The 211128-nt window shown below is 38.3% G+C and overlaps 7 protein-coding genes across 11 annotated transcripts; 3 read left to right on the forward strand and 4 right to left on the reverse strand.

Moving 5' to 3' along the window:
- Nucleotides 1-23647: 23647 nt before the first annotated feature.
- On the reverse strand, nt 23648-62275 carry NLN (neurolysin). Its single transcript, XM_082497394.1, has 13 exons — nt 62201-62275; nt 48888-49144; nt 46268-46416; nt 40861-40968; nt 39285-39387; nt 38392-38552; nt 36913-37048; nt 34353-34719; nt 32781-32982; nt 29533-29719; nt 28103-28231; nt 27473-27609; nt 23648-24218 (listed from the first exon to the last, which is right to left on the reverse strand). Exons 1-13 carry the CDS (start codon nt 62224-62226, stop codon nt 24084-24086), a joined length of 2097 nt encoding a protein of 698 aa, XP_082353520.1. The 5' UTR covers nt 62227-62275; the 3' UTR covers nt 23648-24083.
- A 289-nt stretch (nt 62276-62564) lies between these two features.
- Nucleotides 62565-86770, forward strand: SGTB (small glutamine rich tetratricopeptide repeat co-chaperone beta). The gene is made up of 11 exons (XM_082498052.1): nt 62565-62632; nt 63866-63992; nt 70127-70230; nt 71010-71079; nt 73796-73895; nt 76269-76373; nt 79124-79262; nt 79350-79412; nt 81508-81545; nt 81786-81869; nt 83357-86770. The coding sequence occupies exons 2-11, from the start codon at nt 63893-63895 to the stop codon at nt 83466-83468; spliced, it is 915 nt and encodes a 304-aa protein (XP_082354178.1). The 5' UTR covers nt 62565-62632; nt 63866-63892; the 3' UTR covers nt 83469-86770.
- A 1188-nt stretch (nt 86771-87958) lies between these two features.
- TRAPPC13 (trafficking protein particle complex subunit 13) lies at nt 87959-114761 on the reverse strand. 5 transcript variants are annotated; one of them, XM_082497483.1, is made up of 13 exons: nt 114660-114761; nt 105688-105756; nt 104710-104809; nt 104027-104111; nt 103175-103302; nt 102964-103036; nt 99949-99993; nt 96457-96471; nt 94091-94224; nt 92794-92992; nt 89721-89821; nt 88681-88831; nt 87959-88586 (listed from the first exon to the last, which is right to left on the reverse strand). In XM_082497483.1, the coding sequence occupies exons 1-13, from the start codon at nt 114703-114705 to the stop codon at nt 88482-88484; spliced, it is 1251 nt and encodes a 416-aa protein (XP_082353609.1). In that variant the 5' UTR covers nt 114706-114761; the 3' UTR covers nt 87959-88481. The 5 variants fall into 5 exon arrangements, with proteins under 5 accessions (XP_082353609.1, XP_082353608.1, XP_082353607.1 ...); XM_082497482.1 differs by having other exon boundaries at nt 88681-88828; nt 96454-96471; XM_082497481.1 differs by having other exon boundaries at nt 96454-96471.
- SHLD3 (shieldin complex subunit 3) lies at nt 111290-112838 on the reverse strand. The gene has a single exon (XM_082497486.1). The coding sequence runs from the start codon at nt 112450-112452 to the stop codon at nt 111703-111705; it is 750 nt and encodes a 249-aa protein (XP_082353612.1). The 5' UTR covers nt 112453-112838; the 3' UTR covers nt 111290-111702.
- Nucleotides 114762-115222: 461 nt separating the features above from the next.
- Nucleotides 115223-137811, forward strand: TRIM23 (tripartite motif containing 23; the record flags this gene model as incomplete). Its single annotated transcript, XM_082497210.1, has 11 exons — nt 115223-115324; nt 116291-116453; nt 122483-122604; nt 123512-123790; nt 124345-124527; nt 125066-125281; nt 126338-126472; nt 132390-132519; nt 132630-132740; nt 134189-134313; nt 134684-137811. The coding sequence occupies 11 exons, from the start codon at nt 115223-115225 to the stop codon at nt 134861-134863; spliced, it is 1746 nt and encodes a 581-aa protein (XP_082353336.1). The 3' UTR covers nt 134864-137811.
- Nucleotides 137812-138837: 1026 nt separating this feature from the next.
- PPWD1 (peptidylprolyl isomerase domain and WD repeat containing 1) lies at nt 138838-152877 on the reverse strand (the record flags this gene model as incomplete). Its single annotated transcript, XM_082498100.1, has 11 exons — nt 138838-139203; nt 140256-140438; nt 141031-141112; nt 143762-143943; nt 145350-145539; nt 146042-146232; nt 146807-147254; nt 149640-149760; nt 151000-151100; nt 151564-151666; nt 152712-152877. The coding sequence occupies 11 exons, from the start codon at nt 152875-152877 to the stop codon at nt 139060-139062; spliced, it is 1911 nt and encodes a 636-aa protein (XP_082354226.1). The 3' UTR covers nt 138838-139059.
- A 123-nt stretch (nt 152878-153000) lies between these two features.
- On the forward strand, nt 153001-179035 carry CENPK (centromere protein K). Its single transcript, XM_082497835.1, has 10 exons — nt 153001-153042; nt 155505-155606; nt 157640-157696; nt 164254-164326; nt 169474-169520; nt 170962-171044; nt 171162-171254; nt 171535-171676; nt 175964-176017; nt 178803-179035. The coding sequence occupies exons 1-10, from the start codon at nt 153040-153042 to the stop codon at nt 178959-178961; spliced, it is 813 nt and encodes a 270-aa protein (XP_082353961.1). The 5' UTR covers nt 153001-153039; the 3' UTR covers nt 178962-179035.
- Nucleotides 179036-211128: the final 32093 nt, after the last annotated feature.

The raw sequence follows: 211128 nt of genomic DNA on the forward strand, positions 1-211128 counted from the left end.
AGACAAATATGTAGGGTAATTTAAGATTCAGTGTTAATACCATGTATAACAATGGTCCAGAAAAGAAGAAAAGAAATTTTATGCCAACGGTTTATCCAGTCATGCAGAATCAAAGTCTCCCCATGCAAAGAGTTCTATAATGAGCATAACGAGGTGAGACTTTAAAGGTACATATGCTCTATCACAAAATTTGGCACAAAGACGTGGCTGCAGTGGCAGAATCTGCATACTCTTTTCTCTGTAAATCCACAGTTTTCAAAGGTAAAACACCCTGTGGAAAAAAAAAAATAAATAAAAGGAAACTTTTCCAATCGTCCAGCACAGGCAGTTTTCATGCACAGAGCGCTGTAACAGCAAAGAGGAGCCTCTCGACTCCAGGCCTGGCAGAAGAGAGCCGTCGCCGTGATTTGTACCCTAGGTGAACTGTGTTCCTGGGACAGAGCGGGCAGCGGGGTCCCGGCTGCCGGCAGCAGGAGTGACTCTGTGCTGCCGCACCGGCAGAGCCTCTGCCATCACGGGGTAAGGAAAGAAACAGGCGCTTTCTCCCCACTCCCGACCCAGACTGTGAGGTTTCCACTTTGGCTCCGACGGAGGCGTGGGCCGCAGCACACTGCGCCAGTGACATTTATTGTCCTCGTTAGCCAACAGGCAGGGACAGAGGCCCGAGGGGAGGGCTGACATTTGGCAGCTGCTCTGCTGGAGCCCGATCCCGCGACACGTGCAGCAACGTGCTGAGGGCGATAGGATGGTTTGCAAATCTGTAAAACACCTTCCCAGAGTAAGGACATTCCTAAGGCAGTGTAGCTATTGTACATTTCCCATTTCAACCCACAGTGGATTTCACACAGGCAAATTATAAACATCAGGGAAAACTAGTGGAATAATAAAATAGAAATGTGAATTTAGACACCTGAAAATGGATTTTAATGGGAAAGTGGGAGTTCCTTACTCTGGAAATATGGTAGCACCAGGAGATGGCCATTAACCATCAGTACGGCTCTGCTCTGCCTCATCCTCATTGTCTGCCCGAGTTTTGCTGTAAATGCAAGTCATGCTAATTAGCTAAATGATACAGCAATGCAGTACCACAGAAATGGGCTATGATGGATTGTTATTATTTAATTTTACTGGATAACGTGGATGTTCTTTCTCAATGTGACAAATACTGACGGCAGCACGGATCCAGTCATGCAAACACATTAAGCGTAGTTTTTCGACTGCTCGTATTCTTAACCCACAAGTTTCAAGCAAACATATCTACAATTAGGTCATCTTTTCTCCCCTCCCTCCTCAAACCCAAGCTATGCAGTCCTGGCAGCCCCTGGGCACAGCTGTACTCAGAAATCGGTGTCTAGGGCTGAGATGAAACACTCAGACCAGGTCAGGCCAACAGAGCCTTTTAAGGAGACACTGGAGGGACACACAGACAAAGCTCCTTCCATGGCATGTACTGAATTTAAATCTGACATGACCAAACCTTTCATAGTCTCCGCCACATGTTGAGTGCACGTTCAGCTGTATGACAGGGGACAGTTGCTTTTGGCACCACAAAGGGTACACAACTCCTCACATGGCAGGGTATGTGCCCCCACCCCCCGCCACGGCAGGCAGCCAGGAGGGTACGCTGTTGTATGACATTAACAGATACCCGTCCACCATGTTCTGGGGCAAGGAGAGGAGCAGTTTGGGCACTTGCTTGCCCTGACATCTCTGTCACCTCGCTGAAGTGCTGCCATGGTTTGAGTGAAGTGTGCGGGAAGGAGCTGGATGGAGGCCAGACCCTACGGGCATCCCCACACCACTCAAAAACATGCACGTGCTGTGACACACTCCATCACACCTGCAAGAACCTGGTCTCTGAGGGGCCATGCTGTTGCTTCATCCTTAGCGGACCCTAAAAATTACGGAGGATGCAGGTGGCAATGCTGTAAAGGAAGAAAGAAATAGATCTGTTTGGAAAAGTGGTGATGGGGAAGGAATAGGGAAGGACCACCTCCGCTGCATGAGAAGCTAGAGATAGTTTGCGGCTGAATTTTTGTAAGACATCAGCTAAAGTCTCTGTTGGGTTCTGGATTTCTTTGCCAAAGTTATTTTAAATGTAATGTTTCTCTGTGACGTTTTCTTTCTCTGAGACAATTAATTATTTTGGCCCGCCTTCATCTAGTACCACTTGTGCATATAGCAATCCTTCATATAGACAGGTCTTAAACGTTAGGAAAGAGTTTATAACAGAAATTCTGAGACCAGCCTCAGTGCCCAATGTCGGGAATTGCTCTGTGGTGCTGCGTGCACCCAGCCCTGTGTAAGAAACATGGCCCATTAAAACTCTTGTTTATGGAAGATCCACTTGTTCTGGCTCTCGGTGGCATCTGGGACGTCAGCAGAGCTGTTGATCAGGACAAATTACTGCTTCTAATGCCATTAAAGCAGAAGACTTCAGTGTGGCAGCACTGTGTATTTAAGTACTGGGACATCTGCTCTCTCATGGAACAAGTTATTTTAATTATGAAAGTATTCATAATGTCATGGGAGCTATTAAAAATAAAAGACATGTCAGTAGTATAGCTTTCAAACAGCCTCACGACTGACATGTGACTGTATCTGTACGATGAAGGCGGCACTTTTACACTTTAGCATCAGAGTTGTGGGGTTTTTTCTTATTAAGAATACATGTAGTATAAAATCTAAACGTTTTAGTGTTCCAGGTACTTTAATGTAACTTAGTTTTTGGGTGGCCTGCTGTTGTCAAAATCTCTCTCTATCTCGTTTTCAGAGTGAAAGGATAATCTTGTTAATTCGCTGATCTAGGATTTAGAAGCTCTGAACTCTGCATCCCAGTCTGCCGCGGACCGCGCGTAGCAGGCGCGCCGTAATCCCGCTGGCTTTGGACGGTACGCGACCCGGGGAGAGGGAACCTCCCTTGTGTAGCACTTGCAGCGCTCGGCACGTCGTTGTAGTACAAATAATAGGTGCTGTAGCGTGAGAGGAACCCACCAAAGTCGTCGAACACTTCTTGGTCGCGTGCCAGTATCTGCTGACATGCCGCAGGAAACGCGACTGCCTGTAGCAGCTCGGTTACCCAGCACGGGGCCAGGCTGCAGCTGCACCTCAAGTCCCACCAACGTGTCTGTCTGGTGGCCACCAGCAGAGTGTGACCAGCCGCAGGGGGGACAGAAATAGCCGTTCCTTCAGCTCCTGGGATGTGGTGAACCAGCCCTCCAGAGCTGCTGGCTGCCGGTGCAGACGCGGTGCTGCCCCCCTCCTCGCTGCTGAAGGCCCCAGGCAAACCACGACCTGCTTACACCTTGCAGGGAAACAAGAGATAAACCAAACTAAAAGGCGGTTCGGCTTGATAAACCGGGTAAGTTTCTACACTTGCAGGCTTGTGACATCTAAACGTTATGATAATAGCTTACCGGCAGAACAGAAAAAAAAAAAAAAACCAAACCAAAATTGGTCATACATGTTTTCTTTCGCCATTCAAAACTCGCAGGGGCAGCACAGCCCTTGCGTGGACCCTGGCATGCCACACACCTTATGAAAGCCCGCGATGCTGCGCTTCGTTGCTTAGGGGTGGTGAAGGGCACAATATGGTCGCGTTTTGCTGTTTTCTTCCCTGTAAGCCAGCCTCGGGCCTATGAGTATTTTGCCAATTTAGCCTGCCAGTAAGAACAGGTGGTTGCACAGCTTCCTCTAAACAGTGCAAAACGCCACGCAGCCGAGGAAGCACGAAGGGAATAAACACAATTATGTGGGGACAAACTCAAGGGCAGAAGCAGCCCGGGTGAATGGTTTTGTCATCGGCGCAGTACAGCTCCAGGGCCTCATTACTGGAGGTACAAATGAAGGCAAATCCAAACATGGGAAACGCGTTTCAGTGGGATGCGAGCTGCAGCAGGGGCAGAGCGGGATCTCTCTCATCTGTGATCGACTGTAATAGCATTTATCGTTTTGTTTCCACAAAGTGGACTTAAACACGAGTGCCAGTATGTGGAAACGGTTCTCCCAAGTGCCAGTTTGAGGCTTGCATCGTGTGCCAGGAATCGGTCCTACCTTCTCCCACCTCCTGTCCTGTAAGCTTTTCTTCTTCACTAAAGCACATCCATATTTGCTTTTCACACGATTCTGCCTCCTCTCCGTCCTGCTTTACCACTTTTTTCCCTTCAGTCTCTTCTGCTTCATCAGAGTTCTGCTTTCAAATGCAGAGACTTAGAATTAAGGCCGTCAGATTAATAAATATTCTGCACATAAATTTTAAGCGTCAGACAAACCAGACCAACCGTCCGTTTCCCGGACCCATCCGCCTGCAGGCCCGCTGTGTTAGATTCCCCATCTCCAGGCGCCAGTTGTTTGCCCGCTCTGCAGAACGCAACCGCGGATGAGCAGAATGTGTTATCGTATATTCAGAAGAGCTTTTCTTTCAGTTTGTCAGTTTCAGATCATTGTTGTTTCTGTGTAACCCAATTTGGGTAAACCTCCTTAACTCTGCTATTTCTTTATGCAGACATTTGTAAGTATGCTATCCCTGATTTACCCTAGGCGCTGGGTCCAAAAGTTCTGCTAAATTTCTCCATGAGGGAAATTTGGATGACAGCCATCTCTCTGCCAGGATGCAAAATAACATCATAAGCTCTCACTTAGCCTGCTTGATTTCCAACTGCGGAGAACACTCTGAGTTTTTGGGAGACAGGGCATCAGGCGATGTAGCTGGTCCGCTCGGATGCAGTGGAGCCTTTTTATCTTTGCAGCTGTGGAGATTATTGTAAAGAATAATTTTCCCAATGTTTCTCTTCCCAGAAGATTTCTTTAAAGCATTATGACAGAGACAAGCGAGTAAGACACCTCCTCTGCTTTAGTCAATCTCCTATAGGGCTGGAACATTTGTCAGACAGACATGTCCCACACGACAGGGCAATCTGTAGCTATTGTGCAACCACACAGAAAACACAGGAGTAACATGATGGCCCTTTAACTCCAGGTGCAAGCGCATTAGTAAAATAGTAAGAAGCCGAATGGGGACAAGGGGATGGCGCAAGATGTCTTAGCCTCGTACCGTTGTCTCCCCGTAAACACACCATAGAACTCTGATACTTAACAACATGGTTTGTTTCAGGAAGTGGAAGGATCCAAGGAAAGCAGGTGGGCTCTTATGCGGGAAAGCATAAACGTCCTGAGAAGAGTACATCTTGTGCTTTCCCAGTGCAGGGACTAGTTGTCGTTAGCAACCATGTCACCTGTCAGTAAAATAACATCAGTACTGGGTGAATGTTATTATCAACAATTCTTTCTCCTTCTCCTGTCCCCAAGCGTGCTAGTCATCAAACCCACATTTTATTTTCTTTTCCAGAAAGGGTGAAGTCATCACTTTGAGTTTTATCCCATGCTAGTACATTAAAGGTTTTGCTGGGTAGTGGACAGTAGAGCTTATAAAGTTGTGAGGTATGCCTTAGCATGGAAAAGCCCTATGAACTTAAATCAATCTTTACTTGCTTGAAATTAGGGGAGATAAAACATGCCCAAATATTAACTGCCACTTATTTTAGATATGTAGAATTAGAAAAATGATCCCGTGTCATCAAAGCAATACCAAGAATAAAGAGAAATAAATAAAACAAATGCAAATATTTAAGGTCCTACATTCTGACATGAGTAATTAAAGTGCCCCAATCTTCAAAATTGATGGTCTTCCAGTTCCTCCTTGAATTCTAATTTCTTTTAAATAAACAGAAAATGTATAATCTCGCTGTAGATAGCAGACTTGGCCCAAGAGTGAAATTTAACATCAATTGCAGAACCAAATAAACTTTATTTAAATACAAAGAAATGTATTAGTTAACAAAGAATTTTCTTTTAAAATGTATCAGTGCTAATCACAGACAAAAAATAATATTTCTAGATGTTAATATTTCCAGAAGCATGGGAAAGGAATCAATACTAAAGAATCCTTATGCTCCTTATTGCATTATGATGTAATGTTTTTAAAAACGCCCTATGGAGGCCAAACATTTCGGTCTCCCTGTTGAAGTGCTCTTGTTGGAGCTTGTTTTGAGCACTGACGCTCGCCTGGGCGGAAAGTAGGATACCTTATGATTTTCTCTCGCTCACAACTCCACTCAGATCCCTTCAGAACTTTCACTCCAGAGCACGGAAATGTCACACTTGGCTTTCCACAACAGTGTGGAATCGGTTGCCTCTTCACAAAGAAAATGCGAACAATTCATGTTTACGGCATGTGGGGAAATACCACAGTTAGGTGCTAAAAGCCCGAGTCTCTAGGAAGTTGCTGCAGCTGACGGCAGCCTAAATACGTTTAACACTCACTGCAGCTCAGTGGCATAAACCACTCCAACAACAGTCTGTTTGCAATTTCAGACACGCTCGAAGTGCTGGTGGGAATTTCTTTTTTGAAATTTGCCTAGCAGACAAGGCCCGAGAGTCAGGAAGTGGCAAAGCTGTTGTTCACAACCCAGGAGGCTGCAGAAAAAAAAATAGTTGCTGAGTCAGACAGAATTTCCCCTGAGGACTCTGGCTGCAGCCCAGCCTTTAGAAGACCTGCCAGCTCACCTTCGGGTAAAATCAAAAGCTTTAAAAAAGCCTATACAGCTCACAAAGAGGAAATCTCATTTTTAGGATAGCTTTCTGATATTTTAAGCTAGATCTGTGGCAAAAAAAAAAAAAAAAAAATCTCTGGAGCCTTGGAAAATCTGTACGCACAGTTTGTGTAGTATCTTTCCAACCTCAGCCACCACTGACGTAGCCAAGAACTCTTGAGCTGCTCGGCCGAATGCTGCTGTACCTGCTCCTGTTACCATGGAAATGGACACTGGCAAAAGCAGGATTAGAGCTTTAAAGTAATTACCAATATAATTAACAGTTTCACCTTTTTGGAGATTGGTTCTCCCAAAGCCCCCAGGTAGTGAAACGGTCCAATTCATACTCATCAATACCACAATTAGTGTCTAAAGAGGCATCGGTTAACATGATCAATGTGGGAACGGCACAAGAAAGGAAGGCATTGTTGGGAGCCGGGAAACCATGGGTTCCTGTGGCCTTCTTTGCTTATTAGTAATAAGAAACTCTCCTCCTTTGCTATGAGTCACTGTTCCAGTTTCACCCTTAATTAATTCAGAGTCAAGAGAAAGGGCACTAACGTGAAGGGAAGCTCCCAGTGATGGCTCAATAAAGTTTGCAGAAGGGGAGGAGGGGAAAGAAGTCATTATAGTAATGCATCTTGAGATAACAGGGGGAAGAAACCTCAACAGACATGCTGTACAGCAGCCATACTGGGAAATCTAGGTACCAGTGTTTGTCTTATTGCACTTTAGCTGTCTGAATGAAATGCATCAGACAATGAAAAGCTCGTCAGAGCAGCATAACCCCGCCTTCGCCCACACCATGAATCTTTCATCTGGGCAGCAAGTAGTGCATCAGTCAGTACACTGTGATCTCCATCAGTTCCTACAACATTGCAAAAGGCATCAAAGGTCTCTCACCTTTCCCAGCAACATATCCTCTATCTACAGAGAAGGCAGTAGGGACTTTTAGTTTCTGGTATATGATTTCACGCTCCTTTGCTAAAAACACAATAGCCTGCTTGTATTCAGGTTGAATACAGAGCTCACCTTCCGTGACCAGTGAGGTGACTGCTTGCATAATGTCCTGGTTTGAGGACACGTAATCATTACTGCTTCTAACAACATTAACGTTTGGTTGGATACAGCCTGAAAGGTTTTGGCTACAGATATTCAGCAGAAAGAGACACGCTTTCAGAAGAAACTGATGAATGCTCTGAAGAAAGTTAGGGCGAGATAGTAGGTACAATTTTGTAGTACATTTCATGGTTTTACTAGTGGATTTTGACAATCTCTAAACACACACTGTAATTTAAAAAAATTGATTCTAATTACCTCTGTTCATCTCACACTATTCTTTCAGAACCTGATAAGACCGTGGGCTGCCCATGGGCAGGGCTGGGCAATAGAGTGACGCTCCAGGTAGAGCCATCTGAAATGAATCTGTGTCCCTGGGGATGTCATGTGGAAGTCCTACTGGATAGTGCATCCACCCCCCGAACCCCAACCCGTTTCCTTTGGAGCGTCTCCTTACTTAAGTGTTGTCACTGCCCAGCACAGCAAACAAAGCTTCTCTGTACCTCCCACCCCCATCAAAAGGCAGCAAGATCCAACAGCGCTCGGTGATCTTTCACTTGGTTAGCCAAATACTGGGGGTTTTTGCTTTAAGCTATGTACTGTTGTACAGCTGTTTCTCATGTATCTGGATTTTCAGGACCCTTTAAGATAACAAGCAATTTTCTCTTACTTTTTCAGTGTAGGATTTTTTCTTAAAGATACTGAAATCCAAAGTTGCTGTTATTCTTCATTGAAATACTGTTGAGACGAAAGATTATATCATCCAGATGCATTTGTCTGTCTGTCTCCCTGCCTACCGCTGTTAAGTGTTTTCAAATGAGTGTGAGGGTTAGGCTAATTTCTTCCATTAAGGGCAAAACATCACTGTGGGTGGAACACTTCTCTGCTTTCACCATGACGACACAGACCTAACTGGCTGGGCAGCTTCTTTCCAATAGAGAGCCCTTGAGACATGCGCACGTGAAACTCACACACTTTATCACGGCTTTCTGCGAAGATGGAGGGTTTTTCTCACAAAGGTAGGTAGGTAGGGGCAAGAGTGATGAAGATCATCCAGGTGGAGAGTGCTGGAAGGAATTGTCACACCACCTGACTCTGGCAGGAGGTACCGTGGCTGCTGGGCACTGCGTTTCACTCCAACACTCAGTTTGGACAATTTCCAAAATGAGGCTATCTGCTCCAAACACTCCTGGAAGCTTCCAAGATTCCTGTGCTCCCTAGCTGCTACCCTGAGCCCTCCTGAATGGCTCTCATTCCCCCAAAAAACAAGACAGCCAAAGCCCTCAGTAACAGCTTTACTGTCTTCAAAGTCTACCGTCAAATTTCTTCACGAACTAGCTTAAAAAGAGTAAAAAACATACAGAAAGCCCACTGATGCTTGCATTAACCAAGTAACTGTCTTTAGCAGTAAGAGGGTCACAGCTGATACAAAACCATGGTGTGTTTTGCAGGCCAGCAGAGCTACACCAGACTGAGGGTCAAGGCAAGCACTCAAAGAGTTAGGAGGTGCTATAATTAAGGTACATAAGGCTAGGAGGTGCATAATTACATTCAACCATAATTACACCCACTGGTGACTGTGCTTTATGATATAGTCTTCAATTACATGACCACCTCCTTTCTTCTTCTCCCTGTGGCATCTTCGCCTGTGTCACGACCGTCTCCACAGCACAGCGCTGCTGGATTGCCCAAGTTGCCATCAAAGATGTTCAGGACACTGGAAAGTGCAGCAGCATTTGCATTGTGCTCTGTCCAGGACAATCAGCCTTCGTGTAAAGTTAGGCTCGCAATAGGGATGTCTGAGGCTTAAGAAGCCTGAGCTCACAACTTAAAATGTTCTCATACAGATTTGCAAAAATTTACAGATTTGCATGTCTGGCTTGTATGTTATTGAAGCCTGTATTTATACATCTCTGCTGATATGCAGCATCTTTATGAGCTGCTTTCTTAACTATAGGATAAGAAGCTACTTACCACAACTGATTATTTTTTTTTTTTTTTAAACACAAAAGGTCTTATCCAGCCTCTATTTCTGTGGGTTTTTTTTTTTGTTTTGTTTTTTTTTTTTTTTTTTTGACTAAAATGGGAGCAGGATCATGCCCCTGGTACCTGCTACCCCACCCTGCTCCCAATGAGGCATTGTTCAGTTCAGCCAAACCAACAGGAAAAACTCTGCAATAGTAATTTCTCAATTCACAGCACAAATTCAGGCACATAGCATGACAGACTGAAAGGCTGTTACTGTTGGTTACACTGAAGAAGTGAGCTGTGTTTTCAGATATACCTGGCAAATCTTTGTGTGCATGCTGAAAAGCAGAATGGAGCACTCATCTTTTACAGGCACTCACATGTCAGCATCATGAAGAAATATTTACATTGTGAGCAGCTAATAGCAATCTTTCGTAATTGCTGCTTATTAACACCTCCATACTTTTGAAGCATGGCAGAATCATTGTCTCAGTGATACTTTTAAAATAACTAATGCAATGGCAATATAGAAATTTAACTATTCATAATCTTAGGCTGGCTATTTGAAATGAGTGTAAATAATCTATGTAACAATTACATTGGTGGTACTAAAACACAGTCCCAAATGACAGGGTAACCTAAATCTGATTTTTAAAAAGATACCATTAAAGTATATATATCCCTTTATAATGTAAAACTAGACGACTAAATCATTGGTCTATAATACAAGTGAACTTGAAAATTCAAGAAGATTACATGCGCTGGGTGAAGCATATGAAGACCTTAATTTGGTTTAATTAGCAGTATACCTCTCTAACCCCTGAATTACAAAGAACTGAAAAAAGAATTTTCAAATATGCATCTATCAGACAAATATGCAAAAAGAGGTACAAACTTACTAAGGGACTCCAAACAAGAAGAGACCACAGATTTCAGAATTATTTTATTTTTCCTTTGCTGTGACCAACTTGGAAAACCATTCTATGAAATAACTCAGTGAGGGTACTTGCCTTCCTGCAGCAGACCACTTGGCATGGCATTCTTGTTCAGCACCACAAATTCCATCAATAAGATCTTAGTGAGATTTTTTGGCAGCAGGAACAGAACGATTTCTACCTTCCTTTCATCACACTGGACAACCCAGAGCTGTTATGATTCAGTGCCCCTGGAACAACTGGAGAATGTTATCTGATACATTACATTCCACCAGGATAAATAAGATTAAAGGTCTTATTATATATCTGGAAACAAAGTAAGTGTTTCAATAAAGTTGTATTTCTTTCCTCCATCCTCCCACAGCAATAAATATTTTTAAACTCAATGTCTTATTTATATCCTGTTTATAAACACACCATTTTCTTACAAATATCTCATTTACTCTAGTTCATTCTCCAGGTGATATCTTTTCACGTTTCCACTTTTAAAATCTAAATCATCATGATATTAGATTTCACTATCAAGGAAGGATTAACTCTGAAGTTGAAGATTACAGTCACCTTCCTGTTTGCTCCTATAATTACTACTCACTCTCAAGTGTCATCCCGCTTTTATTTTCAACACATCTTCCAATGAAGTCCACATTGTTGTCATTTGGCAAGTTGCTTTCCTGCCCTTGGCAGTGCTCCTTCCTTAGTGTGTGACATCTACATTTACATCTATCAGCCTGACATCCTTCAATCCACTTCTCCAAGCGTCAGACATAGAAGAGAAGCCACATGGATATCTAGCCCATTTTACTCGCAGCAGCAGTTCTCACCAGTAACTGCCAATTCTGGCCTCGATGCCTCGTGTTGTGGGTTCACTTCTGGGAGATTAGTTCTAACTTCTTAATTCAGTCTTTGGGCACACAATTGTTAAAAATAACTGCCTTGATAGTTTCCTTAGCTGAGACAGAATATCTCTATGTGTTTCAGGCTTTTGCTTTGCAGCTCTTTCCACAGTGTGAGATTTCAGGTCTAATTGAGAACCTAGAAGTGGTACTAATACATACCAGTTAAATAATATGATGGCTGAAGTAAATATGTCCCTTACACAAAACATAGTATTTTCTCTTTTTAAAGGTAACCAGAAATTTAGCTCAGCAGACATTTAAATATTTGATGATCCTCACAGCTCACTTATTCTGTTAATGCAAGCTGACTAGACAGCTTGTTTAAAATAGCTCCACTGACTTTTAGCAGAGCTGTATCAGTGAATCCCTGCTGAAGATTCACTTCCATACAACAGCCACCTGAAAACACTTCTTATGCATGTTAGAGTAAAACTTAACTGTAAACCTGACCATTCTATAAAAACTCTGCTTTTTATGGAAAGGAGCATTTCTGTAAGCACCTCAATTAAAAAATTAATAATTTTCTCCACTAAAATTTCAGTCTTAGGGAATTTTTCAACAGGTCCTACTACTGACCAAAATCCAAATGACACTGTCACGACAGACACAAAAACATCTGATGAGATAAATGTTGTTAAAAAAGTCTTGTTACTGAAATACAAATCTACAATTTAAAATATGTCAATATTAAAAATATTAAAATATTTTAACCAATACCAACTCTGAAAAACCGTACCAAGAAACTCTTTCTCCACCTACGTTAACATCTTACACTTAGAAGTTACTTTATACATGTGGTAAATTATAGTTTGGACTCATAGACCCGCCTGCAATTTAGGTTGCCCAACACTTCCTATTATAATAACCTGTTTTCAATTGCTTTTAAATTTGCCAAACTATAACTGTTTGAGCTGAAACTCTCCACGCTGAATATACTCCCCAGCTTTTGATGAGGAAAATTTCAGCTGAATTATTTTGGCTGCTTTTGAAATCAAAGCAAGGTATTATAGATATTATTTCAGTAATTAAAAACATCTGGTATCAACGCTTTAGAATAAATATTTGAAATTTTGTTTTGAAACGTCCTCTTTGCTATTGTCATGAAGATACACCTACATTTACCCAGGTTATATATTTCTAAGAGTGTGCAGTTCAGTAAAAACTTGCTTTGGTTATATCCCTAAAAAAATCTCTGAAATCTCTTGAAATGCTTGAATCTCCCACAGCTCTTAGAGTAGGCTCAACTGCAAATGAGCCATTTTATCCCACGCAAGAGTTCCCTCCAGGCCACAACCACAGGGCTGAAGTTGGGCAGACTATAATAACAGCTGCTAACCAGCTCAGGCTACAGCAAGATAATCCAGCAGAACTGTGGAAGTGCAGTTTGTCCCTCATGTGCCCGCAGTGACCGATTTCCTGGCAACAGATACAGAGGTGGGAGGGAGCTCCCCAATGCTAATGCAGAAGGAACAATCTGCAAGGGGACTCACTGAACAATTTTTCTAGATCTTAAACTTAAGACACAAACTGTAGATTGTGAGCTACAGTAAGTTGCTGCTTATAAATCAGTGTCGTAGAAAAGATTACTGAGATAGTATCTCATTATTTCCTTTATGTTCTCAGTGGACTGTGCATATATAATTAAAAACAAAACGTACTTTGTGCCTGGTGTTTCCTAGTGAAATTATGTCCTTGTGAAATGTATTTGAATCGGGTATTTCTCTCTGTGCCGGGGACACTTTTTTTTTCCTGAAACTGATGATCTAGTCCCTCACTGGCAACCACAACAGCACCAATACCTAAGATCTGTGAAACTACTAGCATTAGTGTCTGTAATGCCCGGCATAAAGGGCCCCAACTCTCTTCACCCAAGCTCATCAGCTGCTTCATTATAAGAAAATTCAGTGCCAAAAGCAATGAATTACAAGGCTTAGAATTTAAGGCTCTTTAATCAGCAGAGCATTTGTTCAAGTGCTCTCAAAGTATGGGTGGACTTGAACACACATTGGTGTGCGTGTTGAATCAGGCAGAGAGCATGCAAAGTAAATTTTTTCATAGCAATTCCATTTGGGCGTTTTGGTCACTGAAATTGTACTAGTCAGCATAAAAGAATCTGAAATATTGCTGCCTCCTCCATATGAAAATTACTCCCATACTTTATATGCCTCTTTTTATAATAGGTACTAAATACTGAGCCTTACTTTTATATTTTTGTCTATATAATAAACGATGCATTTATATTTTTGTTTTCTGGCGAAAAGTTACAGCTATACAGTTCATCCAGTGCAGGGTAATTTCATCACGTTACTGATTTCTCCCTATTCATATTCATATCTCCTGCAGTCATACCAAATCTCCTACTTTTCTAGCTGAACATTATTCCTCTTTTTCCCCCCAAATTAAATCCTTTACAGCACTTGAATACAGGTACTCTAAATAAAACAGAGATGCTATCGTTCCAAATAAGTACGGCATAAGGAGATAGGCATCCTTGCTTACATTTTCAAATCTGAGAGACTCATTTTTTGACACTTGCCAAAATACTCACTTTCTCTATGTCTCAGTTTTTTACATGTAAAGAGAGACATTCTTATCCTTATTATCCATTCTGTAAAATGCTTTAGACAAAAAATGGTCAGTAAGAGGAGAATAAAAATTTTTAGATGTTAAACAAGTTACCATAGTATGATTTTTCAGCTCCCTTAACAACAGCTCTCATTGAGCTCAATAGTTCCTCATTCTCTGAACATCACCTTCACTTAAATAACTAACCTTGGGCTCTGTATGTTAACTTGTAAAATTGTAGCCATAAAATGCTGTTAATAAATACAGGTTACACATATAGGAGTTACACTTTGTGCTTGGGTAAAAGTCAAGCAGTTATTTAGACTCGCTCCCTCCTTTTCTGCCAGCAGAATGAAAAAACATAAACTAACAAACATAAAACATGTCAAGGTGGAAGTAGCCGCAACACAGGTAAACAGGCTTCGCAGAAGCAGAACTGCTACCAGAGGACAAGGCATTGCCAGTACATATGAAAAGACATGAAGGGAACTTGTAACCTTCGTGCTCAACCTGTATTTGCAATTTAAGAAGATTCAGGTTCTTTCTAATGACGATCTGATTAAAAGCAAGGACGGAATTGTAACTTTAAACTACTCTGCATTCTGAAGGCTCTTTTAGATGTATTAAAGACATATCAAAAGAATCATATATTATTCAAAGGTGTGCTGTTGCTTACACTGAGGTATCAATTTGCAAGTCACGTACAGAAAGTTTTCCAACACTGGAGGAACCATTTCAGAATTCATTAGCCTGAACTCATAATATTATCCAATTATTGATAAAACTGTGCAACACCCAAATCTAATTAAATGTCAAGAACAAAATTATACTCTCTTGTACTTTCTTTTAAACTAAGGCAATTCTTTTTCATTAAGTCTGTAAAAGAAAACCAAGTCTCTTATTTTCTTAGACATCTTGTCAATTTTTATGTGTACGAAATACAGCAATATTTTACAAATAAAGTCATTATTTGTTTTATATAACAAAGTGAACAACCTTCTTCAGCCAAAATTTCTCCTTTGAGGATAACTAGCTTAAATCAGAAGAGAAAAAGCCAATATAAATCATACCAGTTAGACGCTAAGCCCTGGGATAAAATTGAGACACTCAATGCTAGAAATGATTGACAAATTTATTCTCTTACATCTAAAATTTTGCTTCTGAAAGTTCCAATTCTGCTGCTGGCTAAACGTTAAATTCTATTTTCTTTTTAAATTCTTAAATTTTCTATGTTAAATTCTATTTTCTTATCATAATGCTTCTGCACAAACCCAAAACTGCCTTCTTTTTAATTAAGTCAGCAATATCTTTACACCTTTGATGCAACTTTCCATTTTAATTAATGCTGTACATAATTAAGTAACAGGAAAATTATATCAGCAACTGAAACATCTTTTTTATCATGAGGAAATAATCTAGAGAGGAATAATTTTTGCTACAGATGTTGGCCTGAAATAGTAATAAAAAAGTTTCAATACCCATTTTTAATACTTTAGGAACTTTGTTGATAACTAAACAAATGTTACTCTAATAGATATATTAGGGATTTAGTGGGCAAATCATTCTACAGTGGCATAAGAAGTCAATCCCGTGCAGCTTGACGAACAATGTTCTGCAGTGACAGAACTGAGCCCATATTAATCAAATATACGTATCAGGCAAGTAAGATTTCTACTCTCCAGTCAGTCGGTCTCTGTCTCTGCTTTGGGTGTGGACTGTTTCAAAAATTTGAAAACACAAAGCTACTCTGTCACCTTTTCAAGATCAGTAGACCCTATCACCTTTGGACACCCAACAAGAAATGGCACCCCTTCTGCGGCAGAACCAATCTGTCTCTTGGTCCCTTGTTAGTCACCTTCTAATTTCAAGGTGCTTAAGAAGATAATGTGATATAGCAAATGTAACTCTCGCCATTCCAGCCTGGGCAATTGTTATCATTTGAGAATTTGCAATGCCCAGACACTATCCCAGGCTTCAGACATGCTTTTGCTAGACAAGAAATTTCCACCCAAGACTGAATTTTTTGCCTTGAAACCTATGGATGGGTTATAGCATATCTGCTTCTGTCCAGGAGAAAGTCCACGAAATGCAGTTATGTGACTAAACTGAGTGGATTTTTCTCTGGTGTGGAGATAAATCTTTCCCTGTAACGAAGATCCTATATCATATCTTGGAATTCATTACCCAGTTCTCTGTGTTTTCTCAGTTATCACCATTATTTTTCTGTAAAGACTGAAGGTGGGTTTTGGTTGGTTGGTTTGTTGATTTTTTTTCTCTTTACAGATCCTATCTCATAAGGGGTTCTGAATTTTGTTTTCACACACCTCTGGAGGAACGACCACTTTAATAACATGCCATTCCTTCACCACAGCAAACTTACCCTTGTACACTACATTTATGTTTTACCTAAGCAAGAGTATCACCCCCCCTTAAGTTTTCTCCTAAAAAACCTGACCCACTGCATTCCAACCCAGACATCATGATACCTTTCTATTCAGACTGAACAGACCATTTAGGAAGGCCTCCTCCCATTCTGTCTTCATGGCAGACAGGTTCCTAGGTACAGCTCTACTGAGAACTTATCACACTGGATAGCACATAGTATGACAGGAGTGCTAAAATGAAACCAATCTGTGATTTAAGGAATTTCCATCAGAACTCAAGTGAATCCAGCATTATCACTACAGAATGACAGAGATGAAAGCCAGACACCTTAGACTAGACTTTTACCAAGTACTATGTCACCACAAAAATGTGGCTCAGTTCTTGAGAGCCATCCTAGACCAGAATTTCCTCCTTCAGAATAAGGGGTAATGCTGAATGTCTCCAGCAGAGTAACTGTGCATACAGAAAACAACCCAAAGGAAAAATAGATGGTGATTTGCCAGTAAATCAGAAGATCTTCAAGTGTTTTTTGTCTATATGCAGATTCATGCTTGATCAATCTTGTCGTTTCTCACAAAGTTCCACTAGAAATGGTGGAGGGGCCTATGGCTGGCCTTACCCAGGGTTTACCATGCTTGATGGGAAAGAGAAGAAGCGTGCCACTGTAGTAATAGATAAGGAATAAGCATACCTGGGCGTAAGCACATTTATAATGTCAATATGTATACAGACAACATATCTACAACACCTTTCACCTTCTGATGACTTTCCTTTGCTGCAGAGAATCTGAGCTTACTTGTATAAAAGTAAAATTTCATTCTAAGGGGCAAATGCTATTAAGTTTAATTGCATTATATATATTAATATTTTAAATTAATATTTTGCAGAAAGCTGATTTAAATCCTCTAATCTCTATGTGTCTTAATTTTAACTTTTCAGTAGGATAAAATTCTCTTACTTCTTGACTAGGCTTGAAATATAAAAATACACTTTTAAAAAATTATCAAGGTGACTAAAACGCATTTCTCTCAGTGCATCCTCTCAAAGCACAATGTGCCATATATGTGTGCTTTAAGACATCTTCCTATTACATTTTTTGGCCCAAACTCATGTTTAGAGTATAGAATCAATTAGTCCTTGTAAAAGCTTTCTATTACTGACAATATTTGTAACATTTTATACATTATATGGCTGTATAAATCTGACTAGATTTCTGATCCTTTGCCAGATTTTGGTTGTAACTTATCTCGGATGTTAAGTCATGACTGGTTCTTAGCAAATAAAGAGTTTAATAAAAGAATAAGGAGAAATACAAATTGCTCAGTTCTTTGCCAAGTGCTTCTCCCAAGTTTAAAGCATACATCTCAGCTAATGGTTTTACTAAATTCCTGAAGAGAGCAACAGCTTAATGGAGAGGCGAGGGAGGTGGAGAAGATAAGTTTTTGACCTGATAGTAAGTCCAGTCAAAGTACTAGATCTGTAAAAAGAAGTCATCTGTTAAAGACTAACTGAAATCTGGAAATCCAAAAGGGACAACTCAATGAAGAAAACACAACTAACTTTGACTAGTTAAAAATCCTATTTGGAACAATAACTTGGGAATACTATGCAGTTAGTAACATCAGTTAGTAGCATCAGTAACCTGCTTTTATGCAATATTCTTGCACTCATCCATCATGAGAGTGCTTAACCATTTTTGCTGTAGTCTCATAACAATTCAGATTGAACTGACTACTACAACCACTCTCTAGGTATTTTCAGAAAGCAGTACTTTGTAGGATATAGTCCACCAAGCTGTAGTTTTAACCTACATTTTTAGTTACTACAGGCATGTTACATGTTACTTTGCCAACACTACAGAATTTTTTAGGCCAAACACCCAAAGCTTTCAAACAATCCAAAGAATTCTGTATGACTGCTTTTTTTTGGTCACGGCTTACAAATTTTACCACCAGTTATTTTATATTACTGGCCTCTATGCATTCCTGAAGCACTAAGATCACTGTACACACACTACATTAACAAGTACTCTGAGAACAGTTAGCTCTTCTTCATCCCTTTTACATATTCTCTATTGATACCATATAGCATTATTTCAGATGAAAACACACAGCACTAAGTAAAATACCCCTTACATGAATCACCTTCACCAAGCTTGTAATGGCCATAAATGATAAATCGGGCTTGTCTGACAAAACTTGTTTTTCATAAAACCGCTTCACTGTATGAATTACACTCATTGTTTAATTCTTCAGCAACAGAACCATATTTATTTTTTCCCCACTGTTTTGCTGAAGATGAATTTCAAGCTATGTGACCAATAGTCACCTATTTGCTCTTTTTGAACACTGGAACTCATTAGCACTGTTCTAGTACAATGGCATATGTCTGGTGTCCCAGGATTAACAGCACCAGTAAAAAATCCCCAACCACCAACTCTTGTAGGTTAGTAGAGTGCAATTTAGTCAATTCTTCTCATGTAAAAAGTTTATTCTTAGTAGGTGTTGCTTAATATCCTCCTCACTTAATAAGGGACTGGAAAGTACCCCATTGTTCTCATATGATATGATTACATCATGTTGCTTCTTTCTAAATGCAGAAGAGAAACAGTAGTAAACATTGTCCTTTTTGAAACTTGCAATGTTAGCATTTCCATCTAGTAATAGGTCTGTAACACAAATGAGATTTATTAGTTCTTAATACATTAAGTTATACATCTTATTAGCTATGATCCTTTCATCCATGTTTTTTTTTTTCTTGACAGTCTTAGCCTTCTTTATAATTTTTATCACTTTACAATTCCTCATTTCCTACTATTTCCTACTCCTGACTCCCCACTTCTGTTTTGTTTATTTTTAATTGCTGTTTTTACGGGTAAACAGATTGGTTCTTAGTCAGAATTGTTCTCAAAAAAATTTAAGTTTTGAAATTGTGGGATTTTGGCCAATTGAATTTTAAAGCCACAGCATTTCTTATTCACAATTCTTTTTCCAATAATTTTACTCATTGGTTCTCTTAGCACTGGTATCTTTAGCCTTGCTAATTCATCAGGAATATAGTGCAAGCAAGTATTGGTTGACTCTATCCTCTGTTAATCAATACTGACCAAAATTAGGTCATGGTTATTGGTTTCTAGGCAACCACTAACTTCCAATTCATTTAATTAATTTGTCTTTATCCATCCTAATTAGGTCTAAAATAGATTGATTGTTGTTTGGTAACATGTCTTTTGTATAATCTACACTTTTTACTATGGCTAATGATGATTAGCTATACAGAATTTCAAGTATAGGCCCCACAAACTGAACTTCCCCCCCAACATCACACTTTTTTTTCCTTCCACCATGGGAAACAATTATTTAAAATATACTTATGAAGAAAATAGTGGTGAAACAAAAATTAATCTCCAGATGTCAGAAAGAAGCAAAAGTATTCAAACAACAAGCTGCTGCACAATCTCATGTTCTTTGGCATGCAAATACAAAGATAAGAAATCTATTCATAGACAAGCATATCTTTTTTCTAATTCATAAAACAATTAAAAGCATTCAGTACCTCTTCATAAATCAGTATGCATTAAGCTACTGTCTTTTTCCTGCTATTTGCCTCTGACATCCACTACAACCCTTCCACAACTATTGTCAAAACACCCTTCCCCAACTTCGTTCTTCCACCTGCTGCTTTCCTTCCTTTTCCCTTGACTTGTGCTACCACATATATGACCTCCTGATGTCTAGCCTCTCTAATCCCCATCAGTAACCACTCACTGTGCAACCAACTCCACACTTCTGGAAAACCCCTCCAGGAGTCGCCATTTAACTCGGCTACTCGGCTACCCCCCCACTACCTCTGAAGGTTATTTGGAAATCATTTTGTTTTTCAGAGAGGAAGCTGAGATCTTGACCTTGTGATTCAGTTCTTGTTGCCGTAATTTTACTTCTGCCATACCATACAACTACAGCCATTAGAATTAGTTGCTGCCTGATTATCTTTTAAAACAGGGTTTAACAAAATTGTTTGTCAAACAAGGTCAGCAGTTGACTGACCCTGATTAGTGATTAAAATGATGAAGGTTTTTTTCTGCAATGTTGTTACATTAATAACAACATACAACAAAGAACTAATTTGTATACAAAACCCAACTGTAGTAGCAGTAGAAGCCCAAGTGACAGTCAATACTCCACCTGTCTCTACAAACATGGACTCTCTATGTCTTAATGCTCTCTTTATTAAGTCAGTGTAACAACCGATAGCCACCATAGCTCAGGGAGCAAAGTTTAAATTTTCTCTTAAGACTGCTTTTACCATTAAGGTTTGATCACATGACTTGCAAGCAATCCAGAGACAGCCTATAAGCTGGACCTAAGTCAGACAAGTAGCAGCAGGGGCTGCTGAGGCCATCACCTCGCCATCATGTGACCCAGTTGCCTGGCCAACTCTTTTGCAGTGAAGCAGCAGAATGAGAAAGCCATTGCCTGTTACTCACTTTCCAGAGTTGCTACCACCGCTCTCTCCCGAGTCTCCCATTTCACCCTTTGACTGCCCTTTTTTGAAGCTCTTTTTGTGAAGCCAGCCAAAGTCCACTGCGAATTTCTGACAGAGGAAAAATTTCATCCTAAATACAATGAAATTCTAAAAAGATACATTACTGACTTGGAAAGGCAGCTGTTGGTTACAGAATAAGATTAAAAGTTATTTTTATTTATTACAGTTGGGTTGGAATAAACACAGGCTTTCGCTGTTTTGAAGTTTAATTCGGTGGAAGAATGGAGCTACAACTCTAGAGTAGTCTGGGTTTTGCCAGATACCTAACTCTTGGCATGTCTGAATGTATGTGAATGTTTCTGTGCAGTGTCAAGGCAATTAACTCGTGTTTCCAAAGCAGAATTGTTTCCTGTCTTGTTGGAAGGACTTTATGTCACAGTCTTGGAATACTGTCAGAATAAGTAGTTTCCTATACAGACGAAGTTTCATGCCTATGATGGAAAGCTGCAAAACCAGAAAAGATGTCTTTTTCCAGATTATCTTTTCCATTTCAAGATCAGGTCCTTACAATAAGAACTGTGAACATGAATTTGATTCAAAAGGCTCCATAAAGCCAACGCAAAACTTAGCAGACAAGTTTGATATGTTACCACATTAAGATATTTCAGAAGCACTCCAGAACATACCCATTAGCCTTCTGTGGTGAGTGCAGTTTTAGATACAAGATGATCTGCCTTAATTACTGCCTGATGCAGACTGAGGGAATTCACTTCTACAAAAACAAATTACAAAAAATCCTATTCTTTGGGACAGGTATAGAACATAACACTTCCATTTGTTTTCACAATGTGGTTTGGGTTTTTCTCCTCCCTACACACATGGATATGCAGCTGATGCTAACGTAACTGTACAATCATGTAGGCATTTTCACATACATGTAATAGCATTCTCCTGCACTCACCTTAGTTACTGTATACTGTATAATATACACACATACTCTAAAGAACAGGGAAATAAATAAGTCAAGTAAATTATCATCATAGCATCAGTACTGTCCTAAATCTAACTTTTACATAATCACATAACTTATCATCACATATTTTTGTTCATAATTACTACATTTGCAATTATCTACCTTGATCTGAGACTGGTGGTTTATGCAGAGAAAGGTCTCCCTCATGTGGAAATATGCCTACCAGCTGTAAAATAAAAACTACATTTTGCTTCTTAATAAAGGTTCCATTGCTTGGATTTCCAGATTCATTTTTTTAAAGTATTACTTTTCATTTTTTGGAAAGTATTACTTAGTATATTTTTTACAACATTTTAGTTCATCAGAGCTATCATCACAGTGTGAAAGGAAAAAAACTGTGATAAGACAGGATCACTAGAATTTAAACACATTTAGAAAGAAAGCAAAATCCAGTTAGAATGTAAGGGAAATTAATCTAGGTAAAATTCACAAGTTTTAGGGTAATCTCACATCCATCAGTTTCCTCAGCTTTCCCTTAGAGCTGTTCTGAACACTGTTCAAGATGTTCTCATGTATGTGATTTTCATGTATCATGTTTTCATGACCCAGCTGACCTAGGGTCTAAAACTGTAACTGACTATGAGAGTTAGAACTGACTTAATTACATGCTCTGGTAAGACTACATAGTTAATATGTTTTGGCTACAAATATTTGTTTCCTCACATCCCTAACTAGTGCAGTTCAAAAATAAGTTCTGTGAAATTTTCCATTTCAAAAACCAATTAAGCTCCTTTTTTTCACCCTAATTTACACACTTTAAAAGAAAGAGACACAGAAATACAGTTTCAACTGAACATTCACAATTGTAGGGTTTTTTTTTTCCCCTGGAACACAAAGATTTGACCCAAAGTGAATGCTTTCAGTTTCCTTTTGCTAGAAAGAGGAAGTTGTCTCAGTTGACCAGGCACATTTTCTTACTTTGCGATTGGACAAACAAATAAAAATACCAACCATGTTTGCAGCTATGGTTCAAATGTCTAAAATATATTAGCTAGTAACCAAAATTAATGTTTGTTCATATAGATGTTGTAATACCAAATCCAAAGAAAGGTATGATATCTAAAGACAAGAAAAGTGCATTTGGATTAGCAGTTTTATTTGGGTGGTGTAGAATTGGATTGTAAGACTAATTTTTCCTAATCTTGCAGAAAAACTGTAAAATGATTCCTTGATTACTTTCACAGTCCAATGGCTGAAATCATTAAATCTATGAAGCTTTTTTTTGTAGCACCTGTGCATGCCACACTAGAAAGGAATAGGAAAATCTTGGATTGAATTTTACCCTTACCACCGGGGACATCTTCTTCCCTTCCTTCCTCACACGTATCTCAAAATACTTCACAAACCAACTGAAAACATTATGATTGCTCAAGTATAACTTTTCAGCGCCGCTGCTGATCTAATTTGGAAAACAAAGACCTGATTTGTGACCATCAGCAAAAAAGAAAGAGTGGTGGAAGAACTGCCAAGGCCATAGATTTTCGCTGTTTTTTCTCAATGAAGGGAAGAAAATGGTAGGTTTTGGTTTTTTTTTTTTTCTTTTTAGTTATACTGTATAAGCATAAATGATACAGGAATTTAACATGCATCAGAATGAAGTCTAAAAGTATCACACAATTGTCTCGCCTGTAAGGCTTTCTGAAGCAGGTTCTCAGTCTTGAAATTTGTCAGGAAGCTAGACTGAACCCAAACCACGATGAAATGAAACACACACATACACTTCCTCTCCATCAAAGACATTTTTGAGCCATCAATACAATAGAAGAATACAGAATAGGAATGAATCTGGGTTTTTTTTTTATTGCTGGTAGTGTCCTTTTTTTCCCGTCCACTCTTTAAACTCATTCACAAGACACAGTTTAAGTGCATCTATTAAAAGAGAAGCATGGCATCATATCCCCATATTGATTAGTATTATTTCATAACAATTTTTAAAAGTTACCATGCAAATTTCTCAGTTTCTGCACATCTCAGAATTTTTTCCCTGATGCGTTGAATTTTGTAGTTCTATGCAATTTTTAAAAAATTACACTTTTATTTTAACAGTTAAAAAAATCATCAAAAAGTGACCCAATTTCCCTACAAGTGATACATATTTAAGATGTGAAATACACTGACATTTCCAGCTTATTCCATACTTATATGTCATTACAAAGGAACAATAATTTTACTGAACACATAAACCCTTACTCAATAGGAAAGCTCTCTGGCTTGGTTTACGTTCCAAGAAATTTTGTAGCATATCCATCCCATCCAAAGATCCTCCAGGTTTCAAAATGAGGTTTCTGTATTTCATCCCAGCCTGGTAAAAGGTAAAGCAGAATGTTAGATTTTGTTATCTTGAGAACTGCCTATTTTCTGTATTTTTTGCGCATTTAAAAATCTACTGATGATTATATACCTTTTCTCCTTCCAGATTTTCTTAAAAGCAAATCAGGATACACCACAAGTATAATTTAGATCTGCTGGAAGAACTCAAGAGAGCAGAAATTTAACCTATTCTCAAATATATCCTTCTTCTCATGGTTTTACAGTGCTTTAGAAGTTACAATCACAGCTCATCTGGAAGACATTCTATAGAGCACAGCACATGCACAATCTCCACACACAATCTCTGTTTGAAGAGCAGAGATGATAGTTTGGAGAGAGATAGATATAGCATTGAGGAATGACACAGCACATACACATATATTATATGCACAGTAGTATATACAATACATACAAACACATCTAACTCCCCTGTTAAAGTATCTTAAAGTAACAGAGACTTAACTCAGGTTTTATTTTCAGGAAGAAAAATTATTATTACTTCAGAAGGAATGGATTCCTTTACAAAAAAAAAAGATCGAAGCTTCTGAGAAAACAGTAAGTAGTGAGGACTTTCTTAACAATCTTTCATATATTAAAGAACATATCTGGAGAATTTTGGGTTTCTGAGACATGACTATCAATGAGAAAATATTATTTTGCATGCAGATGTCCCAGATGCTTCTGATATTGAGAGAAAAATGTTCTTCCTTTTAGTCACTGTGTATACACATACATACTTCCCCCACGCGTCAAAGTTAAGAGATTACAGGTCTACATTGCTTCCTGATAGCTGTGCTGCTAAAACAACCATAGGTCTTTTTAACTTGATGGACTTCCATGACTTAATTGCATTATCAATTGCATTGTCTGAATTAGCAACTGGAAAAAAAAAATTAAAAAAAATGCACTCAAGCGTTGGTTATACTTCACTATTTGTGTTAGTTCCCTGAACATCAGCAGCAAATGAAGATATTGTTCCTTGTAGTTTAAAACTTGTTACATGAGTAGACTTGAGTCTTTGCTGTTGTCTCTCCAGAACCAGCACATTGCTCAGTTCTAAGGCAAGAACTGAGGAGTGCGACAATCAACGAAGTGAGAGTTAAGTGTTTGCTGAAGAATTTTTATAAATACAGTCTCTAAAACAAGTTTCTATAACTGTTGCTCAAAACAGGAAGAGAGGTTTTATTCTAACAGGAAGAGGTAAGCCAAACTTCTAAAAGCTCTAGTCATAATACTGTAACTGTTTTCCTTTCCTGCTGTTCTGAAGACTAGTCTAAATCTAGATATAATGAAATATGTGTAACTACAAAAATCACACTGGTATCTAGTATTTGTTTATAAAAGACTGTTTGTCCTATCCTGTGGAACTCTACTACACTTACGTGGAATGAAAATAAGGAAAACAAGAACCAATTTGAGAAGACAGCATTGCTCTGAACAGGGAGGAAACATCTCCACAGAATTACCCTTGAAGTTATATCAGCATTCAAGCAAAGTATGCGTGTGCACACATATGCTAGAGACAGACTGACACACACACAAATAATCATTTTTCTTCCTCACTTCTTACCCTGGATAGCAGGCTTCATATTCAAAATGGCACTAGTTGCCTTTTAGCTGAACCGTAGCAAATATTCACTCCTAGCATAATTAAATTATTCTCAAAGCCTCCCGTACACAGACAAACAAAATAAAAATCCCCACCAAAAAAAAAAAGAAATCAGAATAAAATGCACTTTCATCCCTCAGGATAAGTAAAGGTCACAGAGCAATTCTAGCAAACTATATCTTAGGATTTTGACTATACAATTACTCAGAAAAGAATTCTGAGAGTAGGGAGTAAAGCTAACAGAAAAAAGGCCTGTGATGACACTGGAGGAGCCATGCGTGTATCAGAACAGGGAGCTGACACAAAGTGCCACAAGTCTGGCACCGGCACCCTTACCCATCTCTCCCAACTGCAAACCATTAAAAAATCCCAGCAAGTCTGACCCCACCCCAAATGCCATTTTAAGATCTATATGAACAGCATTTTATTAAAATTATTCTCTCATTTAATTTGCCATTTGAGAAAAAATGCTCGTTTATGAGTGACAACATTCCTGTTGAATGAACAGGAGTGCTTATTCTCACACGTCATGAATCCCTAGCACTTCAAAATCAACCTTGACCTCCAAATCTTTCATCACCTCTCCTCTCAAACTATTCAGTTTGCTGCCTTTCTTCATAAAACCCCCTTTGGGTTTTATTGGCCTAACCACTGCCTCAGTTTTCTAGCCCCCATCTCCTCTTGGTACTCCTCTCTTTGTCCAGCTCAAAGTCTAACCTTGTTTTCTTTCTCCACCCTCCAGAGGGAGGGACAGTTCTAGAAGTTCTGCTTGTTCTGAGAATGAAGAAGAGGAATCAAGGCACATTCCATGAGAGAAACAATAAATTCAAACAGTTTCTACTCTTTCGATTACTTGTCTCTTGTATACATTTACTGACGAGTAGCACGAGTGCTGGCTGCTGAATCCAGAAGACAGATAAGAGGATTAGGAAAACTGAAAGGTCTTTCCCATGATAGAACTGCAGCATCTCAATTCACAAGTCTAATACTATAATCTCCAAAAAATATAAAAGGCTGCCAGAATTGGCAGGACTACTAACTGCATCAGTAACTATCAGTTCTTTCTGCTGGAGGCAGAAGAGGCTGGGGAATTACACAAGGGAAAAAAAGCCCAGTAAATCTAGAACCTTTCAATGATTTGAACTTCAAAAGCCACCTAGGAGAAAAAAAATTGTGAGTTATGCTGTGCTGTGGAAGAGAAAGATCAAAACAAATTCAGTTTTCTAAATAATAACTACATAAAAGTACCACACACTTGAGGTACTATTGACAGAGCATCATTATCATACAGCTTTCACAGCAGAAGAATATGCATCTGCTGTTGCAATGGAGGAATATGTTTTTTCAGTCTAAAAGAGGAAGGCATTCGTCAATGTAACACAATGTCTTAAAGGTGTCATAACGTAGTATTAAATACATGACTATGGAAGAAGTGTATTAAAATCAAAGTGCTCTTGAAAATTTTAAGATAATTTTCTAAAGTAATTAAGTGATTTATACACTTTTTTGTTGATCTAAACTTGACAGGTGCAGAAGAAGTACTTGAGATGTTATACCTGTGGATCGTGATTGTAATAAATGTGGTTTCAGAGACAAAGTGCAACAAAAGTTGTTATTAAAAAGTATTCATCACCTACCTTTGGATTCATTATCCCTTCTTGTTTAAAGCAGCTATGAAAAATGTCCATGGAAAACACTTCACTCCACAGGTATCCATAGTACTGACCATCATAACCACCTGCCAGGTGTCCAAAAGTAGCTGGCATGTTTGTTCCTTGAAAAGTAGATTAACATTAACTTATTTGAATCAGATGCAGTTATTTCTTTGATGTATACAGTACTTCAGCTTTAAGAATAAATTAATACAGAATTTGTATCAAGTACTTTGAAACTTCTAACATAAAGGGTCTAAGTATGCCTCTAAAAGTATTGGCCATATTCTGTTGACTCCAAAGGAAATTCAATTTCCCACTTTAGGCTAGCTGCACATCCAACACAGATGTGACAGAACATCTAAAATGGGATTCACATCATGTCACTCTAAAATATAACCTGCAAAACATTAAGTTTTATATTTACCTTTACCTTCCTTCAGAAGAGATCACTAACATCACCCCAAGTTTCAAAGTAATTATTTCAGCTTCATAAAGTAGATTTTTTTATAAACAATAACTTGTGTTTTTTGTATGCCAAGCATTATGGGGAAAGAAAGACCTGTTTAATGAAACCATTTGGACACACTATATAAAAGCTTCACACTGACATACCTGGGGTGGCAGGAATTCCTAGAATCTCCATGCAGTATTTAGCATATTCATCTGCTGGATCAACAGATGGCTTTGTATGCAGTGCTTGGTCAACTTTGCTCAAAACAATCTGGCGGAGGGTTAAAAGGCCTAATTGGGTAAGAATATTTAATTAACTATTATCAAAGTAACCAGTTTCTTTAGCATCTTTCATTCAAGGATCTAACATGCATCCTAAATTACTAGAATTTTAAGTATGGAAAAAACTTGGAATTATATCATTTCCATCTGAATTGCTTCAGTTACAAAAAGTTGAAAGAGATTTTTAATAAAGGGATTGCCATTATAAGCTTAATTTTTTCAAAGTTTTCTCACAGGTCAAAACCAAAATAAAGCAGATATTTTAAAAGCAAATGTCAGTATTTAAAATTACATTTTCAGCTGTCTTCACTTTCAGTATACCATTTCATTCAAGACTTGCACAGATGCTAGTAAATGTATCTGCCCTAAGACACTTCAAAGAACAGCAAGAACTGCTGCTGCTGCAGGCTTTTTGAAGAAGCTACAAGATGTGAACCTTTACTCAGACAAAATGCTTGTGTAGCTACAGTGCCTGTACAAGCCAGAAGGACAGGAACTTCTCGTTCAGGATAGGGAAGCAGTATGAAATAAACAGCACTGTCTTAATGACAAATTGTACCATCAATGGGTAAGACTACAATATCGGGAGAATTCTAATTACAGGGACAGAGAGGTGAGAGTGACAGAATAACAATGAGATAATAGGTAATAACAAGATTACAATCTTGGTTTGGAGACACATGTAAGGTGGTAAAAGATGTGGAAGAAGGGAATTGGGACCTTAGTTTTGGAAGGCAGTGTATCTGCTGGGAAGGTTGAGAATATGGACTTAAGGTTCTGGATTGAGAAGTCAGGAGGTTGGTTGAGCAAGGCAGGACTACAACACTTCTGCCTGGGACATGCGTACGTTCAGTAAATTTTCAAACAACTTTAATGTCTGTCAAGTGTCATCTGCAAATCAAATGTAGATGATACATGTAGAAAACATGATACTGGGCTACCAGAAAAAAAAAACAAAACAAACCCAAAAACAAACAACAGAAAACCCAGGACCTTCCCTCCTGCCCCCAGTTTAAAATGAGCAAAGTTGGTAGGTAAAAAAGTCCAATGGAGAGGAATGCAAAGGTATTTTAGTCCTGTGGGTAGCCTGGAAAAATCAGAGTTGCTACTGTTTCTGCAAATAGTGGTATCTGCCATCACAGCCTTTACTAATGGTGGTATCCATGCAAATAAACCCAGAAAGGTGGTGATAAGTGTACACTCAGAATAAATTTAATGTGCTTCTTCTATTTGCCTTGAATGTTTCCCACCAATTTTTTTCATGATGTATTTTTATGTATATACTGGGGGGAGAGAGGGGAGAGACATACCTGTATTAGCCAGTCTAGAGGCAGCAAGTTTCTCAAGAAGAGTGTCTGCAACATGGCTCTCATCTTTATAATGTCTTGACATTTGCTGTAGTGGTTCTTTTTCCCACACCCAGTTCTCAAACATTTGTGAAGGTACCTCTACAAAGTCTGTTTCCACATTAGTTCCGCTAAACCTAGCAAAATCAGTCTAAAAGGAAAAGCCATTGTATTAAATGAAAATAGAAGCCAGGATTTCTAGCAGAATATAAACTTTCAGATACTAAAATTTCAGTGTTAATCACAGCAAAAGGAAGCATTTGAATAGGTCAACAATAATAATAATAAAAATGAATTTTAATGAAAGGAGGGAAAAAATTCAGATATAAGACTATTACCAAGCAACAAAACAGATTATTCAGTAGTTATTTACTGCATTTTCTACTGGTGTGAAACAGTACTTCAGTTTTCTTACTGATTTTTCCCTTTTAGGTTATGACAGAAATACAAACGTTTCTGTTTTGTCTTATGACAATGATATAATTTGTAAATTGTTATAAAATTTTGTTATATTACCCCAAATTAAAATAGTAAAGTCCAATTATAAACTTATAAAATTATTTATTGTATCACAATCTACTGCACTGATTCAAAGACTTTACTTGACCAACTTATCCTATTAAAGTTTTGTCCTGTCTTCATTCAGAAGGCATATGGTTAACACATAGCACAATTCTTTGAGCCAGGAATACATTGCCTGAAATAAATGAATCCTAGCACCTTTATTCATGAAAGGTCTCCAAATCTGACACTCAATCACTAATAGAAGAATCTTCCTTCTGAAAGTCAAGCACATTAGAGGTTTTCATTTTTCACTTCAGTATTGTCAATCACTTCACGTTTAAAAAGCTTCCTCCAGATATTAATTTTGAAGAAAAGTTTTTTAAAAATCTTCATTAAAATCTACTGCAACCCCAAAACATTTCTAAAAATAAACAGTCACTTTTGAAAGACAGTTGTTCAAATGCCAACAGAAATTATTTGGTATCACTCCACACTTGTGTTGTAATAAGCCTACCTCCTCTTGCCAAACCAATTTTATTGTTCTTCCCTTCTCGGCAACATTCTAATAAAACATTTCAACTGCTAAAAGAAAAAGAGAATTCTCGGTTTCCCAAACAACCTCTCTAAGAGCTGTAGACATTCGTAGGTTCCATCCTCCACTGGGGAACAGATGCCCACAGGAGTACTGGCTTTTGAACTTAATTTCTTGCAGGGTCACACAAAAAAAAAAAAAGCCTGTATAATATAGGACATACATTGAACTGACAGCTATGTCACATGCATATATCTTTCTCGCATGTCTTCAGAAAAACAGCAGAAAAGGAGAAAAACATTTGCCTTTATTTACACTTGTGGGTTACTCAAATCTGTAGTTGTAACAGGCTGGCCCTTCTTACTGTACTTTCTGAAGAACAGCTAGGAAGAAAAGATGGAAGCACCAGCTGGGAAGCAATGGTGATAGAAGTGTGTAGAGCAAAAGGCAAAAGGAGTGCAAGAGTTTGTTGGCCTCCAGACATCCTCATTTACCCATACACAAGTGCACCACACTAACAAAAAACATTAAGACATTTGGTTCAGGTACTTGAATAGTTCTCCTTCCCTAATGGCATAAACAGATCCCTTTCTTGCCTTGATATCTCACTTTCCAGCAGATCCCCAGTACATTACAAGGAGTATCAGTCTCCAGGAGCTGACCTTTACCAGCAGCTCACAGATCCCCACCCAGTCTGATCCCTGCATACCCTTTAAATGTCAAGTTTTATCATGCTTAAACAAATCATCATATGAAACAAGACAGTGCTTTGCACACACAAATCCCAGACGACAGGATGTTGTTATGTGGGACTAGCAAGTTATTTGCCAGTGTGCAAATAACAAGTTACATAAAATACAGCAGCAGTAAGCACGGCAGCGATGCGTGCAGAAACCACCTCAACAGTGGAAGAGACATCTGGAAAGCAGGCCTCCCTGACCCGCATGCAATTCCACAGTAAGTGAAGTACTACTGGAATTGTTGGCTTGTGCTGCCCAGAAGGGGGTCTGCAAGACCCAGGTGCATCCTCATTGGCATCAAATTGTTGCGGTCAATTTTGTACCAATGCTGAATGTGTCATTTATAAACATCTTCTAGGTAGTTTAAAAGAAAACGGTTTTATTTTCAATTTCTGAGCTCAGAAATACCTGTCTTAGGGTGAAGATGGTTAAATAATCATTATATTTCTAGCTTCAACATGATGCAAAATTATCTAACCAAGTCTAGCTACTTGTTCTGAAGTTTGCTTGAATGTCATTTATTTAATTCTGGATTTAATACATGGATTTCTATGACTTTGTTTATTTGTTCTGCAGTCCTAGTCTTTAGGATCAAGGTCAAGAATTAAAATCTAATGTGTGTCATATTTCTCTGATTTTATTATTTGATACTTGTTCATAAAGAAGATGAAAGCAGTGCTACATAATGTCTGGCTTTGTAGATAATTATACAACTTTTTGGTGAATAAATACTGAGACTCGTCTCTCTCTGAAACACAAAATTTTAATTAGGCCAATAATAAATTCATCATCTGGCAGAGTCAATTTTACATGCAAGTAAAAATGAAACCAGCAATTTTAAAACTTTATTGACATCTTGATGCAAAATCTGCAAACTGGCTTCAGTTCTTTCTGGTCACCGTGAGAACCCCAACTGTCAGATAGGAGAGAAGGAAATACCATAGCTCAGGCAAAACCTGTTTTATGCTTTTGATGTTAAGAGTGATAGCTCTCAAGAGTACTAAATGCCAAAATGCCGGAGATTATCAGGATTCACAAATTATTTGCATTCCTAGGTACAGCAACCATTTTTTTCTTCTAATATCTAGCATACTACTAGAAGTAATAAAAAGCCCTCTCACAGTTGTAACAGATGCCACCACTGAGCAACTTCTTTACCTTACACATGGATCTATTCACTCATCACAGGTACCTGCACAGTGTAAACGCAAAAGTATATGTCCCTATCCAAATGTTTTTTATAAGGTGCAGTCATTGCTGTAGTTTTAAATAAAAATTAAAACCAACCACCCACCCCAGCCTGCCACTTTGAAAAATAATGAAAAAACTGCATATGTACTTTACCAAAATCAGAAAACACCAAAATAGACTTATACCTTGCTTTGAGACAATGGAGAAGGAAATAAGTCTTACACTGGAATTGAAACATCACTAACCTGTGCACATATCTGATGCATTACATGACCAAATTCATGGAAGTAAGTCTTTACTTCATCATGTCGCAACAATGATGGGCGATCTGATGCTGGTTTTGTGAAGTTGGTTACTAGAGCAGCTACAGACATCATTCTGCTACCATCAGAGAGAAGGCAGCCAGGTTGGAGACCAAAGCATGCTGCATGTCCATACTTTCCTTCTCTGTATAAGAAAATATATCAGACACTATCTTCAAACCCCAAGCCGGCTCACCAGAATGGCAAAGCCTATTCAAGAACAGGGACAATCAGTGTCTCTTAAAGCTTTACACAAAGAAATTACATCTTTTCATGACTTCTAAGACTCACTGAGTTTAAGATCATGTTAAGAGCACGCAGGGGGGAAAAAAAAACCTCCACATTAAAAAACCCAAATCAATTACCTCAGTTTAAGATTCACAGCAGCATTTACAAGAATCTGATTTTTACTCAAAAACTAATAGTATATACATTTTAGATGTTGATTCTATTTTAAACTGCTACTATAACAATAAGGACTAGGTTCTGTCCTCTGAAGCAGTATTTTTTTTCTTTTATTACAGAAGAAAAAATAATACAGTTTACTGTATTTTCAGTGTGATCCCAAAGTTTAAAGAAACTCTATTTTGAAATTTTTGCCCTAAACCCGAGTGGTTAACTGGGCAGTTAAGTCAGAAGAGTCTTACTAACAAATAGCTTCAGCAATTCACATGGTATGCACCAAGCAAGGAGCAGGCAAACAGGTGAAGGAGATAACATGCGCCTATCTTGAACAACTTATGTACTACTGTATTCACTAACCTAATTTTCTTAACCCAAAGAAGCCTTAAATCAATTTATATTTAAAAGAGGGTATCAACCCTTTATAAACTGCTAAAGAATAATTAAAAAAAGTGAGAAATAGTCAAAAAGGACTAGCTAAAAATAAATCCTGTCAAATCAGGCTAGTCTCCTAATCGCTGACAAAACACAGATGATGCTGTAACTAGCTACAAAGAGAGCTGGAGAGCTACAGAGATCAACCTGGAAGTATATTTGAGGACATGCTCAACAGGAATCTAGTCTTGGTCCTGAAGTATTTGATATTTTCTTCAGCAGTCTGGACAACAGGGTACAAAATACACATATAAAGTGTAAAGAGGAACTGGGAGAAACTAAGAACATTTGGCAGACAGGAATATAATTGAGCTGAACAGACTGGAGTAACAGTTCAACATAAATGAAAAGTAAAACACAGCAATACAGTTAGAAAGGAGAAAAGTTCACAGAGGCAAGAAATTATGGACAACTGACTAGACAGCAATAGTACAGAAAATGAACAAAGTAGTAATGCTTCATAAACAGAACATAAGCAAGAAACACAGTAGTACTACAAAAAAAGAAAAAGCGTAAACAATCTGAAAACAGTCCAGAGGACAACTTAATGAACACCGTAATAGCCTTCTCAGTGGGACAAATATTTACTTCCAAATGCATTTATTTTCAACCACACCAGCACCTCACTAAGACCAATTCCATTTCAAACATGTAGGTAAAACACTATGTCATAATTACCTTGGATAAAGGTCCAAATAGAACTGCCCTAACATTTCTCCTGTTGAATTATCCTTTACTGTATAAAGAGTAACACTGTCGTGCCAAACGTGAGCACTTTCTACTTGCTCAAATACAAGTCCCAGCAGCTTCTGGTAAATATTCAGTAAGCCTTCTGTAACAGCCTCAATTGGGAAGTATTCCTTCAGCTTTTCTTGATCTATGGAGTACTTCAGCTCTTCTGTTTTGTTCATATAATAATGAAGATCCCATGCATTGATTCTTCCATCATAATCAAAGTTTCTTTCTTTACATTCCTTTTTCTTCAAATCTAGAATGAATTCCCTTTCTTTCTCAACCAATGGCTTCAGCTTCTTACTCAAATCATCTGAAACAAAGATTGCCTTGTAATCAACTTCTGTGTTCTTTACTGTAACGTGTATTCTTATAAGATATACCCATAACTTTAAGCACTTGCCCCAAGAGTGGATGCTAGAATTTTCCATTTGTTGGATAACAGCAAGCAAACTGTCTGCTTTCTTGTCTTAATGAGTTTTAATTGCAGGCATGCTATAAATAGTACAGGAGTCCAGATAGGGATAGCAGTACTGTGAAGGGTTTTGTTAAATTTAGACTTTTTCAAAGACATCAGAAATGGAAAGTTAACACCAGACACTTTTGGTTGAAGCCTTTGATTTTACTTCATGTAATCTCAGCTGCCTTGATGTGTTTCTGCAGAAACAGCTGAAGACTACAACTACAATTAGTTACTGGAAGTGCAACACAAAATTCAAACACTACTTTTTCTTCCAAGACTTTTCAAAACAGATTATGACCTACTTCTAGCTAAAGTCCTATAAAAGAACAAGAGAATATTGAATTCTTGCCTATACGATGGCTAGCTTCTAGACTACCAAAGCTACTGGTACTGGCTTAATCTCTACAATTTCAATTTTTTCCAATATAGCTTTTCTTGGGCAAGAAAGGGCCATAGCACTATGAATCCAGTACATTTAATATAAAATATTTAAGCTTACTGAAACTCCCATAAAGTACATACTGTACTTATTCTCTTGTAAGTATTTCTGGACGACCAGACACTTTTTTCTTCCTCAAGAATTCAGGTTATTGTTCACTATTGGTATCTAGGGTGCAACATTCAGGAATCTCCACTCCTATTTCTATGTAGGCTGTAAAGTATTATATGCATTCACATGACTGGATGTAGCCTATATTATGCTAAATTCAGAATATGTCGTAGGACAGAATGCTTTTCTTCCTAGCCGTAAGATCAGCTTATTAACCTTGATTTAAAAAATGAATATATATGAATACAGCAGAGGAAATCATACTGTCATACTTGTAGCTGAGGATGTATCAAAAGAACTAAATTAAAGCTGACAATTAATTTGATGAACATTCTCCCTCTATAAGAATTGCAATGAAACATGATATTTATGAATAGAAATATATATGATCTCATACTGCAAAAAGTTAGTCACAACAGTAACTGCTAAATTAATTAACCTTCAAAGCAAGTGAAAAAAAAACATTGTTATATAAGCCCACTTAGAATTACAAAAATATAATGGATAGAAAAGAGTCCAATATACTTTAAGTAGACTTAAAAAAATCACGTAATTCTAACATTTAATTATAAATCAAAATTAAGTGTAAATTCATTGACAAATATACAGATAATTGGTATTGTCAAAAATGGGGCTGAGCTCACAACACAACAGGAGAAATGCAGCAGAATTACAGGTAAAGGAAGAGGCATATGTGAACCTCCACCAAACAGACTTTATTGCTGTATTAAATTATTTGGGGAGGTTTATTTATAAGATATATCAATATAAAACTGTAAATGGTCTTAGGACACACTAATAAAGGAACACATACTATTTGTGGAACTACATAATTCCAGAAAGCAGAGGTTAACTCTATGCACAAGAGCAGGTCCGCTGAGGTCAACAGGATGACTATAAATTCGTAAACTGCTCTGTTTAAAATTTTCATGATATTTCTGTTTTCAGATCAAATTCCCTTAGAGGGCTTTTGAACTCCAAATTTAATCTATCATTCCAGATTTCATTTTTTAATTCAGATCATGGAAGTTGCATCATCACATACTGTAATCTTTCATTGCAGTTGTATCTGAAAAAGACACCAAGGCTACAGATGCACAAAAAATTGCAGCTAACCTAAGGGAATGAAAAGCTGTAACTGTGATGCAGCCTCTTGAACTGATAAAATTGCTTAGGCTGCACATGTTAATTCTGGTTCTAAATTAGGATAAATACATTTTGGGGTAGAGAAAGACATAACAGCTTGCCTATATTTGCTGTCACAGAGCAGTTATTTTCAGATTTTTGTCTTGTGCTTCCCTGTTTTGGAGCAACTGCATTTGTACAACTACGGTCTAAAAAAAAATATATGCCAGAACAGAGGTAACGGAGTGTTCCTTTGCAGTCTAAATGTGATGGACACCGTGACCCAATTATGTATTTAAATTTATCTTGGCCAAAGGGTCATGTTACCACAGCAAATATAAACATATTGTTTACAAATAAGAACAAACCTAAAAAGGCTGTTACGTTATCTGTGCTCTTTGCAGTGTTTACCTCCAGGACAAAGTTGGCATGTGTATTATAACCAAGAAGCTCTGCTACTTTTGCCCTTAGTGGAAGCAATTGCTGAAGAATTTTTGTGTTCTCCTTAAAAAAAAAAAAAGAGAGGGAAATTTGTACAGCAAAACCAGAAAACACATGTAATTATAAGAAAGAGCAAACATTTAAAATGAAATATTTTTAGATAAAAAGATAGAATAATGTAAGTTTAACTAGGTTCTTGTATTATTTTTTTTTTATTACAACATTTGATTGCAGGTAGCTAGTTTTCTAGTCAATCTGAGTCATTACTCTCCCTAATATAATTTATCTGTTTTAATTAAAAGATACACCATATCCTTTTAGGACAGTAACAAATCTTTAACTGTTGCAAAGAGTTTATTTCCTTTATGAATCATTTAAATGCGAAAGATAACAGGGAAATGGCTGACAGCAGGATTAATTGCTTGTTAGTGGTGAAGACAGATTGCAAAACTATTGTGCCAACATCCAATGCTTGTTTGCAAATTTCCCTCTTTTGCCACTCTGACAATAGCAGTCAGAGAAAGATCTGAAACACAAAAACCCCAGGCCCTGACCCAAATGTGGTGGAGGATCCTTGAGAAGCTGAAAAATAACTGTGTTAACCTCCAGTTCTGGAAAAGTGAGATTTCTCAGGAAAAATCCTTTTTTTCAAGGTTCAAAGATTGTCTCACAGTTTTAAAAGCAAATCTTTTAAACATGCTGACTTGAAGTGTTCAGTTCTTGGTGCCATTTTATCTTACCTTGTACACTTCACATTTCCCAGCACTTCTAGTACAAAAGCTCAGCTCTTCTCTAATGAATGGTTGGTACAATTGCCTGAATGACACTTCTATCCTCATTATTTTTGTACCTGTCTAGGTGTCTGGTCTCATCAGCATCAAACAAATTATTTGTAAAATTATTTCTTCTTTTTATAGGGGATGTTCCCATGTTTTTTTCAGATAGTTAAATGAATGTTTTATAAAAAAAATTTAATATCTAATTAAAATTATGATCAATATGCAATGTGTTAATTTCACATTTAATCACCTGTATTTCATAATTAAAACACAAGTTTAAATAATCCCTCTTATTCCGAAGAATCCCAAAGTACTACAGAAGTTACAATCAGACATCCTTCTCTGGGAAGAAAGTACCAGTAAGCAGCTGCAGAACACTGTAGGTAAATTTGGAAAAAGAGCAAAATCCTGCTTCTATTAACAGCACCACTGAAACTTTAAGATACATACACACACACACAAGTGGATCACCAACTTCTAAGATCTTTAGACTTCAAAATAAACAGGAGCAAGAAACTGTTTTTGTAGTACTTGACAATAAATTTGAACTCAAATCTAACATTTAAATGTCCAGCTCAATTTTTCAACTCTGTCACTACCCTGTAGAACTGTCAATATACAACATACCTCTTTGCATCTAGAGTTAAAGGCAGATTCCATTTTTCTCCTGGTTTCCGAAATGCAGCACTTCTTCATGACAGGAAAATAGTGGGGATACTTTAAGGTAATTTTATATCTGTCTTCCTCGGTCTTCTCTAAACTTTTAATAAAGTCATCAGGAAGGCCTTCTATACAACACAATTTAATAAACAATGTTTACCAGAATTATCCACTCCCCTCTCTTTTTGTGAGATTGTTGCATTTGTTTTGCTGCAATCTAATAGGACATCAGAAATCTCCACGGAAATAACACCTCTTTTAACAGCTATTTGCTAGAGCTTTTTCAAATCACAACCAAGCAAAATAAAAATTGGAAACATTTGTGACAAAAAAGAAATATATGTAAGGCTACCAGATAAAAACGTAATATGACATCAAAAAAATCTCTGGTGTTATTAAAGCATGTTTTATGCAATTCCCTTTGGATAATGAATCCCCAAATGCTGGGTCACGTGAAATCTTTAGATTAGTTTAAATGATTGAAGTAGCTAAAAAATATTGCAGGACAGAAAAATTTTTCCAATAATTGCAATAATATAATACACAGGGGATTGCCTGACAGTGGAGAACTGAGAAAAGAAGCAAAGACCGAAGTTATGAGGAAAAAAAAAAACATTAGGACAGATATGCTAATGTGATGCAAGGCAAACATTTCAGGAAGCACTAATCTATGAAGAAATCATAAACAACTGCAAAGGGTAATTCTAAACTGATTTTGGGGAAGGATTAAAAATGAAACAGAGAAGACTGGAAAACAGTCAGAATTTCACTTGATCTAACCATCATTCACTGGGCCAAAAAAGATTACTCCAGTAAAATGGGAAGGTTAAAGAAATGGAAAGAGCAAGCATAGTACTCACCAAGTTCTTCCTTCGAAAATACAAGAAATGTGTTTTCCTCATTCAGGTTTTTGTTAAAGTCTATACACAGCTCACTCAACTTTTTCTTCATCGTCTTTATTTCCTGTATGAGGTACAAACTGAACTTAGTGGAAAAACAAAAATCAAATTTGGCAATTACTATCCTCCACAGGAATAATATTTCACTTCTTCCAGCTAGGGTCTCTACTATCTGACAGTGAATACCAGCACTGAGCAAGTAACACACTCTAGGTAGCATCATACTTCACTCTCCCTCAGTCTCCCTTTGGGTCCTGAGCAATATTGTTGCTATTGCTCTGATGACATATCAAGTGTGTTCTCAACTGAGAGGGAACTGAACACATAAACATGTTCTCTGAACAGCATTATGTGCTAACGTTCAATTATTGTCTTTTATTTGAAAGTCTAAATTACAATTTTAAGTGTAAAAATATACACTAAAGTCAATGAGAATCAGAGTAAAACTGTATGCAACCTACTGACAAACACTCATTTGGAATTGTACAAGTATGACAAAAAAGAGAATACCCACACAAGACAAGACCATTCTAAAACTTTTTTAAAAATCCTCATATTCACCCATCTGAAACAGTTTCTATATATCTCATAGTATGTCTCTACCCCTTACTGTCAAGTTCACATAAACACAGCAGTTACCAGTAGAAGAATACACACCAAATAGAAAAAAAAAAAAACTGGCAGAGACTATCATTGGTCAAGTTTTTACTTAAATATAATTCAACTATTATCTCCTTATAAAGTATTTCAAAATTCCTTTAGAGTGATCAGTTGCCCTTAAGGAATGCAAATACACATGAAACTATTCCCACTAACTGAAGGATGTGGCTAAGAATTATTATTTTCTACAGAGGGTAAAGTCTATTCAAGACTCATAAATCGAGATTGTTATACAACACCACTCAGAATCTAAAGATAATTATGCCAGCATCTCAGATGCTGACAATTTTACTTCATGATTTTCAGAAGCGGTAAGCGCTTTTATATGCTTGAGTAAATCCTCCCTTAATGAGGCCAAAATTCTCAGCATGGCTTATGCTGTCTTTAAGCTACCTCAAGTTCTTTCTAGTCAAAATGCTAGAATCTTGGACACATTTTACAATATTGGTTAATAATTGAAATTAAAATAGCTGTGTCTTTGTAACAAATATACATACTTCTGAAGCTTGGACTCACAAATAACATTTTTGAGAGGTCTCTTGGCTAGCCATCTAATTTAGGCATTCTCTGTAATCAGAATATATAACAAAACTCTTCCGGGTAGGCTTTTGCTCTGGAAGGCTAAGAGAGGTGATGCATACCAACCCTATCCACTGAGTACTATAAGTGTCTAACAGATTAATTTAAAACACCTTAAGATGACTGACTAAAGTTTAAAGGATGGATCTGGAACTAAGAACAGTTAAGATCAGAGCAGTAATTAAATAGGTCCAAAAGCACAGAGTTCAAATATATGCTTAGTACAGCTATACAACCATAATTTCATCCCTTCAACAGTTTGTCACCTTTGTTTTATAAACTAATAGTCCATACTTACATTCTGAACTTCTTTAGGAAGATGGAGTCCGTTTCTTTTTCCCACTTGAACCGATTTCTCTAGATATCGCTTTGTTTCAGGCTTTACATTTTCAAGATCGCAGGTTTGCTGAAATGACAGTATAGAATAATCAAATTTACAACGTGGTGTAAGAAACTCACCAAGCGTTAGAAGGGTCTCAACAAAATTGTTCTTTAGAACACCACTATAGTAAAAAAGGAATTTTAGTGTGAAGAACTTTCCAAAACCAGTTCCCTCATACAATAGTATTCTTATACTGATGTAGCATGGTTTTAAAGTAATTTTCTTCTACCACGTATCTCAGCACATTTACATGCTGTCATAATGTCAAGCCCTTTTAGTTTATGGAACAGTGCACTTAGGCTTTTTCTGTAGAGATAGCTTTCTTACACATACTTGAAGAAAATCAGTTCTATGAAGTAAAACTGTACTGTAAAACTTTCAGGGATTAAAAAACCCCAGAAGATTAGATGTGTCAATGAAGGTTATCCGATGGCATAAAATTTGAGCATATACATCTTGTCTTTCAGAACAAATCATTCAGTGACAACAAATAAAACATTATTTCTACATCTGGTTATGCTATTATGAAGATTCTTGAATGGTCATTTCCTAAAGCAACCAACATTAAGAGGCAGGATACCGGTTGTAACAGAACATGGATCAGTCCTGTAAGGGTCTTTCTTCAAACTGACTACAGCATAACTTTTTAATTCAGAAACTTGCCATTTTGTCCTCAATTGAAAATAATGCTGTACACCTTCTAACTTTATCTTCCCTCATCTAAATGTGAACATTTAAAACAGGTGTTAACTTACAGTCCTTGTTAAAAAGGACATATTCTGTTTAAGTTCACCTTCAAATATGAAGATGTTGGAATTTGCTCTGACTTGTCTTAACAACCCTCTTGTCAGCTTACCTACATACAATTAATTTTTGACTAGCACCTCTGAAAAGTAAGGATGTTGAAACATGCAACTTTTTCATAAAAGTTACACAACTGTGTACAGCTGTCAACTAATGACCTGCCAGTGCCAATTACCTCTCTTCCTTAAACAGAAAAAATAAAAGGCAGGAATGTAGTTGTATTCTAAGACTAAACAAGTAAGAATAAAACCTCTGAAACAGATATTTTCCTAACTGTAATTTAAAAATAATCCACACAACAACACATAAACAATGTCTCCTCCCATCAGTGCCTTACATATAAGATTAAAAAATTAGTGGAGGATGGTTTTTAGAGCCCTGAAAGAGCTTAGAATGGTTTAGCTTTGTTTTCACTCTGCAGAGTCAGAAGTCCCAGTAGCGTTATGCTACAGCCGGACTGCTAAGCATCATTAGAATTGTGCCTAAAAGTCTTATGCATATACCAATAGCCTATATGCAAGAATTTCTAAGTCCAGTGAAAAAAATGACAACAATTTCTTTACTTTGTGATAAACCCACTTTTCTAAAGCAATAGGCAGATTTAACTTAGTTTACTGATACTGTCATATGATGAATAATAATTTCTTTTCTTTTTAATATTATCTGTTTAATGATGATTTTTAAAAGAATCCATAGACTCATGAAAGAATGATCTAACTACTACAGGTCACCACATAGGTAAAGTTGATGATGATTGAGTCATGTGGTTGCACAGTGTGCCCTTTACCATGGCTAAGATTTTTTTTCAGCACTTGGCCGTTGTCCTTTTTTTCCTTTAAATTAAATAAAAGGAGGTAAATGGTGGAAATCCCCTTTTGGGAGGAAAATAAGTGAAGAAAACCATGCCCTCTGTCCTCTACAAGTCATACCTCAGATCTCCATCCATGCGATAAATGCATAAGGCAAGCCACACAGAATATTTCCCAACACAAAGATAAAAAGAATGCTATTATTCTACTCCCTGCGACCCCCAGGCTTCCTGCTCTGCTTCTGGCAAACAATGCTCCCCGAAATTCTGCAGCTTCGTGAAGATCTTTATGCTACCAAGCACTACATCTAGAAGTGTCAATGCTGTGATATTGAGTACAAAAATATTTGTAACAATCAGAATTTTCACATATTGTTTTTCCACAGGACACCCTACAATTCCAGGGTTCTTTCTTCCGACTTAAGACTACTGTGATAGAAGAAGCATGACTTCAAAATGACAGAGGTGAAAAAATGCAGATACTGTCACTACATTAACATTTGTATAGTGCTAACCATGATGCCAGGATCTAAAATAGAAAGGCTGAGAAAAAAATGGAGTACTCTAATCTCTATAAAAAGACACTGCTTTTATTACAGTAACAGTTAAGGACAGATGATTGCGAAAGTCTCACTGAGTTACTTAGGCATTGTGAGGGATCTCCCAGCCCCTTTGGTGGGGATATGGAACTGTCATGCTTCTGGAAATCTGGGCCCAAACCCAGCAAAGATTTTAGGCAGAAGAAGGGAATTCACAAACACTAATTTTAAGCCCTTAAAGCCAGTGAATATTGGCTCCTTCTACAGCTAAGAAACAGGCAAATTGTTTTGGGAAAAAGGAGGAGAAAACTAAGTGCACTTCACCCTTCTCTTGATGACTATACATCTCTACATACACTTCAAAAAAATTAATGGCTTCTAGTCTTAATATTAGCCTTTGTCAAGTTTATCTGCATCACAGACGTGCTTAAGATAAGGATGATACACATTCAAGAAGACCTGTCAGGTCTTTAAGGATAAGCAAGTGTATAAACCCTCACAGGCACAGGAACCAAGCAAGCTCTATGGTAATCCTTGAATTTTGGTCTGGTCAGGATGATCTACATCATCCTGTGTTTCCTTGACGAACAATTTTCATAAAAGAAGTGCTAATTTCAAATATACTCCACACATAAAACTTTGGAACTTTTCAGAAGTTTTAGAATGGTCATCACTGATGATTTTATATACAATTTCACATTTGTTTTGGACAACCATGCTCCCTTATTCCATGAAGAAATCTTCAGGCAGAATAAGAAACAAAACCTACTTAGAATATCATGAACAAAAACCGCAGCAGCTGTTTACATCAGGCTCAGTTTCCTGAGGGTGTGTGGGTGGAGAAGATTGGCAACATTCTTAAGCATGCCTCTGCTAGCCAACATGTGCAGATGTTAGGAGTAATGAAATTTAAAACGATAGTTACACTACCAAATTCACCTTTATTCCAAGCTTCAGACCCCAAAATAAAAGTCTGCTAAAGAATAAGATCTGGAGCATATTCAACAAGATAAATTTATGCAGGAATTTCCCCCACCAGTATGTGGGGAAAATAGACTCAATTATTTTCAGTTGTTTTTTTTTCTTAATTAAATACAGAAACCTCACACATCTTCAACCATCAACAGTTCTTAAATAAAGCAGAATTTAGGGTTAACCCAACTAAACAGTTGTTAACTTAGAAAAGTTTAGGTCTTGTTAAAGGGAGCAAAAACATTCAGGATGTCACTGAGATGAAGCAGATTTACTCATCCTTCAGTGAAATGACTGTATTGTAAATAACATAGGAGTGTGAGGGCCCTCACCCTGACCACATTTTAATCCAGCCCTTGTGCAGAATCATGAGTCTGAATTCATATACCTGAACTATTAAATCCTCAGTGAGGCCACGAAAAACCTGATTCAATCAAAATGTTTTACTGGCTCTTTTAAACTGATAAAATTACTTCAGCAAAACAATTGTGTTTGTGGAAGTCCTTTTTTATGTGCTAGTGGAACCTGATTTTTCAACTAAGAGTTTCTAACAGGAGAAGGCATTAGAAATTTAGCAAAAATTAACAAGAACTTCGTGACTTAGTAATAGCAAGACTTGAGCAGTCTGGTACTACTGGCAATTTCACATCTGTTCTACAGCAAAAACCGCTACTACTTTCATAGTTACTAAGTTGATAGATGCTCAGAGGTCGCATCTCTGGAAAACTAATACTAAAACATGCTTGCATGCTGCAGTTAAGCCAAGAAAAACCTCTAAAAAAATTAAATGGAGATTTAAGCAACAATTGTATCTGTTATAAAAGCCAAATATTGTTGCAAAGGAAAATGAAGTATAAAAGCACCAAACAAAAAAGATTTAAAATATAAGAGTATTATAAGAAAGTAATACTAGCGAATAACAGCAACCAGTTTTCACTAGCTACTATCAGAAATTACTGTAAATTGAAAAAACACAGGTATGGCAGATTAACCCTAAAAGTATCTGTGTATACTACACCAGAGGTCTGGGAAAAAATCTCAGCAAATAACAAATACATATCAAATCATTTAATTAAATCCCCCCACAAACACACAAACAACAATACCCAGCTAGAGAAGAACACTTGAAAATGTGCCTAGAAAATACAATGATAGAAGACAATAAAATTGGAAGGCACTTTAATAAGGTGCTGCAAATCTTATTCTGGTTCCCAGTCAATGCTGCAAAAAGCACAACTGATGACTCCAATAAATAGCGCTGCAATATATTATCAGCATCACAAGAAGCTTAAAAATCAGTGGGGTTGAAAGGGACAATTCACATCTGAAGCATGGACAAATGTATATATTTTAGTTTTCATATTAGATAGCTTCCTTGAATTATCTTTAAATTACACTTTTGGACAATTATTACAAAATGTCACTAGATAGACTTGAACAAAATGAAATATTCTTCCTGTTTGAGCTACAAAATAAGTAGTACAAATGAAGAATACAATATACCTATAGGTACTCAATTAGAATGAAAGCTAAAGAGAAACACAAAAGGGATAGAAATATTTCAAGAGTAAATGTATCTTTTGACTTAGCTTTATTTTGAGGCTTAAGCAACATATGAGGAAGAGTATACAACATAGCTGTCTACAATTAGCAGATCAAAAGAGGTAATTTTGGAGGTCACTCCCAGTTATATGTTCTTGTTAACTTGTATAACTTAAAACTCAACTTAAAAATTTAAAATTCTGAACAACTTCAATAAAGCACAATTTTGGACACAAATTCAAAAGCTATATTGCCTCTCTTCTTCCCCTTGGTGATGCTCTGAGCAAACAAGTTCAGGGAGCTCAGCCAGCAGAAACCAACAGATTTTATTTCTCCTGATGGGCTTCCTCCTGCTGGTTTATTTTCCTTGTACCAGCTCATTGAGAGATCAAACAAAAGTCAAAGCTATGGGAACAAAAGGATATACACATCTAGTCACAAGAGGCAAAGAGTGGGAGCACCAAGTTACACTGGCTTAAGTTTTTGTGGAACTTTTTGTATAGCTGTGTCCAACTGGAAAGATTTGACTGGTACAGACACAGTGGAAACACACACAGTGATGGGGATCTTGAAAAGTGCTGTGGACACTAACTTCTTTAGAGAAAAGTTTTCCACTGCTGAAATTTCCACAAGTTATGTAGATATCATTGTGATTTACCTGCAAATAAATAATCTTCTGAAACACATCTTCTCTCATGCTCATCTCCACATCAAAATTAGAAAGCTTTTTGTCAGCTTCTGTGCTTGCTAAGCGTACCTCTTTGTCAGGCGAGACATGCTGGGGAAAATCCAACATGCTTCTTTCCACTGTTTAAATAAAAGGCAACGAACACTTACACAGAAGGCTAGAAATGCTTTAACTATAAGGATAAGTAAGGAACTCTCCCCCCCTCCCGTATTTATAGAAGACACAGAAACAAGTACCCAAAGAAACTTCTGATAAGGCTTGAAGCAAATAAAGTGGTTACAAATAATGTAAACATGAACAGGTAAAAGGACAAAACTGCACACCATTATAACAAATAAACATTTTACAGAAACTATCTATTACCCAAGACTAATTATCTCACCTTCTTACTTCAACAAAGTCAACAGAAAGGTGTATAAATATGATACGTGATTTCTGAAAGATGAACCATTTGTAAGTGAAGATTGACATTGTTTCTTAGCTGGCACAGATGCTTCCATGTTAGCCTTTAAAGTGAAAAGCTCCGAGTCTTTCAAACAGGCCCATCTGTCCCAAAGTTATTTTTACATTGTTATGAGAAGACTGTCAAATCCCCATCTTCTCTTCTGTGTTTAAGGAGAAATGATAAGGCAAATACTGAAGATGCAGTCTACATATTCTGAACTTCTAGAGATCAGAAACTGAGCAATACTATTTTAGAGTACACTTTTGAGATTAAGTAAATCCTTGCTTGTTAAAGGAATGTTGCATCTTATAATGGCATTGAATAGAAGTGCTAAAATGGAAATTAATCACTATGACCAGCTGAATTAACTAAACTCAAACCCAATTATAATTTCACACTCCTTCACCTCTGCAAAAGCACATTTTAGAGTAACAACATTTCAGGATAATTGAAAGCTTTGTAATTTTATGTAATCTGAAGTTGTTTTATGAAACCCTGAGATACTCAGCCCTTCAGAGACCTTTGGAATGCAAACATGGGCATATGGTTCTTCTTGAAGTCCATAGGAAACTTCCCCCACCCCTCCTCCTGTCCTCATGCCAAGATGTTTCAAAATGATGAAGTGAGTTTTGGCAGCTTCCAAGTAAAACAAAATCAATGTCTTTTCAGAGAATAAGTTCCAGTTACTGGGGCAGGTCTTTCATGTACATGTGAAGAGGACACACAGGACTTAAAAATCCAAGGTTCTAATGGAAGTCTAGCTGTGGTAATATATTCTTACCATATGCTATGGGCTGTTTCACAGGTAAGTCATGCTAATTTCACATACAGCTTTGAAGATCAGCATTAAAAGCTTAAATATGACCCACAACCGCAACAGCATGTAGAGAAAAAAACAGTACATTTTGGAAGATGCAAGTCTTGGTGGCTATGCTGAGAAGCTGATGGCCACTGTTTTCTGAATCAAACATAGATTTTCCTTCTAATTTAAAACAGAGTTTTACACCTTGGTGAAAAGGCTTACAATAATTATACCACATACACTGGTACAATTAAAACTGAATCTGGCAGGAAGCTGGATGAAGATTACTCAGTCTTTCTGCCTGCATCAATACTAGTCAATTCACTGGATGTGCCTAAACTGTAATTCCAAGTAATGTGAAGCCAGACTAATATTACAGTACAATAATTTGAGCTGCAGGCTGCTCTCTTCTGCTATGCGAAGATTTTGCTCCAAGTCAAGGCAGCTGTTCTCAGCACTTCTGTTGTTACTGCAGATTTTTTTAGAGGATTTAAGAGAACTTGACATTTTATTACACTGACTACTTTTTGAGTCATGCATCCACCACGTGATAGGTTTTTCAAAATAAAGCCACCCAAGACACATTTTTATTATTCCCATCTCCTCTGACTGACAATTATTAACAAATTAACTGAATGACCCATGTTTGATCATTAAACTCAATCCATATATTGCCGTGTCTTGATAATTCATTCAGAACAATCTAGATATGACTGCACGACCAACACCTGCTGCTGGATTCTTCCAAGACCTTGCAGGCCATAACACAAAAGCGAGCAAGTAAAGCAGTCTTCTTTCAAAAAAGGATTCAAAAATTCCCCCCATTCTCAACCACCACATTTTCTCTACTATGAGCTTATCAACCTTTCCATTGTCCATTTGACTTGCTTGTCTCAGATTCGGCAATGCCCGGAAAAGGCACTGCTTACCCGGTTTGAATGTACTATGCATACCACAGACGCTGCAGTCTACCCTGTTGCACACTGTCCCCTAGCGGCTGTACACAGCTGGAAAAGAAAATCTGTGTGGAGCTTCACATGCAAAAAGAAAACAGGTGACTCATGCAGTTCTCTGGATGCGTCAAAGAGATCAAAAGCACAGTTTTGCTAATCCTTATTTTTGTCTCCAGAACAAAACAGCAGAACTTTGTAGCTGATTATCTTACTTATTGCCGAGAGGTCCTGGAAGATTATTATGACCAGAGGACCCTTGAGAGGCCTCTACACATTCTACACAAGAACAGCATGGATCAGAACCATAAGGAACAACTATCTTTTCTCAATGTTTTTTTTATCTGCAGATGGAATGGCCTATGGAAGGAATCACAGAAAACGTACACTAACCTGCATATTCCACTTCTATATCTGCCAAGGCCCGCACAGTATTTTCATGTGTTACTTCTCCAATATCAAGCATCCCGACACTGTCATATACATACTTCGTCTTCCTGATTAGTTCTTCTGTTCTTGTTCTAATTTGTTCTGGCGACAGGTCCCATCTCAAAAGGTTTCGGCCTGATGCTATGTATGAAGAAGCCTTGAGCTGGCTACTAATTTCTGCTCCTAATGTCATTCTCAACACAATCCGTGGCCCAATGGACCTGGAAGTATAAAAACAATCTTTGTATAGCAAGACTAGTTCCAGAGGCAGTTTATAGTAAACATTAAAAAAAAAGGCAACAGACCTTTAATAATTACAGAATATTTTTAGAAGCAAGAACAATGTCCTTTTTAGAGCCATAGCTTGTCCAGCAGGACCATACACAGACCTTACCCTTATCAATTAAGTCTAATTTTAAATAAATCAGAGGTCCGTCTTCTACCTTTTTCATCTAGAGGATGACTAAGTGCAGACCAGGATAAAAACTTCGGTATTGACAAAACCAGACAGATTAAGTTACAATTCAATCTTCTAAGAAAAACAGAATTACAGTTACTGAAACTCTACAGAAACAGACAGTATTTGCATTTTTGAAATAAGGAATAAAACCCACATAGTGATTTGTAAGTTATGATTCCAAGAACTGCAATGATGCACAAAACAAGATGCAAAAAAAGGTAATTTAGTTGTGCTTATTATCATAAATAATTTTATGTTTATCCAGGATTTCTGCCACATAATCAGCCATGGCAGGAAAAGGTCTAGTTATTTACTTGAAAATTTCTTCCTTTAATTGTTGCTGATTTTAAATAGACAGTTTCACTCTATTGCCAGAAGAGGCACATAAGTTTACTGTAATTTATGTACTATTAATCCTGATTATATAATTCAACTATATTTCAGCTTTAGCTAGCAGAGAGGTTTACATATGTAACTGATCTTAGTGTGTTGTGCAGTCAATGGCTGCATTTTCACTAATCTTTTTGACAATATTAAAAAAAAGTGACTTGGGGCAACGAATCCAAATGTAAGTTAGTAAGATACTGGCTTCAGAAACAGAGGCTTCTACCCTCCCACCATAACAAACCAACACTCAACCTGACTGTACAAAGGAAAAGGATACAGACTCAGACAACTGACTGAAGTGGGGCTAATAGAAACCCACACCATCAAGATGTCCACCTGGCAACTACATTAACAACTTAATTATATATGAAGTAGTTGTTGAGGGAGATAATTTGGTAGTAATTAAAAGACAGCTTTCGTTCAAGGACTAAAACTTAAAACTTGCTGTGTGTTTAGTAACATAGGAGGATCACAAGAGCATCATAGGAAGATCTCTGGCTGGCAGAGACTTACTGTCTCCCTGTTTTAGTCACATAATTTAAAAAAATAATAATCATGCGTTGTTATGGAAATAATGACAACTTAAAATTTTCAACCGTAACTAAAGAAATACAAGAACACACACAGAAAGCTTGCTACTAAAAGGGATGTTTACATAACACTATTTTATATTAAATACCTTTTTATCTTAATGCTAGCTACCGTACCTGTATTAATTTTATTGCAAAACCAGTCTGGTATGTGCATAAGTGCTCAGATAGGTTTTGGAATACAATGCAGGCAGCATGCATAAAAGGATAGGCAATTTTAGCCTGAAGGAAAAACAAAGCAGAAGACTGAAGTGTCAACAAGCTAAAAAGAGCTGCATGCAGGGCTTCTCTTTGAAGGCAAGACATTTTATTAAAAGTCTCACTAGTCTGTAAGATAGCCGAGCCAAAATAATTTTTCTGCAAGACAAAAATGAAAGACAACATTTCTTTCTACACTTTGTGTTGAGATTTTTTTTTTTCCTTGTATTATTACAGTTTCTTCAAATCCTCCCATACCAGTGTAGACAAGATGTTTGCTTTTCCCTTCTGCTGGCATAGCAGCATCAATGTCCAGCATATTGATGATTTAATTCTGAAAATGAAACCTGAATAAAGAATATTCCTTCCACCTCTGTTCTGACTGTCTGATACCAACAGTTCTGACATTAATGCCTTGGTAACTTGTCCACTGGACTACTGAAACTTTGAAATTCAGTTAGAAGTTTATGATAAATGAAGCTGCCTTCATGAAAGCTAAAGGTTCAGCATTAGCATTCTCAGAATGCATTAGTTTCCCACTCCAAAACCACAGAATTCTACCCTGAATCTGCAAATCCCTTAAAGAACAGTACTTCATTAAACCATGAACAGCCTCCCACTGGACTGCACTATGTCTAGTTTTTCATTCATTGCTATGGCAGCTCTGATACAACCTCATGGGAGCAGAAGGGGAACCTCCTCAAAAGTAGGTTCAAGGTTCTGATCTCTACCCCCCGTCCCGCTGAGATTATCAGAAAGAATACAAAATGTGCCACATTAAGGTAAAAATAAAAGAAAAATGGAATGAAAGGAAAACAACAGCCTGAACAACATAAAAGCTGACAACTATGTTACAGTGCCTGATATGAAGCAGACAGTCTTTTTGAAAGGGAACCTACAGCTTTCAATCATTCATTACCTTCAGCTAGTCATATAGAAAATGCAGCCCTGTCACTGACCAACTATGTATTATCAGGTACAAACACTAAAATAGTCACAGCACCAACAGATTATATTCATTTCAGCCTGTCCAACAAGTTTAATTAATAATTAAAGTTGAACTGATGTAATGAACTTGAACGCAGGTTCCCTGATTACTACTTTTAAATACCAAAAAAAGATGCCACCTGATTTTCTTAGTATGTTGGCTAGTTGCATTGTGGAATGCACATAAAAATTTGACCGCTGCATAAATGATCGCCATAAATGCCAGCAAGTGGTTGTCTATCTGTTAGAGCCAGGAAAACACTAACTGCCTAGTTTTGAGATGCTGACACCTAGTCTCCTCCTGTTGATACAAGGAAACAGTCATTTGTGTAGATTAACAAAGGCAGTACAAACTTGAAGACATGTAATACTTGATCAAATGAAGGTGGGCCTTCAAACACTGTAACGTAACAGTTCACATAAAAACAATCACCAGATGCAAGTCTTCAAATAATTGTTTACAGACATGTAAACATGTCGGGGGGTCGTGGTAGACAGTAAATTATCCATGGCCCAGCAATGTGCCCTTGTTGCCAAAAAGGCCAATGGAATCCTGGGCTGCATAGGGAAGAGTGTGGCCAGTAGGTCGAGGGAGGTCATTCTCCCCCTCTACTCTGCACTGGTGAGGCCACAATTGGAATACTGTGTCCAGTTTTGGGCTCCCCAGTTCAAGAGGGACAGGGAACTGCTGGAGCAAGTCCAGCGAAGGGCAACTAAGATGATTAAGGGCTTGGAGCATCTGCCTTATGAGGAAAGGCTGAGAGAGCTGGGACTCTTTAGCCTGGAGAAGAGAAGGCTGAGGGGAGACCTTATTATGGCGTACAAGTATCTAAAGGGTGGGTTGAGGGAGGACGGAGCCAGGCTCTTTTCAATGGTTCCCAGTGACAGGACGAGGGGCAATGGGCACAAGTTAGAACACAGGAAGTTCCGTTCAAATACACAGAAAAACTTCTTTACGGTTCAGGTGCCAGAGCACTGGCACAGGCTGCCCAGGGAGGTTGTGGAGTCCCCTTCCCTGGAGATTTTCAAGCCCCGCCTGGATGCAGTCCTGAGTAATGTGCTCTGGGCACTCCTGCTTTGGCAGGGGAGTTGGACTAGATGATCTCTAGAAGTCCCTTCCAACTCTGAAAATTCCGTGATTCATGTGTTGTTAACTTGCTACCAATATTGTATATCAGATTGTATTTAGGGCCCATGTAACTGACATCAAATTAACAAAAAACAAGGTGTAAGTAAAAATATACACACAGGTGAAATCTTGGCTGTTTCTTTCATGGCTTAGTATTTCATATTATTTGTCTACATAGAAATATAAATAAATAAATTCCCCAAATTCCATGTAACATACTGAAATAAAATAGATAATTTACTAACTTTATCTTATTTGTTCAAGAAAGAAACAAAGAAACAATGGCAAAATTAAAGATCAAATAGACTATAAAGAGGCAAGAAAGACGAGTATAACTAAAAGTATGACTGTTTCAAAAATGCTCTGCTACTACTCTTGTCGTGTTATTAGAGAGAAAATATTACAGTAAATTGTATCACTGAGGGAAACTTTAACTTCCCGGATATAAAGTGGAAAATAAATTCTATTAATAATGGTAGCAACCAGGTGCAACAGCAAACAGCTTTCTTCAAATAGCAACTGCACTGATAAGATGCAGTGATTATTTTAGGCTTGCTTTTGGTAAATGGCAGCAACATTATGGAAGAGCCAACCATTGCTTGGACTCAGCAATCACAAGCTGATTCAGTTTAAATTAGACAGAAGGATAAACAAATGCAGGTCTATAAAAAATGTTACATTTATATGGCAATTATCCCATGTCGCCATGGGTAGGCTGTTGCTAATGCCTGAAGTGACTAGTTCAAACTGTGTCAAATATTACGCTCAATTTTCTGCAGTGCAGTGTAGAATGGTAGATGCATCTAAACAAGCCTGGGTTAAGGATAAGGTTCACATCCAGCAGCAGTATTGCCTTATGGCATTCCTCTTCTTTCCTGTTCCTCCCTCTGCTGCTTCTTTCTGTCCCTGTATACCACTGCATCAATGACAGCAGCATAACTGTTGGTAGGGTCATACTTCAAAAAGAGTCAGGGCAGCACATAGATGAAAAATTAAGTAGACTAAAAAAATGCAGGGAGGACAGCTTTTTTTCAGCTCATCAGTTCCACCATCTATTTGATGTGTGACTTCAAAACAGTTGTGCTGGCCTAAACCAGGATCAAAAGCGTCAATAGCCACCTCAGTCTGCAGTACTGCTAGAAACACATATGAAATACATGGATTGAGTCTAGCAAAAAAAGTCTCAAGACGATTGCTGTCACTAAGCATACCATTTAAATGCTCCAAAGTGAAAAGAGCTATTGATGCTAAGAGGCAATACTGATGTTAGAACAAACTAGAATAAATTGGTCAGGAATACATGGAAGCTTGAATTTTAAGGGATGTTTGTAACTGTCAGGGCAGTGAGATTCTGAAACAGCCGCCAAATAAGCACCAGAAAGTGAAAACACCTCTATTTATAAAAAGGAGCTTGACCAGCTTATAAAATGGATTATATTACTTAGTTACTTAAGGCACCACAGGACTAGACTTGATCATCCCAACTGTCACTTCCAGTCTGTATGTTCCCGTGAGGTACCTCAAAATTAAAGCACCTTTATTTACATTGCAATTTTGCTATGAATATCTAACTGGCCTGTGTTGGCAACTTGCCCTGGCCTTTTTCTTGTGTGCATCTAATGGCAGTGGAATGACATACAAGGCAGACTGAAATATATTATGCATTTGTGCACTGCTTCATCCATCTATGTGAAGTTCAGAAGGAAAGGCACAGAAAGTTTAGTTTGGACTTTTAGCTACAACAGAGCATTATAGAAGCAACTGTTTTCACAAATTATGGCATTAATCTGCCAATCCTCCCAAAAGCAGTAAGAATGATAATTTCTACCAAAAGCAGCGTAAGTTGAATAACAATTTAAAAGCTTAGCGGCTACTTCTGAAAGAGGATTTTTAAGAAGAAAAGAAAAAAGCTTCGAAGCTACAGACTGCAATCATTGCTATTTTTGATAGAATGCCAGGTAATCTATTTTACCAACAAATCTACAATTTGATTACTTGCTGCTTCTGGAAAATACAAATTTGATTTTAAAAAGGAGACAGACCTTTAAAATACTCTATTACAGCAATACAGTGGCCAACATAACTGCTGCAAAGACAAACAAAGCAATTGAATTTACAGACTGATTTCTAACTCATGCAGTATTTTAAACATATTAAACACTTATGTAAGTCTGATTTTGTTTAGAAACATTTTCCGACTCTGGAACACGCCAAGCAACCTTTTGTTAGTATGTTCCATTAATACTATTAAAATAAAACAAGAAAGCTACAATCTATGAAGCAGAAGCAGTAAAGGGGAGTACCAACTTTAGACAATACAAACACAAAAACCTGCAAGCTCATTCACAATATGCCTCTACTACTGATAATCACTTTATAATAAGGTCAAGATTTAAGCCGGCTACAATTTTACAGAATAAAGCGTGTTAATAAAAGTATTTCTGGGAAACATACATACAGACCAGTTTATTGTACTTGCTAATAAATCTGACCGTTCCATGTAGCCACACAAAAATCAGAGTATAACAGCTTCATGTAGGATGCAAAACTACATTCTCTGCTGACAAAAGGTCTGGGATAACAGCTTCAGGCGTAAAGTGGGAGCCAAGATTTTTAAAAAGGGTGAGAGAAAGAGAGAGAGAGAGACTGGTGACAAATTCAGATAATTTAGTCATCTTCTAGTCTTTAAATACTCTAATGGCAAACAAATACAATAAAGTTTTTCCTGCTGTGCCTTACTTATAACCATAGGAATGTCCCCTGAAGTATAAGTAAGAGCAGATTTGCAAATCACAATGAACACAGTTAACAACTTTTTCAATCAGTAATTAAATGTATGAAGCTTTGTAAAAGCTGCCAATTTAAAATTAAGAACAACAGTAAGTCCCCTTTGGTCTTTCCATCTTTTGAACCAGCAGATCTTCGTTAAACAACACTTCCTAGCCTTACAAGCTGCAGAAAAAACAGGTATTCATCAGGTACCTGCAACCAACAGTCAGAGCGTCTCAGTGTTTTGACTCCACCTAGCGGCCTTGTTAAAAAAAAAAAAAAAACAAACAACAAAACAAACCAGACACGTCCCATTAAGGCAATATAAAAACTGTCAGTTTGCCTCAGGACAGATTATTTAATACTTGAATAATATACCATATGTTGGCATTTCTCTGAAAGTACGACTCAAGTGCTACCAAACACATAAACCGGCTTGGTTAAAGCAAAGCTTTGTAACAGTCAAGTCTCACGTGGAATGGAGTACTTTTTTTTTTCTTTAAATGAAGAAGTCAAAAAGCATTTCCGAAACAAACCACAATAAGTATTCAGCAGCATCTAATATAACATAAGATACATTGCAGTTGGTCTATGTTCTCAGGATGGATTTTAAGACAGAAATTTAATAGGCTAAAGTCTTTGCATTATTCAGAGATCCTGAATTCTTGCTTGAATTTTAAATATATCTTCATATTGTTTCACTTTTGACTCAGTTTCAGACAAGAAGAAACTGTATATTTTGTAGTAAAGCAAGGAAAAAATCAAGCAAAACCCAAGATAAAAACAAGAAGGTGGGGGGGGGGGGGGAGTCCAAGACGGAACAAGCAAAGTACAGTTAAATAGCTCAAAGTAATCACGGGGCAACATTATTTCAGTTGATCCAAAAGAATGAGACTACAGCCCTACAAGGTAAATCATCACTTTTTCCTGCTGGACAAATACATTTGAAGTCCTTGTTACACTTCGTTTCTCAGTCCTTTCACTCTTTTAGCTCTTTACAGCGTACAGAACAGTGAATACCTGCCTTGAACTCCTGGGCCATTTTCCTCAGAAGACTACTTGGCTCTGTGTCTTGACTGTGTTTGGCACAGAGAGATCTCACTATAGTAAGTGGACAGCATGTTTAGTACTTCCTAATTTAAAGCTCTGTAACTGCCATTAGAAACTTTTTTTTAAGCCGCATTTGAAGGAATAGAAGAAAATCTAGTGCCTTTTAACGCTAAACCATCAATTTTGTCACTACATCCTTCAGAAAAAAAGGATTCTCTGCAACTTAATTTGCTGTATACTCTACATTGATTATACTCCTATAATAAATATACTTTTAGCGCTTCAGATAAATGTGAGCAAGTGAAAAATGCTGCAAGTTATACAGACATTTTAAAATCTTTATTGATACATACATTAACCTCAGTGCTGTTTTTATGACTGTACTACCTGGCAACAAATGTTTACTGGTTTCTCTGATAGAGCTAATATCAACAGCAAAGTAATTAAAAAAAAAAGCACTCTGTGGCAACTAACAGAAAATCCAGACCTTAAGTAGGAACTCATAGATGTGCATAACATGTTACAACTTATTTATATCCTATCCCTTTCACTCCAGCCCCCCCAACAGTCTTTAAACAAAAGGAATTTGGAAAGCGGTCTGATTGACTTTCATGAGAGGAGGTGATTTCCACCCAGTAGTCTGGAGTGGAACACACAGAAGTGTCAGGATACTGTTTCTGCAGAGTGTTTGATCTCTATGGTATACATGGTTCTAAGGAGGAAAAAAAAAAAAAAAAACAACAACAAAAAAAACCCAAAACAAAATAACCAAGCAAACCCAACCTGAACCCCCAAATTACCAGGACTGCTAACTAGGCTTCAAACCCATTCTGTGAACTGAATCCATTTTGTGTCACAGCAAACCTCCCTCACAGCACAACTTGCTTGGAGGATCCTAGAAAGAAAGTTGAGATACTTTTCAACACTTGCATGCAGACGGTAAGCGTACTACACTGAATTTGATGAGGAGGTGCTCATCAGGGTTATCTTGCTGTTTGGTTCTACCATCAGGTGAACCATGGTAACAGTCCAAAAAAATACTGCTTGTCAGGCCCTACAGCACTCTCAGGTGCTGCTGCATAATGGTCTATCATATCTATCATGCCAGCAATATAAACAGCAGGTAAAGTACATGCTATTCTGTGCAAATACCACACACTATTACTGCCAGGATAGTTCAGTACTTAAATGCAATCTGTTAATCCATGAAAAACAGCTAAAAAAGAAGTGGTGCTGCGGGACAGAGAAAACTACTGAGGAGGGTTTGTAAAGACAAAGTTTCTTTGATTTACAGTCACTGTTAATCAGTTCAGCCTGTACCATGGAAATACCCTTTGATATGCCATTGACCTTAAGTGTCATACAAAGCAAAGCGAAATGTTCTTTGCCATCATCAGTTAGTTGGAAAACTTGCCTCTGTTGCAGATGATGACCTAATCTTGCTTACTTGCACCATTTTAAGTCATTGTTCTTGTTTTGAAGACTGTACATTCTAGTATGCCATGATTGTTTTAATGCTTGCAAAATCCCAAACAGCAATCTCCACTACAGTGTGCCTGCTCAACACCGCAAACTAGGCAAGCAAATGAAGCCTGTTTTCTGCTCTGCCTTTTGATTGAATAGAGACTTAACAACACTGAGTGCTTCCCAAGCAGGTTCCAGGCTATATGAAAGATTGTTCCAGCATAAGTATGGCCAAGAACTTCACTCATTTAACACTACAGTAGAAATAAAAAGTGGGTTGGTTAAAGAGAGAACTTTTAGAGATGGTATGATGAACATACACACACACTTGTATTTTGTTCAGAGACAAGTGTAATTCCCCCCATCCTCGCCTTGTCTTCCCTAATCCAAATACATAATGTGTACTGGAAAAGAGTCTCCTCTACAGAGGAAATCTTGACTAACAAATCTACTGAAATTCTTCGAAGAAGTCACAATAGACAGAGATCAGTTAATATAATCTATTTGATTTCCAAAGGCTGTTGACCAAAAGGTTCTAAAGAAACCATGCTGCTGTGAGATGAGAAGGGAGATCCTCTTATGGCTAACTGGTTAAAAGCTAGGAAAGAAACAGAAACGGCTAATCACTTTTATGAATGGAACTAGGTGACCAGTGAAGCCCTGCAGGGTTACGTGCTGGGTTCTGTATTCTTTCACCTATTTATACCTCATCCACAAAAAGGTGGGATTAATGAAGCAACAAAATTTACTGATGATAATGTGCTGATGATAATGCAGTGTACTAAAGGTGGCTGCATAAAGATGTATAAGAATGTCACAACAGTGAATAAAGTTTAAAACCACTAACAAAGTGAATTTCAGTCTTAATAAATGTGAAGTGACACATGCTTCTGACTTTACACACACAGTGATGAGCTGTGAGCTGATCTAATCATTCTGGAGACATAACAGTTTAATGAAAACATCAGCCAAGAAGCAGCTAAACAGAAGGAAATGATAGGATTTAGTAGAGGTGGAGCAGAGAACAAACCACAAGGATTCAGTATACCCCTCTGTAATAACATGAAGCACACACACACTATGTGAAGTTCTAATCCTCCCAACAGTTATAAACTCTCTCATCTTCTTCTCTCCCACCTGCCAAAACCTTTTCCTGCTCTACCAAGCCATGATGAGTTAGTAACAATTAGCTGCAGTCAGCAATAGACTCCACCAAAAGAACAACTAACTAGACTGGGATTCTTCAGATCGGAGAAAACAAAACAAAACAGAAAGCAGAGAAAGTACTTCAGAGATTTATACAATCATGAAGAGGATGGAGGGAATGAACAGGCATCAGTTTTTCCCCCATCATCTCCAACATAACTCAGGAAGAGATCAAACACAGTTTTAGGAGGCAGCTTCAATGTAAGAAAGTATTACTGGACAAATTTTTGTACAAGATCATATGAGACAACTGGTTTTGTGTTGCGAAGTCCCCAGTGCCCAGGCAGTTCTGAAAAGATGGTACTGAGTGTTCATCCTGTCTCACATGCTTTCTGAGGTACCTGACCCTGGCTCCTGTAGAAGAAAGGACACACTTTTGAACTAACCCAAACTATTTAAAGAAACCTTTCCAAGCCAGACACTTGTTCCTTCATAGAGAGGATGACAGAAAAGGTACGTCCTCAAGAGACATTAATTACATTGCTTAGTGTGGTCCAACTGGTGTTCCATGAGTCAAATTCAGTCCAGAAAATGCTTCTGACCCAGACATCTTTGTCTCATCCAGTCCAGGGAAAAATTTTGTTCTGCAAACTATAACAGACAAATTGTTCTACTGGAACCTGCTGTGGTTAGAAAGGTGGCAGCTGTTGCTTTTCACCACAGGAAAAAATTGCTGCTGCAGTCCACAGGGGAGATGGGCAGTCCGCGGAGCACAAGGAAAGGGAAAAATGTTCCAAGTGTCCTGTCTGGCCCTTGCCATTGCTGAGGTGTTGGACCTGATAGTTTAATAAAAGCATACACACACACTATGGTGATAAATATGAAACAAGAAAGTTACTACAAAAGTTTTTCCTGTTTCTTTGCCTTCCAGTGTCATTCCTCCTCCTGCCTCTTTCCCCCAGCCCCAGTGTCTTGTGGTTTACTTCCTTATCAAGAGAAAAGCCAATGTTCAGAGTTTCTTTCCAGTGATGGAAATCTAAAATTAGATTTTAAAACAAATTCTAGATTTTTCCTATTCAAAACCTGATTTTTAAGATTTTGAAAGAAAGACTTCAGAATTCAAGAATCCTAAAGAATTATTTTAGGACACTGAAATTATTTAAATCAGTGTGTCTATTTTTATACAGATTTTTTGGAGACTATTCTTAGAAATGGAAAAAAGTAAACATACTACTGCGATTACTTAGTTATTCCACATCTTAGCCTGCCTTTTTCCATGCATTTTATGAAACTAAATATTAATCTTTGAACTTTTGTATTCCAACAGGAAAAGTATTTTATTGGAAATAGCCTCCCTTCCAAAAGCTGCCTATTTTAACCAAAAGAATCAAACCCTTAATGTAGACATTTTTAATTCAGTGTAAGGCCTGATACTTGAAACCTGGTAAGAACTGTCTTTTTTATCTCATGTTAAGATGCCCTTGGGAAAAATAGAAGCGGAGAATCTTCATTATTCAACATTTCTGTGACCAATTGCTTAACTTCTGAAAGTTAGAGCTCGCTATTAGGCATTCAAGATCACTCTCTTGTGAACAAATTATTTGGACATGCTCAAATGTTAACTGGAAAAAAAAAAAAAATCACATTTAGCAAAGTGCAGTAGTCATTCCCCACTGTACTTACAAGTGATGAAAAAAAGTTAAATCAATACCTGACACTTTACTATTGCTTAAGAAGGAGGTATCTTTAGTTTCCAACTGCATACAAAGATAGACCTTTTAACTTTTTTCTAAAGAAAAAAAACCTTCCATTATTCTTTCTTCTTTCCTTTCCTTCTTTTTTTTTTGTTTTTGGAAAAATCTGTAGGACAAACAAGGACAGTCAACACAAAATATGGAGAACAGTGAAAAATACTATTTAAAAGGAATGTAAATGTATATTAGGAAAAGAAAATAGTTGTGCACTTCATTTGATAACAGCAAATTGGTCAATTAATTTACAACAGCAGGAGCCTTGTGAAAAGAAGATATTCTGGATCTTATTTTCTAATTGCTGGTACCCCTCAATCCTAATTCGATGTGAACAAAGGCTGTGGAATACAACAAAAACGGTACATTTTATGCAGTAAGCACACAACTGTCATTTCTCAAAAGTCCACAAGAGGTAACCGTCGTCTTCGTTTTACCCTCAAATTCAGCTCCACTCTCAGTACCACAACGTATTTCCATTGTGACTCTCCTACTATATCCATATTTCCTATTAAATATGGTCCTTTGCTTATATTTTTCTGCCCTCTCAATTTCTCCAGTGATGTTCGTTTGTCGAGCCCACCTAGAACTGCCTATGCTTCTTCCACGCTGGTCGTCTGGGTCCATTTAGAGCTAGTATTCATTACAGAGAAAAGCATTAATCCCTTGTTTTAAAACCCTTCGATAATACATTTGTACCCCTCTCTCCCTTCACATAACGTGAAACGGCAACACACCTTTTTCATAAAACCATGCAAAACACATTGCCCCGTCTCGCTTCGCATAGCCCTTTGCTGAAGAGCCCCACCGCCGTAGCCACAGCCCTCACTCTATTGTTTTCCTGCCCGTTTCTCCTGCGGCACGGCTGACACTCGGTGCAAGAACCGCTAAGGCGGAGACCTGCCCTCACCCTCCCTACCCACCGGGCGGCCGTGCAGTGACGGGGGTTATTTTGGACGGCGGGAAAACACGCCAGGAGCTGAGGCAGTAAATCCCCACGGGCCGTAAAGTTTCCTGCCCTATTGTCTGCCGGGCACCTCGGAGCTCGCCCCGCACACCTGCGGCCCACCGCCCGCCCAGCGGAGCGCCCGCTTCTTTCCCGAGAGCCGCCCGGCAGCTCCCCCCTCGGCTCGGCCGCAGCGGGGGTCAGCCAGGCCCCGCCGCCGGCGCCGCGCTAGGACTCCCCGCCACCGCCCGGGCCCGGTACCCCGAGGGATGAGGACCTCCCCGTCAGCCGCCGGCGGCTCGGGCCTCTCACGGCTTCCAGTCAGGCAGCCCCTCACTCGACCGTCAGGCGCTTTCCCCGCCTCTCCCGGGGTCGGCGTCGCCGCCTTACCCTCTGCGCCTACCTGCGAGCCGCGCACAGAGCCAGCATGGGGAGGGCGGGAGGAGGAGGAGGAAGGGCGGGAGGAGGAGGAGGAGGAGGAGGAGGAGGAGGAGGAAGGGCCGGCTTCACTCCCGCTGCCGCCCCGCCCTCTCGCCGGCGGCGGGCACAGCCCTCGGCCCCGCGCCGCCGCCCCGCGCATCCGCTTCCGCCGCCGCCCCTTCACCGCCCTTCCCGACGCTACCGAGCGAGCGCGCGCACCCACTGCGCGCGCCTCCCCCCCCCCCCCTTCCCCAATCCGCTTTCCTCCTCTTCCTCCTCCTTCTCCTTCTCTCGCCGCGGCGCGCGCGCCCGCCCGCCCTCGCGCCCCTTGTCCCTCTCGCAGCTGGCGGCGGCAGCGGCGGCGCTGACAGGGACGGGGAGGGCGTTCGCCGCGGGGCTGACCGCGTCTCGCACGGTAAGGGCGATGCCCCTTCTGCGCTGGGCGGGCACAGCTCTGCGAGGCGCGGGGGAGGCTGCGCGCCGCCTCGCCGGAGCCCCTCGTCCCCGCAGCTCGGTGGCGGTGGGGCGGATCGGGCCCCGTTCGGTGGGCCCGAGCGGGGCGGGAGAGGCCGGGCGGCGCGGCCGATGTCCCCGAGGTGCCGAGAGGGGGCCTCCGCGGGCGGCGGGGCAGACCTGACCTACGAGCCGGAGCGAGTGGCCTGCCGTGGGTGTGGGGTTGTGTGAGGGGGGGGGTGTGGTGACAGGGACGGCGGCCCCGGCCGGCGAGCGCGCCCCAGCCAGCGGGACCCCCCGTGCTGCCCCTCCGGTGGGGCGTGTCGGCGGCCGCTTCCTCGGCCCTTCGCTGCCGGGGGTGGGGGGTGGGGGGCTCCGAATAGGGCGGGCGCCCCGCCGGCGAGGAGCCGCCTTTCCCCCCGTCCCCCCGTGGGTTTGGCGGCGCGTCGGTTGGCGCGGGGGCTGTGGAGGGAAAATAACGGAGCGAGGGTTGGCCCTGGCCGTGCCGTTCCATTCATGGAAGACTCTCGTTTAACCTGCTTTCCCTGGCGACTGGGTGAGGTTGTGCCCTTTTAAACCTAAGCGGTTTAAGGGAAAATAACTCTGAAAGTTGGAACTAAAATTTTCCCTAAAGTTATGTAACTCCCAGCTGATGCAGAATGCAAATCAGACTGAGCCAGCAGTGTCACTAATCACAAGCGTGCACTGAGGTCACGGTGTTCCAGTTTTTTGTCCAAAGTGAGTATAAACCGTTCGGCAGCACAATGTCAGGGGACAGAACACCTTTTATTAAGGTGTGCTTCTTTATGTTGTTGTATTTGTCAGTGTGGCTCTTTAATTAATTTTTGACTTTGGCATGTGCTCCTGCTTCCAAGTGCATATGTCTTAGAAATAAAATCTAAACTTCAAAAAAAAATAAAAAAGAAAAAGAAGTTGTTAAATTATTTTAGCCTTGGTGAACTCTCCTGCAGGAATAACTCTGAGGAAAACTGTGCTCTTTTGCTGATAGTTAGGTGATTGGAGTTCTCCCTAATCCATAAAATTTAACCATTTGTTTCTAGGCACCACTTTATTGTGCTTTCTGGTGAAGGATAAGTTTTTTGTGTATTGTGTGTGCTTCTTAGTGAGGTCAGTGGGAGGTTGGAAAACTCTAGGAATTTGTTTTTCTGAAATAAGAGATCCTGTTTTTTTTAAGACATAGGAGAAACTCATCAGTTTCAAAATGTCATCAGTCAAACGCTTGGTTTATGCAGTCATCCATTTCTTGAGAGAGCAGAGTCAGATGGATACTTTCACTCCAGATGAACAAGAAAGCTTGGAAGGTAAGTGATAAAGGTGGTAATATATGTATGTATAATGCCTACCCATCCGTTAAATTGCTTGATGCATATTGTCATAGAAGGTAACCAGAGTGACCTAACTGAAACTGCCACCAAATACTACCTGTGAATAAGATCATGATCTTAATATTTCTGAGATTATTAATTTTAAAACATCTCTCATCTAAAAAGAAGTTCTAAAGTTACAAAATGTGCACTACCTTAATTTTGAGCAACAGATACTTTGAATCACATCAGGTTAAACTGTGCCATAATACAGACTATGGTAGTGATTTGTATATGTGTCCCACAACGTTTTGCCTGCTGATTCTTTTTCTCTTTACTTTTATGTTTGTTTTCTTTGTGCATTTTGTGTCTGACAGCAGCTGTGCTGGCCATGGAGGAAGTAAAACAATTACCATATATTGCTTTTGGTATATGGGAAGAACTCCTGTGTTATACTTGGAAGAATTTGATGTAATTTATGAGGGAAGGCTAAGAGATCCTAAGAATATGGAAAATAAAATAAATTATTTGCATTTTTTTTAAACTTGAATAGCTATTCCAAAGAGTGCATGGTAGTGAATATTTTCAGTATGATATAGTTTCTGTTATACATTCAAGTCCGTCTATGTGTAGACATCTCTACAGAAAGATGGACTTATGTGTGGATTCATCTGTTGACAGACATTCATTAAGCCTTAGTAACTTCATAGTATCTGCCTTTCTCCTTCATACTGCTCTTATTCCTTTTTCTTAATTCCTGGAGACTTCATGGTGGTATCATAATATGGAATTAAGCAAGTGAAGAACAAAAAGAGAGGGGGGAAGAACAAAAGGCGAGAAGGGGAAGTCTAGGACCAGCAGTGCAATAAATCTGAGTTTTTTCAGGTAACTGAGCAATTACCTGAAATCTGAGGTGTGGAGGGTAGACTTCCCTGAGGTGCAAAGCAAGTCCTGCTTCTCAGAGGCGTAAACTTAAAAAGATAAACCTGTGGGAGCTTTTTGGAAAACAACGGACACGTTGAAATAATGAGCTTGTGAACTTTGTGCAACAGAAGAGATAAAAGACAAGTTGGTACAGTCTGAAGGTCGACATGAATTCACACGCTGATACTGAAACTGCTGCGACTCCTAAATAGATGCTGAATGTGTATTGCTACAGCTGTATTTAACCAATAATAGTTTGTGTGTATAAGGTTAAAGGCCAATGAGCACAAGACACGATACTAACCCACGTTGTAGTAAAAGTATATAACACCTCAAGTATTGTAATAAAACAGCTTCAGCACGATCATATTGGTCTGCGTCTGAATCCCACCGCATAAACCTGTCTATTGGTTTTATAGTGTAGTTGTTGAATAATGTAAGCAAGAAAAAAACATTTGTATCATGATATTCAAAGGATACTTCCAAGAGAATAAAAGACAAAAGATTAGGTTTTACATTGTAATCTGGAGCATTTTGTACATATGAAAAGTGGTAATCATCTATGAATTTAACCTGTATCATGTTATTATGATGTTCAGCTGATGAAAGAAAGCGATGTTTTTGCAAATGATATTATGAGAGATGAAGGGTATTCCTTTTGTTTTATTATAAAACTGATAAACATCAGGTTATGACTGAAAATTTACCTGGTAGCGTCTTAAAAACAGCTGTAGCCAATGTCTATATGAAAAAATCAACCATTTCAAGATTCTGTTTTCTGAACAAAAAATATTATAAAACCTCAGTTGTGCTTAAATGCTGATGTAAAATTTACCATTTTAATACAGATACAAAATCCTAATTTTAGAGCTGTTCCCTGCCAAAAAGTGTGGTACCATATGCTATGTGTTAAGAGGATAGGAGGTGGGCATTCTGAATAATTGACTCATTTTCGTTGTGCAAAATATCTTTAGTGCATGTGGAGTAACAATAGCCCAAGTCCCACCCATTGAAGTGTTTAATGTTAGGTGGAGACATAAGCTATGAAAAAATTTGACTGATGTTTTTCATTGGTGCCTTATGTACCTACTTGGTGCCTATGAAAACATAAAACACTGTATGATTAAGTGGCTGTGCCGAGAAGTAATTTAAACAGTTCCCATTCCCCACAAAACAACAAAAAGAGCTAGAACATTGCAAATAGAATTGAGACTTTATCAAAATAGAAGCATGCTTTTAGACTCCACTTATATTGATAACCTGCATTCTGCATGTTTGAATTATATAGCAATGTCAATGATAGTGTAAATTTCCTCTAGGAATTTTGTATTTGCATGATGAATAATGTCCTGGTTTGAGGTAGAACAGAACCAATTTTCTTTTCAGTAATTTTACTTTTCAGTTAAGCTTCTTCTAATTCTTCTGACTGAAATTAATGGCATGTTTTTCAGACTGTGTCTGCTTCTGGCAGTGATAAGGTCTGATGTTTATAGTTAGTACGCAGAGAAGCTCTTGTTTATACTTATTGCTGTAACACCCAAGGCCAGATAACTTGGTTATTCGCCCCATTTGAGGGTCAGAAGCAGAAGAGTGTAAAGGGGTCGCACCTGCGGCAGGAGCAGACAGGACAGGTAATCCAAAACTGACCAGCAGGGTGTTCCATCCCGTCTGCCTCATGCTCAGTATAAAAGCTGAGGGATCAAAGGGTCAGCTCTCTTTCTTCAGTGGCCGGCTTCATAGCAGGACTCTGTTTATTCGTTTGCCTTTGATCCCAATCTGTGCATTCCAGCATCCAGATCTGGAATCCAGTTCCTGTCCGTCACTGAGTCCAGTCTGGGACTTTCCCGGTGCCTGCCGGTGACGTGATTATCATCCTGGGAGCTTGATATGGTTTTGTATTTATGGTATATATTTCATTATTTTCTTATTAATATTGTTATATTTTCTTTTTATTATTACTATTTCATTAAAGTAGCTTAGTTTCTTTTCAACCCCTAAGTCTTTCTCCCGCTCTGAAGGGAGGGAGGTTAAAGAAAGCATTTGTCGTTCATTTAGTGTCCAGCCCAGTACAAACCACAATAAATAAAAGTGCCTTAATTTGAGAAAGCAGAGTAATTAGAAGCTAGACTGGAGAAATATACTCTCCACAACCTAGGATCTAGAGCAGTGATACAGATCTCTGGTGGTTAATGCTCAACCCTATTGTATGAACTAGAAACTTCACCTCTTCCAAGTTGTATTTTAGACAGCGTGTTTAAATGGGAGTTATTTCTCTCCTGTTTACAGTTCCTGTTTGGTTGTTGTTTTTTTTTTTTTTTCTTGTCTATAACACCTACTTTTGTGGGATTAATGCAGAAACTCTCTACAACGTGCACAAGGCTGTGACTTTTTTCTACTTCTAAGAGCAATGTACCACGATGAATTTCTCTAAGTCAGTGTTTTCAAAACAGTGGAATGCACTTCCTAAGGCGAGGGATCCATGTAGTACTTAAGATGGGGAAGCTTACGTGTAAGATGAAGCAAGATGATACCGAGTACTAAAGGGGCCTCAGTGGGTCAATTGATACTCATTATTCAGTCATCAACAGCCTGCATGTCTGCTGTGATTCCTTGATGTTGCTTGCAGCTTACGCTTCGACAGCAAAAAATCCTGTAGCTATGTGGCAATGGGACACTGAGATGGGCTGCAGCATAGCCCAAGAGCTCCTGTTTCCAGGTAGTAGGCATTTGTGTGAGCCCCAGCTGTTCAGCAGGGAGGTAGGTATCTGTATGGGTTTGCAAGGTGGGCAGTACAAGCTTCCGCAACTGCCTAGGCCTCTGAAAGTGTGTGTGATGATGGAAGTAATAGGGAGAACAGATAACTTCAGCCTTTGAAATCAGATGTGGGAAAAATCTTAGATTAATAACTCACATGGGGTAGCAAATCTTTCCCAATTTACTGGTGGTATTGAGCTTGTGGCAGTTGATAGTGCCTCACTTTGATCGTGGGACAGTGAGGTGCTGGCAGTCTAGTCTCAAGATACTTTTCAGACAAAATCAAGTCTTTGCTCCGTTGACTTTACTGGGGTGGGGTTTTTATGTCACATTAAAACAGGGTAGTTATTGATCTTGTCACAACTTAATACATCTTCTGATTTGGAAAAGTTTCTGGTTTGGCTATGTTTATTTTTACACAGGTAACTATTGTTGGCTTGCATGTTAGCCAGTGGTTATTATTCTAACCTATGGATTCATCCCATAATTGCTTCTAATTTTCTTACATCTGTGATAGTTTATAAGGATTATAAATTCCATTTTTCAGTTAAAGCAGAAATGTGGGAGTTCACTATAACAACTAATTATTTCATGGAAATGCTTACTGGTAATAACACTATACTCAGGATTTTTTTTTAAGCATAATTTGCACTGCTGCACTTTGCAAAAATCTCCTGTATGATAGAGAGTTGGTGTCACAGACTGAAAGCCATGAGAAAGATAAAGGAGGGGATTGTATTTTAAATTTATGCAAAACTACATATGAGGTGAAGCATTCAGGAAAGGGAAAGCCTTTAGGTGAATATAAGTTTGAGGGGAAAACTGGCAAGTATACTATGGCAAGTGGCTTCCTGTTAAGTTATACCAGGAAAAACTAGATATGGAATTCCACTGATTTTTATGATCTAATAATAAGTACTATTAATATATAATTCAGAATTCAGCATACTCAGTGATTACTTTACAAGAATTAAGTTTTTCTACATAGCTGGAGACAAAGGAGTTTAACCCAAATCCTTCAGCACTCTTACTGGGTAATTTAAATTGGCAACTTGATATATTTTTAGGATTTATAGGTTATAGGAGCAATTTCTATCCATATTTAGCAATATATTCAATTGTTATATGTTGTCAACATTAATTTTGTATCATACTTGGCTTTTTCTGAATAATTTCTATTCTATGTTATCAGAGTTTGAAAAAAATTACATCTTCCAGTTTTTACTATTTTTTTACTACAGTTCTGCTTTTCTCCCCTTTCTCCCAGCTGTGACATAGAAAATAGGCTCCTCAAATTGGCCTTAACTGTTGTTAACATTCAGTAATTTTACTTTTCTAATTTTGGGTCAGTGTTCAGGTTCATTATAATGCAAATAGAAATTCAAGTTATATTTATTATATTAACATTGGACTGAAATTCAATTTAAATTCTCACATTCATTTTTTACTGCTACTTAATTTCAATTCAGCTACTCCTGGTTATCTGTAGTTGGAAAAAGTAATTTTTCTGTTCAAACTGGGCTTTACAAAGGCTGTTCCTTGTTCCTCTTCAGTTTTCAATCTAAAACATTTAGATTCTATACCTTAATAAAAACATTATACTGGATTCTCAAGTTGATAGGGAAAATAATAATATAATTTGAGATACTATAATTAACAGAATACATATATATACAGAGTTGTATATAGTAATTGCTATTCATCTTCTTTTGTCTATAAATATGTGAGCACATTTAAAACTTCATTTAGGTATTTGGCTCTGTTAGGTATTTGGCTCTGCTGTTTTTTTAGAATTGCTTGTTGTGAGTGTATTTACATTATTGCAGGTGTGGGAGGGTAATCTAATCCTTACAACAGAACGTGTGAAAGGATACTGCAGTTATTTGGGGTTTTTTTAATAGGATAAAAGCTTGTTATTAATGAAGCATTTTAGTAATAAACAGTGTCTTCAAATGAATATATTTTGTTCCAGAAAAAAGATAACAGTAATAAATATCTTGCATTTATTCTTTACAGTAAAGATGAGCTATTTTCTCCCAACTATTATGACACACAGATATATGGCAGTTGTGGTGTTTTGAGGTGGGGTGTGTCACACACGCACAATACTTGTATTATGAATTGTAGTGATTTTGTTGAATCCTCATATTTTTATGTTTGAAAAAAAGAAGATTGAAAGAATTGAAACAAAAGTTTTAAATTGGTTTACAAGTAATTTAAATTGGGTTACAAGTAATGGCCAAACTATGTGTGGATTCTGTATAGTTTATACTATTTTTCAGCAAGTCAATTCTATGAGGAGCAGGTATTCTCTCTTTATTTTATAATATGTTCCAAAGAGCTGCTTTTACTAGCTGAATAAGGAAGTAAATCACAGCTTTATAAATAAATAAGTGAAATTATACTTCTGTTGAGAAACTTGTGACTTTTTTTTTTCTTTTTTTTCTTGTAAGTTGCAATTCAGTGTCTGGAGACTGTGTTTAAGATTAACCTGGAAGATACTCATCTTGCACCTCCACAGCATTTGATAGAAATGTTCACAAATTCTTTTCACAAGGTAAGAATTTCATTTAGACTCTAGAGTTACTCTGCCAATATGTGCTAAGATTTAATATTGTATACACAACCTTAAAATGCTCTATAGGTCAAAATGATGTACAAACTTAAGGAAAACATGAAAAAGTGAAATTTCCATAAAGCTAGCAGAATCAGAATATTTTGGGGCAGTGGGAGGAATTAATTTCAGCTCAAGAAGGACAATTCCGTATAGAAAATTACTAAACACCGAATGTCTTGTTCTCACTGGAAGGATTTTATCAATTTTATCAATTCATTTTGCAATTCCCAGAGATAAATGTCTGCGAAGTGCTTGAGGTCATTCGTAGTTTGCTGATGCTTCTCAATCCCTTCTGGAAATAATTTAGTTGTTCAGTTTTAAAAACTTCTTCATGGACACTAACCTTAAAATTGGAACTTCAAAAATGTTTACTAATTTTATGTGTTATCTGGGATCTCCAGTACAGGAAGCACAGGAAGCACCAGGATGTCAAATAGGAGAGTCAGAAGTTAGAAAACCAAGACTGTACAAACGTATCAGCTCTCTTCCCCTTTGCTTCCTTAAAATATGTGGTGATTCATAAGGTTTTTTTAGTAGTAGAAAGCAAACCATCTTTCTCTTCTAAGGATGTTTTAGTGATGTTTAGTTCTTTAATACTTTCTGTGCACTACAGAAAACCTGGTTGCTTGTTCATACAATGCTGCCCAGGATGAATGAAGTGTTTAATAAAATCAGAACTTGTATTTTAATGGAAAAAATCTTGGTTTGTGTACGCACAGAATGACATGCTGCCTCTCTCGGATTCTTTACCAGAGGATGTTGAAAAGGCTGACCAACTGAAGGATGAAGGTTTGTAATAAACATAGGAATAAACATTTTGTGCTTTTATTAAGATTTTTGGGTTATCATGGATAGTGGTAGTATAGAAGCTGGGCAGTATGGTTATTGGGCAGTCAGTATGGTTATTGGACTGTAGGGATATTCAGCACTTTACAGGTGTGGGTGTTAGAGCAATGCCTGTTTTAAATCTGTGACTTCTGTCTTGTCATCTGTCAATCCACAGGGGTTTGTGAAATAGACTAAGGAAATGAGTGTGTGCTATGTGTTAGTCTTTGTGTTACTAAAGCAATGCTGTGTCTCTACTGAAAAAATTGAAAAGGGTCTAAACTTCAGCAAAGGGCCATTTAAAGTGTCAGCTATTAGGCACACTAGTAAGCAGTTTGGAACTGCTTGAAATGCCACTGGTTAATTTCCCATAATGAAGTTAAAACTTCCTGTCCTGTTTTCTAATGCTGCTCTGTCATGTAAATCCTCATTTTCACACAAGTATTATCTATCACCACTATCATGCTTTTCAGTTATGAGTACTTTCCTGCTCTGAGTTAGGGGGATAAATTAGATAACTTGAGGAAGTCCATTTGGCCCATATCTTCTATAATACTGTAATTCTGTAACTCTGTCATTTCCTCATTTCTATCTGTATGTTCTTACCAAGGGAATAACTTCCTTCAACTTTTTGGCCTCCAGCCTGCTCCTCCTCTGCTCGCAAACCAGCTCTAGTACCTGTAGAAGTTGGGTAATGAATGGGAAAACAAAATCAGATAGCTTGCGCTTTCTTTCTTGGTTGTTATAAAACCAGGAAGTAACATACCCTCCAGACTAGTAAATACTTTAATTTACTTGCCTACCCTTGTATATCACTTGACACTTTGGCTTAATGTAAGCTATGTAAGAGCACAGATTATGTGCAGGTTTGTATAGTGTAACAGTGGCTTGATCCTAAAAAGATCTGGGTATTACCACAGTATAAATTATAACAATAGGTAGTATTTTCATTATAGAGGACACACATGCAAAAGTCTAACCATTTGTGGGGGTTTTTTGTCTTAAGAATTTTTGTCTGGCATTCAAATAAAATATTACAGTTGCTATTCCTTTTGTCCTGAATTGCTTAAGCTCAGCAGAAATAGTACGTCTAGCTATTTTTCTGTTTTCCTTTAGCCAATTCGGAGCTGGAGAGAGAGGAAGCAAGAAATGTACCCACTGAGGCTCCATCTTAGCGTTTTACCCCAGGTCATCTTTAGTTCAGAGCAGTATCAGAAGTTCCAACTTTGATAGTCATGGATAGAGTTTTGTTCTAGAGAAATGTTAATTGCTGCAATCTCGTTTAGTGCAACTAACTTGCAAGTCTTCTATCTGACAACAGGATTTAGTATACAGATCTTTACCTTAGACCAAAGGAAAGATGTCTAGATGGTTGGCCTTTAGAAATGAGATAGATATGGTCACATTCTGTATATATTTTGAAGGTGTACATACAGTTATAGTTTCAGCCTGCCATCTCACCAGCAGGGATTGCTGACTGTAATTACAGTCTAGTATATTGCTATTGGGAATAAGTGGTTTTGTGCTACCTTCATGATACTTATTGTTTATTAAGCTCTCCATGTTCACAAATAAATGCAAGTGTAGTTGCTTTCAGTTAGCACAGGCACCTAAGACTGCTTGCACCACAGTCTTTTGCTTTCTGTCAGGGACAAAATGTTGCACTAACTGAACTTTTCCAGCCTTTGCATATGCAGTTATCTACATCTGTAGTAACCTGTTGACTTATCCCTTCTTGTGCTTATTTTGGGAGGGGGTTGAAATATTTTCCCAAAATACAAGGAAGTCAGTGGAAATCTGTAATTTTTCTGACAATTTCTTGACATTGCTGGGAAACCAAGGCTTCTGTAGGATCTAGCAGGCCAAAGACCTGTAGTCTTGGGACCAGGGACAGCCTTAAGCTTGGGCACTCTGAACTAGTACTTTTTCTCTACTACTCTGTCATGAGGAAAGAAAGAACCTTGGGGGGAGAAGAGTGCGTAAGATATCTTTTGTTTTGAAAGGCCTTACTCCAGAATTTTCTTCCCATAGAAAAATTGTATTTTTCTATTTTTTTTCATTGGAATTAAAAAAACACGAAATATGAAACTCCATTATAGAGTAGAAGTTCTGAGCTTTGTAGGTGAGAAATTTTGCCTCAGAATAATTTTAGATTGCTTGTGCTCTACATACTTTCCATTATCTTAATGAATGAATTATGTGGCATCACAGAAGTGCGGCTTACTGCTTTTCCATGTTATATGGATAGTTACAAGCAAGTTGCTGGGATGTGAGAAAATAAGACCAAAAGGGAATCAACATATAGCCTATTGGATTATGAAGATTGCTAAGATAGTTAAGACTGAATCTTTATTAGAGTAGAACTGCAATTCCAATTACACTTCTTAACAAAGTGACCTTTGCTTAACAGCAGAAACTAGCTGGAAAATGTGAAATAGCAAGTTAAGATTGGGAAGGTTTATGTGGTGGACTACAATATACAGTGTACATAATAAACTTTACAGGCATAGTAGATATTTTTATTTGCATTATTCCATGCCAGTTGTATTTGAAAGAATGTATCTCAAAAACGTGCAATCATAACTACCCTATATAGATGCTACAATGTGGCTGCTCTATTTCTTTCATGCATAGCATCATATCTTTTAACTTCTTAAGAGATTTTTATAATTTATTTCAGGTAATAATCATATGAAAGAAGAAAACTATGGTGCTGCAGTGGATTGTTACACTAAGGCTATAAAACTGGATCCAAACAATGCAGTCTATTACTGTAACAGGTAAAAGCAAAATAATACAAGCTTTTTATTCCCAAACTTCATTAACATTATTTTAAAGATAAATTGTGAAGTAGACCAAAACAAGTGGGGCTGGAAAACCCCACTATTTAGAAATTTATCATATTAACTTTGTAAAAGATCTAAAGCAAAAGTAGGCTCATTCAGCATATCTCTATTGGCTAAAGGTGTAATATAGGCTGTAAAATTACTTGTAACACTTGAGATCAGATTTTTGTGAGATAGGTTGTCTATATTAAATCATAACATAGGCTGTGATTCCCAGTCTGTTGACAGTAGTAAGAGCCTTTTTTTTTTTTCTGGTGTTCTAGTGACTCAGCTGCTATCTCTCTCTCTCCTAGTATTGGCTTTCCCTGGAAAAAATACCATCAATGTGGGAATAGCATTTTGGAGATTTCAAGCATTGTATAAATACTCAGCATTTTTATGCATGACCTGTTGAAAAATAACAAGGCTGCTGTTGTCGTTTCATTGTATAATCTATTCTTTACCATAGTGAAGACATAGTGACATGGGAGCAGATGAAGTCTGAAAGTGCACGTTAGCCCAGTAGCAGAAGTGTCCTCTTTCAGTATACTGCCCTGAAGATCAGCATAAGAGCAAAGGCAGAATAGACTATGAGCCCTACTGGAAATAGTCTGGCTGTAGAGCCACTGTGCTCTACGGTCTTCAGTGTCTTTGTTACCAGAAGAACATATTAACTTAGGTGCTGTCAATCCGTCCTTGTGGCACTGTACCCAGTGGATTTTTCTATTTTTGGAGCTGTGCTTCCATTACTCCAGACTCTAGTTTTGTCATAAATACACGTGAAATGTTTAGTGCTTCATGGCAAGCATAAAGAGAAAGGAAATACACAGTCTACTAATATTTTACAGCAGTTCAAGGTGTAAATCATCTATTATCCTTGAGAAAACTGATCACATAAGTGATTTTAGGTATAAAATGGAAATACAAGACCAGATTCAAAAGCCTCCCAAGATCACTGAAAGTTTCCTCAGTAGAATGGGCTTAAGCACCAAATCTGTAATTGGCAAGAATAGAAATACTTCACTCTGTGTGTTACATCATCACATATCACATTTGTGAGGACCAAAATGAATCTTGATGTCAGTAAGCACAGTATTGTATGAAGTTACTTAAAGGAAGACAGGCAGTCTCTTCAAATTTTGTGGGTGATGTGGCATTTGAATAAATATAACCCTTAATCTTATCTTCTTAAGACAATTTGGGAGTAATGGAGACACATTGCCTTCAACAGCATTGCTTTTTATTCACAGCATTGAGAAAAAGAGAGCTGAGGTGCCCTCGACATCTTAACTGGCCATATAAATTTTTTGTAAACATGGAAAAAACATTTTATGTTCACACACACAAGAGACTAAGCATTGTCCCTAGCTTTTATCCATACATCTTCCTTCACTGGCATCTGTGGAGCTGTACAACTGTTAAGCAGCCTAAATACTTAAAATATATAAGTAGTCCCATTCGGAACAGGTTTTAATCAAAGTCAGAAAAAACATGCGATTTGCAGGTTATCACAGGAGGAAGTGATATAGTGAATATAGTGATGACTGTAGCCATCTAGCATTCCTAATAAAATAGAATGCTTTATGCAGTGGAAATATTGTCTTTTGTACTATAGTTTTTTAATCAAGGAAGAACAAATTAGTGTTTTGAGACCTTTCAAACTGGGGAAGTTTTGATTATTAATGTGTTCCAATGTCCTTTTTAATTTGGGCAAGTCTTTAATCTTACTGTATAAATGCATGCAACATTTAGTAATTCTCTGGTGTAGAGATGCAATTGTAATTTAGTAATTCAGAGATTATTGAGAAATGTTATCCTGATTTACCTGCAAGTATGAATTGCTTGCTGAAAGACTGAGCAGGGAAAAATCACAGCTTTCCTTTGAATGGCAGTAAAACTATACTTCTTGCTGGAAAACACGAGTTGTATAAAATACTACTGCTTAATCAATGATTTTATGTAAACTACTGCTTGAGAGTTTAAATTGTAATAGGTTTTATGATGTATTTTGTGCATAGTCACATGGTGGATCTAAAACAGTTCCTTAGAATTATTTATCCTTTGTGTCCTCAAAAGGTGAGTGCATGTTCTCCAAAGCCCTAGTCTAGCAATGCACTTGAGCACATACTTAATTCAGAACATTTGCTTGTCCTACTTAACTGAAGTAAGCTGAGACATTGCCTAAATAGTGAGTGAAAAGTCACTAAGATTAAACAAGTCTAAAGTTAGTCATGGACATGTGAATTTAAGCTTGTTACTTTTTCTTCTATTGTTTTTGTTTTTGTTTTTCCTAACAAAACTCTCCCTTCCCTGCTGTCTTCCTCTTAGGGCTGCTGCACAAAGTAAGCTCAACAAATACAGTGAAGCAATAAAGGATTGTGAGAGAGCCATAGCAATAGATCCAAAGTACAGCAAAGCATATGGGAGAATGGGGTAAGCTAATACAAATCTGAGTAAACACTGAAGACCCAAGTGTAAATCACTGTAGATTTTTCTGAAATAAGTGGAAATAGATTGTTTTACTTAGCTGACGTTCTTGTTTTGGAAGTGTAGCAATTTTCTGAAGATGACCCTAGCAGGCTGTCAGCTTTAAGTTTTATATATGTGGTTGATCTCAGCATTTTCATGTCAGATTTCATCAGTTTGCAATTCTTTTTCTTTCAGTTTATTAACTTCACAAATTTAGTTTAAAAAGTCATGGTGTGTTTTTTCTACCTCCTGCCTAGTTATGAGTAATCAAAATTCTGCAGTTGAAGCAGTGAATCTGTTAATGATGTTGTTAGAGAACAGATCCTGAAAGTATTGGGGCTTCATACTACCAGGAATAGAAGCTTAATTCTTCTGTTCGATAGCTCGTTGGAAGCAGATATTTTAGCAGGACTAAGCTATGTCCCTTTGGTAGTTTTTCTGAGTCATGCCTGAGAGATTAATAGTATAGCCTCTTTATGCAGTGGGTCTGATTAAGTGCTATCTGAAAAAAATATGTTCTGAAAGGGATATCTACTTGAGCGAAGGGCCATTCATCCAAGATGTGTAGCTTTTGCATTTTCAATAATCAAATGTATTGTGGGTGTGGGCTGAATGTTGCATAAGTCTTTTGAGGTTCTATCTATACTAGTAAATTAAAAAATGCTTGGGATTGTTTGTTGGGTCAGCTGGCACAAAATGGCCCATGTCTATGTTATTAAAATCTAGTTTGCAGTATGGAGTGGCCACATACAAACTGCCTATTGCTAAATTGCATTGGCCTGTGTTAAGTTCTGAACCATGCCCCAAAATTGTCTGGGATAATGCTTGTTGGCCTGGGACAAAACTATGCTAGGGAGCATTTATTTAAGATAAAAGATAATAGAATTCTATCACTTGAAAACTCTCCACTATGTAGTTTCTTTTACTAATACAAACGTAGCCTGACTGGCTTTTGAGATGACTAATTCACTTGCAAAGTGTAGGGACTGCTGAACTGGTTTTGTCCTATTTAACTCTCTTAGATTGTTTCTTCATAGAGCGCAACCTGAGATCCCCTGATTTCATTGAGATGGAGGGAAGCCACAGGCTGATTTAATTGCAAATTGGAGGTTATTTTAGAGTTTTGGGTGTAAGACTGGTGTGCCTTTTGATACGCAATGTAAGTGGGATCTTTCTCAGGCAATCAAGCTTCTCTTATTTTATTGTCTGGTTGTTTTGATAGAGGATATACTTTCAGCTACAAGCCATTGCCTAACTCAGCAGATGGATATAATGATACATTTGGCATAGGCTGAATGAGGAAACAGTGCTTGTTTAGTGATAACTGAAAAAAACAAGTGCAGAAACCACCTTCTCAACAAAAAGTCCTTATGAGAAAGCTGTGTTTTCTGACTGCATTATGCAGGCATATCAGTTTTTCTCAGGATTTGACAGAAACTCTTTATATTTCACAGAAAGATGCAGAAGTGCCATAGTGATATGCAGAGATGGGAGCCATGTAGACAGTCAAAGTGATACTTCCAGCATGACCCTGAGAGAGCATTTGTCTGGATAGGAATTGTGAGCAAAGAAACTGTCGCTCACTGTTCTGAGTTGTACTGAATTTTACATACTTTCTCTCTAAAAAAAAAAACAAAACACCACAATTAAAACTACCACAATTGCATCACAGAAATACCAGATTGCATTTCTTGTCTGGTCAGAAACTATTTTGGCAAGTTAATGGGCCAAAAGGAGAATGTTTTTTATGGGAGTAACTGTGTTAAGAGAGAAAATACTAATATTGTGTGGGTTCCTCCAGGAGCATTACTGTAAACTCATGGAGTTTCATACTGTTACTGAGTTTATCACTGAAGAGTAATGACTGTGGCTGATGTATGTAACATAACTCTTGCCTGAGATAAAAGGTGAAGATCTGTTTGTGTGCATTAGCACAGGCTTATCAACCCAGTCTGTGTAGCTCAGCACATGCCAAAGGGGGACCAGAGTACTAAATAGCTGAATGTGGGTTACACAGATCTTTCACAAAATGTGGAAAAGATCAGTTTACTTTTGTGGTCAGTATAAATTGAAAATACAGTAGAAGATAGAATTGAAACTGCAGCCAGATGGACTTCTGGAATAGCTCAAAGAACGATAGTGTTTTAAATATAGTGGCTAATCAAATTTGAAAACAAATACTGTTTCAAAAGTAGTAGATTTGTTCTGTGCTCTCCTGAGCTGCTGGAGAAGATTCTTTTTCAAAACATTAAGCAGACTTTCCTGATACAAGGGTTTCTTACAGCATCTTACAGATGTTACTACTGCCCTGTATAACCCATTTGTCAAGCTGTTGAAGATCCAAAAGGAGAACTTTACACTGATCCTAAGACAAAAATCTATTATGCTAAAACTCGTGGTTCCAGTGGTCACAGGTGCTGGATACAGCTTGTGCTCTCAAATACAGATTAAATCACTTGATAACGCCAAGGAGTTTTTAATGAAACTTGCATGTATATGGAACTGAAAATGCAAGATGAGTTCTTGAAGGATCATCTCGTGCAAAAAGAAGTGCTTAACACAAAGCAGTAGTAGCACAATAGCAAAACTTGCTTGAAATTAGTGCTTAAGCTAAAAACTAGTTGTGAGATACTGTTTTACTTAGAACAGAAAATGTATCATTATCTTTTGATGGTCATTTATGTTCTACCCAGGATTTCTTTATTTCACATTAGGTTGGCTCTGACCTCAGTGAATAAATATGAAGAAGCAGTTACCAGTTACCAAAAAGCACTGGATCTTGATCCAGAGAATGACTCTTATAAGTCAAATTTGAAAATAGCAGAACAGAAACTAAGAGACATGTCCAGTCCTGTAAGTTAGCTCTGTATCTCTTTATTTACAGTAGCTTTAACTGGGATTCTGTAGGTAAACTTATCTTCAATTGCAATTTGTTTGTAGACTGGAACTGGACTGAGTTTTGACATGGCAAGCTTGATAAACAATCCTGCCTTCATTAGTATGGTGAGTGTATTTTAAGCGTTACATTATACTGGTTTTAAAACTGAAGTTTTAAGAACAACTCCTGTTTAATAACACAAGCAATTTTAATGCTTATTGTAATGGCAGTGGTTTCATTACACTGAATATAAGCTTTTCTAAGTCATTTTACACTCATAACAAGAAGTGAAGCATAATTCTCCTATAATGCCTGTCTTATTTCCAATTGACTCTATCTTACTTATGAACAACAATGTGCATAGATTAGATATGCTGGTTTTATGGATGGCATGATAGTAAAACACTTGTCAACAGCATGGTGAAAGCTTCTTTTCTATTCTCCACACACCAGTTAACAAAGAAATCATCTCTTAAGCAGTTGATTCAGATGCAGTACTCAAGACTAAAGTAACTCTGCCTGGGGAGAACTACCCAAGAGAGCTTTCTGTTCTTACTCTTTCAAATTATCCCTGACACCCTTAAGTGTGCAAAACTTCATGAGATGTGCAAACAATGAATATAAATAACATATACTGCATTCCTTTACTTCCACTACAATGGCAAATTGTGGGTTTGTCCCTCAGTAGTTTTTCTCCATGCATGGCTTTCTTAGCTAAATGGTATTAATTGACTTTGAAGAATTTAATTTGGAGAAAAAAGATGCAAAAAATACTTATTTCTGTTGAGAACTCAGTTAAAACTTCACTGCCCCTCTGGTAGCTTCATTAGGACAGAACATCTCAACCAGTGCTTCTGTGTGGAAATGCAGTGCATTCAAGAGAGATCAATGCGTCCAGGCCAAATAATAGAGATGGTAGGCAGGGAAGAAATGAGTGAGTTCTCCGATGGCACTGGTGATTAAATAGCAGTGGAACTCTGTGTACCACATTATTGGCCACATGACTTACTCAGACAGTCTGCATCTGTTACGCTTCAATATAGAACTAACTATGGGGAAAGGATTTTTTGCATTATTTCCAGAAGATGCCTGGTCAAGTGGATAGAACACAGGGCATTCAGCCAGGAACGAATGAATTATTTCCCTGTGGTGTAGTTTTTTGTTTTGTTTTTGAGGAAGAAATTGACTCACTGTCTGACCTTGAGAAAGTTACTTCTAGCCTCCATTTTGGCCCCTAACCTAGATCAGACTTGTTACTCATAGAAGAAGTTAAAAAAAAAAAAAAAATCCTTTATTACCGATAGAATGGACCTGAATTTGGCATTTTATATCCAACTGTACATAGAGAAAAGAGTTGATTTGCTTTTAAGATGTATGTATGGAGGTATATTGATCAATAAAATGAATATTGTATATATCTGGTTTTTGTAGTATCTTTAAAAAGAGAATGAATAAGCAGATATTGCATTATGCCTATTGGTCTTGTATTCATAGACACTAATTTCTGTAGGAAGTATGTTACTATAAAATATTACCTGGTTTATTCTATAGTATCTGTCCATATATACCCTTACACTATGGTAAACACAATATAACTTTTGAGGTGTCTTAGGAATGAGAAACGTAAATAGCCTCATGGTTACTACAAAGTAAGAAGATACGCAATTACCACAGAAGATATATATTACTATAAAACCATGCTACCAAATAGGCCCATACTCTGGTTTATTCTGCAATATTTTCTGGTTGTAATCTTAACAGTTTATACCCAGTAGTAATAGTAGTTGCAAAACTGATTTATCCAGGCTGGGAAACAACAAAATACAGACTTTTCTCCAAAAGTCCAATATAAAATCTTTGTCCTTGGAAGCCTTAAGTGATTTTTTTTTTTAATTATTATTTTGTTTGTTTGTTTAGTTTTCTGGTACTGGGTTTTCACGTTTAATGTCTTCTTGTCATACTTTTCATGTATGAATCTGTAATCACTATTTTTTACCTAATGTGTAACAAATTCTCTCAGCTTCATATCCTCGAAATACGTTCCTGTAATGATTCTTTTTGCTGGGGACCATACATCTCTGTGCACATAAACTTAGCTTAATTTTTTAATAAAACATAGACTACAGCATGTGGATTTTTGAGTTTTTTTTCCCACATTTTCCCCAGTGATACCTAAGTAGTAAATAAGTTATAATTTCAGCTATATATTGTCTATTCTAGGCGGCAAGCTTAATGCAGAATCCTCAAGTTCAACAATTGTAAGTACTAGAATTGAGTACCATTAAAACAAATGTCTTTAGGGTTTGAATTAATAAAAGGCAGATAGTACTGTATTCCTGAAAATGTAATTTTATTTTTGCTTGCTGTATATAAAATTACTGCAGTTTGTTCCTCTTGCAGCTTATTTCTTCCTAGCAATTAAAAACAGAACTATAGTTTATTGCTTACTGTAAAGATCCCTGTATATTCCAATACCAACACTGTGTTAACTGTTCTAGGATGTCGGGGATGATGTCAAATGCCATTGGTGGCCCTGCTGCCGGTGTTGGTGGCCTGTCAGATTTGTCCAGCCTGATCCATGCGTAAGTAAGAATTGCATAGTTTTAACTGTTACATTTGTAGAAGCATCATTGTGCAACATCTATTTAAAAGGGATGGTGTCAAGCCAATTATATTGTGGCCTGTCCCCACTGTATGCCTGATTATTATTAAAACTGAGACCTTGAAGACTTATTTTACTTGTTTGTTGGCTTTGTACATTTTCATCAATTGGAATGACTGAACTGTGTGCTGTTTCACTTTCTGGTTGTCATACACTGTCATACACTTTCTAAAAGGACACTTACTAAAAGTGCTCCTTTCAGTCTTTAAGTACTCCTACATGTGCTTTCAAATTGTGTTGATAAATTTACTACCTGGTATCCCAGACACTGTTTAGAAAAGCTACAGATTTACTTAGAAGAGATCGCAACAAATTCTGCTCAGACATCCCTCTGTTTAGACTGGGAAGACTCCAGGGAACTCAGTATAATGAGGAGTAGCTTTTACAAAAACCAGGACGCAAGTCTTCTATAGTATAATAACAATAATCCATCTGGAATAGTCTGCACAAAACCATGCCATTTGCTTATATGGCAAGACTTCTTAAAGGGCATACAGTTTTACTTTATTTCAGCATTCTAGCGTGTTTCAAACTATTTTTAAGTTTTGCACCTTCAGGGCAAAAGTTATTTATAATTCACATCAGAGAAAGGAATGTGCCCACAAAAAATCAAGGGCTGTTTTCACAAAACACATGTACTACACCTAGATCTATGAAAACGGTGGCGTTCCTTCAACCTGCACTGTGGTTTAAAGGAGTCTTGATAATTTGCTATTTGGGCAAAAAGCAGAAGTTGCAGAGAAGCCATGCCGGGCTTCATATAATGAAGTAGTATGTTTAACTTACTTGCTTTTTCTGGTAAACCAGTGCTGTGCTTATCTTTTACATGGAGTTATTCTCACCTATTAGTTTAGCTCTTAAGCTACAACTCTTAAGCTACAACTGTTATGGAGATGGATCTGTCATTACTTCAGTCATACAAGGCATAAAGGTGTAATTGTACGCTTGCTTTCTATTAATGATGTCTTGCTCACAAATACAAGTTGGCAGCTGCAACCTGTATTTCTGAAAAAACGAATATAAGGTTGCACTTCAGCTACAAGGGTAGTTATGTTAAACAAATAGAATAGATCCTCTCAAAAAGAAGGGAGCAAATAATGGAGCACATTTCTTGCTAAATTTTAGTTTTACCAAGTAAGGTAATACTTTTTCCTCCATGTTATCAAGTAGAAGTAATAGTCCTAAAGAATGAAAATGAAGATCTAATGATAATCCTGTTTAGAGGCACTTTAACTAGATAAAGTCCTAAGACTACAAATATGTTGGTTAAGACTATACAGCAAGTTATCTTTAGTGTTAGCTTGCATATAACGCACCTTTCAGTTGTATTGGGATATCCTGTTTTCTTAAAAATGCTGCTTGTCACTTTTTTCACTTGTTGATTTTACTTGAAACTGTTCAACACAGGGGGCAGCAGTTTGCACAACAGATACAGCAGCAGAATCCAGAGCTCATAGAGCAACTGAGAAATCATGTCCGGAGCAGATCTTTCAGTGGCAGCACTGAAGAGCATTCCTGACTTAAAGGAGGCATGTGAACTGGAATGGTATATACCCCCCAAATGCGTACCATAGTTAGTAGCAAAAGCACCATTGTAACTCCTCTGCTTGAATAGAAGACAGAAAATTCTTTGTGCGTGTTTGCAAACAAGAATAAATCTGTTAAACAGATCTATTGCACATAACTTGGAACATATCATTTATGTATAGTTACTCCTCTGAAAATTAATACACTAAATAGGTGGTTTATTAAAATCCCTAAGTACAAGTCATTTTCAGTATGTGCATTAGATTGATCTCCAGGGCTATTGAGTGGGGAGTTTTGTAGTGGGCTGGTCTTGCATAACAGCTTAATTCTAAAATCCTAGTGTGAAAGGCAGGTTATTCTTATGGTGAAAATCTTTATGGCTGTACTCCTTGTCAAATATTGAAAGAATAGGCCCATCTGATGTGCCCTTTTATAATAAGCATAAATCAGTGTTGGAGTATAGAGTGTACTTAAAACTAATGCTTGAAAAGTTGGTTTCTTTAAGCCTGTGCAGGGGCCATCATTAGAAACATGAAATATTTTTCAACTTCATTGGGCAGGAGGGAGGAAGGTGATTGCATTTGAAGGAGTACCACAAACTGTAGAGAAAGAGAAGGCACTAATCCTGAGTAGGATAATACACAGGAACCAAAATGGAACTTGGCTTGGGAAAAGAAAGAGTATTAAGAAGTTTTAGGCTTTTCTACTGCCATGTATACCCTCAAATCATGATAGTAGCCCTGGAGGTCAGCATTATGGCACTATTTTCCTGGCATGGCAAACTGTATTACATTCCATGTGTATGCAGTATTTAACATAAGCTTAAAATTCTTAACTGTAATAAGCTAAAACTGGTTCTGTGCTGTACAAATAACTAGTACTGAAAATTTATTAAAAAAAACTGCCTTAGAAAGAAGAATTCTCTTCCTATTCTTGTGTGGTAAATCACTGGCTTAAATAATTAAGGATTTTTTTTTTTAAAGTTTCATTACGCATATTTATCTTAAGTCACGGTTATATGGCCAAATTAAAGATTTTTCTACTCTAGTATTTCTGTTCCTACCCTGGCTTTTCTTGCTCAGTTAATCTTACTCTTTCAGAGAGTAATGTTAACTTTTTTTTATTCTGCTTACTGTTCACACTGCTTTCTGATACAAGGTACGTTTGTTTTTACTCCAGGGAGGTTCTTAACACTCACACTTTCCTCTTTGTTTATCAAAACTTATTTGAGGAGCCTGCTTTGATTCCTAAGACAAAGTGATCTCTGCTGGCCAGTTAGACTGGAGAAGGTGGGTGGAGGGGTAGCAATAGACTCCCAAATGGAGGAATACACAGGAACTCCTAGACCTCAGACATTACATCTGATTCATCTTGTGGTCAAAAAAAGAGCAACCTCAAGTAGAAGCAAATGCAAAATTTGGGGCTAAGTCACATACTTGACTCTAACAAATGTTAGTTGTGCATCTATTTTAGGAGTCTTCCCCTATTAAAACAGGGAAAAATGCAGCTGGATCCAAGAAGAAAGGAAGAGAATTGAAGAAAACACAAAACCAGGAAATCTGTATTTACCATCTGTTGAATAAAGAGGTAAAGCTCAATACAGCAACTTAAACAACTTTAAGATTTTTCATACTTTATTCAATAGAGCTTGCCGATATGCAGCATTAAAATGCTTTTTAAAATTCTCTATATAAGTCGCTGTAGCTGCCTTTTTGAGGCTGTGGAGATACTTAAGCTTTACATTAAAAACAGCTTCAGACTTAACATCTGATGACAAAGAATTAAATCCCTAACAGGATCTTTTTTCAGAGGTAGTTCAGATCCTGAATCTAATCCATTCGAGAAAACTGCTACTGAAGTTCAGTTACATTTGATAGGACAGGATGCTATTTACAAGAAAGGTTGATGGAGGCTGTAGGTATAACTACTGTATAAACACTGCTTGGAGTAGTGTGTTGTGTCAGGAGAGAAACATTGCTCCTCTCATATATCTTGTTAAACTGTTAGTTCTCTCTTTCATATTTTCAACTGCTCAAAGTAAGTTTTACTAACTTTGGTAAGGGGAACCAATAAATCCAGAGTGAACTAGACAGCACTATAATACCTCTCACATTCAATTTATCCTTACTTTGTGACAGCTATCTTCATGCTGACAGGTACCTTTCTACTTTAAGACAGAAAGTGTGTCAAGAACCTCTTGAGAGTTCCTTAAGAACTACAAAATATGGTAATATTCAAAGACTGGTTGTATTAGTTGTACTGTCAAATACAAGCCCTGTGGCTTTATGGGAGAACTGTCCCCGTGGTTAAATGGAACGAAGCATTGGTTAGTTATCTGAAAACTACTCTTGAAATCATCTTTACAGAGTGGTAACTTTCATTTCACATATTACAATATTGTCGTTTAGGTTTTACTCCAGTACAGCTATGTATTCAGAGTACTTATTAAAACGTTGATGGCATTAGCTAACCCTTTAGGAATGTGCTACAACTGGCACAATATTTAACTTGTAAACATTCTTTGTTTCTTGTATATTAACAGAAGGGGCTTTATAGCCTAAATAAAAAACAGTGAAACCAATAACAGGAGCTGTCATTACATGCTTTTCCATTGAAACCAGGAACAGAGGGATCATTTATGCTAAAGTCTATTTTGCCTTGAATAGGCTAGATTGTATCACAGGCATGCAATATGTCTTAATCACAGGGTGAGGAAGGAATCTTTTCCTGTGTAATAACTGCACTTTTTTTTTCTTGCACTAAAATTTTTCATCCCACTAGATCCAAGGGGTAAACCACAATCCCCACAAATACAGCTTTAATTTAAAGCCGACTGCAGTTTATCATTCAACTGAGCAAATATGCGTTTAACACCTAATTGATTTTGTACTGTTCCATCAGCATATAAGTGTGATAATTGTTAGAGAAGAAAATGTTTTGCACTCAAATTGTAAACTCCTGTAACATGCTTGCATGGAACTGTATTCTAACTATGCCTGATCATAAAAGACACCTAATGAATTGTTCAGCTTAGAAATTGTTTTGGTTGCACTTTTGGTTTTGTAACAAGTACAAAGTAAAATCACTCATGCATATTGAGAAAGAACTAACGCTGCAGCCTTGGATTTGTACTCTGTTTCAGGGCTACAGAAAATCATACTGGCAAAATGCAACTTGTCTACCATTTCTGTGTCTCTCCTACCTCTTATTACCAATGGTTACATCTCCTTCAACTTGTGTCAGTTTAACTTGAAAATAGGTTATAAATAAAGTTATTTACATTTTTTGTCTGGATACTTGTGGTTTTACTGTTTTAGTTTGTTGATGTATCTAGAGTAACAGATAAATTGCATTTTTAAAATCCCCATTTATATTGGTTAATCTGCATTTTATTAAATGTGCATGATATATTTTTAATGTTTTTTTCCTCTATGGACTCATTCCCTCAATTTAGTAAGCAGGTCCTAAATTTATCTAATATTTTAAAATTGAATTCTACACTTAAAGATTTTATACACAGGAAAGCTTTAAGTAAAATACTATCAAAACTAAGTAAGGTTGCTAAGTACCAATATGGTAGCTGAGAAATATGACAAGTCACTAACTAGAATCTTTAACACTCGTTTAATTGGTGTTAAACTCGGAAAGCCAGTCACCATTTTCTGTATTAAATGGCTACCTTTGGGTGACTTTAGATATTTCAGCCAAAATTATTTCCATCTTTTGTTAGAACAAAGCCAGGGAGAATTACATTTTGGTGCTTAACCGAGTCCTGAATTCCTTCCTGTATGTGCTTTGGAGAACTTGATCTAGGGCAGCCATTCAGGGTTTTTCTCCTCATTTTCCTAAAAATCTTCTTAAGTGCCTCTGGAATGGGAAGAATAATTTGCACTGCCTCTGTTTAACAGTAAAAAATGCCTGAGTCCTGCTATTTTAGCTGTCAGTTCCCTACTAACAGGGAAGTAACGTGCCTGTTCACAGCATGCCCTGTATTGTAGGGACACACAACTCTGTGCAAAACTGCGACTAATTGGGACAGATTTGCTGTATTGCTTCTTTTCAAAGACTGAGCCCCAACCAGCACGTTCTTTGGCTGATACTCTACTTTCTAGTTGCTGGCACCTCAACGGTGCCAGCTGTACTCTCTCATCTCATGTCTTTATCAGGCTCTAGTTCTAATGGCAATGCTTGTACCATGCAAATACACTGCTAGGCCAGGTACCCCAAGGTATTTCTTTTAGGGGTTTGGATTCCAGGAATTTGTCCGTAAGAGGCCAGTTCCTTCACACTGAAGCAGTTTTGTCAGAACGAAAATTTAAAAACTGTTTAAATATATTAAAAAAAAAAACCACATAAAATAACAAAAATAAGTACAAAGTGCTACTATTTCATATCACTCTCACCCCCCTGCCCCAAGGTGATGTTAATGCAATACAATTTCCTAGAGCCACACTTTTTAAAGGTTTTATTTTCAGGAGATAAAATCACAGAATCACAGAATTATCAGAGTTGGAAGGGACCTCTAGAGATCATCTAGTCCAACTCCCCTGCCAAAGCAGGATTGCCCAGAGCACATTACTCAGGACTGCATCCAGGCGGGTCTTGAAAATCTCCAGGGAAGGGGACTCCACAACCTCCCTGGGCAGCCTGTGCCAGTGCTCTGTCACCCGAACCGTAAAGAACTGTTTCCGTGTATTTGAACGGAACTTCCTGTGTTCTAACTTGTGCCCATTGCCCCTCGTCCTGTCACTTGGAACCAATGAAAAGAGCCTGGCTCCATCCTTCTTCAACCCACCCTTTAGATACTTGTATGCCAAATGCATATGCATGTTTTTTAAAGATTTTAAAACATTAAAAAATGTTGAGAGAAATTAAATAAGCACAGTTATGTTTATAGTTATATAAGGATTTGGGGGTTTTGTACACATTTTAATATGATTCAGCTGCAGAAACATCAAGAAGTTGGTCCAAATAAAAAGCCCAGCAGAAACACAGAATTTTTTCTTCAGCTTGCTTTGACTTCTGAAGAAACTACACAGACTTGTGCAATATCATCATACTCATATGTTCTCTTCAAAAACGTGTCAGTAAGTCTTAAGCCAGAGACACTCTAGAAAGGGAAAATATTTATAAGAGTTATTAGAAAGAATTACTAAGCTTATAAATCAGCTATTTTATAACAAAACTATGCTATAAAGACTTACTTGCAATCCCTGCACTGAAGACAACAACGTAAGTGCAAGATGGAGGGATGAACTTGGGTGCAGCTTTCCAAGTTGCCTTCCTGAAACTCCACACCAGTGGATGGAATTAGTGTTGCACATTTCTAAAACCAGATCCATAGTCCTTTCACTGCTAGAGGAAATTCAAAAACAAGAATAAACCTGTGGGCTTTTTTTAAGCATTCAAGGACATGAAAAAGCTTGATTATTATTCATCTTACTATTAATCAAGCATTTATAAATAATTATAAGGCAGCGAGATTTACTGTGAAGTGCAGTAATTCAGTTGCATATAGCTTTGTCCAACATGAGCATCCTGTCATGGGTTTAGCAATAGCGGATAGTATAATACTGCTCAAATTTGGGTGAAGCACAAGATTTTCATGAGATCTATGTGCAGGCCAGATATGTAGTTGAGTCCCTGGCTTCGATTTCTATTTAGAATTACTTTATTTAAACGTCACTTTTGCAACCCTTTTATAAGGGGCTACCATAGATCCTACTGTAAACACAAATCAAATCAAAACATGGATAAAGATGTACAGAAGACTACAGTGACAGTGTTTAGCAGGCATTCTAGCAGTGGTGCAGAATTAGCAGTAAAATCAGACTGGATACAAATGGCATCATTTATTCTGACAAAATTACTTGTAGTTAAAAAAAATCCTGTATACACACTCATTTTGTTATTAGATTAACTAAGAAGAACTAAGATGATTTGTGATTTAAGTATGGGGTGCAATCTTAAGTGTTACTACAGCCAGTTCCATGGAATTATACAGATTTTGGCAATCTAGTTCAAATAGTATCAGCAGATCATGATGGAATTTTTCAGGTTTGTTTTTTTTTTCTTTGGGTTTTTTAAAAACACTGTAATCCAAAAGATATGTTTCAAGTAGTTTCTTTACTCATAGTAAAGACCAGGTTTGAGTTGTTTCAGAAGAAAGTATCGAAAAATGAAACAAAGACAGCCACAACTTACCCACTCAGGAAAATGCACAAGAAGCACACGACATCATTACCTGCAATTTGTTATTTTACATGTAATGTCAAAAGGTTCTTCCAAATTTACGGTGTCTGGTATTGTCTCCAAAGAAAGCCTTACGTCGCCATATCCAGGAGCCTGAGAAGATACAAGAATGTATATTCTCAGATGCTGGGTGGTAAAGCTGTAGTTTTTACTACTCAAGTTTCATTTACTGCAACAAGCTCGTAATAAGAGTGCAGAGTGCACAGCAATGCCCCATCCAATACCAATGACCACCTTCTTGATAGGTTTAACAATTCATTAGACAAGGATGATCTTTATTATGGATGTGAACTATCTGAAAGACAGTAAAGTTTGAATACCCGTATACAGTTCCTTCATTAGGCAGATAATAGATACACTGTGGACAATGTAAGTATAGTTCTCCTGCATAAGCCCACCACTACTCCACATCCTAGGAAATAAGAGATTGTTCATTCTTGCCATTTCAGTCCTCCAAATGTCTGCCAAAATAATTAATTGCCCCCAGTTAAAAAGGCACATGATATAAACACTTGCCAACTATCCAATTCTGTCAAGAGCCAAGCAGATTTCATATGGCCTACTAACAAACCTAGGATAGATATCCTAGTTACTACCACCCAGGGCTGATTCAAGATGGTAAACTGCAGATAAAAAGCTTAACGTTTTCAATCCCCACAAATGATAGATCATAAGGAAAAAACACGGGAAAAATTTGTCCCGCCTGACAAGATGTAGTCGTGACACATGTTCCAATTCTGCTGACAGAAAGATGCTGTAATAAAAGTTACATTTACAGCTTGAATAAAAAGATATTCCTGAAGAGGTCCAGAAAGCCAGTGACAGGCTGGGAAGAGGTTTTAGTCATACACAGTTCATTACAGACTGAAGACAGGTGACATTTTAGAAAGCATATTAAATTGAACATTAGAGTAAGCAAAGGGATGTCAAACCAATGGAGACTACAGACCAGCTGAACCTTTCAAGAAAAAGAAGTGATTATCCGGCACTGGAAAAAGGCACACGTTTTCAGCCATATTAGGTGACAGGAAGGATTCTACTGGAAAAATTATATCCGATTCCCTAAACAACAGGAAGTTTGCCATAACAATATATCTCTCTTAAAAGAAGATTCTAATAACAAAAAAACCCCAAACCAATAAAAGCAGTATTTTATAGAATAAACTTAGCAGCAATTGACCAAATAAAGACAGGATCAGAGCAGATGAGAAGGCCTAAATCAGTACACACCTGTTGGCCTCAACAATGAGACACCTGCAAGGACTGATGGCTAGAGGTAAAGGCCTTACAGTAACGCCTCAAGGAGGAAGGTAGTTTTCATCCAAAAATGAGATAATTGCTCAGAATATGGAATCAACCAGAGAACTCCTTGCTTGTGCTACTCAAGAATAATGTTCTTTAACTTTGGACTAGTTCTAGTCTAGTCCTGGATTGAATGCCTGTGAGCAGGTGGAGCACCCCTGGCATACTGAGGACATGCATCTGTCTGGTTTAGCGTCACCAAAAAGAATATAGTTGTGAATTCCAAGACCACTCCACAAAAAAAAACCCACCCAAATTATGGCACGTGGGGGTGATCCAGGATACTTGTTTCAGAAGTGCATTCCTGATCTGAACTGAAACAAATACCAGTAAAATTCAGGGTCTATGGGGGAAACAGTGGTTATAGGGCTAGTAAATGGATTACGATGAAAATGATGGAAGGTGAAAGGAGCCTACAAATGACATAATCTGATAACACTTGAAAGATGAGGCGAAGACAAGAAGGAGTTGCACTGCAACTCAAAGGGGAAAAAACCCAAACTGGTGCTTTTTCAAAGACAGATGTTGCTCAAAGTGCACAGAATAGCTCAGGTTTCTCTGTTAATCACTAGCACAATGATGGATGACTAAAACTAATTCTGGAGTGTGGAGGCGTGTTAATCACTTCTGTGTTTCAGGTGCAATTCTCAAGGGTTCAACAAGAAGAGATGCAGAGTGAAAGAATAATGATCTAGGGAGAAGAAAAAAACCCATCTGTCTTTAAAGAGAAATTATAGGAAAGGTCAGTTGAAAATGAGATAGTTTATTAGTTAAAAAACAAGCAACAAGTTTCAAAGCAACAGGAGTAACAAAGTTTAGAAAAAAAGGGCAGTTTCTAATTTGATGGGGTTATACAGATACTTAACACCTCAATTAAAAACCAAACAGATGTTTTAGTGACTTAGCTGTGAATTTCCAGGATTCAAGTTTGCTTTCCTAGTTCCAAGTCAATGTGATTTCCCTACAGAATTGCTTGATTTACTATAAGATGGGGGCAGGGGGAGAGACAGAGCCACAAACCCAATTTCAAGCTTTGTACACTCAGACTAAGATTCAATTGTCAAAGCTCTCCCATATTACACCATCCTCAATTCAAAAGATGCAAGCCAGGGTGTGCAGCCAACTTAAGCAAGCTACTAATTACAACTTAAAATTCATGAAATCAACCAGAATAGAATAGATTCAACCAAAACTGTGGACACGAAAGATAAACAGTATTATCTTATACATATAAATTGTTACTTGAAGCTAAAATGTCTGTATGAATTAGGGAGCAGACTTGCATGTCAATAGTTAGCATACTTAAAGTTCCTTTATCAGTGCTTTTCAGTTTGTTGCCAAATGGCATCCAAGAAGTTAATTTTACTCTAACCAATGTATTTCGCTACATAGGTTACTTAATTCTGGCAATTCAAGTGCACAATCCATTCATTTATGTTGTTCAGTGCTGTGAAAAAAGGAAGAGGCATACTATGTACCAGAAAACAAATCCTCAAGAAAACAAAAACGTTGCCATTCACATAACCAAAAGAAACAATAATGCTTTTGTTCAGCCGCAGTCCCTTGGAACTGCGTTTTTTTTCCATACTTCACTGACCAAATGTATTAAACAACCTTCTCAAATACGTATAGAAACACATGAATTCAGAATGAGATTCAGAAAGTAAGCAGCTTAAACTTTTCCTTCAAGTCATTATTAAATTGTTCATTGAATTGCCTTAAAAATAGATGCTAAGTTAAACTGATGCCTAAGTTAAACTTACCATTCTTTGGAGCTGGCTAGTTTGCAGCCTTCCCCGTTCACCCAGATTAGTTTTCCATACAATGTCTAGTTTACCAATCACTGTTACGCCTTTTATTACTCCAGCTTTCTCTGCAAATTCTTGTTTTGGTTTTAGGCAGTATAAGTATTGTCGTGTATCCATAGGTTGTAAATAAGTTCTTGAGCCAAAAGTAGACTCACTAAAAGAAAAAAACATGGGGTCTTAAACAATTATTTTTAAGGAGACTTAAGAATCCAACCTTTCTTCCCATCCATCACCTGTTTTTACTGTGCATTTTATTCATGGCAAAACACACAGAAAACAATTCTAGACTTTATGTAGCATCAAGGACCAAGGGGGGGGAAAAAAAAAGAAAAAGAAAAACCTGAGCCACAGAGAACTGAGGTGGAAATCCACTTTGCTACATCATAATTTATTATCTGGCATCTTAGCATTTAACCAATGCTGGTAATTTTACTTTGGCTTTTTGGCTCCCTCCCAGTAAGTCTCAGTGTCACGAGCCTATGGTTCCCGTTCAGGACAAGAACCATTACAGCAGATACAAATACTCTGTAAGAACAATGCTCCACCACGCTGCAGGTGAACCCTTCGACAGGCAAGGAGAAGACAGACTTCAGCCCCCATTGCAAAAGCACCCAAACATCCATCACCTCCTCCAAAAACCCAAGCAACTCCAAAGGACTAACAGCCAAATTTAACTTCTACCCAAATATCACAAGCTTTTGTACCAACAACAGTTTACTGAACGGAGTAAACTGGTATTTGGTGTTTTATTAATTCATGCTAAATGACATTTAATTTATTTCAACATGACAAATTTTTATACTCTAAGATCCTATTAGGATTCACTGATTCACCATGACTGCTGCCTTGAGAGATCTAGAACAACTGAAAACAGTTACCAGTCTACTAGAAGGAAGCAAGGACAAGTCAGATGGGTCCTCTAAGGCTAAATATGTATACAGAGATCAAGTCAGAACCAGATGTGGACTAAATTTTATATAGGAGATGCTGAAGAAGTAGTATGTTTTCATGTTACCATGTCATCCATGTTACCAAGTATTTGAGGACTAAGCTGGGGATTTCTCTACTAGGTAGAATTACAAAGTTTTAAAAACAGTTTATATAAAAAGAAAACTGTAACAGCTTTTCTAGCTGAATACATAACAGAACTTTGGTGTTTTTCATGGAAGGACAATCCTTCCATTACAGACAACTCACTAAGTAATGATTATATCTCATGCAATCAAGTCAAATATCCTGAATCTGAACATACCTTTCCCCTGCTGCGTCAACTGTGTTCAGTTCTGCAACATTGTACATCATAGATGGCTCTAAAGAAACCTTCTCCATGAACATTGGAGAGGTGGTGATATTCTGAATCTGAGCTTCCAGAAACACTTCATCTGTCTGAAAAAAACAGAAGTGCAAGTTCATGAAAATGTGATTAGTGTGATTAAAAAGAGTAAACAGTCCTAGTGTTAAAAAAAATAAAAGTCACATGTGTTTAGTTCATGCCTGCGAATCAAATTAATTAATGCAAGAAAAAACCTTAATCCCAGTAACAATAGGAGCAAAAGTGTTAGTCAACAGGTATCTTGCCAAACAATGGATGTGGGATAATTTTGCTATGTTCTAGCTATTTCTTATTTGTAATGCATTAGATTACCACTTCCCAAGACTTTCATCAACTCAATAGCAACTCAAGTTTTAATCCAAATTATTAAAAAAAAAATAAAATAGAATAAATAGTAAGGAATTGCAGTGCACAACGACATGCCATGCCAGATTACTAGTGCATCAAGCTCTATAAAAAAAAATAAAATAAGTGTATGTGGTTTTCTTCAACTGAAGTAAAATAGTTCAGGTACCTGCTCTGAGAATTTATTATTATTATTATGAAACACTGATGTACTGGCTAAAAAGCAAAAACCAGCCTCCTCCCTCACTTGGCTGCATCATGCCAATGGTTATCAATATATGCATCCATCAATTTAACTGGTGCTCTACCTTAAAAACCTATCTGGAAGGTAGACCTATCTGTTAAATTAAGCTAATGCCTGAAAATAGTATATAAGGACTAATTCTAGTACAGGAATGAAAGCTACAGACTGGTAAACTTCAGAAGCTGAAAAAACATGGAACTAGAGGTATGTTTGCCCCGCTGCTTCTGTAGAATTGCAGACCGGCGAAGTCACTTTGCAGCTCTAAAATCTCAGGATAGAATCATTACAGAAGGCTCAGTCTACTAGAGATAAGAGCCCCTGGAGAAGTGAAAAACAAAACCAAAGAAGTGCCAATTAAAAAAAATAAAGGGGGGGGGAGGGGACACGACACCAAAACTGCATTTACAAGAGAGTTGATTCAGGTAGTTGGACTAGATGATCGTTGTAGGTCCCTTCCAACTGAAGTATTCTAGCATATAAATTCAGTATGAAGCAGTTTAGGAATTTTGTTATGATAAATTAAAAAAATAACTATTTTTATGGGGAAGGTGGAAGGAAGCTTACAGTTTCTTTTTAATCAATGTAAATTAATGACTCCATTATACAAATGGAGTCCTGCTTGTAAATTACAAAATAAAAGTGGGACAAAATAGTCAAAATATTTTTAGTCTCAAAAGGCATTCTCTTAGAAGGAGAAATACAGAATGGTACGGGAACTATTTGTTGTGCCTTATAAACACGTTAAACACAAACCAGATAGCATATATATAGTCATGAAAACTGTACAAGCTCCATGGGTTACAGACAGACCTCACACTTGCAGAAGGAGCTGGACATAACCCCAACTAAAACATGGCACTCAGTAGTCATTACTACTGCCACCTGACTGTCACTTAAATTGATACTGTTTATATCCCATAAATCCATTGCTCAAAGTGTCCATTTACCCAAATTTTAGTTGTTTTCAATGCAGCAACCATAGGCAGAAATTTAGAAAAAGCTAATTTGAAAGGGAAAAGAAAAAAACAAGCAGCGTAATGAAAAAGCAAGTTAGTTTTGTGTTATTCCTAAATTGGTTTAATATCACATGGTTTTAAAAAAGAATAAAAATCCTTAAGTACTTCAGAAGAATGCAGTTTATTTTAATACATGGCACACCTTAAAGTGAAATCAGACTGCAGAAGTATCATACTAGCTCATCAACTGTTACATGCAGTTAAAAGTTGGAAAGTGCAGTTCCAGCTAGCGAAAAGAAGGAAGAACATCCAACTGCTGCTCTCTCCTCAAACCCACTGTCTCCACCAACCAGACGTGAAAAGTTGTGTCACAGCTTATACATGCAGTGCTGTAGTAAAACCTACATTCCTATGGGTCAAAAGCAGGAAAATTTTAGAAGGTATTAACTCCAGTTTTCAAATAATGAATCTAGTCAAATTATGGTGAGGTACTTTATAGGAGGACCCCCACAAGCAAGAGTCCATAACTTTTAGTTTCAACAATGGGTATTAAAGAAAGAGCTAACCATTTAAATGATTAGCTGGACATATAATAAAAGATGACACAGTATCAGTTCATGATATGCAGAACAAACATTGCTTTTCCATTATGTTTTTAAAAGAATGTTAACAAGCATAGAGACAGATAGGCAATTAAAAAAAGCATACATATTTATAAAAAAATAAATAAAAATTACCACAGAACTGAGGTCACTCTAATGGGAAAATAAAAAAAGAACACATTAGAGAAATCAGAGTTTAATGTTAAAGAAAAAGGAGGCTAACTTTCAAACAAAATGCATTTCTGCATTTTTTTTGCACCATCTAAACAAGATAGCATTAGTAAGACAGAAACATAAATAAAAATGGATGCAAACAAAGATGACAACTACATTTCTAATAAGTTATAGCTAGTATGGTTACATGGTTTACTAGCTTTGCTTCAGAACCAACCCGAAGTAGAGCCTAAGGCAAACAAGATAAGATATGGTAGAACAAACTGACCCCCCCAAAAAAGAGAGTTAGTTTTTGAGCAAGTTTAAAGTTTGTCCTGAATTTAAATCCATGCAATGGGTTGTATATGAAATGGAAAAACAGTCCTTGTTGTTTTACAGATAATTCAAAGTATCAACATATATAAGGTCTCAAAATAAAAATAATGTGGCAATGTGTTCTAGCAAAGCTACAATACTGCAGCTTATAACAAAATTTGGCATACCATAATCAGGAAAAACTCTTTTTTGAATATCCATCATTCTAAACCCCAAACTTCAGTTGCAAACTTTGTTTTCTTAAAGGTCTGCATATTTGTCTCCCTATGCATGTTTGCAGGAACAGAACCTTTTACAGAGCCTTTTCCAAGGCACATCAAAGTCAGTGAGAGACTTTCCATGGACTGGGGCAGGTAATTCAATCTCAGGATTGCAGCAGGTTAGGGCGACAGGGCATGCGTTCTATGCACGAATTTCAGTGATTAACTTGATTTGGATGCTACTGCAATACGAGCAACAAGCAAGAAAATTAAGGTTCAGCATCATTCCTTGTCTTAGAAAAAAATGAAATTATGGATTATAATTTAGAGTAGAAATAATTTTAGTGACAAACTTTATGAATAGATAACATCACATCTGTAAGATCAATGGTAACAGTTTAGCTGATTAGCCAGCCTTTAAAGACCTTTAGTTAACTAATAAGTAATACATACTAATTTTTCCCCCCCCGCTCCCAAGGATAACAGTCTCTCAATATTCAGGATGAAGGTCTTGGTGCTTTGACAGCAACATAGTACCACATATAACATCTAACCAAAGACTTATTTCTATGTTTTTAAATTTTACTTGACTTCTGTGGTCACAACACACAGCAGCACATCAGATACTTTCAGAAATAAAATATGAATGGTACTGTACTAGTTTGCACGGCAAATTAAAATTGCTCAGCTAATATAATCAAAAATCTTAAAAAATTTTTTTTCAATCAAGCATATGTATACTATGGTAATGGGAGAAGCATAAATTCCTCAACAGGAAGAACAAAAGGCATCAAAGCAGCCTTTTAAAACCTTTACTGGGGGGGCGGGAGCAGAAAACAAAACCAAAACCCCACAAATACCAGCTCAGACACCAAAGCTTCTCATAGATCTTTACCATGAGGAATTGGTGGCTAATTGAGGAATGGAGTTAATATTAAGTCCCTTATCAAGGCCAGTCAGTAAAACAATTCTGTAAGAAAAGAATACTTTTGACCTATGCCCAGAATTTACCTCAAAGTAGCTTTTATTTCCATTCATTATGAAGTGTTTCAGCACAAAGCAAAATTTACACATGAAGTAAAGACATGGCAACTTTTAATTTGAGGTATCTGTCCCTCTTTCCCCTACCAGATGTTTTCTATCTGAAACAATAATATAATCCACACACAAAACGGAGGTTTATTTTGTTCCTAGAGGAATTACCTAGTTTCTTAGGATTATTATTGTTCTTCTATTACAGCAGGAGACATCACCAAACATTCCCATTCACAGGTAACACCAGTTCTACAAAGCACTTGACTACGTGCTTATGCTCTGACCCTACTCAGGTCAGCCTAAGGATTGAAGCCTGTGGCCTAGACAGATGTACCAACATATTTTTAGGGAAATGTTTTTCTCTTTTCCTCTGTACTATCTTTAAATTGATTATGACCTATGCCTTGATTTATTGTCTCTCTAAATAAATTACACTCTGTATATTAAATGTCTCGTAATTTATGTGCTATTCATTTACAGCATAGAGAAAAACTTTATGGTAAGTTTCCTGAACAACTCTGAACAAGACAGATCTTTGCATCTGGAATCCTCATTTGTACAGCAGGAATTCTTATTTGTTATTTCTCCTTTCTGTTTTCTCTATTGATACTTTCAGGAAGGGAAAGAAATATATCTTTCACACCTCTATAGCCATAATCTTGCATGATGAACCCCAGGTGTGACTATGATGCAGATAAATACTTAGGAAAAATAGATTTGGAACTCTCTGCTTTTCTACATGCAAATTCATAGCACAAATATCTCCTTAGTAAAGAACAAACAGGAGAGCAAAATATTTTCTACTTAGCTTAACACAAGTTATTTTTCAAATTGCCAAAATTCCATGTATTTTTTTCTCTTCTCACTGACACTTTGGTCTTTTTTCTCCCATGTACTATTCACTGCAACATAAATGCCCTACAACTTCCCTCTATCTTTTAAACTATTTCAAACAAACTGTTTAAGAATACTAATGAAGGTTTTAAACCAAATGACTACCAGTGTAATAGTTAACCATATTGCAGGGGTTATGCAAAAAGTTTAACATCCACAGTGGAAGCTCTCAAAGTATTTTGCAAGTATCGGTCTGAACTTTGTACAAAGAATACAGAATATGATACTCACAAAGTCAAGCTACGTGCTCACTATCACAAAGCAGATAAGTGATAATGATGGAAACAAGTGTCCCAACTTCCTGTGTAATGACATGTTGTGGAAGTTTATACCCTACAACAGATCTATGTAATACATATATCCATATATAAAGAACTCTGTATGTAATTTGTAAGAGTTTCTACTATCTGCGTCACCTTCTGTCAAAATTCTTTCCATAAATAGCCAAAGACAGATGCCTAAATATGTCCAAATAAACACACAAGGCATATATAAGGTCACTTAGTTTTGAAGCGCTGTGTATAACTGCCACAAACCTAGAAAATAAATTTTTGAATAGGGGGGTCATATTTATACTGGGGAAATTTCCACAAGGTAAATACGACCCTTCTGTTCAATAATTTAAACTTTCCCAACCTGGTAAATTATTATCTGTTTTGTGAACAATTAATCTCCCTTACAGTGAGTACTCGATCAGCCTAAATATACAACCAGCAACTGAAAGTATCTGAGTTGATGGGAAAGCGGAAAATACGCAGAATTGCTCATCAATTGCATTAAAGTCCTGAGATGTCTGCCTTAGTTACCATCTCTTTCACCCTTTCATCAAAAGTATATCTATTTTTAAACTAAATTATATAAACCCCCACCTATTTTCTCCCTTTTAAAACTGACCATTTTTCTCATAAACATCGTTACTTAAGAAAGTCTCTGAATTTATATTAACCACCTAATGTGAAGTAATAAACCCAGCACACCAAAACAAACCCAAATACACACAGCTCTTACTTACCTCAGCATTGTAGAACTTGGTTTTCACATCTAGTGGTTTAAGAACCTGAATGAAATCGAAAAGACAGATTGTGAATTGGTTTCTGAGAAAACTTCAGCATAGAGGCATAACTTAAAACTTCACCTATTTGGTTTTAAGTGCTAGGATCTTTACTAAAAAGTTATTTTTCTTTTTGATCTTACACAGAACAGGTCCATAATGGAATATATAATACAATCAACTCAGCTATAACCTCACAATTCAGAGCATATACTCGCTGCTTCTTATTTGCACACTTGACTGCTTTGCTACTAAGCAGTTTTCTCAGATTGAAAACAAATACTTCTCTACCTAAGCGCTGGCCTCTTATGAAACCAGACAAATACAGTGCACTAAGGAGATGTATGTCTTTAAAATAACGTTACATCCATCCTGTATCCTGAAGTGGTCTGCACTTCTGCAGCAGACAAAAGTTGCTGAAGGCTTCACTAAAAAATGAAATAGAGAACTATTCATGTGATTAGCTTAAGCAACAAACCATAACTAGCCTTCACTTTCTTCTTGAAAATGCAACTGTTACAAGAAATAAAAAGCCAATAAATCATTTTAATCACATGAGATTAAATCAGCGAGAGAAAACATTTTGATGATACAAAAGGTAATAATAAAGCCACAACAGTTTACACATTCAAATAGGAAATGGATCTACACTGATGTAACTGAAAGAATCTTCTATCACACTTGTATATGAAACAAATTTAAATTATCTTGAAGGCATTTATTTCCCTTTGCAAACTTTTCTTTTGTTTGCATGTGAGTTTACTGCATTCTGAGACACCCCTAAAGTTCCAAACAAATAATTTAGCCCCGAAGAATTAAAGATTAAAAAGTAGCCTTCACAGAGATTTTTGCATTGTAACAGGCATAACGTTCAAATCTCTCAAGTAATCACAACTATCTCTCTCTAGTCAGAAAAGTAAAAATTTTAATTTAGGTGTTTGTTGGTTGTTTTTTTCTGTCAAATATTTTGCTTCAGTGAGCTTCCTATTAATTTCCCTAAATGCTGATGTTTTCTCTCTTTCTGATAAACAAAGCCTTTCCATTCATTCCAGTAAATTTCAAGTGGCATTCCAGTAAAAATCAAATAACTATTGTGAGGTTCATCCCCCGCCCCCAAACCAAACGAAACCAAACCCTAGAAAGAATCATTACTTCTCCATATAAACATAATGGTGTTAATTACTCAGAGGAAACAGAGAAAACAAAAAGGCACTATTGCCCAGTGTTAAACTACATATAACAGTCGAAAAAGAAGCTGTTTAAAACCAGTTCAACTTAGAAGACCCTCAAAAACATAACTGAAAAAGTTGAGAATCTGTCAAAGAGAATTTTTTTTTGTTGTTATAAAATAGCTGGTGGCACCTCGATCACTAGCAGCCATCAATTCCCATTATAAAGACATTGCTCAGTTTTCTGTAACATTTCTTTTTGTTCTTTTTGTTTGTTCTCCGATTTTCTAGCTGGTGTCTCCATGTCAAATTTAAAAAATAACAACCAAAGTTGCTCAGTGAAGTGTTTTTCTCATAATGAATCAGAGAGTATTTATAGAGTGGCGCTAAAGTGTATATATACTTTTTGAGAAGCTTTTATGTTTCGTTCTTTGAAGAGCGAGCTTCGAATTTGATAGGCAGCTGGTCTTAGCTATTTTGACATTAAGGTTGCTTGTGTTAGGTTCAGTTAAAAAACCACAGAAATTACAACATGCATGTACACCCCTGAAAAATGTGCACAAATAAGTTCCCATATAAAATCTAAAGGAGACAAATAGACAGCTTGAACAAGGCCCTGGCAACAACAACAGTAGGGAAGGGAGAGAAGATGAGAACTGGAAGCCTGCAGATGCATACGTTAGTGATCAGAGAAAGCCTAGAGGGGACAGAGGGATTGGAGACAAAGAATGGAGAAATTGAAAGGGAAGCAGTTTCACAAGGAGAGCAAGACAAAACACACAAAGATGAAAATCAGCCTCAATAAAGATGAAGAAACACTGAACCCAGAAACTCTGAGAAACTCAGAGAAGAGTATAATATGAAAATTGACATGGAATGATTTTCCCTAGGATTGTCTGGAAACACCTTTGACTCAGGTGTTCTTTATCTGTAGCGTGTGGCAATTTAGCCTTCTGAAGACTGAAATGCTTTTTTCTGAAGTATCTAAATAGAATACTAGAAAAGAGCAAAATGAAATCACTTGCAGCTTTCAGAAGATACAGGTCTCCTGTATTGCCGGACACTCTGTGACAGTATCTAAAAATGTATTCAGTAAAGCATGTTGCCTAATCCTCCATTCTATGGGAGAGAGCTCACAATTATCCAAGTCTCAGCCCACTTCTCTAAAAAATAAACATCCATTAAATACACAGCTGAAATAGACTCTTTCCTGCCAGAACCAGTGCACAGCTAACAGCAATTTCCTGCTTTCCTCAGTTACTCTAATCTTAAGTCTTCAAATTTGTGCGGTGGAACAAAAGGTTTCAACTCTATCAATTACTTCTGTGGACATTAGATATAACACATTAGACTACTTTGCTTAGATTCCTTTAAAAAACAAACCACTAACTTCCAATTTAAAAAAAGGTTACACATACTAAAAAAAAACAAATCATAATTTCACAATCTAAACTCAAAGGTTAGATGTGTCAAAGTCAGAATGAACAATACTTGTTCTGTTTAAAAATAATCATAACACTGGCTGCTATGAAAAGTGGTTTTTTAAAGAGTTCATTTTTCTTTCTCAATAAATGAATAAAAATTATAAGATGTAATATTTATTATTTCTGGAATGTTTAACAGCATGGTAATTGGAAACCATCAGTTCTTGTGAAGTTTGAAGCGATGGTTGTTATTGATTCACTTTAAAAAAAGTCAAACAGATTTTTTAGTATGTAAAAGTGCTTTTTAAGTATCAAATGTCTTAAAATGGGTTTTCCAGATTCACTCACTTATTAAAAGTAGAGTACAATACTTCATGCAATACCTGAAATTTGAAGAACTTTCTGAAGTACATCTTCTCTCCTGTTTGCGTTGTGTAACTTACTGCACAAACTAAGCTGAAAGAAACAATTTTTAAAAAAATAATTTTTAATTACTTTACATTTTCTGCCTATATCAAAGCAGCAACAGAATAGCATGCATGTGCTGCAGTTTCATTTAAGCTCATTTAATCATAGAAAAATCTAAAACGTTACATGTGTGTTCCTATCTCCTTTACTTCATGATGGATCACATCGTCAATGCAACAGTCAGGTTTAAGTTCTGCCACTGCAGCACTAGAAGCTGAAAGGTTCAAGCGCTGAGAGCTTGTCTGAAGATCAGCCTGGGGACAGAAACACAAAGCCTTGGTTAGAACTGCAGCTGCTTAAAGAGGTCTAAAGAAAAATAACTTAAGATGTAAAGTACTAGGTTTCACTGAGCATTTTGTACCCTACATGCCTTTATACATATAACTAAGATATGTTAAGACGATGAGATAATTGTCAAAGCTAAAGACAAGTCCCAAAATATATATAAACAGTCCAATCCTTTAACATGCAGCTTATAAAGTCTCTGTTTACTTTTTATATAGAGTTCCACAATAACTTCTGGAATTTCTATTCTCAATGTATTATTATTATAGCAGAAAATGCATAAAACTGATGCACTAGAAAAGAACTAATTTGAAATATAAGCAAAATACAAGTCAATGCGTGCTTCACAGAGACTTGCTTTGAAGAGCTCACTGAAAATGCAAGTAAGCAAACAAAAGTCCAATTTTTAGCTGTGGAAGTTTTGCTACAGCAATTCTCCGCAGAAGCTTTATAACATATCCATTTGTTTGATACAATCCTAGCTTTCAATTTTAACTTTTAACATTTTCTATCATCATTTCTATTTTTGTGTATTATTGTTTCAAATTCCCAGGTTTACTTTCTGGATTGGAAAAAGTGACAGATACTCCTAAAATCTCTGTACAGCATTAAACATACAATATAATGTCAGAAATCATACTTAACGTATTTTAATTTTTTACAAATCCAGTAATTAGATTTATCTTCACATACCTTCACCAGTATGTCCTTGACAACTTGATTACTATCATTGTGTACACTAATGTAACTGGAAAATGTCTCTCCCAGAAATATATTTCTGTGTTTCAAAAAAAAAAAATATTTAGTAACAGTTATTTAAAAAAATAAAGGGGTTTCAGTGAAACATTCTTTAAGTTCTAATTAAAATATGCATACACATATGCGCACACACATGTGTTTGCCAGATCAAGTCCTAGAAGTACGTTGGCGTTTTTACACACATACTTCCAAATGTCATCCTTCTAAGACAAACAACTTCAAAAGAGAACAAACAATTCAGATTTTTTTTCTAGATAAAAATCTGAGAAGAATAAGGAGATGGCTTGCAGTACCCACAAAAATCACTGTAATAAACTCTGTTAGTACAAGATGTGGTTTATAGTAGTGCATTACATTAGAAATTCACATACAGCTGCAAATTTCTTTCAACTTTCAATCCTTATTACGTTCAGAGTCAGGCTGCAGACAAGGAACATCAGGCGGCAGACATTTATATATTATGTCACACTATAAATCAAGCCAAAGGTTATTTTTAGAATGATTAAACATCTCATTGCATAACAATGACATTCAAAAAAGAAAGAAAAGTAATAAACACATTATCGTTAAATTAATCCTAAATCTTGCATGTTGCAGTTATGGTAATTCATTCTTACCCAAAGTTTTGAGGCAAAGTCAGCATTTCTCCTAGCATCAAAGTTTCTGCTCCCTTTACAGTAGAAGGATCATCTTTCATGAGCTGGTTAAACAGATTACCTGTAGAAATATCAAATTGCTAGTATATAAATATTGCTAAGTCTAAAGCTTTGTCTACATTTAAGTTATGACACTTAGTCACTTATTTAGATGTAAGTTACTTTAGACATACTTACTTTACAACCAACTTGTTTAGGAATGAAATACATACCTATAGGCCTGCCTATAAATTATAGCTTACTTCCAGGCACTTGTGAGCAATAAATCTTTCAGTATACATACTGAAGGGTGAAATTCCAAAGGCACTGCTCAAACTAACATTAAATTTTAAGGGAATTTCTGTCCGACTAAAGCACATTACATAACAGAACTAATCAACTCCACTTACAAAACAAGCATGGAAAGAAAATATTTTCACACAATCCTCTTTTCTTGAATCTTTCCTTTGTCTCTTTCTTATACCTGACTTCTAGACTGCAACTATTACTGGAGGACAACCCAGGGATTTCCAATTTATGACACTACACCAAGCATAACACAATTCAAAAGCAGTGATTCTTGCAAAATAATTTTCCATGGAACATTCATGTGATGGTTCTAGTTACCAGGGTGTTTTCTCCAGATAAAGATGACAGTAACACCAAACTTTCTAAAATTACACATTTATCTCTCACAAGTGCCTTCCATCTTGTGTGTTAATTGCTCAGACTTTGAGGTCACATGTTTGCAATATCATCACCAAGCTTTCAAAGCTGTAGGTCAAGAGTTGAAGATTGCACCTTGGCATTTTCCTATAGCTATTACCCAACAACTCCTTCAGATTAGCACCTATGGGAGGTTGTAAGACACCTCTGACATCTAAGTCTCAGATGCTCATATTGCTTAAACCTAATAATATGCAATACATACCTAATAATCAGTCAGAAGAAGAGACATACCTGGCAAATCTCTTTCTTCACAAGTCACCGGAATATTAGTGAATAAAGTAGGCTTTGTTAGCCTCATCACTGCAAAAATCAGAAAATAAACCACAGGTCAATTAAACTAATTGTTGTGGGGTTTTTTGTTTGTTTGGTTTTTTTAAGTACAAAATTTTCTTGCTCTCCTACCACCAAAAAAACCACAACCACCACATCTTAGCCTGAAAAAGAGTAACACCTTTTTGGATCACCTGGCCTTTTTCCTGCTACTACAAATTCCCTGCTACTCTGAGATCCAAGAGCACTGGTGATGCCATTGCTCCCTCTTGCTTTATTCCCCTGGTGTGCTAACATCTCCTGCTTTCAATCTCACATGCTAATGGTCTTATATCTGTTACAGTCAGGCGCTTTGTGGACTTCAGAAGTGTACCAGTTTCATTTTTTTGTGGACTCTTCTAGGCTAAGTGCCTGTTTTGTGATCCTGGTTGTTCTAGAACGGGACATGATGACTAGTACGGACCCTTTCAGTAAAACTCCAGGCAATAAGGAATTGCATTTACACCCTGATCTCCAAAACATATGCAAGTCAGAGTTACAAGTCTGAAAGTCTACATTATTTATATAACCGCTTTTTCTTTTAGTCACAAACTTTAAACTCAAACCAGCAAAATCATCTCAAAAACCTCAGGAAGACACTTAGGAAAACCTATCTTACTGATACAAAATCAAAATCATTGCGATCTTGATTTTAAAAAATCTCTACTTCAAGAGAGTGGTATTTTCAAAGTTTATTTTAATTAAGAATACTCAAAATTACACAATTATTAGGTGTATTACAGATTTAAAATGTTGTGTCTTAAATTAATTCCTCCCTATTCATATAAACCAATGCCCCTAATCTTCCACATAACTTCTCATGAAAGCATTCACATGGAAGAAAGATAAGCATTTGTAACCTTAGGTGTTGGTTTGAATATGTAAGGATCATTGATTTGTTTTTCTTTGAAATTTAACAAAAATAAAACCATATAATTTCTGAAAACTACAACTAAAAAATAAAATAAAAGGATTTCTCTTGACTGCAACAAGTTAATCAACATCCTTGCATTGACAGATGTGCTTCTGTCTCTGTTGTACTTCTGTACATCTTACATGCCTGGTCAGCATTCACGATTTTCAGTTCTGTAAAATATTTGATTATTTCAACATACATTTGGGCGTAGTGGGCTGTACACACCTCTCACTAGACCAGCTTCCTCAAAGCCCCATCCAGCCTGGCCTTGAACACCTCCAGGGACAGGGCATCCACAACTTCTCTGGTAAAACCTGTTCCAGTGCCTCAACACTCTCATAATGAAAAATTTCTTCCTAATATCTATTCTAAATCTCCCCTCTTCCAGTTTAAAGCCATTACCCCTCGTCCTATCACTACATGCCCTTGTAAAAAGTCCTGCTCCAGCCTTCTTGTAGACATCCTTCAGATACTGGAAAGCTGCTATAAGGCTTCCCTGGAGTGTTCTCCAGGCTGAACAACCCCAACTCTCTCAGCTTGTCTTCATAGGAGAGCTGTTCCAGCCCTTTCTGATCAACATTCAAAATGAAAAAAATAAATACTGCGTTCATACATGTGTATGAACCAAGCATTTCTGGAAAAGTACAAAATGAAAATTTGGATTTCAGCATGTACATTGGTGCTACCCAAGACTAATAATTCTGCAGAGAAACCAAATGTGGTGTTCAGTTTTTATTACATGGCAGTTACCCAGCTGCAGTGCCCACTGCTAGCACTGCACGTATCGTTATTCACGTACAAACCAACCCAAAGCAGCAGAAAGCTGTCAGCTACCAATGAACAGTGACACCTATCTCTCCTTCTGTTTAGTAAGATGTTTGTTTAGCTCTATTGTCAGTTATTAAATAAATATAGTCAGATTGTATTATTAGCAGTCACTTGATTTTCTTCAAATCTACAGTAAGCCCATATAAACTAGTACTTGCTCACTGTTTCTAAAGGAACAGTTACAGACCGTGTTTAGTAACATTTAAGACAATAAATAAATAAATATATGACAGAATGAAGTCAAAGAAATTAAGATATGTAGATTATGAGCTATGCTGGATCTTGTTCTTACCAACAAGGAGGGGCTGGTAGACAGTGTCAAACTCAAGGGTAGCCTGGGCTGTAGTGACCATGAAATGGTCGAGTTTGAGATCTTCGAGGCAGCGAGGAAGGTGCACAGCAAGCTGACCACCTTGGACTTTGGGAGAGCTAACTTTGGCCTCTTGAAGAATCTGCTTGGTATGGTGCCATGGCATGAAGCGCTGAAAGGAAGAGGGGTCCAAGAAAGTTGGTTAATATTCAAGGACCACCTCCTCCAAGCTCAGGAGCGATGCATCCCTATAAAGCAGAAGGCAGGCAGAAAAGCCAGGAGGCCTGCATGGATGAACAAGGAGCTCCTGGACATGACCAAAGGGAAAAAGGAGGCCTGTAGGGAGGGGAAACAGGAGTGGGTAGCCTGGGAGGTGTACAGAGGAATTGTTCGAGCAGCCAGGGATCAGGTTAGACAAACTGAATCCCAGATAGAACTAAATCTGGCCAGGGACATTAAGACAAACAAAAAATCCTTCTTTAAGTATGTTAGTGAGAAAAGAAAGACTAGGGAAAATGTGGGCCCTCTATGGAGGGAAATGCAAGAACTGGTTATGAGGTACTCAATGACTTTATTGCCTCAGTCTTCACTGGCAAGGACTGCAGCCACACTGCCCATGACGCAGAAGGCAACGGCGAGGATCGGGAATATGGAGAACCACCCACTGTAGGGGAAGATCAAGTGCAAGACCACCTGAGGAATCTGAAGGTGCACAAGTCCATGGGACCTGATGAGATACATCCACAGGTCCTGAGGGAACTAGCAGATGAGGTCGCTAAGCCACTAGCCATCATATTTGAGAAGTCATGGTGGACTAGCGAGGTTCCTGCGACTGGAAAAAGGGAAACCTAGCCCCTGTTTTCAAGAAGGAAAACAAGGAAGACCCAGGGAACTACAGGCCAGTCAGTCTCACCTCTGTGCCTGCCAAGATCATGGAGCAGATCCTCCTGGAAACTCTCCTGAGGCACATAGAAAACAAGGAGGTGAGTGGTGACAGCCAGCATGGCTTCACCAAGGGCAAGTCATGCCTGACAAATTTGGTGGCCTTCTATAAAGGGATTATAGCAGCAGTGGACAAGGGAAGACCAACTGATGTCATGTACTTGGATTTGTGCAGTGTTTGACACTGTCCCACACGATATCCTGGTCTCTAAATTGGAGAGACATGGATTCGACAAATGGACCACTCAGTGGATAAAGAACTGGCTGTATGGTTGCACTCAAAGAGTTGCAGTCAACGGCTCCATGTCCTAGTGGAGACCAGTGGCATTCCTCAGGGGTCGGTACTGGGACCTGTACTGTTCAACATCTTTGTCAGTGACATGGACAGTGGGGTTGAGTGCACCCTCAGCAAGTTTGCCGATGATACCAAGCTGTGTGGCGACGTAGACACGCTGGAGGGGAGGGATGCCATCCAGAGGGACCTGGACAGGCTGGAGAGGCGAGCAGTTCAACAAGGCTAAATGCAAGGTCTTACATCTGGGACAGGGCAATCCCAAGAACAAATACAGGCTCGGTGGGGAATGGCTGGAGAGCAGCCCTGAGGAGAAGGACTTGGGGACGCTGGTTGACAAGAAGCTCAACATGAGTCAGCAATGCGTGATCACAGCCCAGAAGGCCAACTGTATCCTGGGCTGCATCAGAAGTGTGGCCAGCAGGTCAAAGGAGGTGATTCTGCCCCTCTACTCCACTCTCGTGAGACTCCACCTGGACTACTGCATCTAGCTCTGGAGTCCCCAACATAAGAAGGACGTGGACCTGCTGGAGCAGGTCGAGATCAGAGCCATGAGGATGATTCGAGGGCTTGAGCACCTCTCCTATGAGGAGAGGCTGAGAGAGTTGGGGCTGTTCAGCCTGGAGAAGAAAAGGCTCCGGGGAGACCTTATTGTGGCCTTCCAGTACCTAAAGGGGGCCTACAGGAGAGCTGGGGAAGGACTTTTTACTAGGGCATGTAGCGATAGAACAAGCAGGAATGGCTTTAAACTGGAAGAGGGCAGGTTCAGATTAAACATGAGGAAGAAGTTTTTCACTTTGAGAGAGGTGAGGCACTGGAACAGGTTTCCCAGAGAGGTTGTAGAGGCCCCATCCCTGGAGGTGTTCAAGGCCAGGCTGGACGTGGCCTTGGGCAACCTGGCCTAATGGGAGGTGTCCCTGCCTATGGCAGGGGGGTTGGAACTCGATGATCTTCAAGGTCCCTTCCAACCTAAACCATTCTATGATTATCACATTTAATAGGACTACTGAGTTAATATTAGAAAATACTGTATCTTTGCAGAATGACCTCTCATCTCTTTTCTTCTAAGATCCTAGACAAAATACAACATTAAATAAACCTAAATCACACTGCATTCTACTCCATTATATCCTTAAAAATACCGATGCGCAATGAAGCTTTGTTACTATTAGTGGTAAGCCCAGAAAAGTTATTTCTATGGAATAACTTTGTTATATAAGCTTTAAACCTAATAGTAAGCCTCAGTTACTCTACACAGCATTTTATATCAATTTTACTAAGTGGTAATATTAAATTTCACAAACACACCAAATGTCAACATAAGACCCTTTTAGCATTCAGTCAAAGTTTAGAAATACATGTCAATGATCCAAACTGAGCAATATCCTTAATCTTTAACTATAAAAAGATATGTAATGCCTATAATAAAATATAATTATTCCAACACAAGGATGTCATAAAAACAAACATGTATGTAAAAATCCAAGGGGATTTTATTCAATTTTTACACAGAGGGAATGCTTATGTCCACTTTTATTTGACCAGTGTTAATGATAATCTAACAATCTACAAATACCATTTGCTTATTTTCCCCTTTTTCCAGATGCCACAGACCTTGACCTCCAGCTACAGCAAAATTATCTGGAGTTAGCAAGGGTGCCTAAGAGAAATACATACCCTTGCAGTCATATTGATCCCAGTTTAACTGCTCTGCTGACCCTCCAAACATTGAATTGAGCAAGGACAGCATGACCTTGAAACACTTTATTTTCAAGTGACAAAAAGTCATGCTAAACTCAGCCTTTTATCACCACAAAATGCATTCAAATCCTCAGGGGCTTATACCTTCCCTAATGACAACAAATAGAGGTTTACAGACAGAAGTCCAATTTCTTAAATTCCTGACCTGTAGCTGGAAGACAGTGCTTTCCTGTTCCCCAATAGAAATAGAGACAAAGGACTAGAAACGTAAGGGGGAAAAAAAGTATCTTATTACCAAAGTCATGAAACAGCAAATGCTAAGCTGTTCACTAGTTTTCAGCACACAACTTCCACTGATGCTTTCATTAGTATTTCTGGGAAAATATGGATAACATCACTAAACCAGCATATATATGCAATAGAAAGTAAGTTTGTACTTCATGTGAGGGTTATGCCTTCATTAAAAAAAGCCATACACCACTTTCAGGAAAAAATCAGATCTTGAAAGTCTCAGTGTCAAAAATTATTACAGATGCTTACAGTGATTAAAACAACTCACTTAAAAATATTCTTCCTTCTCTGAATTTCAAAGAAACACAGTGAGGATGTACTTTGCTTGATTAAAAGCATAAAATTTATTATCTGACACAGCTTGCCATAATAGTCTGGAATTTATTTTTTTTCCTTTAGACCACTGATGTAAAGAATAGCTACATAATGGCATACTAAGCCAAACAGAAACTTAATAATCTTAATAGAAGTATTCGTAAGTCTCTTGGCAAAAAAAAAAAGTTACATAAATATATTATTACAGTTAAAAAACCTGTAGCAAAGTAATATTAAGTAGTCTTCTGCTCATTAATTCATCAGTTGTTTGAAAGTTTGTACATTCTAAGCTGCTTAAAACTCTAGTACTTCAGACAGCAATTTTATTATGAAATCTTACAATTATAAACTAAATATAATTCCAAATTTATGTACAAGCAAATTCATTTTATCTGTAAGACTCAGCTTTTCCCTAAGAATATTTCTCACATATTCACAGTATAATATATCACAGAAAATCCATATCTGTCCCATGGATCTTTGGATAGTAGCATTGCAAGATGGCAGTTCATTCTGCTTGATGAGTCTATTCAATTTTATCCAGATGTCCTCCAAATTCTGATTATTACAAATAGACTGTTCAATTGTCCACTTTGCTCTATAAAATGCATGCAGTTTTAGTCTTTCCAAATTACTTTGCAGTTCTTGAGATAGAGGAAGAATCTTTTCTTTAAGTTTAGGGCTAGGGAGAGAGACACTCCAAGACCTTTTCAATTTTTGTTTTCCATTAGGTGGCAGTTCTCCTTGATTCTCCAAGTTAACTGGTCTGTGAACAGTCTGTGCTTGGATTAAAGTCTGCCTTTGTTTCACATTAGACTGAAACTCAAGGAGATTTTTTGTGCAGTCATAATCAGAAGATTCTGTAACATATTCTGAAGGTGTAGAAAGTTGTTTCAATTCTTCTGCTTCCTCACAAGAAATAACAGGTGGCTGCTTTTTTGGTTTGAGGGGAAGTCGGTATAAATCATTTGGAAACCAGGGTGTAAATCTTGGTAACTGACGAATGGGAAACTCCTTCACTGCTGCTTGTGCAAATTTCTGCAGTTTTATTAGATCTCTCTGATGTGGTCGATAATGCAAGACCACTTCCATGCTTGTTACAATAGGAATCCAGTTATTCTTAAGAAAAGGAACAGTGTCTTGATTAGGATTCTCAAATCTAGACTGAAAGATGTTATTTACATGAATTTCCTTGCCCCGTGCTGCAAAGATCAGTGGAAAACAGGACCTAAAGCAGAAGTATTATGAAAAATAAGATACTACCATATTAAAAAAAACAGTGCTAGGATATTTTACAAAAAAAAAAAAGTGTAGTAAAAATAAGCAAAATATATATCAGAACATTCTACTTCATCCAGGCTGAAGATTAGCAACTGTACTGCATCATTACCAGAGTAACTTCAGTACGCTGGACATTATCCATATGCACACAGTTTACTCAACACTCCCTCCCAAGAGTATTATTTTACTGTCACCAACTCATACTTGCCATCCGTCATTATTCTTGCTATATTTTTGTGATGCATACTAAAAGACATACAATTACTACTGCCTATTTTCTCAAATTTACCAGACATACCTATTCTTTTAAAAAGTGTTTTCCTCCTACACATGAACATTTTATGCCAGGGCATATAAAGCAACTAGAAAACACATGTGTTAAAAACACCCTTCCTGAAACAGAACTGACTGATGTAGCAGTTTTTAAAGTCACAGGCTGAAAGGGAAGTGTTATAGGCAAATTAAAGTTCATATCAGAACTACACATTTAGTTTTAGTCTCAGAGCTTCCGAGCAATACAGGCAGCCATCGTTTTAGTCCCTAACTTAGGGACCCGGTAATTCCTTAGTTTCTTACACTTTCAGAAAAACTAAAAGACTCATCAAGTCCTTACAGACTTTATACTTTCATATACCATTGCTTTATTTCACACAAAGATTAGATTAAATACTGGGAGGAGTTGGGGAGAAGGGAAAACCACAAACACTATGAAACATAAAATGTACTCGCTCTCCTGTTTCCCCCCCCCAACAAGTTTGCAGTCATTTCACATTCCCTGCCAGCAATCAGCAATATACAATGACATTAAAATCAATAAATCTAGGATTGCTGAATCATTACACTGTCAAGATTTTGTTTAAAATAGTCACAATGCAGATAAACCCTAATACCTTTCTCACTTCTTTTGCAAAATCTACAGCCTGGACACTGCACCAAATTCATTACAAACCCAAGGATTATACTGGTTTCTTACAAAAGCAAAATGATCCATCAGAAAACTTTTTGCTTTTAATTAATTACTATCAAAATGCACTTGCAGTGTCAGCTGATTATGTTCTGTGTTCTCAGTTTTTTTGCCTTATTTTGAGGGCGTGTGCGTACATACGTGAAAAAGGCCTTGTTAATCTCTGAATTATGGTTAACAGATTTTACTGTGACACACACACATCATTAAAAACTCTCTCTAGGAGCGTTGTAAAACTAGTAAATGGGCAGAAAATGGGCTCTGGAGTCATCTACACACCTGCACTACTTTATCCATCTGAGCAGCCTCACTGATTTAGAATGCTTGCAGAACTGAGATTTTAACCAACTATTTATTACTCCTACTTAACTAACAGCACTCATTTTATAAACAGTTAGAAAAAAAATAAAGTAAACATTATGTCTGCTGACCAAAATAAGGTGAAAGCAGATTCAGGCTTTTCAGTATTTCAGTTACTGATTTACTGATATACAGCTGCCAGCAGAAATGATCAAATTATTTACAGGGCTCCCTTAATTGCTATATTAATTCTGCGAGGTACGCGAGAGACATGCGCATTTTTATTTTCACTATTAGCAATTCCTGAATCAAGGATGTCAGCCCAGCAGCTGTGTGCATTAAGCACGAGGTTAAAAGGGCAAAAACCATTAAGGGGAGGGGAAGAGCCAAAAGAAACAGGAGGGAGCTGGAAAATAAAATAAAAGTTTTTCTTGTAACTGTTGAGAGCCTTGTGCGAAACGCGAACTCCCGCAAGCGCCCCGAAGTCCCCACCAAGCACCCCGCTGTCACTCACGGCCTCCTCTGCCCTCGGGCACCTCCCGCCCCGCCGCTCCCCACTCCACCTTCTCCTACACCGGAGGGAAGGAGACGGCCTCGCCTCCGGGACGGACGCGCCGTTTCACCACCGCTTCGCAACACAGACCCCTCGCCGCCTCCCCCAACCCCCGGCCCCCGACGGGCCTGGCCGGGCGCCGCCCCTCAGGGCAGGGAGCGGGGCGAAAGCAGGGCCGGCGAAGGCCCGCGCCATCGGTACCTTTCAGAGCCAGCAAGTGCTCCTGCTTGGGCTGGTTAACGTCCATGGCGCCAGCCTTCAACCCTATGGCAGGGCAGACGGACCAAAACGCTGCCGGTGGCGGAAAACGCTCGGCCGGGAGAAACGGGAGCACAGCCCGGACGCGGTAAACACCGCCGAGCCCGAAAACAGCTGTCCCAGGATGCACCGCGTCACCGCCGCGGCAGGGCGCCGGCACGGAGGCCGAAACTACAGCCCCCAGAAGGCACTGCCGGCGGACGGGGGGGGCGGGCGAGCACGCGGTGGGCGTTCTGAGGGGAGAGGGTGGGGGGGGCACCGCCGCCTCCTTTGCATGCTGGGAAATGTAGTCCTGCAGGAGCCGGCGAGGGGGCAGCCGTGCGACGCGGCACGATGGGAACCGTAGTTCTCTGGTGCGAGTCAGAGGAGGCGGGCGCCCACCGGCCCGGTGCGGCGGCGGGGGAGCGCATGCGCCTACCGGGGCGGTGCCTCCGGGCCGGGGGGGGGCGGGCTGCCGGCTCCGGGCTCCTTGCTGCCGGTGGCCGCGCTGCTCCGCCCTCCCCAAGATGGCGGCCGTAGGTGTAAACAAGGTCGGGGCTGGTGGTGGGCTGGAGGGCAGCCGGGGGTCTGGCGGCAGCGGTCGCAGCCCGGCTGGCGCCGCAGTGAAGGTGAGAGGGGCTGCGTGGCCTTTCGCGCCGTCCGGCTCGACCGCCTGCTGCAGCACGGCAGGCTGTGGCGGCCGGGGTCGCACCGTCACTGCCCCGGCTAGGGGGAAAGGGGAGCGAGGGGTTTCCAGGGCGGGAGGCGTCGCCTGAGGCGGTGCGGCTGGGCTGGGCTCGGGCGGCGGGGCCGGTTTGGAGGCCCTTTCCCCGTCTCCTTCGCGCCGATCCGTGCTGCTGTGGGGCGCTTCGGAGGGGGCTGCCCCGCGGGAGGCCGCTGCCTGAGGGGAAGGGTGGCTGCCTCGGTGCGGGCAGCGGTCTCGGAGCGTTACGCCTGGGCTCCCTTAAGATGGTTAGCTGTCTCTATTGTCTTACAGACTTTATTTTTTTTGTGTGTGTGTGTTTTTCTTTTTTTCTTTTTTTTTTTTTTTTTTTTCTAAATGACAATCAATTTTGCTTTTTATTAGCGGTTTAAGATGTTCCGGTCCCCTGCTGGCTTGTTCCTGCTACCTCGATGCTGCGTTTGTAGCTTCGTAAATGGCTAACTTGGTATGACTGACCTTTTTATATGGATCAGTTATGAAAGGAAACTTTCTCCACCGGCTGATAGTCAGCTTTGGCAGGGTCTTGCCCTCCGTTTCCTTTTGCTGTGAGGACGTTTCTGCTTACTTACTTGTGCTGCTTGGCCGGCGGGCTTTTCTTGTGGCAGTGCACTAAATGAAGTGGGCAAGAATTAGCGGTGATCAGGTGGGATGCTGAAGAGTTAAAATCTTTTGTTCATGTCTATTTATATACTTTTTAAAATATCATTTGTGTGATTGTTATTTGTGCATACAAAGAAAAATTAATGACTCAGCCCTTCTGCTGTGATTGCAGGAATTTCTGTAAAATGAATGAACTGTGTCATATTGCTTACGGTATGAAGTTTTGCTTTTTTATCAGCTCAAACCCAAATGGTCTCTTTTTAAATTACAGGTTCTTGAGTGTGGAGTCTGTGAAGATGTATTTTCTTTGCAAGGTGACAAAGTTCCCCGGCTGCTTTTATGTGGCCATACTGTCTGCCATGACTGTCTTACCCGGCTTCCCCTTCATGGCAGAGCAGTTCGTTGTCCTTTTGATCGACAAGTTACTGAACTGGGTAAGAAAACATAAGTTTAAAGTTCTTAAAACCTGTTAGCCAAAGATATCTAGAAGAGAACACTAGATATAGTTTCTTAATGCTTCACTTAGTGATAGTATTTCTAAGTAACGAATGTGCAGTGTTCCTTTTTATTCAGAGAAGCTCATAGCACTGTTAAGCACTAGTAAAACAGACCTCTTAGAAAGTCAAGATTTTGTCTTTATCTTCTTGAACTTGGGCTTGCAAGCTTTATATCTTAAAGTCCTTTTATACACCTATATATACAAAGGGACTACTCTATTTTAAATTAGTGTCTAAGGGTTCCTGAATGGGTATTATTTTCCTGTTGTTCTAAACACTAAATAAACTATGAAATTAAATAGGTAGTTTCTTTGACAAACACATTTGTGATGAGGTGATATAGAAGGAAGTATCAGTGATAACAAACCTGTTTTTTAAAATGTAACATGATTCTATATATGTAATAATTGATAGTGGCAGGCTATCAACAGGAATTCCCCTACTGTAGGAGTGTCTGCAGGCAGTATTTGAAAGGATAAGATACAGCTTTTATCCAAAAGTGGAAGTTTATTTTAGGCTAAAGATGACACAAGTTTATAATTCCTTCAGAATAGGAATTGCCTATTCAATATAAGGTTACAGAGAAGATGAGTTATCATAAGAATTTGTGCTGTGAAGAACTTGTTAGTAGACCTGGCTTCAGTGGTTTTGAATAGCACATGGGGAAAAAAGCTGGTGGAAGGAGGTGAATCCTCAGAGAAGAAGATCTTTAATCTAGTAATCTATGAAAGAAATGTTTAAATGTCAGATTTGCTCAAATAATAATTTACTGTGCAGTAAGAGATTCTGCTAGACTGTAGACAAAACTGAGAGGAATATCAGGGCCCTCTGTTGGATTTTTTCATGGAAACAGGAGTCAAGAAAAGAAATCACAGAATGGTCAGGGTTGGAAGGGACCTCTGGAGATCATCTAGTCCAATCCCCCTGCCAGAGCAGGGTCACCTACAGCAGGTTGCACAAGAACTCATCCGGGCAGGTTTTGAATGTCTCCCGAGTGGGAGACTCTACCACCTCCCTGGGCAGCCTGTTCCAGTGCTCTGCCACCCTCAAAGTAAAGAAGTCCCTCCTCATGTTCAGATGGAACTTCCTATGTTCAAGTTTGTGCACATTACCTCTTGTCCTATCACTGGGCACCACTGAAAATAGACTGTTCCCATCCACCTGACACGCTCCCTTTAATGTCAGTCTCATGAAAGAGGGGTTTGTTTTCTGGGGGAGGGAGGTAGTTAAGTGTGAACATCATGAATGATTGCCAGTCTAGAAGATGTGGCTAAAAGAGTCATGTGTTTTCTTAATTCTTATCTACGACTGTACAGCTGCACAAGATTTTTAAAGTATGCTTTTAAGGAGGAAAATGTTAGAGCACAACACTCAGTCCTGCTGTTGTGAAACATTTCTGTCCAAGACCACTGCCTGTATCTTGTAAAGTAAAAGTAGCATTTTTATTATGATAAGGAACTTGTCACTTCTTAGTTTTTATAATGCATTTTTCCCAGGCATCTGAAAATATCCTATCTTAATTTATGTGGGTTTGGGGTTTAACAAAAACAAAGCTTTATAAAAATACTTAAAGCTTTTTCATCTTACATAATACTGGGGAGCTTCTGATGAAACACAGTGAAATGTTGTTAAACTTGTAAGGCTCCTACAGATAGGAAGAGGGAAGAAAAACTTCAGCTTTTGTGTCTCGGTTAGCAGACTTGCATTCTATTGGCTAGTACTAGAAAGAAGGATGATATGCTGTGACCAGCAGTTGCTCAAAAATCTGATAGGTAGAAAATTTTAGCAAAACAGCTTGAAAGTAAAAACAATTCTGTGAATAAAAATGTTCTGCCTGGTGATTTGGGTCAGAAGATGGTCATAGCCACTTCTTGTGTCTTACTTAGGTCCAGAAGAACTGACCTAAGAAACATAACTGTCTTAAGAAATGTTACTGCTTTCAGCATGTAAAAATGGGATGTTTTGTGGAGTGCAGTTCATCATGGCCCCTCTTTGAGGCATCTGTTGTCTTGCTCTAATCACCTCGTAGTTACTGCTGTTCATGAAATCTGCGCTTGTGGCTCAGTTTTCCTTCTGAGAGCACAGGAGTGAAGCTGGGAAGGAGGCATGACAACTCTGGGCCCAGGGAACTTCTTGTCTTTCCTTCCCCTCCATTTGAGGGCATGTGAGAAAACAAGCTCCATTTTCACCCATTTCTGCAATTGCTATTCTGCCATTTAATGAGGTAGTCTCAGGAAGCTCTTCAGTATCTAAATCTCGGTTATAGGATTGCTGCCAAGAAAAAGTTCTGTTGAAAGAAAAGCTGTATAATCAGAGCATAAAGCTACCTGTGTTGAACAAACTTCCCTAATCAGTAACTGTGGAAGTTACGGATGCTTTTAGTTGGTCATTTAACCTCTGCAGTTCAGCAGATAGACTTGCTTGTTTTCCTTTGCTCTTATTACTAAATCACTTAATGCTGTATTCATCCAAGTTTTCCCAAGGTATCTTGGGAACTTTGTGAAAGAAATATTCAGGGATCTATATATGTATATATATAGCTGTATTTTCTCCCTTCTAAAGTGGAGGTTGGTTTAAATTTACTGGCCTATTTCTTCTATATATATAAAACTATAGGGGAAGGCATGGTTAGAAGTACTTTGTCAATCACGATTTCTGGAAATACGGAATCTGCAAATGAAAATTGACAACACATCGTTTACATGCTTAGCAAAATATTCTAATCATTCATAAAATTTTGCTATGAGAGAAAATATTTAGTAATGAACTGGTAAAACTAAAGCCTGCCCAAACCACGTTGCTTTGCAGAGCAAACTAAACATAGATTTTTGCAGTTTTCTTGAGAGATCTTTAATGAACTTGCCTGTGATTAATCTTGTAGTGGAGATTTCTAAATAAGTATGTACATGTTGAAGGTATGTAAGATGTCTAGTGTTTACCATCAACCGGATGAACGTTCTTTAACCAGAAAGATGTAATGGAAAAGGCTTTTTCAATTTTTGAAATTATGAAGCCATATATTCTGGAGATTATGTTGACTCAGGCAATATATTTAGGGAAAAATCTATAAAATAATCTTTGTAGAAGAAGAGACTCCTCTTAAAGCCTTTTCCTTAAAGTATCTTCATTTGAGAGAAGAGGTAAATAATTTCTTGCAAACTGCTTTTTCTCTTCTTCCTGCATTGGATTAGTGGGTGGTTGTTGTTTTTGGTTGTTTTGGGTTTTTTTTTTGGGGGGGGGAGGTTCAAAAAAAACAAAACCAAAAACAGGAACCAGAAAACTGTTAGGAATGATGTGCGTATGTAACAGCTTTGGAAGCTCTGGCTTTTGACTTTAGCTGAGCAGCTCTGCTAAGGAAGCCTTTAACAATTCATGGTTCAGGTGATCTCTCCCTACCATCATCATGTTACAGGGCTGAAACTATTTTCTATCATTAGAACTTGTTGAACTGATGTACGTGGTGTTGGCATCCTTCATGGAATCTGTCTTATTGGTATTGTTTACATTTCTATATTCTTTTGCTAGTGTTTGAGTGCTAAGATAAAACTTCAAAACATTGTGCGAGAAAATATGGCTGTAATATAATCTTTCACTTTGTTCAGACATTTAGACAAAAGTTGCTCCTTTATTCCTTGCATTATTTATAATTGTTTTTGCAGACAAGCTTCATGTTTTTTAAAATTACATTTTTGTTGTTGGCTGGAGTTGATCTTAGTATCTTCACTCTGTCACTGTCTCATTCCTGGCTGGCACACTTCCTGCTATTCATGTCTTACTCTTCTTTTGAGAAGAGACAGTCAGATTGTGTAGTGGTTTTGTAATGGGCACAAACATCCCTTGTAAGCACAGGGATGAGATCACTAGACTCTCTTACGTTTGTGACCAAAGCAGAATTTGAGCTAAAGACCAAGAGATTAAATGGATGTATTTACACACCTCATCTTTTAGAGTTTTTAAATATAAAATAAACACTTGATCAGACATGTTGGAAATGTGTATATTGAGTATGTAGTAATTTTATAGTAGGTTTAGTGTAAAAAGAAGCAAAATGACTTTTTCTTAAATGTGTAAACTTTATGGGAGATACCAGTGAAATAAGACATGACTTCCTGTAGATAATGCATGTTTTATAGAGTGCTTATTGGTTATAAATTCTGTTCTAGTAGATTAATAGTTGATATGTAAGCTTTGCCTGTTTTTCCATTAGTGTCCAAGATCAACAGTGTACTGACAATGTATAACATGTATTAGCAAATCTCAGGATATATAATAAAAAGCTAAAGAAAGAATGTAAAAGCAGTGTAACTTTGTTTCCCCTGCCAGCTTTAAGTTATGAACTAGAAAATAAACACAGAATAGCTACAGACATATCTTTTCTGTTGGTTACATTTCAGTAAATTAGTTCTGCTTTGACTTTTCCGGCTTGGCTTTCTCTTCATGCTAGACATGGAACAGAACTAACATAACATGATTAAAATCAGATACAAGAATGTAAACTGAGGAGAGCACCACTTAGTTTTGTTTTTTTTTTTTTTTCTTTTTTAAATAAACATATTGAAACCTGTGAAAGACAATACTTTTGCAAGAAACTATCTAATGATTGAACAGCTTCTTCCTCTCAGCCTTATCCAATGTTTGCTTAAAGGCTAAGACAATGTTTGTTTAAAGGCTAATTTGCTATAATCTATTCCATAAGTAGGTTTATCCTTTTGGTGTGGGTGCATCCATGTATACTCTGCTATTAATGACAATCTGGATTAATGGCTAATCTGGAGATGCAAGGTCCACATTAGTATCAGCAGTCATTATCTTGGTGTGTTGTTAATGTGAGTATTTTATATACTGTAGTAACTGAAGATTGTGCACAGTCAGTTTGCTATGGGACAGTGCTGTTCTAAATAGAACACTGTGGAAGAGAACCATCTAGCCAGTTTTCTGTGTTTTGCTTTTTGGGAGTTAGTGTCTAGAAATCTGTCTAGATACAGTGTAAGCAAGTCTGGACTCCATTTACAAACTGGTTTGACATAATTTAGATTCTAAAAGTGGTTATTACGCTCTGTATCTCTTCAACTTGTAATAAGAGGTGACTCTTCCATGCCCTGTGTTATTAAAAAAAACACTGTGGTCCTGCTAGGAGTGGCTAGAGCTAAAAAATAACGAAGCCCTGAAGTCAGAATACGTCAAGGCACATGACTGTGCTTGTGCTAACTGTAGTTGTGGAGAACCAGAACATAACTTCTGCTGTAAACTCCTTCAAGATCTGTGGCAAACAAAAGTTAAAATACTTTTTTTGTTGTTGTTGTTCGCTCATCACGTTGTTTCATGTTAACCTCTGCAAAATCAGGATGAGACAGGAGTAGACATGGTCTTCTGCTTTGCTCTAGGGAGTATCTAGGGAATATCTTCTTTTTTGCTACATCAAATAGTGTTGTATGTGGGTCTTTCTTTCTGAATATTGTTTTAACTGTTACTCAGGTTTTTACTGGACTGAGATCTGCAATAAGCATTGCATCTTGTGATTCAGGGAATATGAGGTTTTTCAGTGTGAATTCTTCACAGCTTCTATTAGTACAGTAGAAATGTTCACTGTACATACTAATTTTTATGATACACATTAGAGTTTGTGTGTTCCGTGTAGTCTTCAGATATTAGCTATTGTGGATTATTTTACAAGTATTTTTACTGAGTTTTTGTAAATTTTTTATAATCTTGGCATGTTATCAGTAGGGAAAATCTGTATAAATATTAAATAGTTCCATGATGGAAGGAAAGAACAGGATGGAAAGGTAGTGTGTGAGTTTACATAGAAAAAGTGGTAGTTGTATCTCACTCGAGTTAATATCACTGTAGTTAATGTGCTCTTAATATTTGTCAGAATCTCGACTGTGGTTTGTGGAAATTCTTATGATGGTATTTGCTTGAGGTTTTTCTTCCTCTCCACCCCTTTAACTCTTCCTCAAAAATAGGAGATTCTGGTGTCTGGGGCTTGAAAAAGAATTTTGCCTTGTTGGAACTCTTGGAACGGTTGCAGAATGGACCTGCTGGGCAGTGTGGGATGGCAGAAGAAGGCATTGGTCTGTCTGGAGAGGTACTGAGTTTTAAAAGAAGTAAAAAGTTTGTTACATTTACTTAAAGGTATCTCTAGATAGGAAAAAAAACCAACCACCACCTCTTTTTTTGGCAAATATAATTTCACTAGTAATGCTATCGTTTTTTTTCAGTATCTATTATTAAGTCTTCAATTTGTTGCTTCATAATTAAATGCTAATCCATGCTGACTAAAGTAGAAGATAAAAAGGTATTGCCAAACATGGATACTCTTTTCCTCTTTTTTAGGCTTTTAAGTTTTCTAGAAAATGTTACTTATTTGAATATTTTAGTTATAGTGATTTAAGAAGAGTTTTCTAAAACTTCTCAGAAACTCTTCCTAAAGACTTCAACTCTTCTCCCGAGTAGTTGCCTTTTTATAGTAATTTGATATCTCTGCATCATGCAATAGTACTTCATTATTCAAACTAGTTGCTCTAATCATTTCAGTATTAACAACAGGTTTGCAAAAAGTATCATGCAGTGCCATTCTAGGAATAGATAACTGTCCTAAGCGCCTATTTTTTCCATTGGTGTTTTTGTCTGCCTGTAACTTTGTAATTCTTCGTTCTGTAATGACTGCTGGGGGGAAATGACTGGAGCCTGAATTATTGCAGGCTCCAAACCTTTACAATTTCCATGGAGTTTGGATTTATAAAATCACTGTACACCTCTAGAATAATTTATTGGAGCTGACTGTAAAGGAAACTGACTTTTATTTTTAAAAAATTTGTTGGGAATATGATACCAAGTTTTCAAAGTAGTCCAAATATTTATTAGTGTGTACCTTTTAAGGAAGGTCTGGTTTTAGGCTTATAATGGTGGTGGGTCTTCTGATTTTCCTGAGTTATTGGGATTATATGTTAACAAGTTCAGTTTTGTCTTTTTTTGTTGTTGTTTAATGTTAGAGTATCATTCGTTGTGATGAAGATGAAGCCCATGTTGCATCTGTATATTGCACTGTTTGTGCCACTCACCTGTGCGCAGACTGTTCCCAGATTACTCATTCTACAAAGACACTAGCAAAACACAGGCGCGTACCTCTTGCTGATAAGCCTCATGAGAAGACCATGTGCTCGCAACACCAAGTGCATGCTATTGAGTTTGTTTGTTTAGAAGAGGGCTGTCAGGCAAGTCCTCTTATGTGTTGTGTCTGCAAAGAATATGGGAAGCATCAAGGTCATAAGGTACGGCTAATAATCTGTTTCTAGTCATGCCATGGGGTGGATTGCATGATTATTTATCCAATTAAAGTAAAAAATATTATCAAGAAAGGAAGGTAGATTCTTGTCTTGATATGAAGTAACTTCATACTGTTCTTTCATTTTCCCTTCAGTTAACTGCCATGGTAAAATTACAAGAAAAAAACATTATTTCTAAGATCACAATGTTATTTTTTTATTAAGATCGACAGTCTAAAAGTTCTGAAAATTGTTTTCATCTTGCAAACACTAGGTTCACCCAACCTAGTGCAGTCCGACCACTCTTCTTTTTTTATAGTTTATTAAGGTAAACAGGCAAGTTTGTATATTTACTAGTGTAATTACTAGATGCTTATCTTAGTCTCAGCATAATCTGTAACTCCTGATTGCATTTTAAATTGCAAGATGATTTGAAATTCTTATTTGCCTTTCCTATATATATACATACACACATATATTTTAAATATGTAGTAAAATGGAAAACATGATTAAGGAAGATATTTATAATTAATCTTTGATATTTTGCTTTTAATTAATAGCATTCTGTCTTGGAACCAGAAGCAAACCAGATTCGTGCATCCATTTTAGACATGGCCCACTGTATAAGAACTTTCACAGAAGAAATCTCGGATTATTCCAGAAAATTAGTTGGAATTGTTCAGCATATAGAAGGAGGAGAACAAATAGTTGAAGATGGAGTTGGAATGGCCCATACTGAACATGTATGCTTTCTTTTTTCCCACCACTTGCACAGAATATTTGTTTTTTGTAATAACCAAGATAAGGAATTTCTTTGAAAATTATATGTGGTTTTTATAAGACAAGACTTTAAGTTCTTATCTCTACCAAGTCAGTTTTGAGGCTTAAGACAGCAGATAGAGGGGAATTTGTAGCCCATTACAATGTTTTTAGGCTACATGAAAATAGGGAGGCAGCAGGGAAAGCTGTATAATTGCTAGTACAGTGTACTGTGACAGATTGCATCTGTTCTCAGGTGCTGTGATACTATTGAGGCTTTTTTCCCTGGTCATTTTTAGTAAGGTGCGTATACAGACAGATAATCTATTTGATTATTGGCATAACTTCTTGGAGGATCTTGATCTTAGAGCTGATAAGACTTTCTGTATAACTGGGACTTGAACTGTGATGTAACCAAGCAGATGTGAACATAAAGTTAGAAACTGGAATAAAATGAAAAATGTATTTCTGGAATCAACTGGTGTCCTTAATACTCTGGATCTCCTGACTGCAACACTGTAGGTACCAGGGACTGCAGAGAACGCTCGTTCATGTGTCCGAGCCTATTTTTCTGATCTTCATGAAACCCTTTGTCGTCAGGAGGAAATGGCTCTTAGTGTTGTTGATGCTCACGTGAGAGAGAAGTTGATTTGGCTTAGGCAACAGCAAGAAGACATGACCATCCTCTTGTCACAGGTTTCAACAGCTTGCCTTCATTGTGAAAAGACTTTACAACAGGTAGGTTGACAAGTGAGCTGTAATATATGGCAAGACAGGTGGAACTGGAAATTAACTTTAGGCTACAAAGGAAAAGGTTAGATAGTATTCTGCATTTTTATTTCCTTTACAATGTTCAAACAGTAATGATATGAGATTCACGTATTCGTTACAAGCGAGTGTTAAATGGGGATAATCAGTACAAAAGCATCAAATTCTCCAGTTGTTGGAAATCCTGCAGTATGATTCTCATGTCTGGAGTAATTTCTGGTTATTTGTGGGGTTAGTGGGAAGGAGAGATGAAACAAGCAAAAAACCTACAAGTTCTATGGGAAGGATTTTAAAGTTGCAGTTACCTGTATAGGTGTTTCAATATAGTTGTCATACAAGGCTGATGGGAAAAAATGTTTTGGGACTAAATAACTTTTGGTAGTAATTGTAATAATATTAAATGTATGAAGAAAGTGGCTATATGAGAGTATCTGGTTGGTCCATTATTCACTTAATTTAGTGATAGCAAGAAGTAAATGGTATATGCAATGAACAGTAAACAGTGTAAGAAATTATTTCATTAATATTTTATTTGTAATTTTTTTCTTTTTAAAAATTTATTTAGAGTTAGTGTCTGGTTGCTTAGATGTACTTTTAACTATGCAAATGGTCCCATCATTACTGGGTGGATATTAATATTTTGTGTTAGTTGCATTGCTGTACGCTGCAAAGCAGCTGCTCTCTTCCAGCTGCTGGAATGATACATGAATTATGTAAATATTCTTTATATATTACATTCCTGTCTCCTTTAATATATGTTCTTATTCCTACAGGACTGAGAGGTCAAAGAAAAAGTTTTTTAAAACTGCAGAACTATTTAGTATCTTTTAATATTAAGGAACAATGACAAAGCCTTCACATTTGTGTTGCAATTTTAAATAAATCTATTTTGTAAATGTGTGTTTCTTTGACTAGAGCATTTCTATTTAAAATGCTTTCTTTTCAGCCGTCATATTTACATTGTGTTTGGTTATTTTAAGTAAATTACTAAGGAAAGGCATGCTTTTGTTTTCTTTGTCTGTTTAGGATGACTGCAGGGTAGTGTTGGCCAAACAGGAAATTACAAGATTGCTAGAGACATTACAGAAGCAGCAGCAGCAGTTTACAGAACTTGCAGATCATGTACAGCTGGATGCTAGCATACCTGTCACTTTTACAAAGGTATTCTTAATCTCATGAAAGTACAGCTATCTACTTTATGAAGTCCTAAATGTAATTTAAAAGAAAGCAGGAATAATGTTCGTTAATTACGTCACTGTATTTATTGGAGCAAATTTAGACTGTTCAGTATCAGTTAGAGCCGCAGTGTCTTACCATATGATGAGTGCCATCTGGTATTTGAGCAACAAAACCACTGTGCTGTTATAATAAGTGTGAGAAACATTTGTTTGACATTGGCTACATTAGTAGCTTTGATTGAACATTGGCTGCTTTCCTTTAAATATGTAAGATAGTATTTGTGAATTCTAGAAACACCTTTCTGTGGAAACATCCCTGATTTGTTTTACATTGAACTCAGACCAGGAATCTACCCTTTGTTTTTCCATGTGTTTTTGGCTTTCTCGTGAGGACAGCATAACTTATGCAGAATGTTTGTTATTTTATTTCCTGAAAATTGCACACCTATTTTTAAATGCAATAAAGCTGTTACAACTTTCAGTTTATAATACTAAAAATAATGTATGTCTTTCAGTCTGTTGAATGATAGTTTGTCTTATAGTTGCTTTATACTCATGGATAGTTTAGACACAGTTCATCGTCTAAGTAGGTTTTTTTATTGCTCTAATATAATTTCAATACCACCTATTCTTTGAAAGGGATACCATTATTTGGAGTTTCATAACAGTGATACTTTTCATGTAGGAGACTAAATAAGTTTGAAACTCTGAAGAACAAGAAGTACTTTGATTTATGGGGTTTTTTGGTTCTGAATGGGTGAAAGAGGAATAGGATCTCTTGTTGCTGAGATGAAACTGACAGTAGACAGTAAATTATCCATGACCCAGCAATGTGCCCTTGTCGCCAAAAAGGCCAATGGAATCCTGGGCTGCATAGGGAAGAGTGTGGCCAGTAGGTCGAGGGAGGTCATTCTCCCCCTCTACTTGGCACTGGTGAGGCCACAACTGGAATACTGTGTCCAGTTTTGGGCTCCCCAGTTCAAGAGGGACAGGGAACTGCTGGAGCAAGTCCAGCGAAGGGCAACTAAGATGATTAAGGGCTTGGAGCATCTCCCTTATGAGGAAAGGCTGAGAGAGCTGGGACTCTTTAGCCTGGAGAAGAGAAGGCTGAGGGGAGACCTTATTATGGCGTACAAGTATCTAAAGGGTGGGTTGAAGGAGGATGGAGCCAGGCTCTTTTCAATGGTTCCAAGTAACAGGAGAGGGGCAATGGGCACAAGTTAGAACACAGGAAGTTCTGTTCCAATACACGGAAAAACTTCTTTACGGTTCAGGTGACAGAGCACTGGCACAGGCTGCCCAGGGAGGTTGTGGAGTGCGCTTCCCTGGAGATTTTCAAGCCCCGCCTGGATGCAGTCCTGAGTAATGTGCTCTAGGCAATCCTGCTTTGGCAGGGGAGTTGGACAAGATGATCTCTAGAGGTCCCTTCCAGCTCTGAAAACTCCGTGATTCCATGATTTAACTGTTGCTGTTGAAGCTTTTACTATAAGGAAATAGGTGCTTCTATGCAGATTCTGTCCCAGTCCTTGTCATAAATTCGATTTCTTCCAAATAATTTGCTTTGTAAATTCAGTATATTTAAATGTCCATGTAATAACTGTTTTGTCAGATCAATAAATGCAGCATTTTCACTTCTGCCCCTCCCTTCCCTATTCAGCAGAGGCCAGAGTTGTTACAATCAGACACCTCTTCTGCAAACCCCCATTGTTCCATAAATGAAACAGCGTTCACATTTCACAGATGATGAATTGCATTCCGTGTATTCAGAGGTGATTGCTGCCATCTCACAGGGCTCAGTCAGAGAGGCATTTCAGATGTCTGGTTTTGCCTTTAGGAGTTGTTAATCTGACTCAGAAAATTTTGATTGTGAATTTCTGAGCAATTGGAAAAATGGTTGCAGCCAGCTAAGCTGTAGTAGGAGATCTGAAATATGTCTCAGCTTGGAGGACCCAAAAGTCTTCCAGTGTCTCTCTACACCTCAGCTTTCTTTAGAAAAAAATGGGGCTTCCATTGTTTTTCCTCCTGTGACAAATTGGTATTGTTATGAAGTCTTCTGAAACTTAGATTGTGAATTTCAAAAGTGCCAAAGCAAACATCATTTTTCACAAAAACAGCAGCAGCCATGAAAAAGTAAGGTGAAAAAAATTACTTCAGTTTCTTACTTTTTATGTTTCCTCAGTTCTGACAAAGTTTAAAACTCTCTTTCTACACAATGTTTTTTTTAGAATGTTAGTTTAGAATACTGCTGATGGCCACTGTTGTGTCTTGTAGTGAAACTTGTTATACCTGAAAGGTCAGAAAGGTCAGTCAGAAATAAAATCCTCAGATCAAAACCTGTAAACTATTATATCACTGAAGAGGTCTTTCTCAGGAACTCACCTGCACTGAAGGCTGCTTCCATTATAAAATTAAAAAAAATTTCAAACAGTATCAGATCAGAGGAACATTCCATATCCAGTGAGGGTAGTGGAGATTTAAGGGGCAGAGGGAGAAGTCCTTTTCACTGTTGAAAGCGAGTAGTTTTTATCTGCCTTTTTTCTTTCACTGAATCCATGAGAAACATGGATAGTGCTGTTTCCTCCTCCTTCTATCAGGGGAAATGCCACATAAAAAGCTCTGAAGGGAAGATTTGGAGGGTTCCAGAACAAGATGCTGAAAATCTTCCAAGAAATATGTTAGTATATCATATTCTTTTTCCAAATGTTGTTAATATATTGTTTCCAGTGGATCTTTCTTTACCTGTGTATTTACAAGGACTTGACCAAATGAAGTTGAGATGTCTTCATGTACTTAGCTTGTTGGCAGGGAAATGGCTCCTAATCCAGGAGTGTGATCCTTATTTGAAGAGAGAGGTTGCTGGTTTATTCTGGAGACCAGTGGCTGTGGAGTGTTATATACAGGATTAGCAATTGGTCATCCTAAATATTTGTGCGTACATACTGGGGAGAGAGAAAATGATTAAGAAAACAGTATTTGGGATAGTAAAGACCCCTTATCTGTTAATGTTGAAGCAAGTATGGGAAACTGCTAACCCTTACCAACACCAAGAGTACCGAAGAAGATAGTAATCTATCAGAGAGAAAGCATTTAACGCTATCTTTCAGTAAACCTATATACTGCTTTTGTCATGTCATCAAATTTATTTACAGAGACAAAGGACAAGGACAAAACACAAGAGATCAGTTGTGTGGGTTTTTCTTCTGCACTTTCTATACTGAGATTTAAGAAAACACTGAGTTTTACTTGAACAGAAGTCACAGGTTACCTGTTTTTAAGTATGCTGTCAAATTATGCACCTGCCAGAAGTGGTTTTACTGGCCAAATTTGTTTAAATAACATTTTTGATTAAAGGTGCTGATATAGTTGATGCAGAGAGATTTTTTTCATCTGTCAATTTCTAGCTGTGATCATCAATAGTCAATTCTTTCTGATTCATATTACAGGTGCTATACACTGTTTTCCGAGTAGGAACTTTTCTTGTAAGCTTCTTCCTGAAGTGACAGAACTACTCACGCAAAACATGGAAGTTTGGTGTCCATCACAGATTGCATTTTGGTTCCTTCTGAGAGAGTACAAACATACTGACAACAACCTGTTTTCACTCTAAACCTTACAGAAAGTAAACTGCAACAGGATGGCTAAGTTTGACAGAATCGTTCATCTCCTCCACTTCTCTGATGCTCTAAGTTGCGCAGGCCCGTATTCCCTCTGCCCTCCAGCCATGGGAACTGTAGAGGTGACCAGTGAGTGCTCCTGGTGTAGCCCTGAGAGGGTGGCCAGGTTGACTCACTGTCAGCAAGCTCTGGCCATAGACAGGGTGCTGCCTCCAGCAAGAAACCTATGAAATTAGCAGCTCTATCCAGAGCTGCCTCTTTTTCTTCCTCCTTTTCAAGCACCGAGGAGAACTGTGGAGGTTCATCCCCAGAAATTTTAGACAAAATCGGAACTGAGGCATGAGTGAAAAGGGTGCTGGAGGCAGGGCATTTTTTAGACTCTTCAGTGCCTTTTGCATACTTCTTTGTGTTCTTTCTCTTTGCTTGCATTTTTCCTGCTGACATACTTGTCAAGAATCTGCCCACAGGTTTTTCTTCTCCAAAAGATAACCCTTTTTGATAACATGCTGTGTTGCAATGTTGTCACTGAATTTCATAACTTCAGCTCTGAATCCAAAATCCCAGAACTTAAAGTAAATTTATTAAAAAGCAAGTAATTCTCAATGCTTTATTTTCCAAATCTCAATTATTCAGTTAGTCCTTTGGTTTTGGAGCATCAGCCTTGTGTAGTATCAAAGCTGTAGCACTGAAACTGCACGCCTTATACAAGTTTATTTCACAGATTCAAATAAAGTAATTTTTTCATGACAAATATTTAGCCTGTGGAGTTCTATGCCAAGGATCTTCTGGGCCCTGGTCTGAGGTTTCAAGAAGCAAACGGATGAACAGATGAATAATACATCAAGATCTGTTAGTTGCAGAAACCACACTGTTGGCTCAGTAAGTCCATGAGCTGCAAGCTGTTAGGTACAGGGAGGGTGCTTTCCTTTTTCCTTACTTTCACATGTATCCATCTTTACCTAGTTTCAGAGAACATGCTAGATTAGATGGACCTTTGACCTGACTCTTACGCTTAAAATTGTGACTTGCTGACTTTCGCATTGTGGTATTTGCATTATTTTTTAATTTTTAAAATTTTTTTTAGAAAGCAGTTTCTGAAGGTGTTTTTACTGTCTTTGGAGATTGCAATAGCATAAGGTCATTGAATTAATCTGTATTTATTATTCTGGAAGTATGCTAGTTCATCTGTGACAGAGGGGAGCATGGAGCTGCATGTCATGATGATATAAATCCAACTATGTAATGGATTCTGTGTGTATTGTGTGTATGTATCAAGTTGCATCATGTGGATGTTTATACATCTGATCACACTGATGCATGTTGGTCTTGTACCAGGAGAGGTTGTAGCATTTGTGCACTCAATAAATAGCATTTCTAATGCAGGAAGAAATAAAAAGCTGTGTGGGGTAGACACAGGGTTTTGTGTATTATTTGCCTAGCACGGTGCTGTCTGGATTTTGCAAGAAAAGAAATGTATTGCCAAATAGTTCTGATGATTGAAACTCTGGTATTTCATCAAGGTAGCATTTCAAAATACTTCAAAATATGTTTCAGGGCTACATTGTAATCTTAGCTTATGTTGTTTATTTTACATTTTATGGTTTGCTGCTTTATATTAGTAATACCACTTGATTGCATTGTTAGTAACCGCTCATTCAATACTACTGGTAGCTTGGTCTAAACTACAAGTAGGAAGTTGGTTCTTTTTCCTTGCCTCCAAGCAAGACTTGTTTTTTTTTGTTTGTTTGTTTGCTTTTCTTCACTATTTCAGATTACTGCTTAATGCTAATAATATTGCTGTTGTAATGGGGTAAAGGATTGGAAATGGCTTGAGGTGAAGAGGCGTAGCTATGGAGCCTCCAGCAAGGAAATAGTTTTGCAGCTGGCAGCATTTATAATGTGATGAAACATAGTGGAAAAGCTACAAAACCGATAGAGACTTCTCTGGTCAGAGAATTCTAACTAATTGCTATGAACAACTCCTCATGCGGTTTAAGCCAAGAATGATAGAATTTGAAATTTTTTCAGGTACAGACATACTAGCATGAGATTGGCTGTCTTTCTAAAAGGCATGGGATAACTTAGGCAGAAGTCACAGGTTCACTAGAGAGATTATTGGATATTTTGGCTTATGTTATTGCTGGAGGTGATTGGTGGTTGTGCCTTGTATTTTTGGAGTCCATCCATTTAACCACTTTATAAATAGTGACAAGGTAAATATCTTAAGGGGTTTCTAATTTGAATTTCCTAAACTTGCTCTTGTTTTGTGTATGCTGTTTCTTCCAGGACAACAGGGTACATATTGGACCAAAAATGGAAATTCGTGTTGTCACTCTAGGGTTAGATGGAGCTGGCAAAACAACTATTTTGTTTAAGTTAAAGCAAGATGAATTCATGCAGCCAATTCCAACAATAGGTTAGTAGCAACAATTTATATGTAATTTTTTTGTTTGGCTTATCTGTAGAACTTGATCATTTTATATTCATATAGAAAAAGACTATAAAACTTTAATATTTTTATTCTAGGTTTTAATGTTGAAACAGTAGAATACAAGAATTTGAAGTTTACCATTTGGGATGTAGGAGGGAAGCACAAATTGAGGCCTTTATGGAAACATTATTATCTCAATACACAAGGTGAGATTAATACAACTTTTATACTGTATTTTGTCTTCTAGCTTCTATTTCAGAGCCAAAAAGATTAATAATAGAAGTAATTTATAACTGTAAAAAATAGTTCATTTAATGCAAAGTACAGCTGCTAGATTCATGAGCTAAGAAATTTTAATCCAGTTGGTCATAGTGTCTGCTGCACAATAAAGGTGCATTCTCCGTAAATCCATCAGACGGTTCATGGAGCCAAACAAAATTAGAATCTCGTTTAAACTGGTTCTAGCTCACAACAGATAAGGTGCAGTGTTCCAAAGTTTGCATAGTGAGAGTAGTACTTGCCAGGTATGAAACTTAAATAGCACTTGAAATGAAAATACTCAGCCTTTAGGAGCATTTAGTTGGCAACTTAAAACATTCTACAAAGTTCTGTAACTTCTGACTTGGTATTACAGTGTAATATCTGCTCATAGACTAGATTGCTGGCACTGAAAACGTTGACCTAAATGGTGTTGACTTAGAAACTGATGCTGTCTTTCTGTAAATCGTCCATAGCTGTTCTCCAATTTAGAAAGAGGTTCCTCTTTGTTAATTAATTCTGAATTATCTGAAATACTTAGGAATGACAAATGTCAGTTTATATGCTCTGCTTTGTGCATTATTTCAGCCTGCTTTGCAAACTTTTTAACATTTTAAATTGCTTGTGTTTTCAAACTTTTAAAAATTGTATTTGGGGATTTCTGTTGTCCTCTTAAAACTAAACATGTAAACACTAGTAGCGTGGATTCATGTCTGTTTTGAAGAATTGTGCATTGGAGAGAAAGCCTAAGCAATTAACCTGGTGCATACCTGCAGTAAGTTTTGTTTAGTTTTGGTGTTGGGGGTTTGTTCATTGCAAAAAACGTAAGTTTAAACTCTGTCCTGTAGCTCTGCCTCCCTGAGTCTCCAGTCTTTGTGGCGTCCTGATTACTCTGTGTTGGATAGTAAAATCTACTGCTGCTGTGTTGGGTCTATGGCAATCTTCTCTGGATTGTGTAGTCTGTGGTTGAAGGAAGCTGTGCTGATTTGGCTGAACCTGTAGGTTTGTTTTACAGCCAGTTAAGGGTAACTGGAACAGTCGTGTGGGAGTTGCTTTGAGTATAAATGGATCAAGAAATGGTTTAAACTGAGATATTTAAACCACACATAGTAAATCTGGTTTTAGACCTAAGTAGTTAAAATATCACAGCCTTTATGTTAGACTAGGCAAAAAACTTCAGACGTTTTTCCGTGTCTTATGATGAATTGTAGATTTTTGTCAAAGATATAGAGGTATGTAAGGCATTTCTCTCTCTCTGGATTTGAAATTGAAGTTGCGCACTGCTGAGAAACTTCACATAGAAGACTGCTAGAAAAAAAGAACTGTGTAAGTTGAAAGATAGTTTTACAGAATTTATATTTGAATGTGTGTAAAATATTTCTTTTTTTTTTTGTAGCGGTGGTGTTTGTTGTTGATAGCAGTCACAGAGACAGGGTCAGTGAAGCACACAGTGAACTTGCAAAATTATTAACAGAGAAGGAATTACGGGATGCCTTGCTCTTGATCTTTGCTAATAAACAGGTACTTGTGATTTTTTTTTTTTTTTTTTTTCACTCTGTTACTCTTTTCCTCAATTTGTATATCATATTCCAACTTCCTGAACCCTCTGCTGTGGGTAGGGTATGGTAAGGCGGAAAGGATAAAATAGAGATGTTTTCCTTATGTTTAATGCTGGTAAAATAAGCAATGCTAGCATGCTTAGTAGATTCAACAACCAGGTTTTGGTTTATGATAACAGGGAGTAAACGCGTAACTGTTTAAAATGGCTTTTGTGTTTTTTGAAAGATTTTTATATGATCTGTAGCTTCAGTCTAAGCTATCAGTTAATAATAAAATGCTTCAAACATAATACAGAAGAATAATTGAGTCTTTGTGTCTGATTCTGTTGCAGGATGTAGCTGGTGCACTTTCAGTGGAAGAAATCACAGAACTGCTGAGTCTCCACAAACTCTGCTGTGGCCGTAGCTGGTATATTCAGGGTTGTGATGCCCGAAGTGGTACAGGACTTTATGAAGGATTGGATTGGCTTTCGAGGCAGTTAGTGGCTGCTGGTGTCCTGGATGTGGCTTAATTTTTACAGCAGCTGCAGTTCAAGGTTGTAGTTTACTGTTGTGTTTTGTTTGCATGATTTAGGATGTTGTGGCGAGATCTGCTGTCTGAAGAGGGGACTTTATTTAACTCGGTGGTTGCAGAAAAATACAAGCCTTTATCCTAGATTGGGTAATTGGTGCAGCAAACTTGTGCAGTTACAGTGTTTTTGAAATTTGATACGTTTACAAGTAATGGGATGGGCTAGTTACAAGGGTGCCTTGAAATTCTTTTTGGTGAAATCAGGTTGTTACAAATTAAAATTCTTCCCTGATTAAAAAAAAATGCATTGAAATTTATCTAATAATTATAACAAGGTTACAGTAGTTAATTCATGTCAGAAAAAGTTTGAGTGGTTTAGAAATACTTTCCCAGGAAACTATTCAAAAATCCATCTGAAGTTATTAGAATAGCCAACTCTTTAGTCAGAAATAAATGGTGCTAGTCTAATATCTAAAGGTGGCATTGAAAATTACATGCGCAAACACCACAAAAAGAAATTTTTTTCCCCCGTTATTTGTTAGCTTCCCTGTTTATTACCAGAAGGCAGCATAACTGGGCAAAGAAAACTGAGAACGGGGACCAGTGTTGCAGTGCAAGGGAGCTGTAGCATCATTTAGCTAGTTGTTTTCTAGTTGTGGGGGGAGGGAGTAGTTGGGGGTTTTTTGTTAATTGTACACATGCTAAATTATTTATGGACAGACTATAGTCGTATTGAGGTGAAAGTATTTTGTGCGCACTTGAGGACATAATCTGCCTTTAGAGATTAATCTTACTCCTCAAGAAGTCGAGTTTTTAAAAAACAAACAAACAACTCAAACTTCTTTAAGAAGTAGTGCAGTGTAATGTCAATCCAGCTATGTACTTTTATCTAGAAGTCATGCTTCCAGATTAAGGTAGTGGCCTTAAAATATTAAACAACACAGTGTAAAAGCAGTGTACACTAATTATAACTCTTACTTAGAAGAGCAGCTGGTAAAATGTGATATAAACCTTCCATAATTAGATTTTAATTCTTACTGTATCTTCGACATGGAACTGTCACCAGTGCCTCTATTTTCAAAGATTACTCATTCACAAACCCATGAAATATGGGTGTAGCGCTGTTTAAATTTAGAGAAGGTTGCAGTGATGTCTTTTTCTGCGGCATATGCAACTCTGCTAACAATTTTATCCGATCCGTGCATCAGAATCTTCTGGACTCCTCTTTAAGTGCACAGCCATTGCCAGTTGAAGAATCCATGCCATGGACCTCTTCCTGTTGTTAGAGGAGCTACGAAGAGCATGTCCAATAGATCAAAACTGCATATCATGACTTTTCTTACTGGAGTAGAGGTGAATAGGGAGAACCAGAGAGTAGAAGTGAGCAGTTATTTTACAGATGGGTAGATATTTTTGCCACACTGAAAAGTGTGCTTACCTGTGAGAGCTCTGAACTTCACCCGGCAAAGAAAATGTATCCCATTGTCTCTGGCTATGGCTTTTATTGTAATATCGATTTTATGATGTTTTCCCACTACATACCTTAGGTAAAGCCAAGAATGTATAAACAAATAATTTAGTGCATTTGCACTTTTCTTCAAGAGAAAGCAGTTAACTACTGCCTCATAATGACACTTATTTGTAGTTTTCTCTTGTTACTTATGTTTCATGTAAATGGGGTTAAATGCAGCTTCAGTTTCAGAAGTCTAATCACTTGAATAGTAGCTGAAAGAACACTAAGCTTTAAAGTAGTTAAATGTTTGTGAAACGGGCTTCAGTGTCTACCTAAGTAAATAGGTACTGAGAAAGGGTATTTACTTTTTCTTCAGACAACCTGGTAAATTTGGAAATAGTTTACAACAGAGTGAAGGGTGTTTTCTTGTACCTGCCGACTAAAAATTGTTCACCCTTCCCTGCCTGTAACTTCTTGCACACTAGACAGTTGGCTGCTCTGACCTGAGCATCTGCTTAGCCTGTACTGCAGAGCAGTCCCAGACCTAGTTAGGGCTGACTGCCCCTTCATAGCTCTTTTTAAAATGTGCACAAATTCTGCTAAGCATGGTAGATACCTTTTCCTGGAATATTTTTAACATAGAAGACATGTATTCTTTAGAAAAATCCTGATTCTGTAATTTTATTTTAGCTGGCTTATGCTTCAGTTATGTGTGCCTCTCGGTATAGTTCTACTTCAAAACATTCAAGGTGACCAGTTTGGATTTTTTGTAACATTACATTTGAGAGCAGAGGAAAAATCTCACTCATGCGTATTTTTGAGTACAATGGATTGCTTGTGACACATGGAATGCTACCATAAAGTGTTTTTAAATGGAATTTATTTAAGATGACTTGAAGTAACTGTGAAAGTGTTGCGTTTGTCTGTGAACTGCTCAGTGTAAACAGTTACACTGAGGTTTATTTGTATTATAAATTAATACTACATATAAACTGCTTCAATTATAAATTTAAGCTTGTTTCACCAGTTTTACTGAACTTTAGTTTTTAGTGTACTGACTTAATTGGAGTATTTCTTCAACTAAACTCACTCAAGTATTACTAACTATGGGGATTATTTGAAAAGATTAAATAACTTTTCATAAGATTTTGGCTTAATTGTGAAACTGAGTAAATATGACATCCAGTGACTGTGTTGTGGCTTTTTTTTTCAAAGAATCTCAGCTCAAAAATAATACAGCTAGGCTAACTGAAAAATAAATGTTTTATCAATTGATATGGTCTTACTGTATGCTACCTTCAAATTTATTGTGCACTATGTGGTACATGAGGGTTTCATTCTGAGATAGTCCTTATTCTTAACTGTCGGAGTAGCTGTGGATGTTATGTAAAGATTTCTTGAAAGAAAGGGCTCTTTTAGTGGAAACAATTCATGAGCTGCTGCAATTTGAATTGCCCAGAAAATGAATTCTTTTCAATAAAAGTATCTTAAACTTTATTAAAATTAATTCTCAAACTTGCGTGTTTGTTTTTTAAGATCATCTCAGAATAGAGGTGTGCTCCATTTAACTTACTGTAGAATTTTTCTTACTGATCCTTGAAGATATCTCTTTATCCCTTTATCTCACTGAAGATAAGCTTCCTTATCTGGTAGCAGTTCTTGAGGGACTGAATTTGATTAGCATGTATCACATCTCATTTCATGAATGAAGTTACCAGAACTCCTGAGTTACGTGAACATAAACAGTCAAAGTTAATGTGACTGTATTTAGAGTAGACGTAACTATCCAACAGAGTAACAGGACCATACTTAGCCACAAATTCATGGCAGCTTGAGAATTTGTCTAAGCTTTCATTGAGGACTTTCATCAGAAACACTTAAGCTTAGTTCAGCTAAGTCAAGTTTAGCTTATCGTTTATTTTAAACCAAGTATAGAAGTAGAAGTGGTAATGTTTGTAGGACTTTGGGTAAAAATGAAGCCAGAAACAGACTCCCTGGGATAAAATAATGAGAAAGCAAACATAAAAAAAACATTACTGGCAATGCCAAACATGTTGCACAGTACTTTATACGCTGGCATTCCAAGAGTTGATCATAGCTCTTGCACACAGGAGACGTGCACAGCCATTTTTAAAAGGACAGAGGTAGATTACATACCTTGTCACAGCAAACAGTATTACAATTTAATTTAATTTTTGATGCACATACCTATGATTGGTTTACTCAGCTTAGGATTTCTGACCTTTTCCTCTTGTCAAAGATTTCAATACTGTGAAAAGGATTAATTAGATATGAAAGATCCAAATAAACACAAAAGAGTTACAAACTATACCCTGATCCTATTTTATGAACACTATCATGATGTAGGTCATGGTTTAGTGGTGGTTTTAGCAGTGTTAGGTTGATGGTTGGACTCCATGATCTTAAAGGCCCCTTCCAACCCAGATGATTTTATGATACAGGGTGTGGGTTTTTATCTTCAGTTTTGCATAGACAAGATGCAAGAAAAACAGTAGACTTTGTAAGAAACATGCAGATGTTTTTACTTTAAAATACAAAGATACCAGAAATACAGACTTAGGGCACTTTAGGTACATTAGAAATAGTAGAACTGGTAATTGCTCTGTCCTGGCACTTCTTATATCCAGGAATTAGCAAAAATGTTTCTGTTCTATCTGGGTCCCCTTTTTGGGTCCCACCGTGCCACGTTTTTTCTGCTTAAGCTGGAACCTTCAACTCCTGGCTTACTTCACTGTGATATTAATGATGCTGATATCCTCATAAGGTTTGTCAGTTTTGGGATTGACTTTTACATTTGAGATTCTTTGAACGACTTCCATTCCTTTAGTCACCCGTCCAAACACACTGTGCTTGTTGTCTAGCCATGGCTGTTTGAGGGCAAGAGGAAGAAAAAGCATATTAAAATAGAAAGCAGCATGTAGGTTATGTACCAAACCAGAAAGAGGCTGACCTAGAATAAGTGAACATGAATACATCTTGTATGTTCCATCTATGAAACTTAACACTAATGTGTACTTACTTACTCATATTTACGTAGTGTGGCTAATACACTCATATGCATTTAAACTCATCACCTTCTAAATTTTTTTCTAAAGTATTACAGAGGTGAAGTTCTAGCAATGCGATAGCATTTCATAGTTTATTTTAAAGTGTATTCTCAGTTCACAGTAATGCTCTTTCGTCTCTCTATTTCATGGTATTTTCACAGCTGAATTGTAAGTGCCAGTCCAGAATCAACTTAATTCAAAGTCCTATCCATACAGTATGCTCAGTTGGCAATCTGAATATGGGCACTGTGATATATATAACTTAGTAACCTTCAAAATTATGGTACATGGGGGCTTTTAAAAAAAAAAAAAAAAGATTTTGAAGTAAGTGCTATACGAATGCAGTCTCTGTAAGTGTTACCTTAAAGGATTTATTTTGTACCTGTTACATTCACATACCAAAGTTTCTTTTTTTGGCTCTCAAATTGTACCCAGGTCAAAGGAAATCTTCAAACCTGAATATTGGCTTTTTTGTGTAGCTAAAATTAGGCAATATTAAGGAATCATTCTGGCACCATATCCAAAAACTTAAAACAATCTAAGCAACAGCTAAATTTCCATAAACTTTAAATCAGTATATTAACACAAAATATTCAGTAATAAGCAATTGCAACCATGTCTGATTTACTAAGAATTTGATGTTGCCTTTCTTCCCATTAAAGACAAAAGGCCTCTTGGTCACTATTGACAAAAATACTTTTCTATTTCTTAAAGGAGTGTTTCAGTGAAGCCTACACAGTATACATAATTTATTTGCAAAATAACAGTAAGAGATTATTTAGATAGTACTGTATTACTTCTACCATCAGAAGAAAATATATTTCTACTATCTAGTTAGCATCTCAGGCCTTAAATTGAGCTTTACTACTTACAGTTGGCACTACTGTTATAAAAAACTGGGATCCGTTGGTATTTGGTCCTGCATTAGCCATGCTGAGCGTGTATGGTCTGTCATGTCGTAAAGTCGAGTGAAACTCATCTTCAAATTCTCCTCCCCAAATACTTTCACCTCCCATTCCTGTACCAGTTGGGTCACCAGTCTGAATCATGAAACCCTGCACAGAAATTAAATGTTATGACAGCAGCACATAGAATAAATAAGCAAAAATGTTTTATGCCAGGTGACATTTTTTTAATCTTACTTCAAACTTTTCAACAAAATATAAGTGTTAAAATGCTGTGGATAAGGGACAGAGCATTCTTTAAGTGATAATCGAGTACTTGGGGGGGGGGGGAGGAGAGCCTACTCACTGTTCCTGCTAGTGAAGGACAAGAAATCTGACTATCTGTACATCATGGAAACACTTAGGCTGTATCAGGTTGATTCTGGTGCAACAGAAATAAGAAGCCTCACAAGAAATGCCTTCTGACATGACAAAGTCTTAATTCAAGTAGGATTGCTGAACTAATCTTTGTCTCAATTTTCATATTTCTTCCACCTTGGCAGCTGTAGAACTGACAACTATTAAACAACTTCAGTAAGTGATAAAGCTGTCTATAACCTCAGAGTTCTTCAGACTTTACAGAGAACTCTGAAGCAATTCCAGAAATCCTTTGTGCAAAATGGAAAGGAAAAGATTAACAGAGAGGACTGACCTCAAAGGTACTTTATCTAAACCAATAGAAAATTAGCTTTTTACAAATTACCTTGATGATACGGTGAAATATGTGTCCATTGTAGTAACCATTTCTGCTGTGCACACAGAAGTTTTCCACTGTTTTGGGGCACCTAAAATTGTGTAACAGAAAATAACAGGCTACAATAAATAACTTAATTGTATGGTGGCAAGGCCATGAAGATTTCAGCTGAGACTAAGATCCTGTTGTACTGAGCAGTGTTTCAGCACACTGTAGAAAGGGCTTTCATCAAATAAGAAAAAAAAAAATCCACACCAACTCAAACCCAGAGCTGGAAGCACAAAAACTTGAGAGGAGTACAAAGTTGCATAATTACACAGGAAAGCAGCAGCAGTGTTGGTAACACAGGGATATTTTAGCTATTGCTGAGCAGTGCTTACACAGCATCAAGGTCTTTTCTGCTCCTCACCACCCCAACAGCGAGTAGCTGGGAGTGCACATGAAATTGGTAGGACACACAGCCGGGACAGCTGACCCCAACTAACAAAGGGATATTCCATACCATATGGCACCATGCTCAGCAGTAAGAGCTGGGGGAAGAAGAAGGGAGGGACATTCAGAGCGATGGCACTTGCCTTCCCAAGTAACCATTATACATGGTGGAGTCTTGCTTTCCTAGAGTGGCTGAACACCTGCCTGCCCATGGGAAGCAGTGAATGCAATCCTTATTTTTCTTTGCTTGCATGCATGGCTTCTGCTTTACTTATTACACTGTCTTTATCTCAACCCACAGGCTTTCTCACTTTTACCCTTCTGAGTCTCTCCCTGTCCCACTGTGGTGGATATGAGTGAGCAGCTCTGAGGGGCTTAGTTGCCAGCTGGGATTAAACCATGACAGTCAGGAAATAAATCTGTTCTTCAAAGCCTAGTTCAAGGCACCACCGATTAGATGGTCATTCCCCTGCTTTTTACTTACATAGTTTATTTACAAAATCAATTAAGGAGTGTATGCTCCATAAGCAGAAAGCTGTTCACTCCTTTACCTCTGTAATTCTATTAAGTTATATATGTAAGGTCTCCAGTGTTGCATACAAGAAGTAAAATCTAAAAATAAAGCGTTTTAATATTATAGAACTTGTAGTCAGCAGAGTCAGTTACCTCCTCTGAAACTACTCACAAACATTGTTTGGAAGCAGGTGGAATATTGATGGAATAAAAGGGGAAAAAAAACAACCAACCCACCCCTTCACCTCTGTGACTTTTTTTTTTTTTTTTACTTCCGAGAGATTTGTTACCAGAGTGAAAATTTTTTGTGATAGTTCTTCCACTGGTTTTATAAAATGGATTACATTGACAGGTTTACACGGTCACACACGTTTTCCCAGCAAATGAGAAAATAGCCAAGTTGAGTCCATAGCTGTAGAGTTACTTCAGCTGTGACAAGGAACACTAGCTTGGGATTAGTGATATTCTAAACCATCTTGTGAAAAAGAGCGCTAATGACATCAGTAACAGAACAGACAAGATTATAGTCCCAGTTCCTGCCAAGCCGTACGTAGTCATTCACAACTTTATTCAACAAGCACATGGCCAAAGATTTCAAGGGCATACAAAGCCACATCCTATATGCTCGTCTTTGATTTTTTAATTACATTCACCTTAAATGGATTTTAAATTCAAAGCTCAGCTGGGAGAAAATACTAGAACAAGAAAGAACAAACCTAACAATAACCAAGCCTGGTAATACTGAATTTAATTTAAAATTGCATACAAAACATTGCAGTGAAGCACCTAGCAATACTATGCATGCAAATATAGTGAACACACTGGCACTGGGAAGTCAAAAATAACGTAGCTTGGCCCATAACTCGCTGGTAAGGGCTGTTCCATTACTGCAACCTATATGCTACAATTATGAATTCCAGAAACTACAGCCTGATGCAAGGAGACATTGGTGAAGAAAGCAGTAAAAGATGAGCAGCCCTGCAGCTCAGAATCGAGGTTGTGTTGCTTTACCTGCACTCATGACAAAACATGAACTTGTTTTTGGAGACGCATGGACTACACTTTAATGGTTTAAGTTTCAATGTATAGCAATATATCTATAATAATACATAAATTTACTGCTTTGTAACAAAATCTTTGCATATATTAGCCTCACAAAGAAGAGATGCTGACACACTAACTTTAGCAATTGTCATCCGTAGAATGCTTTTTCAATTATATGCCTGGCTTTCAATATACACAGTGGCATAAACTGTATGTTGCTCTTGAAGGAGCTGCAATGACATAAACTGAAGTAGAACAGCCACGTTTGGAAGTTGCAAAACGTACTATTCCTCTGGCTTACCAAGACCTGTTGCCAAACCTACTGCTGCTGCCAATGTCATTCTTTTTCAAGATGGAATCAAACAGCACTGCCTTACAATAATGTGTAGCATACACAGAAGAGCATCATGACCTATCCACATCTGCAGTTTAGGGAAAGAACAAATGTTAAGAAAGGAATAATCCCCCTGAACCAGTAATTAAATAAAAGCAAGAATAATAAAAAAAACAAAAACAAAAAAAAAACCCTGTCCCCCCAACCTTTATTTAGACCTATTTTTACCCTACTTTATTTGTATTTGTCAAGAGTTGCGTTCCTAGCTTGATGTATTAAGAAACTGTCAGGAAACAAGGACAGTAGAGAAAGGGGAAGAATATATTCCTAGCTTGAAATTTAAATCTTGGATATTGCCACCAAAAAGCACAGAAGGAAGGAAAAACAAAATAACAGAAAAAACTACCAAATACATACTCAACAGGAAAAAGTTTGATATGAATATCTCCCATGCTTGTGTGGATGATGGCACTGTCTGAAACTCTTTTGGGACCTTCTGCCTGAGTGGCTGCCATGACCTCTTCTTTAGAAGGTTTCTCATTAAACACATCTCTGTCAGAATCTGCACTCTTTGTATCTTCTGGTTCACGTTTAGTAAACTGAAGAACAAAAGAACAGAAGGTTAACTGTTTGGTTTTCTTTGTTTTGGGGTTGTTTCCCCCCCCTCCTCTTTATCTTAAACACCATTCACCACCCTCCACCCAAGTCATCAATGCGGTTATTCAACCTGCTAAATGCCCAACTAGATTTGAAATGCAGGGAGAGAATTCATAGACAGTCTATCCTTGCATTTCAGCGTCGTGTGTTATCAGCATTTCCACCATCACAACTTCCAGTACAACTACATGCAAATCTGAGCAACTTTTTACGATCTGTTATCTTTAAACTGTCTCCCCTTTTCAACAGAAAGCCCACAGTAGATCATCATCTTTTCATTAAAAAAAAAAAAAAAAAAAAAAAAAGGAGAATATCAGCGTGTTCTGTTATATTCAGACAAAACTGGCAGGTTTCATCATAGGACTTATAGTTTCACTACAAAGTCAAACTAAATCCTCTTATTCCAATACTGCATTAATACAAAACTACAGAAAAACAGCAAATTTAACTCAAAACATTAGAAAGCTCAGAAATGTAATTTTTATAGTACTTACAGAAAAAACACAGAATAAATATACAAGTACACAAGCACCCACTTGAGTACTACACTTACATATCAAATGACAATCACTGATCTTTCTGCATGCAAACTCATGTTTTCTGTAATGGTGAGTCATGTTTCCAGGCTTTGTCTAATTTTTCTTCCTCGCTTGTGAAATCATTCAGAGTAGTGTATTCCATTATATACTACACACTAACCACACATAGCTTTAGAACGTATACTATCTTGCTCCAACAGAAAACATGATCAAATTCAAGCATAAGTATCAACAGACAGACTGATCTCTAACCTCTATGGTGATCACATCCCAGATCAACTACTAACTACTCTGGAATTATTTGTGTGCTTGGCTTATTCATTGCATTTCACCTAAGATCTAAATTGTGAACAGGAAGCGGACTCCTGTGTTAGTTAATTGCCCGTAATGTATTTGGTGCTACCATGTCCTGATGCTGCTTTGAATTTAATTATTTTTTATTACATATTTTGTACAGTTAATTATTGTTTCTTTATCAGTATGAGATCCGGTTAGGTTTTTTAAAATGTTCTTATTTGAGGGTTGGTTTTTTTTTTTTTTTTTTTTTTTTTTTTAGACAGCCCAAACCATCCAAGTTTATGTAACTGTTTGAGCAATAAGAAAAAAATTAAAGCTATTTCTAGTCAATTTATAGCTAGTCCAAGCTAAAAATTCTATATAAATATATATAAAGGGACTCCTCTGGAAAAGTTGCGTTCACAAATACTCAAGACAAAAAGCACTGGAAAGGTACAAGAAGAAAAAGGAAAAATAATGCAGAGAAAACATCAATACAAGAATGGAGTTACTTAAATAGAAACCACACACACCATGTAAAACCTATTTTTTTTAAAAGCTGTGCAGATTACTGTCGGATCTGCCTGGATATTCTGGAGAACAGGATTTTCAGATGCCTTCATCTCTATAGTGATTGCAGCACGATGTTTCTTTGCTACTCCTTGGAACAAAGCTAGTTGCATCATTCTGATGTTCTCTTGTTTTCCCAAGATACGAATACACCTGAAGTACAAGATGTAAAAAGGTGTAACTACTGTTAGCTCTTCACAGTCAGAGAATATCTCCTTTCTGACTGCAAGACTCAAAGCAAAATTCCAACACCCTCTCAAAATAATTTTTTACTAATTGTTTTTATGATGCTTCTCTACTCAAACTTGCTACGTGATTTATTAGTCAGCCTCCTTATGTAATAAAATCCCAACTGCATGATCCACATTTCCTTTACGTTATCACATCTAGTTCGTTGGAGACTAATAAATTACACATTTTTAGTACATATATGCTTGCCATGTTTTCTCCTCGTTTTACTAAGCTTTAAACTTCAACGACTCATTACAAAACATGGGAGTATCTTATCTACAGTCTAATGTAATGCTCCCAAATAACAACACAAAAAGATTAGAGGCCCCCACAGTCATATCAAGTTTTAAACAGACTACAAGTTTGACTGAATATAGACTTTGAAACAAAGACATCTACCTCAACGTGTGTCATTGGAACTTACCTGTTAGTCTCTACATTTATGACCTTAATGCCCAACATTGTTCCATAGAGAACGAAGTGTCCAGTCTCATCAAAAATTATATTAATTAATCTTACTGCGTCCACTTTCTCCAGCTCACGCTCAACTGCCATACGTCGGCCAAACTCCATGTCTGGTAGTTGCTGTCTCATCTGCTGAAGTTCAGTAAACATCTACAGAACAAAAGAAAAAAAAAAATCACTATTATATGAACACATTTTAAACTTTTGATCCAGCAAAACACCGATCCACATGCTTAGAAAATACAGAATTCGAATGAGACTACTCCACTCAAACTTATCAAAGAACTGAAATAAATACAGGTGATACTCTATTTTAATGACCCAATAGGCTTGTCATAGTACTAGGCTTAAGCAAAGAAAGAAAAGTGTGTAGCTGATAACAAATTTCTTAGAAGGTGACAAATTTAATTCATTATTATGTTATTTGAAATGGGCATTTTCCATAATTGCTGTCTAGTAAAAAGTAATCTAGCAGAATGGACACACAGATGAAAATCAACAACTCAGTTTCACTACATAACTAACACAGATCAGTAAGAATTAATTTGGGGGCAAAGCAATATAAGAGACAAGGAAAAGAAAACAGAAAACCTTTTCTGCAAGAAAAATAAAGCAAGGAAGCTCAGCCTTAGAAGCAGATGATAACTTAGGTGAATGTGCTGGCAAGTAAATTCAAGTAAGTAGAGAAAGAGCCTCAAAAACAGAGAAACAAGACGAAACTCACACTCAGAGATTCATCAAAGACTCTCATGAGCTTCCCCGTCAAAAAACGGAAAATTCTAACTTTTCTGTCAGACCCAAGAGTGGCCATTTTCTTGCCATCAGGTGAAAAACTTATACTGGATGGATAGGCCTTGCATTTAGCAAATTCATATAGATCAGTGTCTGTTTTATACTCCCAGTACACATTCTTGGGAAATTTATATTCGTGAGGAGTACCAGTCCAGTACTCGATCATTCCTGATTTGTCAGAAGACACTACTACTTTGTAGACAGGGTTCAACCGTATCTGAGTAAGTGAGGATGTATGGAGTTTATCAAAAACATGAAGTGGCTGGTTATTTCCTCGTCCATCATATATGAATATTTTTCCTGTGCTCTTCTCAGACGTTGCAACAGAAGATATGGCATCTCCAGGGCAATACACCCACTCACATTGGCCAGGGTAGTAGCTGCAACAAAGAGTGGAAGGAGAGAAAATAAAAGAAAGAAGCACTGGCGTTACTTAGAGAAGATTCAAGTTGTGCTATAAACTTGAAATTAAGTATCAGAAGCAAATTTTGAACTTTATTTACAAGTCTTGCTAAAATTCAACAGTGCTATAACCAAGCTTTTCCGAGCAACACAATTCAGTGGGTGGCTCAGCCAATTTCTGTTGTTCCCATATCGTTTTATAAAGAGGCTGTGATATAAAGCAAAGGTAGAAAGTGAGTAAAGAAGAATAAGGCTGGAAATCCAGCTAAATAGCACAAGTGGCATTAATGATTACTACTGAACTTCTACAACTCAATAGCATTTCCCTCTCATCTCTTAAGTGATTAATGCTTCAGCAGAAATGAAAACTGCATCTTTGCCATACGCTCACAGAAAAGTCCAACTAGGTCTTGCCAAAACGAAAAAAACAAACAAACAAACAAACGCAAACCCAAAGAGTGATACAAATAAAATTAAGACAATCACCCTATATTCAATAAGTGTTCTGAATGTGTTTAAAAAGGAATTCATTTGCTACCAGCAAAAACATACTCTACAAATAAAACAAGCCAGACATATGGGCAATAATATGTCAGTTTTTAAAAAAGTTGGTAAGCAAAGACTTTGAGAACCAGAACTGAGAAACTAAATGACAGACCACAAAGAAATGATAGAGTCTCCATAGGAAACCTGTATTTAGAATCTTTTCACAAATCAAACTAACAACTACTGAAGGACTGACAAATGTCAGACACTAATAATTTGGATTTTCAATGCCTGTCTCGTAAAGATTCCCATAAAGAGAAACATAACCAGAACTCTGTCTCAGGTTCACTAGAAAGAATAGGATCAAATAAATATATAAATAAATAAATACAATGTCGCGTTGATCTATGCATCACTATCCAAAGTTTCTGCAGGAACAGCTGTCCTTCTCTGGATCACTGCTGTAAGCATAAAGCATGGGGATTTGCAGATAGCCACATTGTATAGATTAGTTAGAACTGAAAGGATCAGAAGAATTTGAGACAAAGATAATCAACCCTGCAATGTGCCAGCATATCCCTACCAAAGATAACATGAGCTGAAAAGACCACACAGAACTTAGGATTCTACATTAACCATTGCAAGCCTGAGCAAACAGCCATGGAAAAATTCTCAGGCCAACAGAAACTATCTGCTCAGTAAACAGTAATGCAGAAGATAGAGCAGCAACAAACACTAGATTTTAAAAGGCTATTCAGGACAGTGCTTATATTACAGCTGTATACTGGTCTCTTCTTCAATAAAGAGTTCATGTCTGGTAAAACCCAATTATCTCTGAAAAAAATATATGGATCTTGATTACTGAGGTTGAGAAAAAAAAAATCTACTTAAAGATAAATCAGGGAACCTACTATAGAAAAATGTTATAGGTAGCATTCTCAGGGTGTCCCTGAAGCAAAATTGATTTAAATTCTACCTCAGCTTTCCCTGAATTCTCAAACAGGAAAAAACCACCTTCCATTGTAACATCAAATTAAGTTTTGCTACTACGGCTAACTACAATTTTTCCACATCAGGCTAAGTACATTATCTGGAGGATGATACTAGAACTATAACCAGCAAAGCAGATGACGTAAGGTTTTATATAGGCATTCTGAAAAGCTTTTTTGGTTTTTTAGTTTATACTTCTATTGAGTTTCACAATTAACCAACAAATGGTAGACTAGGTGGACTAAGTTTTCCAATTTTAAAAGGCTTGTGGAACCATCAGTATTTCCACCATTCCTGGTACATTCATTGATCCTCCAACCCTCCAAACCCAGCCTTGTAACAGTGTGGGGCTGTTTTCCTCTGACATTGTTATAATTCCAATAACGTATGTTCCTATTTCTCCCAGATTCTTTAGCTACCTAGTGTATAACTACAGAAATCCTACAACAGCAAGACTAAGGAAAACAACAACTATTCTTTCTAACAAGAATGAAATTTCTATCCCTATGACAACAAATAAGGCCAAGTTCCTTCTCTACTGGAACTATTAGTTGGCTGTAATTTTTAAATTCAGTGCCAAGTAACAGAAAAAAAATATGCCTAGCTACGTATTTTGAGAAACACCACATCTTTGTGCATAATATTTGACACTGAGGAAAGGCACAGACCTACTCCACTAATGTACTGTTGCGTACAGAGTCACAAATTTTTCTATTCGTACAGGCAGTCTCCAGCCACTGGAGGCATTTCAGATAATACAACTTACTAAGCTTCATCTCATTTAAGGGAGAAAGATCTCAAAAACTTCAAATTATTGACTGACCTCCTAGCAAAATAACTCCCATTTATAACCCCAAACAAACATTTTAAAGAATTAAGTAACTTACCCAAGTTTCAGCATGTTGATCATATCAAAGTTGACTACATCAAACACCTTCATTGCTTTGTCATCTCCAACTGAACAGAATAATGCCCCCTCCGAACTAACAGCAATACTCTCAATAACACCTATTAAAAAAGTTAACTTACTATTAAGAAACAAGAAAGGGACATCCTTCATTTCAATATTCCACAGGAAAAAACCCTACAGAGGTTTAAACCTGTTTCTTGGCTGTTTCTTCATCTTTTTGACTTAAAAAACTACCTGACTTCAATTAAAAAATAAAAATAAAAATAGCACTTTGTATCCTATCACTGTTTATAATCAGGTACATGATAATGAACTACTTACCATATATATAGATGAAAGACTATAATGGCGATTATTTTCATTTTAAATGTTCGCTTAAAAAAATTCAGAACAATATTATGATGTGGTAAAAAAATATGTGCTCTTCAGCTTGCATCTCTCAAAAGAAGAAAAAGTACAAGAACTCTATAGTCCTGCTATTAACACACATAATACTCAAAAATACTCTGCAACTGAGCCTTCCATAAGTTTTTCACAATACTACTTTTGCTTTGTTCTCACATTTTGTTTCTATATATAATGAGAAGCTGTAACATTTTTTTCTAACTCTAAAAAGAAACAGTACTTTTACTATCTATTATTCAATATTTTTCTTATTGTAACAGTATGCACATCAGGTTTTTTTTATCAGGCATACCGTCATTTCTAATAGCAATCAGAACCCAACTTTCTGTCCATGCCTATTTAGTGCTTAACATACTATAGAAGAGCTATGTGTACTGATTACCTCAGAAAATTGAGTTTAAATTACTAATTCTTAATTGCTTAATTCAGATGATAATCATGACAATGATGCAGAATTTAATCTACAATTGTAATAATTCCAGGTGAGAATAACTATTTTTTCTATACTTCAGGGAAAAAAAAAAAAAAGATAAGGGATGAAAGTAGCCTTACTAAAGTAACATCTTTTTAAACTTCTCTGGATTTTATGACCCCTGTTATGTACCTTGTTCACTTATTTTCACATAAACCGCTTCTTCATGTTCTAGACATTCTCCCTACAGGTGGGGCGTAAGGCAATGCAAAGGATGTAGGGATCTATGCAGGAGGAGTCCCCACATGTTTTATTCTCACCCTATCCCTCTTGCAGTTTGGGAGCAAAATGTAACAGGATGGGAGAATCAAAGAAGATATGTACATATCATTTAATCCCTGACTGTAGTAAATGAAACACAGAACCCCTCTCCTCTTTATTTGCACTCCCTCTTCAAACGACTAAGAGCAAGGGGGAAGAAAAAGTGAGGTCTTTTAGGGAAGACAAAGCAACTTCTCACCCAGGTGACTCCGGAAGTGTTTAACAAACTCAATCCCTTCTTCTATTTTTTTCCAGAATTTAACATGTCCATCATGACTGGCTGTTATGATAAAATCTGTCCTACAATTACAAAAGAAACAAAACAAAACACATATTATGCACTTTCACACCACCCCGGGGCAGTAATTTCCACGATAATTAACACTGTATAGAAAATGAGCTTTAAACAAACTACTGGGACAATCTGAACAGGTACTATCACTCCCAGAAAAGCAAACATCTCAATCTGTGCAGTTCTGCTGAATCATATTTTGTTCAGATGCAGTCAGTTGCCCTTATTCCTGTAAATACTGCACATTGCAATAAGGATTTTAAGACCCTCTTTTAGTCTATTTAAACAATTTTTATCTTGCTTCCTAGTAAGCCCTTTCCTTTGCACTTAGTTTTTAAAAAAAATCCTTACAGTACCACCTCTGGACACAGTAACTTTCCAGTATTAAACTTTTACAATGAAAACTTCCTAGCATATACACAAATACATCTCTGACAATGAGATACAGTAGAAAAAAAAAAAGACACTTACTTAGTACATGCTACATGTGTAATGACATCTCTGTGCATGTAACTGCGTTCATACATCGAAGCACATGGTAGATTTTCAAGATAAACGTGTTCAAATTCAAGAACTAAACAAAACAAAAAGAAAAATCAGGAAATATTTTTTTCATAAGGTTATATTTAGCTACTGTTTTCTCTTACTTACCCTTGAATAGCTTACTCCCACTTAAGTCATGAATATGCTAGGATTTTGTGCAAACATAATAAAATGGGTTTCCACTGCACTCACTTACAGACTCTTGGTAAACTAAACCCACTTGAATTCTGCTTTAACCCATACAGATGCCTCCTTTTAATGCAACAATTATCTTGGCTGTCTGAATGTATACCAAAAAAAAATCAATACAACAATTTTTAAGTTACTGCCAGAAAACAGGTCATTTGCACCTCATTTTCTTCCAAAACCAAATGTGTCTGTGTTGTTGTTAAGTGATTCAAGGTCCCACGCAGGTATTGTGGCTTAAGTTCTAGACACTAGCACAATTTCATTGTTTAGCTGGCCCACCTAAAATAATCTGATTTTCTGCTTTCGCCTCTGATTTTTACATCCCAGCCGTTAATACCTGCGCAGTGACATTTGTTACTGAAACAGCAGGTTTGCAGCTGTTGAACACCGCTAAACTCACAGTTACTTTACATTGCGAGCCAGAGAGCTGCGAGTTGCCAGACGCACCAATACCATGCGTCAAAACACAGCCTAGAGGCTTCTCCTCCTCCCCCTGCTTAGGGCAGCGATCCCTTTGGATCCTCTTAGGACTCCGCGGCTGTCAGCGCCAGGGCCTCACCAACGCCGACGCCTCTGAGCAGAGCCCCTTAGCCTGGGGGCGTCTAACAGCGGAAGCAAAAATATAGTGTCCCGGTCTGCAGTTCTGCGCCCGAAGGGCCCCTCCACAGACCAGTCATTGTAGGTACGAGACACCGCTTCGGGCTCCCGCCCGCCTCGTCCTCCCCGGCCCCCCTACCCCTACCCCCACCCTGGGGCCGGGGCCGCTCCCGGCGGGGCCTGAGGCCCGGAGGCGATCCCACCGCTCTGGACCCGCCGCGGGCGCCTGCCGGGCTCGTTCCCCAGAGAAGGCGCAGGCGGGCGGAAGGAAGCTCCGCGCCTCCCGTTACCTCTCCTCTTTTTCGCCTGTGCGGCCTCCCCCGGGAGCGGCCCAACCCAGCGCTCCTCATCATCATCATCCTCCTCCTCGTCCGCTGCCGCTGCCGCTGCCGCCTCCTCACTGTCGCCCACCGCCTCTGTCTGCTTTCGCTTACGCTCCGACTCGGACGACGCCATGCTGCCTAGCGTCACTTCTCCGCGACGCTTCCCTATCTTCGCCACACCCGCGCCGGGCGCTTTAAAAATGACGTACCGATAGGGGACAGCCAGTGAACGCTGAGCGCGCGCGCAGAAGGAAGACGCGAGGCGGGCAGAGCCTGAGCAGAGCGCGGAGCCGCCATGGTAATGGGCGGGAATGGGGCCGCCATGGGGCGGCCGCCGGCCCGAGGGGGACGGGGGGTTCCTGGCTTTCCTGAGCGCTGCCGCCGGCTCGGGGGGGGAAGCTGCCGGGCTTCGCGCACCGAGCGGAGCCGCTCCTCAGCCGTGGCAGCCGCGGCGCCTCGGGGAGGGGGCTGAGGGAGTGGGGAGGCGGCCGTTAGGGCCGCGGTGGCTCTGGGCAGGGAACGGGCTGACCCCGGGCTGCTCCCACGCGGGAAATGGCTGCGTTTCAGCCTCAGCCTGTGAGGAGAAACTGCCTTCCCCACGTCCTCCTGTCGCTGGTGTCGTTCTGGGGGTCTGTTGTCAGGGGGATTGGGAGCTCCTGCTATAGTTCTCTGGCCTATACCAAGGAGAACGGGCGCTCCCTGTCTAACCGCTTTTGCGATCTTATTTGTACTCTGCTTTTAGTCTTCTTCCTGAGGTGAACTCCCGTTTTTCTGTCTTTTTATTTTATTTCTCTTTTTTTTTTTTCCCCTATCAGTTTTTACAGGGCCGCCGTTACTTTCCTTTCTCATCTCTGAATTTCTTCCAGTAGTTGGTGGTTTTGTATTTATTGACCTGAAATATTTCCCATATAGCTTGCCTGTTTGCGGTGCTGGCAGAGAGCCTGCAGTGCACACTTGTCCCTGGGTGCATTTTTTTAATCTAATTATGTAGTTCTAAAATGAGGTAAGAAGGAATAGCATATTCAAACTGGAATACATTATTGTTAATGACATGCAAAAAAATAAAGTCCTCACATTTCAGGTTTAATGTACAAATAGAAACCTAATATTGCCATACAGAAATAGGGAAAACTGCAGCTTATAAGGAAAAACCTCTGAACATGGCACTATAATGCATATAATTTACAAGGTAACTGACAGCTCAGTATTAGGGACCGCAAGTCATTTTGGTTTGTGTTGCAGAGACCTGTGGGATCTCCTCATGTATGCACATTTTGAAATTTTGTGTGAAATCAAGCATGGAAATTTTGAAGGTCAACGATAATAAAATCATTTTAATAATTTAAACATTTTTAGGGTTTTTTTGGCGATACATTCACAGATTTTTTTCATATAATGTTTTCATGTTGACGGATTGTATTATTGCAAGGGAACACAGAGGGATAGGACTTTTTTATTCTACCTCAAAACCCGTTTCAAATTTCCAAAGGTTATATCTTCTGATCTTCCTCTTCTCCCTGCCCTCCCCCCTCCCCCCGCTTTTTTTTTTTCTATCACGCCCTCTTAGCTCTGCTGCTGAGCCTTTTTCCCGTGATGAAAATTATCTGTTCAGACTTTTGTTTGTGTCCTTGATAGTTTTTGGTTGGAGGAAAAAAAGTACATTGCATCTCATGACTGCTTAACTTCCTTATTAGCCTTCTGTGACGGACCTCCCTGGAGGCATTTCAGACGTGTTAATAAATTATGTAAACTAGTTCTCTTTTATGTTGTGGAGACATTCCAAGACTCTTAAGACGATAATGAATTTTCCTTTGGAAAAACTGTGCTCATTAGACCTTATCAGATCATGGCAACCCAGATTGTCTGGTGTACTGTTTTTGATTATTGAGGCAACAAATTTGCCGGTAAGGCTTAGTAGAAGTATTGCTGCCTTTCAGTTCTCTAGAATACTTCAGTGTTCAGTGAGACATTCTGATTATTTTTTTTTTTCTTAGCCACTCTACTGTGGCATACTTGAACTTTGGAGGTACTAGTTGAATATTTCACTCCTTTTAAATTATTCAGGTTATCAACATCACTTTCTCTGATGCTGCATTTTTGTTCTGAAAATGAACAAAAAGTTGAATTAGGAATTTGTGCATAATTAAGAAGGCAGAAATATTTATTTCTTCTTTAGAGCTTTATCTTTTTTAACTTTAAGTATTTGGTGGTCTGAGTGACCCATTTAAGTATTTTGAAAGGCTTCCTGCGTCTTGGACATTCAGGAAATTCCTGTTTTACCTTCAAAAACAGAACTTCCCCGAGTGCTGTTTTGTCCCTTGGTTTTCCCTCTTAATTGCTGTTGCCATTCATGTATCTTTTTATAGATTTAACTAGCATTAAATTTCTGAATTTGTATGTTTTCTATCTGACCCAACAGTTTCTTAAACTTTTCAATTTAACTTGGGTTGATTTTTCTTTTTTTTTTTCCTCTTGGCTGTCCTGGTGCCCTCTTTCCTTGGTTGCCTGCATAATAATCAAAGCAGTTCTGAAAACTTAGGACTCTGTGATTCAATTTTAAAAAACATTATTAGTGTCTTCAAATTTTACTGTAGTAATATAGTTAGCTGATTTTACTGAGTGATCGGATGCTATCTGAAAGCTTTGGATTCAGAAGGATTGCTGTTACATGTTTGACCTGAAGTAGCAGGTATGATTCAGTAACCTGTTAACAACTATTGTGGATCTATGTGATAACTGTTCTAATTTGCTTGCTGATAGGCTCACTGTACACCAGAAATCACCAAGGACTATGTCTGTCCTATAGATACCAAGGAAGAAATCTTGAATGAATGTGAGATTCTTTGGAAGCACATGGAAGAGGTATGCAAATCACAAGTGACAGAATAGATTTGTTGTAAACATGCCTCAGCATTTTTTTGTTCATATCCCTGTCCTTCACTGCATGCTTACCTCGCGCCCTCCAAAGAAACCACAGCAACAAAACAAGAAAAAGAAGAAAAAAAAAAAAAAAGGAGAGGGCAGTGAAGAAAAGATCTTCAGAAAGGCCAAGGGTAGAACTGCTGACAGGGGTGTCTTGCAGTGTCAAACTCTGTTTACGGTGTGTTGATGTTATGATTTAGTTAAATAGAATGGGAGTGTTTGTTAAAAATAGAGAAAATTAAACAATTTACTTGTGTTCTGGTAGTACCAGCACACTGAGGCTTGAGATCCTTCTCTCTAGCCTCCTGAAGATGGGATTCAACTGCTGTTCACGAGTAGTTTGGACCTTAAAGGTGAGAGAGAATGGGAGGAGAAGTGGCTGAGAAGGATATTAGCATGTGCTCACACAACCTGACAGTTACATCCTCAAGAATAAAATTTATCTCTCTGGATATATGGTCCAATATGCTAACAATAACATTTTAGAATAAGTTATTTTTTATTTACAAGGATCCCAGGAAAGATAAACTTTTAACAGTTCTGAGGGACTGCTATGCTATGCATGCTGTAAGACTCTGATGAAAAGTCATGCTCCAAATTATATTTGGAGAATCTTAATAGTTTCACTCAATTTTATATTGTATTTACATGCTATTTGCTTGAGTTCTGAGTTGCAGATTCAGTATCAGAAACTGAAGTAAAAATACTTCCAAACTTGAAGTAGAACAAAGTATTGACAACCCACAGTGCGATCATTTTACAGAATTAGATTTAAAACTACTAATGTGATTTTTATTTGTTACATGTAAACTTATCATTAAATATTTTGAAAAAGTGACAGAATCCTGTGTCTAGGTTTCTGAAGTACTGTAACAAGTTACTGACAGAAGTTTGTTTGGCACCAATTCAGAGGATGTGAACTTTCTTTGAAATTTTCAGATTAGAAGGGAAATTAGAATGTTTATTATTTTGAATTTAATTAAAGATCCTTGGTATCTTGTATCTTGTCTCCAGCATCCCCAAAACAATACAGGAAGTGATAATATGCACTGGTTTTGGAAGCTGATTTAAAAAAAAAAAAAAGTAGGATTTTTATTACTTTGTGATTGTTTGCATCCTGGATGCACACGTATTTAAGCAAAAAGTTTAAACAACTAATAGTCATCGAATTAACTCCTAGGTTATGTGGTTTGTGATGTAATGTTCCAGTGATTGTGTGTCAGCATTAGCAGTTTTATCAGAGAAATCCTGTGTTGTGTTTTGGTTCTAAAACGTTAGCAGCAAGGTTTCCAAAGTACTGCTTAGTAGTTTTGTTGCTTAGTAGAATACATACCGCCTTATCATGCGACAAGTTAAATTGCTGACAATTATAAAACAAGAAAGAGTTTAGTAGGTGTCTCCTGCTGAGCCCTTGGATATCTGTGGTGGCCTGAATTTCAGACGTGATATACATTCCATTGTAGTCATGAGAGCTGATGTAGTGCACTTCTAAAAATCAGACCACTTCTGAAGTGTACAGTATGTTGCCCTAAATGAGTTAAAACTAAAAATGTGTATTATAATGCGAGTACTTTGTTTAGAGAGCCAGAATAGTAGCAGCAAGTGTTAACTTCTCAGCAGCTTCCCTATTCAGCCTTGTTGATGACTCTGTCTTCCTGGTTTCTCATGTTCATCTGTTGTGTCCTTCCCCATCCTTGCTTTTCCCCTATAGCCTGCCTTTTCCCTCAAATCATACATCTTTTGTTAGCTGCTACTTTTCAATTAATTAAAGTCCTACTTTTTTACTGTGGTATGATTTCAAAATATTTCTTAATTTGCTGTTCTGTGTCAGACTCTGAGGGATGTGGTAGAAGTGAAGTCAAAATTCTGTTTCCTGTACTAAAAAACTTTTTTTTTTTTAATTTCCAAGCATTGTGTTTCTTTCTTACAAAAGAGAATAAGTAAATACTGTTTGTGTTTTGTTTTCTACCAAGTGTCAGAGCAAGCTAACGCTTCAAGGGACAGAAACACTGTTAAAATCGGATGTCAAGGTAAGACAGTATTTCTTTTTTTATTTTTCTTTAATTCTCCACGAAATATTTCGTTTTCTGTAACAATATGGTGTGTTTCCAAAAGAGGGAGACTAAATTGTCCTCACTTATTCTCTAAAGCTGATAGTCTTACTTTTTATTAACTTTGAAGGTGTATTCTGAAGCATGTATCTAGCAAATACTGAAAAGCTTCATTTATGTCTAGCAAAAAGGTTAGATGCAGTCCTGCTACACAACTGATAAATGACAACATGGGCAGCAAAATGGAGTGCTGTGTAACTTCAATACCCATTTTGACTGTTTCCTAATCCCTTAAGTTTTACTCTAGAACTTTGGGGGAACAGCTGTAGTTTACAATACATTTGTGGATGTAATTAGGAAACTGATGTGCTTGAACTAGAAATAAATTGAGTGATGCTGACTGCATGAATGTGAGCTCCTGCATCCCTCAAATTTTGGGGAACACGCAAAAAAACAATGCTGACTCACTGTTTAGTTATTTATAGTTCCTAAATAGGAACCTTTAAAGTAGAATTTATATGAGGACCCCAAATTTGGAAAGTATAAATATTTAAATATTGGGCTAGTTGGGTGAAATACGTAGGTCTTATAAATCTCCATCTTGCGTGACTTCAGTAAGAGTATTTGGATAGTTAATTCAATACACTTGACTGAATAATTAACAAAGAGCAATTTTCTTCAGAGATGTATCTGAATACATTCAGATGTTTAACTACTATGTAATTGCTAACATTAATCTCTTCCTAGTAATAAACTATGTTCTAAACTATTATTTAATCAGAATAAATGAATGAAGATGCATATTCAAATGCATAAAATACAGCCTTTGTCCCCTTCTATGACTCTGAGTAAAATACTTTAAGTAGAAATAAATTTTGTATAATTTTATTTGGGTGTAGACTGAGGTTTTTATGTTTCTTTGCAGTTTTACTGAAGCACATCATGCCCTTGTAATTAATACTTAAACTTTTGAGAATTTTTTTTTAAAACTGTCATAGCAAGACAATGATTAAATAGAATTGCAAAACTGAAGATTAAATTAAGATTGTACTTCATGATAGAAAATAGGGAGGAGAGGAAAAGGTCATGTTATATCCTCTGTTAGCAGCTTTCATGGGATCTCATTGCAGCCCTAACATAGGCAGTTGTATTGACCTGGGAAACTACAGACCTGTTAGTCTAACATCAGTGCCTGGAAAAATTATGGAGAAGATCATACTGGGTGCCATTGAAAGACACTTAAAGACCAGTACAATCATCAGGCACAGTCAATGTGGGTTTGCAAATGGAAAGTCCTGTTTAACTAACTTGATATTCTTCTAAGATAAGGTCATCTGGTTAGTGGATGAAGGCAAGGCAGTGGATGTAGTTTTTCTGGATTTTAGTAGGGTTTTTGGTACTGTCTCTCACAGCATCCTTCTAGACATATGTTGCATTAAGGAGCAAAGTAGTTTTGGCAGAAAATAAACCCCCTTGCGTTCTAACACTCCTCACTGAGGTGGGAGGCTAGGTGCATCAAAGTTTAAATTCTGAGTGATGCCCAATTCACCACTATCAGTCCAGGCGTGTTTAATATTTTAAACTGTTACGGTTCTGGATGCACTAATAGCAGACTGCACCTTCAGCCTAGTCATGTGTATGAACTGTCACGGCCTCACTTCGATCGCATTCAATGAGAAAACCCAGATGACTAGCTGCCTACACAGTACAGTTTATTTAAGCAACAGATACACAAGTTCTTTTGGATTGCCGGTGATAGTGACTGTCTGCAAAGCATGTGCGAATACTAAAGATGCTAGCAATATAGCTCGGTTACAAAAGCGCTAAGTTATGTAACCACTCTATATAGAGATTACGAAGTTTCCTGGGGAAGCACTTGGTATAGCCAAGTGTTCGAATCTTACCCACAAGCATCCTTATGGGGAAGCGTGTGGGGGGCGGGGGGGGAAGAGAGGCTTAGCCCATCAGCTGGTCCCAGAAGTCCATGATGGTATCTTCACTTACATCCCCCTTTTCTTGGGCTATTTTTATACTATTTTATCTTCAAGGTGGAGTTTGAGTGACTCTAGTCATAAATACTTTCATTATGATTGGTGTAAAATTTTCTCGCCTCACAATTAAAGGTATATTTTACAAAAAATTCAAGGCGCAGACTCAAGGAGGAGTGGTCGCAACTTGGGGGCGGGTAGCTTTTGGGATGGAGGTATGTTTTGGTATTATAATGACATTATAATGAGCAAAGTTCACTAAAGGACAACATTTCATCAAAAAAATGACAGATTGTTGGCTCAGGGTAACAAGTGGGCAGTTTATAATTTCAATAAGACCTTCGAGGGCTCCATTTGGTCCTCAAGTTCCCATTTTATCAGAGTTTTAGCCACAGTGTCAACACTCTGCTCCATCCTTCACACTGTTTTCCTTCTACGGTGCTATCTCGTTCCCGTGTTTGCATGCGTTTGGCCTTGGAATCTCCACCCCACTCCATTCTCTGTGTTGCTTTGCAAGCAATGTTGTACAGGGAATCACAGATGTAGTGGATTCTTCACATACCAGCTGCGGCTGTATTTTACCCTAGAAGCCTTTGGATTTTATACCTTTCCTTAATGCGTGACCGATGCTGTATTATTGATCATTATTAGTAATCATTCCACAACATGTTGTCCAACTGTGAAATGAACAGGTACATGGTGCGCTGGGCGAAGAACCAGCCAGATGGCAGCACTCAAAAGGTTGTAGTGAAGGGAGCTACATCTGGCTGGTGACTGGTCGCTGCGGTGTTCCTCAGGGCTCAATTCTAGGGCCAGTTCTGTTCCATATGTTTATCAATGATCTGAATGCAGGAGTTGAATGCACCATTAGCAAATTTGCTGATGGTACCAAACTGGGAGGTGCTGTTGACTCCTTCAAGGGACAAGAGGCCTTGCAGAGGGATCTAGGTAGACTACAGCATAGGGCAATCATCAGTGGGATGAATTCTAACAAGTCCAAATGTTGCATTCTGCACCTGGGACAGAGTAATGCCAAGCACAAGTATAAACTGGGAGAGGAGTGGCTGGAGAGCAGCCCTGCAGGGAGGGATCGGGGGGTGCTGGTCGACAGCAGGCTCAGTATGGGGGGGTGCTGGTCGACAGCAGGCTCAGTATGGGGGGGTGCTGGTCGACAGCAGGCTCAGTATGGGGGGGTGCTGGTCGACAGCAGGCTCAGTATGGGGGGGTGCTGGTTGACAGCAGGCTCAGTATGAGTTAGCGGTGTGGTGTGGCAGCCAAGAGGGAAAACCACATCCTGGGGTGCATCAAACACAGCATCACCAGATGGTTAAAAGAGGTGACTATCCTGCTGCATTCAGTGTTGGTGCAGCCTCACCTGGAGTACTGTGTGCAGTTCTGGGCCCCACAATTTAAGAAGGATGTGAAGATCCTTGAATATATCCAGAGGAGGACAACAAAGCTGGTGAAAGGGCTGGAAGGCATGTCCTATAAGGAGCAGCTAAGGAATTTGGGCTTGTCTCTTGTTTGGAGAGAAGGAGGCTGAGGGGTGACCCTGGTGCTTTCTACAGCTTCCTGAGGAGGAGGAGAGGGAGGTGCTGAGCACTTCTCCTGCTTATCCAGTGATAGGACATGTGGGAATGGTTCAAAGCTGTGCCAAAGGAGGCTTAGACTTAACATTAGGAAGCATTTCTTTACTGAGAGGGTGGTCAAACCCTGGAACAGGCTTCCTAGAGAGGTGGTCGATGTCCCAAGCCTGCCAGTGTTTAAGATGTCTTTGAACAATACCCTCTATAATATGCTTTAACTTTTGGTCAGCCCTGAAGTGGTCAAGCATTTGGACTAGATGATGGTTGTAGGTACTTTCCAACTAGAACTATTCTATTCTATTTTCATTGTAGCTGGCTGTTGTTGTGGTTTAGCCCCAACTGGCAACAAAGAACCAGGAGGCTGCTTGCTCACTCCCTTCCCCACTCCCCAGCAACAGAGACAGGATGGGGGAGAATTGGAAGAAAAGGCAAGAAAAAGGCTGTGTCCCATCCCAGATTCTTGTGAGAATTAACCCTGTCTTTGCTGGAACCAGGACACTGGCAAAGAAGCTATGTTTTTCTTCTGTGTTGGCTTTGTCACTCATGTTCATTTCTTAATCCCCTCAAGACTGTAATTTGCAATATACTCTGTGGTTTTTATCCTTTAAGTTTGGGGACTGATTCTGGTCTCCCAATGTGGTGTATTACTTACTGAACAGCATATTTTGGTAGGAATAGAGCGAAATACGTGCACATCTCTAATGTGTGCATGCCTGCAAAACTATGATCTAATTGGCATCATGGAAACATGGTGGGATGGCTCCTGTGACGGGAGTGTTGGAATGGCAGGATACAGACTTTTGAGGAAGGACAGGCAGGGGAGACAAGGGCAGCCTGTTCCAATGTTTGATAATCCTTTCTGTGAAGAACTTTTTCCTAATATCCATCCTAAACCTACCCTGGTGTAACTTGAGGCCATTTTCTCTTGTCCTATCGCTTGTTACTAGCGAGAAGAGACCGACCCCCACCTCGTTACAGCCTCCTTTCAGGTAGTTGTAGAGAGTGATAAGGTCTCCCTCAGCCTCCTTTTCTCCAGGCTAAACAGCCACAGTTCCCTCAGCCGCTCCTCATAAGCCTTGTGCTCTACACCCCTCACCAGTTTTGTTGCTCTTCTCTGGACACGCTCTAGTACCTCTATGTCTGTCTTGTAGTGAGGGGCCCAAACCTGAACACAGTATTCAAGGTGGGGCCTCACCAGTGCTGAGTACAGGGGGGTGGTCACTTTGCTAGTCCTGCTGGCCACACTATTTCTGATACAGACCAGGATGGTGTTGGCCACCTGCGCATGCTGCTGGCTCATATTCAGCTGGTTGTCCACCAAGACCCCCCGGTTCTTTTCTGCTGAGCAGCTTTCCAGCCACTAGTGTTGTTGTGGCCCAAGTGCAGGATGAGGCTCTTGGCCTTGCTAAACCTCACACCATTAGCCTTGGCCCATTGACAACATCCACAGGCTTTCCCTCATCCACTAAGTGGGTCACATTGTCATAGAAGGAGATCAGGTTTGTCAAACAGGACCTGCCTTTCATAAACCCATGCTGGCTGGGCCTGATCACCCAGTTGTCCTGCATTTGCTGTGTAATGACACTCAGGATGATCGGTTCCATAACCTTCCCTGGCACCGAGGTCAGACTGACAGACCTGTAGTTCCCCAGATCTTCCTTCTGGCCCTTCTTGTGGACGGGCATCACATTTGTTAACCTGCAGTCAACTGGGACCTTCCCGGTTAGCCAGGACTGCTGATAAATGATGGAAAGTGGTCCTTGCCAAATGACAGTGTTAATTTATTTGAAAGTAGGTTTTTTTTGTCCAATCAACTAGAATATCCAGAACGTTTCAGACATCCTTTTTTATCAAGTTTAAAGGAACAAAGAATCAGCTGATAGTGTTGTCAACAGTAGTGCTCCATGAAGAAAGAGATGACACAACCTGATCTAGAAAATAAAAGAAGTTTGTATGGTGGTTATTTCTTTTGTTTTGGATTTGTTTTCGTTTCCTTTATTTAAAAACAAAAAAAAACTTTACAAAGTCAATTTTGGTAGTAAAAGCTAAGGTTAAGTTGTTGATTCTTGATATTTTTATTCTAAGAACTTGGATGATGATTCTTGGTGTATTTTTCTCTTTTTAGTTGATGTAAAGCCAAATGCTATCTGCTAGTGCTTTTTGTGAAATGCTTGACCATATCAACAGTACCTTTGTATTTAAATGTATGCTTAATTTCTTATCACATTACTTGTAATATGATATTTATATGTAATTTACAATATTTAAAGAGAATTACAGGTGCAGTCCTCAGTTTCAGGAATTAGAAAGAATATATTCATTATTACTATTCTCCAGAATATAGTAATATAAATATAGTAATATACTAAAATGAGTACACTTCTAAAAATCTATGGTTGTTTAGTTTGTTTTTTTAATAAACTCTTCTGAACTGGTGTTTTTTCTTATTGCTCCTATATTTTCAGTGATTACAGTGAGCTAGACCACTGGTTCTAAAGCATTTTTTGTTGAGTCTGCAGATGTGATTTTGATACAAGACTTATTTGACTGTTTTTTTGGAAGCCAATCTTTTGTTTAGTCATCACACATATCCAGCACCGTCCATTTAACCTTCAATGGGAATCAACCATGCACCTAAGGAGGAGTGAGGACATGAAGTATTGACACTGGTTCTCATGGCTTATCTTCTGTTGTGGTCATTGTCTGATATTACAGAGGAAATGAGAGGAAAAGTTCCAACTCTAACTATTTCTGATTTCCCCCTTTTGAAAAAAAAAAAAGTTTCTAGATGCCTGCAAATGACTTTTTAAATCTTTTGACGGAATAAGTGGTCTATTATAATATATGCTGTTTTGTTTTCTGCTGTATAAACTTAATAACTGAATTTCTATCCTACTCTATCTCATTTTACTCCAATGCAACTTAAGACACTTCAAGAGATGCTTCTTTTATTGTTTTTCAGCTTTCCTTGTTAATGATGCGAGTGAAAGCTTTAACAGCAGAATATCATCTATGGCAAAAAAGAAGTCCTGAATGTAAGTAACTGCATCTAAATAAGGTATACTTATGTAAACTTCTGCAAAGTCTCTTTCATCTAGGCATCTTAAACTGTGTATATAGCAAATGTCTGCTGACTGTATTTTCATACTATAACTACTTAAAAATTAAATTAAATACTTCCTGCAGTAGCATGTATGTTTCTCTTCTATATTCTTTTTGGACTTCAGTTCTAAGTGAACTTAAAATTCACAGTGAATTCTACTATAACTTAATCTTATGATTCTGAACAAATAAATGCATGATTAATATCACCATTCATCAGTCAGTTAACGGAAAAATAACTGTTAGCAGATCTAACAAAAGTTCATAAAAAAAGTTCATGTTATAGTTTCTCCTTTCAGTAGTTGCTTTTTCTCTCTCTTTCATTTGTATTTCCTTTTTGTGACAGAACTACTTTGGCAAAAATTCTGTCTTCATTATGTCTTATAAGAAGCTGACACATTTTTTTATCTTTGCAAATATTGCTAATAAACTAACAATAATCTAACCAGACATATTTTTATCCATATCTCCTTGGATTTTTTTATTACTCCTTCATGAAAGTGTGTTATATTATGACGTACTAGCTGAAACTTTGAAGTAAACTTCTAGTGGTAAGCCCATTACACCATATCTAGCTTGGATTTAACAGGGGTTGGAGACTTCAGGTCAAGAAAAGGTGGTTCAAGACACCTCAGTTTATTTGAACAACACAGGAATCCAGATCACTTATTGATCCTGAGAAGCACAAACCACCAAGACAAGTGTAGCTCTTATATTTGTTAAACATTAGCAGTCAAAAGGTATAAATTTCTCAGTTCTTCAAAATGCTTTTTGTACATAAGCATCGTTGCTGACTGATCTAACTCTGTTGCAAGGCTGTTGTAGCCAGACACTGAAAATAAAGCCATTCAGAAGTGTGAGGACAGTAATCTGGTCTTTCAGATGTCCTATTTGGAGACTCCTAAACCAGATCATACTACCCTATCATTAGTATTCTGGAGGCACTCACTGTTACGTCTCCTGTCAAGGAACTGTTAGCAGCTTTCAACCCAGTAAAACTTATTAGTTAATCTTTAAATGGATACATTGACTCATTTGAATATTTTTATGCCAGAAGAGGCTTTGTTTTTTTAGTGATTTTAAAACGATAGGGATGTGTTTTAGACAGCAAATTAAGATTTCCGATATTTTGTCATTGGGCCAAATCAGAATGCATTTTCAGATAAGCATTAAAAGTCACTTTTCCAGCTTCTTTCAAAGTTCATATACTTTCTGCATATCGTGATTAAATAATAGGAGCTTGCAGAAAAAACCTTCTTCCTTACAAATAGATGTTATTGCTTTATTAGAATAAATTCATAGTTCATGTGCTTTGTGAGTCCGTCTAAGAATGGTCAGCCTCAAATGCTTCTTAAAGGTATGTAGACCAAAAGCATGACATTGAATGAATTTGGGAAATACTGGTTCTTGGCTGCTGCTTATGAATAAGTTGCTGGCTTAAAGCAAATGAATTGAAAGCACTCATAGTTTTTATCTGGGTAAAATACCTGGTGATGTTGGGTTTCCTTACTAAAATATATAATTATTTTTAACTTTAAGCTATTCACTTAAAAATATTTTTGGGGCTTGACCTATTTTTATTGGCTTGCTGACTTACTCTGCTCAACCATTCTTACTTGTTCCCAGGTGATAAGATTTATTATTAGAAATCTTAGTTTTGTACTAGAGAAATGATCTATGCATATTACAATGCAAATAATATTTTGCAGCCAAAGCTTTGCCTTTTTGGCTACCTTTCTGAGGGAAGAAAAAAGAAGTTGTTGCTAAGAATTTAGTAATGGCCAGCTCATTTCTTGTAAATGAGGGCTTGTCAGCATTTCAATTTTAAACCTTATTTTCTGAGGTTATAACTTGGCAGTTCTACATTTCTTTGGGCACAACATTGGCAAACAGACTTGAATCCACTATGCAAATTTTATTTTTGCAAAGCTTTTACCTTACTTTCTTGTTCTTTCTCAATTTCGGGCACGATTTATGTAGCTCTAGAGCTGCTAAATCAGCTGAATTAAAACTTTTTAACAAGCATTTCACCCATAAAGATAGAATTTAGCTTTTACCTTTGCAAAGTAAGGCAGTAGAAGCAACCATTTTTTAAACCATGTAATAGCTGTGGTTTCTGCATAATTTCATTGCAAAATGTCAGTATTCTTCCAAATACCTCTTATTTTAATAGAAATTTCTGTATAAATATGTGCATAGTAGTTGTTTTTATATTCCTCGCATCTGGTAGTGTTTTGCTTAGTAATTTTACTATATATCACTAGGCAATTCTGTTTGACATTTGATTTTTTGCAAATGTAGTGATTCATAACTGAAAAAAATTTAACTGATAGACAGAGCAACCTGTGGTCTTCACAGTAGCAGCTGCCATAAATGTGTTGTCCCAGTGTCTTAGATCTGCCCTGTTCCTTTACTAAATTAAGGTTAGTGATTTCTTTCCTAGGAAGATGTGGCCTTCTATTCTGATACTCACACAATATGAATATTGAATGGGAAGCACATACTCAGGATTAAGTATCTAAAAATGAAGAAGTGTTAGAAACCAATAGTAGAAATTGATAATTCCAGGTAGTGAGGACTTGGGATAATCGGGGGTGGGAGTGGGGGATTGGGGGTGGCAGGGAGAAGAGTTGTGTGGGTTTCTTCAAATATGCCAGTAAATGTGAATAAAAGCACACCAATGGATTTTATCATGTGTATGTAGGATATTCATATCATTAAAGAAATCTTGCTCTAATAATAGCACAGATCACTACCTCCCACAGCTCTTAAATGTAAGCTTAATTTAGGAGCACTCTACTCAAATTTTGTGTCAAGATTTAGAGACACTGTGGTGGTGCAATCTCCCCTCACCATCACCTTAGGCCTCTTGGTACTTGGCGTGATGTCCTCCCCACCCGGGACACATAAGAATACGCTGGAACAGAACGTAATGCAACGGTCTAACATGAAAGAAAGAAAAGGTGGAGAGCAACGGACCAAGAATACAATACTGTACCTAGTCCCCCTGGCTCCTACTGTTTAAAGATAGTAACTGTAATCGATCACTCCTGACAGTATATGGATTGTGGCCACAGAGAGGGGGGTTCTACCCCCTCTTCAAGTTCTAGCAAGTCTTGGGCTCACATAACCATGGAAAGTACCAAAATACTCCGTTGTCCAAGCTGGGGCGGAGTGGAAAAGTACTTGACAAAAGTCAATTATCTCAGATCCTGTAAGTGGCGATCCCAGTAAAGGCCCTTTGAACCCTTCTGGATCACAGCAGGGTGTGGCCAGTATCTCTCCCAAGTTGGGATGCTGCTCAGGCAACGCCTCAAGGACTAGAAGGCCAGGGCGAGACAAACCTTTCTCGAGCTTCAATTATTGCCCATTGAGGAATGCCGATATATTGTGAGTATTTAACTCAAGAAAAGGTAATTTTAACGATAGGCTAGCCTCTCCTCCATCCACGTCTCCACTTAGATGTTTACGATAAATATACGTTAGCTTTATGAATGTGGATGTTCTTCCATCTGCCCATGCACCCATAGAAGTTCAAAGCAGTACCCTCCAGCTCATTAGTGTTGTGCGATATTAAGAGATCTTTGGTCTCAGCAGTTATAGACTGGTGTGTGTATGTGTGCACTTATATACTTTACTTATATGTGTATGCATTAATCTGAGATCTGTGCTTTTGCTTCTATGTATACTTATTGATTTGGGATACTTTGTAGTAAGTGAATGTGAATCTTGCCATCTTCGAATCTGTAACTAAGTCACTGTTTAGTTATTTTGTTAAATCACTTTGTAAAACCTTTAAATCAGTTAATGATTAAGTGATGCTAAAATTCAACCTTGTGATCCGTCTCAAATTACTAATACATTTCGAATCGCTGCTAAATCATAACTGTGTCAAATACTTCTATCCGTGACAGACAGTAATTCTCTCTCTAAATGAAAGGAATTTTACTGTGACGTGTAATTTAATGTACTTTGAACTTGGTTTTGCTGATTTTTCATCTCGGAACAAACACTGCTTAAAAAACTGCTAATCCAAGGCTTCTCAAAATTTGTGGAGGTAAAAACTATAAAATTACTTTAACAAAAATGTATTTTTTTTATAAATTTATTAAATCAACTGTATTGTACTTAGGAGGTACTTAGTACTTTTATGAGAGGATTAAGAGTTTTCCTTTTTGTTAAAGGAAAAGCTTTTATTGAGGTAATTATTTTTAAGATTAGAGATTTGGAGCCCAAGCTTGGACAAAAAATATCCCTGTCATATTAGATTTAAATCTGTTTTAGAGTATCTTTCATTTCTCCTGTTAATAGATTCAAATACTTCAATTTTTCAAAAGTCATATGTTTATGGAGATGCTGCAAGTTGACGTGAAATTGAGAATTGATTGGAGTCTGTTGAAGGCTATCAAATACAACAATTCACTTTTTGTTCAGAAAATTCATGAGCTGTAAGTCACTGTGTTTTGCAGAAGCTTAATGTGGTAGCATTATCACATCCTTGAATAGTACCGTACTTTTCCTTAAGTAGTACTGCTGTTGCTTAGGGTTGGCGTTTGGACATTGGCCTTGCTGGGCCATTCATCTCCCTACAGGTAGCTGTTCTTGTGAACAGTAAGGATGGTGACATGCTTTTTAAAAAGCATTTTAAAAGTTCTTGAAATCTGATAGGTTTTACAATCCTGATCAAGCATTTGGGAGGCTGTTTATCAAGGAGTTGGAAGACTGGAAGAATTTGATTGCTGATATTGGTAATGTTGATGGAATCCCCTCCACTGAAAAAATCAGGCTGGCTTATCTTGATGTATGACTGTACTTCACATTTCAATATTACATACCTGAGCTAGTTCAGGTATAAAAAATAATGCAGAAGCATTAACACCGCACTTTTTTCAGTCTAATCTAGCTTACTGAAAAGTGACAGTAGGTTAGCCCAGCAGGACACCACAAAATGTAGTTAAACTGCTGCTGACATCCAAGCTAGTTTTTTTAGAGGCTACACAAGTTTCTCTCTAGCCAGGCTGCTTTTTAGTATAAACAAGTCTATATCATCCAATGAAAAAAACCCAATTTTATTTTTCAGTAAGTTCTACCAATCCAGATGTACTGTTAACATTAGGAAAAGAAGAGGTAAGGGTTTTGTTTTGTTTTGTTTTTTTTTTTGTTAAGAGATAATAAAATTTCATTTAAAAAATATATATACAACTGCTGCATTTTCATATGACTACTGCTGTTGTGGACTACTGCTAAGATGCTGTGTGTGTTTCTTCAGGCGTTGTTGTTGTTCTAGTGTTTTTCTTCCACTGTATTATAACTACTGTAATTTCCTAGTTGTAATGAATGATCTTTTAAACAGAAAGTTTCTATATTTTGCATTTCATACTTGATACAAAATAATGTAACACTGTGTTGCACAGAAGAGTCATTATTCTTAGATCTAGAGTTCTGTGGCAATAATTTGCAAATATTTTGTTGAGTTATTCCAGCCTTGGAAGAAAGAGCAAGCAAATCAAGAATGTCTTAGGGGTAGCATTTCACTATATTGATTCAGGATTGGTATGCAACATGACCTGAGAATATTCCTGTGGTTATTGCTTAAAATAAAAAAAAAAAACCACAACTGTTTGGTTTTCTTCTTCCTAACAGCTTTCCTCCCGCTACTGTCACTTACAACAGGGAACCCAACTGCTGTTGAGTCACTATTAAAAAGTTGTTTGGTTATGAGCTTTCATTTGACCGTGTTGCTATGGCATGTTTGATCCGATATCCCATTTTGTGGCCTATTTTATTGAGGTTTCCAATTTTTTTTTCAGGTGTTGCACATATAGAGCATACTTGCTTTTGTAGAATATTTTCACAATTTTAATCTTTGATCTAAATGTAAAAGTTCTCATGGTTTGCATGGAAGGAGACAAAATACATCTAGATCTTATGCTTTTATTAAAAACAAACAAACAAAAAAACCCAACTTAAACTATTAGAATTACAACTTTGTAGAACATAATGCTCTGAGACCCAGTCCACTGAGAGTCCGCTGTTCCCTATCTTCAGCAGTGCATATAACTTCTGGCTGCAGTAGTTTTATTTCTCCCTCTTTCCTCTCCCAAATATGTCCGTATCACTGAGGACCATTTAATTCATAGATGCAACTAGTCTTTCTTAGCAGCATCTTTGTTTTCTGAGTGCTATACGTTTTACATTGGTGCAATTAGCACAGATTCAGTCTTGCAAACAGCTGCAAAGATTTAGACAATGCAGCCCTGGTGCTGTAGGTGTTTTCTCCTCAGTCTTTCATCAGATGAGCAGTTCCTGTGTGTGCTCCATAATCTGCTTTAGGTAAAATCAACTATGTTGTTTTATAGAGCTTCTAACACTAATGAACAACTGGTGACAGTAACATTTTAAATAGCTCCAACTGGATTTTAAGTGTGACACTCTGTAGCCTTATTACTTAAAAAATTGAAGATAATTTTGGCCCTCTTTACCAGATTTACAGATGTAGCCTTGCATAGAACAAATACTACAGACTGGGCTATCTGCAAACTGTAGGCTTATTTTTACTTTTTTATAGTTGCAGAAAGTAAAGAATGATCTTGAAATGATGCTGTCAACAGTTCAGTCAAAGAATAAACAACTGAAAAAAGATCTGAAAAGGTAATGCAATAATTTGGACTTATCAATGCTGTAAGCTTTTTTTACCAAACCTTTTTTTTTGACTGTCCAGGAAAATATTTATCTGTTGTCACATTTCTTACTTTTCATGTTTCAAAGAGAACAGCAGTGGCATGAGGAACAGGCGCAGCTAGTAGATGCTCTTGACAGAATTGGAGAGAGAAAAGCCGAAGTTCAACTTTCCGTAAAATGGTATTTCTACAGTGTTGTGTTTTTATATTGAATTTAAATATCAACAAGAGCAAATGAGCGAGGGAACAAACTCTTAAAAGATACTAATTTTGTTAAGTAGATCAGATAACTCAGTAATCCGTGTTTGAAACATGGAAAATGTTGCTACTATCTGCTTATATCCTGGGATTCAAGATGTTGAACTTATAACCATGGAAAAACAGGTGCTTTTTTTACTTAGAAATAACTTTTTAATTATTTTATTTAATTTCATATTCTATTGCTGTGTTTTTACTATTAGTTTGAATACTGAAAATTTTATTGAACTGCAAAATAAAATGATGAAACTAAAGGCATATAAGGAAGAACTCTTGAATGCTCTGGGTGAATTCCTAGAAGAACATTTTCCTCTTCCAGAGAAAGGTGGAAGTGCTAGAATGAAGGTAAGATTTTCTTAATAACTACTAGATTTGGAATGTTCAATTTCTGTTTAATTAGATGCAATATCTTTTTAAGTTACTGGCATAGAATCTGCAGTTATATTTTGAAATAAGTATGGTCCTTACAGGTGATCCTTTAGGTTTAATTGATGTTTTTCAGGTTGGTTTATACTGAAGGCTGTTCCCAGCTGTGCATTTTCTTTTTTAGTGCGTATATCCTTTACCCAATGAGATGCATAGCAATGTATTGTATTTCTTACTGAACTGCAGGTTGTGCCAAATGTGGAAATGGTGAGGGGCTCACTCCAAATTCTTCCACTTTCTTTTTTACTGGATTAGGCAAGTGGATTCATGTTTTCCTTGGCAAAGCAAATTTTAATTGTCTAACAATGTTTTTGGAACAATAATAAGGACAAGTGTTTATAATTACAGAGTAGTTTGGAATGTTAACCATCAGTTTCTGTTCAGGCAAACTGGGCCAAAAATTATCTTAACTCTAGCGAAAATAGGCAGTCAGGGAGTATTTTGCATAATAAATTCAAAGTCTGCAGTAAAAATAAGCCTTTTACCATTATTATTTTAAAGAATAGCTTCAAAAAAGGTGGAGGTCGATTTTGATTTCGGACACACTTAAGAATTAAAGAAATAGAAAGGATTTCTCTAATCCAGTTCCCTGTTATTTCAGACAACCACATAGTATGGTTTCTTTAATATTATCGTTGAGCTCTATTTTAAAACTAATTATTTTTGTTACTACTGTTTCTATTGGGATTTGTTCTAGTACCTCAGAACTCTGGTTAGAAACCAGCTCCTAACTTCCAGTCTAAATTTATTCATGCCTAACACAGATCCATGTATTCTTACACCAGTTTTGTCCTTAGAGTAGCTTTCTTTGTCATGTCTATTCCTCGTGATATATTTATATACGGCAATCTTACACCCTCTTTCTTTGTTTTGCCAATTGAACTAGCAAAGCTTTCTTGTTCTTCTCCTGTAAGATAATTTTTTTCAGTTCCCTGGTTTTATCCTAGTAACACCAAATTTCTATATTTGCTTCCACTTCGATTCATCTTTTTTGGAACCTGGTAAAAACCAATATTATAAACACAACTACTAGCTTGCGGTCATCACAAAAGCAACTGATTACACCATTGTCTTTTTTTCTTCCTCTTATTTCCAACTGATGAACCCTGAGCTTTTAATTAAAAAAAAAAAAAAAATCTTGTCTTTGCACAGAAGTACATATTTTGCATATAAAAGTGCCAAATGGAGCCTTCAAGGCATGATGTTCATTTTCAAACTCTTATTCAACCATCTTCAAATATCTTATTCTATTACATCTTAGTTCTGCATATCAGTGCCTTCCAGTTTCTTGCTATTACTGAATATGATACATTTTGTTCCAACATTAAGAAATTAAAGCATCAAGGATTTAATTAACAATTGTCTTTCAATCATATATTTCCTGATTTCAGACTGATGTCATCCCCCTAATCTGCTGATTCTTATTAACCTTTCAATTGTTCTAGGACATGGCTCTTCAAACGCTGACTTTCCCAGCTGCATTTTAAGTAATTGTCTATTTTTCCCATGTATATATATCATTAGTATTTCGTTAAAGATATATTTCCTGTAATGAGATACACAAATTTATTTGCTCCCATTTATGTGATATCATAGAAAAATATAGGCTGAAAGTGACCTCTGGAAATCTTCCCTTTCAACCCCATCATCAAGGTAGTGCCAATGTCGAAGTTGGATCCAGTTGCTTATGGTCATAGCCAGCTGTGTTTTAATATAAGAAACAGTGAATTCATGTGTGTGTTTTGGAACCCTGAGGAAGATTTTATGTAAAATCTCCCACCCTGGAGCAAAATCAACTGCTTGCATTTTCTCAGCCTCTGTTGTACTATCAGAAATTCTTAGTACCTACCCTGCCTTCATCTCTTCCACGCAATTTTCCTTATTAAAATCTAAAGAAAAAAATAATCACTCAAGTTGTTTGGGATTAATCAACCCTTCCCCTGCTCACAGAAGTTCACCTTCTACCTCTTTTTATTTTACTGAAGTTTAAAATTTATTTTGATAACTTTCCAAGCAAGTTCTTGTCTTATTCTAGTTTTAGTTTTATTTACACTTTTTCTGAACTCTTAAACACAGTTTGTTTTCTGACGAGTCTTTTTCTTTCTTTTCACTCATTGTGAATTTGTAGGTTCTTCTATATCTTTTTACCTCAGTTGGATTGTAATGACTGAACTGCAGGTCACCTGGAATCTGCATCTAAGTGATTAACTGTGAAGGCAGGAGAGACAGCCATTTTTACCTGTATTGTTTTCTTTATTGTGTCAGAAATACAAATTGATGGCATTAGCAATGAAATTTGCTGCTACATTGATTGAGGGGAACATGTTATTCACATCTGTTATCAGCTTGGTTCAACACTCTGGAAGCACTGAACTCTTAAGTCAAAAATGCATCAATAATTTTGCTTCACTTCATGGAAGCTTCTTGTGTTCTCAGCAGTCCTCTGTGCGGGGCTGATGACTGTAGGGCACGGCTCCAGAGTAGCGTGAACAGCTCCAAGCCTCACTGTTCTGGTCCCACCCTCCTTTCACCAGGCACCCCTGTCTGAGATTGGGAGTGGGAGGGAAGGCTGAATCACAGCAGGACAGGTTAGCTTCTGTTGCTATGGCCCAACAACTTTAGTTTAGCTAGTGATTGAGGTAAGAATTGTCTTGCATTTTACATCTCAGATAAAAAAAGACACATTTTTTCAAGATAAGAAATATGAAAAGTCATATGCTGAGGAATATTCTTTACAGCAATCTATCTCATGGAAGGGAGAAGAAGGTGCCTTTCAGGTTAAATAAATGCTGAGCTTTCTGCTTAAAATTGACTTTATAAACATTAATTAATTAGAGGTATTTATTTTATTGGTGACACCTAAGTAATATAATTTTACAAAACAATATTGACAATGTATATTATAAACCTTATTTGTTTGCTAATTCTGTGAGAGTGCAAACATCTTTATCCTGATATCCTTAAGATTTTATTCTTTGTATATCAGTTTTAGTAATTACTGAAGTCATAACCTAATTTCAACTTTGAAACGTGAATATTGAACCCACTACCTAAGTTACAAAGTAATACTTTGGCCAGGGAAGTATCTTCATGATTGCTCCAAGAAACCTCTTGCTGCTTCTTATCGTGGGTTCTATTTCTTCCGCCTAGTACCAAGATAAAGGCACAAAGATAAGCATTGTTGAACACAGCTCCATGGTTTGCAAGATTTCCATGGAGCATGCAGTATTGTCCCCCTCGTGTCTTTCTGAAGATGAGAATATTAAGAACTGTGCCTGGAAAAAAGGAGCCAGAACTTGCCTTCACAAATTCTCCTTTATTGCTTATAATCTTCTGTTCCAGAAGTGGAGTTTGTGTAAGGTGCTGCAGATCTGTTAATATCTTAGGACTTAAGCTGACATATTCAACAGCCGTACTGAGTAAGCAGCCACCAGTGCTGTATTTTCTCCTTTATTTTGTTCAATGTGGAGCAGAAGGGGAAACAGGCTAAAACTGAAAAATAAAAGAATCAGGTTCACTGTGCAACAGCACAAACAGATTTTTTGGAGTTGCTGCCTAAGAAATATGTATCAGTTTATAGGCAAATGGCTTGATTTCCTTGCTACAAATGAAAACAAGTAATTTTTTTTAATGGATTGCTGTACAAATGCTATTTTATCAAGGACTTTTTTTTTTCCAAATTTTTAACAATTCTATTTCTTCAGTTAAAAAATTGCCCAAGCTTAAGTCAGTAAAAGTAAACAAAAAAAGTAAACAAATCAGCAACTAAGGAAAAAATATTAAGGCACAATGAACTCAGTTCTTGAGCTGTGTCAAATTTGCATTGTAAACATTTTTCTAAAGTTCAAGAAAACTATTTTTTCCTAACAGATCATATTCATAGAATGTTTTGCACTGCACTACATTTATAAATATGATGTACTTTGTCTTATTGAAATGTGAACCCAGGTAGATATACTATGATCGTTTAAGGTTAAACTTTTTTAAGAATTAATTAGAAAATATTACTTTTAAAGTGTATAGTATTGAACTGTAGATGAATAATTTAAATACTACTTTGTATTTTTGTCGTGACTAAATCTAAGTAAGTATTCATCTGTTGTGTACTATGCAATCAAATAATTCTGTGATTATTTTTCTTTGTCAATTAACATTTTTCCTGACTGCTTAGTTTTGGTTTCTGTTAATCAGTGGTTATCTTTGCAGAATTCTTCTGAAGAGCCAACTGTAGAACTGATAACGCTGAATGAAATTTTAGAGGTAAGATGGTTTTGTTATGTGGGGATTTTCACTTATTCGATCTGCTCATAATATATTAATAAGATAAATAACAATATGACATAGGGTAAAGATGATTAATTGAAAAATAGAATGCTAAAGAATGTTATGTCTGATTTCTATTTTAATTTGTATCAAATTAAACCCCCCTTTTTTTTACAAGAGAGATGGCAATAATTTACATAACCAAATCTTCAGTTTAAGCTGGAGAATGATTATCCCTTATTGCTTAATTTTATAATGATTATTTAAAATAAGTTTTATGAGCCTTAGTGGCTCATATTAGGGGACACAAATGCTATGCTTAACGAAAATATCAATAGGTCCATTTCATGCTATATTTTGTACTGTTTCACTGAAATGTAATACAGTAACAGCTACAGAAGGACAAATTAACGTGTAGTCTTGTGTATGAACTAGATTTCCTTCTCATATGAGGAAATCAATAAATCTGATTCATGCATTTTTGATGGATTTTATAAGTATGCCAGCATTGCTTAATGTACATTTTTAATCGCAGTGTGATTTATGAATTTGAATCACAAAGCATAATTTTGAAGGAGGATTGAAAGTCTTTTCACTAGTATTGTTCCTTCTTGTCTTAAATGTAGCATTTGAAGTGAAATTTCCTATTCCTCCTCCATCATCGTTTAGGCAGCTGTAAGCGTCTATATTTAAGACCTCCCTGGGGGTGAAAAGTTTTTTTTTTTCCTGAGGGAATAACAACTTTCTGGTATTAAGACGCTATGATCGGGTCACTATGACATTGTTCCACTTTAGTTTACAGCCCAGACTTTGGGCTTACATCATCAAAATCGTTTTACGTGCTTCAAGTATCTCAGCGTGCCTATTAATACCAAATTAGGCAGAGCTTGAAAATATATCAGAATTAAAAATAGTCACATTCCCTATGGAATTCAAATTTTAAAGCTCTTCTATTGCTTTAAAATTGCCCTTCATATTTTTCTGACATTGTTAATCTCCTCACCAAGTAATGTCTGATTTCCATTTGGAAGAACATACTAGTTCCAAAAATTCAGACTTACTTTTAATTCTAACTGTCTTGGCATGAACTGTCAATGCCTCTTATCTTTGTTTTATGGTTGTTGGTTTGCTTTTTCTTGTTGAGCAACTTGGTTGTAGCATCAAGTGCCTGTTAAATTTCAAAAGTCTTAGATAAAGATAATAGTTTCTTAAAGAGACAAAGGCAAAGTGATCTTTGTATTAGGATTACAGGTTTAGGATTTGCTGTTGTAAAAATGCATTTCATTCACAGAATTACAATCAGTGCATGTGTTCCTAACCATGTCTCCTCAATCTCCATGTGTTTTGTTAAATAATGAAAGTATAGATTTTCAATAAATCCACTTTGACAAGCTAGGTGTATACATTTATATTATTTAGGTATATGAGTACCTACTTTATTAAGTTAGTGTAAGTAGTAAGCAAGCAGTAAATTTTCTCATGCAAACCTCACAATTTTTAACATACTACTCTTTATTCCAGTAATGAGTTGTAATTTTTTTCAAATGTAGTAATTTCTTTTCCTTTTAAACAGTTTAAGGATTATTCCCTTCTGATTGGTAATTTAGTGAACTAGTTGAAGATTTGAAAGACTGCTTACAATACTTTGCAGTCCTGAGTAATGTGCTCTAGGCAATCCTGCTTTAGCAGGAGAGTTGGACTAGATGATCTCTAGAGGTCCCTTCCAACTCTGATAATTCTGTGATTCTGTGATTCTGTAATACAAATGTATGTAAAGTTACAGTCGTAAAGGTTATTTTGGAATATCAGATGACAGAAAAGACTGTGACAATTAATCTGAAATAATGCACTTGGGGTAAATATTCAGAATTAGGGCAGATAAGTACAAAAGACAAACTGGAATAAGTACAAAAGACATAAACTGGAATAATTCTTTGGAATGCTCTGAAAAGAGCATTGGGGTTTTTTTAAATAGCAATAGGTGAAAAAATAGTGATGATTTTGAGCTTTTCTTTATCAGTTAAGATGCAGACAGAGTATTTTGTACCTACTTAAATTAGGAAAGCTATAACATTTAGAAGCTCTAGATAGAAAGATGAAATATCTGTGATAAATAGAGAGAGCACCATGGGATGGGTAAGATTATTTGATCTGTAATGTCTGCAATATTCCCCTTGAGCAATATTATGAGGGCATAAACGTGGTCTCCAAGAACAGAAGAAGAATGTCAAAACTGATCTTATTAGTGAGATGAAATTGAGAAAAAGTGTAAGATGGACATTCTTCTCTGATAAAATCTGAAAGACTTAAGGACAGCGATTTGTTTACAGTAAGTCATGGTTTTGAGGCAAGTGATTCCCAAAAATCAAGCTTTCCCTCTTATTTAATGTTTTTAATCTTAAATTAACAGATACTGATTTAAAGATTAATTATTTAAGGATTTACCACCTTCATGTTCTGATTTTTTTTTTTTTTTTTAGGCATTTACAGTTACGCTATCTAAATTCCACTAAGAATTTTTAACAGATGGTGAAAAACTTAGTCTGGATAAAAGGAGAATTCTGGTTCTAATTTTTTCATCGATAAAGATGTAATGAAGTTAATTGGAAGTTCTTTGTTTTAGTTCTACCTTGAACAGGTCTTGTATTTCCCCTGTTGTCTTTTATTTCTTATATTGCCTACATAAGTGTCTCATTACAATAAATTGTATAAATTTGGTTAAGGGACATAAAAATCTAGCTGTTTTATTCATTTCCTAAATCTTATCCTTTTGGTCTTCCAGATTCTTATAAACAAATTAATGATCACACCACATGAACCCTATGTAGCCATCAATGACTCATTTTGGCCACCTTATGTTGAGCTGCTGCTGCGATATGGAATTGCCCTAAGACATCCAGAAGATCCAGGCAGACTGCGCCTAGAAGCCTTTCACAAGTAGTGTGACCTATGTATCTGCGTTAAAACAAAGCAAAGCACCAGTACTCTTCCTTGGGGGCTAAGAAATACTAATGTTTTAGGATCAGCTTTTTTTAATATCAGCATGCTCTTCTTTAAATACTGGATGATTTTATTATCTTTAAGAAGTGTGTATTAGGTCAGGGTGTGGAATATGAAAAAAAGATAAAATTTTTACTTTAACTGCTCACAGTTACAGTTGGCTTTTAGTTTTATGGCACTGTAGGTTAGGTTTTTAAGCTTTTAATAAGATGCAAATTCAGGTAAAGATGTTTAACAGTCCCTTTCACTTTAAAAATCATACTTTTATACATTACTTTTCTCTTTTATGTCCGTTTCTTAGATTGTTTTAACTCTTCTCAATTTCCTTTAGTATTTTGTTGTACTCTGTAGAAGCAAAATTTGAAATAATTCAGCTCCTCCTGTACGTGGCCTTGCAAATGTTCAGAACTAACAGTCAAGTAGCATCTCAAGAATGTGGTGGGTTTGGTTTTTTTTTTGGTTTTTTTTGTGTGTATGTGTTTTTGTTGTGAAGTTGGTTTTGTTTTTGTTCCACAGAGCCTTTGCAAACAAATTTATTGGCTTTAAGATAAACACTTACAAAAGCTGACACATCCTTCTATACAAAGGGCTGCAGATGTTGAGCATCCAAGTCTACAACTGCATGCTTCCTAAACAGCCCATAATGTGTTATGCTGTATTGGCTAAACGGTATCTGTCTTCACTTTTTCAGATGTAGTTTATCAAGGCTTATAGCAGATCTCTGTCCTGTTACGATAATTGATAGTTACCTTCTGAATAAATGCTGGCATTCTGCATCATCCTAATCTGCTTTTCTATAACCTTCATTATTGTAGTCTGTGGGTGCACAAAATTCTACTCTCATATCTATAGTGACTGTAACCTTTATTAACCAGATTTCTGTTTATCGAGAAAGGAAATGTTATGATTTTTCAGTTCATAGATGAAGGGTTGTGTAGAATCATAGAATGGTTTTGGTCACTTAGTTCTAACCTCTCCTGCCATGGGCAGGGACACCTACCACCAGATCAGATTGCTCAAAGCCTCATCCAGCCTGGCCTTGAACACCTTGTCCTGGTTTGAGGTAAAACAGGACCAATTTTGTGCAGTAACTTTACTTTTTAGCTAGGCCTCTTTTAACTACTGAAATTAACAGCATATTGTGCTGAAACTTCGCTCTCAGAGTGATTATACTGATGTTTATAGCTGATGCCCAGGCATGGTAAGCAGAGAGGCTCCTGCTTATACTTAGTGCTGTAACACCCCAGGCCAGATAACTGGGTTATTTGCTCCGTTGGAGAGTCGGAAGCAGAAAAGTGTAGAGGGGTCCCACCTGTGGGGAGGAGTGGACAGGACAGGTGACCCAAAACTGACCAACAGGGTATTCCGTCCCATCTGCCTCATGCTCAGTATAAAAGCTGAGGGATCAAAGGGTCAGCTCTCTTTCTTCAATGGCCGGAGTCTGAGGAGGACTCTGTTCATCTGCCTGTGATCCCGATCCAGAATCCAGTTCTCGTCTGTCACCAAGTCCAGTCTGTGACTTCTCCAGTGCCACCCAGTGACGTGATTGTCATCCTGGGAGCTTGATATGATTTTGTATATATTTCATTCTTTCCTTTTTATTCTATTATTAATACTTTGTTAAAGTGGTTTAGTTCCTTCTAAACTTGTAAGTCTCTCTCTCTCGTCTCTCTTTGGAGAGGTAGGGGAGAGCATCTGTCATTCTGCCGGAGTGGCCAATCTGGTCTAAACCACAACACACCTCTAGGGACAGGGAATCCACATCTCTGGGAAGCCTGTTCCAGTATTTCAGTACCCTTAGAGTAAATAATTTCTTCCTAATTTCTAATCTGAAGCTACCTTGTTCCATTTAAAACCTCTACCCCTCGTCCTATCACTACACTGCCTGGTAAAGAGTCCCTCCCTATCTTTCTTGTAGGCCCCATTTAGGTACTGGGACAGTCTGCCTCACCATGGTCTTCACTGTGGGCTGCAGGGGAAGCTCTGCTCTGGCACCTGGAGCACCTTCTACCCCTCCTTCTTCGCTAACCTTGGTGTCTGCAGAGTTGTTTCTCTCACATATTCTCACTCCTCTCTCCCAGTTGCTTCTCCGCAGCAGGTTTTTTCCCCCTTAAATATGTTATCTCAGAGGCACTACCACCATTGCTGATGGGTTTGGCATTAGTCAGCAGTGGGTCATCTTGGAGCTGGCTGGCATTGGCTCTACCACACATAGGGGGATCTTCTAGCAGCTTCTCACAAAAGCCACCACTGTACGTCGCCCACTCCTGCTCCCCCCGCTACGAAAACCTTGCCACAAAAACCTGATACACATCTCATCAGGTCCCATGGATGAGTGCACATTCAGGTTCCTTAGATGGTCATGAACCTGATTTTCTCCTATGCTGGGCAGTACTTCATTCTCCCAGTCTCTGCCTTTGGATACTGTGAATTAGGTGGCATGGCTACAGCACTTGCCAGTGAAGATTGAGGTATAAAGGTTGCTGAGTTCTCTTTAATGTCTTTATCAATGACCTGGACGAGGGGATCGAGTCCACCCTCAGTAATTTTACAGATGACACTAAGTTAGGTGGGATTGTGGGTTTGCTTGAGGGTAGAAAGGCTCTGCAGAGGGATCTGGCTAGTCTGGATTGATGGACTGAGGCCAACGGTATGAGGTTCAACAAGGCCAAGTGCCGGCTTCTGCCCTTGGGTTGCAACAACCCCATGCAGCGCTACAGGTTTGGGGAAGAGTGGCTGGAAAGCTGCCCAGAGGAAAAGGACCTGGGGGTGTTGGTGGATGGCCATCTGAATATGAGCCAGCAGTGTGCCCAGGTGGCCAAGAGGGCCAACACCATCCTGGCTTTTATCAGAAATAGTGTGGCCAGCAGGACTAGCAAAGTGGCCACTCCCCTGTACTCAGCACTGGTGAGGCCCCACCTTGAATACTGTGTTCAGGTTTGGGCCCCTCACTACAAGACAGACATAGAGGTACTAGAGCGTGTCCAGAGACGAGCAATGAAACTGGTGAGGGGTGTAGAGCACAAGGCTTATGAGGAGCGGCTGAGGGAACTGTGGCTGTTTAGCCTGGAGAAAAGGAGGCTGAGGGAGACCTTATCACTCTCTACAACTACCTGAAAGGAGGCTGTAACGAGGTGGGGGTCGGTCTCTTCTCGCTAGTAACAAGCGATAGGACAAGAGAAAATGGCCTCAAGTTACACCAGGGTAGGTTTAGGATGGATATTAGGAAAAAGTTCTTCACAGAAAGGATTATCAAACATTGGAACAGGCTGCCCAGGGAAGTGGTGGAATCACCATCCCTGGAGGTATTTAAAAGACAGATAGACATGATGCTTAGGGCCATGGTTTAGTGGTGGTTTTGGCAGTGTTAGGTTGGTTGGTTGGACTCAATTATCCTAAAGTTCCCTTCGAACTTAGATGATCCTATGACTATGATTCTACATAGATATTCCTTGAGACCCTCCTGGAGTTCCAGACTATCTTAATACATTCCCTAAAGCCTTTCTGCTCAAGCTTAGGAGATGCTCAGAACCCAAAACTTCAATTTAGAGCTTTTTCCTTATGCTTAATTAAGTCACTTACGACAGCAAAAGAAAAGCTGTAGAGAGGTAATCAATTTTCTCTCATGGCCTAAAATGAATTATCAGGTTTTAAGGGAAACCGGTTCAGACTGAAACAGAGTTGCTGGAAGCTGTAGCTCCTAGAAAAATCTTGGTAAGTAAACGGAAGAAGTTCAAGGCAGTAATGAAGAACATATCTTCCTTATAAGAAAAGCTTGGAATAGGATCTTCCACCAGTAGTGCCAACAATCAGGAAAGTTGGGGAGTACATATAAAGACAGATTTTTCTCCATGCACATCTAAGTGACAGTTGTTTAATTGGAATTAACACTTCTGAAAATACTAATATTGGGACTCTACCTGTGTTCATTCTATGAAATAAAGATTTGTTTAGCTTAATGCCAATTTTTAACTCTACAAAGCTAACATTAAAAAAAGCTGGGGATTTCAATGAAGATTCAGAGCTACTAGTCTGGGTAAGATGAAAATTTCATCTAACCCACAGTCATCCATTTTTTGTGACCTTTTAGTGGATAGTGTGAGCGTGGATAGTTATGAATTTTCTTAGAGGAGAGATACTGATAGGTTCAATTAGCTGGACCTCTCCCTTCACAGTAGTAATTTTGTGCCTGCTCCCAGTCAAGGGCCAGCAATGAGCAACCTGCATTTATTTTCTTTAGATAAGTATATCAAGTACATTTGCTAGTGTATAAATTAATACACAGTTATGACACACTTCATTGTGAAAAAGCCACAAATGATCAGAGGAAAGAGGTGAGCTTTCTACCCCTGGTAAAGCTATGGTACTAGAACTGCTTAACTGGTACTTAGCATGCAGCGTGTGGTTGAGTTTTCAAAGTGAGCCTGTGTGCACCATTTTGGCTGCTTGGGCCAGGAAGAAAGCCAAGTCTCTTCATAATTACCAATGTGAAGTCCTTAACAGAGATTCTTATACATTTGTGTGATCACTTTTTAAATCCATGTGCTTTTTTTAATATCCAGAATGTCCTGTGACAAGCAGTTTCACAGTTTACCTATGATGTGAAGTAGGTATCCAGTCTTTTACCAGACATGATACTGACCTGGCCTGCGTAATATCAACAGACATTTTCTGTCAGGACACATTTTCACATAGATGAGTTACACTGAGCAACTCGCAGTATAGAGGGATATATCTACACAGTAGATTTGCTTCAAGGTGCATTTTGATACTCCTTTACTCCTGCATTATACTGCTGGTAATGAAGGGCATGTAGGGTTATTCGTCCCTACAGGGTGTTCCCCAGGCTGCCTTTCTCATTTCCTGCTACTTGGGATAAATTATCTTGGTGATGAGAAACCTCAGTAGAAAGGGGCAGACCGATGCAGTGGGTTTAAATATACCGCTGAGTATTAAATCTGTCACTTAAGTATGCCGTCGCACTTCATGGAAAAAAATTCTATTTTGCATGTGGTTCAGTGTAGATTCCATTGTACATACCTTTGTACCTTAAGTATGCAAGCTCATAAACTCTTGAATAGCTTTTTCTTAGAGCTATATATATACACACACCTTGTATGTTAGTGTAAGGCAAAGGTCGGGATGGAATTGAAACTTCCCCTCCTATTGCTCATGGCACAAAGTTGCAGTCTGGATCGGTATATGTTCAAATCCTATCTCTGAAGAAAAAAAGTACTGTTTTTTACATAAACATTTTTTTTTGGTATGTTAGACCCTTGTTCCCCCTAATAAGTCAGAGAACACTCAGGCACAGACACAGATATTCCTCCTCCTTCCCCCCCCCCCCCCATCAGTTATTGATAGTGACTGAAATTAGTCTGTCCTAATTGTTTCACATTGTTAATCAACAAATATAGCAGGTAAATCTTCTGCCCCCAAAAAGTACACATCCCTGACAAATGGTCTTGCTCTCTTTCATCCCACACCTGAATACTCAGATATAGCACTCGAGCTATTCTTATCTGTTACTGTCCTTCAGCCAAAATTTTAGAAGCTTAAACAGTTACCCTTACTTCAAAATAAGACGGCTGTAATTCCAAGGGGAAGAAATATAAAAAGCATTGTGACCATTGATACCAGCATGTTTATAAGTAGCTGCACCTTGGCATCTATGACTTTGAGATTAATTTCATCAGCATCAGCTCTGTGACCAAGAGATCACATGTTCGGTTTCACATGCTTGGTGCCATATTTATAAACTAGTACAAATGCATCCAAATTAAAATGAAAAGTCAAGCAAAGCCAATTCATGAAAATGTGTGGAACAATAACAAAAGGCAGGGATAATAATAAAAAAGGGTTCACTGCTGAAACCAAGTATACCAGCATAGACAAGACACTTCTTCCTGGTACCAAAATATGGCTTTGAAAACACTGTCCATCTCGATATGCTAGATATGGCAGTAGTAATCACAAAACTAAAGTGACATTTATTCAGCTAGTTTTTATTGTATTTAGAGGAATCTCTTTCTGTAGGGAAGTGTGGCTTTGGGGAAAATTCATTTTTTCCCACCTTTTTAGGAAATTTGGTCTGACTGGCTGCTGATAACCTACAGATCTTGAAAATAATTTAGAGCTTAAAATTAAGGCAACAATGATCCAAGAGAATGTACCCAAGTTATTCATATCTTAATCGTCAGCTCTTTAGTGTTCATATGGATCATCTGTGTAATGAAAGAGTTTTTAGTGTGCTTGGACCATGGCCATGGGAGTCACGATTCAGACACCTATTTAAAGGTGTCTGTAATTCCAGCTGAGGACAGTATCTTATCTGTCTGTTCTTAAAAGAATTGACTGCCTAGTCTGCAATTTCATGACATGAGCATGAATCACATTAAGACTATGCTGGAGCTAACTTTTGGAAACCCGGGTTCTACTGGACATGGTCAGAGACTACAGTTGATAGTTGTACAGTAGACATTGTCAGCAGGTGAACATCTCATTTTGTGCTTGTATGGCAATTTTTGCACCTCACTTCAGTAACTCTTGTAAAAAGAAGTGGTTGCTTTGATTTACTTTGGAATTGTAGAAGAGAACAAGCAGAAGTGTAAGCAGAAATTCTTATTTTATTTTTCTGAAGAAGAGGAAACTTCATAATATCCTACATCAGAGAAAACTGAACGGTCCCTATATTGCCATGGCTTCTGAATGGCAATACTCGTTTCTATCATTTCAGAGTCATGTTTTCAAATTAGAGTTCATTTACATTATATTGCTATCCATCTGATCTATGAGAATTGTACATGAGATTCACAGCTGAGCCAATCTTACTTACATACAGAACTGCCCTTGGACTCTGAGATCTAAAGTAAAATCTTGTCTGTCAATTCATAAATAGAAAATTGGCGGATGATAACAGAACAGTCTTGAGAAGTGTCAATCAGGCTTCTTGGTGAGCCTCAAGTAATATTTGTGTTTTGTATAATAACCAGTGGTGATCAAGATAGATGCCAGGACAGCAACAAGTGCTAAGGACAGGCTTCTTTGACTTTGATCATTACTGAGTAAGGTAGGATTGTACTTGGCTGGGTTTATTTGATTAGGCCTATACCTCTGGGGTATTGATGCTGCTTAAAACCCCTCAGAGCTCTGACTCTGCTAAGCATCAGATAGCAGGAGGCTTCTTCATCTAACTGATGTCATATTCTCCCAGTATTGAGCTGGGAGGCTTTAATATGGACAACAAAAAAGTGTCAGTCACAACCCTGTCACCTTCCAGGGCATAATTCGTGGATAAACAACCACCTGCTGAATGAGGGGGCAAATCTGGGAGAAGGATGCTTTCAGTTGTGACTGATTCAGTAGAAAATCTCAACCTGAGGGAGCTCTGCTTGCAGTTCAGACTTGATGACTGCCACATACGTGAAGAGGAAAAAACAACACATTCTACAGTAATGTTTCTTCTGGACTGTGCGTACAGCGTAGAGCCCCTGACTCTTCTCACTTTTCAGAACATATAGGTACAGCAAACTTCCTATTGTGAGGAAATTGATCTAGCAACATGAATACCTTCTAGCAGGTAGTATTACAAGGTTACAAGGAAGCACAGACCACATCTGCCCTCACAAACTCAACTCTGCAAATAATTGCGATTGGTACAAACTTACTGACATCATTTCCTAGCGAATTAACTAAATTGTTCTGCAGATGGCTTTTCAACTTTTGATGGTGGCATTAAAATTAACCGTAGTATTTGTCCGGATTTTGCTGCAGATAAAAGAATTGTGATTTTGAAAGACTGGCATAAAAGTTGCTGGATATAAAGTTTTGGCAGAAATACACACAAGCTTTTTGTTTGTGTTTTTGAGAGAGAATAGATGATGCTAATGGAAGACTGCTACATCTAGTTACAGGCATACAACCTTGGAAAAAGTAAGTCTATCTTGAAATCTTGAATAGTCTTTAGTATTTGGTACATCAGCACTACATTATCTTATATTGTATTTGAAGCTTTTTTTAAAAAAAAACTGAAAAGTTCAATAAATGGCATATAAAACAGTCTGGGAAGGTACTGCTACCTCACGCCTGTTTACTTTACGTCTGCAATTCATCCTTCATGAGTTATTCATTCACAAAAGATAGCCTACACAAAAGATGTACTTTCTAAGAAAAAGGTGGGGGACTTCAATTTTAGAGTTCTGGTTTTGTTTACTGTTTTTTTTTTTCTTGTTGGATTTTTATTTTATTTGCTTGTTTATTTATTTTGCTTCAAACTCTTTTAGCATAACAACTTTTTGATCACAATACTTTTACTTATTCCCAAAGATGAAATCCTAGTGATTAAGCCAGTGAGACTTTTTTTGTGCATATTCTCAAGCAATACTAACGGTATGTTTTAGTTCAGATTGTTTCCAGGTTAAACAATGAGCATTCCAAGGTACCTCAGCAGTGCCGAGCTACTCATAATTATAATCAGCCATGGTTACAAGAAGTTCTTTGTTCTGCACACATTTTAAATTCTCTACTGTAGAAAATTTATTGTGTCAAATGAAACATAATCTTGCCTTCTCTATTTGGCAACAAATGCTGCATGCAGGTGCTTCCAAATGAACTTTTGGATTATAGTTAGCCAAGACAAATATAATTTTGGTGGTATTCCTATTCTAATTGTAATTTAGGTTGCATTTAAATGAGTTGCTGGAGACTGTTTCAGGCAGAAAGACTTAAAATACAAATTAAACTAGATTAATGTTTCAGTTTACTTGACAAATAACCAGTCCTTTACTATATATAATAAACCATTTTCCCAACAATCAGTTACTCAATTTTCCTTAAGATTATAAATTGTTTTTATTTTGTTTAGCCAAAAGCTGCAGAATTTTTATTGGTGATGAGACAAGCTATTATTCTTGGTGTCATGATCTAGAGATGTCTTTGTCAGAACACTAATTTGTCCACAGAAACAAATTACAGTGCTTAAAATCTCTTATAATAGTTCGTCTTTGGTAATTCTTCTGCTTTTATCTAACAGAACTGTTTCCATTTTATGTCTATTTGCACTGACTGTAAAGCTCTTATGGTTAAATTATTAATTTCTATTAATAAATGTTGCCAAAGAGCAAGTGTTAGCTTACAATGCCGCTGTGTATGCCTAACCTGGTGCAGTTGCATCTAGGTTTCTGTTTGAACGTGCCGCACACTTTTATTTCAGTATCATTCCTTTCTGGGCTCGTGTCTACTGCACTTTTAGAGGGTTTTGTTTTGTGAAAGTCCTTGCATTGAAAGTAGTATTTTGATTAGATCCAGGAATGTGTGGGTTATAGTCCTACAACGCTGAACCACAACACTGGAAAACTAGGTAATTAATTTGTTGAATTTAAGAGAAGAATCCAAAGGCTGAGGTCAATGTGAATGAAGTTGCTTAATAGAAAGGGAGCAGATCTGTGTTTCGTCATGGACATGTGAAACTCTTCAGCTGAGCTGAATTCAAAGTTAGTCAGTCTGTTCAGAATAGTCCTCCTTCTACCTGTCTTTTTCCAAATTAAAAATTCAACTAGACTTTATCAGGTAGTTCCCAGATGGCTCTAACTTTGCAGGGCAGCCCCTGACTACAAACAGGAGCTTAGTTTTAATGCTCTGTGCACGTGAAGGCTAAAGCTGCACAGTCAATTCATTCTTTCACTGACTGCGTGCAAGCTTGACAAAAAAAGTGAAAGCTGATCAAAGTCTCTTGTATACGACAGGATTCTGGCAACATTGCACATAGTCTATTATTGAGGAAGATGAAATATTGAAGATTTGTAAAAGGTATAAAAATAATACCTTAACTGCTAAGAACAACACACAAATTTGAATGTAACTTTCCTCCTACAGTTAGGACTGACATGGGCGGTAACAATAAAGCTGAATTTAAAAAACATTTGCAAGTCTCTGGACTTCTAAGTTTGAGATGATTAACTCAGAAAGAAAAGTCTCACATATGGGTTACAGTTCAGGAACACTGAAGCTGAGAATAACAACTGTGTCTTGACTGAGTTAGTGACTGTTCTACGTCAAGAAAAGCGTAGCTGCAGCAGCGTTCAAATTTTATAATGTAACACAGATACTAATTTTCTGAAATATTACATCTCTACATCAACAGTGAATTACTGCAAGAGAAGCAGCACTTTTTAGAGAGCCAAGAGTCATGTAAACCAAATGAAATTGTGAGAGGACAGATGGAGCCCCTGTAGGATGTATGGTAGGAACAGTACTTACAATGAGAAGTCTCCTACACCATGCCAGAAATATCCTAAAACAAATCAGCTAACTCTATATAGAACTGTTGGGAGTTAGATGTAAACCTTCACCGTAAGTCAAGAGCGAATGATTTTACTCAGCCAAATGAAGTCCTGCTGCAGGTTCTTTTCCACTAGAGGTAGGACAGTCTGTGGGGCTACAGCAGGGATGAAACTGTCCCACTGGATTACCGCAGCATCAATGTTTACAAAGAAGCATTGTCGTGATTGTTGAACAAAGTTATCTTTGCAACTTTTCAGCAAGGTTGTTTTCAAGCTGCGACTATTCAGAAATGCAATATGGACGGGAGGCAACGTGTACATAATTCTGCAAGGGACACAAACCCAGTGCCAATTTTAAAAAGCAGGAGTACCTAGAAAAAAAATAAGAGACTGAAATAATCAATCTGAATTTGATGTGTTTCACTTTCAAACATCTTATTTGTGGTAGCAGTTCAGAACTCAATTTAAGAAATGAATAATACTGAAGTAATATTAGTATGTAGTTTTCCAATAAACATGCGTATGTATGGCAGGGATCAAGCTTATAAGAAAAAACATTATCAGATATGTCTGTTTGGCAAATTATTAGCAAAATACAATTTCCCATAAGCAACAAATCAGTCTGAATCAGATGAAATGGAATATTTTAGTATATTAATTAGGGTATTATATTTTCCCACTAAAATGTTTTATTTCAGATTTATGCCTGCTTTTTTCATGGTTAAGAAAATCCTTTGCATGCATTTACTGACAATAGTAATAGTGTTCAGAATTTCACTGTTCATTCACAGTATGTTTCAATTAAACTTAAGCAGTAAGAAATCATCACGATGGTTTATTACTACTCTATATGGCAGCTAGATATTAAAATAGAAATTTTTTTTGTTTATAATCACTATTCCTTTCAAAACATTTGATAATTAAAGGATAAGACAAGAAGTGATCAGTTTTAGAAAGTTGGTTTCCCATTTTGGCATATTGATACATAATGAAATGCAAATAGCATGCTACTGTTTTCATATACTACTCAATACATGAAGCACTAATGTATCCTTTAGTAACCTGAAATAATTTTTAAAAAAATTGTTACGTTACTTGCTATGATGTTAAAATCTCAGTCCATGTATTGTACATGGAGTAATTCTAGAGTAAGAATTACCATTTTATTTTGGAAGAAAGTGTCATTTCTTTTTTTCCTTCTATCATCTTCACACCATTTGTTCATACCATTAAAAAAGATCATATGATAGATTTTCTTGAGAGATTTTGTCTCTATTTCTTTTTTCATCTTCCTCCATATACATTTTTCTTTCTTTATATTTTATTCTTGTCTTTCTCTTTTATGTTTTCTATTTCCTTTCTTCTCCCATTTCTCTTTCCAAAATCAGTACCTTCTAGGTCAAACGATATTCACAACAGGGTATTCCCTAACCCTATTTTAACTCAAAACAGACCTATCTTTGGCCCTGAGCCTATATCCAGTCGCTTTCTTTGTGGCACAGCTTTCTCTGAAGATTTTCCCTTCAAGGCTAATACATTAAAAAAATATTTTCATTTGGTTTCTGAGGTAAATCTGAGGGATGTCTCTCCTTTTTCTTGTAGAAGTGTCAAGAGGAAGCTAAGGGGCAAAAAACATTCCCTTTCCCATCAAGAAGGTTACCAGATGCAGAATTTTAGCTGCTTTGTGAGCAGGGTACTACCTGCAGTTGTTCTTCATTCAAAATAATTAAAAAATCTCAGTTCAGCATATGTTTTTCTTTTTTAGACTTTTCAAAATACTTTCTTATAAAGATGGTCTTATTAGTACATATATTATTTCATTATGTTGTAAAACTGTGAAAGAAAATTTGCAGCATTGCACTGAAGCATGTTAGAAGGGAAAACCTTGGTATGAAAATAAAAGCAAAATAGTCTAGATCCTTCCCAACACATTAGAAGGTATATGAGAAGAACATTGTCCTCCAGCAGCTCATTATGCTATGCCTTAACCAGCAGAAAAAGTGTCAGCCTTGTAACAAACCATCAGCTACTGGGAATCATCTTGGGTCTTCAGGTGCCTTCTTGTTCTGTGCAGCCAACCTTCATCCAATCAGGATGCTGCTACAAAAAACAACTACTTTCAGAGACGGGTAGATGCATCCCTCTTCCAATCCCAGCTTCCAGGAAACCCAGAGGACCTGGTAAGTCTCCTTATGGAGGAAAAAACAGTTGCATTCCATGCAACTACAAAGTCTGTAAAATTTTTGATCCACACACTACACCAATATCTCCTGGGGAGGTAATTCTTAAGGCTATTCATCTGCCACTTGGTCCTGACTACAGAGAAGCAAGTCACCAGCACAAATATCAAACTGTCTGTGAGAACTGCACATCTGAGCTGCTAAAGTGACCAAGAGGAGTTGAGGATGGAGATGCGATGCAGATACTTTGGTTATCTCTGTGAATCATTTGGCTGTCCCTCTCCCATCTTCAGTGGAACACTTGTCACAAGATTAGCTTACGAAACTGAGAGACCAGAAGGTATTTAGTGTTACACAGAAAATCTGCCTTGGGTTCCTGTATCGACGTGGCAAAAAGATGAGGGACAACTGATCCTGGTAATTCCATCCCTGCACAGGGACAGGAATCTGGACCCTATGGGGGAAGTCTGAAAATGTTGTGAGTGAACCTGCATGCCAGGTCCAGCTGGAAAATGCTGAAATACTACAAAAAATACTCCCACAGAAGGAAGCTGTGGACCTCTCTTCTAGGTGGCCTCAGACTCTGTTACGCTTTCCTTCCTACAAGCCTACTGCTTGATGCCAAGCCACTGGTAATGAAAGTATTTTAAAAAAAGATTGTGCAAACAGGCCATAGGGATCCAGGTCATAGCTTTTATTGGGCTTTCCAGTCCTTTGTTGCCAGAACATAAGAATTTATTCCCATCAGAAAAGGACATAATTTTCTCAACAACAAATTTTGGTACGAGGTGAACTCTGCCACACGCAAAACTAGGAAGGTGGAAAAAGGAGTTGCAATTGCAAAACCAAATAACATTTTGTTGGAAGAGGTTGACAAATAGCATTTATAAATTGGTGCTGCGCACTTAGCTCTGTATTTAGTCCCTACCCGAAATGACTGTATTTTTAAGCACTTTGAGTGTCTAGAGCTTCCATTATACTTTGTATACCAGGAAAACTGTGGATCAAAGATCAAGTACAAAAAGATCAAGTACATTCTGGGTACTACATTTCTATTTGCTGTTTATTTATTACTGTTATCTGTCCTTACTTATTTAAAAAAAAAAACAAACCAAACTGTTATGAGTTAAGAGTTTGAAAAAGATAATCTTTTCTTTACAAAGGTTTTGTACTTCGCTTGCTGATTGCTGACATTCTTCAGTCCTGGCAGATCAATCTATAGGAGCATAGTCCAAATTGTATTCCCTTTCTTAAGCTTTATGAAAAGTAAGAAAACTGTGGAAAAGAGCAACTTTTTAAATAGCTGAATTGAGAAAAAGTTTCTGTAAATGCAATGACGGAACAGTCAGAAATCTTTCAGTGTAGGGTGTGCCATTTCATCAGCTTTTTTTCACTCCTTGTAGTAGTTATACTCTATTGTAGGCGAAACCAATAAGGATCTTTTTTTTTTTAGTTTTATGGAAGTTAAAATCCAGGCCATAGACTATAGGGTGTTGTATTCTTTTTATGGAAAGGTTTTTCAGCTCTACAAAGGCCAAAATAAAAAGAGAAAGAACCACCTCCCCATCTATTACCAAGGACTCTTAGATAGGATGCGTAAAACCTTAGGGCAAAGCAAAGGTGACAACCTTGATTTGTGTTACTGAATGCCAGGGCAAGAAATCAATTTACCAGTCAAGCATGGATCTCTCCCCAGTTTTATGTTAAATCAATTCCAGTTACTCCAAATAATATTGACTTATTTGAAGCAGGGTCCTGAAACTGGGTTTCCCACAAGTCAGCTACGTACTCTGGATGTACAGTTTAACAGAAGATTGTATGTTGTCTCACTGTTAAACGGAAAGATGCATGAATTTTTTTTATCAGATAAACCACTTCCTTCTCAACTTCACCATCACTATTCCTAAACTCTTAAACACAAAGAAAGGAGAGGAAAACTGTGACCACTGTAAATGACAAATCACAGGTGGATATAAGCCCAAAGATTTGATCACAGGTGGATGAGCCCAAAGTTGTGGAGCCTTTATGGCCCCAAACACAAATGGTGTATTGGATAGGAATGAAACAGCAGTGGAGGTGGTGCAACCTGAAAAGCATTTGGCTTGGATAAAGCCTCTTTTCTGCTAAACTATTATTTTATTCAAGAAAAATTGTGAGTAATATTGACTGTGACTTAATATAGGGTAGACATTGGAATATGATCGTCACACAGAAAAAAATCCCAAAGTTCTCGGTCTAAAAACACAAATCTCTCTTTATTTTCTAGTTAATTTCAGTGATATGCATACAGATTCTGAACATCTGGCAATGATTTTCTTTTTCCATCAAGTTAGTATACATTCATCTCAATGTTAGTATACATACTAAGGTTGTCTACAAGATGTTTTAATGGGTCATTCCATCTTGCTTATACTTTAAAAAGGTTTGTAGGAATAATGCAAACTGGAAACAGTTACAGAGCCCTTCGTGTCAAAATCAGATTAGTAAAAATAAAGAAGCCAATCCTGCTTTCATTGAAGCCAAACAAAATTACCTTGAGTTCATTGTTTACAAAATCAGAGAATCATGCTTCTGCTTCTAGAATAGTTGCATTTTAGTATTGATCTCTTAAGCCAAAGTTGTTGATGTTTATTCACGTCCTCTCCGCATCCATCAGGCTTACAACACACGTGGCTGGTTTATAATATAATATATTTTGAGATAAAGACACTAATTCTGCAATTAAGTTTTCTCTAGAATAAGTGGACATCAGAGAACTCATAAGCACATGGGTTAAATAAATGTCTGCCGAGTCATACAGCCAGCGTTTGTTCACTTTCCTGGCACTTATTTTAAACAATCACAAGAGAAGGATACAATGATGCTGCTGTATGGTGTTGGATGAATCTTATGTATTCCCAGGAACAGTTGAGAACCCTAACTAAAATCTGTTTTCATGAAGTGAAAGTGAATATTCAGACTATTTTCCTCTTCCATTCCTTTCTAGAAAATCTGCATTCAGTTCAGATTTGCTGGTTAAACACGCACATTGCTACAGACAACAGTAATTCATGACAGAAATGAAGCAGTGCAATCAGATGGGGACTGGCACAAGTAACAGAGCCAAAATGCTTATTGATGGCATGTTAGGTTGGCTATATCTGCCACGTTTTCCATCTCACTGGAACTTCCTTTTAGAAGGAAAGGAAAGCAAAGCATCATTTTCAGTAAATTTGTTGATGGCTAAGATCCCTTTCTGAATCCAAGCTGGCCAAATCATAGGAGTTCAGTGTTGAACCAGATAGAAAGCTTAGTATGTAGGGGTGGGAGGAATTTAAATTTAGTAGCTGTAGTGTGCCAAGTATATAGTCATTTTTCTTCAGGGAATTGGTTGAGTTCAGCACATTGGCAATGGGTAAGGGGAAACCTATTTTGCTTCCAGCTGGCCAATCTATGACTCTATGGCTCAGGGTTTTAAAGTATTATGCTGCCTGATGTGTGACAATTGCCTGATGACCAAGTGTGAAGTTGGGAAATACAAATTACGTACCCTGACAGAGCTGTAATATTTGTAAGGTGATTCTGATCTTGTTACCAGTGTTATGAAAAAACAGTTACATATGTTTATTTTAGTAAAATAACAGGAAGAAATATGGATAAGAAGTATATCCAAAAGAAAGTGTATTTTAAAAAGGGAATTCTTTTTCATTACTTTTATTTTTTCCTGAAGGGTAAAAAGCAGTGTTTGTTAATCTTGCAAATTACTTTCTAACTATATATACAGTTAATTAGTCCAAGTTAAATTTGACTGTCTTTTAAAAATAAGTCATTTGGATAGTCTAGACTATTTTTATTCAGCCTCAAACACGGAACTACTTGCTGTGAGGGCCTGTACAGCTGTCGGAAAAGCTGAATCTAAACCAGGTAATCAACAACAGGAGAGCCCTTTCCCCATTCTCCTATAAGAACTTCTTAATTGTAAATCTATAGTGCTTATAAGTTCAGTAGTATCAAATCATCTGAATGTTTCTGAAAATGCTTATTCAAAAATGGACATGAGAAAAGCTAGGACTCTGAATTTACACACAGTACTCTAACCATAAGACAAGATCGGTTTGGTATTTTTTAATAGCAAAGCATTATTTTATGGAAATTACAAAGAATTAATTTAAATAGTAGCCCTGCCCACCCTCCCAATACCAGCATATGCACATTTTACATTTATACGTACATGTTGTTTTATGAAACACATATATATTTAAATCTATATAAATAGAGCTGAATGAAATAGTTTAAATCTTTTACTATACATTGAAGTCACTAAGCCCATGTGACCTTGCCAACTAATATACAATAAACTGTTTCTTGTTTTTGAAAAGTTGTTTAATAAGCTAAGAGGGAATGACCACTGGACTGCATACACTTACCATTATTACTGCACATACTTACCATTAATATTCTCAATGTATCTCAGAGGTCAGGGGAAGAATTCACTTTCTCCCTGAACAGGGTCAGAGAGGGAGAGGGAATTGGGATAGCCCTGATGTATTGTTGATCCTGCAGTAGTTCGTTGTCAGTGGACAAAGCACAGCATTCATTATTGTTGGTCACAGTGCCATTGTCTCACCTGAAAACATTGTAAGATTCAATAAGTATATATTACATACTTAAATGCTTCATAACTGAGAAAACACAAAAAGTAGTGATAGTCATCTTTTTCTACAGCTTTTTCGTATTGAATCATGCAAGATTCGTTCCTCTGTTCCACATAAAATAGGTTACATGAAACAACTGGAAGAATGTCCGACATGCTTAAAAGCCTAAATGTTAGCAAGCAACAGAAGACACTTTGGTAGCAATACGCCCACCCAGGCATATTTACTAGGAAATATGTCATATTTAATAGCACAAGCATAATGAGGTTTTTTTGAGAAAAAATCATAATATCTAATCATAGTTTATAGAGACTGTGGGCATTTCGTCATCCAAAGTTCTGTTCTCAAGGTGAAAAAATACTTTCCTGCATATGGCATTCCATTAGATTCCCCAAATTATTGAACAAAAGAAAAGCATCTAGTCTCTGTCCTTCTTAGTTAGAGAGCAGCCATTAGACAAACAAGCACAAAACTTTTTATCTTCAAAACTACAGTTGGACTTCAGAAGAATTATAGTAAGGTATTTTACACTCTATTTTCAGTAAGAAACAGAGACTTTTGTGTAGTTTTACTGTAGAGCAGTGCACAAGGAATGCCGGGCTGCCCTGCCTATTCTGAAAATTTTGCATCAGGCATTTCAAGCTTCTGGATTTCTTTTTTTTCCATGGAGTCCCAGAAAAAAAAAAAAAAAAAAAAATCAGAGAAAGTGCACAAAGTGAATTCCCTGGTATTCTTTTGCAGTTAATTTATTTCATCCCCCAAAAGAAAGACCGCAATAGAAGAGCATCCATTCATGTGCAAAGCCGAGAATCTGGGGCAGAACAAGAGCAAAGGTTACCCCTGCACCCTCCCCCGAGCCTGTTCAGAGAGAATCCCAATTCTGTTTCTCACCTCTGAAAGTCAGGCATTGTATCTGGGGACAGAGAAAGAGAATGGCCCAGGGACAGCTATTCGAAAATGAGAAATAAAAACGCTCCCTGTCTAGACTTGAAATAGAAATGACAGGCTACACCCACAGGTGATACATAAAATTAATGATACTTTAGAAGAGGTATAAGCCTAGGCTAGAGGAATAAGCAGTCTTGCCGTGGTGGAAGTAGCTGTAAAATACCTCTTTTTTATAATTACTAAAATGTATTTCAGCGTGATTTAAATTTTGTAGCAGCTGAACTGGAGGTGTGATGTTGCACAAATTTAAACTACTTGAGTTATGCAGATGCTTGAATTATGAAGTAATTAATGCTTAATTACACCTAGGTCTCTTGTAATCCTATCTGATCACTTAGCAAATACCAAACACGTCTTGTAAAATGCAGAACTAAACTTTCAACTTGTGCACTACTCAGGATGAGCACTAACTGGCTTAAGAAACAGGCAAATCTTTAAGTCCTTCTTTTAAAGACAGCAGAAAAAATTCACCGTAGATACACACTTGCAGGTGGGATATCTCTGTCTGTGTTTGTACTCCTTATGTGTGTATGGGATTGCCCTTGTAAATACAATGTTAAAACAAGACGGCTGTAGGTACTTACTGTTAGGCAAACTTTATACACACTGGCAGTACTGGAAGTGTTCTGATATGTTTATAAATAAATCTTTGCAGAAAACTTCATGCAATAATTTATACGGGAGCTTACTCTATCTACTGACAGATATCCTAATCTGTTGATGAAATTGTATAGATTTATAGATGGCTGCAATTGTGGATGCAATGAGCTAAAAATGCATGTCCAGCATTTTCTGCAAGCCTGTAGATTTCTTCAGCTGTTATTCCATTTGCTTTGAGTACTCTTATTTTGGCTGACAAATCTCTTGATATACTATTAATTACACAGTTTACAAAAATAATACATAGAAGTGATTACAACTAATTGAGTTTCAGGCATGGTGGGAGTACAGAGAGTGGTGGGGGTTTGTGTTTTGTTGGTTGTTTTTTGTGTTTTATGGGATTTTTGTGGTTTTAGTTTTTTTTTTTAAAAAAAAGAAGAACTGAAGTTAGGAGAAGTTAGTCTTTCAGGAGCTCAGAAGGTTGCTGCTAGAATCAGCTTGAATCCATATCAGAGTTTCCAGTGATGACCACATGGAGGATGAGGCCTCTTTTGATCTTGGCTCATCATGTAAATACAAACACAGGAACAAGTTCCTTTTCCCTCCTCCTTTGCCCTTAAACGCCTGTAAACATCCGTGCACCATCATTTTCATATCCCTGGATGGGTTTATGGTTATTGCATGTTAGAATGCAAAACTGATAGCATACACTGTACAAGTCTGTTGAACCATCATATTAAGTATCCTGAAAGTTTTTGAGAAAAATTGAATCTTATCCTTTTCCAGTATAACTTGCCTATTGATGCAAATGAACACTTAATGGCTATAGCAGGAACAGAAGTACGCTAAATCCAGTTCATATTTCAATTCACAGATTGTGCCCAGAATATAGGCTTGTAACTAAGAAATGTAATCTTTTGACTCCTTAGAAACAAAAAGTTGTTTGTGATTTTAATGCACAGCTGAGTTTTCAGCAAAATGTGAAAAAGACATTTTTGATGGTGGAAAACTTGTGTTGTGATCTTTGATCTTTTATTGAAAGTCCTTTATTTCAGTTTTATCTCTAGACTTTAACAAATAATAAACAAAAATATATGCAAGACAATGTATTTCAAGAATATGTAATGGAATAACAGAATATTCATAGGACTAAGTCCCATGGAAGGGTTATATAAATCTCAACCATCATGGTATTTGCTCTTCCTCCTAGGCTTTGTATGAGTGGCAGAGGGCTTTGAGACATTAATTTGACAAATAGCTGCAGTCGTTACTAGGGGAAGAGTAACTGTTCTTTTTTGGGACTTCTTTATATTACTGTTCTCTCATGGGAAATTACTGCTCTCACAGCAGAGCAGCTAAATGCAATATATGGATGCTCTTGAGCTGCCTCAGAGTGAAACCCAACAGCACAGTGGACTCTTGTGGATGCCTGTGAATGCCAGTGGATTGCAGTGGAAAGTAGTGGGAGGTGGGCAGTGCTTGTAAGTTAAGCCACCTAAAATTTGTACTGAAGAAGATGAAGACTCCTCTTAACATAAAAACAGCTGCTGGGTCATTTTGTCTCCAAGATTGGCTGCAAGTGGATCACTAGGGTTAACTGGGCAAATGAATGGGACAAGAATATGTGGCAGGTCTCCTTTCTACTCTCCAGTCTCCAGTGTCTAACCTGTTCCAGGTTAGGGACATATATGAGGGACAGAGCCCTTACTACTGCACAAACCATTCCTAAATAAGTTGGAAAAGGGAAACTCCGAACTTTTTAAAGGGGCCTTAATGAACTCCTTCAAAGCAGAACACAAGGAGCTGTTAGTGCTGTGATAACCCTGTCAGAAAATGAACAATGAAGATACTTGTGTGATAAGAGGAAAGAAATGTATTTACTAACCACATTCACATAACACCTTACTGCATTCACAATAAGTCTTTGCATTTTGGAGGGATACCCAAAAGTTACAAGGGGGGAGGTGAGCGTTGTACCTTTTTTTTTTTTTCAGTTCTTCTTCAAACCACTGGCTTAACAGCTTTTATTAAAGATAGTTCCATTAATAAACTGTTGCAAGACACTCTGGTAGAAAGAATGCCAGAAAACCATCTAAGTTAGACAAAGTTGTAATCTGTGTCCAAAGCAGTACGCACCGTATGCTCTAGAGTCTTTAATAAATCTTTTCCAGCTATACAGTCCAGGAATATGGAAAGGCAAGTCCAATTCTTTCCATTCAAAATAAATCTGTGCTCATTTCACGATCCAATTTTACAATCTCTGACTTTAGTGTATGTGTTCATGCCTTTATATAAAGCATACCAAGAAAAGGGGAATCACCACATAGTTCAGCAGATGCTAAATTAGCAGTCTGTGATGCTCATCAGTACGACTACTGTAATTGTCCTGCAATTCAGAAACTAAACAAGTCACTCAGGCACCTGAGACCGAGGTGCCCAATTCTGCACTGGGAGTGCCATTCCTAGAGCTGAGTGCCAGACTGCAAAACGCTGCAGTGCTCTCCATGGTAATAGCCAAGTCTTCTTGTGAGTTAATTCCAGATTTTTAATTCTAAAATCAAAATAACTGAATTCTTATGTATTTGCTAAGATTTTCTGCATAGCTTTTATATGTTTCTGTGTGCACTGGTCTTGAAGGGATAGCATTTGCCAAATTTTTCCATAGAGATTTTCCATACACATTTTCCACATATTGTATAATTTGTCTCAGCTTTGTGCTCCATACGTCTTACAGATTGTTCAGATCTTATGAACAACTTTCTCTGGAAATAGGAAAATAACAAAACAAGAATACACAGAACAACTATAACACATATAGCTGGAAAACACTCCCTTTAAACACACTGTTATGCCTACTAACCTAATCTTCTCTCTGGTATCTCTCTCTTGACTTGGAAAGCTGGAAATAGACAAAGCAGGAAAAAATACTGTCTTTGAAATAAAACAACTCCCTCATCTGAGTTACCTCTTCTTTTCTGCTTACTACTATTCCTGTTCTTGTGTGGAATTCTTGTTTTTTCTATACTTTCTACTTTAATATTTATGTGGATAGGATCGGTTCCATCTTATTTGCCTGCAATATTTGAGGCCAACATCCATTCTGCTATATGAATTAGCTTGAGTAGTCTAAGATTCCTCCTCTCAGGTTTACTAGAGAGATATTTAATCATCTTACCCTCCCCACGTTTTGAACAAGCTCTGAGTATTACTCTCACCGCATTCATATTCCCAGCTCTTCTCTCTACCCTGCCTCATCTGTGTTCCACCAGGGAGGGAACCGGCCAGGACATGCTGGAGGATGCCAAGCTGACATGAAGTTTTCCAGTTTCATTTCCAAATCTTATATTAAAAAAATCGGGTTGGCCAGGTTCACAAGGTCTTGCAGAAAGAAGGAGGCTTGGGTGATAAAGAGGCTGATAAGGTGTAACACACAAGGCTGCATCCCAGAAAAGGATGGTCTACAATCCAGCCTTTGGTAAGGCTCTTCCTATTTAAATGAAGACATTCTTGGCAATATCCACATTGCAGAAGTAGCTTCAAAGCCATACTCAAAGCCAAATGCATCGCTGTGAATTTTGTTTTAGAGGGCCATCAAGGACAGCTCAACTCAAAAGAGGCCCATTTTCCAATTGCAAGTACGCTTTGTTATGCATTCTCTCCCTGAAATACAATGTGGCAGGCACAATCGCTCCTACTTCTGATGGCAAGTGGTTGGTACTAGGCTGAACACATGGCCCAGGGTCATTTCTAGAGATGTTTTTAGATCTCTTCCTGCAAGGGGAGATGAGAATTGTAAGCAAGCCACCTGAATTCAGGCTATTTACAAGGAAGCTGTCAGTGAAAGATACGGGATCTCAACAGCACTATTACCTTCAAGCACCCATAGAATCTTTTTGTTCAGGGGACTAAAAATGAAGGCCTTAAGCACATCAAGAGCTTTTCTCCCTGTAGGCACAGACAAAGCACAGAAGCCATAGCACACACAAATGCAAGGTTATCATGTATTATTTTTTTCAGCTATATGGTCAACCAAAGTATTTTAGCAAGTGTATTTGTGTAATTTATAACATATTTTTATATTTAATTTTTTGAAATGATTATTCTTTCCCCGATCACTGCTGGGATATTTCTAAATATGACAGGTTAAATATGACAAGGTAATAATATATCCTGGAAAAAACCCACACTTTCAAGCACATCCATTTAAATGTACAAGTAACAAGAATCTCATCTTACAGAAATGCACTGCTCACCAAAGACTTGTAGCTGTCTCTTCTACATTTATTTCAGTTAAAAGCAGGATTCCTGGAATCAACCCCAAATACCTCCAAATATATCTAGCAATGTTAAATTGAAGTTTAATATAAATATTAAACTCCATGGATGCTCCATGGACCTGCTGGAGCGTGTCCAGAGGAGAGCTGCGAGGATGATTCGAGGGCTGGAGCACCTCTCCTATGAGGAGAGGCTGAAAGAGTTGGGGCTGTTCAGCCTGGAGAAGAGAAGGCTCCAGGGAGATCTTATTGCGGCCTTCCAGTACCTAAAGGGGGCCTACAGGAGAGCTGGGGAAGGACTTTTTACTGGGGCATGTAGAGATAGGACAAGGGGGAATGGCTTTAAACTGGAAGAGGGCAGGTTCCGATTAAAAATTAGGAAGAAATTTTTCACTTTGAGGGTGGTAAGGCACTGGAACAGGTTGCCCAGAGAGGCTGTTGAGGCCCCATCCCTGGAGGTGTTCAAGGCCAGGCTGGACGTGGCCTTGGGCAACCTGGTCTAGTGGGAGGTGTCCCTGCCTATGGCAGGGGGGTTGGAACTCGATGATCTTCAAGGTCCTTTCCAACCTAAACCATTCTATGATTCTATGATTTATTTAAACAAAAAAGTGTGGTTGCCAACCTTATCAGTTGTTGACTGACATACTAAAGGATTCAAAGGCCTAAAGTAAAGAATGCTTTAGTTGGCTACTTCCATGGTCAGCAAAGCCTAACAAACTGGTTAAGACATGGAGTAGTACGTTCTCTTCTCAACAAATGTGTAAACCTCTCCAGAGCTTCTGAGACACAGTTGCCCAAATGGTTTATACATATTACCAGAACTCACAGTAGAATTCCTATCCCTGCTAGAAAGACTTCTACTTGCAGCAAAGAAAAATTTATGCTAAGAATCTGCATGCTACTTTCTGTGCAAGTTTCTTTTCTAAAATGTGGCAGATCATAAAAAAAATGTATGTAGATAGTTTTGGCTGATGAAACAAAAATAAAATTTGTCAAATAAGCTCACTATTTTTATCTGAATGACGTTCACTCTGAACACTGACTTTATGCAATAAAGCAAAACAGGTAAGTCAAACTGTATTGGGAATTCTGTCAGAAATTCTAATCACAGATGGTCAGGAATTTTTTAACTGGAGCCAAAGCGTTTCCTGGTAATATACCAGTTTTGACAAAATTGCTATTGGAAACATTTTCTCAGTGCCAGCAACGGGTGTAGGCAAGAAAATGTAGTTGTCTGGGACTGGGAATAAATAACCTGTTGGTCTGAGCAAGCAGCTGGGTTTTGCAGAGCCCGTGTATCTTTGCTTTGCTTGATTTAGAGCAGGGACCTGAACCCATGTGAGGGCCCTAACCAGACAGTGATAAGCTGTCTTTCGTTTTAGCTTGATGAGTATTTAATCAGTTATACGCAGTGGAGCAGCTCCAGCCACGGAAAGGCCAGTCTTCCACACCAGAATAGTGCCCAGCCTAGCCGTCAGACTGGCGTAAGCATTCCCAAGTATGACTCAGGCAGGGTCTGATTTGAAGGCAGGTCTCCCAAATCCCATGAGGATACCACAAGGATGAGGCAACTGGCTATGTGCCTGTCGGTTCAAAAGGTTATTTTTGGTCCTCATGTGGAATGGGGAAAAAAAACTCTCTGCAATCTGTCCTCTCAAAAGGATAGGCTCTCCCAGTTCTCCATATATAGTACCAAGTTTGCAGAAAAGGTTAAGCACAACCTGTCACAACGCCTGCCCATGGAGATAGATGATGCAGCTAAGGTACACCTGGCTGCATCTGCCACACAGCTTGGCTCAGTGAGTGCGGTTTATCCATCTGATCACCTTACCTATTAATTTGCTGCAGAAGCAGGAATTTTGGAATATTAACAAAAAATACTCATCTCAACAGTAGACATACCTGTTTTAATCACGTAGACATACCCACCAAAGCAGCAATTACCCCCCCGGGCTTACGATGAAGACGAGGGAGCACAAAGGAGGTGGCTCCCTGCGCGCCCCGGGCACTCGCCGCCCGCCCCTCCCCGCTGGCCGCGCTCCCTCCCCGCTGGCCGACACAGGATGGCGCCCTCGGTACGAGCAATTCACCCGGGGGGAGCAGGTTGATAACCGATTTCCAGAATAATTTCTCTTTCCGAATGGCCGTATTCCTGGGGAGCATTGTTTTTACACCTCCGGTGTTCAACGCGCCGATATATGCTGCTACTCCCCGAACCACCGTAACATTAACAGCGCAACGCCTGTTACAGGATCCACCAAACAGGCGTTTATTGTGTTTAGCGTGAAGTTTCGGTATGAATGATGACAAATGCGACTACCTTTTCAGGGAGTTGTGCTTATTTTGCTAGAGCTACTGTTAAAATGAAATTTCACATTAGATTCAGTAGAATCTAATCCCACTATAGCAGTGCTTCACATCCCGAGACAAGTAGGCATCGCTTATCCGAACGGGTGAACGCCAGCCCCAGGCCCGACTCCCCCACCTCGCAGGGCACGCAGCCGGCCCGCGGTGACCCGGAGGGCTACCGCAGGCTGTCCCTTCTTCTCGCCACCCTCGGGGCCGCCCCGCAGCAGCCGCGCTCCCGCACCTCCAGCCGGACAGCTACTGTCAGTTCGCCGGGAGACTGACACCTACGGCCTCCGCCTCGGGAGGAACACCTGCACCCGCGCCGTCTGGGAAACACTGCTAGCAGAAGCTAGAAACTTTAGAAATTCTTTATTTTCCTCTTTTCTCCTCTTTTTTTTTTGGCTATCGGAAATTAACTTGCCGGTGAGTCCAGCAAGTGTCATATTCCTTCTCCCTCCCTTTCCCCCTCGGGCACCCCTCGCTTCACGGAGGACGACCGACCCCGCACAACCACAGCTGCCCTCCGCCGTGCCCACCCTCCTCCGGCGGCGGCGGCGGCGGGGCGGGCGACACAGCGGCGCTGCCCCCGCCTCCCGCTCCTCCTCCGCCCCGCCGCCGCCGCTCCTCCCCTCCAAATGCCGTTATCTTACATTTTTTTCTATACCATCCCCCCCCTACACACCGTTCCTCGTTACCCCGGCTGTACCCCTGTCCCCCCCCCTCCCCCCGCACCGCCGCCGCCGCCGCCACGTGACGCGGGGCGCATGCGCGGGCGCTCGGCCGGCGCGGGGCACATCTGGAGGCTGACGTCAGCGTGCTCCGCGCCGTCCCCCGGGCGAGGCTGCCAAGGCTCCCGCTGCCGCCGCGCTCGGCTTGGCCGGGGGCCGGCAGCGAGAGGAGGTCTGGGGCTACTTCAACCAAACTTTCCCGAGTCCTTCCTGCTCCGCCTGACTTCCCTCTCCCTCCCCACCCCCCAGACCACCCCCCCCCCCCGCTCTCCCTTCCCCTCCCCTCCTCTGTTTCTCGCTCCCCCCTCCCCCCCCCGCCCCCCCAAACTCAGATGATATTCACATGGTATTTTGCACAGAGGAGGCTGCTCAAGAGGAGGGCACCCACCCCCACCCCAATATAAGCCTGCTTTTCCTTCCTTCCTTCCTCTCTCTCTCTCCCCCCCCCCCCCCTTTTTTTTTTTTTTTTGTTGAGAAGACAAAATGTGCAGGGTGATAGGTTGGGTGAATTGATGGCATCCTTCCTCCTGCCAAGCCAGCCCGTTTTCTAAAAACCCCTTTTAGGAAGACTAGAGAATTTTACTCTGTTGGAGAATATAACCCTGATGGTTGCTTGCACAGAGGGAAAAAGCAGAGAGGAATACGGGGATCGTCCTGTGCAATCTCTATTGTTTGAAACTTACTCTATATCAGAAATTGAAGATGAAAACGGTAAGGAAGACTTCACGCTATTCAATGAAAGTTTTTTGCTTTTCTTGTGTCCCGACAATGGTGCGTGCAGGGCTTTGGGGAGCGGGGGGCGGTTTGTATTGCATTAGGCGAGGTGGATTTGGAGTAATTTCAGAGAAAAACCTTGGAGGATGGGAGAAGGGGGTGCGAGGATTTTCAACCGAAAAAAGTAGTGATTTATGAAGTACGGTCTCGAATACTGCATTTTTTTTTTTTTAGATTTTTCATACTTTTAATACTAAACCGTTGGGGGAGGGTAAAAAATTTCAATCAACAGCTGGAAACCACAGCGGCCCCCAACCCAAACCCCACCGACACCCTTCCCCCCCCCCCCAGCTATTCCGGCTTGCTTTGGGTTTGGAACCCCGACGTTCGGCCGCGCCGTGCCCGCTGCCGCCGGCGGACAAGTGCACGTTTTGTACCGGGGCTCGGGGGAGCGGCGGGTGGGGGGGGTCGGGAGTGTCGGGGCGGCCGCCGGTCCCGCAGCCAGTGCCGGCGGGGAATGTCGGGCTCTCGCCGGGCTCATCAGGAAGATGGAAGCGTGTGGTTTTGATTTACTTGGAGGCGCTCGGGGTTTGCCAGACTCTTAACCCCGCGGAGCCGTGTTTATCGGTGGGTGCCTGTCCCCGGAGCCGCCCGGGGTACAGAGGGACTTTGTCTGGTGGGAGGAGGTAAGTGGGCTCGCGCTGCCTGGCGATGCGTGTGCGGGTTTTGTCTTCGCTGTTTTCTTTCATTGTTGTACAAGAGAGAAGAGAGAGTGGGGAGAGAGAGAGAGAGAGAGAGAGGGAGAGGGGGGAGAGGGAGAGGGAGAGGGAGAGGGAGAGAGAGAGAGAGAGAGAGAGAGGGAGAGTCAGACTCTTGTTTTTATTTGGGCTGCCGGTGCAACGCGCTTGGGCCAAACGCCAAGTGTCTGGGTCACACGCGTTTTATCCAAATAGATTCAGCGCTGCTGTCTGGAAATGGGCTGCTGAAAGTTAACTTTAGGATCAACTCCACCACAGCAACCAGACTCTTCCCTTCTTCAGCCTCTCTAGGGAGGAGGGCTTTTTTTTTTTTCCTTTTCTCTGTTTTTTTTCCTTTTTCCTTCTGAATTTTCTTTGACGGATGTTTGTCTGGTGACTTCCAACTCGCTTCAATACTATTGTTTTGTAACTTTTTGTGCGTGCAGACGTGTGTATATAAGATGCATGCGTATACGTGTTGGGTTGAGTGTGTAGCCAACTATTTTTCTAACAAAACTAAACTTCTTTTTTTTTGGAGGGTGGTTTGTGTTCGCTTTTTTGCATCATCCCCCCTCCCGAAATGCAGTGACAGCTGATCCCCTCGGCAGGGCCGGGGGCAGGCGGTTGAGGGGAATAGGGGCACTGCTCAGACGGCGGCAGCCCCGTCCCCGCCCGGGGGGCAATTCTATTCCTGGCGCTTCGTTTTCTGGTCAAATCCCGGCGAGGAAGGATCCGTCCTTTCCCTTTGTACGTGTGTGTGTGTGTGTCCCGCGTCCCCCCCCGCGCCCCCGCCTCCTTTCACCGAGCCCTTCCCGGCGCGGTCTGCGCGTCGCTGTGTTCGCCGGGGGAGCTCCCCGGGGGCACGGCTAATCCCCGGCTTTTGAAGCCCGGCAACGCTTTTCACGGCCAGCCGCGGTACCTGTAATTGAATTTGTGTGATTGATGCCCGGCCCCTCCTCTACCCCCCCGTTTCGCCCCCTTCCCCCCCACCCCCTTCCATTTCCTTAGCAACCACTCGTACTGCCGGCGCGGACGGCCGCCCCCGGCCGCGCCTCACCCGCCGCCCGGGCTGGGGCTGGGGAGGGCGGGAAGGCGACCGGCACCTCGCGGCGGCGGGGGGAGCCCGTCCCCGCCCCCCCGGCCTCTCCTCCACACGCAGCGGGGGGACGATGACGGGGACCGACCCGTCGTGGTGACACCCCTCCACCCCCCTCCATCGCCCCCCGGCAGCGGCGGGGCCGTTTCCCGCCCGTCGCGGCGGAGCAGCTGACGGTGCCGTGGTGGACGCCGCCGGTGTTGGAGACCCCGGGCGCGGTGGGGGACGTGGCAGTGTCCCCGGGGAGGCTGCGCGTGTGGTGATGCGCTTGGGGATAGCCGTCCTCCTGGCCACCTTCAGGTTAAGGGGCACTGTAGTTGCTCCAAGGCGCCGTTGCTTGGATGGGGGCTCCCAAGGTGACTGGTGTGAGCAAGTTTGGCTAGTCACCCCCCCATAACCCACTGTGTGCCCCAAAGTTGTCCAGTATGTGTCTGTGGCCTTTTTTTCCCTTCGTTGAGGGGTTGGAAGCTCATGGCACCTGTGACAGGACGACCACTCTTGTCATCAGTGCTGCCACAGAAATGCCAGTGCTGTGCACCTGCTTTGTCATCAGCATTCCAGGCTTTGAAGAACATCTTGTACTTTCTCTTTGCTGCTTGGGAGAGCTCTTGGAGTTAGGAAGGAGCTGTGGTTTTAAGCAGTGGTTCAGGACACAGAGCCATGCCTGCCCTTACTAGTGGGTGAACGTGTAGTTCAGCCATGAGACAGAGGAAACACTTCTTGTTGTAGGCTTAGTGTTGACCAAGTGTGTTGTCTTGACAACAGTCAAAAGTGGAATGCTGAATGTACGCTACCAAGATGGAAAGAAAAAAGTGTATAGGTAGTTGATGTGTTGAGTTTCCTACCAAACTTCACACTGGCAGTCCTGTATCTGGAGTTACCCAAGTGCTTTATCCTTCACGCCCATTACTGCTCCTTAATTCGGAGCAGTAATACAGCTACATGTGGTCTGCTTGTATCAGTGCTCAAGCTGGCTGTAATACTTTTGGAAAGGTGGTTAAGAATTCTGCAGAAACTTCTAGCAAGCTTAATGTGAAAGGAGGTTTTTCTTGTGCAAAGCTTGGAATGAGGGAGACCATTTCACATGGACACTTGCAAAGACAGTAGATGTGGGTGACTGTTGGACACTGTTGACCAGTGCCCACTATGTGGGTGATTGGTGTCTAAATAGTGGGCACTCTGAATGTCCAGTGTTCTGAGCTATGTAGCTCCTTAGGTGCTACAGTTTAAGGAGATCGTAATGTTTGGGTAACTTATTATCAGCCTAACAGGCTGAACATGAGCTCCCCATTAAGATTTTTTGGCTAAGTAAAAGCTGTGAGGCAATGTTACTTCTACATATGGCAGTAACGAACCATTACTGGACTGCAGTGTCCAGTATCTGGTATCCGTGCATGAAAAGGGATGCTGACGAATCGGAAGGGGTTCAGAAAAAAACCTGCAGAAGTATTTAGACATCTGGAAACTGGGTTGCATGGAGTGAAGTAAAGAAAATAGGTTGAGCTGCTTATCAGGAAGTGTCAAGAGGTGCTCCTATCAGATTATAGCTGTCCATGCAAGGAGAAGACAACAGCTCATTAGCAGACAGGGGTAAAGCAAGATTCAGTGACACAGATATGAAACTGGGTGTTCTCAGATTAGAAATAAGGCACATTATTTAGTGTACTAATGTAGCTGAAATGTATGGGGTTGATTAAGTCTCTTCAAAACTTGTAAAAGTCTAAAAGCTGTAACTAAATATTAGCTAGGAAATAAAGGTTTTACATGGAAGGCCAGGCCAGAGATTTTATTAATACGCTTTGAAGCCATGCCACATGTGAATGGCATCACTAAATGCTTATGCTTCCCCAGGAAAAAAAATGCTACTAAACGTACGCTATGCTTGCGAAGTGTCTTTTATTCCCTCTACAAACCTGATTAAATCCTGTGTGCTGTCTTGAAAGGTACTTAAAAAGTAGGTTTTGGAATTATCACATTAACCCCATTTATGTTATAGCTAATTTGAACCTCATCTAATTATTAAGAAATTTCCTAATATTCACTGTGCTGTTAGTAAATAGGATTTGTATGATGTTGATTTTTCTTGAGATGATATGCTACAACTCTTTAACCTTTACAAATAATCCACTGGCTGCAGGAATATTACCTGTCTGAATGAATGTTGTAAATAATGCCCGCAATTTTAGAAAGGCAAATTGATCTGGTGCACATGTAAGTGACTGTATGCTTTTGGAAATCTGTTTTTAAACAGTCTTCCCTTCTTAGGTATTCTGTTTCTCCATTGTCAGCCTCGGCAGTTTGCTCTATGCACAGGTGTGCTGCAAGTGCTTAAGAGGCCTGATTAGTACCAGCTGACACAACACATGGTTCTGTATCCCTTGATACTAGACTGTTAGTTGACTGCATAGATCTTCCATTTAATCCCTGGCTGCAGCTAGAGATACTTTTTAGTATTACTGCAATAGTGTTTTAAATGAAAAAAAAAATAAAAAATCATAGAATGGTTTAGGTTGGAAGGGACCTTGAAGATCATTGAGTTCCAACCCCCCTGCCATAGGTGGGGACACCTCCCACTAGACCAGGTTGCCCAAGGCCACGTCCAGCCTGGCCTTTAAAGCCATTCCCCCTTGTCCTATCTCTACATGCCCGAGTAAAAAGCCCTTCCCCAGCTCTCCTGTAGGCCCTCTTTAGGTACTGGAAGGCCGCAATAAGATCTCCTCGGAGCCTTCTCTTCTCCAGGCTGAACAGCCCCAACTCTCTCAGCCTGTTCTCACAGGAGAGGTGCGCCAGCCCTCGAATCATCCTCGTGGCCCTCATCTGGACCTGCTCCAGCAGGTCCATGTCCTTATGTTGGGGACTCCAGAGCTGGACGCCGTATTCCAGGTGGGGTCTCATGAGAGTGGAGTAGAGGGGCAGAATCACCTCCTTTGACCTGCTGGCCACACTTCACGGAATCACGGAATTTTCAGAGTTGGAAGGGACCTCTAGAGATCATCTAGTCCAACTCCCCTGCTAAAGCAGGATTCCCTACAGCACGTTACTCAGGACTGCATCCAGATGGGTCTTGAAAATCTCTAGAGAAGGGGACTCCACAACCTCCCTGGGCAGCCTGTGCCAGTGCTCTGTCACCCTCACCATAAAGAAGTTTTTCCGTGTATTTGAACGGAACTTCCTGTGTTCTAACTTGTGCCCATTACCCCTCGTCCTGTCACTGGGAACCATTGAGAAGAGCCTGGCTCCATCCTCCTTCAGCCCACCCTTTAGATACTTGTACGCCATAATAAGGTCTCCCCTCAGCCTTCTCTTGTCCAGGCTAAAGAGTCCCAGCTCTCTCAGCCTTTCCTCATAAGGCAGATGCTCCAATCCCTTAATCATCTTAGTTGCCCTTCACTGGACTCGCTGCAGCAGTTCCCTGTCCCTCTTGAACTGGGGAGCCCAAAACTGGCCACAGTATTCCAGTTGTGGCCTCACCAGTGCAGAGTAGAGGGGGAGAATGACTTCCCTCGACCTACTGGCCACATTCTTCCCTATGCAGCCCAGGATTCCATTGGCCTTTTTGGCAACAAGG

Source organism: Vanellus vanellus (genome assembly GCF_965231255.1).
Source record: "Vanellus vanellus genome assembly, chromosome: Z".
In the NCBI taxonomy this organism is placed as follows: domain Eukaryota; kingdom Metazoa; phylum Chordata; class Aves; order Charadriiformes; family Charadriidae; genus Vanellus; species Vanellus vanellus.

Coding starts and splice junctions, on each gene's coding strand:
- NLN (XM_082497394.1), bottom strand. CDS start 62,226: ATGCTGGCTCTGTGCGCGGCTCGCAG. Junction 40,969..46,267: donor AGAAGATTATTTATTTGCAG/GTAAATCACAAT, acceptor CTGTCATTTCAG/CAAACCTGCGATCTTGAAAA. Junction 27,610..28,102: donor AGGAATTCCTGCCACCCCAG/GTATGTCAGTGT, acceptor CTACTTTTCAAG/GAACAAACATGCCAGCTACT.
- SGTB (XM_082498052.1), top strand. CDS start 63,893: ATGTCATCAGTCAAACGCTTGGTTTATGCAGTCATCCATTTCTTGAGA. Junction 70,231..71,009: donor TCACAAATTCTTTTCACAAG/GTAAGAATTTCA, acceptor GTGTACGCACAG/AATGACATGCTGCCTCTCTC. Junction 71,080..73,795: donor TGACCAACTGAAGGATGAAG/GTTTGTAATAAA, acceptor AATTTATTTCAG/GTAATAATCATATGAAAGAA.
- SHLD3 (XM_082497486.1), bottom strand. CDS start 112,452: ATGGAAGTGGTCTTGCATTATCGACCACATCAGAGAGATCTAATAAAA.
- TRAPPC13 (XM_082497481.1), bottom strand. CDS start 114,705: ATGGACGTTAACCAGCCCAAGCAGGAGCACTTGCTGGCTCTGAAAG. Junction 103,303..104,026: donor TCAAGGACATACTGGTGAAG/GTATGTGAAGAT, acceptor TTCTGTCCCCAG/GCTGATCTTCAGACAAGCTC. Junction 88,832..89,720: donor TGTAAAATAACAAATTGCAG/GTAATGATGTCG, acceptor AATTTCCTCTAG/CAGTGAAAGGACTATGGATC.
- CENPK (XM_082497835.1), top strand. Junction 169,521..170,961: donor TAACATTAGGAAAAGAAGAG/GTAAGGGTTTTG, acceptor ACTTTTTTATAG/TTGCAGAAAGTAAAGAATGA. Junction 171,255..171,534: donor GTTCAACTTTCCGTAAAATG/GTATTTCTACAG, acceptor TTTTACTATTAG/TTTGAATACTGAAAATTTTA.